Here is a 260,049-nt window from a genome sequence, read left to right on the forward strand (position 1 = left end):
ATTATTAACAGTGAAGAAAACATTAATGGTGGGAATGCAAGTCCAAGGTGCCTCAATTCCATAGAGGCCAAAAGTCATTATTACATCAAAAGGCTCAATAAGCACATTTTCCTATTCAGATGTACTCAGCATCCAATAGGAAAGAACTAAAGTAAATATTTGGTTTCAGGTACAAAAAAGTGCCCGCGTGATGTTTCCTCTCTTCACTTGTCCAATTCTTAGGATTTTACTTCCACGCCTGATCTGAGTACTGGGTAGTAGGGAAAAAAAGAGGCATTCTCTGTACAAGTGAATTTTGGTACAAAGGAGAGAGGAATAGTGGAGAAGGAAAGCCCTTTTCTAACATTAGAAAAATAAAGGGTGAGCAATACAGGTTACAGGGAATCCTTCAGCATCACTGAAAACACTAAGAAGATTGTAGAGATAGCCAGGACAGATCACCTGAAGCACTGGGATATCAGGGTTTGAACTTTAGTAATAAATTAAACATTTCTAACTAAAGTCATCAGCTCACATTAAGACAAAATCTCAGAAGTATACCTTTGGGAAGTCTGTCCTTTTTGTTGCTGTGGTTTTTCACACTTAGTGAAATGGAAAGTTTTGAATTATTACTAAAATAATCCCAAAGGAAAAGGTCCCTTATATGACAATGGCCAAGGAAGAATAACTTCCCTTAAGAGGAAACTTCCTTCCTGAACTCCCAGCTCTGACAGGCAACTTACTGTTGGCCCCTGAGCCTGGCAACAGGTCTGTAAGGACAGAAGAAAAGGTGGAAAACCAATCTGGTTAAAAAAAAAAAAAAAAAAAAAAAAGTTAAATGGCACCAAACTGAAAGAGTTCAAATCAGCTACCACAGGATCCAAATCCTCTTTTTGTAAATGACACACTTCTATTTCCTTACTCCAGGGTTTCTTTCTGCAAATGAAAGAACCATAAGAGGAAAGGACAAGCCCTCTCCTGGCTAGCTACATTTGGCCCTGGGTCACCTCACTATGGGCTATATAGCACTGGGAGGTTAGTCAGACCTACCAGACAACAACATCTTATACCAAGCCTTATCAACTTCCTTGGAAGAACTAGTTTATTTTCATAAAGAAAATAACCAACATAATTCTATTACTTCATTTAAGCATTACCCTAAAGGAAAGGCTCATCAGCCATCAAAAGTATTTGCTCAGTGCAGCAAGCAGCTCAGCCCCTAGTTTTACTCTCACACAATCAGCTTTAATGAATATACCAAATAATCAGACCAGTAAAAAAGACTGGTAGTATAATTAAATAAATAACTTTATTTATGATACTTCAGATTTTATAAATGCCAACCATATAGCAATGAAAGTCCCATAAATTCTAGCTGAGGCACAACCACCAATCAAGGCCCTTTGAAAAATCAAAGATAATAAAGTGTCAGGGGAGAACAGTCTTGTTCTCCCAACAGAGAATTTAGTAAATGAACTTCTCTGATCCTTTAAGATTTACATTGGGAAAACTTAGACTTTCTTTTCAGGGCATCCCCAATCAAGTTATCTGATCAATCAACCCATATTTAGAAAAATAAACCCCATAGTTTAAAAAAATGTATCCAATGGCTTTCATACCCAGAACATAATAAAACTTTGACAACAGAATGAAAAAGCTCTCAGTTTCTGTACCAGATCAGGGGTTAGTATAGCCATCAGCTCTTGTATCAAGTTAACCTGAATGTCATCACCGATGCACTGTGATATCGTTAAGAACTCCATGCTCATATCCTTTTATTCCCTGTGGCACAGTCTGAGGTCAATACTATAAATACCAGAGTCCATTCCAATGGTGAAGAGCAACCTTCTTTCTTGGTGAGGAGTGTAGATGTTGACGTCTTCAAACTATTTGTGGTAGTTCAGGTGACTAAGTTGTAAGTTTACAGAAATGGAGAAATGGTTAAACCTGAAAAGAATTCTGGTGGGTGGTTTAAAATTCTGTTACTGTCCAGGGATGGTAGTAGAAGACAGGTACAGATACAGATAGATTCTGTCACATGCACCTTCAACAGTAAAACCATTCTCTGGATGTTTGGAAAGCTTAACAGATTTGGAATGAGTAGGTTTTCATAAAACACAGACTTCCTGGTACATTAGGCAGTATTTCTTGAATCTTTGCTCATAAATCATGGAGCATTTACAAATGGAATAATCTGGATGGTGACCCCTCAATCAATGTCTTTTTACATGTGGCTTGCTGAACAGATCTCACTGAAAATTGAGCAGTCCCCTCACTCAGGGTTAATCCTGACATGATGAGGAATAGTTGGGGGCGCTGACAGACACTGGCTATTAGTTACTTTTACCATGGTAGAACTGAGATTGCATTTTCTCATAGTAGCAAGTATTAATCCAATGGAAGAAATAAACAAAACATCAAAACAATGACGGACAAAAAAGCCTGTTATTCTCAATGCTTTTCCAGCAATATAGTTAACCCCAGTGTGCATACAATTTAAAAAAAGAGGAAGAAAAAAGCTTTTCTTGCGGTGTTTGTCTTCTGTTTCAGACAACCTCAACTGTGTTGAAGTTGACCTGTTAGCATCTCAAAGAACCTGTGAAAAATGTAATTTTTCTGGAATACCAAAACAGGGGCACAGAGTAGAAATTTATAGCACAGCTTATCAAGAAATGACTTGTGATTTCTCTTCATGACTGTAAAATAAAAGGACAAGAACTATTTTTATTCACAACCCAATCTGGTGGCTGAAAGGAAAACAGTCTTTGGATATAGAGAAACCTGGTTTTCTAGAGTCCAGCTGTAAGATCTGGCTTGTTATCAGCCTTCAACACTATTACTGAAGCATAGAAACTCTGTTTCTGATTGGTTTACTTACCTCCTGGGAAGACAAAAGCAACTGAAAACTTTTTTTTTTTTAAACTAAAAACAGAAGGAAATGTGTGTTAGAAAAGATAGCACAGGAAAACTGTGGCTTCAGCTCAACCTGACCGTATCACAGAGTCCATCACCATCAGTCTTGAATTAATCCTGTTGGTCAGGCTAATCATCAGGACAATCAACTTCTCCTTCCTATTTTTCCTTATTCCGGATCAGGGTGTGAAAGTGGTGGTTGTCAAGAGTCCCTGGAGATGTTCCATCAGTGGAAAGCATACAGCAGCAATAGGATGGTACAGACACCAATAACACCGCCCAGGATGAGGGAGTCTCGCCGTTTCCTAAGATTGATTCGTTGGATCAGGCTGTTCACAGCAGGAAAACGATCTTTGGGAAATCTTTATTAAGGTCATATTTGAAGAAGCCTCTTTAGTGAAAAGTCACAGGGGTCACAAAAATAGAGATCAGTGGAGTCCAGAAACAATAAATAATGCGAAGAAATACAGAGGAAGAAAATTACACTGAGGGAGTCTTTAAAAAAACACATACCCAAACTGGGAACATCCTACTGCTCAAGGTCCCAAACCAACTGAGGAATTACAACCAGGCTTGGGGTCAGGGTGGGAGGTAGTGAGCTTAGGAACAGAGGGACTCTGCAGGGCAGGGAGGTGTAAGTACAGCCAATACCACTGCTAACAACACCCTATTCTGTTCTCTTTTCCTTTCTCTCTCTTTTTCTCTCTCTAAACCCCTTCTCTCAGGAAAGTGAGAAGTTCGGCCAGAAGAGTTCTGAAGTTCTTGATCCTCTCCTCACAGGGTGATAACCCCCTTGGAATCAGGCAATAGGTGGTGGCAACCAACTCTAGGGTCTGAATAAATCAGTCACTGGTGAATTATTTAAATTTTTTAGTTTACTCTGCAGCAGTAGGTAGGATATGGTAGGTAAGGGGGCTACACTGTTCTAGCTGTCCTACTTAGGAAACATAAAAAAAGATAGGAAATTTCCAATTTTAGAGGTTTAAAAAAGCAGTCACAGCTATATTTTACTTAGTATTTCAAAATATCTTCATACTCTTATTTGTATGTTGTAGACCAAAGCACATGCCTGTGCATCCTAACTTGTTTTGCATTTTTTAAAGTTTATTTACTTTGAGAGAGAGCGAGAGAAAGGGGTGGGGGTGGGGGAGAGGCAAAGAGAGAATCTCAAGCAGGCTCTGCACCGGCAGTGTGGAGCCTGACATGCAGCTCGAACTCATGAACCATGAGATCATGACCTGAGCCGAAACCAAGAGTCAGACCGACTGAGCCACCCAGGTGCCACTGTTTTGCATCTCTGACAATATACCTTCGGGTGCCTCCTCTTTGTTAATATAGGTATTTTATCAAAGTCAGGAAAATCACTGACAAAAACCACCTACAATACTAGAGAGCTAGAATAATACCTCCACTCTGTGAATCTTTATTGCATTTTCCTGTAATTAAACCACCCAGCAGGGACTATATTTATTTGTACACTTATATATTCTACATATTATATGATTAGGACCATGTTATCTTCTAATCTTGAATTTCCCTATCCAGAACAGAGCTTTACATATTGTAGGCATTAATGTGTTTTTTGAATTAATGAGAAAAATTTGCAGAAATAATTTTTAAAAATACTGAAGCAGCAGCAGCATGAAATAATAGGCAAAAACTTTTACAAGGTACAAATCTCATATAGAACAAATGCTTAATCTTCTCTTGCTTCGTAAAGAATCAACAATCCCCTTAAAATACTTTTGGCATTAGGGAATTCTGTCTATAATGGGCATATTACCTTTAGAGAAGTCCCCCTCTCTCTCCTTCTATAATAATCTAGTTCAGTCCATGTAATAGTGTAGGCTGACCTTGTCCTCTGCCATCAGGTATATTTACAAACTCGGATTGGCCAGAAAGAATATTCCCTTCTAGTGACTCAAGCTGGGGCAACTACAGTCCTCTTGGGACTTTTATTACAGCTGGTAGAAAAGACCCTCTTTCCATGGGGATTTTTAACTGGCAGAAGGTGATTCTTCTAGCCATCTCTATCACTATGTGGAGAAAACCTCGTTGAGAATGAGGCCAATCACAGGAAAGCAAAGATAAGAGATGGAGTAGGTAGGGGGAAAAGAGAGAGGAAAAGCAGATTCTTGACAATAACATCTGAGCTCCTGAATTGAGCCATGCCTTAGGTTAAATTCTACCCCTGAATTTTAGATAAATATGAACAAATTAATTCCCTCCTTTCCCCCCTTAAGTCAGTCTAAATGAGGTTTCTGTTACTATCTCTCTATGGAGTCTCGACTAACACACGCATTTTGTTTTTGAACACACATTTTTCCAGAATTATTATAATTTGTGGTAATGGCAAGATGATACAATGTATATAACAGTACTCTGTAAACTGTACAGCCCTATGTAAAATATAAACAATTATGGATAAGTTATTTTGCACTTAGGGTGACAAAACAGGAACAAAATTCACAAAAAGTTGGAAAATACAAAATATACTTCAGGATATTCCTTAGGGAAGTACGTATCAAACTAAAAGTGACCTTAAATTATCTAGGACCAGGGTACCTGGGTGGCTCAGTCAGTTCAGTGGCTGACTCTTGGTTTTGGCTCAGGTCATGATCTCACTGTTCATGAATTCGAGCCCTGGGTCAGGCTCTGTGCTGACAGTGTGCAGCCTGTTTGGGATTCTCTCTCTCCCCCCCTCTCTCTGCTCCTTCCCTGTTCATGTTCTTTCTCTCAAAATAAATAAACTTAAAAAAAAATTATCTAGGACCAGAAGGTACTCAACTTTTTAGGCCCTTCCCCTTACTAATTGGGGAAGGAAACTTTTTCTCTAAAAGTCTTGACTTCTCAGAGAGTAAACAAAATGTTTCAGAGTAGCAGGCTTACCAGTTTCCCCACTGGGTTTCATGTTAGTATTAGTAATCCTAATTCAAATCAGGAAACTCAAGAATTAAAAATGTAGAGGTCACAATTAACAAGCAGAGAATCTATTCTAATGTTCAGCTTGTGCATAACGAATCACAATGAAAATACTCTAACAGCAGTTACAACTCATGTATGGCTGTCTCCTTCCTTCTCTTTCTAAGAATCTGACACTGACTTATTCTTCAAACTGGAGAAAGAAGTAATAAAAAAGCATATAATTTATGATGTTGAGGTAAGAATAATATATACTGTGGAGTTTTACTGGGGTGCCTGGGTGGCTCAGTTGGTTGAGCATCCAACTTCGGCTCAGGTCATGATCTCATGGTTCGTGGATTTGAGCCCCGCGTCAGACTCTGTGCTGACAGTTCAGAGCCTGGAGCCTGCTTTAGATTCTATGTCTCCCTCTCTCTCTGCCCCTTCTCTGCTCATGCTCTGTCTCTCTATAATAAAACATTTTTTAAAAACTTAAAAAAAAAAAAAATTTATTTATTTATTTTGGGAGAGAGGGAGGGAGGGAGAGAGAAGCGTGAGTGGGGGAGGGGCAGAGAGCGAGGGAGAGAGAAAATCCCAAGTAGGCTCCATGCTGTCAGTGTGGAGTCCGAACCCGGGCTTGATCTCACAACAGTGACATCATGACTTGAGACGAAATAAATCAAGAGTCAGGTGCTTAACCAACTGAGCAACCCAGGCGCCCCAGGAGTTTTTAAAATGTAAAATAATTTGAAAATTCATATTTATAATTTTCTAAATCTACTAATGTCAGACTTCTGGTGTAGAATCTTTCACAAATAGTACTAAACAGTATCAACTTCTATAGAGTAGGAATGCAAGGCATATTCATATGTAACTATTGATGCTCTCAACCACTACTGATGATGGCAACCTGACCAAAACCAAAACCAAAACCAAAACCAAAAAAGCACACACACAGACCCCCACCCCCACCCCCACCTCAAAAACCTAGAGATTTCAAACTTTCAGAAAGGATACTGGCCAAAGTATTCATTTTGCTCTGAATTGACTTCAACATTCCTCTCTGTGAAGTCATGTTTTCTTTTGTTGCCATAGCAATGCTGAAGGGGGAAAAGAGAAGATAATTACGTCGGTATTTAAGATTATCCTGCGCAGATCCATCATATTCTTAAAAGTGAAGAGAAAACTAAGATGGGCAACATCATCTTGAAAAGCACAGGCAGGAAAAAAAATCATTTCCCAAGTCACCTTCCCACTGTCTTTTCCTGAATGTCCACTCCATCCCTACTGCTATCTTCTGATGTCTTTCTGGACAGTAGGCCATTTCCTGTGATTTTTCCCAAAGTAACAAATGAAATAACAGAGAAATCCCTATTACAAAAGCTTCTTAAAATGGTTTTGAAAGGGGCCAGCTACTAAAAATATCTTTAATCAGGAAAACTGTTGAGAGAGAAGTAGGAAATTATAATCATAAAAAAAGAACCAAAAGTGTTAACACATCACAAAATACCCATATATAACCAGCCCTTAACTTATGAAAAGATTATGTTCCAGAATTCTACTTGAGAACCATCTAGGCAGATTTTAGGAGACACATGCAACATTATGCTGGGTTTCCAAGCCAAGTGACAAAGGTTATGCATTCATTAAATGACTAAAGAGATGGGGGAACGTCCCTTCTCTTACAGACTATACTATAGTCTCTTCCATGTGACTATTCTGATGTCCTGTTTAAAAGAATCTCACTTAATATCTTTTTGCTTTCATGCCAGGATTAACTTCAACAGTCTTATCTCCCTGGGCATTAGAATCCTAGAGCATAGGTCAGTACCCATTTTTATATATAACACACAGGAGAGAGCTATAGATACTGATAACATAAAAAACAATAGGAAACAGAATGTCCTTGAATAATTCTGAAAATATATCAAACGTTGAAAAAAAAAAAAAGCAACAGAGATGAAGAGATTCTGGGAAGATGATGATCAGAGCACAAATTCCTGACCCTATCGTTGGTCCAACTTCCTCCATGGAGGAACACATGAACAAAGGCAGATATGATGAGGAGGGGTCCATCTGAGATCCCTCATTCTTTTGAAATATCCAAGAAAGAAAGCCAGGTAGGCTATACTCTCTCAAGCAAGGGAAAAACCAAGGAATTGATGGCAGGGAAGACGAGATTTTTCTTCAAGCCTGGGGCAAAGCCCTAGGTTTCAATTCACCCTAAGGAACCCAACAATGGAAGATATGGACGTGCGTGTACAGGAGCTACAGTGATGCACTGAACTGTAGCTGGTAAAGGGTGGTACACACAACCACAGAAACCTATGAGCCAGGAGCTGACAGTCCATCAGATGGTGTGATGCCCGGCCCTGAAGAAGAAAAAACTGCTGGGGCACCCACTACCACCTAGTATGCCACTGCTTAGGGGTCTAATAGCCTGACCTATCTGGGAGCTGACTGAACACACTCTTGAACAGCCAAGACCAGGTATCCTATTGGAGGAAAATGCTAGGAGTACTCTAAGCAAATGACATATCAAAACTGAAATTTCAAGATTTGAGAAGGCCAAGAAGAAACAAAAGTGTGTGGGGAGACAGATCAAAGGATATATATTAGAGTGCTGTTTGGAATAGTAAGAGACAAGCAAACAAAAACACCCCCCAATGGAAACAACATTGGAATGGTTTAACAGATTATGATACAACGAAACTATGAAATAATATTTGGTTATTAAAAAGAATAAGTTGGCATTATTTCTATTAAACTGGAGGAATGTTTATGATACACTGAATAATTAACGAAGCCACAGAATGTGTAAAGTATGAATCCTTTTTTATTTTAAGCAATAAAACATCATTGTGTATGTTTGTATGACAATGAGAACGTATTTAGAAAGATACACAACTGTCAGTGAATACAAGTTACTTAGGGGATAGGAATGGAGGGACACTACCAGATGAACTTTTTTTTTACATTTTAGAATGATTTAAATTGCTAAAATAAGAACACTGTACTTTTCTAAACTATACATATCTCACAAAGAAAATTACAGGAATTCCACCTGAGTGATGAAGAAACGTGAATAACATTATCAGCGCCAAATCTACTGTAGTTATTTGCCTCAGTACCGCTAGGAGTTAAGCATGATTTATAAAAGTTTTTCCCAGATCCTAGAAAAGATCAAGATTTAAAGGGATCAGGTATCTCTGAAGGCAAAACTGTGAAATAGGGCTAAAAATGGAAATTTGTGCAAGGAATTGCCAGACCCCTAAATTATCTTCCCTGAACAACACAGTCAGGTGACTGCCCCCAGTTCAGTAGCAGATCTAACCTAGAAAAAGAGACCTTAAAGATCCTGACATTTTGAAGTTCCCCACAAAACAACCAGGTCCCTTTCTGATCATGCATTGTAAGGCCTACTACTTGGCAAGTCCCACCACCCATGTACAGAGAACTAGCTTCCAATTACTGGATTTTCTGGAGCCTCACCCTTAAATATGAACAAAGAATCAAGAATCACTACAAGTTTGAGAAGAGCCTCTAACAGAGATCCAAATAAAAACTATCAAATAGAAAAGTGAGTCTGAGGAAACAGAGGCAATAACAGAAGTTCAAGAAACTCTAAAACTGAATTATATTTAATGTCTTCAGAGGGAGAAAGAAGGTATCACACCCATGAAAGACATAAATGTATGTGTGTGTGTGTATGTGTACGTGTGTGTAAGAGTGTACCCACCATTGAGAAAAGAGCCGGTATAAATTAAAAAAAAAAAGAATGGAAATAAAAGTGTAACAAATCTCAAAAGGACAAACTGAGTAAACCCCTCAGAAAGTAGAAAAAAAGATAAGTGGAAAACGGAGAAAGGGTAAAAAAAGGAACAGAAAGCCCAACATGTTACCTTTTAAAATTAAAACCAAAAAAAAAAAAAAAGAAAAAAGAAAACAAAAACAGTGAAGAAGGAGGTGGGAAAATGAGAGTTTAAGAAAATGTCTCAGAACTGAAGAGGAGTTTCCAGACTGTAGGAACTCATCCAATGGCCAGTACAACGAACTGGAAAAGATGCATGATAAGGTTAAAAAACACCAAAAGCATAGGGAAAAAGGGATAATCCTAAAAGCTTCCAGAGGAAAAAGGCTCATCACATACAAAGGAACAGAAATCTTAACTGGCACTGAACTTAAAAACAATACTGGAAACAATGTCATCAAAAATTTCAAAATTATTCCTAACTTAGCTAAACAATGAATCAAGAATAGATGTGAAAAGTCCAAAAGTTGTACCTCCTGTTCTTTCTCAGGAAACCACTGAAGAACATGGTCCAGCATAATGAGGGAATAAACTAAGAGTTTATGGAAGACACCAAATCCAAGAAATAAGTGATCCAATAAAGGAGGTCACTGAGGTGTCTGGGTGGCTCAGTCTGTTAAGCATCCGACTCTTGATTGTGGCTCAGGTCATGATCTCATGGTTGGTGGGTTTAAGCCGCCAAGTCGGGCTCTGCACTGACAGCGTGGAGCCTGCTTGGGATTCTCTCTCTTTCCCGCTCTCTCTCATAAATAAATAAACATTAAAGAAAAAATGGAGGTCATTTTAAGGTAATGGGGATAGAGCATCCCAGGACCAGTGCAGGATGGCAGGTCTAGAGAACAACCGGTCAAGATTAAAATAGAAGGAAGCAGACAATGTTAACTTTACACGGAATTTTAGATCCAAAGAACGAAAAGAACACAAGAAGAGTCCAAAATAACAACGTCCTTTGCATCATTAGCTTTTTTTTCTAAGTTTATTTATTTGTTTTGAGAGGAAAAGAAAGCACTAGTCAGGGAGGGGCAAAGAGAGGGAGAGAGAGAGAATCCTAAGCAGGTATGTGCTGTCAGTGCAGAGCCCGATGTGGTGCTTGAGCCCATGGACCATGAGATAATGACTTTAGCCCAAGGCAGATGCTTAACTAACTGAGCCATCCATGTGCCCCTGCATCATTAGTTCTTATTCATAATTTTTCCCTTCAGTGTATGTCTATGATAGAATATAAGGTATTTAAAATGAGGCTTTAAAAATTATTTATTTATTTTAATGTTTATTTATTTTGAGAGGGGGAGGGAGGGGCAAAGAGACAGGGGGAGAGAGAATCCCAAGGAGGCTCTGTGCTGTTAGTGTAGAGCTGGATACAGGGCTCAATTTCATGAACCATGAACCTGAGCCAAAATCAAGAGTCAGACACTTAACCAACTGAGCCACCCAGGTGCCCCTGTTTTATTTTTTCTATATTTTGTTTTAGAGAGAGAGAGGGAGAGCATGCATGCCAGCGAGGGAGAGGGGCAGAGGGAGAGAGAAGGAGAATCTTAAGCAGGCTCCACACTCAGCACAGAACCCAGCATGGGGCTTGATCCCATGACCCTGGGATCAGGACCTGAGTCAAAATCAAGGGTCGGATGCTCAACCAACTGAGCCACCCAGGTGCCCCTAAAATGTGATTGTTTTAATATAAATTTATAAAGTACTTTAAAACAGGTATTATGGTCTTATATAAAGTAACACAATTTCATTTAAAGCTAGGCTGAGCATCTGAAAGCAATCTTTGAATCATATATGCCTGTTTTTTTACACTGGGACTATCACTATCTCCCATGCACTCTGACTCAGAAGTAGATAAAGAAGATTAAAAAATAATTTCCACAAAGCACTTTGTATTCCTTGGAGAATGGATATTATCATCATACATTATGTTATTATCTTGGTGAATATGCATGATTGCCAGTACCACACAAAGTATATCTAGACATACTTTCCCATCTCACTGCATCATCTGGAGTCAAGCTGAGTGAAATCTAGACTGCTGTTATTTCAAGGGTCAAATACTCAGAGGCAAAACATAAGCTCCAAATAATATATAATGCTTTTAAAATGATAAATCATTGATGTGCTTACTGGAACTTTCTTACCTGTTGTGTGAACTAAACTCAGACACTTATTTTTTCAACAACAGACAATATCAGTTATACATTTAAAGCTTAAGACTAAGTTAATATTAAAAATATCAGTTCTTTTCAATTAAGTGATGCCAGAGTCTATATTCAGTTGTGTACATATTCTTAAAATCTATTTTTATCTCCAAGAGTAAAAAGTAAATTGTTACATATAGAATATGCAAAAACAATTATCTGACACTTAAATTTTATATTACCTAGAAGTAATCATAACTAGCTTTAGAATCAATAAAATTTTACTTGTGATATCTACCAGATTTTGAAATAAAGGGAAATAGTGAAATAAAAGACTTCATAATTATATTATTTTGCTTTTACCTAGCAAAATAACAGCAGCAGTGATTCAATGGTTCTCAAATGTTCCTATACTAGGAAGTACTCCAAATTTTTTATACTCATATTACCAGCCCTTAAATAGGCCAGCTTTGAATTGAAAAGCTTAATTAAGACAGCCTGGCCCAAAGAAGATCAGGCAGAAAGAGGAGGGGAAAAAAGGAAGAAAAGAGGAAAAGGATTATAGAGAAAGTTTAAGTAAAAAGTCCTTAGCAAATGCTATCTTACTTTATGTGCTGTTGAAAGGGAAGGAGTCACAAGGAAAATATTTCAGTTGACAATTAGGCAATTTTGCAAAACCTTTGCCCAGATGGACAACCCAATGCATGCAATTTAAACAAAATCCCCAGATATGATAACTACACATTATTATAAGAGATTATAATTTATTAAATAATGATAGAAACATTATAATCTACTAAATAAAATAAGAATCCATGAGCCTGTATCAATATAAATGCATACTTAAAATGTGAACAATGAAATATTTAGTGGTAGAGAGGCATCATGTCTGCAATTTATTTTCAGGTAGTTCAAAAAACGAAAAGTGAAAAAGCAAATGTGGCAAACTGTTAACGTGTGGGGAATCCAGGTGAAGCGTATATGGGAATTCTTTGTACTACTGGAATTTTCCTGAAATCTGAAATATCAGAAGGTACTGGGATCATGACCTGAGCCAAAATCAAGGGTCGGATGCTCAACTGACTGAGCCACCCAGGCGTCCCTGACAAAGCTACCACTGACAGATTACCTAGTATCATTCACACATTGTATTAGGCATTTTACTCATTATCTTTCATCTTCACAACAATTTTTTAGGGAGGTATGATCATCAATCCCGGTTTTTGAACACATAAGAAAATGAAGACTCCAAGTAACTTAACCAAGAACAGATATCTACTAAGTAGCACAAACCAAATCACACTCCAAAGCTTGTACACTTTCTAGGTGGGAAATACAGTAGTAGCTTAGATAGAGCTCTGGTCCTAGAATTATAGAGATTCAGGTTTGAGCATTTGAATCCTGAACACAATTTATCAATCATGTCACCACAAGCAAATTACTTACCTTAATTTCTTTTTTGTTTTGGACAGTGTTTATTTCATGGGTCATTAAAGAAATTAAATAAAATAAAGCATGTAAAGCATTTGAGACAATACCAAGGCCTACAGTAAGAGTACATGTTTGTTGTTGTTTCCATGTACTTCATCACACCTTTCCCAAAAAATGCTTTAGACATTGCTGAATTCTAACTGTAGAGATCATATCTAGTTCATTTACTTTTTTACCATCATAAGATAGTATCTAAAAATTCACCAAACCTAGAGAATTAAGTAGTTCAAACCAACATAATTGTCCCTTACCTTAAGCAATAAACTACTTCAGTGTTATTACAGATAATACTAAATATTACTGCAGCACATTTTCCACAGCTGCTGTGACTGAAACCCAATCTACATAAATGGTATATACACAAAATCACATGTCTAAGATGGTTTTCCTTAAAAAAAATAAAAAATAAAAAGACTGAAGTTGAAAGTACTGAGTATGAATTAATCAGAAAAATTAACCTTGGTAAGTCAGCTTAATTCCACTAATTCTTGAAACAAATATTTTGTGCTTCAAATGTCTCTTATAAGTGAAAGACACAGTAAAAATTCATCACAATCTAGTGAAATTCCCATCTCTAAGGATGGTAAGTGAACTTTATCCCTAGTTACAGGGTTAACCTGATCTGTTCACTTATGTTGCAAACAAACAAAAAACAATAGAGTAAAACAAATTTTTTTTCCTACCTTATTGTCTCTTCTATCAGACGATCTGAGCTGCAAATAAAATGGAAATTAAAATTCTGGAATTATTAAAGCACTTTAAAACTTGTACTTAATTTTTCTACATTTTAGAGAATAATTTTTCAGACATTTATACAAACAGAATACCCAGACTTTTGAAAGCATCTGGAGTATATTCTGGTCCCCGAAATAAATTTAATTTATCCACATATATAATTTTCATCTTACTTTTGTTAGCTTAAATCTATTTCTTTCACAGAGAAACTTGATGACTAAAGACAGAACAGGGTTTTTTAAAAAAATGTTTATTTATTTTTGAGAGAGAGAGAGAGAGAGACAGACAGACAGACAGAGTGCAAGCGGGGCAGGGACTGAGAGAGGGAGACAGAGAATCCAAAGCAGGCTTCAGGCTCTGACCTGTCAGCACAGAGCCCAATGAGGGGCTCAAACCCACAAACCGTGAGATCATGACCTGAGCCGAAGTCAGATGCTTAGCCGACTGAACTGCCCAGGCACCTAAGACAGAACAGTTTTAATGACCGCATAAAGACATGAAACTTCTTTAATCTAGATAGCTCAAACTTGTCACCACCATCTATTCAAAACTTAAGAATTACAACCAACTTGTTGAGGCAGGATAAGGAAATATAGTTCTGAGGCCTATAAGAAGTAATTATTTACACCTTAAAGTTCCTTCCATTTTGGGGAAATAGTTTTTTGTTTTGGAAACGAAACCAAATTTCAGCTTACAAAATTTACAATTCAAGAATCTGAATAAAGATACTAAATGCAATGTTTGCCTTTATGCATCAGACCTTGGAAACAAACAACTCTATTTTAGGGAGGAATTTATAGGTATTTAAACTGGTATAAAGGTGCTGCTTTACAGCAGAAAGTGGGAAAACTAACTCCTAAACATCTGCATCTGCGCAGCACATGCAAGGTGCACAGTAGGTTCTCAACTCAATATTTGCATATTTTCTTCCAACTGCTTCTATACAAAAGAATTTCTAAGTTCACTGTATAAAATAACTTGAGGTTTCATAATAGGAAACCTAAGTTACTGCATGAACTAGGTGACAAAGATGAGCTTTAAAAATACCATAAAAGGGGCACCTGGGTGGCTCAGTCAGTTAAGCATCCAACTCTTGGTTTTGGCTCAGGTCATGATCTCACAGTTCGCGAGACTAAGCACTGTGTCGGGCTCTGTGCTCACAATATGGAGCCTGTTTGGTATTCTCTCTCTCTCTTTTTCCCTGTCTCTTCCCTGTTCACACTCTCTCTCTCAAAATAAGTAAATAAACTTTAAAATAATAATAATAATAACAATAATAATAATAAAAGGATCATACATGATGATTAAGTGGGATTTATTCCAGGGATGCAAAGATGGTTCAACATTTACAATCAGTCAATGGACTACACCACCCTAACAAAATGAAGGACGAAAATCACATAATCATCGCAACAGATGCAGAAAAAGCATCTGACAAAAGTCAACATCCATTTATGATAAAAACTCTCAACGAAGCATGTACAGAGGAAATGTACCACAACATAATAAATGTTATGTACATGGCAAGCCCACAACTAGTATAATTTATGATGAAAAGCTAAAAGCTTTTCCTCTAAGATCAGAAACAAGGATGCCGACTCTTGCCACTTTTATTCAATAGTTTTAGAAGTCCTAGCCAGAGCAATTGGGCAAGAAAAAGAAATAAAAGGTATCCAAATTTGAATATTATACATAGAAATATATATATCTATAATTATATCTATATTACATATAGAAAACCCTAAAGACTCCATCAAAAAACTTCAGAATGAATTCAGAAAGCTGCAGAATATAAAACTCATAACTCAAAAATTGGTTGTTTCTATACACTAATAATGAACTATCAGAGAAATTAAGAAAACAATCCCATTTATAACTGCATAAAAAAGAATAAAGTACCTAGGAATATATTTTACCAAGGAGGTGACTTATATATTGAAAATGACAAGACATTAATAAAAAACACTGAAGAAGACACAAATAAATGGAAAGATATTCCATGCTCATGGATTGGAAGAATTAATACTATTACAATATCCATACTGTCCAAAGCAATATGTAGATTCAATGTAATTCCTATCAAAATTCCAGTGGCATTTTTTTTTTTTACAGAAATGAAACAAACAATCCTAAGATGTATAAGGAATCATAAAGGACTCTGAATAACCAAAACAATCTTGAGAAAGAAGAACTAAGTTGGAAGTACCATGCTCCCTGATTCCAAGCTATATTACAAAGCTATAGAAATTAAAATAGTATGGTACTACCATAAAAACAGACATAGATCAATACAAAAGAAAGCCCAGAAATAAACCCATGCATAGATAGTTAATTTATGATAAAGGAGCCAAGAATATACAATAGGGAAAGGGCAGTTTCTTTAATAATATATATATATACACACACACACACACACACACACACTCACAATGGAATACTACTCATCTGTAAAAAAAGAATGAAATCCTGCCATTTGCAACAACACTGATGGAGCTAGACAGAGTATTATGTTGAGTGAAATAAGTCAGTTAGAGAAAGACAAATACCAAATGACTTCACTTATATGTGGAATTTATGAAACAAAGGAGTAAAGGGGAAAAAAAGAGAGAGGCAAACCAAGAAACAGACTCTTAACTATAGAAAACAGACTGATGGTTACCAGAAGAAGATGGGTAGGAGGTCAGGTTAAATAGGCGATGGGGAGCATTGGGTGTTGTATCGAAGTGCTGGATCACTATATTGTAATACTTGAAACTAATATTACACTGTATGTTAACTAACTGGAATTTAAACAAAAACTTTTAAAAATTATTCAAAAATCAATCAATGTAACTCACCATATATGAACAGGCTAAAAAGCATTTGACAAAATATAACACCTATTCATGAGGGAAATTCTCGGAAAAATAAGAATAGAGGGATATTTCCTCAACTTGATAGAGTATCTACAAAAACTTATAGCTAGCATTATACTTAACAGTGAAAGACTGAACATTTCTCCCTAAGACCTGGGACAGGGCAAGGAAGCCCATTCTCACCACTCTTATTCAAAAATAGTGCTGGAAGTTCTAGGCATGCAATAAAGCAAGAAAAGGAAATAAAAGACATACAATTGGAAAGGAAGAAATAAAATTATCTTTATTTGCAGATGACAAGACTGCCTACACAGAAAATCCCAAATAAACTATATAAAAACACCTAGGGGCGTCTGGGTGGCTCAGTCGGTTAAGTGTCCAACTTCGGCTCGTCATGATCTCGCAGTTCACGAGTGCAAGCCTCGCGTTGAGCTCTGTGCTGACAGCTCAGAGCCTGGAGTCTGCTTCGGGTTTTGTGTCTCCCTTTCTCTGCCCCTCTCCCACCCACACTCTCTCTCTCTCTCTCTCTCTCTCTCTCTCTCTCTCTCAAAAATAAACATTAAAAATTTTTTAAATAAAAAAATAAAAACTAGAGTAAGTCAGTTCAGCAAAGTTGCATTACAAACATGCAAAAATCAACTGTATTTCTATGTACTAGGAAAAAACATGTGGACCCCAAACCTAAAAAGACAATGCCATTTATAACTGTTCAAAGAAAAAAAACATAGATGTAAATCTAACAAAACCTGTATAGGACTTGTATAGGACAATTACAAAATGCTGATGAAAGTAATCAAAGAAGATCTAAATAAATGGAGAGACACATCACATTCAGGGATTGGAAGACTCAACAAAGTAAAGATGCCAATTCTCAAACTGATTTACAAATTTAACACAATTCCTAGATATAGGTAAGATCACTGCAAAATATATAAGAAAGCCAAAAGAATTAGAATAACTAAAGCGATTCTGAAAAAAGAATAAATTAAAGTCAGTTTACCCAATTTCAAGACTTATTACCTATCTACAGTAATCAAGACTGGGTGGAAAAAAGACTGTGTTACTGGTCGAGGAACAGACACAGAGATCAGTGGAACAGAAAAGTGCCCAGAAATAGTCCCACACAGATATGTCCAACTGATTGTTTTTTCTCATTTAGATCTCATAAGTAGCACTTGAGGTGGATATCTAAGAGCTGAGTTTTTAAAATACTGAAATGAAATCATGTAACATAAAATTAACCATTATAAAGTGTACAATTTAGTGGCATTTAGTACATTCACACTATTGTGCAAATAACTGACACCACCAAATACAGGTGAGGATACGGAGAAACTAGATCATTCACACATTAGCAGGAATGTAAAATGGTAGCCACTCTAGAAAATAATTTTAAAACTAGTTAAAAAGTAAACACACAGCTACCATACGACCCAGCAATTGCACTCCTGGGCATTTATCCCAGAGGAAAAAAAAATATGTTCACACAAAAACTTGTACGTGAATGTTCACAGAAACTTTTGTGTGTTAACAGCCAAAAGCTGGAAACAACCCAGAAATCTTTCAATGGGTGAATGGTTAAACAAATTGTGGTACATCCATAGTATGGAATACTACTCAGCAATAAAACAAAACAAAACAAAAAACCAAACAAAACAACAACAAAAAAGGTGCTAGTGATACATGCAACAAGCTGCTCGAAACTCCAGAGAATCATCCTGAGTGAAAAAGTCAATCTGGAATGGTTATATACCATATGATTCCAGGTATAAACAACATTCATGAAATGACAAAATTACAGAAATGGAAAACAGATGAGTGGTTGTTGCCAAGGGTTAATGGGGAAGGGAGAGGCAGGAGGGAAATAGCTTTTAAAAGGGAGAATAGGGGGGCACCTGGGAGACTCAGTTGGTTAAACGTCTGACTCTTGATTTTGGTTCAGGTCATGATCTCACAGGTTTGTGAGTTGGAGCCCAGCATCAGGCTCTGTGCTGACAGTGTGAAGCCTGCTTAGGATTCTCTCTCTCTGCCCCTCCCCAGCTCTCTTTCTCTCTCTCTCTCATAAAAAACAAATAAACTTAAAAAAAAATAGTAAAAAAATAAAAGGGCGATGGAGAAACCTGGTGGTGATGGATAAACTCTGACAAGTTTATCACTATCTTGGTTGTGATATATAGTGTTATAATTTTACAAGATGCTACCTCTGGGTGAAATGCACATGAATCTACAATTAACTCAAAATAAAAAGTGAAAAATTTTAAACCTGAAGTGTTAACCAATGTACCAATTCTAAGTTAGATTAAATATAATGGTACATACCTTAAATAGTATACAGTGGTGAAGCAATGTTAAAAAAACAACAACAGAGAAACTACTGTGTGGAAAATACATTTCTAACTAAACTCAACTGAACCTGCCTAGACAGTAATGCAAAAATACAAAGCTAAGCATTTCACACAAATCATGAGAAAATCAGCCAGATATACTTTGTTAGTTATCTGATTTCTACAAGATTTGAAAATACACTAGCATTTCTTTTCTATCTGTTTTCAACCATAGATGTCAGAGCTAAATTTCAGTAAACTAGCTAATAAATTAGTTTAACTATTAGACTTTGGTTGGAAAACAAAGTCATTATGTTTTCTATTCAAAGACAATGTCCTTGCAGAAGTTGAAATGCCCACTAAGGAACAACTTTCTATATCATGACATAGCAAGAAAATTCTTTGATGTTGTTTGTAGCACACAGATATAAGCCTTGGTTTATGTAATAAATATGTTCCTTAAAAGATATCCTTTCTAAAAGTAACATTTTGGCCAACTGAAATCGTATTTTAAATGTAGTAAGGGGGTGCCTGGGTGGCTCAGTCGGTTAAGCGTCCGACTTCGGCTCAGGTCATGATCTCGCAGTTTGTGAGTTCGAGCCCCACGTCGGGCTCTGTGCTGACACCTCAGAGCCTGGAGCCTGCTTCGGATTCTGTGTCTCCCTCTCTCTCTGCCCCTCCCCCACTCACACTCTGTCTCTCTCACACAAATAAATAAACATTAAAAAAAATTAAAAAAAAATAAATGTAGTAAGGCCATTCTACTTACATAAATCAAATTAAAAATCTTACAAGGCAAATACTCATGCCTCCATTCTTTGTTCTTCATATTTTTTTTGTATAAAAATAGATCTTCAATAATAGGTTTTCTTAAACTATTTTCATTGAGATAGGTCATTTTATATTTCTTTTTTTTTTAATTTTTTTTAACGTTTATTTATTTTTGAGACAGAGAGAGACAGAGCATGAACGGGGGAGGGGCAGAGAGAGGGAGACACAGAATCTGAAACAGGCTCCAGGCTCTGAGCGGTCAGCACAGAGCCCAACGCGGGGCTCGAACTCACGGACCGCGAGATCATGACCTGAGCCGAAGTCGGCCACTTAACCGACTGAGACACCCAGGCGTCCCATGCCATTATATATTTCTGAGATTCACAACTTATCTTCATATAATGGTAATTTTACAGCATCATCTGAACTGCAGTCAAATAAAACAGTTTTCCGGCTTTCCCTAAAAAGGAAACCAACCTAATAATAGGTTTTACTTATAAAGAACACCAGAATTATAATCCCAAATATCCTATTCTATGGAGGAAGGAGGTCCTCCCTCCCCATGGTATCCTTCATTTATACAGTGGCACATACAGAGGAAGCCCAGTGATTTTTAAATTTCTTCTCAGACTGCCCAAAGTCTCAAAGTCCTTAATTAGCTAAGCCCTCCACTGACTAAACATCATTCACTAAGAGCATCCTGGATAGTGTGGATACCCATTTAACAACAGAATGGCTCCATAAAGATGGCATAATCTAGTAAAAGTCAAATTTAAAACTGCTTTCCTTTGGGGCATTAACATATACAATCAAGTGGAATTATCCTTCTTAAACAAGCACTTCATAACAGCCCACAGGCATTCATCTGAGTCTGTAATTAAGCAACAAGTTTCTGTTTCTTTCAAGACCAATTTGAACTAGCTGAAAACAATGAGCCAAATTTCATCACTAATTATTGTATGGAGGAATCACTAAAGCCACATTTAAATAATTCTTTTTAAAATAATTCATTTCCTCCAACATACATATTGCAAATGGTACCAATTTCAGGAATGAAAATGGGATTTCAAGCACATTATTTGAAAGCAATTTAAACCAACAAAAATAAGAATGTGGCAAGATCACTCAGATAACACCTAATTAGAACCCTCTTTTATTCTATTAAATAAGTAAACAAGTAAATAAGTAAAATAAGCAAGTACATAATAAATACAATTTTAAAACTGAGCCCTTTATAAACTGCAATCGATGAGGCTGTCACCCACTAATCCTACAATTTACAACAAATACTGTAGTAATGTAGTCTTTCACTTATAGTTAACCAGAGAGGCCCTCAAGATCTGGGTCTTATTTCTGTATAAATATCTCTTAAAACATGTTAAGTGAATATAATGAAGCTACAGTAGGATACAAAAACCTGTTTCAGGGGCGCCTGGGTGGTTCAGTCGGTTAAGCGTCCGACTTCAGCTCAGGTCATGATCTCACAGTTCATGGGTTCGAGTCCCGCGTTGGGCTCTGTGCTGATAGCCCGGAGCCTGGAGCCTGCTTCTGATTCTGTGTCTCCCTCTCCCTCTGCCCCTCCCCCACTTGCAGTCTGCCTTTCTCTCTCTCTCTCTCTCTCTCTCTCTCTCTCTCAAAAATAAGTAAACATTAAAAAAAATTATATTTAAAAAACTGTTTTAGAGCTAACAGATGTTTACTTTACAGATAACATTTGGAAGATACAGAAAAACAAAGATGGAAATAGAAATTATTTGTAATCCCTCTTCCACGAATATTGTGGTTTATTTCTTTCCAATCTGGGTTGACCAAGAATATCTTTACTTGCTTTTGTGTGTGTGTGTGTGTGTGTGTGTGTGTGTGTGGCTTATTTGGCACAGTAATTTTTAAAATATTTACATGAAGTTACCTAAGGACAAAAAGTAAGGCATCTGACAGACTCTGAATTCTAATTTAGGGAGAGAAAAAAGAGAAAAGTAAAAGCTAAATTATTAGCAGTGAGTTCCCGGAAAGTCACTTCTTCCATTTTTTAAAATTAGTAGACTTATTTTTTAGAAGAGTTTTAGTATTCAGTAGAAAGTAGAGTTCCCATATACCCATTTTCCCCCACCTATTATTATTTTTTTTTTAATATATGAAATTTATTGTCAGATTGGTTTCCATACAACACTCAGTGCTCATCCCAAAAGATGCCCTCTTCAATACCCATCACCTACCCGCCCCTCCCTCCCACCCCCCATCAACCCTCAGTTTGTTCTCAGTTTTTAAGAGTCTCTTATGCTTTGGCTCTCTCCCACTCTAACCTTTTTTTTTTTTCTTCCCCTCCCCCATGGGTTCCTGTTAAGTTTCTCAGGATCCACAGAAGAGTGAAAACATGGTATCTGTCTTTCTCTGTATGGCTTATTTCACTTAGCATCACACTCTCCAGTTCCATCCACGTTGCTACAAAGGGCCATATTTCATTCTTTCTCCTTGCTACGTAGTACTCCATTGTGTATATAAACCACAATTTCTTTATCCATTCATCAGTTGATGGACATTTAGGCTCTTTCCACAATTTGGCTATTGTTGAGAGTGCTGCTATAAACATTGGAGTACAAGTGTCTCTATGCATCATCCCCCACCTATTATTAACATCTTTTAGTGTGGTATCTTTATTACAATTGATGAGACAATACTGATAGTTAAATAAAACCCATAGTTTATATTAGGGTTCACTCTTTGTGCTGTATAGTACTACAGGTTTTAACAAATGCATAATGTCATGTATCCATCTTATAGTGTTATGTAGAGCAGTTTCACTGTCCTCCTGTGTGCTCCACCTACTCTATCTTCTCACTCTGAACCCCTGGTAACAGCTGAACTTTCTGCTGTCTACAATTCTCTTTTAATGCTTATTTATTTATTGGGGGGGGGGGGAGGGGAAGAAAAAGAGGGAGAGAGGGAGTATCCCAAAAAAGCTCTGTGCTGTCAGTACAGAGTCCAACACAGGGCTGGATCCCATGAACCATGAAATCATGCATGACCTGAGCCAAAATCAAGAGTTGGATGCTTAACCAACTGAGCCATCCAGGGGCCCCTCTACCATCTACAGTTTTGCTTTTTGTCACATAGTTGGAATTATACAGTGTGTAGCCTTTTCAGACTGGCTTCTTTCGTGCATTTAAGGCTCCTCCATGTCTTCAGGGACTTGCAAGTTTACTTTCTGTATCACTGAATAATATTCCATTGTACAGATATACTACCGTTTATCTGTTCATTTACTGAAGGTCATCTTGGTTGCATCCAAGTTCTGGCAATTATGCATAAAGGTGCTAATAAACATTTGTGTGCAGGTTTTTGTTTGAACATAAGTTTTCAATTCATTTAGGTAAAATACCTAGGAGCATGATTTCTGGATCATATGCTAAGACTATATTTAGTGTTTTAAGGAAGCTGCCAAAGTGGCTATATTGTATTCCCACCAGCAATGAGAGTTCCCTCTGTTCCACATTCTTGCCAACATTTGGTGCTGTCAGTGTTTTGGATTTTAGCCATTTTCATAGGTGTATGGTGGTATCTCGTTGTTGTAATTTGCTGTTCCCTAATGACATCATGTTGAACATTTTTTCATATGCTTATCTGCCATCTGCTTATCTTCTCAGATGAAGTATCTGTTAGATCTTTTGCTTACTTTTTAATTGTTGAGTTTTAAGAGTCCTTTGAATATTTTAGGTAACAGTTGTTCATCAAATATGTGTTGTGCAAATATTTTTTTTTCAGTCTGTGTCTTGTCTTTTCATTTTCTTGACAGTATCTTTGGCAGGGCAAAGCAGAAGTGTTTAATTTCAATGAAATCCATCTTATCAGTTTTTCCTTTCGTAGATGGCATTTTTATTTTTAGTATTATTTTTAATGTTTGTTTTTTTTTTTTTATTTTTGAGAGAGAGCATGCGCACACAGGGGAGGGGCAGAGACAGAGGGTGATAGAATCTGCAGCAGGCTCTTAGCTGACAGCAGAGTCCTATGTGGGGCTCCAACTCACGAATGGTGAGATCATGACCTGAGCCAAAGTTGGCTGTTCAACCAACTGAGCCACCCAGGTGCCCTCATATATGGTGTTTTAGTGTTGCATCTAAAACTCACTGCCAAACCCAATATCATCTAGATTTTTTCTACATTATAAAACTTCTAGAAGTTTTATAGTTCTGTATTTTACGTTTAGGACTATGATCTGTTTTGAATTATTTCTGGGAAAAAGACAGTGTTTATATTCGTGTGTGTGTGTGTGTGTGTGTGTGTGTGTGTGTGTTTGCATGTAGGATATCCAATTGCTCTAGCACGTTTTGTTGAAAAACTCTTTTGTCCACTGAATTATTTTTGTTCCTCTATCAAAAATCAGTTGATTATATTTGTGTGCATCAATTTTTGAACTCTCTATTCTATTCCATTGGTGTATTTATTCTTTCACCAATACCACACTGTCTTGATTACATCCAACATACAATATATATACAACAGAAAATCAAATATAAATGGAGAAGAAGTTTTTGTTTCTTTTTCCCTTCTCAAAGTATTTTAATCAAACATTTTGGTGCAAAAAATACTTTTTTAATGTCAACAAATGTGTTCAACCATAGCAGAAACAGAAAGCTTAAGAAAGAATGTGGGGATGGTAGTTTCCATAGTCTGTTCTTTAGATAAATGGTTTAAGAAGACTGAAAATCCCAAAAAAACTACCCAAATCACAAATCTATGAATTAAAGAAACATTTTCCAAAAAAATAAAAATAAAAATAAAGCATTTCCCAATGTTTCTGAAGCCTCTAAAAAAACCCTCCATTTATCAATATAAGCTAATCTGCTTACATAAGAATGGAACTATACTTTTCATTTTATGTATGTTTCTCTCACATACTTATAACTCAGAAAACAGTTCCATAAATGTAACCACAGAAATTCAATAATACTAGCAATCATGACACTTATGAAACTATACAGAAGAAAATGGCTAGGGGCACCTGGGTGGCTCACTCGATTAAACATTCGACTTCAGCTCAGATCACGATCTCTTGGTTCCTGAGTTAGAGCCCTGCACTGGGCTCTCTGCTGTAAAGCCTGCTTTGGATCCTGTCTCTGCCCTCCCTCTCTCAGCCATCCCTCCACTCCCTCTCTCAAAAATAAAAATAAACATTAAAAAAAAGAAGAAGAAAACAGCTAATTGCTCTCTCTTACACCCCAGGCCCTGGGTTCTAGTCAAGGCTTTAAGCACCTTGGCTCTATGAATTCACTACACGAAGTTGTCATAAGGCTCAAAGGGATAATGTAAATATAAGTATCTTGTAAACTATATAAGCCTATAGATACATGGTTGATACAGATCAAGGCACTTTCATGTCTCATAGTGTCTCTCTTGGCCTGGAATCCCTTTACCTGATTCTCAACATAAATTGCTTATGTTTTAAAGTCCAGCTCAGAAGTCAAATTGTCTGTGAAGCCTTTCCCATTTCATCTATACATCCAGGCAGAACTAATTCTTCTTTATACCATAATATTATGCTTTCACAGGTCTTTTGTTCTTATCAATTCATTCAAGAATATACAAGCATTTAAGATATACCAGACATTGTACTATGCACTGGAGGAAAAATATCTCAAATTTGTAAAGCTTCCAGTTTTTTTCACATATGTCATCTCATTTAATACTTTTAATTTTTTTTTAACGTTTATTTATTTTTGAGACAGAGAGAGACAGAGCATGAACAGGGGAGGGGCAGAGAGAGAGGGAGACACAGAATCCGAAACAGGCTCCAGGCTCTGAGGTGTCAGCACAGAGCCCGACACGGGGCTCGAACTCACAGACTGTGAGATCATGACCTGAGCTGAAGTCGGACGCTTAACCGACTGAGCCACCCAGGCACCCCTCATTTAATACTTTAAAAATGTAACATTTCACAAGATAGCACAATTATGTTTATTATTTCTCCAACCAGAATGAATTCCCAAGGAGTAGAGACTGAGTCTGATTCATCTTTGGTTCCCTAGAGTCTAGTATAGGACCTTGCACACAGGAGACACTCATTAAATGCTTGATAAATGAATAACAGAAACTTGTTAGATTAATAAAGTATCAATCAGTTAACAGTTAAACCATATAAATTCCATGGTGGGGGGGTGAGCAGGCCAAGGATGTGTCACATTATGCAAACATGCATTTGGGGAGAGAAAATTCCTCACTACAGCAGAGCATCTCCAACTCAAATTTTACTGTTTAACAAAGCAATGTACCAACTGAAGATGAATTTTTATTTTTAATATTTATTTTTGTGAGACAGAGAGAGAGCAAGTGAGCATGCACAAGCAGAGGAGGGGCAGAGAGAGGGAGACACAGAACCTGAAGCAGGCTCCAGGCTCTGAGCTGTCAGTAGAGTCTGACACGGGACTCAAACTCACGAACTGTGAGTCTGACCTGAGCCAAAGTCAGATGCTCAACTGACTGAGCCACCCAGGCACCCCTGGATTTGATTTCAATACAGCTCCAAGTAAAGAAAAATGAGTTCTCTATAAAAGCTCCTAACTAGGTCATTTTGCTTTGTAAAATTGTACATTACCACATGAATATAAAAATAAGAAAAGTATTATTCAGGGGTTCTATTAATTTGCTTTGTCACCTATTTCAACATGGCAGACAACTGCACCACCTGAGACAAATGGAGCTTTGGCATGTAATTTAAAAACATCCCACAAATAAAATGATAGATACATAGTGAAATAATCCAATGCTAGCAGTCCTCATACATTAAAAATTCAACTCACTATTATACAAAATACCCCTAATATAGGTAAGGGATATATCTCAAGATCTTTGCATATTCCCATATTTATGGCTACTATTATTCCATAAGCTTCCCATTTTTCTACTTATGAGCACCACTTTTGTAGCATCACTTCACTAGCATTACCTTTATAAAGGCATTTTCTCCTTGGAGTGATGTTTCACAAAGAAACAAAAGTATATGCATGTACATGTATAAATCACTTCATAGTAGTTACCAAGTAAATAACAATAAGCAGAAATATGAACACAGAAGTGAGACTGAAGTGTAAATGTAGGTTATACATACTTGTTAGCCAAGTGACTTCCTCAACACCTGCTCATTAGCTCATAACATTCAAGTTTGTATCTCAACAAAACTATACATCATGAACCTTTAGGTTTCATATATAGTTGAGAAAGCTAATGTCAAATCCTGAATGCCAGGAGTCTATTATACTATCCCATTCACAGATGTTATAATCGGACCATTATTTAATTGGAGTCTTATGCTTTTTATTAAACAATAAATGTACATACGATTACACCAAAAACTTTTGAGATAAAGCCACTCCTTGTGAAGGTCACTAAATTATGGTGATCGTATGTCCCATACTTTTCAAATATGGTCACGGTCCATTAATACAATTAGGATTTAATTTCACAAAGATTATCCTAGCATCACAAGCATTTCAAATTATATTTAAAACCTGAAAACTGTCAGTGCATATAAAAGGTTTTCTCTTTTAGTATTTGCTTTTCTTACTCCTAAAACCCTCATTATGTTCTTTTTTTCTTTTTTCTTTTCATTTGAGAGCGCGTGCAAGTGGAGGAGAGGGGCAGAAGGAGAAAGACAGAGACTCTCAAGCAGGCTCCACGCTCAGCACGGATTGAATACTGTGGGGCTCAATCCCGTGACCCTGGGATCATGACCTGAGCCATAACCAAGGGTCGGATGCTCAAGTGACTGAGCCAGGTGCTTTAACTCTCATTATTTTCTGCTTTGTATAGAAAAGCCTCACAGTTTGCAAAGCCTTTTTACGTGAGTTATCTTAGCAACTCTGTGATACAGATACCATAAGAATCAGTTTAGAAGCAGTGCGATATTGTAGAAGCAACACAATCAGAATACCTGGGTTTGAATCTCAGCTTTTACTACTAGCTGTGGGACCTCAGAGAAATCTGCTGAAAATCATGAAACAAACAAAAAGTGAAACTGTTTTCATTGTTTTTAAAATGCTTATGGAAAATATTTTCATCACCACAACTTTGGATCACCTGAATGACAAGACTGGTGAGTTTAAAAGATTCAAAATATCAATAGTCTAAACATAGGCTAAGAGAGGTCAGCAGAGAAAATTGCTAAAATTGTTAGCAGAGAAATGTAAGCCTCTGAGAATATAATAATTCTTTACTCATTCATGGATATATTTACACCTAAGTATACAAATATGTATGCCATCTCACTAACAATCATGTCAATGGAATGAAAACAAAACAACAAATTCTCAATACTATAACTGATCCTGTTTATTTAAGTGAAACAAGTCCTCTATTTGAAAAGTTATGTGAAACAAATTCTTTAGATTTTTTAAGGTATTTTATAATGCCTTAACTCTTAAGCTATTCTTCCTGAAAATTACATAACATAAAGGGACAGCTACAATCCCATTACAAAAAACTAAAAACCCAAAAAGCAAACAAACAAACAAACAAACAAAAACAGATACAGAGAGACCAGGTCACTTGCTTTTCAGAGAAGTGAAAAGCAACTGATCTTTCAACTCTTAATAGCATTATGCATGCTGGCCCCCTAATACAAGAAAAATAAAATTTTAAAGAAGAAAGTCACAGGGAAAGCAATATGATGTGGGACAAATATGGAAATAGTTTGGGAAATGTGGGTTTAGTATATTATTAAATAGTTATGAAACCCTGGCCTATGTCCTTTCTGAATCTTGTTTCTTATCTGTAAATAAGAGAGATGTTGCCAAAGACTGTTAATATATACCATATAAGAATTTGATTTTTAATAATTCATCACATTAATAATAGCACCTTTAGTTCTCAAAATCAGATTTTATATGTATATGTAGCATCTGGACCAGTATCTTATACACAGTATGTATTCAGTAAATATTTGGGAAGTAAATGAATGAAACACGTTTCCTATATTGGGAAACAGGTGTCCTACATATACATGTATATGAAACCAAAATTAATACCTTCTGTTTACATCCATTTATTTATATAAGAAATAAATATTAAGTGTCTATGATATAACAAACTAGGGGCACAACACTGCCAAGGACTAGACTAACCAAGTCCTTACTCTTATGAAGCTTACATTCAAGGAGAGTCTCATCATCATCATCATCATCATCATCATCATCACCACAATACCAAAAACCAAACAGATCATTACATATTTTCATAAATGCTATGAAAGAAACAACAAAAAAAGTTCTTGGTTCAGTTGGTTAAGTGTCTGACTCTCGATTGTGGCTCAGGTCATGATCTCATGGCTCGTGAGTTCAAGTTCCATGTCAGGCTCTGTGCTGACAGCTTAGAGCCTGGAACCTGCTTCAGATTCTGTGGCTCCCTCTCTCTCTGCCCCTCCTCTGCTCATGCTCTGTTTCTGTCTCTCGCAAAAGTAAATAAACATTAAAAAATATACATAAAATAAATATGGAGAGAGATAGGTCATAAAGGTAAAACTCCTTTAAGGGAAAAAAAGAACTTTAAAATACAAAACTAATTCAGATATTTTTTCAAAAAGGAAAATATAAGAGAGCAATGAAAGAGAACAGATTAAAGGAAGAGAAATTAATCTAAATAGCAAGTAAAGAACTCACAGGAATGCATCTACATGATAGCCCAGGGAAAAACAAATAGCTATAAACTTGACACTAACGCAAAATCAGCATTTTATTCTGACTGATACACTGAAACAGACTCAGATTTCAGAGACAAGTAAGAAATGAAAGCTACCTTATCCACAGGAAGAGAAAATATTATCTTTCATGAGATAAACTGTTACAAGCTAACAACATTTATGTTTAGACAAAAAGTGTTAATGGGAACTGATAAAAATAATTACAAAGTTAGGATTTTTTAAAGTTTGCATTCATTTATAAAAATCTTTCTCAAGGGAAAATACGTATTTTTGAAATAAGCTGCAGAAATTTACATTAACATAAAAATGTTATGAAGAATCAAATAAAAATCTATATATGTTTTTAGCCATAAAAAGTCCAATGCTACTGCACAAAATCAAACTAGTTACCTGAGTTACTGGGTATTAAATGCCTTTATTCATGAAAGATCAACATAAAAATTACCCTACCAGTAAATCTGGCCTATTAATTACAAATGGTACTGATGAACTATATAATCTACAACCACTATAGGTTTCCATAATCACTTAAAATTTTTTTAATGTTTATTTCTGAAAGAGAGAGAGAGAGAGAAAGAGAGAGAAAATATGAGTGGGGGGAGGGGCAGAAAGAGAGGGGGACAGATGATCCCAAGCTGGCTCTGTGCTGATAGCAGCAAGCCCGATGCAGGGCTCAAATCAGGAACTGCGAGATCATGACCTGAGCTGAAGTTGGAAGCTCAACAGACTGAGCCACCCAGATGCCCCTATAATCACTTTTAGGTTAATTTAACTACTACTTCTTTATGCTTCTTTTGCTTGGCCATTTAACTTGTTTTCTCTAATGAAAATGTATTCCTCATATTAAAAAAAAAAAAATCTATTACCTGAAAAATTTTTCCTATCTTGCCATAAATTAAAAAAAAAAAATCAAAATTTCAGTGTTACTGAGCGCACTGGGAAATGTTTACATATATACTACTAATAGCTCTCTAAACCAGAAAACCTTCAGAGGAAAATTTGACAGTAATACGCCAAAAGCTTTACAAATGAATATATTCCAGTTCTAGGAATTTATCATAAGGAAGTAATTATGGATATTTGTAAAGACTTCAATATGTGCAATAATAAAAACTGGAAATAATCCAAAAGGCCAACTTTAAGGAAATGGTTAAATTTTGGTTTATCTGTATTACAAAATATATGCAAAAACAATAAAAAAATGATCAAATAACATGCAAAAAGGCTCATAATATACTGATGAGTAAAAAATGGTTAGAGAATCTGTACTAACGAGTGATTTGAATGGTTTTTTTTGTGTTATTCATAGTTTCTACATCAAGGACTTTATTACAAAGAGCACTTATAGCTTTTGTATGGAAAGCACTTATAGCTTTTGTATGGAAAAAAAGTTCTGAAAAGATCTTGCCAATTGTGACTCAAACCACTTAGCCAATGAAATAGAGAGGGCATTGAAAAAACAGAGTTTTCTGTATTATTTGTACATGTATCATCCATTTTACGTTATTTTATTACCTACCAAATATTCGTAATTTACACACAAAAGATTGATTTTTCCAAAATGTATTTGGAAGCTCTGTGATCCAACATTGAGAGCAATGACTGAGCTCTTGTTTTCAGTCTCAACAACTTCCCTGATTCATCAGAAGCTCATATTCCATTTAATTCATCCTGCCTCAGTTTCTCTCTATATAGAATGAACACACACAAACTTTTTCACAAGAATATTGAAAGGAATATATATATATATAAAGTATAGCATATATAAAACTGAGAAAAATGGAAAACACATTTTGATTTTCAGTCTTCTCATCACTTTTATAACCATAAACAAATTAGTTATGTGCCCCTGAACTGTTGTATTTTTTCTGTAAAATGGACAATACAAAACTCCTGAAAGGCTTTCTTTGATTATTAACACAAATGCAAAACTGCAAATTTTCATATAAAATTTATAATAAACAGTGTGTCTTGAAAGTATGAAACAAAGGATATTAATTTATGTAATTACTCTGGTATACTCTTTAGCAACAAACATATCATTCCTAAAGTAATTCAACTATTGCATTGCTAACTTAAACATCTTTTTGAGACAATACAGAAACATTGATGCAATCTAACCTTTATTTTGTATAAGATACTTAAGTATTAAGTATCTTATCCCTTAAATTTACTCTATAACTAAAGAATATGTTAACATCGCTTTGGATGTAATGCAAAGTTCTTTATTCTGGTGGTTTTTATCAAATACAAAAAGAATAACCAAAGCTACGAGTAACTATAAACTAAACATACTCTAGGAAAGACTGCCCTCTTGTGCCAATCAATAATATTCAACAGACTAAGAAGGAACACTAATAACTATATCCAACACTAGAAGAACTCAGGCTTCTAAAAAGGTCTTGATTTTTCTAAGTTCTGATTTCAACAGCTTATATTTAGTGGTGATCTTCAAAGAAAAATAAATTGAATAGTACATTAAGCTCATATAGACATGACTAGTTTATGATATTCAGCAGCAAATATCAACATAATTTGTAATGTTTAACTACATAGATACTAGCTGCTCAAGTGCTTTGAGGCTGACCTCACAGAGATAAGTAACTTTCTGATCCTTAAGTTCTACAACAAAATACAGAGAAAATATTAAAGAAACCAGTAGCTTGCAGAGAAAAACAGAGATGAAAAAGGGATAGAATATGGTGACTTGCGTTAAAATATATATACAGTTCATTCAAGTTTCTAGGCATTTTCTTCTGAATTCTTAGATAATATGATATTCTCTTTTTGATGGATTTTTAAAGATTTGGTGTATGGCCTATTACTCTTTATTTATTTTTAATTTTTTTTCATGTTTATTTTTGAGACAGACCGAGCGTGAACAGGAGAAGGTCAGAGAGAGAGGGAGACACAGATCTGAAGCAGGCTCCAGGTTCTGATCTGTCAGCACAGAGCCTGATGTGGGGCTCGAACTCATGAACCGAGAGATCATGACCTGAGCCGAAGTCAGACACTTAACCAACTGAGCCAACCAGGCACCCTGGCCTATTAGTCTTTATAAAGCTTCTTGGCATAAATAAGTGGTAACAGACCACTCAAACATAAGTCATTTTTAGCATCATTATTATTACTAATAATGTATAGTACTGTACAAATGTATTAGAGGAATAGACTTGCTAAAGAAAAGAAACATTAAGGTGACAAAAGATGTATTACAAATAACAAGTGACGTAAATGCAGATTTTTGATATTCAATAGCATAATATCTTTCCTAATTATAGCTGAAACAGTTACAATTCCATTTCTACCAAAGAGGGTTGTTAGGAGAATTAAATGAATTAGCACTGATAAAGCGCTTGTTATAAAAAACACTACAAAATGTTTATTATGTCAATAAAAGAATTAGTAAGTATGGGAAACTACATGATATGTATGTGTACAATAATACCTACTTTCGAAGGTGGTCATGTTCTTTCAAAAACAGTTCAGTTCTTCTGTTGTTCACTCCAGACCCACTTTTATATGACCTAGAACAAAATAGAGAAATGGCATTTATGATAAATAGATAAATATTATTGCCTCTTTAATTTAGGGATGTTTATTATTTTCACCAAAATCATCCAACATTCTTTTTTTTTTAACATTTATTTATTTTTGAGAGACAGAGAGAGATAGAGCACAAGCAGGGGAGGAGCAGAGAGAGAGGGAGACACAGAATCTGAAGCAGGTTCCAGGCTCTGAGCTGTCAGCACAGAGCCTGACGCGGGGCTCAAACCCACGGACTGTGAGATCGTGACCTGAGCCAAAGTTGGATGCTCAACCAACTAAGCCACCCAGGCGCTCCAAAATCATCCAACGTTCTTAAACAAAAATCGTATTTTCCTTTGCCTATTATTATTATTGTCTATTATGGTATTTTTATTGTCTCCAAGTGGAAGTAAAAGTTTAAAACTGATCACTGCACAGCACATGGGGTGGGAAGCTACTGCCATGCAATGTTTTCCTTCACAGTGGTACATGCAGTCTATCAACTGGAGCCTATGGAGCTAAAATGCAACTGAAGATCTGCCCATTTTGGCATACTTAAGGATTTCTATCTTGGTCTTAAGTGCATTAAAATTTATAAGAAAATGCTTTTTATCATTACTATCAACACTTTCATGTTTTTGGTCTTTACTCACAATAAAGTATTAAGAACAAAATAAAAAATTCAAGTAACTGCACATATACTGCAGTAAGACAAGAGGGCCATACTGATAAAACTGAACTACTGGCTAAGGGGAAGTGTTAATTTGCAAAGTATAGTGGAAAAGAAAACCTCAGAAAAAGCAGCATGAAATAACCTAGAGCACACTGGAGTTGGAAGACAGATAATTTAGATTTAAATCTATCTCCCATCACTTATTAGCCAGTCAACCTTAGATAAGTCTCTAAATACCTAGTTTTACAAAATGGGACTAATGATTTCTGACTATACCAAAAGAATGAAGTCAAAAAAGCTGTCATATATGGAATAGTGTACAACTACAAAAAACTTTTAAATGTCAGTTATTACTGGGACACCTGGGTGGCTCAGCGGGGTAAGCGTCTGACCCTTGGTTTTGGCTTAGGTCATGATCTCGTGTTTTGTGAGTTTGAGCCCCACATGGGGCTCTGCGTGGACAGTATGAACCCTGCTTGGGATCTCTTTCTCCCTCTCTCTGTGCCCCTCCCCTGTTCGCTCTCTCTTGAAATAAATAAACTAAAAAAATTTTTAAAAATTTAATGTCAGTTATTGCTACTGTATCTCATCTCACTAATCATATTCTGCTTTGTATTATATTAATTTGAGTATGTGTCTTACTCCCTCTAGCTCCTATATTATAAAATCCTAGAGGACTAAGTTGGTCTTTTCATTTCTACCATCTTCTGTGACTTATCTAGTGTCTTACTCATGGCTGGTAATCAGGAAATAGTTTAATGAATGGATGAACACGTTTTTTTTATGATTATCTTTCAGAAAGCAAGTTATTACAGTGGGCTATATTCTAACAATTCCCACCAACTGTGGGGAAACAAAATGCCTAAACATTAAAGGCTGTCCCCTACACCAGGGGGCACTAAAATGCATATGTAAATAGTCTGTACAGATATTAAACAAAAGACTTACATGTTCCTGAGAACTAAAAATATTACGAAATTCCTAACTATGGCAAAAATGTTTAGATTTTTTACTCCCATGTGTCTTACAAAGTACACAAGACTAAGCATTTTAAAAAGGATAAAACAGAGACAAACAATAAAAATTATTTTTCCAAGATAATTCTGGGGGACAGAAACATAACTATTAAAGTTATGTTTAATCCTCAGAGTTCTGAGCAAAAAATTTTGAATCCAGTGAATATGAAATTACTTCTGCTGCTGAACTGTCTTACTGGTGTAGTAAAATAAAGGAGCTCTAGGAAAACATTTTTCAGAATATACATGATACATATCAGTTTATCATATGGTAATGCATATCTTAGACATGTTTATGAAATACAAGGCCACACTTACTTATGAAAAGTGCCATAAATTTCTCACAAGTGAGACAATGATAGGCATCAATAGATAGTCCAAAAGTGGAAAGTCTTCAGTTTTAATTGGATGCCCAATGGATTTACCTTGTCAGAGGCGAAAAATATTTTAAATGTGTATATGAAATGCTAGAATATATTACTGAAGGTGAGGTAAAGGGATGGAAGAACAAATATTTAAAATATGGATTGAGATCAGCATAAAAACATTGGGAGTTCTTAAATAATCTGACATAAGGCTATGAAGTTTGAATAAAACATAGAAAACACAGGGGCGCCTGGGTGGCGCAGTCGGTTAAGCGTCCGACTTCAGCCAGGTCACGATCTCTCAGTCCATGAGTTCGAGCCCCGCGTCAGGCTCTGGGCTGATGGCTCAGAGCCTGGAGCCTGTTTCCGATTCTGTGTCTCCCTCTCTCTCTGCCCCTCCCCCGTTCATGCTCTGTCTCTCTCTGTCCCAAAAATAAATAAACGTTGAAAAAAAAATTAAAACATAGAAAACACAGATATTTCAGATTCTAGAGAAATAAAGGTTACTTTATATATATTATGTAAAATATATATAAAGTTACAGATGTGTCTTTGCGTATGTGTGTATATGTGTGTGCGCACATGCGTGCACACACATAATTGTTAGGGCAAAAGAAAGGGTAGAGAGGTAGGTGGTAATCAGAAAGGGAAACATGGACAGCTTCAGCTATTGGAAATTCTTAAGGTGAGTGTTAAGAGATCAGAGAAAAACTTAGGAAGATATCATCTAAGCTGGACGCCAAATTAAAATAGTAAAGTCAAGATTGGCAGGAGCCAATGATAAAACTAGGGGAAACTAGAGATAAGTCCAGCAAAGTGGATTAGATCCATATTATAGCAGCAGTGTTTAAAGAACAGTGAAATGGGAATTAGAAACCTTGAACTCTAAATCATGGTTCTGCTACTCAGTTTGCTGTTAATCACAGTATGCTCTAAACCTAAATGTGAATAAACATCCTACAGAATAATATAAAAGGTAACTTACTCAATATCCTTTCGTACTGATCCCATGAGATTCTCCCTTTCCCGTATTGCCATGAAGTTTGCTTTGGTTTTATGGAATTCATGTGTATAATCCTGCAATAAATCAACATCCAGTCTCAACACAAGCTAATTATATATTTTCATTTTATTGAGCCCATTATGTATTGTCATTGTATTAAAAATTTCTGTCAAGAAGACTGCTATTTAAGAATCAAATAGTCAGGGCCCCTGGTTGGCTCGGTTGGTTAAACGTCCAACTTTGAATCAGGTCATGATCTCATGGTTCGTGAGTTCGAGCCCCGCATCAGGCTTTCTGCTGTCAGCACAGAGCCCGCTTTGGATCCTCTGTCTCCCTCTCTCTCTCTCTCTCTCTCTCTCTCTCTCAAAAATAAACATTAATAAATAAATAAACCTCTAAAAAAAAAAAAAAGAAAGAATCAGTCAAGAAGTAAAAATAACATTATAATCCTTTTCCTGAAGAGTGACCAACTTCTTTCAAATGAAAACAATTCAATGGTAGGGTAATAGTGGCACTAGATCACTATCCTTCTATCTTTTAGTACCTTATGAGATAGAATTATGAAGAAGAAAATAATTTTAAGACAAAATGATTCCAAATAGCCTAGAATAAAATCTGAGGGACTCTTTAGTGTACACCGAATGGGGCTTATTTTCAAATTTCATCTTTTTGGAACTCCCACAGAAATTTGATTCCTAAACCAGTCAAAGGAAGAACAGAACCAAAAGAATTGTAATGAATAATCTTTAATATTTTCCTTTTTCTTTTTCTACTACCATACTTTTAAGTTATTAAGGAATATTCATTACTTTTTAAAATTCAGAGATGTATATAAAGAAAATGAAAATCATAATCCAATCTCCCAGAAAGCCCCTACTGCCCTTTAAAAACAAAAATATATATGAACATGGGAGAATACTAAAAGAGCACCAAAAGTAACAAAAATAAAAACCATCCTGCTCTACAGCTCATAACTATTATCACTTTCTTGTATTTTCTTTCAGGAACTATGTTTTTGTATATACAAGCTTACCTATTATTTCTTTCACTTATGCTAAAGAAATCATACCACAATTGATTCTTGAACAACACAGATTTGAAATGCAAAGGTCCACTTACGTGTGAATTTTTTATAGTACAGTTCTGTAAATGTATTTTATCATTTTTTAAATAACATTTTCTTTTTTCTAAATTACTTTATTGTAAAAATACAGTGAATAATATGTGTAACATACAACGTATGTGTTAATCAATTGTTTATGTTAGGCTTCAAGTCAATACTAGGCTATTAGTACTTAAATTTTTACGGAGTCAAAAATTATACACAAATTTTTGACTGCACAGGAGTGGAGAGGTGGGGTGTTGGCACCTCTAGTCCCCACACTGTTCAAGGGTCGGCTGTATTCTGCTATATACCTTCTTTTCAGTAGTTCATAAAACATCAAGTAACCTTTCCATATTAACAAATAGAAATCTACATTCTTTTTAATAGGTATATAGAATTCTATCTTATGACTGTCATTTAGTAAATTCCCTACTGGTAAACATTTTAATTGTTTTTTTGCTGGTTTAAAAAATGCTGTTTGAAAAATAAATATTCTTTGATACATATTTTATTGAAATTTCTTTCTCTTTTTTAAGTGTATTTAAAGAATAAATGCCTAACAGAATAACTGAATCAAAGAATCTTACATTTAAATTTTGATAGTGCTAAACTGCCTTCTAGAATGACCACTAATTTATGTTCCCAGCAACAGTGATGGAGACTCATTTTTCTATATTATTGTAATGTGCTACATATGTTTCAATATTTGCTAATCTGACAGGTGAAAAATCATACCTCATATTGATGGGTATATTTTCCTTTCAGCATGTGGTTTAACATCTTTTTTATGGTTTTGGACATTTTCTGTAAACAGCCAGTTAGTATCCTTTGTCCATTTTCCTATTAGGTTATCATTTTTTTTTTTTTTTTAAGTTTACTTATTTAAAGAGCGAGAGAGAGAGAATGAATGAGAATGCATGGGAGGGACAGAGAGAAAATCCCAAGCAGGCTCCACACTAACAGAGAGTTGAACTCACAACTATGAGATCATGACCTGAGCTGCAATCAAGAGTTGGAAGCTTAACTGATTGAGCCACCAGGCGCCCCTAGGTTATCCCTTTATTTCTATTATTTCTCTGTATATTAAGTAAATTAGACATTTGTTATAGTTTCCATTATTAGGTCTTGTTTAGAAAGTTCTTTATTACCCAAAATGTATAATTTTCCATGCTTTACTCTGAACATTTAGAATTTCTTTTTCTACATATAAATCTTTGATCCATTTGGAATTTATTCTGGATGTGAGGACTGAGATAGAAATTCAAGTTTGTTTTCTCCCCCCAAATAATTAGCCAATTATTACAGGTCTATTTATTTTATGATCCCTCTTTTTCCCACTGATTTAAAATACCACCTTTATCAGAAACTAAATTTCCATGTGAACTCTATTCAGTTCCATTGGTATATTTTTTCCTCCAGAATCAAACTATCTTAATTATTCTAGCTTCTTAACAGGTTTTAATATCTGGTAGAACTAGTCATTCTTTACTACTTATCTCCATTTTCACATTTTTTTTTCTTGGTTATACTTGTATCTCTGTGAATCCAAATGAACTTGGGTGTCATTTTGCTAATTAAAAAAAAAAAGAAGAAAAAAAAGAAACAAAAAGCCCCTTTTCATTGGGGAGGCACTCAATTTATAGGCTGATTTAGAGAGAAATATTCTTTCCAAAGGCAAAATAATTTTTTCTCTTATTTAAATTAAATCCTTTTGGGGGGCACCTGGGTGGCTCAGTCGTTTAGGCATCTGACTTCCGCCTTCTGCTCAGGTCATGATCTCACAGCTCATGGGTTTGAGCTGTGCTGACAGCTCAGAGCCTGGAGCCTGCTTCGGATTCTGTGTCTCCCTCTCTCTCTGCCCCTCCCCTGCTCATGCTCTGCCTCTCTCTCTCCCTCAAAAATAAATAAAGATTAAAAAAATTTTTTTAATTAAATTTTTTTTTATGTTCCTCAGTAAAGTTTTATACATGCAAGTCTTAGTCATTCTTATTAAATTTTTACACAAGGATTGTATAGTTTCTTCTATTATATTTTCTAACAGGTTATTGTTTATATGTAGGAAAACTACTTGCTTTGATATGTTAATTTGTAATCCACCATCCTACTTAATTTGTTTCTAATTTTCTCACTGCTACATAATGCAAATTTTGCCTCTTCCTTTCCATTATTTAGATCTTGTTTATTTATATCTCTAATTGTACCACCAAGAACTTCCAAAACAATATTAAACATCTGTGGTGACTGTGGATATCTTTATCTTGCTTTTTTCTTCAAAGGGAATGCTTTCAGTACTTTATCATTAAATGTGATGCTAGCTTTTAATATGGCATGCACATTTTTGCATTAGGTAAATAAAGTGTCCTATTCCTATATTTTAAAATTAGAAAATGTTGCTGAATTTTTTCAACATTAAAAACATTTGCCCTCCTATTTTTACTCTATGTTTTTAACATCTCTGAATGTAAATATTTAAGAATTTATTTCATTTTATTGGTACACTTCTAACATTTTCTCAAACAATATACTAAATATAGTATATTACCTCCCTTCCACATTATCTTCAAGGCCTGATGAAAGTATACTCCAAACCACCATATTAGGGCCTCTGCATGACAGCTGGCTATTTCACTATTATTGCTAGTGAAATTGCAAGGTCTTCCACAATAGAAGTTTATTTACCTAGTGATGAATATTACTCATTTTTACCAGGCAAAAGCAAGAGCTATCATTTTCAGAATTTTATTCTACCAAGGGGAAAAAGGTAAAACAAGACAAATTTCTGCAGCATAATATTTATCATTTCAGAAGATTCTTCCCTTTAATCTCTTAAATACATGTGTATACATTCTATTCAGGGATTTTAAAAAAACCTACTACAATCACTTAAAAATCTCCAGTGCAATATACTACCTGCAATATATCTCTATGTCGCTGTAATGTATGCATCAGTGCTGCATTCAAAGACGGGACACCTGCACTGTTGGTATATTCTGCCATTTTATCATTTACTCCTGTAAGCTAAAAAGAAGAGGAAGGAAGTAAGGAGGGAGAAGAAAACCAATAAAAATATTTTAAAAAGCAATATAAAGAGATACAAGTCAAATATTTGCCTGTATGCGCTTCTGGCTAACAGCAAGCAAATAAAAAACCACCCCCAAACCAAAAACAAAACGACAGGCAAAGATTCAGTATTTCCCCTCAATAATCTATAAAGGCTAAAAATAACACCCAAAAGACTTGAGAATGGCTGTAATGAAAATTCAAGTGTCCTGGGGAGGCACATATCTTGGATGAAAAGGTGATTTCAATAAATATGTCTGCATTAATATAACCGAGTACCATAGCTAACAAGTGACTAACCTAGTAACTAGCAAAACAGTCATTTCGCAGAAAGTACTTACCCTTGCCAAAAGCTGTTCAATCTCAATGGCCATTGTTTCAAACATTCTGTCTTGGCTTGATCCATTTAAAAGGGGTGTTGTGTCAGAGCTAAAGAGAGGAACCAGTAAAGAGAATCCATTACTTAAACCGAATCCTTTAAAACATACTTAAAATAATAAGGTGATTCTTAAAGAGGTCAAGTGGAATCCCAGAGACTTATTTTTTAAGAAGCTACAGTTTTCATAGAAGTTTTCCTATAAAGATCACACATGTCCCAAATATTAAATTCAGTATAAAATATAATTATATATATGATTTTTCTGAGCTTTAATACATCTACTCTTAATAATGTAAAGAAGTTTCAAATGCTTGTTTATAATTTCCCAAATGAAAGTAACTTAAGCTATGGCAGTGCCCACTGAATGCTGAATCTAAAAGAACAAATTATGTGAAACAGAACTGTAGAACTAAGTAGTACCACATATAAAAGGAGGTGTAAGAGGTATTATGGATTATTTTATGGGATCTTTGGGAATAGTTTTTTAAATTTTTACCCCTAAGCAATCATGGCTCCTCAAATTAAGTTCTCTCTTCTTGGCTGGACTCTTACCGAAACGAAATAAAATTAAGATTTACATGATCCGTGGAAAACTAGTTATTAAGTAATCAGTACTGGCTTTAAGTCTAATATAGATAGCCATGTCCAGCAAGGAAGTTTCAGTACCAACACTCAACATTTCTACTTATATTACAAAACTGTTTCAGTTTTCTTTTACAAAAAATGCGAGCTCTTCTAAAATCTGAATAACCAGTCAAAAAAACTAACTTTTTATAAGTGAAACTTATGTTTGACAGATTCAAATTCTAAAACCAGATGTCCAGAAAATTTGTTCTGCCTCTTCAGAAAAACCACTAGCCTTCATCAGATCCGCAAATGGTATGCATTATCCTATGAGCATCTCAAAAGAGATCTCAGTTATACTGAAAACAGATAAGTACTCAGGCAATGACTATGCTCTTTAATCTTACTGAAGACTTTGGCTTGTCCTGTGACAGTGCTTGGGTGTGGTGAATGAAAACAGAGTAAGTCATCAGTTTAACATCAAAAAAGTACCTTAGCTATTTCCCTTTTCTACATATAATTTCACAGCAATAGTAATAAGCAATCAAATAACCAAAAAGTAGCTAATAAAAAGGACTTCTACTTTAAGATGTTTAACTAGGTCCAAATTTTTATTTCTTAAAACATTTCAATTTGTGGGGCACCTGGGTGGCTCAGTCAGTTCAGTGTCTGACTACAGCTCAGGTCATGATCTCGTGGTTCGTGGGTTTGAGCCCTGTATGGGCCTCTGCACTGTCAACAGGGAGCCTGCTTTGGATCCTCTCCCACCCTCCCTCCCTCCCTCCTTTTCTCTCTCTCTCTCTCTCTCTCAAAATAAACTTAAAAAAAATCTCAATTTGCTACTTGCCTTAAAATATATCAAAATATCTAGTTCTTTATTATACGTTAGGGCCAACCCAAAGTTCTGTGGTTATCTCTCAGAATGTGCTCAGGCAAAAATGCTGAGCCTCCTCTACCAGATATATGAAAAAGAACAATGGGTCAATGAAGGTAAGCCTCATGAAGAGGGAAACTGCTTGTCTTATTCACAGATATATGCCAAGCACCTAGAAAAGTGCCTGGCACATGGTAGATAACTCATTAAATACTTGAATGAATGAGAAGACAATCTCTATATTCACCATTCAGTTAAATTTAACTCAGGTTCAGTTAAATTTAATTCATTTTATAGATGTGTGATGATTCATTGACCATAAAGTTCTCAAAATAGAGAAAGTAAAAAAAAAAAAAAAAATTACTCCTAGATGAAGAACTCTGATCATCACTGAGTTTATGCATTATGACATGCTTTCAATCTGGGCAATAATAAAACACTTTAGAATGTATATCGCATCTTGATCCTCCCTGGCCTTACGTTTCTTATTGAAAGGGAGAGTTAGGCTATAAGAACCTACAAAGTCAGTCCCAATTTGGTGTAGAATTTCTGAGGAAATGTTTTCAAGATAGTTTTCCCTTTAAAGGAGTTGTAAAAGTATTAAGTTCATGAAGCACAGAAAATATAGAAAAATCATTATGTAACTGTATCTCTTAACAATTCATAGTTTTAAAACTGTATACTCACTGGCATAGTATATATGGGAGACTTAAATTCAGGAAAAATGCTGTGGTAAAATAAGTTTAAGTTTATTCGTACAAAAGAACATCCCTCGTTTTCTTTACTTGCTAAGTCAAGTCCAAAGCAATGTAATGCAATCAAAGCTATGTGATATACCAACAGCTTACTTTTAGGTCCCAGAATCAATATGTTGGCCCTGCTATCTTTAATTCTTTAATAATGTGCCCTTATTAAAAAGAAGCAATACTTTGGCTGTAGTGTTGAAATGAGTCTTTTGTTGGAATGTGCATAGAAAGGTTTAGGGCATAGGCTCTGAAGATACGAAGATCTGGGCTCAAATCCAGATACTTTTTGTTTTTGTTTTGTTTTGTTTATTTATTTATTTATTGTTTTATTTATTGTTTTGTTTTATTATTAGTAGCTGAGGATAATCCCACCCCACTGCCAATCCTCAGAAAAGTATGGGAAATAAAGAGCGGATAACAACTAACAGCTCTACTACTAGCAATTCCACTGCTAGATATACAGAAACATTTTTAGAGGTAAAGATGTTCTACCAGCCTTCATATAAAGCTCTTAAAACAGTACCTGATACATGATGAACACTGTGTCAGCCCTTAAAATTATTAATTAGCAAAAATTAGAAACAATGTCCATCTACAGATTATAATACACAATTACACTATCACAATATGATACTACATGTAGCAAATAAATATACCACAGTTAAATGCATCCATAGCTTAAACACAGATAATGTTAAAAACACGAGCTGCAAAATAACTAGTAAGATACTATAAATTTTTTAGGAACACAAACATAATGTGTAGATTACAAAGAAGTAGAAAATGGGATGATAACAGGGACTTCAACTGAATTGGTAATGATTATTTCTTCAAGTGGGAAACAGGCACATGAGGATCCATTATTCTTCATACCTTCCTAAGTGTTGTGACTATTTCCTAACAGTTTTTTAAACAAGGGGATGGCCTAAGTGAGCATAAGATTCAAAGATAAAAATACATCTTCCATATGTTCAATACAGTAGTATGCAAGCTTCTCAAAAAAAACCCCAAATTTAAAATAGCTTGGATGATTAATAGTGAAGATACACAATGCATTAGATTCATTCTAAAACACCAGAATAGCAGTATGTATACTTTACATTTGGGTAGTTTCTCAGATCCATTTAGCAATCAGAAGATATAAGAAATACAACGTGGGCAGAGGCGTCTGGGTGGCTCAGTTGGTTAAGCGTCCAACTCTTGATTTTGGCACAGCCGAAACCATGATCTCATGGTTTCATGAGTTCAAGCCCTGCGTCGGGCCCTGTGCTGACCATGCAGAGCCTGCCTGAGATTCTCTCTCACTCCCTGTCTCTCTGCACCTCCCCCACTTGTGCTGTCTCTCTCTCTCAAAATAAATAAGTAAGCTTAAAAAAAAAAGGGGGGGGGGGGACCTGGGTGGCTCAGTTGTTTGAGCATCCAACTTTGGCTCAGGTCATGATCTCACAGCTCCTGAGTTCAAGCCCCGCATCGGGCTCTGTGCTGATAGCCCGGAGCCTGCTTCAGATTCTGTGTCTCCCTCTCTTTCTGCCCCTCCTCTGCTCATGCTCTGTCTCTCTCTCTCAAAAATAAATGAAAGACAGACAGACAGACAACGTGGGAAAATCAACCACATTTCCTTACACTGGCTGAACTAGAAACTTATCTCTGATGCAAACTCATTCTTAAGCCTTAGCATTTTCCTCCTGACATCCTTATGACCTTTACTTAAGGATCCCAAATGAATGCTAGTCTCAAGGATTAAGAATTTTTATAAACCACTAAAATATAAACAATAACAAAAAAATATCAAAAACTCACCAATAGACCAAGTTACAGAATTATATATTTTAGTTTATTTTTTAATGCTTTCAAGAAATTATATGGTTTAAGGCATAAGAGACAGAATCTGGTAGTACCTATACCTGTCGCGTCTTCCATCTCGAGTACTGCTGTGACTGTAACTTGTACATAGTTTACTGAAGGAAACTAGTTTCAGGTCAAGTTCATTTTCCAGCTGTCGAGCCTGTTTCCTGAGATCTTTAACAAAATCATGAAAGCAAATAGTTAAACACAGAGTCCATCAGCAGACATAAAAATCACACAGCTATTCTGAAGAAACAAACTATGAAAATAATCACAAATTGAGGCAGTTTCTCCCATAAAGAATGTTAAAAAAGAAAACCAAAGATTTACCCAGAAAAGCAAATTGTCTCTCATTTAAACTTCAGATGGGTCAAGAAGGGGAGAAACAGGGAGAGGTGAAAAATTTCACCGGTATTCCAAAGACAGCTAGACAACAAATGTTCTAACATCCCTGGATTATTTCTGTAACAATGACTAAAATTTTGTAATTTGGCGGGAAACAGAAGAGAACACAAATCATAAAGAAACCGAGTATGGTTTATGACCAACATTACACTAACTTACCAACTAACTTTATAAAAGAGAAAAACCATCACTGTTTTTGACAGAGATTTTCCTATCTCTTTATATTCCAAAGCTTATGAAATTCTTAGAATGACTTAGTAACTGAGGCTTAATAAAAAATAATCATTAACAAAGGATTAAAAAATGGTCTTTCAATAAGTTTACTGAAAGAAACTTAGAGGGGCTTAAATTAACAACAAACAATATGCCATCAACAAGGTCAAATATAAGTATGACAAAATAAGAGCCTAAGTTTCAAAAGAACAGAAGCAAACAGAAACACTGGTATAGTAGTTTGGCCTAGTGGTTGAGGGAGAGAAGCCACAGTCTGGAAAGCTACTTCTAGATGTGAGTACTCTCATTTATCGTAAAGTGGAGGTCAAAATAAAAGGGCTGAAATGTAGAAAGGAACATCGTAAGGATTCATCTTTCATGAATAAGGAATACAAAATATTATTTCAATATGTTTATCAGCAACCAGAAGTAGGAAGCAGCATAATACAGCCTTAGAATCTTAGCTAAGCCTAATGTTCTGAGATTCTGAGAACTGGCTCTGAGATTCAGTGAAAATCTACTTAACCTATGAACCTCAGCTTTTTGTTTTTTAAACTCCTTACCTTCAGGGTTTTTCTATGCATGAGTAATCATGTGCTTAAAGCACCGGGCACAGAGTAGGTCGTCAATAATAAGCTGCTATAATTATTATAGAATGGAGCTTCAAAAAACTATAGCCTGGGGCGCCTGGGTGGCTCAGTCGGTAAGCGGCTGACTTGGCTCAAGTCATGATCTCGTAGTTCGTGGGTTCGAGCCCCGCGTTGGGCTCTGTGCTAATAGTTCAGAGCCTGGAGCCTGCTTCGGATTCTGTGTCTCCCTCTCTCTCTCTGCCCCTCCCCCACTCATGCTCTGTCTCTCTGTCTCTCAAAAATAAATAAAAATGTTTAAAAAAAACCCCACTATAGCCTAATGACTAGTATTAAAGATAACAATAGCCACTTGTACATAAGTTAAAAATATTTTCTACCTAGTACACACATTTCAAATAGGCATTTCAATACACGTTTTAAACCACGCTTCTCTGTAACTAGTAACTGTCTTCCCTAGTAGAAAACATCAAATGAAAGTATTTTGAAAATATAACAGGCAAGGGGTGCCTGGGTGGCTCAGCTGGTTAAGCCTCTGACTTTAGCTCAGGTCATGATCTTGCGGTTCTTGAGTTCCAGCCCCGCATCAGGCTCTGTGCTGACAGTTGAGAGCCTGGAGCCTGCTTGGGATTCTGTGTCTCCCTCTCCCTCTGCCCCTCCCCTGCTCGTGCTCTGTCTCTCTCTTTCTCTCTAAAACAAATAAACATTAAAAAAATTAAAAAGAAAGAAAAGAAAATATGACAGGCAAGTATGGATGAACTTAGAATTAAGCTCTTAGACCGAGTGGCTGATAGTGACAATATTGTTACTTGTAGTTTCCAAGAGACTTCAGAGGGTAGCAACAGGAAATAGGTTAAAAGAGAAAAAGGATTCAGAGAGTAGTTTCTGTTGTAATAAAGCAGAGGCAACTGAAAGAAAAAGATGAGCCTTCACTCATCCTTGGTTGCCATGGTCCGGGAGTGAGTTTTACATGAGCCCGCTTTATCAGAACATATTTTCAGTAAAGAAAGGTACTTGTCAAGTCTCAAGACGGTTTTTTGGCAGAAATATAGCAAATGCAATCTTTGCAATTCACAGGGGTTCTCTCAACTTTCTCTTTATAACAAACTCATCTCCACAGCAGAGGGTAAAGTTATTTCCTCTGCCTTCAAACGCGACTCGACACCCAATCCTCGAAGTCGCAGCCTGAAGCTGCCAAGGGGACCCAGTAGGAGACACTTCGTTCATACAACTTCCCCCGACGGACCGGACTGACAAGTTCCTTCTTTCCCTTATCCTACTCAATTGTCCAACAGTGACCTCAACTCTTAAAACGCTGACTCTTCCTGCCTCCTGGGCTTGGGATATTCTCGCTCAAAACTCGTCTCCTCTCAGAGTTCGTGCCCCAAGCCCCTTCGCCCAACTTCGCTTAGCCTCTCAACCCAGTTCTCCTCCAGCGGCTCAGGACCCTCTTCTTCTGAATCCGCGCTCAGCTCTCTCCGCCCAGCCCCTGCTCCAGGTCCCGAAGCCTCTCAGGTAACCCCTTGCCCCAGACCGTTCGGTCTCCTCAGCCCCCAGGCCCGGGGCTCCCACTAGACAAGCCTCACCCGTCGGCTCGGCCACTCCGGAGGTCAGGCTCTTTTCTCTGCCACCTCCCAAGACCCGTCCTCACCCAGCCCTTCTGCCTCTCGGCGAGACCCACACAGTAACGCTCGCCCTTACCTTCCCAATAATTGCTGGTTCCTGCAGCCATCTTTGTTATCCAACGTCAGTCGGGATAGGAGAGTAGAGGCGATGCGAATCAGAGAATTAGCTCCACACCTTCTTCCGCCCCGGCGCCAGGGCCGATGGGATACGTGAGCTTCCACAGACACCGCCACCTGGCGGTCAATTATCATTTCACAGCTTTTGAGCAGTGGGACTGAAAACGAGTTTTACTCCCTGACACTACCTGAATGTCTGTCCTGGAGCTCATACCCTCGGGCGGAACACCTAACCTGTATCATCGCCTTGGATTCGGCTTATCCTCTCTCTCAGCAGGGGCCTGCTTGGCTGAGAAGAAAGTCATCATTAGACGTAATTCCCTGTTTTCCTCACCTTTTCTCAATAGGTGTCTTCAGCCAACCTCTTCCCTTCTCAGAGCCAGAGGCTCTTTTCTTCCCAAGGCCAACCCTTCCATCCTCTCTCTGCCTAGTTATTCCACTCTGACATAAGTGCTCTTCTCCACTGGCCGCCTGTTCTCCTGTCTACAGCAGTTCAAGTCCCAGCCTTCTTTCTTTTTCAGCTGCCAAATCTAGAAAGTGTATGCTGCTTTTATGTACCTTATCCTTCACCCTCAACCTGTCAAAATCAGCCTTCCAAAGCCACCCTTTCTAGATACGTAAATTATCACAGTCGACCTGTGTCCACATTTTACCAGTTCTAGTGAAATGTACAAGTTACCTCCAGTAAAGGTGTTTAAATGATACCTGTCTGTTTACCCATTCCCAGTTATGACTGTTTTTAAGACTTCCTCTACATTCATCGAGAACCACACCAGATGTTATCATTTTTGCTTTGACTGTCAAACATAATTTATAGAATACAAAAGGAGAAGGAGAGATGACTGTATTTACACTTATTTTACTCTTTCCATTTTTCTTTCTTCATTCCTGACTTCCAAGTTTCCTTCTTTTATCATTTTTATCATTTCATTTCTGTTTCAAGAATTTCATTTAGTCGTTTTCTTGAGTAAGCGTGCTGTATGTATGTATGTATGTATGTATGTATTTTCTCAAGTTAGTTAACATACAGTGTAATCTTGGCTTCAGGAGTAGATTCCTGTGATTCATCACTTACATACAACACCCAGTGCTCATCCCAACAAGTGCCCTCCTCAATGCCCATCACCCATTTCCCTCCACTCCCACCCCATCAACCCTCAGTTTGTTCTCTGTATTTAAGAGTCTCTTATGGTTTGCCTCCCTCTCTGTTTTTATCTTATTTTTCATTCCCTTCCCCTATGGTCATCTGTTAAGTTTCTCAAATTCCACATATGATTGAAATCATATATCTTTCTCTGACTGACTTATTTTGTTTAGCATAATGCCCTCTAGTTCCATCCACGTTGTTGCAAATGGCAAGATTTCATTCTTTTTCATTGCCGAGTAGTATTCCATTGTGTATATATATACCACATCTTCTTTATCCACTCATCACTTAATAGACATTTAGGCTCTTTCCATAATTTGGCTATTGTTGATAGCACTGCTATAAACATCGGGGTGCCTGTGCCCCTTCTAATCAGCAGTCCTGTATCCTTTGGATAAATTCCTAGTAGTGCAATTGCTGGGTTGTAGGGTAATTCCATTTTTAATTGTTTGAGGAACCTCCACACTGTTTTCCAGAGTGGCAGCATAAGTTTGCATTTCCACCAACAGTGCAGGAGGATTCACCTTTCTCCACATCCTCACCAACATCTGTTGTTTCCTGAGTTGTTCATTTTAGCCACTCTGACTAGTGTGAGGTAGTATCTCAATGTGTTTTTGATTTGCATTTATTTCCCTGATGATGAGTGATGTCGAGCATCTTTTCATGTGTCTGCCATCTGGATGTCCTATTTGAAAAAGTGTCTATTCATGTCTTTTGCCCATTTCTTCATTGGATTATTTGTTTTTCAGGTGTTGAGTTTGGTAAGTTCTTTATAGATTTTGGATTAACCCTTTATCCAATATGTCATTTGCAAATATCTTCTCCCATTCTGTCAGTTGCCTTTTTTTATTAAAAATTTTTTTTATTTATTTTAAAAATAAAATTTATTGTCAAATTGGCTAACATAACAGTGTGTAAAGTGTGTTCTTGGTTTTTGGGGTAGATCCCCATGGTTCATCGCTTATGTGTAACACCCAATGCTCATCCCAACAAGTGCCCTTCTCAATGACCAGCACCCATTTTCCCTCTCCCCCACCTCCTCATCTACCCTCAGTTTGTTCTCTGTATTTAAGAGTCTCTTATGGTTTGCCCTCCTCCCTTTCTGTTTGTAACTATTTTTTCCCTTCCATTCCCCCATGGTCTGCTGTTGAGTTTCTCAAGATCCACATAAAAATATGGAAGCTTCACGAATTTGCGTGTCATCCTTGCACAGGGGCTGTGCTAATCTTCTCTGTATCCTTCCAATTTTAGTATATGTGCTGCCGGAGCAAGCCCTGTCAGTTGCCTTTTAGTTTTGTTGATTGTTTCCTTTGCAGTGCAGAAACTTTTATCTTGATGAGGTCCCAATAGCTCATTTTTGCTTTTATTTCCCTTGCCTTTGGAGACATGTCAAATAAGAAGTTGCTGTGGCTGAGATAAAAGAGGTTGCTGCCTGTTTCTCCTGTAGGATTTTGATGGTTTCCTGTCTCACATTTAGGTCTTTCAGCCATTTTGAATTTATTTTTGTGTATGGTGTAAGAAAGGGGTCCAGTTTCATTCTTCTGCGTGTTGCTGTCTAGTTTTCCCAGCACCATTTGCTAAAGAGACTGTCTTTTTTTCCTGTGGATACTCTTTCCTGCTTTGTCAAAGATTAGTTGGCCATATATTTGTGGGTCCATTTCTGGGTTCTCTATTGTATTCCGTTGGTGTATGGTCTGTTTTTGTGTCAATATCATACTGTCTTGATGATTACGGCTTTGTAAAATGGCATTTAGCCATTTTTTTAAAGAGTGGGTCGGCTGGAGACAAATTCTACTTGTTTTTCTTCATCTGATAACATCTTGATTTCCCCTTCATTCCTGAAAGATATTGTTGCCAGATATAGAAGCTAAGGTTCATAATTTTTTTTTTCTTTGGCACTTGAAAAATGTGCCAATTTCTTCTGGCTTCCACGTTTCTGATGAGAAACTGGCTGTTCTTTGAATGGTTTTTCCACTATCGCTAAGGTGTCTTTTCCCTATCACTGCTTTCAAAATTTTTCTTTTGTTTTCAGAAAGGCAATTACAATGCATCTTAAGGTGGTTTTCTTTGGTTTTATCCTCTTTGGGATTTGCTCAGCTTCTTGAATCCTAGGTTCATGTCAGTTGGCAAAGTTGGGAAATTTTCAGCCATTGTTTCTTCTACTACTTTTTCTTCCCCATACTGTTTCTCCTCTTCCTCTGGGACTCTGATGAGATGAATGCTAGATCTTTTGTTAGTGTCCTACCTATACCTGAGGCTCTACTAATTTCTTTCTGTTTTCTGTTTTTTATATTGGGTAATTTCCATGTTCTGTCTTCAAGTTCACTGACAAGCATATCTTTCCTCTCTTCCCTCCATTCTGATAGCGAGCCCATTCGCTGAATTTTTCATTTCATTTTTTGTATTTTTCAGAACTAAAATTTCCATTTGGTTCCTCATATATTCTATTTCCTTTTTTTCTTAAAAAAAAAACTTTAGAGAGAGAGAGAGAACATGCAAGCTAGGTAGAGGAGCAGAAAGAGAGGGAGAGAGATAGAAGCTTAAGCAGGCTCCACGCTCGGCATGGAGCTTGACGTATGGGTCAATTTCATGACCCTGGGATCATGACCTGGGCTGAAATCAAGAGTCAGATGCTTAACCAACTGAGGCACCTAGACAAACCTTCTATTTCTTTGCTGAGACTCTTTTTATCATTTGTTCTAAGTTTATTTATAATTGCTCATTACAATATTTTTATTATGTCCTTATCAGATAATTCCAACATCTGTGTCATCTTGATATTCGCATGTTGATTATCTTTTTTTTCATTCAAGTTGAAATTCTTTGGGTTCTTGGTATAATTAATGATTTTTAAGTTGTAATCCTTGATATTTTAAGACCCTGAATCTTATTTAAAGCTTCTGTTTAAGCAGAACTCCTCTGACATTGTGCTGGTGGGGGTGGTGGGGAACTGCCTTGTTACTACCAGGTTGAAGTAAAGAAGTTCAGACTCTCCCCTGGCCTCTGTTGATAGCCCAGGTGGTGGGTGGGGGTGCCTTGTTACTCTTCCACAGATGGCCCTCAGTGACACCATGACGGGGGCCTCATTACCACTGTGCTGTGTGGAGGTCCTGGCTCTCCACCTGGGCCTTCTTTGACACTACCCACCCATCCTGGCTTTATTACAGCCAGGTGAGGGTGGAGTCTAGGCTTCCTGCTCAGCCATTGCTGTAAGGGGTAGAGATGGGCCTTGTTTTTTGTTTGTTTGTTTGTTTGTTTTTGGTAGCATTTGCCTGGAGCGGGGCAATTATTGTCTAAAATTATTGCACCTTCGTAGGCTGCCCCTTCCAGTGTCCTTTGGCTACAGATGCATTTTCTTTTGGGGTTTTTCTGTCTGCACCCTTTGGCATCTCTGGATTGCCAGCTTCTCCATTATGGGATATATAATGCAACACCCACTATGGGATATATGGGGCAGAAAGAAAACCCAAGGAATTCACCACATGTTGCTTCTTGGGTACAGAGGTCCCTAACTGGTTTGCCTCTGTCTCTCCACCCTTTCTGTGCTTAGTGGGAGGAATTGAAGAGAAATACATCTACTCCATTTTGTCCAGAATCGAAAAACTTCCATTTAATTTTTAATAGATTTTAATTATTTGCTAAAATTCATCTTTTCTTTCTGCATTTATTCATTGCCATTATTTTTAAGTTTCTGATTGATAAATGAAAATCTGTAACTCCTATGGAACTGTTTCTATTTTTTTCTCTTGATCTTTCATCTTTTGATAGTGTCTTTTTTTTTTTTAATTTTTTTTTCAACGTTTATTTATTTTTGGGACAGAGAGAGACAGAGCATGAACGGGGGAGGGGCAGAGAGAAAGGGAGACACAGAATCGGAAACAGGCTCCAGGCTCTGAGCCATCAGCCCAGAGCCTGATGCGGGGCTCGAACTCACGGACCGGGAGATCGTGACCTGGCTGAAGTCGGACGCTTAACCGACTGCGCCACCCAGGCGCCCCTGATAGTGTCTTTTGACAATAAAAATAACTTTCAATTGGATGCTATATATTCTAAATTAAAATTTGTAGTAATCATTTGAGGCCCCAGATGATATCTTCTTCCAGAGAGTTTACTGCACTTCACACAGGCAGTTCAGGTAGTGGCACACCAGCCTACTCAAGTATGGGCTGGGACTTTTACCAAGTAGGATTCTGGGTTTGTAAAAATTGGTCCGTTTCTAATTTGCCCTTACTTCTAATGTGCCACCCAAGTGTCCTAACTGAAAGCCTGTTGACCAGTGCCCCCTTCCTTGATAAGTGCTGCATTCATATTTTCCCCCGACCCAGTGACACTGGCTACAGCTTCTGTTTGGGTTCTCAGCCTCTTGCCTGCCCTCTCTGCTACTACGTACCTGTAACTCTCAGTTAGTTATGACTCTCAGATTCAGTTATGAATCAACAAATCCCTCAAGGTGAGACTTGACTGTCATGTTCACCTCTAAATTCCCTTTGCTCTAGGATCTTGACCCCATAAGTCCTTGTTACCTTAGTAGTTCTTCACTCTTTCAAACAAGTGTTTTGTTTAAATTTTTTTTTTCAACATTTATTTATTTTTGGGACAGAGAGAGACAGAGCATGAACGGGGGAGGGGCAGAGAGAGAGGGAGACACAGAATCGGAAACAGGCTCCAGGCTCTGAGCCATCAGCCCAGAGCCCGACACGGGGCTCGAACTCACGGACCGCGAGATCGTGACCTGGCTGAAGTCGGACGCTTAACCGACTGCGCCACCCAGGCGCCCCTTGTTTTGTTTTTAAATCCAGATTTTCTAATTGTTCCTGATGGGAAGGTCTTTTTTGTTTCAAGCCAATTCATCTATAGCTGGAAGTAGAACTAAATTATCTTATTATTTCTAATTTACTTGTAGATTATTTTGTATTTTTCACATGCATAATCAAATCTGCGAGTGGTGACAAGTTTGTTTTTTCTTTCTCAATATCCATATCTGTCATTCGTATTTTCATGCTTCATGGCTGAGGTCTCTTCCATCAATCTAGCAAAATCCAGGTACTTTAGATTTTTTTATGGATTTATTTTGGTGATAGGGAGAGGTTGTAAGTTGCAGGACTCTTAAACATCCCTCTTTGCTTCTTTTCTTTCTCATCACTTGTCAAATTTTCCTTCACCAGAAGCTCTGTGTTTCAAAGCTGTCCCTTTAAATCATGCCTACCCCCTTTGAATTGTGCTCACTTTGAAGCCTCTTCTCTATAGTTTATACTCTGATCTACTTGGACATGTTTTTAGACCATTCAGACTGAAGGTGGACTTGGTCTTTCTGGCAGTAGTTTGAGACTAACATTAGGCCCTTCTTTTCTTTCTTGCTGTTCATCTCCATCTGCCTTCTCTCCACAAAGCCTTGCACAGGTGTGGTGTTGGGGCAGGCATATGGAAGTACGTGCCGAGATTTGATGATTTTTCTCATTTTATTTAGGTAGTTTGGCATTTCGAAATATCTCTGACTTCAGGTTGTGCTGAGAGTGTGGCTCTTGTGTAGGTTTCATTTTTCCTTCCTGTTTTTTGCATTACTTTGCAATGAAATATTGGAAGACAGGTAGCTTGGGCTTCACCAATGTCTTCAGCTACCTGGTCGTTCACCTTTATTCTTGAATGACTTGCTCAATATAGAAATCTATGTTGGAGGCTATTTAGTGTTTTACCCAGCACCTTCAAAGTTTAATTTTACTGTACTCTGGTTTCCACTGTTGGGAGTGAGTCTCTTTTAGTCTAACTGCTTATTTTTTGAAGTTAACTTTTCTCTCTGACCACTTCTTCTGTCTTTGGTGCTTAGCGGCTTCATTCAGGTGCCTAGTTGTGGGTGCCTACCTTTTCTTGCTTAGATTGAGTGCCTTAAATCTACAGATGTCATTTATCAATTTTGGAAAATTCTGCATCATTGTACCAAAATAGTTTATGTTCTATTCTTTCTCCCCTTTTCTTCTAGAATGCTGATGATCAAACATGTATTAGTCTTATGTTCAGTCCACACTTTGACCCTGTCTTTCATATTTTCTACCTTTTTGTCTCTGTGGTGCATAAGAGAGTTTCTATGGATCTATTTTCAAGTTCATTGCTTCTCTGTGTCCAATCTGCCATTATAACTGTGCATTTTAACTTCTGTACTTTTACTTCTGGAAGTTTTATTATTTTATAGTTTCCTGTTATAGTCTCAGGCTTATCTTTTATTCTTTGAAAATAGTAAGTATATTTGTTTTACAGTGTTTTCAGATGTCAGCATCTGAAACCAGCATAGAACTTTTTCTGCTTTCTTACTGGAGGTGTCTTATTTCCCTACGTGCTTGGTTATCTTTGCCTGTGTTTGGTCATTGCCCTTGAAAAATCAAGAGGTCTCCTCCAAATCTAGGATGGAAATGCCTTCCTCTAGAGAAGAATTGAGTTTAACTCAGTTACCTAGAGGTAGTACCACATGGCGTGATGCCAGGACCACGCAGGCTGTGCCTGCCTGGCTAGATTCTAGACACCTTATTTGCTGTGATCAGTCCCTTTGTTCCATTCAAGTTCTGCTGAATACAAGACTATATATACAACCCTTCCCCTGTTGCCCTCTGGACATCCACATCTTCCAAGTAAAAACCCAGTAGTCAATTCTACATTATCTTTGCAACTCTTCTGTAAACCTAAAACTATTCTAAAATTATTTTCTAAAAAATCCACGACTTGTCCAATTCACCCATTACCATAATCAGCCCACTCTCCACCTATCCCATTCTCTATCTTTAGGATCAATTATTATGGGCACCTCACATCTTTCAAACTCTTGAAAAAAAAGCCTGTTTGATCTTAAACAACCCTACTGGAATAATACCTAATAGACAATAATAATTATATACATTGGAATAACTTCAAAAACTCAAAAATAGTAGTGGTTCAGATCTAGCAATCTAGATCTTTCCCCATGACCCCTTTGCTTTTGGTCAATCTTGATGACAGTCACAGAATATAATCCATGTTATAACAATTTCTACTTAAGCTGCAATCTCTTTCTACATGTTCCATCTTAAATTTCTCCATTGGCTACTATTTTCCACCTACATTTTGATTGCAACACAACCTTTTCCTATTGCTTCTAACTGAATCCATAAATTGTCTTTGCTGACATGGAGGTAATCATCTCGATATACTCCCACTTCCAGTTACCACACTTTCAATCTTCTCACCCTTCTGTATTCAGTCTTGTCCAGCCTGGCCTCTAAACTTGAACAACTTTCTGCTCCTTGCTTGCCTTGTGTACATTTGTCTATGCAGTTAATAGGGAATAGGATTCCATCTGACTCCAGACAAAGTGCAAAAGAAATAACATGCTTGTTTTTAACATTCTACTGATGAATGTAGGTGGAAACTGTAATATTGAAGTTAAAATTGGGCTTTGTATGCTGATTTCATTGCTTTTAAGTGTGGGTAATAATTAATGATGCATGTATCTGAGGTTTGCAATAAACAGCGTACAATCAGTTGGTGTTCTAGCTGCAAGTGAGAATTAGAGGTGAAGGCCTAACACAATGGCATTTATTCATAACTGAGTGCTCATTTAGCACTGAGCATCATGCTTAATTGCTGAGGACAATTAGCTTCTAGAAACCTGAAAAATGAAACATCACTGATAGATTACCATTTATGGTAGAAACCAAAAGGTTCTTGATCAGTTATGAGAAAACTCCTGACAAAAATTCAGGAAAACATTTCAAACACTGAGGGGAAAAGAACCATTATCACTATTCAGATTTCCTGTAGCAGGTTAAGTAAGGCTCTTTTCACTGAATAGGCATAAATACAATCTAATTTCATTTAAAAACAAATCTGAAGCATTTGGCATAATTTTTAAAACTTTACTGCCATGCTATAGACAATCTATGGAACTACATAATGGAAAATTTCATAGCTCTTTTTTTTTGTTTTGTTTTTTAGTATTCATGTGTAGGGATTTCTTCTAAGTTAAAATGACCACCTGTAAACAGATCTCTGTTCATATATTTGATAAAACACCTTTCTTTCAAAAGATCAGACAAATGAAGAAAAATGATGCTGGTTACCATGGGCATTCAATTCTGAGTTAAATATTACGTCAATACAATCCTATCAGGTGTTACTCCTTAACAGGCAGAGATATTAAGACTTAGAGAATGTGGAGAAACTTGTACAATGCAAGGTCACGTAGGGAGCAAGTGGTAGAGCAAAGAATCAATCACAGATCAGTCCAGCTCCAAAGTCCACGTTCGAATCTCCATGTTATACTTACCCTGCCACAGAGATTTTCTTTTTTAGAGGAACCAATCACTGTGGAAGTAAAGCATATTTTCATTTCTATTTCTCTGGTCTGGACTAGGAGTTCCTTGTCAGTAGAGCCCATATTTTTATACAACTTTGCTTTCCGTATTCCTATTAGACCAGCAGTATCAACAAATCATTGCTAAATTTAAAGGGGACAGTGAATTCATCACCACTGTGCCTAAGGTGGCAGGACACATTATAGAATGTGGCTTATTTGGAAAAAGGATAAAATTTTTAACAAACAAGTTTGAAATGCATACATAAACTTTTCAGTGGCCAGCTTTGTGGTGTTTGTTGTGAAATGATTGGACATACAGCAATCTAGCTGAGCCACAAACAGAAAGGAGAACTGTGGCTATTATAAGATGGGATTATTTCAGAAACAGCTTTCTTTCAAGTCAATTTGTGAAGACAAAAACATTCTACAGGTAACACTCTGTATTCCTAGCCTGGTACTATTTTTTCCCCTTAGCACAGGTAGAAAAACTAAATACATAGCTTTCAAATTGGGACAATAATTTTTTTTGGTCTGTTGCCTTTGAAAAAAGATTATGAGACAAAACACAAAGAAAGACAAACATCATAAAATAACCTTTATACAGGATTAGTAGATCTGTTTACATATAAAAAACAGAAACGACCTCATTACAATTAGATTTCACATAAATTACACAGATTGACTTTTTTAAAACTACTATTCAACTTCATTTAAAGTCCCTTTTAAAAATTTCATTTTGAAGGCACAGTGCATGAGATAAACCAAGACTGAAGCACTTGAGATGAATGAGTGTTGGGCACCTCATATGAATAGCTATAGAATTGTTCTGGAGCCTGGGAATGTCACTCTGGAAAAACAAAGAGGCGAAAAGTTGATTTTTACTCTGAGCATAAAAAAATACCATTATGTCATACCTCCAGAAAATCTGCAGCATGGCCAGCATAGAGTGTAGCTAGTGCACTCATGTTATACCATTTATAAAAGTCATAATCATACATATTTGCATAATTTATATCCAATTGCCTTAAGATGGTAGCCTATTTTCAATTTCATAATATGTTCTGTCTAATCAAAATCAACTAGGACAATATTCTGAAAATCAAATGGAATATTAATTAATCAATGCTAAAAATTAGAGAAATGGGTGTTGAGAGATATTTCTTCATGAACTGTAAATCCAAGTTTAGTTGACATTAATCAAGGGCCCTAACCACCCCCAAAGAATCTGCTTTAGTTAAAACAAATCAGAAACTCAAAGAGCTACCAAAAAGTTTCTAGATAGAAAATCACTGAACATCAACCACGGTCGAATTTTTTGTAGTAACAATAAAGTTGCTATTGTTAAAAACAATTCTATCAGAGAACCATAAGGCAGGGCACCATTACAGCATTCATAGCCAAGAAGCTTTTAATACAGCAGGGACAAAACCTAGCACAAGTGCATTTCTGGCAACAAGACGAGAAAACTATTTACTATTGAGAATAAATGGATATAGGGGAGCAAGTCATGGTTACTGAGTAACCTGGTATTAGCTCAGAAACACAATAAGCTGAGGCATATGACTACCTTTTATTTATTTGTCAACTCATAATTAGTTTTAAGTTCAATATTCATTAATTCAGCAAATGCCGTCCAGGTGAAAGTTACCAAAGATTAACCAATCAATCATACTGGGCCGAATATACATTATGTTTCCTTTCTGGAGGATGACAAAGTCCCAAAGCAAATTCCCTCCAATGAAAATTGCAAGCATTCCTCAACTGGATGGAATCCCAAACACTATGCAAGTGTTCAGTGAAATACAGCAAAACCAAAAGGTCTCTCCTTCTGAAATTAACTTGAGTTCATCTTATGGAACTGCATTAACCGTACATTAACAAGTACATTTACACAGGCAGACACTTTGAACATTACCTACTCAATCACTTTGCCTTTATTAAGGAGCTGGGAGGGAAGAAGGCTTACAAACTGATCACCAGGACAAAAAACATGCCTTGTGAGGAAAGAAAGGCACAACTCAGATTTGGGCAAATTCCTTAATACTGTGATACTTACTTGCCTCCATGACTCCAGGGAAATGGAAAGTCTCTAGGAGAAACACTGAAGAAATGCATTCCCTATCCCCTATGGCTTCAATGCCTTAAGCAGTTAATGTGGTCTAAGACTAGATCCACAAATAAAAAACAAAGCAGGGCTGAGAACACAATCTTAGTAGTCATGATCCTATACATTCATGTTCATAGGTAACACAGGCTGAGAAGGTCTTATTTTCCAGAGCGATGCATTATTTAGAAATTCATTAAAGATTCAAGATTTATAGCAGAATTTGGTTTTACTTTCAGGAAAAATTACTAAAAGAACTATTTGTATGTTCATTTCTAAAAAATTTTTATACATGCTTAAAAGGCATGGACTCCAGCCACTGTGATGTACAGTTAAAGATATGTTTAACTCAAAAGAGAAATGAATTTAAAAGGCACCCTCTACTGAAGACCAATGCTAAAAAAGTAAAGGCTGTCATATCAACTTTGTTTCATTTCCACCTGCAATGTCCCAACCAGGGCCAGCCACTCATAGGCCCTTGTTGGTTTTCTGACTTTGCGCTCTTAAAAGTAAAGCTCAAAAGAGCAATGCCACCACATCATCCCCTTAAAGAAAATGTAAAGTATTATTAGAAGAAGTTAAATCACATATATTTCATGAAGCATTAGCTGTTCTGTGTATGTGATCAGGTGAGAATGGGGTGGCAAGGGCTCAAAATTTAGAGTTGTTAATGATAGGATTAATACCAGAATGGCTTAACCTTGAACCACCCAAATTTATCGAAGATACTAACAAATATCATGACCTCATTATTCCTGCTTAGCCAAATCTCTTTTTATAAAGCCACTTCGGGTGCATTCCTCACAAAACGTGGAATGACCTACATGGGTGGTAAACCACTCCAGAGGAAGGCTTTGGGATGACTGATACATTAATGGATATAGAATACAATTTGAAAAGATGAGAGCAAGTTTTTTGATCCCCTGATTTAGTACAAACTCAGCAGCAAGTTGGCCACTAAAAACATTCAAAGGTATTAAACCATTAGATCATTGGTAAGACTCATACTTAAAAAAAGCATCAATTCCATTGAATAGCATGATATGACAGACACAATAAAATGCAAATCTTTCAGGTCTTTGCAATAACCTGAGTGGCAGTGAAGATGATACTTTCTCACCACAGTGTTATAGCACACGGCAATCCACAGTTTACATTTTCTTTTAATGGAGGGAGCCATATTTAAATGCTTTCAATTGAACTTTTAACAAAATTGGTTGATCAAAAAGAGACTGCCAAATGAAACATTAGGACAAAGAACCCAATCACTTGCAGAGACCTATATGAATAAGACTGGCCAAGCTATTTCAGTAACAGTAGGATATCCGTAGGCTTGAACTGGAGCATGAACTGTAGTTATTTTGTGTTCAAATGTAGGTTAAGGACGTGCAAGTAGGTCTCTTCCACACTTCCAGATATTTTCAGTAGAATTCAGATCTTGTACATTGCCGGGTCATCTGAAAGCCATAAGTGTACAACACAGAAAAAGTTTCAAATTTAGGAAATATTAAAGAATTAGGCATTCCTAGAATAATCTAGTGCTTCACAGATAAAAAGCAGCAGCACCTGTGGGATTTTACCAAGTTAAAAGATATGCCGCACGAGTTTTAGCTTTTGGTAGATCTCCCTCTCAGTTCTATTCAAATGGACATTTAGATCTTTTACAACAAAGTCAACAAGTTCTCCGGTAAAATGGGGGTATTAGAACTTTGCCAAACCTTGTAAGAGAGGTAGTGAAGTCCTGCTTAGAGCACTGCCCACCAGTTCTGATCTAACCTTGGAACAAGTAGAAAGCCAAATGCGGAAGCCCATGTATTCATTTCCTAATGTTATATATTTAAAAATCAATTCAGCCTCCATTAAACCTGAATAATAAGAGAAACTCCAGCTGCTTAATAACTAGAGAAAAGTACTTCTCAGTAGGTTGAGAAACCTTGAGTTTTTAAAGCTTTATGTCAGATTCTGACTGCTGTCCCTGCCTAAATGTTTCTGGATTCTTTTGGCCATTTAAAATAAAAAAGCTAAAGCCACTAGTAAACACCTGATGTGCAAAATATAAGATCCAAGTGGCTTTATGCAGTTATAACGTAAGCTCCAAACAGCTCATCTTAAATTAAAAAGAAAAACAAAGTGGCTGTCCCATCTCTGCTGCATAAATAGAAAGCAGATTTTTTTTTTTTTAAGGTAACAGTACTTAAAGGAGGGGAAGTTCAAAACCGCCAGCCAAATTCACAGAGAATACAAATTTAGCAAGTTAACTTCCCAAAGCTCTTTGAAGAAGCAAGAGAGTCTCTCTTCTGAATGCAGTGTCTCCCAAAAGGAACTGTAATTTTGCTGGGTACTTATGCTGGGAGATGTGCGAGGTCTGTTTCAATGTTTGCTAGAATATAAGGTTTCCTCTTCAGTGTCTGTTTCATCCTGGAACTCGTGGCTTAAGAGGGACTTCTTGGAGCCTGTTGACATCATGCGAATTTCATCTTCATACTCATCGTGATGCTGCCTGAGCCGATGAAAGCCATCCTTATGTCTGTTAGACTTGATTGAGCAGATGCACCAAATAATGCAAGCTGTTAGGATCAACGCTGACATGGTGGCACCTATCAAACAAAATTGCCACTTGAGTGGTGTTCCACTTTAAGGATATGAATAAGCTGCTTACAGTGATGCTTTTCATAATACGCCCTTTACTTCTTTTATTTTTATTTCATGCACTCAAAAACAACCGTTTATTATTACACAGGCAGTACGTGTAGAAAAATACAGATAAACGGGGCACCTGGGTGGCTCAGTCAGTTAAGCGTCCGACTTTGGCTCAGGTCATGATCTCACAGTTTGTGGGTTTGAGCCCTGCATCGGGCTCTGAGCTGTCAGCACAGAGCCTGGAGTCTCCTTTGGATTCTGTGACTCCCTCTCTCTCTCTGCCCCTCCCCCACTCACGCTCTGTCTCTCAAAAAGCAAAAACATTACAAAAATTTTTAAAAAAAGAAAAAAGAGAAAAAATACAGGTAAGTAAAAATACCAAAACCCCAAGCCAAAACTCCACAACACATCTCCATTAACCAGAGATGATTTTTAATAACGCTCATGAATATTTTTCCACAGCTTTCCATGTGCATGTGTGTGTGGGGGTGTGTATGTGTGTGTGTGTGTGTGTGTGTGTGTGTGTGTGTGTGTGTGTATAACCACAATGAAGCCAAACTATTGCTCTACAACTGGCTCTATATCAATCAGTGACTTCTGCTCCTTTCCAACAAATTTTATCTCATCCCAAACCCCCATTTATTTAAAATATTTGTACATAAGTTATCAAAATAAGAGTCTTAGTAACAGAAATAATAACAAAATCATAAAAAAAATTAAGTTCATGACAGTAAATGGGTGGCAAAGCTAGATTTAAACCATTGCTGACTCAGAGCTCCCATGTCCGTCTAACCACTAAGTTATTCACACTTTATCTGGTTCAAGCTAATAACTATTTACTTTAAATATTCCACACTAGTATCTATGATTTGACCATATTTCCAATATACCATTCTCTATTAACTAAGACTCTGTCTGCCACACACCCTGTAATAAAACTTGGTTATTTTGTGTCAAGTCCAAATTGCACTTAGAAATGAGCCAAGGTTCTCTGTATCAAAAGGATACAATACAGAGTATTTATTATTGTACTATACTTTTTTTTTTTTAACTTTTTAACCTTTCAGTAATTCAAGCTATGGCACATATTAATCCTGGAGAAAACAGGATCCATGATGTACTGTATTGTATTTGAGAGAGAGAGTACGAGTTGGGGAGAGGGGCAAAGGGAGAGACGGAGAGAATTTTAAGCAGGCTCCATACTCAGCACAGACCCTGATGCAGGGCTCGATCCCATGACCCCGGGATCATGATCTGAGCTGAAATCAAGTCGGATGCTCAACCAACTGAGCCACTCAGGTGCTCTTCTTCCTTCTATGATCTTGAAAAAATAGAATACAAGTCAAAGTCCAAGGGACTTATGATCTTAATATAAAGCAAATCATTCATTCAGTCAATAACTCTTCATTAAGACCCACTATGTGCCAGCCATGGTTCTAGGTGCAGGAGATGTAGATAAACTCCCTGTTCTCTCTGAGGCTTTTATGTTTTAGTGGGAAAGATCGAATATAGATAAGTAAATGACTAAATATATAATATAATGTCAAATGGTGATAAGTCCTATAATAAAAAAAGTGGGGTAGAGAGAGTGACAGGGGTGCTGTCTTAGCTAGGGTCATCAGGGAAGGTGTCTCTCTGGAGGTGACATTTGCGTATAGACCTGAACACGTGAAAGAGCAAGCCATGAGAACATATGGGAGAACAGTGTTCCAGAAAAATCCAAAAAAATGTTTAGATAAGGAGGTAATAGAAGAAAAGTGATTAGCTTCAGGTGATTGGGAGGCAATCCACTCTCAAGTTGAAATGTCAGAACCGGTTTTAACTTCAACTACTAAAAATTTAAATTTCTTTACCTGATACAGTTACCACAAGCTCCCTTGGCAAACCAAATATCCGGTTATCTGTGTCAAAGACTATTACCACAGAACTAGCTGCATCATGATGCACAAAGACCTAGAGGGATAAAGTGCAAGAATTACAAAAAAAGTTCCCTTAAGGTATACTGTATCCTGGGAATATTCCTAAGGCCTTTATACCAAACCAAGGAGATGAGTCATTGTCATCACAAGTATACAAAATGCTATAAAAATTTCCCTTGTGTTGCCAAAGCCTAGAAAGATAACAAGATATCATAAGCAAGTGTTGGTTATACCTTGTGTTTCTTTATTCCTCACAAGAGTTGCAAAGAAAAATAGAAGTACTATTAAGAATAAGAATTTACATGATACTACTTAGTTTGAGTTTCTCACCTGTGAATGTTGTTGCTGATACCCATCAGCGATGGCGTTGATATTATGGACGCCTGGGGCTAACAGTACATGGAAATAGCCCCCTTCTTTTGTGTGTACCTTTATTCCTTCATTGAGTACAATGACTGCTTTAGAAATTGGTTTTCCAGTCTTATCTTTAACAAAACCATGAACTCCCTTGTGGACCTGAAAAAATATTCAACATATAAATTTGTGTTTCCAGATATTTCCAGAGGCAACAGCCTGAGGCATGATAAAAAACAATAAACAAATGAACAAAGCAACAACAAAAAACCCCCATAAACTTGGCTTGTTGGTCCTTCCCCAACTGCTTCTGACCTCATTTGCTACTCATAAACTGCTTCAGAGCATAAAGATGAAATATGTGAAAAAAGAACTCTGATAACAGTCAAAGCCTAAAGTGTCGGAACACAAATCTTCTGATATCCTGAATGATTTACTTTCCAGCACAGTATACTCGCTCAAAGTAACTAATGCATGAGATTCAAATGAAAAAAATGTGCGACATCACACAGGGTTAAATTATCTAAATTACAGCAGATTCCAGATATGTGAAGTCACGGCACTGACCTAGGTGATATAAATTCAACAAAACTCTTTCCATACATATTTTTAAAATAAATAATAAAATTTTTAGTAAAAAATTAAGAACATGTTTTGATGAAGATTTTCATTGAACATATTCCTGGGAGCTTGCTTCTAGTTAAAAAGGGAAAGGCTCACCTCCACCAACATGCTAAGAAGAGATTTTTTATTTTCTGCCCACAAGGAAGGGAGTTGTGCTGCACTGGGAAAGTAGCAGCAGCTCGTGTACACTGTGATTTCCGGACAGTGGCCATAGGTGACACTATAATCCTGGAATATAAAATTCAAAAACGAATGCAGAAAAATTAACACATAAAAGTAGGAGTGAGGCTTTGTAATGCAACAATGAATAGAAAGAAAACCTGGGTGATGTAAGCAAAGAATCTGTAAAGCATTTTCTAGCAAATAAACTGCTCAGTATTATAATCAGTCACAAACATGGCTGTTGCTAAGAGAGTCCTTGAGACTAGGGACTAGGTCTAATTCACTTTTGTATCTCCAGTGCTTGCCATGGTGCCTGCCAGGTAGAGGAGGTTGACTAGGGTTTGCTGAATACAACCCTATAAATAAGTGCATGCAGACGGCCAGCTTTCCTCTCAACTCTGGAACGTCAGCCGTTCTCCGAGCTCTGGAGGTAGAAGCACAAGCACTCACCCTCTGGTACCTTCCACTGCTGGTGACGGCAGCCACTGTTTACAGAATAGCAATTATCCAGGCACAGCAACTGCTGGTGTGGACAGGTTCCAAACCTAACTTACCACCTTTCCCCCCAAACCTGTTTTTTTTCCTTATTCAGTTAATGGTATGAACTCATGTCCTCACGCAGACATGAAATCTCTTGTCTTTGACTTCGGTTTCTTGCCATCATCCATAATTTGCCAAATCCTGTCAATTCCACCTCTGCAATATCTCTGAGACTTCATCCTGTGGCTCCATTCCCATCGTCACCACCCTAACCCAGACCCTCATTTTTGTTTGTCTAGGAAATTCTACACTAGTCTCCCCACGCCACTCTTTCCTTCCTCCAAACTATCTCAACCCACTACAGAGAGATTAATTGTTCCATAGCACAGTTCCAATCATGTTACTATATACCTGCTCAAAACCTTCAGTGGCTTCCCATTCCTTACTAAAACAAAGTGTTCAAAACCCCAAACTCTCTTTCCATTCTTGTCTTCTGCTGCTCTCTGTTATGGCTCTTGTTCTAACTAAACTAGACTGCTTATTGACCTCTGCCCATATTGCTTCCTCTTTCTAGAATGTTCTGCTGCACCATCTCTGCATCCCAAATGCCATTTTCTCTAAGAGAAGACTACATCTCTGATTAGGTGTAATCTTTTCTGTCTTTAATTTCTTATGGCACATTGAGAGTTGCTCTCTTCTAGATCAAATCAATTAATTATGTAAAATAGTTATTTGTACAATGGGACAGGAAATATATTTCATTTATCACTAGTATAGCAAAGTACCTCATACATAGTAAGTTCTTAGTAAATAAAGGAGGGAAGGCAGGCAGAGATGAGAATGAAGTCAAATTTCTAGTTGTACATATTAATGAAATGATGAGCTAATTACCCATCTAACAACTCCTTACTAATCTGAAGTGGATGGACAACCAATTAAAATGCTATCAAAAAGAAATTAAAGAAGACCTAAGTAAATGGAAAGACATACTGCATTCATGAATAGAAAGTCAATACTATTGAGATGTTAATATAATCCAAAGTGATCTACAGATTCAACACAACCCTTAACAAAATTCCAACAGCATTTTTTGATAAGAAAGAAGGAAAGAAGGAAGGAAGGAAGGAAGGAAGGAAGGAAGGAAGGAAGGAAGGAAAGAAAGAAAGAAAGAAAGGAAAAGCAAAGCCAATCTTCAATTCAATTCAAATGTAATTGCAAGGCACCTTGAATAGCCAAAAACAATCTTGAAAAAGGAAAAAGTTGGAGTACTCACACTTCTTAATTTCAAAACTTACTACAAAGCTACAGCGCTCAAAACAGTGATACTGGGGGAATAGACATAAAGACCAGTGAAACAGAATTCAGAGTCCAGAAATAAACACATACATCTATGGTCAACTGATTTTTGACAAGGGTGCCAAGACCATTCAAAGGGAAAGAACAATCTTCAAAACAAATGGTGCTTGGACAATTAGATTTCCACATGCAAAAAAATGAAGTTGAAATCCTACTTCCTATCACATACAAAAATCAACTTGAGATGTATCAATGACCTGGGGCACCTGGGGGGCTCAGTCGGTTAAGTTGGAGCCTGCTTTGGATTCTGTGTTTCCCTCTCTCTCTGCCCCTCCCCCACTCATGCTCTGTCTCTGTCTCTCAAAGGTAAATAGATGTTAAAAAATTTTAAATAATAAATAAAAACAAAACAAAATAAAATAGGCAATAGAGAAACAGACATTTCTCCAAAGAAGATGTACAAATGGTCAATAAGCACATGAAAAGATGCTCAACATCATTAGTGTTTGAGGAAATGCAAATCAAAACTACAATAAAGTTCCACTTCATACCTGCTAGGATGGCTATAATTAAAAAAAAAAAGAAAAATAATAAGTTTTGACAAGAATGTAGAGAAATTGGAACTCCTATACATTGTTGGTGGGAATGTATCAAATAGTTCAGTGGTCCCTTAAAAAGTTAAACATAGAATTAGAACATGGGTAGCAATTCCACATCTAGATATATACCCCAAAGAATTGAAAATGAGGGCTCAAACTTACAGTTGTATGCTGTACAACTTGTTCATTATTCTATAGCCAAAAGGTAGAAACAACTCAAGTGTTAAGCTGATAAACAAAATGTGGTATATACATACAATAGAACATTATTCAGCCATAAAAAGCAATAGAGGACTGATACAGGCTAAGAAAATGGTTGAACCCTGAAACCATTACGCTAAGTGAAAGAAGACAGGCACAAAGGACAAATATTGTATGATTGCACTTACAAGAAATATCTAGAATAGGCAAAAACATAGAGACAGAAAGTAGAGAGGCTACCAGGAGTTGGGGGGTTACCAGCGGAATCAGGAGTTATTGCTTAGCAGATGCAGAATTTCTTTCTGGGGTGATAAAAAAGCTTTGGAAACAGATGGTTTAGAATGGTGATTAGTTTAATTATATTAAATGTAATTAATGTCACTGAACTGTACAATTAAAAATGATTCAAATGGTGGAAAAAAATGCTGCCAGAGGTTGAGGGCTGTCTTATCAAGAAAGCCATGAAGCAGCTGCCATTCACTTTGCTTATATCAGAAAAGTCACCTATTCTGTCACTCAATGGCCAACAATTATACGCTACTTTCACTGTATTCTATAGAGCATACCTTCATGCTGCCCAGGTGACTGTGCCATTCTGCTCCACGCATTACGCCTCCTGGGATATTCTCATCTACAAAAGCATTGAGAGACAGAGGCTCAACAAGACCTTAAGGTAAGACACCCTCGGTCCCTGAAAGCACCAACAAGAACAAAGGGTATGGAAAATACCTACCTGATTTATTTGGGCAACTGGGCTGACCCATGTGCATGGATGGATGATTATTTGCATAAAGAGATGCCAAATGCTTCAGAGTCTCTTTGTTTTCCACTATAAAAAGAAAAATTCAGAAGTTGGAGAAATCCAAAAAATCTTACTCCAAGTTCAACTTCATGGATATAAAAGTCACCTTTCTCTCCTTCTAGTTAATCTTAAACCCCACTGAAGTGCATTGAGGAATTATTATAATTAACCACATAGTTCTGTTGAGCCCAGGACAATCAGACTAAGAAGATACACATCTTCCTTGTATTAGAAGGTACTAATGGTTAGTTTACACAACAGGACACCACACTAAAATACAAACTTGCTTGGTATGTTTTCTTACATTTAGGGCAATTAAGGCCTAATAACAATATTCCTTATAAGCTGCATTTAAACAACACAAACTACCTCCATATACAATGGCCCCAGAGAGATTCAAGAAGCAATTGTTAAACTCATCTAAATGCAACCAAGTCACGGGGTGCCTGCATGGCTCAGTAGGTTAAGCATCTGACTTCAGCTCAGGTCATGATCTCACGGTTCATAAGTTTGAGCCCCGTGTCAGGTTCTGTGCTGACAGCCCAGAGCCTGCAGCCTGCTTTGGATTCTGTCTCTCTCTGTCTCTCTGCCCCTCCCCCACCCACGCTCTGTCTCTCTCTCAAGAATAAACATTAAAAAAAATTTTTTGTTTTAAATGCAAGCAAGTCAGTCAAGGTTTAAAGCAGGGAAGAGCGATTCTGTATTGCTAATTTTTTTTTTATTAATTTGTCTTATTTTTTATTTTTTTAGATTTACATCCAAATTAGTTAGCATATAGTGCAACAACGATTTCAGGAGTAGATTCCTTAGTGCCCCTTACCCATTTAGGCCATCCCCCCTCCCATACTCCCTCCAGTAACCCTGTTTGTTCTCCACATTTATGAGTCTCTTATGCTTTGTCCCCCTCCCCATTTTTATATTATTTTTGTTTCCCTTCCCTTGTGTTCATCTGTTTTGTCTCTTAAAGTCCTCATATGAGTGAAGTCATAGGATTTTTGTCTTTCTCTGACTAATTTCACTTAGCATAATACCCTCCAGTTCCATCCACATAGTTGCAAATGGTAAGATTTCATTCTTTTTGATTGCTGAGTAATACTCCATTGTGTGTGTGTGTGTGTGTGTGTGTATGTATGTATATATATATATATGTATGTGTATATATGTATATATATATATATATATATATATATATATATATATACCACATCTTCTTTATCCATTCATCCATCGATGGACATTTGGGCTCTTTCCATACTTTGGCTATTGTTGATAGTGCTGCTATAAACATGGGGGTGCACGTGTCCCTTCGAAACAGCACACCTGTATCCCTTGGATAAATGCCTAGTAGTGCAATTGCTGGGTCATAGGGTAGTTCTATTTTTATTTTTTTGAGGAACCTCCATACTGTTTTCCAGAGTGGCTGCACCAGCTTGCATTCCCATGTATTGCTAATATTTGCTTAAACACAGTATGAGTTTCTTGAGGCAGGCATTGTGTTTTATTCACTTTTGTATTCCCAATGTCCATAGACATAATAATTATTCAATAAATGTTTGTGAACTAGATTGAACAAATGTGACAAGATGGCTGCACTGGATAAAGCTGGCCCATCATTAGATCTGACCTCTCTCCTCTAAGTAACTGAGCTGTTGATATAAGCACAATCTTCCCAAGTTGGTTGTTGCTCATGGAGTGTGCTCAAATGCTCAAAATTTTTAAAAAAAATTTAGAAGGAACATTACCTAATTGGAATTTCCTATCTAAGCTTAGAAAATATATACATAAATTGATATTCTACGTACCTGTTTGTACTGGTTTGTCATACGGGTATGTGACCAGCACTGAACCACCATCTAATGCAACAGAAAGACTGAAGTCCTGTTTTTGAATCAAATTTTCAATGATTGCTTTAGTCTCAGGCTGGGAGGCATTATCTAAAAAAAATGCAAAAGTCAAATATGAAGTACCATTTCAAAATTTTAGTATGAATAGCTAAGAAAATATTCTCTAATGAGCACAATCAGAGGCTAACTTTAGAAATCTGTATATAAACACTGTATGACTCAATACTATCTCAATAGTGTGAAAGATATACTCTAGAAGGTAGATTACTTTGAGTTTTATATAATTCAGGATAGTGTATAAAGGTTAATGACGCTAAGCAAGCTTAAGAAAATTCTTACTGGAAACAAAAAGGGATGAACATATCCTCTATTTTTTTTAAGTTTATTTATTTATTTTTGAGAGAGAGAGAGAGAGAGAGAGGTGCAGAGAAAGGGGGGAGAGAGAATTCCAAGCAGGCTTTGCACTATCAGTGTGGAGCCTGACATGGGGCTTGATCTCACAAACTGTGAGATCATGAACTGAGCTGAGATCAAGAACCAACTAAACCACCCAGGTGCCCCGAATGTGTCCTCTTAAAAAAAAATAATATTGAGGGGCTCCTGGGTGGCTCAGTTGGTTAAGCATCTGACTCTTGATCTCGGCTCAGGTCATGATCTCACAGTTCATGAATTCGAGCCCCACATGGGGCTCTGCGCTGATGGTATGGAGCCTACTTGGGATTCTGTCTCTCCTTCTCTCTGTCCTTCACTGATTGTGCTCTCTCTCTCTCTCAAAATAAATAACTTAAACTTAAAAAAAATAATTTTGAGAACATATAACCTATCTTTGAAAGAAAATAAGATTTTCAGAAATCAGGATGTTTTCTGTAGCACTGTTTGCAAGAGCAAAAAATTAGAAAGAAAGCAAATGTCCATTAGTAAGAAAATTATTCATCAAACTAGAGTATTGGCATACAGTAACAGTGTACTAAGATGTCATTAATAAGAATGTTAGAGATCTGTAAGTACTGAAGTGGAAAGATACCAGTGATATACTCAATGAAAAAAGTTGAAGAACATATGTATAGTTATGATTCTGTTTAAGTAAATAAGAAAGAGGCTCCTTTACATCAACATACACATTAATTGTGTGTATGTGTGTACGCACATACATGGGGGGATAGAGAGAGAAAAAATATATATCTGTATGACTAGTAATGGAACCCTTCCAATATTATTGATTGAATTTATAAGAAAACACTTGAATTAATTTGCAAATAATAAAGGAGAAAAATTTGACAAGTTTCTAGTTTGTCATTTATACCTTACATGTACAACCTGGAAGGAAGTTCCCCATTATTCATCTACACAATCTACCAGTTTCCTGGCTAAGAGAAATCAAACTATGTGCAAAGCAGTTTAATGGCTCCCAAATTAGTCTTACTTGTGAAGTCTGTATCCAAGTCTTTGCCATGAGCATTTGTCTGTCCTCTTTTTGAAGTACAGTCTTTCTCTTGTGCCCTCTCTCGCCCATCTGGATTTAGAGATGGGACAATCACAATTCTAGTCCTGTCAACCAGCTAAAAGAGAAACAGAAACCAGTGAAGTTTATTAGCAATATGTGGAATCATAACTTCCCATGCCTCAGAGTCTTTATTGTTTTATTTTATTTTTTATTATTATTATTTTTATTTTAGAGAGAGAATGCAAGCAGGGGAAAGGGGCAGACAGAGAGAGAGGCAGCAGAGAGAGAGAGAGAGAGACAGAAAGGGAGAAAGAGAGAGAGAGAGAGAGAGAGAATGAATCTCAAGCAGGCTCCAGGCTCAGTGCAGAGCCCAACGTGGGGCTCGATCCCAAGACCCTGGGATCATGACTTGAGCTGAAATCAAGAGTCAGATGCTCAACTGACTGAACCACCGAGGTGCCCCAAGTCTTTACTGTTTTACATAGGCTTAAAAGACAGGACTAATATAAATAAAAATAAAATTCTCTCTTGCTTCAAATATATTTAAAAAGAAATGAAAAACTACTGCACAACTATTTCCAGACTTCCTAATGACTTACAAAGGGGTCAGAAACCACTGCCTGCAGGCTAAATCCAGCCCGCTGCTTGCTATTATAAATAAAGTTTTATTGGCACACAGCCATGCCCATTCATATGACTGTTTTTGTGCTGTAATTCAGAGTTGAATAGTTGCAACACAGAACAGCTGTCTCACCAAGCCTGAAATACATACTACATGTCCCTTTATAGAAAATGTTTGCCAAACACTGGCTAAAACCAATAATAATGCTTAAAACTGTATTTTCCAGGTTAAAAACTGGAATGCATATTGTAACAAATATCAGTGTATGTCTGGAAACAATGAGACAGAAGAGTTGAAATCAGCATGACAAAAAAAAAATGAAGTAAAATATTTGCCTTACCCATAATAATTTCTCCTCCAAATGATCCATATGCATCAATACCTACATATGTGGCATGAACTAATTTCTGATATACTTCATCTTATCTTATATATTTCTGATAGTAATTCAGAATAAATAATCCCTGGTTTATTTATTCTGCTAAAACAGTCCAAAGATTGAAAATATTGGAGACCCTAAATTCATTAGTTCTTAACTTTCTCCACTGGGAGAGAGTTTTTTCTAAAGTGTACATGCTTGAGCTTTGCTACAGGTCTTGGGGTATGTGTATATTTTCTTGAACTTGCCAGATAATTCTGGCCCTTAACTCAAAACAAATGGCAATCTAAAGTAACATTACGAGGGGCACCTGGGTGGCTCAGTTGGTTTAGTATCTGACTCTTGATTTCAGATCAGATCATGATCTTGAGGTTCATGAGATCAAGTCCTGCATTGGACTCCGGGTTGGCAGCGTGGAGCCTGCTTGGGATTCCCTCTCCCCCGCCCCCCCCCCCCCGGCCCCTGCTGCTCCCCTGCTGGCATGCTCTCTCTCAAAATAAATTTAAAAAATATTTAAAGTACAATTATTGGGGTGCCTGGGTGGCTCAGTCGGTTAAGCATCATGATCAGGTCATGATCTTGCAGTTCACAAGTCCGAGCCCCACGTGGGGCTCTGTGCTGTTAGCTCAGAACCTGGAGCCTGCTTTGGATTCTGTGTTTCCCTCTCTCTCTGCCCCTTCCCTGCTCACACTCTGTCTGTCTGTCTGTCTGTCTGTCTGTCTCTCTCTCTCAAGAATAAATAAACATTAAAAAAATAATAAAATATGATTACTAGTTCTAGTCTAATTGGGCCAGTGAGGCAAATTCTCACAAACTAGAAGTTTTGAAATTGCTGGTAGGTATTTTACCTAGGTCATACAGTCTCTTATAACCCTAATATCAGTAGGCAGCCATCTGGCCAAACATTGGAATAACCTAAAGAGCTTTTAAAGGAATACTAATATTTTTAGGGATGGGGCCCAGGCACCGGTATTTTTAAAAACTTCCCAGATGTTTCTAATGTGTAGCCAGGCTTGAGAAACACTATCCTAGATACTCTCCCATTTTTTAAGAACAGCAAAACATGTCCTTGGAGTACTCTTTACAACTCACATTAAGAAATCAATACAATTTGCTTTGCTGAAAATGGTAAAATAATTTCTGGTCAAGTCTGATTTAAGTTCATCTCACTTAATCCCGTAGGTACTTTCTGGTCCTAATCATGATCTCAATTCTCCCCAGATTTCTTTTAGGGGAGGCAGTATCATGTAATAAAACAGCACAGACTTGAGAGTGAGACACGCTTGGGTTTAAACCCCAGTGTTACCACATACTAGCTGTGTGACCTCCTGTAAGTTATCAAATATCTCTGCCTCGATTTTCATATCTATACAATGGAGGTAACAAATTGAGAATTAAATTATGATGTATGCAAAGTATTCGGTGTAAGTACCTGACACATAGGGGAGGGGCAGAGAGAGAGAGAGGGAGACACAGAATCCGAAGCAGGCTCCATTTCTCCGAGCTGTCAGCACAGAGCCCAACGTGGGGCTCGAAGTCACGAACCATGAGATCATGACCTGAGCTGAAGTCAGACGCTTAACCGTCTGAGCCACCCAAATGCCCCACCTCATTTTCAATATAGTGTCCCAATTATAAGTCACTAGCAATGGAAGTCCCTCAAGTTAGAACGTACAGAATGGTAAGTAAAGATTGGAAGGGTAATTCGACTAGTAAATAAAGGAGTAAAAGATTGAATGCAAATCTTTAGTATTTTTTTTCTCTATGCCTCTAATTATATACAAAGAAATACAGCAGAAAGACACTGTTAACGGTGAGTATATACAAAGGTGGTCCATTTTCAAAGGGTAAAGTTTATAGTAATGCACTAAAAGTGCCTCTGTGTCAAATTTAACAGGAAATTTGAAAAATTTTTAATGGTGCCTTGATATCAAGGTATGATTGAGTTTTTTCCTTCTGAAGCATGTCAGAACAGGCTATCTCTTACTTGAGTAACAGCTGGGTTCTTTTTGTAGTTTAGGCAGAGAAATTCCGCCAGGGCCAAAAGCAGTTCAGTTCCGACTGGAGCATTTCCATGGATACCAGCAACAAAACGGATCTTTGGTTCTTCGGGTTCAGATATGTTGGGCTTATTGGAGATCTCAAGGGACCAGATGTGACGATATTCGGAACTCTGTCCCAAACTTTCAAAAATCAAAAACATCAAGTCAGCAAGTAATCAAGCATTATGTTAAAGCCAACATACAGATTTTTTAAAAAATATGTTTCAGACATGAACACAAACATGAAAAGCCTTTCAAAAAAGAAAGAATGCATCATTGTGTCAGAAAATCTGAAGAAAATCGCTTTTCCTTGACCGAAGAAAATCAAATACAAGTGAGATATTATCAGATTTAGGGAAGAGTATGGTTTGGTGCAGCATTCCTCCATATTCAGTCATTTTCCTACCATCTTCACAATATTTGCCCTTTCTTCTATAATCTATACTATTTACTTAATGTGTGGCTTTTAAATTAACTCGCTTGAAATTTTAATTGTGGAAAAATTTAAATATACGTAAATGTACAGAACCTTACTTTTTAAATGTAAATTAATTTATACAGATAAGATACTTTATACTTTACTATAAATGCAATACCAGTATCGCAGCAAACATCCTAAAGTGCTCTGCTCTTGCCCACGAGGTCTGAGCTTAAGGCCTGGTTTCTTTTACACAAAGGAAGATTTACAAGAGTTACGTAGAAAAAAAAATTAGCATTAAATTGAGAAGGATTAATAGAATAGAAATTATTGGTTTCCCATGTTTCTAATCAGTGATACTTAGTACCTGTTGGTGGACCACCTAAAACTGTCTTGTGTCCCATCACCGGCAGGTGTTGCATATTTGGGGGAAAATATTTAACTAAAAAGTGCATCTTGATTTGTAAGGTTGAAAAAGCTTAAATAGATGAAGTAATGGATAGCAAAAATAATGTCCAATTTTACCTTTTAAAATAAGAAGGTCTATAAGTTCTATACAGCACTAAGATGGACAATATTAAAACCTGAACTAGACAGAAATATTCAAGAACCAGTTGAGGAAGAGAAGAAAGTGGTATTGCCAAAGTACTGGAAAAAACAAAGTAAAAATACAGAAGGCTAGATAATGTTCACAAGGCATGTAGTAGAGGGCCATCAGCTCAGGGCAACTTGTAGAGTAAAACCCTCAATAAGCAGACAACAGGAATCAACAAATGAAGAAAATAATTTTCAAGTAACTGTAACAATTTTTTTCTCATCTTATTTTTATTCTATTTTCTTTTTTTTCTTTTTTTTTTTTTTTTTTAATTCTCAAGTTAGTTAACATACAGTGTAGTCTTGGCATCTGGAGTAGAACCCAGTGATTCATCTCTTACATATGACACCCAGTGCTCGTCCCGAAAAGTGCCCTCCTTAAGTGACTGTAACAAGATTTAAAGAAGGTTTGTAATGAAACAGTGAAACTGAGGCAGAGAAGCCCCAGAAAATGAAGATAAAGGCTGGTTCAGCATCGGTTTTACTTAAGCCAGTACTGGATATTTTCCCAGGACCCTTGATCACAGATGTCCCTAAGGCTTCAGGGAAAAGCAACTGTGAATAGAGACTAGAGTCCGGGGAATGGCAGCAACCAGGCTTCATTTTCTATTTGAAAAGAAAGAATGATCTCTGACAGGTGAACTCACAGTTCCAAATTTGTCCCTTGCCCCCAGAAAAATAAAACAAACTAAGAAACAGGACGTGAATCTGCAGCTGAGAAAGTGGAAAAAGCGTTTTTAATTCAAAGTTATCACTAGGAAGAGTAATTTTATGTTTTCCAGGAGGCACAGACCATCCATTGCTAATCTAACAAGTAATTCTCCTCCAATGTTCCTCATAAAAGTTTTCAGATTCATTGTTAGAAAGAACTGTTTCAAAAGAAGTAAATCCAATTCTCCCCATATGCAGTTCCAAATAAATTACAAGAACCATTCAACATGGCTTATGTTGAATGTAACTTCTTTAAAAAAAGAAAAGGAAAGAAACAAAGAAAAAGAAAAGAAAAAAGAACGAACGAACGAATGAAAAAAGCAGTAAGAGGGTGACACTTACTTGGTGAGATTTGTGATGTGTGGGTAGTTCATCACAAGTCCTCTCAGAAACTCTGATAAGTCTTTGTACGAGTGGTATCGGTAAAGAGCCAGATTTGAGGAGGACCGTAACATGAGGCTTTCCAAACCATTCTCGGCTGAAAGGTCTTTAATTAAAGTTTCAAACTCTTTAGTGGTTGGATCACTGGCATCATCAGTGTTGGTGCTGTCCCCCTTTCCCTTCTTTGATTCATTGTTTGAATCTGCTGACGATCGAACAAGTGTGAAGTTGACCTGAATAGCACCTTCACTCTTTACAGTCACATTCTTGGTAACTGGATTATACCTGTAATAAAGGGGAGATTAGAGCCATGCTTCCACAGGTGGAGTACCTATGCTTTGCAGAAACAGAAGGCTGCAGAGGGTATGTGAATCCTTGAGATAAACCCTATGAGAGTCAAAGTTTTAACTTTGTGATAATTTATTATTTGTTTTAAACATAAATTAACAAAGAACAGACATGGGTAAACTGTAAAATATGAGTGGGTTTTTAAGATTAAATATATGACCTCAAAAGAAAGTTAGTATTTGCAGTAAATACTCCACGTCTCCTGGAATCTGAGTTCAGTTGTCTGTCATCAGGGTATACGGTTGGAAAAATTTGAGAGGTACTAACTTAGGACATTAACTACCAAACACATCGTTCTTGCCCTATTTTTCAGATATTTTGCTGCTTTCGTTTTTCTAATACTATGACAAAATATAAGAAAAACAGAAAAGACCTCGTTTCTCATTAGTGTGAAGTTCTAATCCATACATTTTATGGACCAATAGATATTTGAAATCTTTTTTAAAAAAGGTAGCAGTAACTAGAAATATTTTCATGTTCTTACCCTTACTTCAATATAATGTTCAAGCTAACTCTTCAGAAATAAGATGACTAGTAAGGGAGGGGAATAATATCCATTTGTAACATCTATACTTGTTAAAACACAAAAAAGAAAACTACAACACGGTAAAAATGATGCATTTTGGATTAAACAGGTGGTTCTGATTCTAAGCTGTTTGTAAAGGGTAGAGAAGATAAAGAAAATTAAGTTTTATCCAAGGAAAAAAGTCCTAAGTTCATTGTCTCTCTTTTTTTTTTAAAGTAAATATGTCTTTGTAGAAGTAAAACCTGTAAAAAAAGATGAAAATGTCCTTTTTTAGAGAATTAGAAATAAGAAAGAAAATTTCACCAAAGCAATACCTCAACATAATAAAGGCCATATATGAAAAACCCACAGCTAACATACTCAATGGTGAAAACCTGAGAACTCTTCCTCTAAGATCAGGAACAAGACAAAGATGTCCACTCTTGCCACTTTTACTTAACAGAATACTGGAAGTCCTAGCCATAGCAACCCCGCCCCCCCCCCCCCAAAAAAAAAGAAAAAAGGAAAGAAGAGAAAAGAAAGAAAAGAAATAAGATGCATCCATATTGGTAAAGAGGTTAAACTGTCACTATTTGCAGGTGACATGATATCATACATAGTAAATCCTGAAGGCTACCCAAAAATCTACTAGTAGTAATCAATGAATTCAGTAAAGTTGCAGGATACAAAGTACCCAGAAAGTTGCAGGATACAAATACTACCCAGTAGCATTTCTACACATTAATAACAAAGTAGCAGAAAGAGAAATTAAGAAAACAATCTATTTACAATTGCATCAAAAAGAATAAAATACCTAGGAATAAAACTAAACAAAGAGGTGAAAACCTGTACTCTGAAAACTATAAAACACTGAAAAAAGATATTGAAGATGACACAAACAAATGTTAAGATATTCCATGTTCATGGATTGGAAGAATTGATATTTTTAAGATGTCCATACTACCTAAAGCAATTACAGATTCAATGCAATCCCTATCAAAATACCAATAGCATTTATTTTTACTTTTTTTATTTTATTTTGAGAGAGAGAGAGAGAGAGAGCATGTGAGCAGGGGAGAGGCAGAGAGACAGGGAGATAGGGAGAGAGAGAGAATCCCAAGCAGCTTCCATACTGTCAATGCAGAGCCCAACATGGTACTTGATCTCACAAACCATTAGATCATGACCTGAACTGAGATCAAGAATTGGATGTTTAGGGGCGCCTGGGTGGCACAGTCAGTTAAGCGTCCGACTTCAGCCAGGTCACGATTTCGCGGTCCGTGAGTTTGAGCCCCGCGTCAGGCTCTGGGCTGATGGCTCAGAGCCTGGAGCCTGTTTCCGATTCTGTGTCTCCCTCTCTCTCTCTGCCCCTCCCCTGTTCATGCTCTGTCTCTCTCTGTCCCAAAAATAAATAAACGTTGAAAAAAAAAATTAAAAAAAAAAAAAAAAGAATGTTTAACCTACTGAGCCATGCAGGTGCCCCCCAACAGCATTTTTCATAAAACTAGAACAAATAATATTAAAATTTGTATGGAAACACAAAAGACCCCAAATAGCCAAAGCAATCTTGAGAAAGAAAAACAAGGCTGGAGGTATCACAATTCCAGATTTCAAGATATACTGCAAAGTTGTAGTAATCAAAACAGCATGGTATTGGCACAAAAATAGACAAATATAGATCACTGGAATAGAATAGAGAGCCCAGAAATAAACCCACACATACATGGTCAATTAATCTATGATAAAAAAAAAAAGGCAAGAATATACAATAGGGATAAGGTAGTCTCTTCAATAAATGGTGCTGGGAAAACTGGACAGCCACATGTAAAAGAATGAAACTGGACCACTTCCTAACACCATACACATAAATAAATTCAAAATGGATTAAAGACCTAAATGTGAGACCTGAAACCATAAAAAATCCTAGAAGAGAACAGAGGTAGGTAGTAATTTTTCTAATCTTGGCCAAAGAAACATTTTTCTAGATATGTCTCCTAAGGCAAGGGAAATAAAAACAAAAATGAACTATTGGGACTACACCAAAATAAAATGTTTTTGCACAGTGAAGGAAATCATCAACAAAACAAAAAGGCAACCTACTGAACAAGAGAAGACATTTGCAAATGATATATTCAGTAAGGGGTTAATATACCAAATATATAAAGAACTTATACAACTCAGCAGCCAAAAAACCCCCAAATAATCCTATTAAAAATTGGGCATAGGACCTGAATAGACATTTTTCCAGAGAAGATATATAAATGGTCAATAGGCACATGAAAAGATGCTCAACATTACTAACCATCAGGGAAATGCAAATCAAAACCACAACAAGATATTACCTTACACCTGTCAGAATGGCTAAAATAAAAAAGATAAGAAATAACAAGTGTTGGTAAGGACGAGGAGAAAAAGAACACTTTTACACTACTGGTGGGAATGTAAACTGGTATAGCCACTGTGGAAAACACTATAGAGGTTTCTCAAAAAATTAAAAATAGAAATACCATATAAGCCAATAATGCCACTATTGACTATTTGCTCAAAGAAAACAAAAACAGTAAATTGAAAAGATACATGCACCCCTATGTTTACCGCAGCATTATTTATAATAGCCAAGAGATGGAAACAACCTAAGTGTCCATCAATAAACCAATGAATAAAGAAGATGTGGTGTATATACACAGTGGAATATAATGTAGCCATTAAAAAAAGATGAGATCGTGCCATTTGCAACAGCATGGATGGACCTAGAGGGTATTATGCTGAGTGAAATCAGTCAGACTGAGAAAGCAAATACTGTCTGATTTCACTCAGATATGGAATCTCATAAAGCAAACTAATAAACAAACAAAAAGCAGAAACAGACACATAAATACAGAGAAAAATCTGATAGTTGTGGGTGGCAGGTAAGCAAAATGGGGGAAGAGGAGTAGGAGTCATGGAATGAATAAGTCATAGAAATAACTTATTTCTATGTTATGGACTTCCAGTTATGGAATGAATAAGTCATAGAAATAAATGGCACAGTACAGGAAATACAGTCAATGGTATTGTAATAGCATTGTATAATGACCAACGGTAACTACACTTACAGTGAGCATAGCATTATGTAAAGACTTGTTGAATCACTGTTGTATACCTGAAACTAATGTAACATTGTGTGTGAACTATACTCAAATTAAAAATACTTTTTTTTAAATAGAAAAAAAAAAGAATGGTTTAAGTGTGGATAGAAAAAGGTGTGAAAGAGCTTTAAAAGGGAACATATGTACAGGTGGCTCACTAGGTTGAGTGTCCGACTCTTGGTTTTGGCTCAGGTGATGATTCCAGGGCTGTGGGATTGAGCTCTGCTTGAGATATTCTCTCCTTCCCTCTGCCCCTCTCCCCTAATCTCTCTCTCTCTCTCTCTCTCAATAAATAAATGAAAATAAAAGGCAACAAATGTAACTTCTAGTCATTGGACATGACTAGAAGTATACAGTAGAGCAGGAGTCCTTTTTTCCCAACTAACAGGTGCTTCCCAGAATTGTTACCAATAGTGAAGGAAATTACTCACATCTAGACAGGGAGCAGTGGACCTGAGAGGAGGAGGATAAAAGAGGCCACTGTCCAAAGTGCATAATTTCACAGATTTCTTAAATGTGATAATTCATGTACTCACTTTATCACTAGAGGAGATTCAAATGGGTAACCAGCTCTAAACTTCCCAGCATGAAACTCAGGGTTGCTTGGCTTCTCTGGGGCTTTCTGGCAATAATCTTCTAGGATACAACCATGTTTGTCTTTCCTTAAGCACTCAATTTCTTTTCTTTTTTTTTATTATATGAAATTTATTGTCAAATTAGTTTCCATACAACACCCAGTGCTCATCCCAAAAGATGCCCTCTTCAATGCCCATCACCTACCCTCCCCTCCCTCCCACCCCCCATCAACCCTCAGTTTGTTCTCAGTTTTTAAGAGTCTCTTAAAGCACTCAATTTCAAAGTATTCATTCACTCACCCTCGAGCAGATGCTGTGATCTTATAAGTTCCTGGAACCAAGAGACGCCAGTAATCTCCAGTTTTGTAAGTAGTCACTGGGTGATTAATTTCAGCAACGCTAATGGTGGCATTTAATATACCCCTGCCGTCCGTGGCATCTAGGACAAATCCTTTGACACCTTGATGAACCTGGATAAAGTACAAGGACACCCATATGTCAATGGTAAAGATCATCATCTAATTATTTTGGGAGCTTACATCCCAAATAACAGATTGGTAATAAAATAAACATGTGGAGCAAAGAGGAATTTAGGAGTTGACAGCAAAGGTAAACACCCATTAAACAAAGTATTTTAGTTGCTGAAAGGTTAATTTTTCATAGGTTATGTTTGTCTTTATCATGAAGAATATAAATAAGACTGTTTAAAGTTTAGCACTTCTAACAATTTCAGTATATAGGGCATTCTACAAGAAAACTGTCCTGGCCTCTTTAAAAGGGAAATGTCATTTTTAAAAAATGGAAGGACTATTATAGATTAAAGTGAATAAAGAGATGTAATAATCAAATGCAATGCATAAACCTTGACTAGATCCTGGTTCTGAAATATAGCTATGAAAAGACATTTTGGGGGAAAAGAAGGAAATCTGAATGTGGGCTAGGTATTAGGTAATATTAGAGAATTACCGTTAATTTTCTTCAGTGAGATAATGGCACTTGAAGAGGTCATATAAAAGAATATCCTTATTCTAAAAGATGCATTCTGAAATATTTAGGGGTGAAATGCCATAATAGCTGCAATTTATATTGAAATAGTTCAGGAATATATGTGTATGTGGATAAGTTTATATAAATAAAACAAATGCAGCAAAATGTTAAAAACTATTAAGTCTAGGTATTTATTAGTAACAACTTTTCTATGTGTTTAAAATTTTTCATAATAAAGTGTTTTAAAAAATTAGTACGCAAACTCATAGCCTTTATGCCAGTCAATGCAGCAAAAAGAATAAAGCAGAAAAGTACTGGCACAAAGTACTAGATTACCCTACTAATTAACTAATATTAGCACATTTCTTACAGTCTTTACCTATTGGTCACCAAGCATATTCAAACAAAAGGAAATTAATCATTTCAACAGTGAACCACTGGCAAAAAGAAAAAGAATAAAAACACTTACCCCCTAGCCCATCTTTCTATCACTTGACAAATGCTTAGGGGTGTATCCAATTTATGTCAGTCTTTTATAAAGACAGAATAAAAAGTCATTATCCATTAAAAGCAAAACATCACTACCCTGTTTAATCATTTTCAACTCTTGCCTGCATGAGCTCTTCAACTCATTTTCATCCATGAATTTTCCAGATAAAAATACTAAAACATGAATAGTCCAAACTGGAATTCAGAAGAGCATATTTGAAAACCACCGTGTGAAAACTGCATGTACACACAATACACACATGTATTTTTGCTCTTGGGAGAAATTTCATACTTCACTCCTTAATAGTTACCTGTTTCATAAACTGGATTAGAGATCTTCGATTCTGTTCCCAAAATTTTGGCAGATCTTTCTCAAATGGGTATTTAACACAACCTAGCTCAATAGTCACTTCAAAGCAATTTGTTTGTAAATAGTTCCAGTCCTGCATACCACCTGGAGGATAAAAAATTAAAATCAGTCACTATGAAGAAGTAGAACTAGATCCCATCCCAAAAGGTAAACAACATTCCTAGTAAAAAGCTAAATCCATCTTTTCTTAGCATTGGTTGAAAAACAATAATATGTTCATTTGAGAGCTCTTTGATGCTTGTAGTACAGGTAAGACACCTGTACCTTCATGTTCAAGAAGAATTCAAGTGTAGGGGCGCCTGGGTGGCTCAGTCGGTTAAGCATCTGACTTCAGCTCAGGTCACGATCTCAGGGGTTGTGAGTTCAAGTGCCACGTGAGGCTCTGTGCTGACAGAGCCTGGAGCATGCTTCAGTTTCTATGTTTCCCTCTTTCTCTGCCCCTTCCCTGCTTGCACTCTGTCTCTCTCTCTCTCAAAAATAAATAAACATTAAAAAAATTAAAAAAAAAAAAAAAGAATTCAAATGTGGCTTACACTCTTCTTATCAGCACATCTAAGGTTTTTTGTCATAGCCAGAGATAAAATATAACACTTTCATGAAGTTTTAGTACACTATCTTTACTCAAAAATTTTTAAAAATGTTTTTATTTTATTTTTGAGGGAGAGAGAGAGACAGAGTGCAAGCAGGGGAGGAGCAGAGAGACAGGGAGACACAGAATTGGAAGCAGGCTCCAGGCTCTGAGCTGTCAGCACAGAGTCCTATGTGGGGCTTGAACCCATGAACTATGAGATCATGACCTGAGCCAAAGTCGGACACTTAACCAACTGAGCCACTCAGGTACCCCAACATGTGTCAAATTTAAAAATAGTTGAAAAGGTTATTTGAATGTTTTAAATTATTTAAACAATATTTTTAAAGGAATGATATTTTCTCAAAATTAAAAAATCAGTAAGAAGTAGCACCATCCAGGGTGACAGAAAATCCAAGTTATATGGCCTTGGTATTAAAGAATGTTTACCTGGGACATTATACCAACTAGCTCCATTTGTTATTCCATGAGGAAAGTATTCATTAGGGTACATATTCTTGCAGGGTCTACCTTGAAACATCTGGGCATTTTCCTGAAAAAAAAAAAATTAAGAATCTTTACTTATACTTGTTTCCATCTACATCAAAAACTACAGGAAGGATAAGGAAAAACAATAAAAGTGGTTACCAATAGGGTGTATGTGGGGGTGGGAATGGGGTAGATGGAAGCATGGGAAGCAGTCAGACTTTTCAATGTATATTTTTCTATGCCATATATAAACAACCCACCTGGATTAAAATACACACACACACACAAATATATATATATATATATATATATATATACACATATAAATACATATATATATACACATATATATACATATATATACATATATATTTGTGTGTGTGTATATGAACAATCCCCCCTTTCATAAACTTAACATACCAATTATAAGCTTATGATCCCATTGCTTTCTTTTTTTAATCCCATTGCTTTTTTCAAAAATGTTTATTTATTTTGAGAGACAGAGAGACAGACAGAGAGAGAGAGAGAGAGAGAGAGAGAGAGAGAGAATCCCAAGCAGACTCCGTGCTGTTAGCACAGATCCCAACATGGGGCTCAATCTCACAAACTGTGAGATCTTGACCTGAGCCGAAATCAAGAGTCAGACACTTACCCAAGTGAGCCACTGAGATGTCCCCCCCACCACTGCTTTCTTATTGAATAAAAGTTATTATTTTAGATTACCTTAATAATTGTGCCATGCTCTTTTGCTTTCTGGTTTTTCCACTAAAGGCTTACATACATCTATGTCTTTATCTCCATTTCCATCAATATTTATCCATTTAACTATAAATTATATAGATATACTACTATATTAATATAACATATATAATATAAAGCTACATAAAAAAACATTTAAAGGATAAATTTAAAACTACAAATAGGATTTTTAATATATTCTTCCTACATCTTAGTGGATCATCTAGTATAAATCTGACTCTAGACAACATAGTTCTAGGAAGTAGCTATTAACATTTTGACTTTATTCTCAGAGTAATAAAGAGCCACTAAAAATCTCTGAAGAAAGGATGATATGTGAAGTATTCATGGCTCTAGGAAATTTATCCTAGTAATAATGTAAAAAATAAACCAAAGCCAGGGAGATCCATCAGAGTACTACTGAAACAATCCAAGTGTGAGATCATGAGCCCCTGGATTTGATTTTACCAGTGCATTTTACCATCTCCTCTAATTCTCGTTACTCTGATAATTGTTTTATTTTATTTTATTTTATTTTATTTTATTTTATTTTTATTTATTTTATTTTTTTTAACGTTTTTATTTATTTTTGGGACAGAGAGAGACAGAGCATGAACGGGGGAGGGTCAGAGAGAGAGGGAGACACAGAATCGGAAGCAGGCTCCAGACTCTGAGCCATCAGCCCAGAGCCCGACGCGGGGCTCGAACTCACAGACCGCGAGATCGTGACCTGAGCGGAGGTCGGACGCTTAACTGACTGAGCCACCCAGGCACCCCTGATAATTGTTTTTAAACCTAAATTAATTTTTTTCAAGCAAACAGTTTGACAAGTTAAAGAAGACTGGGGGTGAGGATCTAACTGTCCAGTCTCAGACCACACAGTCTAAAAGTAATATACCAAGATACTAAATGATGGATAGTCTTTAGGTTTCTCTTCTTCTTGTTGCTTGCCTGTATCTTCTAATCTTTTTACAATAACTTCCATTCTATGAAACAGTTTTTTAAAGAGGCATTTACAGAGTGGTGACAGGTAAAGCAATTGGATGCAATTGCCAAGACAGTAAAACCGCCGAGGACAGAAGATGGAGGGGAAAAAAAAAGGACAAGAGACAATGTCCAGCCAACAAAAGAGAAAAAACAGCTTTCTATTATACAATGGGACAGAGATCAAGGGAAGAAAACAATAGTGTCAGACTTCAGAGGTCAAGAAAGGAAAGAAAGAAAGAAAGAAAGAAAGAAAGAAAGAAAGAACGAACGAACGAACAGATTTCTGGTAAGCCTCGATGGGGCACCTCCAGGTAAAACAATGTAGGCAGAAGACAGATGACAAGAAACTGAGAGGAGAGAACAATAAGGGAGTGGAGATAAGAGACTACTTCCTTTTCTTCTTTTCTTTTGATTTCTCTTGAACTAATTTTAGACTTGCAGAAAAGTTACAAAAATAGTAGAGTTTTATATACCCTTGATCCAGCTTTTCCTAATGTTAGCATCTTGTATACCCATAGTACAGTTACTAAGATAAGGAAATTAACACTGGAATACTACTATTAACAAAAGTAAATTTTTATTAAAAATCAGTTTTTTCCACTAGTGCCTCCTTGAAATTTTCTTGTCACTTGATATCTGTCACACTGTACAACAGAAAGCTCTGTTTCTTTCACTTAATTGAATTCATTGAATTTCATTGTACTTAAAATATAATAAAAGTTATTGTAGAAAGATCAGAAAATTTAGGAGCACAAAAGGAGAAAAATATAAGCCTGGAGATCATCAATCAGTTAATACTTTGGTATATAACTTTTAGACTTTTTTTTGGCTTACATATAAACTGGGATGGTTGGGAATGGATGCCCCATCCCTTAGTCTTAAGGTTCTCAAAATCTGCTTTATTCAAATATAATTCACGTACAACTCACCCACTTAAAGTGTGCAACTCAATGGTTTTTGGTATATTCACTGAATTGTGTGACAATCTCCATGGTAAATTTTAGGACATTTTTATCACCCCAAAGAAATCCATACTCATCAGCACTCCTCATTTTCTTCCAACCTCTTCCCTGCCCCTCCCTGCCTCCCAAGCCCTAGGCAACCACCAATCTATTTTCTGTCTCTATGGATTTGCCTGTTCCAGAAATTTCATATAAATGAATCATACAATATGTAGTCTCTTGTGACTTATTCTTTCACTTAGCATAATGTTTTCAAGAGTCATTCAAGTTGTAATTCATATCAGTACTCAATTCTCTGAGTACTCTTCCACTGCATGAATATACCATATTTTGTTTATCTATTTATCAATTGATGGACATTTGGGTTGTTTCCATTTTTGCCTATTATGGAATGCTGCTACAACATTCATGTATAGTTGACCCTTGAATAACATGAGGGTTAGTGGTGACAATGCCCCCACACAGTCAAAAATCCAGGTATAATTTCTGACTCCCCCAAAACCTAACTAGTAAAAGCCAGAAGTCTTACTGATAACGTAACCAGTGAATTAACATATATTTTATGTTATATGTATTATATACTATATTCTTACAATAAAGTTAGAGAAAATGTTATTAAGAAAATCATAAAGAAGAGAAAATACATTTGCAGTACTGTACTGTATTTACAGAAGAAAGTCCACATACAAGTGGACCCATGCAGTTAAAACCCCTATTGTTCAAGGGTCAACTGTACAAGTTTTTGTGTGGACATATGTTTTCACTTCTCTTGGGCATATACCTAGAAGTGGAACTGTCAGGTCATGTGATAATTCTATATTCAACACTCTTAGGAACTGCAATACTGTATTCTAAAGCAGTTGTGTGCCATTTCACATTTCCACCAGCAATATACAAGGGTTCTAATTTCTCCCCATTTTTACCAATACTTGTTATTTTCCATTTTTTAAATTATAAGCAATCCTAGTGGGTACAAAATAGTATCTTATTGTGGTTTTGATTTGCATTTCCTTGACAGCTAACGATATTGAGTATCTTTTTGTGTGCTTCTTGCTAATTTGTATATCTTCTTTAGAGAAATGTATATTCAAATCCTTTGCCCATTTTTCAATTAAGTTGTCAATCAGTTCAATTAGTTATAAGAGTTCTTCACATGCTAGATATGATTCTTATCAGATACATAATTTTCTCCTATTTTGTTGGTTGTTTTTATAGCTCCTTGATATTCTGTTATGTGTTGAATTCTGGTCCCCTAAAAAAGATATGTTGGAAGTCCTAACCCCAAAGACTTCAGAATGTGACTATATTTGATTACAGAGGTATTCAGGTTAAAATGAGGTAATTAGAATGGGCTCTAATCCAATATGACAGATATCTTTATAAAAAGAGAAAACTTGGACACAGACACAGGGAGAATGCCATGTGAAGACAGAGGAGTGGAGTAATCCGTCTAGAAGCCAACGAATGCCAAAGATTGCAAGCAAAACAACAGAAGATATGAAAAGACAAGGAAGAATTCCCCTACAGGTTTCAGAGACAGCTTGACTTTGCCAACACCTTCATTTTGGACTTCTAGACTCTAGGACTAAAAGACAATAAATATCTGTTGTTTTAGGGCACCCGGTTGGTAGACCTTTGTCACAGCACCCTTAGGAAACTAGTACAGTATTGTAGCAAAAATGTTTTTAACTTTTGATGATATTCAATGTATATATATTTTTGGTTACTTGTGCTTTTGATGTCATATTGAGGAAACCATTGTCTAACCCAATGTCACAAAGATTTATTACTATATTTCTTCCAAAAGTTTTTTTAAAAGTTTTAATTTATTTATCTATCTATCTATCTAGAGAGAGAGAGAATACAAGCAGGGAAGGGGCAGAGAGAGAGAATTCCCAGGAGGCTCTGTGCTGTCAGCACAGAGCCCAATGTGGGCCCAATATCATGAACCATGAGATCATGACCTGAGCCAAAATCAACAGTCAGGTGCTCAAGCTACTGAGCCACCCAAGCACCTTCTGAAAGTTGTTTTTTTTTTTTTTTAAGTTTATTTATTTATTTTGAGAGAAAGTGCGAGCATGAGCAAGGGAGTAGCAAAGAGATGCGAGAGAGAGAATCTCAAGTAGGCTCCATGTCAGCCAGTGTGGAGCCTGATCTGGGGCTCAATCCCATGAACTGTGAGATCGTGACCTGAGCCTAAACCAAGAGTCAGATGCTTAACCGACTGAGCCACTCAGGCACCCCTATTTTTTCTATATCTTTTAGGGTTTTAGCTCCTATATTTAGGAATATAATACATTTTGAGTTAATTTTTGGGTGTGGTGTGAGGAAGGGGCCCAAATTCATGCTTTTGCCTGTTCATATCCAGTTTTCCCATCACTATTTGGTGGAAAGATTATTATTTCTCCATTGAATTGTCTTGGTGCTCTTGTCAAAAAATCCATTGACCATACATGTAAGAGTTTATATGTGGACTCAGTTCTATTTCATTGATTCCTGTGTCCATCCTTATGTCAGTATCTCAGCACTTAATTACTATAGTTTTATAATAAGTTTCAAATTGGGAAGTATGAGGCCTTTAACTCTTGTTATTTTTAATTTAATTTTATTTTTTTAATGTTTTATTTTTTTTATTTTAGAGAGGGGGGGTGGGGCAGAGAGAGAGGGGGACAGAGGACCCAAAGCAGGCTCTGTGCTAATGGCAGAGAGCCTGATGCAGGCTTGAACTCACAAACCGTGAGATCGTGACCTTGAGCCAAAGTCAGATGCTTTGACCAAGAGAGCCACCCAGGTGCCCCTATTTTTCATTTTAGAGATAATTTTGTCTTTTTCTTCAATTTCCTTCCTGAGTTTTATCAACTGTTCTTCATTTGTTCCTATCTTTTTTTTTTTTTCCATTTCTGTTTTCATCTCTTAAATATCTGAGTCTACATGGTTTTTCATATTCTCAATGGGTGTTTGGGTATATTTCATCTGTTTGGAGTGCTGACTTATAGTTTTCTTCTGCTTCTTGATTGTTTTTTGGTCCTAGTAAGGTTTCCTCAGGCAATATGTGTGAAATTTCATTTCCCGATTTTCTGAAATGCTTCTCCATGGATTTTACTTACCTCTTGTTCATTTTTATGATACTGGGCTGTTATACATGATTCTTAGTTAATGGTGCCTTTTTCTGTCAGTCTAACAGTCAAGGCACTTTAGTGTATTTCTGTTTTTTTGTTTATTTGCCTTGATGTAGGATGGAACTGTAGGTCCTTTGATTTTATGGTTCTCTTCTATCTTGGACAACCCTATATTTCCCCTTTTTCCTTCTTTTACTCTTCACATTCCAATGGTCAAAGAGCACTTCTTCATTTCTTTTCACCTTTTTTCTGCTCCAGAAGTTAAGAGTTTGGAAGATTTCCCTTTGAACCTATTCTTTTAAATTGTGCCTGTCCCTTTAAATTGCATCAGACCATGTAAGTTGTATGTTCTTTGAAATCTCTTCCCAATATTCCCATGCTCTCATCTGCCCAGTTACTATTTTATTTAGGTTTCAGATTTCGGGGGTACTTAAAGTTTGGTGGTCATTTCATCACTTTCAGGGTTGCCCTTCACAAGTCCCCCTCTTCTGTCTTCACAGAGTGTCTCAGTCTGCTTTTCCTCATCATGAAGCTATGGCAGGGCACAGGGAGGGTTGGGTGCATGATAGATCATGACACATCACAGCTAAGAGAAAGGAAGCTGTGAGTAAAGACTGAGGATTTTAATTATCACCTTTCCCATTTACAACAGAAAAAACAAAGGCACAATATTCCAGAGGAGGCAGGATGTGGTAGGATCAAGAAATGGAGGAGAATATGGGAAAGACATCAATCGATAATACCTGAGAAGACAGAATCTGAATGAACTCACATCAGATTATTCAGAGTTCTATCTATTTAGTTCAAGGTACAGTGATCTACTGAGAATAAGGGGAGTAAAGCTGGGATTAGGAGGCTCAGGTAGAGGATAAAGGTTGAGAATCGCCAAAGTGTCTAGCCGCAAAACATGAAATACTGTCAAGTAGAACTGAGGGTTCAGCTGAGGCTAGAAAGCATACATATGTATGCAGTGTTGTCAATTTCCATGACTGTGTGACTTTTCTGGGATGTAGAAGAGAGACACTGGCAATTACTGAGGACCGGACATTGGCAAGGCAGGTATGTCAAAGGTATTCCAAAGTGTAAGTGAGGGCATCACTAAAGTGGATGTCCATGGTTTTAGCTGGGTAGAGAGTAAAATCAAAACAATTCAAGGTCAAAGAAAAGAAAAAGAGGCTAAGGAACTAGAAATCACAATAAGGATAAAAAGCAGAACTATAAGTTTGGGCACCAAATGTGCAAAATCTGACCACTTAGATTTTATTTTGCTATTCAGAGGATATCCCACTCTTCTCTTATGCCATGAACATCCCCCTAAAAGTGGTGTGCCCAAACAGAAGACAACTATTCCTTAAAGTGTAATAATAGACATATTCCCCTGTTAGAAACTCTCAACAAGGTCCACTTGTGCAGAATGAAGGTGTGGAAAATGTAAAACAACAGAAAGTTGTGATTAGAGACCATAGAGTTACGGTATTAATATCCTTTACCTATAACCAATGGAGTCACAGACTGAGTCTGTAATAAGACCAAAAATTGAAACTAACAAGTCTAGTTTCCAAGCCCCAACTTTTAACACAGTATCTAAGAACAAGTTTTAAATTAAAATTTCACACAAACACACAAATATGACATTTCTGATTGCAAAAGTAGTGTATGTTCATTACAGAAAGTTTAGAAAATACGGTAATTTCTACCTGCTTTCCCTTTCTACGTTAGTACAGTCTTTTCAATAGCTTAGACTAGTGGTTGGCAGTTTTTTTCTGTAAAGCGCCAGAGAATAAAAATTCTAGGCTTTACAGGCTTGAAAGTGTCTGTTTCAACTACTCAACTCTACCCTCTGCACCTATCGAGATGAATGCTGTGTTTTTATTCTTTAGTCTACTAATATGGTTCATTACACTGACTTATTTTCAAATGCTGAAAGAGGAAGAAGCCACAGACAGTACGTAAAAAACAAAATATGGATGTGGCTGTGTGTCAATAAAATTTTATTTGCAAAACCATTAGTGGACTGGATTTGGCCCTAGAGCTGTAGCTTGTCAACCCCTACCTTAGACACTTTACTAGATTTATAACTTAAGTACTAGTCAAATGAAATAAACTAGCATGCTAATTTATAATTTTTAGTTTATGAGGATTCAGGTACTATGCTAAAAACTGTAGATGAAAAGACATTACTTGAGCTTAAAGGTTAATGGGGAAACACACAGTACATTCACAGTGAGGTGGAAAACAGGAGAAAAAGTGGTAATACTGCCTGAAAGGAATCATGGAAAGACTTAACCGAGGAGAAAGCACTTGACCTGTGTCTTACAGGACTTTAATGCATTTTTTTAACTAAAAAAAATTTATAGCATTTTATGTTTAAATACGACCCTACCTTTGAATAAGAAAGTGCTATTTGTTGAAACACAGCATCATCTGGTGATTTACTGTATGTGGCAAGCCCTTGTTCATCATCATCAAAAGGGTAGTTCACTACCAAAGAACCTGCAAGGGAACAAAGGAAAATGTACTATGATATCTCCTTCAAGATGGATCTTCAACATAAATAAAGTACACTTTCACAATACTGCCAGAGACAGGAAACCAAGACAATTTTCCAAGGCTAATTTCCTCATTAGAAATAAAAAAGCTGCTAATTTCCTCACAGAAAATCAACTGGGTGAGTAAAATACTAAACAGCTATGCATGACACTTAGAATTTACCTAAACTTCTAGGTATAATTTACATGTCAGAGCTGAACCAAAAGTATACAGGGTGAATTTAAACAATTTTACTCTTATAATAATTAGGATCAGAAAAGATGAGCAAAATTTGATACTTTTTCAGTAAAATTCAGACATTTATAATGGCATGGAATTTTAAGATAAGAAATGATCCTTGAGGTCCAATTAATCCATCCTCTTCATTTTGCAGATGTGGAGTCTAAAACAGAGGGGTTAAATGACTTATGTATGGACAGCAGAGCCATCCCTGATCTACACTCAGAAAAAACTGCTAAAAATTTCCCATATGCTCACATTAGGAATTAGTCCATTAGAGTTATAGCATATGATATTTCATGACTTAAGGTAAAGAAAGTGATGCTTTAAGAAAGCAAGCAAGCAAGCAAGCTTTAAAACATATGTAAAGGGTGCCTGGCTGGCTCAGGTGGAAGAGCATGTGACTCTTGATCTCAGGGTCATGAGTTCAAGCCCCACATTGGGTTTAGGGATTACTTAAAAGTAAATAAATAAATAAGTTTTTAAAAAATAGATAAAAAAATAAAACATACATAAAGAATATAAAGTCCCTTCATGCTCCCCATAAAGCATAAACAAGTTAGGGTGCTTCTCAGACGAGAGCCCTGATGGAATCTCTTATTTTCCTATTAGTCACACTGTTTTCCTTTATTCATCTGTCCATTTATCCTTCCTTTACTAAAGCCACTCATCTTTGCCTTTGTTATCACACCACTTCATGGAATGGAAATGAAAGAACATATTCAACTTGAATTCAGATGAAGTAATCCTGTGGTAACAAATACCAGCAAACATTTATATAGAGAAAAAATTATTTAAGAAGCAAGTATGAAGAACTATGCTCACTCTATTCCCCAAAATAGTTCTAACGAGAACAAGTGTACTTCAATACCTCTTCTACAAATTTAATGTACCCCCAAAATTTAATTTCACCCCAGAACTATGACCCATATCTAAAAATTTGAACAGAGAAAAGTCAACATCAACTTCTACTCAATTCTTTCAAATGGCTAATTTTCTAAGGACAGAAAAAAAAGTCATAAAACATCTATTTCTATGAAACAGTCTACTTTTATTTTTTTTTTTTTATTTTTTTTTTTTTCTGAAATTTATTGACAAATTGGTTTCCATACAACACCCAGTGCTCATCCCAAAAGGTGCCCTCCTCAATACCCATCACCCACCCTCTCCTCCCTCCCACCCCCCATCAACCCTCAGTTTGTTCTCAGTTTTTAACAGTCTCTTATGCTTTGGCTCTCTCCCTTTCTAACCTCTTTTTTTTTTTTTTCCTTCCCCTCCCCCATGGGTTCCTGTTAAGTTTCTCAGGATCCACATAAGAGTGAGACCATATGGTATCTGTCTTTCTCTGTATGGTGAAACAGTCTACTTTTAGAAAATAATTAGTATCAACTCAAAAAGCAGGGACAACAACAACAAAAGATAAATTTGTCTTCATCAAAATTAAAAACTTCTGTGTGTCAAATGACATTAAGAAAGTTAAAATACAACGTATATAGAATGGCAGAAAATATTTCCAAATCAGCAATCGGATAAAGAACACTTAGAGCTATATAAAGAACCCTTAGAGCTCAACAAAAAGACAAAAAATAAATAAATAAATTGGCAAAAGACTTGAACAGATATTTCTCCAAAGCAGATATACAAATGGCCAACAAGTACACGAAAAGATGCTTATTATTAGTCATCAGCAAAATGCAAATCAAAACTACAAAATGGGGGTGCCTGGATGGCTCAGTTGGTTAAATGACTGACTCTGGATTTCAGTTTAGGTCATGATTTCAGTTCATGGGATTGAGCCCCACGCTGGGCTCTGTGCTGATAGCAAGGAACCTACCTGCTTGGGATTTTCTCTCTCCCTCTTTCTCTGCCCCTCCCCTGCTTGCACACTCTCTTTCTCTCTCTATCTCTCTCTCCCTCTCTCTCAAAATAAATAAATAAACTTAAAAAATAAAACTACAATGAAAAACCACTTTTTACTCACCAAAATGGCTAGAACATAAAAAAACAGAAAATAACAAGTGTTGATGAGGATGTAGAAAAACTGGAACTCCCGTACATTGCTAGTAATGTAAAATGGTTCGGCTACTGTGGAAAACGGTTTGGCAGTTCCTTAAAAAAGCTAAACATGCAATTATCATATGGTATTTCCATCAAAAAGCTAAACATGGCTAAATGAAATCAGTCAGAGAAAGACAAATACCATATTATTTCACTCATATGTGGAATTGAAGAAACAAAACAAAGAAAAAAAGAGGCAAGTCAAAAAGCAGACACTTAACTACAGAGAACAAACTGATGATTCTTGGGGTGGGAGGGGAGAGGGGATGAAATAGATAAAAGGGATTAAGAGCACACTTATCATGATAAACACTGAGTAATGTATAGAATTGATGAATCACTATATTGTACATCTGAAACTATAATAACACTGCATTTTAGCTACACTGCAATTAAAATTTAAAAGAAAAAGCACCAAATATGGAATTACCCAAATTAATTGAAAACAGGGATTCAGCTATCACATGCCATTGCTCAAAGCAATATTATTCACGATACTGAACAAGTGGAAACAACCCAAATGTCCTTCAATGGAAAAAGGGATAAACAAATTGTAGTATACACATACAATAAAATATTATTTATCCATAAAAGGGGATGAAGTACTAATAAATGTTACAATATTAATGAACTTAAAAACAGTATGCTAAGTGAAAGAAGACAGACACCAAAGATCACATATTGTATGATTCCATTTCTATGAAATATCCAAAATAGGCAAATCCACAGAGACAGAACATAGACTAGTTGTTACCAGGGCTTGAGGGTAGGGGAAAATAGGGAGCAACTCCTTAGTTTCCTTTTGGCAAGATGAAAATGTTTTAGATCTAAAGATGATAGTTGCACAACATTGTGAATGCACTAATGTTACTGAATTGTTCACTTAAAAATTTTTTTACTGTTTATTTTTATTTTTGAAAGAGAGAGAGTGTGTGAGCATGGGATAGGCGGGGGGGGGGGGGGGGGGGGGGGACACAGAATCCGAAGCAGGCTCCAGGCTCCAAGCTGTCAGCATAGAGCCTGACATGGGGCTCGAACTCACAAACTGGAGATCATGACCTGAGCCAAGTTGGATGCTCAACTGACTTAACCACACAGGCGCCCCTGAATTGTTTGCCATAACATGATTAATTTTGTTATGTGAATTTCACCTCAATAAAAAAATAAGTATCAAAATTTACAAAAAGGAATCTTACTTTTCTCTATATTCTCTCAAAATCCTTCTAAATTGTTGACAGCAAAGAAATCCTCTTTGAAATTTCTTTGCTAAGATTTCAAAACCCATTTAAGATTTTATGATGAGTAAACAAAATATGTCATGGACAAAGAGGGGAAGATGTTGGCAGAGTAAGAGACCCTAGGCTTGCCTTGTCCCACAAATACAGCTAGAAGACTATCAAATCATCCTAAACACCCCAGAAATTGATCTGAAGATTGGAAGAACAAATTCCACAACTAAAGGTAGAGAAAAGCCACATCAGAGAAGGCATGAAGTGCAGAGATATGGTTTAGGAGAGAAATGGATCATGTCTACTGTGGTGGGGAGGGAGCCACAGTTTGGAGAAGGGTGAAAGACCAACACACAGGGGATGTACAGGGAAAATGAATCCCCATAGCAATTGGCTTGGAAAGGAAGAAGGCCTGAATTTCATGAGTTCTTGCAAACAGTGGGGTGTAAAGCCTAAAGTTGTAAAGGTCAGCATGTTTGGTTCTGGGAGAACTCAGAGAACACTAGGGTTGTTCTTAGAGAGAAGGCAGGGTAAACAGCCTGTGAACATAGTGTGGAAACAGTGATCTGAAGAGCACCTGGGGCACACAGTAGGGAGGTTATTTGTTCATCTTGGAGTGTGTCCAAGAGAAGCAGCATTCATGTCTCCATGAAGTCTCTCAACTTCTCCAGGAACAAAGAAACTGGCCAGACCCATCTCCCTCCCCTGTCCTTCAGCATAAACACAGAATCATCTTCAGGAACCAGTGCAGCACTAACACATGCTACCTAACTTGCTTACACCAAGCCCCACTCTCTACTCCCTGCCCTCCAACCCCCACCCTTCACCTCCTCTCCTCACCCCACCCCCGTGTTCTAGAAGAACCATCCTTCCCAGTCTTACTTGCTTGAGTCCCAGTATGGTGAGCCCCCACCCCCAGATGACCAGCTCAAGCCCCTGCCCATATGACAGCTCTCAAACCTTGAGTTTTGTGGGGTCTTCGTTCTGGTGGTGGCAGCAACAGGTCTCACTTCACAGGCAAACCAGAGCACACCTAGTTAAAACTCATCACATTCAAGGCAAGTACAAAACACTGGCCACAACTGGCAAGATAGTCTCTGCAGATAACTGGCCTGAAGGATAAAGCAGACAGGAAAAAACAGCAAAGCACACACAGCACACACTGAAGACACTCCTGGAAGTGCCAAGCCCTGCATAACAGGAGATACTACACTACATGGCAGGGCACTACAGGACCTCTTCATGAGGCCATTACCCTCAAGAACAGGAGACGTAGCTAACTTCCCTAACACGGTGAAACGGCACAGAGACTTAGAGAAAATGAGAAGACAGAAATTTGTCCCAAATGAAAGAACAGGACAAGGTTGGCTGAGGAACTAAGTGAAACAGATATAAGTAACATACCTGAGAGAATTGAAAGCAATGATCATAAGGATAGATATGGAATGACATAGAGACAAAGGGCTTAATAAATGAAATGAGAAGCATACTTGATGGAATAAACAGGACAGAAGAAGCATAGGAATGAATTAAGGACTTTGAAGACAGAGTAATGGAAAGTAATCAAGCTGAACAAAAGAGAGAAAAAAGAATTATGCAAAATAAGAATAGACTTAGGGAACTCAGTGACTCCATCAAATGTAATAACATTTGTATTATAGGAGTACCAGAAGAAGAAGAATGAGGAAAGCAGACGGAGAATTTATTTGAAGAAATGATAGCTGAAAACTTCCCTGATCTGGGGAAGGAAACAGATACCCAGATCCAGGAGGCAGAGAACCCCCAACAAAATTAACAAAAGCAGATCCACACCAAGATATATTGCGATTAAAATGGAAAAATACACTGATAAAGAAAAATATTAAAAGCAGCAAGACAAAAGAAGACAGTTGCATACAAAGGAAACCTCATAAGGCTATCAGAAGATTTTGTAGCAGAAACTTCCCAAGCCAGAAACGAATGGCATGATATAGTCAAAGTGCTAAATGGGAAAAACCTGTAGCCAAGAATATTCTATTCAGCAAGGCTATTATTCAGAATAAAAGAAGAGATAGAATTTCTCAGACAAACAAAAATTAAAGGAGCTCATGACCAGTAAAGCAGCCCTACAAAAAACATTAAAGAGGACTCTTTGAGTTAAAAGGAAAGACTAAAAGTGACAGTATAAAGGTAGGAAACATAAAAGCAGTAAAAATGAATATTCCTGTAAAAAATCAGTCAAGGAACTTATAAAATAAAAGGATGTAAAATATGACACTATAAACCTAAAACATAGGGAGGAGAGGAGTAAAGAATGGGTTCAAACTTAAACAACCATCAACTTAATATAGACTGTTATATGTAGAAGATGTTATATACAAACCTAATGATAATCACAAATCAAAAAGCACTAATAAATATGTAAAGAATAAAGAGAAAGAAATCCAAATATATCACTAAAGATATATGGAAACCATGGAAGAGAGAAAGACAAGAAAGGATCAGAGAACATCGTCAGAAACAATCATAAAACAAGTAATAAAATGGCAATAAATACATAGCTATCAATAATTTGAATGTAAATGGACTAAACGGTCCAATCAGAAGACACAGAGTGACAGAATGGATTAAAAACAAGATCCATCTACATGCTGCCTACAAGAGACTCATTTTAGACCTAAAGATAGCTGCAGATTGAAATTGAGGGAATAGAGAAACATCTATCATGTGATGGATGTCAAAGGAAATATGGAGTAGCAATACTTATATCACACAAAATAGACTTTAAAACAAAGACTATAACAAGAGACAAATGATACTATATAATAATAAAGGGGACACTCTAACAAGAATGTATCACAACTGTAAATACTTATGCACCCAACTTGGAAGCACCCAAGTACACAAAAAGGTTAATAACAAACATAAAGGAACTAATCGATAATAATACAATAATAGTAGGGGACTTTAATACCCCACCTACATCAATGGACAGATCATCTAAATAGAAAATCATCAAGGAAACAATGGCTTTGAATAACACACTGGACCAGATGGATTTAAAAGATATATTCATCCTAAAACAGCAGAATACACATTCTTTTCAAGTCCGCATGAACTATTCCCCAGAACAGGTCACATATTAGGCCACAAAATAAGCCTCAACAAATTTTAAAAGATTGAAGTCATACTATGCACCTTTTCTGACCACAGTGTTATGAAACTAGAAGTCAGCTGCAAGAAAAAAATCTAGAAAGACTGCAAATACACGGAGGTTAAATAACACACTACTACATAATGAATGGGTCAACCAAGAGATAAAATAAGAAATTAAAAAGTACATGGAAACAAATTAAAATGAAAACACAACAGTTCAAACCTTCAGGATGCAGCAAAAATGGTTCTAAGAGGGAAGTTTATAGCAAGATATGTAATGGAAAGAAACACGTCCACATGATTGAAGATGTATTTCCCCCCACGCCGATGACAAGATCTTGATACCACATGTTGAAATCTGTAAATTATTTTCACTGGAATGTAACTAGTGTTAAGTTTTCAGATTTAGCCAACATGATATGTGACATATACTGAGAATATTCTTTGAAACTCAAATAAAAAATATTTTCTGTCAAATATGGTATGAAATATATTAAAAATTTATTTGCCAACCAGGCTATAACTTCATAATTCCTATTTGGGTATTTGAGAATTGTTCATGATTACCAACTGTAAAGATATTTTTTCCTATTACTGGGAAGCTTTCAAAGCAGTTTTTGGAGAATTTCAATTTACTTCTTAAATACAAATATCATAACTGTGTACTGTCATTCTAAAATGTCAGGTTAAAAAATAAATAGAATAAAAAATAAAATAAAATGGCAGGTTAATCTATATGCCATCAAATTTCAACTGTAATACTTCATTGGATATTCTAACATATATTGACACTAAATTACTTCCCCATTACCCCTGGTGCTAATACCTTCACTCTTTTTTTTTTTTTTAACAGCTTTATTGAGATGAACAGTTGACCTGTGAACAACAGAGGTTCGAATTACACAAATCCATTTATACGGGGATTTTTATTGATAAATACAGTACAGTACTACAAATGTATTTCTCTTTACTATTTTCCTAATAACATAACATTTTCTTTTCTCAAGCTTACTTTATTGTAAGAATACAGTATATAATACATACAACATACAAAATATGTGTTAACCAACTATTATTGTTATCAGTAAGGTTTCTGGCCAACAGTAGGCTGCTATTTAAGTTTTAGGGGAGTCAAAAGTTAAAACGTGAATTTTCAACTGCACAGGGGGCCTGTTCCCCTCACGTTGTTTGGAGGTCAACTGTGATTCACGTAACATACAATCCATCCACTTAAAGTATATAATTCAATGTTGTTTACTATATTCACAGTGTTATACAACCATCATTACTTTCTAATTACAGATAATTTCATCATGCCAAAAAAACCCCTGTACCCATTAGCAGTCACTCCCATTTCCTCCCACCACTATCCACTATAGCTTGAGGCAACCATTAATCTATGACCTATCTCTATGGATTTACCTGTTCTGAACATTTCATAAAATGTAGTCATATACCATATGGTTTCTAGTGACTGGCTTTTATCACTTAGCATATTTTCAAGGTTCATTTAAGTTATAAAATGCACCAGGACTTCCTTGCTTTTCATGGTCAGATAATATTCAATTGTATGGGTATACTACATTTTACCTATCCAATCATCAGTCCATGGATATCTGAGTTGTTTATACTTTTGGGTTAAAATGAATAATGCTACTATGAATATTCATGTACAAGTTTACATGTAGACATATGTTTTCTGTTCACTTTGGCATTGACACTTTCATTCTTACTTACAAGCCCTAGTTGGACATTGTGATGATTTTTAATCTTGACCTCTCATTCTATTCATCTAATCAATTCTTGCTGAATTATATGAAGGTGTGTAAGCCCAAACACTACATGAGAATACGGCCAATGTGCTGTAGTTAAATACATAGCAAGGAAAAAATAAAAGAATGTCTTATAAACCTACAGAAAAGGGTTTATTAAATTTTAGGGAAAAAAGGACTAAAGATTTCCAATTTGTTAGTGTTTAATTTTTCTGAATCACAAAGAGTATGCTACTAAATTCCCAGTGAGAGAGACAAATATAAAACACATGTGAGGGATAAATACAAAACACTTGAAGAACTAAGCAAGGGCAGGGAGAGAGGCAGGGAAGAGAGGAGGGTGAGAAGGACAAGGGGAGAGAGACGTAGGGAGGAGGGTAGGAGGGAGAAGAAAATAGGGAAGGAGTATGTGGGAGGGGAAGGGAGAAAAGAGCCAGAAAACTAGCTTAAAAAGCAATGAGAAAAGATCTTTATTACTGTCTGCTGCAAAAGCAGTAACAGGATACCAGTTTTGAGACAGCCTAAGACTATAAACAGATAAAATTCCACCAGGATTTTCAAATGCTCTCAACAAGAATTAATTACTGGAATATCAAGTTGCTATTACCTCCATGCAGGTTTGCTGACAGTACAAATGGATAGGACTTCATCCAGCTCATTACAGCAATAGTTTCTGGTTGGGTAGGATCTGTGATCTGAAAGAACTGGTCTGGGAAATTTCGGTTCAGGTCAAAGTTGTTGCTGTTGTTTCTGCCAATTACACTCACGGAATCTCCTGTATGATAAAGTGCTCAAATTTAAGCCATGTTTCACTTACATTTTAATCCAACACATACTACTTCAGCTAATCTTAACTCAAAGGTAAATGTGAACACATCAGGCTTCACTCCGAATAAGCACACTATGATTAAAAGACACATCTTTTTTGTATTGTACATTAATAAGGTGTTATCTCTTCCAGATCTTTTGAACAGAGAAGTAAAACCATTACCTTTTCATTTCTGCCCTCTGTTCATACTTTGAGAGGAAAAAAATCCAACTATATAAATTATATTGTTAGTACTACTCAACTGTCAATAATCCATATACAATGACATGATCACAAAGTTGAGTGGACACGACTGATCAGAAGGAAGTTCTATTTTACTGGTACATAGGTCACTAAAACATTGTAAAGAAACAGACCAAATGGAAGTAAGAAAATTGTGGTATGCTTACACTAACATATCATGAAAAGCTAATCAAGAACATAGTTGGAAGTTTAACCAGATGGAGAAAAAAGGGTTGAACTTAAGTTTATGTCCCTTTAAAAAGGAGTGGAACCCTATTATTATCATTATGATGAGAAAAATCTGAAAGTGAGTGAAAAAAACATACATTATTTTTTAGTAAATAAGAGCCATTACCAAAGTGGAAAACTCCATTAAATATAAACTTGATAGGGGCACCTGGGTGGCTCAGTCGGTTTAGCGTCCAACTTCAGCTCAGGTCATGATCTTGTGGTTCATGAGTTCGAGCCCACATCTGGCTCACCGCTGTCAACTTATCAGCACAGAGCCCACTTAGGATCCTCTGTCCCCCTCTCTCTGCCCCTTCCCTGCTTGCGCTCTCCCAAAAATAAATACATTTTAAATTATATATATTTATACATATTTATGTATATACATATATATATGTATATATATGTATAAACTTGATATCATAATTGTTGACTGAACTAGCCTATCTTTTAAGAATACAAAAGCTGCAACAATTATATATTATAAGAACAAAATAAGAAGAAATTCTTAGGAAACAACCAATTCAAATTCTCTTCTACTCCCAAATGATCATAACATACGATGATCAAAAAGGTCAGCATTAATAGACGCCTCTTCTTTACCTTCCTGGGCCTTTTCATACCCATCAGGATTCATGGATGGCATAAGGTGAATTCGAGTGCTGAGAACTAGATCCGTCACTTCAGGGTCTGTTCCAAAGTTCTTACAAAGGTATTCAATGAGGTTCAACAGCAGTTCTCGTCCAACCACTTCATTTCCATGCATATTTCCAATGTACTTAAACTCCGGTTCACCTGAAAACAAAATGATTACATGGAAAAGTCTTTTTACCTTTTTATTTATCATGGACTCTATTTTTTCCCCAACACATACAAAGACCCTGAACTAAAAGTTTTTTAAAAGATATATTTTGGCAAAAGAAGCAGTTAAAAGTATGTTATAAAGCAGCTTCCTTACTAACATATATGTCTAAGCAGGCTCAAAGCATACACAAACAGACACACACACACACACACACAGACACACACACACCCATATAATATGAAAATAAAAATACTATTAGGAAAAGACATGAATAGACACTTTTCCAAAGAAGACATCCAGATGCCTAACAGACACATGAAAAGATGCTCAACTCATCATCAGGGAAATACAAATCAAAACCACAATGAGATACCACCTCACACCTGTCAGAATGGCTAAAATTAACAATTCAGGCAATAACAGATGTTGGCAAGGATGTGGAGAAAGGGGAACACTTTTGCCCTGCTGGTGGGAATGCAAACTGGTGCAGCCACTCTGGAAAACAGTGTGGAGGTTCCTCAAAAAATTAAAAATACAACTACCATATGACCTAGCAATTGCACTACTTTTATCCAAAAGATACAATTTACACAAAAGATGCACAAATGCTGAATCGAAGGGGCACATACACCCCAATGTTTTTAGCAGTACTATCAACAAGAGCCAAATTATGTAAAGAGCCCAAGTGTCCATTGACTGACAAATGGATAAAGAAGATGTGGCATGTATACACACACACACACACACACACACACACACACACACACACACACTGGAATGTTACTCTGCAATCAAAAAGAATGAAATCTTGCCATTTGTGACAACGTGGATGGAACTGCAGTGTATTATGCTAAGTGAAATAAGCCAGTCAGAGAAAGTTAAATAGTATACGATTTCACTCATACGTGGAAATTAAGAAAGAGAAGAGATGAACATAGGGGAAGGGAAGCAAAAAGAAGATAAAAACAGAGAGGGAGGCAAACCATAAAAGACTCCTAAATACAGAGAACAAACTGAGGGTTGTTGGAGGGGTGTTGGGTAGGGGGATGGGCTAAACGAGTGAGGGCATTACGGAGGGCACTTGTTGGAATAAACATGGGTGTTGTATGTAAGTGATGAATCACTAAATTCTACTCCTGAAACCATTATTACACTATATGTTAACTAACTTGGATTTAAACAAAATTTAAAAAATTTAAAAAGTACTATTAGCAGAAAAAATCTAATCTATACATTTTATTAAATACATGGATTTTCTTCTTTTCTTGCCAAAGATTGGTTACATTTTCTTTATTCCACTTATACACTCTAAAGGTGACATTTCTAGATGAAACATAGAAATATGGTACATAGTTCTGAAAGGCACTACTGAGATTATGTATAAGACCACACAAATTACCTGGTTCATGGACACCTGGGTTATCAGATATCTCCATTACATAAAGTTCTCTTGACTCTACTGATTTTCCCAAAGAATAAAGCCGGGTGATGTTAGGATATTCATTGGCAAACCTTCTCAGGAAGATTTCCATATCAGGGAAATGGTGGTGATGAAAGTCCTTTGGCTGAATTGGCTGGTGTAAGGATTGGGTTCCAGGAAGATTATTAAGCAGAGCAACTGTGCTAGCGGTTACTACCATCTCAGTTGTGTCAGGGATTATTGAAGCCACAGTTGGCCGAAGGGAAAAATTCACCTTTGTGGCTGGTCCTTCTTTCACTATTATGTTATTAATAGTCAGTGGCATATACCTGCAAAAAATGTTTTTTGAAAAAGTGGGTGGCTTGCAGTTAAATTCAAACACACGATGCTTTTACATTATAAAAGCACAATAGCCCTTTCAGACTTTTACACTTAGTGATCAAAATTCGAACAAAATACAGATAAATGGGTAAATTCAAGACTTTTAGGATACGATCTCAGAGAATCCCTGATGACATCTTTAAAGAACTATTTCTCTTACCTTCTTCTCAGTACCACACATTAGAATGCTTACCAAAAATTGCATGCCAAGGAGAAAAGAATATGAAACACAGAGGTCATTCACCCACCGCATCCCATTCCTTGCTGTGCCTTGTCAAACTGACTTTCCAACTACCTTTCTAAATAGGGAAATTCAGAATTAAATGAAAGGTTTTCAGTTAAATCCTTAGCAAGCCAAGCTTGCAGAAAGGTGCTCAGGGGAGGTCAGAAACCACTCATTTCATATATTAGAAAGCAAATGATAAGACAGCTCTTTAAAATGTCTTTTTCAGAGCTCTGAGTTTGTTCTACTCTGTTATTCACTAGCGTTGAGGCAACGTTTTACACAGCTGACCATCTTTTGAATCAACCTTTTAAACTGGTCCTTCCTCACAATTTTACAACCATACTTCATATCCAGTTATACTGTTAGACTATATGACAAAAGCCTCCACAATACTATATTCTCATTATACAAGGAAAAACAAAGGCCAGATAGAGCAAACAACATTTCCTAGACTATATTTCTGTCTTAGCTATAAACAGAGGCTTGATATTTTTAGAGTCTAGTTTAAAATTTTTTCTTAATGTTTTTATTTATTTTTGAGACAGAGCATGAGCAGAGGAGGGGCAGAGAAAGAGGGAGACACAGAATCCGAAGCAGGCTCCAGGCTCTGAGCTGTCAGCACAGAGCCTGACACCGGGCTCGAACTCACGGACTGTGAGATCATGACCTGAGCCGAAGTCAGACGCTTAACCAACTGAGCCACCGAGGCACCCCTAGAGTCTAGTTTAAATTCTTACCCAGTTAAAACTGCTGTAATGTTGTAAGTTCCAGGAACAAGTAATCTGTGGAAATCACCAAATCTGCCTGTTGTGATATTATGATTAATACCAGCCACTGAGATGGTTGCGTTCTCTAAGCCAGATCCCGTTACTGAATCTTTAACAAATCCTTTAACTCCAATGTGGACCTAAAAAAACAAGAATCAAAGTAGACTGCTCAAAGATAATTCAGAAGGCAAGAGAGCATAACCCCTCTGCATTGATGCTTTTTTTAAAGAATTTCTTTTTTTTTAAGTTTATTTATTTTATTTTGAGAGAAAGAGACAGAGAGCGTGCATGAGTGGGGGAGGGGCAAAAAGAGAGAGGGAGAGAGAAAATCCGAAGCAGTCTCTGTGTTGTCAGAACAGAGGCTGATCCCACAAACCATGAGATCATGACCTAAACCAAAACCAAGAGTTGGATGCTTAACTGACTGAGTAACCCAGGTGCCTCTGATGCTAGAATTCCTAAAAAAGTATGTTACTACTATTTCCCTGAAATATTTTTCAATGCCTCCAAGTTAAAATAAAATATAGACAAAAATATTAAATCCTTAAACTTAAGTCATATGTGTCTGACATCTAGACTAGTAATAGACTTTTGAAATTCCCTTTCCTCTAAACCAGACTTCTAATTTTCTCGACAAGCAATAATTTCTCATTAAGTAATAATTGCTGGTATGTCCAATAGTATATTATCCTGCCTGATGTTTAAATTAAACTTGCGTCCATGGTTCATACAGCGGTAAAGCCTCTCTAGCTCATATGATCACATGACATTGTAAGAACCTGACAGTACAAACCTGATTATTTCAGTTTATAAAAGTGTTCTAGGACAATCAGAGAAAGCCCTCTGGAGGACATGAATGGTTAAAGATTGCTACTTAAATGCAACTGAATTTCTCCCTTATATCATCCATTATTTCTGTACCCCACCCTTCCAGTCAGCTACTTTTACCTTTTCAATCAATGTGATCAAAGACTCACGATTGTTCTCCCATTCTTGTCGAAGCTGTGAAGCAGGGGGGTACTTGCAACAAGACAGTTCTAATGTGATCTCAAAACAGTTGGCCCATACATAATTGTAATCTTGCATGCCACCTGTAACATAAAGGAAAAAAAGTAAGTTTACTCTTGGAATTTTACTCTCAGAAAGACCAAAGAAATTAAATCAGTCATCTCTGCATGTATAAATTTTCTTTTCATAAAATTGTTTGAAACTGCAGAAAGCTCTTGGATTATAGAGGAGACTAAGAAGGAAGGATAAAGGAATATACACCAAAAAGGAATATGCATACATAAAGCAAATGTATCTGACTGGTGGGATGAACACTTAGGAAGAGCATAAACACATGGGTTAATAACAATAGCAATAATGCTAACAGCTCTACAATTTGAGTGTTTACCACATGCCAGACCTATTCTATGAGCTCTATGAGTATTAACATTTAATCTTTACAACAAGTGTATGAAGCAGGTGTTACCATCTCACCCATTTTACAAATGTAAGAAGTAGGATACAAAGAGAGAGGTTAAGATTTTTGATAGCATGAGCATGAAAGATACACATGATCTTAAAGTTGTGAAGGATGTTCATGCTAAGCATTAAGTGCCTACTATTCTAACTGTACTCCCTTTTATGAAGAAGGTGGCAAGAGAAAAAAAGAAAGGCCAAATCCAGGGTGGTGCAGTTCCACAAATCGGGGGCGTGAGGGAGAAGACACAACAAACCCTTTCAAAATGTGTTCAGTGGGAGAGGGAAGTAAAAAGGGGAAGAGGCATCCATAGCCAACTACTTTCACCACTTCTACACCCATATAAGCCCACTCACTCATTCCGTAGAAAGCTTATTACCTTATCATTCCTGTCACTCGATTTTTAAAAATAGACTTTATTTTTTAGGGCAGTTTTAGGTTTACAACAAAACTGAGCAGAAGGTACAGAGATCTGCCATATACCTCCTGCCCATTCACAAGAATGGAGTCTCTCCTTATCAACATCTGCACTAGAGTGGTACATTTGTTACAACTGATAAACCTACATTGTTCACACTTCCTTACCACTCAAAGTCCATAAATTACATTAGGGTTCACTCTTGGTATTGTATATTCTAAGGGTTTTGACAGATGTCTAATGACATGTTTCCATCATTCCAGTATCATATAGTGTAGTTTCACTGCCCTAAAAATTCACTGTGCTCCGGGGCACCTGGGTGGCTTAGTCGGTTGAGCGTCTGACTTTGGCTCAGGTCATGATCTCATGGTTCGTGAGTTTGAGCCCCATGTTGGGCTCTGTGCTGACAGCTCAGAGCCTGGAGCCTGCTTCAGATTCTGTGTCTCCCTCTCTCTCTCTGCCCCTTCCTCGCTCATGCTCTGTCTCTCTCTCAAAATAAACAAACATTAAAAAAAAATTCATTGTGCTCCATGTATTTATCCCTTCCTCTTCCTTAACCTCTGGCAACTACTAATGTTTTTACTATTTCTGTATGGTTTTGCCTGTTCCAGAATGTCATATAGTTGGAGTCATATAGTATGTAGCCTTTTCAGATTGGTTCCTTCCATTTAGCAGTAGGTATTTAAGGCCTCTTCATGTCTTTTCATGACTTGATAGTTTTCTTTTTAGTACTGAATAATATGCCATTGTATGAATGTACCACAGTTTATTTTACCCGATCACCTACTGAAGTGTGTGTTGGTCGCTTCCAACTTTTTTGGAAACTTTTTAAATGTTTGTTTATTTTGAGAGAGGGAGATGGAGAGAGAGAGAGAGAGAGAGAAAGTGCAAGTGGAGGAGGGACAGAGAGAGAGAGAAGAAGAGAGAGAATCCCAAGCAGGTTCCATGCCCAGCATAGAGCCTGATGTGGGCTCAACCTCACAACCATGAGATAGTGACCTGAGCCGAAACCAAGAGTTGGATGCTCAACCAACTGAGCCACCCAGCTGCCCCATTGCTTCCAAGTTCTGGCAATTATGACTAAAGCCACTGTAAACATCTGTGTGCAGACTTTTGTGTGGACGTAAGTTTTCAACTCCTTTGGGTAAATACCAAGGAGCATGGTTGCTGGATCATATAGTAAGTATGTTTAGTTTTTCAGAAACAATCACACTGTCTTCTGAAGTGGTTGTACCATTTTGCATCCCCCTACCAACAATGAAAGAGAATTCCTGTTGCTCTACATCTTTGTCAGCATTAGTTGTTGTCAGTGTTCTGGATTTTGGCCATTCTGCTAGGGGCGTAGTGGTAACCTATTGGTTTCATTTGCATTTCCCTGATGACATACAATATGGAGCATCTTTGCATGTTTATTTGCCACCCGTTTAACTTTGTTGTTGAGGTATCTGTTAAGGTCTTTGGCCCATTTTTCAATCAGGTTATTTTCTTATTGTGGAGTTTTAAGATTTCTTCATATATTTTGGGTAACAGTCCTTTACCAGATGTGGTTTCTTTCTGTTTTGGGGCAGAATAATATTCCATTGTATGTGTATACCACATTTTCTGTATCCATTCAACTGTCAGTGGACATTTAGGTTGTCTCTTGGCAACTGTAAACAATGTTGCAGTGAACATGGGTGTGCAATTATCTTTTCAAGATCCTGCTTTCAATTCTTTTGTATATATACTTAGAAGTAGGATTGCTGAATCATATGGTAATTCTATTTCTAACTTTTTGAGGAAGCTCCATACCATTTCCTATAGCAGCTGCACTATTTTTATATTCCAACCATGCATGGTTCCAATTCTCCACATCCTCACCAACATTTGCTATTTTGTCTTTTTTCAATAGTGACCAACCCAAAGAAGTATAAGGTGATAAGTCATTGTGGTTATGATTTGCTTTTCCCTGATGATTAGTGATATTGAGCATCTCTTCATATACTTATTGTATATGTATATTTTCTTTGAAGAAATGTCTACTCAAATGTCTACTCCCCTTTTCACTCAGACTAAAAGCCAAAGTCTTTACAGCAGCCCACGGCCCTACATGATGTCTTCCACCATTTCCCTTCCCCCTTTAACCTCCTTTCATACTCTCTCCATCACTCTGCATCCACCACAATGGCCTCTCTGCTGTTCAGTGGACACACTAGGTACCTCCTGAATTTGGGTCTCTGCTCTAACTCTTCCCTTTGCCTGGTATGTTCTCTCCCAGATAGCTGTGCTTGACTAACGCCCTTACCTCCAGGTCTTTGCTCCAATTTCAACTTGACAGTGAGGCTTGCCCTGACTTCCCCATTTAAAGTTGCTACTTACTTTTTCCCCACTACTATCCCCAAGCCCATCCCACCAATGCTTGCAATTCCCCTCACCCTTTTGTACTTTTTTCTTTTTTTTCTACAGTACTTAACAATTTACCTATTAGGTTTATTATTTACTGCCTATTTCTCCCTGCTAGATTATAAACAACATAAGAGCAGAGATAGCTGCTACATTCACTGATGGACAGTCCAAATACTAGAAGAGTATCTGGCAAACAGTGGTCTTTCAGTAAACATGTGTTGAAGGAATGAAACTAAGTAGCTAATTAAGATTACTGTTTTGAATGTATTAAAATTGAATGCCCATTGAATATCTATGTAGAGATATCCAACAGACTTGTCTTCCTAGAATATATGCAAGTTCATAACCACCACAAGCCCAGTAACTTGGTCTTAACCTTTTTCTTAGAAGGCAACGTATCCATCTTTTGGCTTCTGCTTATTATCCAGCATCTTGGTACTCACTTTGGGTCTGGCATCTATGATTATCTTTGGTTAACTCTCATTTGTATGTACACATGTGGACATACACGTACCATTCACCATACATAATATTTATTAATCTTTACCAATTCTTTTAAAATTTTTTTTTAATGTTCATTTATTTTTGAGAGAGAGGGAGAGAGACAGAACATGAGTGGGGGAGGGGCAGAGTGAGAGAGGGAGACACAGAATTCGAAGCAGGCTCCAGGCTCTGAGCTGTCAACATGGAACCCCATGCAGGGCTCAAACCCACGAACCACGAGATCATGACCTGACCTGAAGTTGGATGCTTAACCGACTGAGCCACCCAGGGGCCCAAATCTTTTCCAATTCTTACTACCATATTGGTCATAGTACAATGGTCATTGTGTGTAAGACATTATACTAAGATTATATGGATTTATAAATAAGAGACATACCTTTTTTTCTTAATGTTTATTATTTATTTTTTTATGATTTTTAATGTTTGTTTTTGAGAGAGAGAGAGAGTATGAGTGGGGGAAGTACAGAGAGAAGGGGGCACAGAGGATCCAAAGCAGGATCTGTGCTGACATCAGCGAGCCCAATTTGGGGCTGGAATTCACAAACCGAACTCATACACCGTGAGATCATGATCCCATGCGAAGTTTGATGCTCAACCAACTAAGCAACCCAGGCATCCTAAGAGACATACCTTCATTCAGAGTTTAAAGTCTTGGTGAGGAAGCAGAACACAGAACACATAAAAATAACAATTTCAGAAGAATGCAAGTACGACTAATACAAGTTTTTTTTTTGCATATGTAAAACTTACTGGCTGTGTTAAATTGCAAACATGGCCAACTCACACTTGAATTATGCCAGAAGGCAGTGAAGTAGACTGCTTACAACACTATAATCACCAGGCTTGAGTTCTGGCATTCTTTTGTCTGTCCCTTAATTGTCTTACTTCAGTAGCAATTTAAGAAATACTAGCTAAGAGCAACAACAAGACCATGTTTACAGTAATATTTTGGAGTATTATCTAATCAGCTTTTTACACTTAACTTTAATAGTACTGTAATTAGCCAGTGCCAATCAATGACACATACAAATATATTCCTGGAGTGGGGGGTGGAGGGTAAGGACAGAAGTCTTTAAGAAATAAGACTTCGGAGCACCTGAGTGGCTCAGTCGTTGAGTGTCCAACATTGGCTCAGGTCATGATCTCATGGCTCATGAGTTTAAGCTCCACATTGGGCTTGCTGCTATCAGCAGAGAGTCAGCTTCACATCCTCTGTCCCCCTCTCTCTCTGCCCCTCCCCTGCTTATGTACATGCGTGAGCTTTCTCTCTCTCTCTAATGTTTAATAAACATTTAAAAAGTTTATTTTTTTATTTTTATTTTTTTTAATTTTTTTAAATGTTTATTTATTTTTTAAAAAGAGACAGAGTGAGAGGCAGAGGGGCAGAGAGAGAAGGAGTCACAGAATCCGAAGCAGGCTCCAGGCTCCAAGCTGTCAGCACAGAGCCCGACGCGGGGCTTGAACTCACAGAGTGTAAGATCATGACCTGAGCTGAAGTCATGATCAACCGACTGAGCCACCCAGGCGCTCCAAAAAAGTTTATTTTTTGAGACAGAGAGAGACAGAGCATGAGCAGGGGAGGGGGAGAGAAAGAGAGGGAGACATAGAATCTGAAGCAGGCTCCAGGCTTTGAGCTGTCAGAACAGAGCCCAATGCAGGGCTTGAACCCACGTACCGTGAGATCATGACCTGAGCTGAAGTTGGATGCTTAACCGACTGAGCCACCCAGGTGCCCCCCAAAATAAAATTTTTTAAAAAGTAAATAAAAATTAAAATAAGACTTCAAGAAAAGAAACTATATCCAGCAGCGTCCAATCCCACAAAGCACACACTATAGCCATTTTTAAAAATCATATAACACTAAAAACAATCCAAAACTAAAGGTCAGATTCACGGAGACAAAATTATTTTTGTAGGTCCCATAGATTTGAGAAAATATTACAGTGAATGTACCTAACTGTAACACATCTTTGTCAAGTTAATGTTAGCTTCACAGCATAGAATCTAGTGGAAACACAAAATATGAATTAAATCTTGGCATACATTCCCCAAATGTTCCTTTGATAAGACACTAACAGAAAGCCATGTAAAATAGTATTGGAAATAAAAGGATGACTATACTACATTTAAAAAATTCAAAAATAAATTCCTTTCCCATATTTTAGCAATAATCAGAAAATATAATGGAAAAAAAAAGATTTCAGCAACAAAACCCATAATACATATAGGATTAAATGTAATTAAATACATAATCAATAAGTTAATGTAAAATTTTACTGAGGGATGTAGATTTCACACTTCTAGATAGGAGGCTTATACAGATATCAATTTCCCTGAAATTAATTTACAAATATTACTCAGAAAAATAGATTCTTATTGGGACTGAACAAAATGATTTAGAATCTGAAAAAATAAATGGATGACAACATCCAAAAACCTTAAAAAATAAGAATGATAATAGGGACTTGTATTGCCACATATTAAGATATCATAAAACTATAGTTACTAAAGCAGTGCATTAAGATCAAAATAAATGGACCAATGGAACAAATTAGAAAGCCCAGTAACAGAAACAAAAGAATTTGCAACGTGATTAAAGACACATTTAAAACCAGTGGGGAATGAATTAGTTGGCAACTGTTACATGAACAACTGATCAACTATGTGACAAAAAATATAGGTGAGTTTAGCTCATATCATACCAAATAAACTCTTAAACTCATATGGAATTTGATGTAAAAGTGAAACCACAGACAAAACTAGAAGTTAACATAAATATTTTTATACTTTCAGGATTAGGAAAGTCTAAGTATGACAGCAAAGTAGTAGGAAAGCATAAAAGGAAAAAAATGATAGATTTAACTAGCTAACAATTGTACAATATTTGTTGATTCAAAAACTACCTTTACAACCTGGAGCCTGTTTCCGATTCTGTGTCTCCCTCTCTCTCTGCCCCTCCCCCGTTCATGCTCTGTCTCTCTCTGTCCCAAAAATAAATAAACGTTGAAAAAAAAAAATTAAAAAAAAAAACTACCTTTACAACCATTTAAAAAAGAAACTAAGAAAAAAAAAATCCATAAAAATAAAGGGAGTATAGAACATTCCTGGGTAACAAATGAATAATTATGTGTATAGAATCTTCAAAATAGGCACAACCTTAACACAGAAATGTCTTTTCCAGGAATTTATTCCAAGATAATTGCTATGGGGAATGAGGACTGTAGTGTTTAAACTGAAGGAGAGGGGCATCCGGGTGGCTCCATCAGTTAAGCATCCAACTCTTGATTTTGGCTCAGGTCACAATCTCACACTTTGCGAGTTCAAGCCCTGTGTTGGGCTCTGTGCTGACAGAGCAGAGCTTGCTTGAGATTCTCTCTCTCCTTCTCTCTCTCTGCCCCTCCCCTGCTTATGCTCTATTTCTCTGTCTCAAAATAAATAAACTGAAAAAAAAATAAAAATAAACAAATTGAAGGAGAATAACACTGGAAACAACGTGAATACTCAAAAGTGGTGGATCAATTCATAAATTATCATATAAAATGGGCTACTATGCTTCTAGTTAAGGTGTGGCAGACACACATTTATGGGAATGATATTTACCATGTAATAACAAAAAAAGGCTATAAAACAGCATATGGAGACAAATCTTTTTGCATGATACTTTAAATTCTACTCTTTGAAACATACAGTTTCTCAGTTCCTCTATACTCAAGTACAAGTTAACTGATTCAAAACAATTTTGACAATCTCTCTAACCAACACGCTCCTTTACAGTTGTTGTTTTTTTTTTTAAGGTTAGGTTTATTGAGGTATGGTTTATATACTGGAAAATTCATCCCTTTTAAGTATACAGTTACATGAATGTGTACATTCATTAAGGATATGAATGTACACATTCATGTAACTGTATACTCCACCACAATTAAGATACAGAACATTTGTATCATCCCAGAAAGTTCCCTTCTCTCAGCACCAATCTAATTTCTTTGCCTATATTTTTGTCTTCTCCAGAATGTCATATAAATGAAATCATATAGTGTAAAGCCTTTTGTATCAGACTTCTTTCACTCAGCACAATGCCTTTGAGAATCATTTATATTGTTGCATATATAAATTCTCCTTTTTATTATACTATGTATTCCACTGCAAGGATGTAGTACAATTTGTTTATCCATTCACATGATGGGTATTTGAGTTGTTTTCAGTTTTTGCTTATTATGAAGAGTTGTGTATAGACCTTACTGTGGGCATATAATTGCATGTTTTTTGGATAAATATCTAGGAGTGGCATCGCTGAGTCATACAGCATATATAAGTTTAACTTTATGAGAAACTATCAAACTGTTTTCCAAAGTGGCTGACCATTTCACATTCCTACCAGCCATGCATGAATGTTCCAGTTGTTCTTCATTCTCACCTAACAAACTGCTCAAGCAACTGGTCAGACTTTTTCGCTTTAAGTATTCTAGTAGGTGTGCTGTGGGATCTCATTGTGGTTTTAATTTGTAATTTCCCTGACAATGAATGATACTGCATATCCTTTCATGTCTTTATTTATCATCTATACTGGGAGACCTTAGAAACTAGGGGCTGTTGGTAGTACTGTATAGAGGAGGGACCTTAAGAAAGGGATCCCATAAAGTTGTCTATGAATCCCTGGGCTCAATCCTGAACAGCACATGAGTGGGCATGCCCCTAAAAAGCATACCAAAGGCACTGAGAACTGAATTACAAAACAGACCACTTCCCTGGTCCCACACTGGTCCATGGGAGGTAAGTACACAGAATAGATCTGAACAGAACCACAAAGGCTTTGAAAATTGACATTCAATCACAGCACACAGGAGGCAAGTCAAAACGTACAACTGAATGCAACTGGGTCACTCACTGCTAAAACAAACAAATCAACATTTTTTAAAATAAAATTTAAACAAGGTTCAGATTTCATAATGTAAGATCCAAAACGTCAAGCCTATACCCCAACATTATTTGACATTCAGAGAACCAGGAAATGCATGGGGGCCTGGGTGGTTCAGTCGGTTAAGCCTCCGACCTTGGCTCAGGTCATGATCTCACAGTTTGTGACTTCAAGCCGGGCATTGGGTTCTGTGCCAACAGCTCAGAGCCTGGAGCCTGCTTCGGATTCTGTGTCTCCCTCTCTCTCTGCCCCTCCCTGTTCACACTCTGTATCTTTCTCTCTCTCTCAAAAATAAATAAGCATTTAAACAAAAGAAAAAAGAAAAAAAGAAACGTTAAAGAAAGTTCTTCAGGCTAATAAGAAATGATACCAGAGAGAAACTTGGGATTTCCAGAATGAAACAACACAAATGGTAAATATCTGGGTAAATAAAATAAACTATTTTTTTCTCTTAAGTTCTTTATGTACAACAGTTGAAAGAAAAAATCATAACATTGTCTGGTGGCGTTTTCAATGTATATACACATAATACATATGACAACTACAATATAAAGTGGGGGAGGGTAAAGATGCGGTGGTAAGATCTATGCATTCCTCCTGAAGTGGCAAAATGCCAATCCTAGGTAGAACTGGAAAAGTTAAGCTGTAAATTGTAATCCTAGAGCAACTACCAAAACAAACAATACAAAGGAGCTATAGTAAAAAAACAAAACAAAAACCACACAATAGATAAAATACTAAACACTCAAAGAATCCCACAGAAGGCAGGAAAGAGGAAGCAGAATTAAAAAATAAAAAAGGGATAAACAGAAAAATAATTTTAAAACTAGGCTTAAATCCAAACATATCAACAATTATGTCCAATGTAAATGGTATAAACACACTAGCTAAAAGGCAAATTGTCAAATGATTAAACAAGAGCCAATTAACATGCTGTCCATAAGAAACTCACTTTAAATATAATGGTATAAGCAAGTTAAAAGTAAAAGAATGGAAAAAGATATACTATGCAAACACAAATCAGATGGGAAAATGGAAGGGCTTTATTAATATCAGATAAAGTAGACTTTAGAACAAGAAAAAGTGCCAGGGATAAAGAGGGATATCACATAATGATAAAAGGGTCACTTGACCAAGACAACATTACAATTCAACTCCATCACCAACAAAATCTAAATGATATTTATAGCATATCCCACCCAACAACAGCAGCATAAACACTCTTTTCAAGTAGAAATGGAACATTCATCAAGACAGACAATATCCTGGGTTGTAAAACAAACTTAACAAATGTAAAAGAACTGAAATCATACCAGGTGTATTCTTTGACATGATGGAATTACATAGAAATCAGTAATAGAAAGCTATATACAGAATATCCTTTTCTTGACGAAATCTTATAAAAGCACATTTTCTTTGAGTCTATAATAAACTATTCTCAGAAAACAACTTATGAGTTGTGATATCTACTGAATCTACCTATTTCTAAACTCATAGGAGCCCTCCAATGTGAATAGTAGCAAAGTAACTTTTACTTGCAAGACAAAAAAAACAGATAAATCTCTCCCATCTTTAGAATATCATAAAGTTTTTATTCACCAATTTCAAAGTTCAGTTTAGAAATTATTTCTTTAAGGGTGACCGACTAAGTGTCCAACTTTGGCTCAGGGCATGATCTCACGGCTAGTGAGTTTCAGCCCCATGTTGGGCTCTGTGCTGACAGCTCAGAACCTGGAACCTGCATCAGATTCTGTCTCTGGCTCTCTCTGCTCCTCCCCCACTTGCGCTCACATTCTCTCTCTCTCTCAAATATAAACATTAAAAAAAAATTTTTTTTTTAAATATCTTTTTTTTTTTTCAACGTTTATTTATTTTTGGGACAGAGAGAGACAGAGCATGAACGGGGGAGGGGCAGAGAGAGAGGGAGACACAGAATCAGAAACAGGCTCCAGGCTCTGAGCCATCAGCCCAGAGCCTGACGCGGGGCTCAAACTCACGGACCGCGAGATCGTGACCTGGCTGAAGTCGGACGCTTAACCGACTGCGCCACCCAGGCGCCCCTAAAAAAATTTTTTTAATCATCAAAAAACTGGAAGCAAATTAAGATATCAACTGAATTATGAATAACTTAAGAATTTTTTTGCAAGATGCCACAAATAAGCATTATTTGTTATCTGTGTTAAACTTAACATTTATTTTTCCAACACTAAATGTCAAAGACTCTATATAATGAGTAATCTTTACTGAGTAGCTGGTTCAGATCCTGTCATCTTGATCTTTTCCTCAACAAAAACCTACCTATACAAAGCTAGAGTTCCCTGTAATAGAGAACAGCCATTCATCTGGAGATAAGCCTGATGTTACTGACAGCTGCAGCTACTTCCAGATTCAGTAATACATGTGCTTTTTTTTTTTTAAGTGGATGTCATGTGGCTCAACATAGACTAAAGGATTAAATATCAGACTTCAGAACAATATCTTTATCCAGTCAAAAAAAATTTTAATTTGGGGAGTAGAACATTCATTATTGGCATGCCTCAAAGCAATAAAGCACCATACTAATAGTATAAAGGATCTGTTATTTGTCCAACTTATTAACAATCATAAATAAGCAAGCCTCTATTATCCATTCGTCTCTCAGGGGGCTATCTAAACCCTTCAAACTTGTTTATTCAAAACAAAATAATTTGGAAAAATCATACAACACTTCACATATTTTTAAAACATTTTTTAAAGTTTAATTTCGAGAGAGAGAGAAAGCGCAAGTGGGGGGAGGGCACAGAGAGGAAACTGTCAGCGCAGAGCCTGATGCAGGGCTTGAACCCATGAACCATGAGATCATGACCTGTGCCAAAGTCAGCTGTTCAACCATTTGAGTCACCCAGGTACCCCACACTTCACATATTTTTAAGTTGATATCTAAAAGTTTTCATCTTGGGGCACACTGGGTGGCTCAGTTGGTTAAGCATCCAACTTCAGTTCAGGTCATGATCTCACAGTTCATGAGTTCCAGCTCTGCATGGGGCTCTGTGCTGACAGCTCAGAGCCTGGAGCCTACTTCGGATTCTGTGTCTCCCTCTCTCTGCCCCTCCTCCACCTCTTAAAATAAACATTAAAAAAAATTTAAAAGAAATAAAAGTTTTCATCGTAAGTTCAAATAGTTGCAAACAATGTAATTTCCTGGATAGCATATATTTTTATATTTTTTAAAGTATTTTTTAATGCTTATTTATTTTTGAGAGAGAAAGAGAGAGAGAGAGAGAGAGAGAGAGAGAGAGAGACAGTATGAGCACAGGAGGGGCAGACAGAGAGGGAGACACAGAATCCAAAGCAGGCTCCAGGCTCTGTGCTGACAGCACAGAGCCCGATGTGGGGCTCAAACTCACAAACTGCGAGATCGTGACCTGAGCTGAAGTCAGATACTTAATCAACTGAGCTACCCAGGTGCCCCTAAATTTTTATATTTTTAAATAAAACTTTTACACTGTATCCAAATAAATAAAAATATAGATTTAATTCCTGGAATCCCTTTTAAAAAATTGTGTGAACATTTCTTTAACATCGGGAATTTTACATCTTCCCTTTTTCTATTTGAGCTTTTATTTCCATTCCACTTCATCCATAGATTATTTGAGCGTGATATACTTGCTTGGTTCAAAGTCTTTCACTGATCATCCTATAACACTTCAGTCTATAAATATGTATGTATGTGTATTAAAATTTTCCTTAACATCTTTTTTAATGTTTATTTATTTTTGAGAGAGAGACAGACAGAGCTTGAGCAGGTTAGGGGCAGAGAGAGAGGAAGACACAAAATCTGAAGCAGGCTCCAGGCTCTGAGCTGTCAGCACAGAGCCCGACATGGGGCTCGAACCCAAGAGACACATAATCATGACCTGAGCCGAAGTTGGATGCTCAACCAACTGAGCCACCCAGGCGCCCCTCCTTAATTTTCAATGACTTAAATGTCCTAAGTATTAATTTTTGTCTTCTAGATTCAATTATTACAATAACTACTGGCATAAAACTCATCAGAAAGGCAAAATTATAAATTTTGATAAACAATAAATGGAACAGGTAATAATTACTAAAAATATCTTTCAAAAAATTTCTTATTAAAAATAAGATTTTTTAATGTTTATTTATTTTTGAGAGAGAGAGAGATAGAGTGTGAGCAGGGGTGGGTCAGAGAGAGAGGGAGACACAGAATCTGAAGCAGGCTCCAGGCTCTGAACTGTCAGCACAGAACTGGATGCAGGGCTCAGACTCACAAACCGTGAGATCACAACTTGAGCAGAAGTCAGACACTTAACCGACTAAGCCACCCAGGTGCCCCTTAAAATATCTTTTAATAAGAAGTTTGGAGTGATGCTTTATGTATGTATGTATGTATGTATGTATGTATGTATGTACATATGTATGTATGTTTATTTTTGAGAGAAAGAGAGAGACAGAGCGTGAGCAGGGGTGGGGGAGAGAGACAGGGAGACACAGAACCCAAAGCAGGCTCCAGACTCCAAGTTGTTAGCACAGAGCCCCACAGGGGCTCAAACCACGAGCAGCATGATCATGACCTGAGCTGAAGTTGGACGCTCAACCGACTGAGCCACCCAGGCATCCCTGGATTGATGCTTTTATAATACCATTAAAGTAATCACCAAAAGTCACTTTTGTTTTGGTGCCCTAGAAGTTTGTAAAACTGAGTCAACATACCGTAGTGTGGGGTGCCTGGGTGGTTCAGTTGGTGGAGTGACAGACTTCGGCTCAGGTCATGATCTCACAGCTAATGAGTTTGATCAAGCCCTGCCTTAGGCTCTGTGCTGACAGCTCAGAGCCTGGAACCTACTTTGGATTCTGTCTCTGTCTCTCTTTGCCCCATCCCAGCTCAGGCACTGTCTCTTTCTCAGGTATAGATGAACATTAAAAAACAAAACAAAACCCAAAACATACCACAGTGTGCTTCACATGGGTAGAAAAGTATGCCTATGTTCAATCAAGAGGGAGAAGAGGATATGTGATTGAACCCCCACAGCAAGCATCTCTTTCAATTTTTCTAGGAAAGAGTAGGTATGGAAGGCCTGGAAAATTTATTTCCTTTAAAGTTATCAAAACAAACAGGTCTCTTCCTTCTCCCCACACATACCTCAGTCTGAAAACCACTGATTTAGATTACTTCCTCTACTCATAAGGAGAAATGGCAAAGAAAGAAAACAGGTATAAAGTTTGCTTTTAAACCTACCTACCCAGGCATCTGGCTGGCTTAGTCAGAAGAGTGTGTACCTCTTGATCTTGGAGTCATGAGTTCAAGACCAGTGTTGGGTACAGAGATTAAATAAAGTTTTGAAAACTTAAAAAAAAAAAAAAAATCCTTACTTACTAATCCAGAGCTTTCTATGCTCAGAAAAAACTGAATGCAATGAACCATAAACCCTATAATGCTCTCATTCCTTTACTTGTATCAAAAAATAAGCCTAAAAGCGTAACCATTAGGAATATGTCCAGTAATACAAATTGTGATCACTACTTATTGTTAACAGGTAGCTAAGTGTTGTGATAGAACGATCAACTCATACCCATTAACCTCCTTCATTTGTCTAACAACAAACTTTCATATGCTTTAAGACACTCAATTCATCTTTACCAAGGAACCAGTCCCTATTACCGTTCTCACTACAGAGAGATCTAGTTCTGTTGGGGGAGGAGAGGTACTTAAAGACATTCAACTCTTCATTCAAAAATGGGACACTCATGAATGACTCACTCTTACGTCATAAGCAGAAAGTCAATAGAAAAAATACAATCAATGCTTTAGTGTTAAGACTTAAACATACCAAGATTTTTTTTTTTTAACTTGCCTCAGTAGGCCAAACTACAAACTATCAAACTGTATCATACAAGAACCCTATAAATCATTCACAGAAAACAACTGCAATGTATTTTTTTATTAGGACGAGCATTTTAGAGTGTAGGAATAGAGATAGGCAATTTCTACTCTATTTTTAAATTTGGAGCTTACTGTTATTTCTTTAATAAAACTACTTCAAAGGATAGTGAGAAGTTCTCACAACTTTGACATCCGTGAATAATTTCTTTATAGATAGTGACTTATGAAGTGATAATCTTGCACTCCCTGAGATATTTTTAAAAGCTAATGAGCACAGGGCTCCTAAAAAATTTTAAGTGGAACATCTGAATCAAATGAGTGGAAAAAACAGAGGTTGCTCTTGAAAACAATTTCCCTCACTTTGACCAAATCTTAACTGAACTTAGTCTTTGTATTCTCAGCAACTTTATCTTATGAAAATCTATTTCCTTCACCACTCCCACTGAATATATATTTGCTAATGATATGGTTCTACAAAGTTAAACTAAATTACACAGTCCTGTGTCTGTTTTCAGTTTTGTTTCAGTTGGTCAACAGGATCTCCCACACAACTTTTGAACTGCATTTTCCTTCTTTCTTTTAAGGTATTTTCCCATCCTCTACCGCCTGATTTAATTAGAAAAAAGAAGAAAAAGCACATCTAATTTCTAAACATCAGACCTGAAGATTTAGGGACCAAATCCTGAAGTAGTGATTAATGTTTGATTCTCAACCTTCACGTAAGTCTATTGCCACATTACAAAATACACAACTGCACAGCTCCTAAAGGTCAGATTTTATATCAGGCTATATTTCAATTTACTAAAGCAAACCCCTGACTCAGGTAGAAGTAAATATTCTGTTTGAGAACAGTTTTACCTTTTTGCTTTCCTTTTAAATCAGGCAGCACTCAGATTAAAAGAGAATGAGAAAAAGAGGAAGAGGTCCAATCAACTCCTTAGTGTACAAGATCAGGTAAGACCAAAAGCACATTTATTAATGCACATTTGACAATCAATAGTATTCTTAAAGCATGAACGATGGACTGAGAATGAATATCTGAACTTCCAGCATTACTTAAAGAAAACATCTCAGTGCAAAACCAGAAGTACATTCACTTTGGAGGTAAAAACAAAAACAAAACAAAACAAGAAAACAAAAACCCACCCATCTGCTCATTTATATATGCATTCTGTTATATATATATATATATATATATATATATATATATATATATTCTAGTTGAATTTCTGGCTCCAGCTCTAAGCAATTAAATTATGCCAGGAAACAATATCAATTCAATTTTCAAAAATCATATATACCACATATGCTTTCAACATCTCAAAGGTCCTAAATCTCTTTATCATCTTGATTTCTCTCCCAAGCTCCAGAGCCTATTTCCCAACTGCCCATTGGGTACTTGTAACATCAAGTACCATCCCCAATCTACACTCCTCTCCCTACCTAGAGAGAACACACACACACACACACACACACACACACACACACACACACTCCACTCCTCCAATTAGTTTTCCCATTTTCATTATCATTCTTATTTTTCCAGGCTCAAAACCTCCAAGTTATATCTTTGAGTCCTTCTTCTGGACACTCTGTTCTACCGTCTAACTGATGGTCAATCCTGTAATTTTTTTTGTAGTTTCTTATATTCATCCTCCCTTTTCACTCCCACAGAATCCCTCTAGCTAGAGCCCTTATCTCCCAGAAAGACCTTGCTCCAAATAACTGTAAAAAACCTCCCTAGTCTCTCTTCCTCTAGCACTCTTTCTGTGCCAATACATTTTGTATAAAGATAACTCCAAATAAATGGTACCACACTGTCCTTATTATCAAATAATTCACACTCTAGCAGAAGACACAAAAACCTATTAACAACATAAATGGATAAACATTATATTGATGGTATTAACAAAAAAAAACCCTGGGAAGGCAAGAGTGATGGTTACTACACTGGAGGTTTCAGGGAACTTTCAGGGGAACTGGAGAAAATCAATCCAGAAAATAGCCAAAAGTTCATATTTTAGGGAAAGGACAAGGAGTACAGGTGTGAAGTAGGAGAGAAGACCAGAAATGTAGGCTTGGGTCAGACTCTGGGATTTGTAGTGTCATAACAATAAGTTTAGACTTGATATTAAAATGTGAAATAAGCAAATGTATAACAACGCTTTAGGTTTTTGTAGGTTTGCTACTTTGCTTGTAATACATAATTTTAAAAACAAAGTAATAGGAGCGCTAATAGAACCAGACACATCTTCCATAAGTGTAACTAGTGGTAAATTACCTATCCTCTACACTTCAGATTAGTAAAGACTCTGCATGAAAATTAGATATGAGGACAGTATTCTGTACACGTTCATTAGGTCAGGTTGATTTATTTATGTTATTTAAATCCACTGTGTCCTTACTGATATTTTTGTCTTTGTGACCCAACAAATACGGAGAGAAACATGTTTAAAATCTACTATATTTACGAATTTGTCTATTCTTAATATCAGATATTGCATTTTTTTCAGTTTTACACTGTCTATTTGATTCTTTTTTTGTTTCAAACAGATTCTGATTTTCTGGTGTCATATGATTAACTCATAATGCCCTGGGTTTTCATTTTTGTTTTGATTTTTGTGTATAGTTGACACAAAATGTTACATTAGTTTCAGGTGTACAACACAGTGATTTGGCAAGTTTATACATTATGCTGTGCTCACCACAAGTGCAGCTACCATCTATCCCGATACATCTCCATTATGACATCATTGACTGTATTCCTTATGCTGTGCATTTTATTCCTATGACTTTTTCATTCTATAACTGGAAGCCTGTATGGCCATTCACTTCACCCACTTTGCTCAAGTCTCACCCTCCTCCCCTCTGATAACCATCAGTTTGTTCTCTGTATTTATAGATTTGATTCAGCTATTTGTTTAGTTATTCGTTCGTTTGTTTAGATTCTACTTATGGTATTTGTCTTTCTCAGTCTGCCTTATTTCCCTGAGCGTAATACCCTCTAGGTCCACCCATGTTGTCTCAAATGGCAGAAATGCATCCTTTTCTAATGGCTGTGTAATATTCCATTGTGTATATACATACACATACATATATGTATACACACACACACACACACACACACACACACACCACATCTTTCTTATCCATTTGTCTATTGATGGACACTTAGGTTGCTTCCATCTCTTGGCTATTGTAAATACCACTGCAATAAACATAGGAATGTGTGTATCTTTCCAAATTAGTGTTTTTATTTTCTTTGGGTAAATACCCAATAATGGAATTATCGGATTATACGGTATTTCTATTTTTAACTTTTTGAAGAACCTCCATACTGTTTTCTACAGTGGCTATACCAATTTACATTCCCACCAACAGTGCACCAGGGTTCCCTTCTCTCCACATTTTTACCATAATGCCCTGTTTAATGACACAGAAAATGCTCTTCAACAATAAGCTTTTCAGTTCATTTTTGGAGCAAATATAACTTTCATGCTGTTCAAAACAATTTGGTAATTGTTTTTCCCATGTTTTTCCCTTTCCACCAGCAATCTACTTCAAGCCAAATATACCTCAATATTTAGAGTACATCAGTGCTGCTCAGTCTGACCTCCCCTTTATGCAAAGAATACTTGTCCACATGATCAAAGATGTTTATACTCACAAAAAAACTGAATTTCTTACGTTATATGCTATCTGGTCACATTTCATAACTCTCTGCCCATAAAAGGAGAAGGGGAAAAAAGTCTGAAATAAAGTATAAAAGGAGAAAGAAAAAAGTTTGATAAATCCACACAACATTTTCTTCTTCCAGAGGAGAAAAAAATTCATAATTACCAGTTTGAAAGGACTCAGTCCCAAGTTAATAGTGGTTCAAAAAAGACGTAAGTATAAAGCCTCTGGCAGCTGGCTTAATTAATCATAGAATGCATAGACTCACATGAACACACGCAGGCCTGACAATATTTCTGACCAATTTCCTATCTCAGCACTCATTCAAATAACACAGAAAACAATCTAAAAGTAAGTCATTTCAGATAAACATGTATGGCTTAGTCCTCACTGGAAATGGCTGACATATAAACAAGACAGGGCAAAATAAAAAGCCTAAATAGTAAGTTACCACATGCAATTTATAAGGTGTTTTGTTCCTACTTAGAATTTGAAAATAAATCAACTTTACCGTAGAGTGACCAAAAACAATGCATTTTTAAACTATAGGCCATGACCCATTTGTGGATTGTGAAATATAGAAGTACGTTCAGATAAGCATTTTTTGTTTAATGAGCTGGTAGAGACTGGAAAACAATAATACCAGAATACGCCACAAAGTTAACTATTGTTTCATGAAATGTTTCAATTTTATACATATATGGAATGTATTTAAATGACTGAAAGGTATTTTATATTGTAGGTCACAATAAAAAAAAAGAAAAAAAAAACAAGTCTGAAAAATACAGATCTCGGATCTACCAGTAAGACAAGCTTATTTTCTCAGAGTGGGAACGAAACTAGGAGGAACAGTTTTATAAATTTTTGTAAGATTATCTCATCTAAAGATCATCTAAGATTTTAAATAACTGTGTACTCATTTTTCAGGTGCTGAGAATTCACTTATTCAAAATGCAAAAAAGGCTTATTTTTTCCCTTCTATAGACCAGGCATAGTTCTATGAGCTAGAAATAGAAAACTGAAAAAATCAAGTCCTGCCCTCATGAAGTTTAAATTCTACCAGAGAGAAGTTAGCCATTGTGCCAGCTGCTAGGCTCAGTGCTTTACATACATTCTCACTTGGGCCTCATCATACTATGAGGTAGATAGTATTTATCCTCATTTTATATATGCGGGAAATGAGGTTTAGAGAAATTACTTAACTTGTCCAAGATCTCTCTTCTTTTCTCTCTCTCTCTCTCTCTCTCTCTCTCTCACACACACACACACACACACACACACACACACACACACTCATATGTGGCTAGTCAATAGTAGAGCTGGAATTCAAACTCAAGGCATCAGGATTCCAAAGCTCTACCCTTAGCCACTATACTACTCTGCCTTCTAGAGTTCTTCTATCAGCAAGAAAATGAAATGTAACAGCATTCTGCCCAAGTAAATTTCTAAAAGCTACATCAAAGGGTGGCTTTTGATCATATAATTTCAATTATAGGTGGTCTGGGGTTACATGCCCTCTTAAAAATTTTATAAGTTGAAAGAAGTCAAGTCTTAGAAGTTGACCTAGAACTACAATTCAGTTTCATCAGTTTGCTTTGGAATAAACATATTAAACCATCAGATGATTTGTATGTCTTCTTAACTGTTTAGAAAGAAAATAAGAATGGTAGACAAAAGGCATACAAATCAGCACACTGTGGTTAAAAAAAAAAAAAAAAAGTAAGCCTGTTCCATGAATAAGTTCAGCTTAGGCTCTCACAATAACAAGGCTTTAGCAGCAGAGCATGACTATTCATTCAGAGGCCTTATTAGGAGAGTCATTCCCTAGAGGGATCCTGCAGGTTTAAGAGACATGTTGAGAGAAGCAAGGCCCACCCCCTTAGTCAGCTAGACCTGCTGAGTCAAGCCCTGCAACCAAGGTGAAGGTGGTGGGGCCAGATGACCCCATACCTCATACTTCTAATACACTGCCTGATCTTGAGAGCAGAAATTGTTTCTGTTTTGCTCCCATCACCTAATACAGTATATGGGATGTGGCAGAGACTCAGTAAATATTTGCTAAAAGAATAAATGATATTGTACAAGTTATTTCCTCTCTGGGGTCTTGATTTCCTATAAAGCAAAAGGATTGGAATAGATCAATATATTCACTTTTAGCCATAAAAGCGTATACCTCCTTGGGCTAGAATTTCTAAACACATCATAAGGCATCGGTAAAATTACTCCAGGACATCCGGGTCTGAATATATGCCTAGTCACAAGGTTTCACAACATCTTACTCACTGCAGTCCTGTGGAAGATAAACAAAATTAATCTGCCCTGTTGAAACTCCCAAAACTGCTCAGTATTACTGGAGTAGGAAGAAAGATATGCTAGTTGTTGTAGAAATAATAGAAAATATGTCTGACCATCCAGCTAGAGAAGGAGGAAAGTTGATATTCATAAAAACAATAATAATGGCAGCAGCAAAGTTTAGCTTCTTCAGATGTTTGAAGAATCAGGAAAATCTCATATCTGGTTTCTCCAAATAATCTTACTTACTGTGAAGGCAGCACCCTTGTTTTTTTAATAGTATAACGCAGATTTACCATCCTCGATCATCAACTAGAAATTATTTTCTAATCATTTATGATTTTCTCCAAAAAAGAAAAGTAAATTATTTTTAGCACATTATTTTAAATGATATCTCAAATTAATGAAGCAACTGGACTACATCTTAATACCCCCAGTTCCTGAACAGGCTTTATTAAATATGTTTGCTGAGGATTGAAATGGGATTAAACATCAAACTATGTCCCTTATCTATAAAAAAATTTAAATGGTTTTCAAATCACCTGTAGTTATTACGGGCAGAAATGGGTTCTAATTATTTTAAACCTCTTTATGGATGTTTGTTACACACAAGAAACATTGGTAGAAACTGTAGGGGAATCAAAACACTCTAGAAAGTATCAAGTCCTCAAACTTAGGACCCAATTTGGGTAAACACTGCTTGACATAAAAAGTCAAAGAACAATACAGAGTTTTAAATAAAGGCACATTAAAAGAAATATCATAAGACACTTTATAATGTGACTAATGGCCAATAAAAAAGTAAGGAAGAGCTAACAAGGCATTTTACCATGTGCAGATTCTAAGAGGAGAAAAAGTTTTTACACATGACATTTCCATGAGTTAACTTCTTCCTTCTGTTTAGTCTTAATTAATCTAAGAGTTTATAAAAACAAAAAAGTTATTATTCAAAGGACACAAAAAGTTTAAAAAGCACAATAGCTGTTCACATAACATTTAAAAAGAAGGTAAACAAGCTTACTTTAACAACTCTTTTAAAAATAATATTCCGGGGCGCCTGGGTGGCACAGTCGGTTAAGCGTCTGACTTCAGCCAGGTCACGATCTCGCGGTCCGTGAGTTCGAGCCCCGCGTCACGCTCTGGGCTGATGGCTCAGAGCCTGGAGCCTGTTTCCGATTCTGTGTCTCCCTCTCTCTCTGCCCCTCCCCCGTTCATGCTCTGTCTCTCTCTGTCCCAAAAATAAGTAAACGTTGAAAAAAAAATTAAAAAAAAAATAAAAATAATATTCCATGGAAAATAAGAACCCTTGTACATTACTGGTGGGAATGTAAAATGGTACAGCCACTGTGGTAAACAATTTGGTGGTTCCTTAAAGCTCAACAGAAAATTACTATATGACCCAACAATTCCATTCTTGAGTACACATCCAAAAGATTTGAAAACAAGGACTTAAACAGATACTTGTACAACAGCATCCACAGCAGCATTATTCACAATAGCTAAAAGGTGAAAACAATCCAGTGTCCATCAATAGATGAATGGAGGGGCACCTGGGTGGCTCAGTTGGTTAGGGGTCCAACTCTTGGTTTTGGCTCAGGTCATGATCTCACTGTTCATGAGATTGAGCCCCACATCAGGCTCCACGCTGACAGCACAAAGTCTGCTTGGGATTCTCTCTTTGCCCCTGCCCTGCTCACGCTCTCTTCCTCTCTCTCAAAATAAACAAATAAACTTCAAAAAATAGATGAATAGATAAATGAAACGGGGTATATACATACAATGGAATATTTCTCCGTCATAAAAAAAGAATGAAGTTTTGATACATGCTACAAAATGGATGAACCTTGAAATCATCATATTAAACAAAATAAGCCAGATGCAGGACAACATTATATGATTCCAGTTATATGAAATATCTAGAATAGGCAAATTCACAGAGATAGGAGATTAGAAGGCAATGGAGAATTATGACTTAATAGTTACCAAGTTTGTTTGGGGTGATGAAAAAGTTTTGTAAGTAGGCAGTGGGGACATGGTTGTGCAACACTGTGAATGTAATTAATGCCACTTAATTCTATACTTAAATATGGTTCAACTAACAAATTTTATGTTATATATATGTGTGTGTTCAACCACAATTAAAAAAACATTCTACGATTGGGGCGCCTAGGTGGCTCAGTCAGTTAGATGTCTGACTTCATCTGAGGTCACGATCTTGTGGTTTGTGACTTTGAGCCCTGCATCAGGCTCTGTGCTGACAGCTCAGAGGCTGGAGCCTGCTTCGGATTCTGTCTCTCTCTCTCTCTCTCTCTCTCAAAAATAAACATTAAAAAAATTTTTTGTAAAAAGTCCACGGTCACCTCACAGATTAAAATATAAAAGGAAAATGTGCCCTTATCTAAAAATGGAGAGAACTGGTAGTCATTCCCTTAACTAAGATGTCCACCATGGCCACATGGCACACACACACTTTATGTGCATCCTGATGTGATGTGATCTATATAATAGTCTTGCTGGAAAATTTGACCAGATCTACAATATGGGATGTTCTATAGTACAAGAACCTGAAAAGCCTGAACTCTTCAAAGGATTCACCATCATTACGAAAAGAGAGTATTGATATAACAGTTCTAAATTGGGGAAACTATAAAAACACAAGAGCCAAATGCAATGCTTGAACCTTGACTGGATCTGATCTGATCTGGAAGCAAAGGAGCTATATAGGATATGTGGGGAATAATAAAGGAAATTTGACTTATGGACAGAATATAGGATGGTAGTACTGAATTACTGTCTTTAAAAAAAAAAGTTGTTAATGTTTATTTTTGAGAGAGTATGAGTGGGGGAAGGGCAAAGAGCGAGAGAAACAGAATCTGACGCAGGCTCCAGGCTCTGAGTTGTCAGCACAGAGCCTGATGTGGGGCTCAAACCCACAAACCATGAGATCATGACCTGAGCCAAAGTCGGACACTCAACCAACTGAGCTACCAAGGTGCCCCCTGAATTACTATTGATCTCTCAGTTACAGTAATGATAATATGGTTGTACACAATACTGTTTCTGTGCTTGGAAAATACATGCTGAGGTACTTACAGGTGAAGTATTAAGGAATCTGCCACCTATTTTTGGATGGTTTGACAAAAGAGAATGTGTGGGAGGAAAGGACGGGAGAGGTGGAGCATTTAGGGTAAGATAACAGATGGGGAATTTAAATGAAGGATATACAGGCTTTCACTGCAGTGTTTCAATGTTACTGGGGATTAAAAATTTCAAAATAGAAAAAGGAGATTTTTAAAAATTAGAATTCTTCAAGTTTTCCTCTTTTCCACTCAGAGTATACATAAGAAAGCTAAATGAGGGGTACCTGGCTGGCTCAGTTGGTACAGCATGCCACTCTTGGTCTCAAGGGGTCATGAGTTCAAGCCCCATGTTGGGCGTAGAGCTTACTTAATTTAAAAACAAAAGAAAAGAAAGAGGAAGGAAGAAAGCTAAATGAACAACGGGGAAAAGATAGCAAATTCAGGCCTTTCCATACCTTCCACGTCATACCAGTGTGCGCCGTTTGTGATCCCATCTTTGAAAGTTTCATCTTCATCTCCTGGACAATGAGGTGCACCAGTTTTCATTATGGGATGGTTTGATGCGTAGGCTTTTGCCAAGTATTTAAAGACTTCATCATCTGAGGTTTTGCTATAGATTCCAGTGGCCTTATGTTCTGGAGAATCATCAAAAGGATAGCTTGCTACCACAGAGCCACCATGCAGATTTCCAGAAAGCACAAACCTTTGAAAACAACCAAATCATGTATCACCAAAAAAAAAAAAAAAAAAGGCACAGAAAATTCCATGTATTTAAAAATTCTACATCTTTCATAAATGAACTCAGGTATCTCTCTTAGAGACCCAGAAGACAACTCTTATCAGCTATTACAAGCAGAACAACCAAAAAAGAAAATGAAAGAAAGCATCATCAATTTAACAAATTTCAGTCCAATGGTTTTTGTAATTCAACTTAACCTCAATCAACTTTAAACAATTTTCCCACCATTAAAAAATTAGCTGAATCACAGTATAAATTAACGTTTCAGAAGACATCTTATTCAGGGAATTCAAATTTGGCGTTAGGTTGAACAATATGAACTTCCAAGTATTCAGTCACTTTTTGAGCTACAAAAGTGGCAATTTCATGTAGTTCAACCTAAGACTTGTATTTTGTAACATGTTAACATTGTAGAAAATATGGCTTGTATAAATAAATACTTGTTGAATACATGAGTTATGTTAGTAACTTTCATGATTTTTTATATTTACTATCCAAAAATGTTTCAGGTAGGAAGTCTAATTTAAAACAGGATGTGTTTTGCCTCACTCCAGTTTCACAATATACTGAATACTAAATTCACATTTTCAAAAGAGAAGCCACAGTTGAGAAGACTGGGGGTGGGGAGAACCTGATACAGTGAGCTGCTTTCAGAGAAAAACAATATAGCACATAAAAGATTAGTCCTCCATTGCGTCACCATAGAAGCAGCTCTAAGCCCAATGTTTCTGATTGGCCCACTAAAAAATAAACTGACATGCAGACAGGGCTGCTCCCATAAAAGAAACATTTTTTTTTTAATGTTTCTACTTCTAAGCGAACCAATTTATAATTTGGTGAAATTTATAGATACTGAAATACTGAAGAACTCCTTTTATGGTGAAAGCTAGAGGCAAAAACATGCTCAAGTCCTATTTATACATCTGTCTCTCATGTAACAGTTTAAACTATTACTGTGAGTACAGATTAAACACTCTCCTCTTGGCCCTCTAAACTGGATTTTCTTGCTTCTGCCTTTTTGTGGCTGAAATGAACTGACCTACAGAAGTTCTATATATAACATTTCATTGCTTCAAAGAAAATCAGATCTATCATATGTCTAATTTGAAAGGCTATTTTAAGTATCATCAATACCATCCCAGAGAATATCAAAAAGTGAAAATTACTGGTAACACAGAATCTGGTCATCAGAAGACAGAACTTAGCCAATGAAAACAGTGATTAAATACTAGAATAGACTATGAAAAGAGACTAGTTAAAAACTAATATAATTATTATTAGCAACCTTCCAGACACCAGAGGATGCCATTTGGAGTAGCAGCAATAGCACAAGCTCTGAAGCCAGGCAAATATGGGGGAGAACATTCAGTCTCCCAGACTAGTCACTAACCAGCAACAAAATATGATCAGAAGTTACTGCCTCTAAACTCATTGAACCCCAGTTTCTCTCTCATCTGTAAAATGGGGATTAATGCTACCTGCTTCCCAGGATTGTTCTAAGAATTAACACACATACAACACCTTCCAGCACAACAGCTTTATATCCTCTGCTCAACAAATGTTCATTCCTTTGGAGCTATCTAACATCCTAGTGACTAGGGAATCACTGCCTTCAGGCTTTCATTTTATTCCCCACTACCAATGCTAGCCCTTGGGTGACAGAATGATACAGAAACAAAACCTAAGTATATATTCTAACATTCTAATTCCATTCTACCCATCTGGCACCCACTGCTAAGGTATTATCAATTTCCTTTCTGATACGTATGCCTTAAATAATTTAAGTGCTTTTCTCTCCCCCCCCCCCCTCTGATTTTGGGAGAGTTACAAGAAGCCTAGCCTAGTTCAGGCAATCCATTCAGCAACAAATTTTAAGTGTCAACTATGTGCCAAACGTTCTAGGCCCTAGGGAATACATCAGTGAACAAACATAAAAATGCCCCTCATGGCATTCGTATTCTAGTAAAATAAAATGGATAACTGCATATTCGAAATAAGTGAAGCATGTTGTTTTAATTGTATATTTTTCAATTAAAACTTTAAAGTCCAAGATTCTTGGGGCACCTGGGTGGTTCAGTCAGTTGTGTGTCCAACTTTGGCTCAGGTCATGATCTCACAGTTTGTGAGTTCAAGCCCTGCATCGGGCTCTGTGCTGACAGCTCAGAGCCTGAAGCCTGCTTTAGATTCTGTGTCTCCCTCTCTCTCTGTCCCTCCCCTGCTTGTGCTCTGACTCTCTCTCTCTCTCTCTCTCTCTCAAAAATAAATACACATTAAAAAAAATTTAAAGTCCAAGATTCTCTATTAAATGCAGTTTTCACTGTTTGGCATTTTTTTGCAATGCTTTTCAGAAATATTAAAATGGCCTAACCACGGGGCACCTGGGTGGCTCAGTCGGTTAAGCGGCCGACTTTGGCTCAGGTCATGATCTCATGGTCCGTGAGTTCGAGCCCCGCGTTGGACTCTGTGCTGACAGCTCAGAGCCTGGAGCCTGTTTCAGATTCTGTGTCTCCCTCTCTCTCTGACCCTCCCCCGTTCATGCTCTGTCTCTCTCTGTCTCAAAAATAAATAAACGTTAAAAAAAAAAAAAGGCCTAACCAAATACTTGTAGAACAAAATATTTGCAATCTACTTGAGCGATAAAATTCACTTATTAGATCTTCCTTATTTTACTTACGTAGTCTTAAAAGTATGAATGCTACTCTTATAAGGATTTCAAGACAAAGTGATACCTATTACAGTAGCTAGAAATTTACCGCTTTTAGTCTTTATCAAACCAACTTTGCATGTCATTCCAATTTATTTGAAAGGTATTTTATGGCTCCATTCAAATCATTTCTTTTAAGTGTTTTTCATACTTGACTTTACTATCATATATTATTTCTTGCATAAGATTTAAAGTAGCTGCTAAATATAAATATTATAAACAAGAATCTATAGATATTTAAAAGTTAATCTCCAAGTTAACTCTGTTATGCTTTCCGGATAACCCTATAACTTTTAAAAATTAAGAGGACTTGAGTCTGATAAACTAAATTCTCAAGATTCAGGAAACTGTACATATAATACAAGCTCCTCAAAAGTAAATTGTACCCACCCCCAGCAATAAGATAATGCTTTTCACAAACATACCAAATAATCATTTATATGCTAATCTTCTATATAAGTCTAAGCAGGTATATTTAATTAAAGAAGCCTAGTGTGCTTTCAAAAATGGGGGTGAAGAAAACTATAAAATCTTTATTTTAATAATGGGGTTAAAACCTTGTATATTTTCCTAAGTATATGTGTCAATTACCAATAATACAAAAATACCTATTGGATGAAGTATAAAGTGAAACAAAGAAAATTCGCTTTCTTAAGCAGACGGAAATAAGTGTTAAATTCTTACATATCCAAAATAGCAACAAAAATCTATTTCTAATATAGCTAGGTGAGTAGCATATCAAGAAGTTACTCGGGGCGCCTGTGTGGCTCAGTCGGGTGAGCATCTGACTCTTGATTTCAGCTCAGGTCATGATCGCACAGTTCCTGGGATGGAGCCCTGCATCAGGCTCTGCTCTGTGCTGACAGCACAGAACCAGCTTGGGATTCTCTTTCCCTTTCTCTCTGCCCCTCCCCCGTGCTAGCTCGCTCGCTCTCTCTCTCTCTCTCTCTCTCTCTCTCTCTCTCAAAATAAATAAACTTTAAAAAAATTACTCAAATGATTTCAGAAAATACACTGAAAAAGGTAATTTTCCCATACAGACTAATGTGTTCAGTTCTTAATTTTCCAATTCATAAAGCTAACTCTAAGCATCATCTCAAATTGTGTGTGTGCTTGTGTTTTTCATTTTATTCACATATCTGTGTCCTTTATTATTAATTTATCATTAAAGAGTATGCATTTTGAGTTGATATTTGAAAGCTGAAGATGGATGGATGTACTTTTCATGTACACCCTATGTAGGTAGTCACCTACTTTCCCTTCTGATGAGAGTTATGTGTTTGAAACCTGGTTGGGTATGATCAGGATAGTCCATAGCCACAGAACAAAATGACTTTCTGCATAATACCAACAAACACAGATGAACTCAAAATCGTCACAAGCTCCAATCATTGAACTAACCAGCCCAAACCACAACTTATAATTGTTAAATACTGTAATATGAAAAAGTTAACCAGGGAGCAAATTTCTGGCTCCACATTTTAAAGTTTAAAGCTTTTGGTATAGCCTCAAGGTGACTTGCACCAAGGCAAAGCTCATTTTCATTTCTGGTCACCCACCGCAGAACTAACACTGAAGAGAAAAATCTCATCATGGAATTCATATCATATCTGCAAGGGTCATGACGGGGCGTTTTCATTTAAGCAATGCAAACAACGCATTTGATATATCATCTCAGAAAAGCCTCAGCCACCCCTGCTTCTGACAACAAGATATATATATTAAAGTCATGTTTCTTAGGTAAATGTTCAGAGATCATGACATGGTTATCTTTAAAAGAAAAAAAAAAAATCTTCCCAGAATATGTGTGAAGTTAAATATCTACAAGGGAGCTCAAAAGGAGGAGTAAAGTCAAAGGTGGAAGATAAAAAAAAAAAAAGTAGGATTGTCATAATGCCTATGAATTTTCTAGGTCTGCTATACGTACTGAAATCTTATAGAAGCGAGGATTCCCACAGAGAAACTTCTCTGTTCATTATTACCTTTATTGTATCTGTCACTTAGAAATCTTCAAATCAAGACGGCAAGTAACTGTTTATTCACAAGCCTTATGAAAGACACAAAAATGGGGATATGCTGGCAAAGCTGATGCTTGAAAAGGGAAGAAGTACATGCTCACTCCAGACATTATTCCATCTGGAGTAAGTTCTCTCTCCTTTTATTCCTCCCCTCCTCCTTTTTGCTGAAAATCCTACTCATCTCTCAAGACGCAGTTCAAGTTCTACCTCTTCCACAGAGGATCCTTATTATTGCAGCCCACACACATTTCGCCAGTAGGAACCCTGTAAAGTTTAACTGGGTATATAAACACACCTCATACGTATTTATAATATTCTCTTGTTACACACTATTTTCTTGAGGTCTTCATGCTTTTAATTTTTTACATCCCACATAGTGCTTAATAACACTTATGGTATGTATTAAATGTGACAATTAGCCATTCAGCTCTGGCCCACTAATAGTGTGCGAAGGGCATCAGAAACCTTCCAGAGAGTCTAAAATGAAGCAGCTCACAGATGAAGATACCAGCTCTGTGCAAATTCTCCAGCCATAGCCATATGCTCCCTAGCTGAGTCAGAGGTAAAGACTGGAAGAGGACCAGTTTCTGTCAAATAACCAAGAAGACCCAGGGAGTGTCATTTATCATTATTGGGCTACAGTCTCCCTCTATAGCTGTTAAAAGCACTGACAAAGAGTCAAAGAATCTAAGTCCCAGCTACACTTCCCACCATAGAAATTACTTAACCAATCTGACCCTCAATTTCCTCTATATGCAAAACAGGGATTTTAATGATGTCTATTGCATGAGGTTGTGGCCAACATAAAGTGAGATCATGCAGCCCAGGGAAAGAGCTTACTTAGCAGGGTGCCCACAGCAGTAACAGCAATAGCGACAGCTTATCTATAAAATGAGTGAGCTGACCTAAGTTATCCTTAAGTTCTCTTCTATTGCTCATATTCTATGGTCTTGTGATAACACGGACCAGAATGTCAGAAAGGAGTCTCTCTTCCAGCCAAAGAGCTCTCTGCGTTGAACAAATGACAGCCTCTAGACAGCGCTTCTTGGACTATTAGCAGGATAAGAGGCTAAGCGGCCTGGGCCCTGTCCAGGTTACGGCGTGTCGCTCTCCACCTTCACTATCCCGGTCCCTTAGGCCTGCAAGCACTGTTTGAGTGTCTACTGAGTGCCCGCCCCAGCCCCTGCCCGTGGAGGCCCACGTGGATGGGGGTGGGAGGAGAAGGTTCACGACACTCACTTGTTCCTGCGGATCCAGTCCATGAGGGCGCGCACCTCTGGCACTTCATCCAGGGCAGGGGGCTCGCCGGTGCTGAACTGGTCGGGAAAGCTGCGGTTGAGGTCACGACCGCGACTGTTGTCGCGACCGCTGGCCCCGGGAGGGCCACTGTCGCTGAGGCCGCAGTCGCCCTCGTGGGCGCGCTCAAAGCCGTCGGGGTTGAGGCTGGGCAGCACGTACACGTCGGTGGTGTTGAGCAGGCGGACGATGCGCGGGTCTCCGCGGCGGTAGCCAGCCGCCAGCTCGCGGGCTAGGTAGATCAGCACCTGGCGCGACACGGTCTCGTCGCCGTGCATATTGCCCACCAGCTTCACCTGCGGCCGGCCCGGCAAGAGCGGCCCCGCCGCGTCGGGCCCCGCTTCGCCGTCAGGAGGCGGCGGCCCCAGGCCGGCGGTGAGGCGCAGCACCCACAGAGGCCGGCCCTCCACCGAGCTGCCGATGCTGAAGAGGCGCGCCAGGCCCGGGGGCCCCGCGGCCGCCGCCTCCCTCAGCGCCGAGCCCAGCTCCTCTTCGTGGTAGTAGCGGTCGAACTGGCCCTCGTCCGCCTCGGCGCCCGCGCTGGTCGTCGTTGTCGTCGCCTCCGCCTTCTTGATGTGCGCTGCCCGGGCCGGGTTCCGCAGCAGCAGCAGCAGGAGCAGGCACAGCAGAAGCGGGAGGCGCCCCGGCCGCCAGGGCGGCCGCGCGTCCCAGCCGCTCGCCATCTTCCAGCAGCGCCGCTAACCCCGGCTCCGCTCCCGCAGCTCCGGGCTCCTGGAGGCGGGGGCCCGCCGGATCCCCTCCGCGCCTAGCAACCCCCTCCCGCCCTCCGGCCGCAGCCAATCGTGGACGGGCCTTCTGTGGCGTCACGCAGCGGGCGGGGTTTTCCTTAAAGCCCCAGATCCCCCCTCTGGGCGTGCCTTCCTCCCGTCCCGGACGAGTTTGGTCGCTCTCTTCCTTCACTAAGATTCCTCTCGCTCGCTTTCCCTCCTCCGCGTTTCCTCTTCTGCGTTTACTCCGCTTTTCCTCTATTCGTCCGATCTCTCCTTTATGGCTTACCCCTTAAATTCTCACCCGCTTTTCTCTGAGTACTCTTATTAGTTCCTTTCCCATCTTTGTTGCAGCTATCTCCCGCTGCGCTTTAACGCTTAGAACCGAGAATCGAAAGAATCAAAAGGTTCCAAAGAATCAAAGGACTCAAAAAAAAAAAAAAAAAAATCAAAAGGTTCCAAAGAATCAACCTTGTAAGAGCCGAAGGACGCCTTAGCTCTTTCCACCCTGCACGCTTTCCACCGGAGCCGCCCTGCCTTGGCTTGAGCCCGGTGCCCTGTAAGCTGTTGAAGACAGTGGGACACTTGAAGCTCACCTCACAAAGCAGTCCGTTCCAGTTTTTAGTTTCTGTGTTGACAGGAGGTGTCTCCTTTATGTTTAACGGAAATCTGCTAGGTAGTAGGCTCTCTTTGTGTTAATGTGTAATAATGTATAATGTATATTTTGTCTTTTGGTGTCACTCCAGGCTATTTCGCTGCCACTAATTCTTGTGTGTGCTGGTCTCAGCCTTCTGTAGGGAGATTTCATTTCATAGTTCACTTTCTCACCTCTCACACTTATTCCTGAACAAGTTATTTGTTTAACCGTGGCCTTAGAATGACATTTTCAAAGCAGCAGGTATGACATTTCTGGAAATGCTTGGTGAGTATAATTCCTGAACTCCTTAAGGTTTTGTCAAAGCTGGCAAATAATACGGTTTTTATCGTTTAGAGAAAGGGCCTTTTAAACTGGTCTTTAAAATAAGCTTCAGGGGCGCCTGGGTGGCTCAGTCGGTTGAGCGTCCGACTTCAGCTCAGGTCACTATCTCACGGTTGGTGAGTTCGAGCCCCGCGTTGGGCTCTGGGCTGATGGCTCAGAGCCTGGAGCCTGCTCCTGATTCTGTGTCTCCCTCTCTCTCTGCCCCTCCCCCATTCATGCTGTCTCTCTCTGTCTCAAAAATAAATAAACATTAAAAAAAATTTTTTTTTAAATAAGCTTCAGTCACTTTAGCTTGAAGAAACATAAAACCTCACAATTCTTTCATCAAGTGTGAAATTCTACTCATCTTACAACATAATTGCAATAAGTGTTGTATTTCCTTCTTTCAGAGCCAGGCATTTCAAGGCCCTTTCTTGAACTATGATTGAACACTAATATGACTAGTGAAGAATTAATTCATTCCTTTGTCAAATATTTATTGAGTAACTACTGTATGACAGAGCTAGGTGCTGGTAAGATAGAGATCGGATACAGTTGGTGATAGTGCTACAATAGAGATATTCAGGTGAGGGAAATCTCATTCAACCTGAGGAGGAGAAGAGAAGCTGGAAAGGAGAGGAGGAATTCTGGACAGCAGGAGGAGCAAGCCCAGAAAGCTGCAAGGCTTGAGAGCAAATACTGCATGTTCTGAGGACTGCATGCAGATCAAGATTACTGATCTGAAGGCACTCACAGGTGTGGAGGTGACCTGACAGGATGCAGGCCAGAGAAGCAGGACCAGAACCCGAATTGCCTCACAAGCTAGGCTCTGGGGAGCTTTTAATCCAAAAGACCATGGTGAGCCACTGATGGATTTTAAACTAGATGGATTTTAATTTGGAAAAATCGCCTTCACAGTAACACAGAGAATGGAGTGGGAGGCCTAAGACTCTGAGACCGAGAAACCTGTAAGAAAGATATAATCCAAGAAGACGTGATGAAGCTCTTAACCTTTCAAGGGCAGTGCCAGTGGAGGTGGAGAGAAGGAAATGGATTTGAAAGACCTTCAGGAGAGAAAGTATACAGGATCTGGGGACAGAGAGAGAGGATTGTAGGCTGACTCCAAGTTACAGCCTAAGCAACCTGGCAGGTGTTCGCCGAGATACAGGACAGGAGAAAGTGCAGGCTTAGCTGAAGATGATGAGTTTAGCATAGTCGCTGTGACCGGTCCTGTGAATGCCTCTTTCTCCTCCACGCCCCATTTGGTTTAGTCCACATCATGCACAGCAGCTGCGACTCATCAGGAACATAAGCCCCAACTCTGTACAAAGACCACTTCCCCCTGGGGAGTGCTTAATCATTACACTATGCACTTTTACAATAATCCAAATCAAAGAAGCCCCAGGGGACATGTTAACCTCTAATCAAATATTTCCTTTTCTACTATTTTCACTCTCCTTTGAAACCTCTTCCTGCCACCTCACTCTGGTAGCCTCACCCAATGTGGCAGACTTGAAATGTAAATAAACAAGCCTGAGTGCAAGACAATGTGATGTAACTTGAGTCAGCGCCCTTCCAGGAATCCCCAGGCCTCTTTCAGGTCTGGAGCCTCTATTCTAATCAGGTACCCTATGCCAGAAGTTAGAAGTGAAACTCAAAGCTCCTAACCCTGGTCACTGCTCACTGGAGAGGAAACCTCCAGCTAGATACCTCCAGCTGTCCCAGAGAAGTCTTGAACCTTGTGACAGGTGTCCCTTTCCTCCTCCCCGACAAGGAGAGTCTTGGCCTCACAAATGAGGAAACTGAGGAAAAGCTTGAAGGTGAAAAGGCTTCCTGTTCACAGAAGCAGAGCAGTAATGACCTGGATTTTTAAAAACAAGGCGGAGCTATTGGATAGCCTTGTTGACTTTGGTAACTACTTTCTTGAAAAGACTTAAAAGTAACTGAAGCACAGCATAGACCATGAATTTGTAAATGTCACATTATTTGGCACAGACATCCATATACACACAAATTCAGCTTGATAAATATTTATGGAACACCCATTCTAGTGAAAGGTCTGCTTTGCTGGGTGCAGGAGGACTGGAAGCTGAATAAGAGATTCTCCTCCCCCTGGAGGTAAGAGTCTAGTGAGGGAGATAGAGCATAGCCAGGACAGGATATGTCCACAGGGCCAGAGCTAAAGGCACTGTGCTTAGCCCTTTTCATTTGTTGACACATTTAATCCTCACAGCCATCCTGAGGTGGGTACTATCATCATTCCCATTTCAAAGATAAAAAGACTGAGGCACAAGGTCTTACAGCTGGCAAGCCACAGATCCAGGACTCAAACCCAGGGAGTCTGGCCTCAGAGTCTCTCTGTTTAATCTCTATAATAAAACTGTTTTTATGTAGTGAACTAAAAATACAAAACAAAACAAAACAAACAAACAAAAAAAACCCCTGCTATTGGAACACAGGAAAAGACAACTAATTGTGATGAATCATAGAAATTTTCACCGATACCATCAGATCATGAGCTTTGGCATCAGAACCAAGTTCAAATCCTAAGTCAACCATTTTCTAGCTGTTTTAACTTAGGGAAATTTATTTCATTTTTCTAATAATTAAATGAGATAATGCATGTATAATATTTATGTCATATTTGCATATTACAAGCTTTCAGAAATCATTGTTTTTTTTAATTTTTTTTAATAATAATAAGAATTCTCAAATAGGAAAAAAAAGTGGAGAAAAGGTCACTCCAGGCACAATGACCAGCAAGGGTAGAGGGATAGAGGCAGGTGGTGAATGGTGGGAGGAGGACTACAATGACAACAATTTCACAGGCTAGTGAGAGTGACCAGGTAGATGGCCTTGCTATTATCTAAGACAAGAAAGGCAGAAGAAAATCTCCTTGAGATGAGGACTAAATTGGATTGTCCATTGTTTAGCAATGCACAGGTTCCTCGTGATGTTTATAAGAGCAGTCATGGCGCAATGGTTCAGGGAAAACCAGAATGGAGTGACATCAAGAAAGACTAGAAGATGATGAGGTAGAGCTGGTGAAATAATTCTTTTGAGGAGTCCTGTTATAAAAGAAAGTAGAAAATTGGGACTAAGCTGGAAGGGGGCACAAGGCCAACAGAATTTTTTGGGTTTGGGTTTGTTTTTTTGTTTTTAAGATGGGAGAAATCATAGTTTGTTTGTGTACTGATGGGAATGATCTCGTAAAGAGGGAAGATTTGATGATGCGTTAGAGAAGGTGGAGAATTGCTGGAGCCATGGGATCTAATCCACCAGTGGAAGGGCTGGCCTTAAGTAGGAGCACAGACACTTCATCCATAGACACGAATGGAAAGGCAGAATATATGGGCATAGGTACAATTAAGTGGGTAGGCGAGGTGTTGGGAGCTGGTGGATGTTCTCTGATTGCTTCTATTTTCTAATGAAATGGGAAATAAGACCATTAGCCAAGAGTAAGGATGTTATAGTAGGTGTCAGAAGTTTGAGAAAAGAGAGAAAGGTATGAAATAATCCTCTCAAAGAGTGGGAGAGAGAAATGGAGAGTAGTAATAGTTTTCGGTCATTGACACTTAATAGGAACTGGCTGTTTTTAAACACATCCTTTAGACCTGAAAGCTAATGGGACATGGAACAGAAGGGTTTGTTTGTTTGTTTGGTTGGTTGTTTGGTTGGTTGGTTGATTGGTTTTTTGATAAGGAGATTGTCTGGGAGCCTGAAAGGTATAATTAGAGTCCAAAGAATTGAGTTCTGAAAAGCCAGATTGAGGGGATGTGAGATTCCTGAGAAGATAAACAGAGATGAGGGCAAGACTGGATCACAGTTAAATTCTCCATTTCATTTGAATTTTGCTCCATGCCCAGGTCCCCCTAGTGTTAACTCACCCAAACAAGTGACCACTTGCTCTTCATCATCTCTGCAAAAGAAAGTCAAATCCAAGAAACTTGCAGTCCAAGAACCACTAGTAAGAGATCAAGTCATCTCATTCTGACCAAAAGCAACCATCTGAAAGCAAATTGGGGATTTGAAAGATATCACGTCAATCACAGTTTGCATAATAATACCTCTTTACATGTGATTTCTCACGTACATATGTTATCTTGCTCACAACTCTGAGGGGTACCAAGGTTGCCTACAAAGATTCTAGCTTTAAGCTGTCACTAACCAGCTCAGACAAGTCACACAGCTAGACACAGGGCAGAGGTGGGAACTCCAGCCCTACCTGCAGAATCTTTCCAGAGCTCCTGCCGCCACACCCCGGGACTCACTGCACTTAACTCACTCTGAGCTATATGTGTGTGCTGTGTGTACACCTAACTTATAATGAGAAATATTGAAAGAAATAAGCAACCAAGCCTAAAACAGAAGTAGAAATGTACGTTGGTGAAAACTCTTTAAAGAATGTGGAAATAATCTTAAGGTGTTAGTGATCAATAACAAAGAAAGGAATGCTTTATTCAGGTGACCAGACACGTGGTTAGTGCCTATGGGAGAAGAAACTGAAGAATTAACTGAGGCCCACGGAGACACATTCATTTAAAGAAGAATTAGAGGGGCGCCTGGGTGGCTCAGTCGGTTAAGTGGCCGACTTTGGCTCAGGTCATGATCTCGCGGTCCGTGAGTTCGAGCCCCGCGTCAGGCTCTGTGCTGACAGCTCAGAGCCTGGAGCCTGTTTCGGATTCTGTGTCTCCCTCTCTCTGACCCTCCCCCATTCATGCTCTGTCTCTCTCTGTCTCAAAAATAAATAAACGTTAAAAAAAATTAAAAGAAAAAATAAACATTTAAAAAAATAATAAAGAAGAATTAGAGAAACCGACAAAAAGTTGTCTATAGGTGACAGGGATGATAAAGACATGAAGCAATATCCAATTAGAATTTTCACAAATTTGCTGACATGTTCTAAGTAGCAAAATACAAGAATGGCTTAATTTCTGAAGAGCAATTTTTAAAAATGGAATGAAGTCTCAAGGTGGGTGAATCAAAGGAATTTTCAAGAGATTTGACCACATCAGTTCTTGCAGGTGCTGTTGGTTCCCTGCCCAGATTCTCTGTACCAAGCCAGCATACCCCTTCCCTAGCTGCTGTTACACCTGCACCCTTTTCTGGAAGATTTCCCTTAGCTGACAGGAGATGCTTTGCCCAGAAATCCCTGCCAAGTTACACACACTGTCTGTATGCACGCCTCCTCCTTGCTCTGCTCTCCCACTAGACTCGTCCTACTGTTTCACAGATGCAGGGTGCCTTGTCTCTGGATGGGAGAAACTTTGGAGCAATTTATGCTCCAGAGCTCTCTGTGGAATCAGGCTGAGGTAAGAGTTCTTTCATCTCTACTTAGCTTCTTCCCCATCATGCTTCCTTTAATCCCTTGTAGGTTTCTCCTGAGGGCACTTCCTCAATAAATCGTTCATCCAAGAACCCCTGTCTCAGACTGCACTTCTAGAAAACCTGCCTTAAGCCAGCCGGATCGGATGTAACTCCACAGTATGTCTCTCTATGGATTAGATAGAACACATTTTGCTTTATGTTTTTGTTGTTGTTTGCTGTTTGTTTTTGTTTTCATAAAGTTTGCTGTTGCTTCCTTGGGGTCTGTATCTTTCCAGACCAAAGAGAAATGAAAGATGTTTATTGAAATCTCTTCTAAAATTTGCCCTTGGTTAGGTAAGCCTCTTCTTAAAATTTTAGTTAGGCCTGTTTCTAGGGCAGAGATAAGCTGTTGTCTAATCACGAGGCTATGACAGTGATTTTGATCTGTATTGCCAAAAAATTCACTATCAGCCAGCACCAAATGGACAGCAGTTCTAGTCTCATGAGGCAGAGAGGGAGGGAAGCAAGTATCAAACACTTTCAGTTATACATATCAGAAAACCTGACTCATTCTAACTTGAATAATAAATGGAATTTATTGGCTCGGATAACTGAGAAGTCCAAAGGAGAAGTTTGGAGTCAGTCATTGCTTTTTACCCTGTGACTAAACAGTCGCCACGCACCTGCCTTCTACAGTGTTCACTTTATTCTAAGTTTGACTCCACTTGTGGTCCCAAGAGAGCTCCCTGAAGCTCCCCAAACCACACTCTTTCTCATTTATACTCAGCAAGAAACAGAAGATGCCCTTGTCCTATTAATATTGCTGAGTTTCACTTAGATTGGCTCAGCTTAGGTCACATGCCTACCCATGAACCAATCACTACAGGGAAGATGGCGTATAATGATTGGCTTAGTTTAGGATATGAACGCCAGGGATGGAATCTGATCCCCAAGAATTGCATGGATCTTCACCGGGAAATCAGGGCCTATGGCAAAAGGTAAGTGGAGAATGGGAGCTGGGAAGACAACCAATCTATACCCACCTGCTTCACCAGACTAGCAGCAGAATATTTTATTCACTCTACATTTATGACATGTATCTGTGTGCCCTGTTCTGGCACGAGGGGTGGGGTGGGGGGCCATGTTACTGTGCATGAGAGGAAAGGAAGAAGGAAGAGAAAGTGCTGCAATGAAGTGAAATAAGCAACATGGTGAAATAAGTAAGAAATAGGTGAATAAGTAACTATGTATGCACACGGTGATGATAACTAATACCTACCTGGGCCTTAGAGCTTCCAGTATGCTTATCATAGTTTGTTTGCTAATCCTCACAATTTGAAGAGGGACATTTGTCCTTATTTCTGGCTGCCCTGTATCTGAGCCTCCTCCCTGATTTTAGGGAATCCTCCACCTTATGAGTCTTAGTGGGAGGCAGGACCTTCTCTCACTACACAGGGTGAAAATGCCAGGATGTGGGCACACACCCTAGGTTTGGCCAAGCAGGTGAACCCATGAGCAGCTTTGAATTGTGACACAAGGAGGCGGAGACTATGGGAAACTCATTTTGGTTGTACTGGAGCAAGGGTGCCAGCAACCTGTAGTTTCCATGCAACAGAGCAAACAGGTCCCCCTCCCCACCCCACCCCACCCCCACTGCTGAGCGCCACTCTGGGCACCAGCAGTAGTGGCCACGGTGACGGTGGCATGTGGTGATGGTAGCAGCAATTCCCTAAATTTGACTGTTTGCTTTGGGGTATTGTTCCCTGCTGGGTATAATCTCTGGTTTTCCAACCCTCCTAGCAATTCCGTGGACCAACCAATATCCTTTAAAATTCACCTTCAACCAGAATTAGTTTTGTGGCTGCAGCTTATTGAAATACAACCTTTTGGGGTCAGGTGTTTTTTTTTTTTTAATCAAAAAAAATTTTTTTAATGCTTATTTATTTTTGAGAGCGACAGAGACAGAATGCGAGTGGGTTAGGGGCAGAGACAGAGGGAGACACAGAATCCGAAGCAGGCTCCAGGCTCTGAGCTGTCAGCACAGAGCCCGATGCGGGGCTTGAACTCACAAACTGTGAGATCATGCCCTGGACTGAAGTCGGACGCTCAACTACTGAGCCACCCAGGCACCCCTGGGGTCAGTTTTATCATCCTCATTTTTCAGGTGAGAATATACAGGCTCTGAAAAAGTAAGTAGCCAGTGCTGAGGATCACACTATCTTCCAGCTAGTTTTTTCAGTACATGCCTCATTCATAGGTAATGGAGAAACTGGGAAAGGCCCCTTCAGTTCCCAAACAGTCCTACCCTCTCCCCGTATGTCTAGGGCCTAAAATGTACCATTAGAGATGGGTTCCTCGAAATCTGAAAGGCTTTCACAGGCATGCATGGCAGGGATCTTGTGATCTTAGCTGAGACCAGGGATGGGGCAGGAAAGGTGGGGATTCTTACCTTAGAGAGGATTGTCTAACAGCTGCTTGAGAGTGGGGCCCATGAGAATGGGATATGGGTGGGTGGCACAGGAGAAGGAGAGAAATACTAAAAGAAGAATAAGGTTGCCATGTGACTGGAGCCAAAAACAGACTTTGTCCCCACATTTCTTTATATATATATATATATATATATATATATATATATTTCTGAGAGAGAGAGAGAGAGAGTCACAGAGGGAGTGACAGAGGATCCAAACTCTGTGCTGACAGCAAGAGCCCCATGTGGAGCTTGATCTCACAAACCATAGATCATGACCTGAGCCAAAGTTCGACGCTTAACTGACTGAGCCACCCAGGCGTCCCTGCCCCTGCATTTCTATGGAGGATCTTTGGCTTGTCTGCTTAGTCTGCCTGGGTAAAGCCTGGAGATGTCTTGGGGCGCCTTGGTGGCTCAGTCAGTTAAGTGTCCAACTTCGGCTCAGGTCATGATCTCACAGTCTGTGAGTTCAAGCCCTGTGTCGGGCTCTGTGCTGACAGCTCAGAGCCTGGAGCCTGCTTTGGATTCTGTCTGTCTCTCTCTCTGCCCCTCTCCCGTTCGTGCTCTGTCTCTCTCTGTCTCAAAAATAAATAAACATTAAAAAAAAAAAAAAAAAAAGAGTGGCGATGTCAGCAGAGGAAGCCCCAGGAAAGACAGGATTATTTGATACTGATGGCTCTCAACCCTGGACACCTTTTAAAATCACCCAGGAAGGGGAGCCTGGGCGGCTCAGTGGGTTGAGCGTCTGACTTCAGCTCAGGTCATGATCTCACAGCTCGTGAGTTGGAGCCCTGCGTCAGGCTCTGTGCTAACAGCTCAGAGCCTGGAGCCTGCTTTGGAGTCTGTGTCTCCCTCTCTCTCTGCCCTTTTCCCGCTCATGCTCTGTCTCTCTCCCTGTCAAAAATAAACATTTAAAAAAAAAGAAATCTTTTAAAATACTACCACCCTGCATCCCCTGAGAGGGGGGAGGGTAATAAAGGGTGGGTATGAGGGTGGAGGAGTCTCAGAGAGAAAAGGGCTCTTTTGGATTGGAGGAAGCTCTTAAGAAGTGAGACTTTTAGGGGCAACTGGGTGGTGCAGTTGGTTAAGCATCTGACTCTTGATCTTGGCTCAGGTCATGATCTCATGGTTCATCTCATGTGCTGACATCATGGAGCCTCCTTGAGATTCTCTCTCTTCCTCTCTCTCTGCCCCACTCACATGCTCATGGGTGCACATGCTCTGTCTCTCTCTCTCTCAAAATAAATAAATTAACTTAAAAAAATGAAGAAGTGAGACTTGAAGAGAGAGAATGTGCTCTATAATAGTAAGGTAAGTTAACCATACCTTACTTTTCAAGGCTTTTATGGGAGTTGGATTTGGATTTCTTTTGGATGTGATTCTGTGCTGAGACAGGGCTAAATACAGCCTAGTTTTACTTGGGTTATACCCTATACCTATTTTACAAGTTTGCCCAAGGCTGGCCCTTGATTCTAGCCACAAATTCAAATGGGACCAAGTGCTCTCTTGCCCAGATGTGGTAAGGTATGCCTGAATCCAAAGATACCCTCCAAAAAAAGAGCAAGTAACTGAGACTGTGCACTCTTGCATAAAGCCTCAGAGCACAACTCACACCCCCTTACCAGAAAAGTATTCAGTTACCAGGGATGCTCTGGCAGCCAGCAACTTCAGCCTCTAATTTTGATGAAAATACTTGCCGAGACTGAATTGGCACAAACAACGTGCATTCACACCCAGCCAGCTGGACTCCATCTCAAGAGTACACGATAAAGCTCCAGAAGGTGAAGAGATTGATGCTATTTATGGAACAATCTGCAGTCATCTTTCTGTTATAGGTCTGGGTGGAAATGGTGCAAGAGAATATACCAGCTATAAGAAGAAAGCAGCTACTGAAATGGTGCAAGCCCACCCAGGAGCCAAAGCTCCCAGGAGACCCTGAGCGCCAAGGACACAGAACAAGGCAGTGGGTTTGCAAAAGGACCCTTGTGAGAAGCAATTGCTAGCTCATATGCTCACTAGAGAAAGGAAACACTTTTTGCAACACCCAAAGAAAGGAAAGAATAGACAATTAAGCCAGATAAAATAGGGTGAACCGATGCAATCAAAGATACGACGGAATGAGTGGAAATTATAGCAAATCTCTAGGGGCACCAGAGCAGATGTTCCCACCAGGTTCTTGAATGCTGCTTCCCAGCACCGCCCCACTCCTCACTCTAATCTTTGTCTCCTTCCCAGCACTTTATTCTGTTCTGCAGACATTCCATCCATTTGTTAGTTCATCCAACAGACCTTGACTAAACACGGTCTCCATGCCAGACCTAGTACAAGGCTCTGGACACAAAGAAGTGAAGAAAACACAGTTAAGATCAGATTAAGAAGACCCTCGGGCCTTAAACACTGAAGAGATTATGGTGTCCCCTCCCTGAAAGAAAATTCAAAAAAAATTTTTTTTTCAAAATGCCACAAACCTTACATATGTGCTAAAATTAAAATAGCTTCTTTCTAGATTCGAGGATTACAAAATTCTGGTTCCATTAAAGGTGAACATTTCTCTTGCTTCCACTTTGGTGTTCTTGCTTTGCTGGTGTCTTAAGGGGTGGCCCAGTTATGGATATCTTCCCTGCCCTTCAAAAGCCCCTGGGAGGATGACCCTTGCTTTTCCGGCTACCATGACTGCTCTTCTCTTTCCCAATTTCTGGTAGTCATCATGGTTGTTAATGAGTGAAAGGAAGAAGGGGTGGCAGCAAGGGAAGAACTAGCATTCTGGAAAAAGGACCAGCCTGCTTGCTGACAAAATCACACAAAAAACATTGGTCTCTTGTATGAAGGCACTGAAAGAGCTTTTGGTAGTTGTGCTTCAAGGTGTGGAGAAGGTTTGGAGCACACTAAGTATAGTTTCCATCTTAGAGTGAACTAAGTCATGTTGTACTTTTACCACTAGCTAGAAATACAGAAATTGGGGGGTTATATGACCCCAGGCACAAAGATATGGCTTCAACAAATGTGCCTTCTTTACCATAGCCTTGAGCACTAGAATTATGGTCACTTCTCGAAGCTGAACTCAGGTACCAGTGGAGCCCAGAGACTAAAGCTTGGGGATAATGTTAAACCAGGCAGAACTTGGTGGATAGCAGGTCCAGAGAAAAGCAGTATAGGAATGGGTCAAGGCCATTAAAAAAAATAAAGGCAAGATGAAGTAGCCAAAGGAGAATATAGGAAGAGGGACTATGAACATGCTAGCAAGGGAGGGTAGGCTGTTAGGAGGCCTGGATGGGATTTTGGCTACTTGGCCCAACAGAATGTTGTTTAAGTGGAACCCCCACCTCCCAGTTTTTAAGTTAGCCTGGGAGATCATACAGGAACGTGCCATGTATGCTTAGATAAACTCATAGCTGAGAAATGTACAAGTTAAGTGAGATTAGAAATGTCTGGGCTATATCTCTGATTTGTGGTTGTCAGTGAAGTGAAGAACAAGGACTCTAAAAGACTTCTGGATATCATGAGAATACAAACATTCTTAAAAATCAAGATGAATATACAGACGTGTATTGTTTTACCTGCCTCAAAGAGTATTCTACTTCTTTGGAAACTGCCCCTTCCCTATTCCAGACATAGTTATGGTGGGGTAGTCCAATCATAGTTTCCCCATTCTCCTGCTACAAGGCTGGCACACAACCCAGGTCAGTCTCCACCATAAATATGGTGATTGGTTCAGGGACAGTGTGTACTCCAAGCTAGAATAATCAGGGTTTTTTTTTTTTTTTAATGTTTACTTTTGAGAGACAGAAAGACAGAGCATGAGCAAGGGAGGGGCAGAGAGAGAGAGGGAGTCACAGAATCTGAAGCAGGCTCCAGGCTCTGAGCTGTCAGCATCGAGCCTGATGCGGGGCTTGAACTCATGAACTGTGAGATGATGAGCCAAAGTCCGATGCTTAACCAACTGAGCCACCCAGGCACCCCAGGAGGGATCTTTTTGAAATGAAGAAATGTAAGAAGGGCATAGCCTCAGGATAAAAAACAGTTATTTCCCCAAAATGACATTTGGATATGTTCTGCCACATTATTCTTACTCTTTTTATTTCATTGCTGATTAATTTTTTAAAAATCTTCCCAGATCAGCACCGATTTGGGGACCAGAGTTTGGAACTAGTAGATACTACAAAGTAGGAATTGATGGCACCACCAGTGATAGAAATCCTGAGCTCACCAAACCATTATTCTCATCCAATATGACATTTCTAGTGTCCTGAGAGAATGCTTTCTTTCATATGGAAGAATCTTTTTTTTAATGTTTGAGTTTATTTTTGAGAGCACGCAGGCAGGGGAGGGGCAGAGAGAGAGGGACAGAGAATCTGCTGTGCTGACAGCAGCGAGCCTGATATGGGGCTTCAGATCATGACCTGAGCCAAAGTCTGGACGCTCAACTGACTGAGCTACCCAGGTGCCCCTCACATGGAAGAATTTAATTAAAAAATGGCCCAGAGACAGCTACTGAAAGACTGAGACCAGAGAGGCCTCTTCACGAGAGGATGACAGTGAAGGCTGGGCAAACAGTATTTTCCTAACCCTGATACCATTAGATAGCACATTCGTGGTTCTCCTGCACCTATGCTCTAATTTGCGTGCTTTTAATGGGTCACCTGCTTAGCCAGCAAAAGCTTCTGCAGCTGCGGCTTCCCAGAAGCCAGGAAGTGAAGCAACCCAAAGTTGACGTAGCCAGAGAGGCTGAGTCTGCGTTGGTGGTGGCAAGGTGAGAAGAAAATATAGCAAGTGTGAAACCACAAGGAAATTCATAGTTGGTTCCAAGGTTCAGCCTTTGCAGCGGAGTCCCAGAAAATCCTAAGAGCCTGAACGCTAAGCTTCATGCACCTGCCTAGGAAAGAGGTGAATGGACATGGCAAAGTGAGGTGGTCCAGGAATTCTCAATGTCTGCAGTCTACCCCCTTCATATTTTATTAAATTAGCATAATTAATGACATTCATGCTGATTTAATAAAATAGCATTACAAAATTCCTTAATGGTATAGCCAAAAGTATTTACATATTAAAAAAGACACAGTTGAAAGGAATCTGTGTCATGTGATTAATATGATACTCCCAGCATTTGTATACATATATATCAAATAAGACTTTATTTTTTAATGTTGACTTATTTATTTTGAGAGTGAAAGTGGGGGAAGGGCAGAGAGAGAGGAAGAGAGAGAGAATCCCAAGTAGGCTCTGCACTGACAGTGCAGAGCCCAACACGGGGCTCTAATTCAGAAACCATGAGATCATGACCTGAGCCGAAGCTGGACGCTTAACCAACTGAGCCGTCTAGGCACCTCTCAAATAAATAAGACTTAAAATATATTTTCTATGTTTTTTTCCTTCTAGGTAAGTAGCTTGCAGCAGAAAAAGGTCTATGCTAAAACACATATAGAAAAATAGTCACATGGGGCTCCTGGGTAGTTCAGTCAGTTAAGAATCTGACTCTTGATCTAAGTTCAGGTCTTGATCTCAGGGTCATGAAATAAATCCCAGTGTTGGGCTTCACGCTGGGCATGAAGCCTACTTTAAAAAAAAATCACTTGGGGCGCCTGGGTGGCCTAGTCGGTTAAGCCTCTGACTTCGACTCAGGTCATGATCTTGTGGTTCACAAGTTTGAGCCCCATGTCAGGGTCTGTATTGACAGCTCAGAGCCCGTAGCCTGCTTCAGATTCTGTGTCTCTTCCTCTCTCTGCCCCTCTCCTACTCACGCTCTCTTTCTCTCTCAAAAATAAATGAACATTAAAAAGAAAGCTTTTTTTAAAATCACGTACTGTCAGAAGAATCACAAATAAGGACTCATTTTTATGCACTCCATTGGGGATTCCCTCTCACCATGCTCAAGCTCTCATACTCTATGCCAGTCTCTGCTCCTATGGAGAAGCCCTCCTCATCCTACTTGGGCTCTGACACCCTCATCAGATCACCTCCATGCGTGGACATCTTCCCCATCTGGCTCAGACTCTGACACCCTACCCTCAGCCACCACCACCACCACACCACATGGACACCCTTCTCACCCTGCATAGGCTCCAACTCCTTGAACTCAAGCAGCCCTCCAACTCCAGTACCCTGCACAGATTCTGAAACCCACTCTGTGTGGGCCTGCTCCCCTGCATGGATGCCCTCCTTGCTCCACTCAGGCTCTGACACCCTGTGACGGGATACACCACCACATGGATGTCCTCCTCACTTTCCATGCCAGCTCTTCTTTGTTCAAACATGAAGGACCTATTTTGTAATTATCTGTATTGTTTTGCTTTATTTATAGATTTACATAGATTTGACTTCATGATTAGTTCTGTATAATATTTTCCCCATTCCCTAGTTTTTTATTCTGAAATGTCTTAATTGGCTGGATTTCATCGTCAGGTAGCTTTTTCAAAAAGTGGTCTCAAAAGAAGTTTGAGTGGGAGAGAGCCAAAGCATAAGAGACTCTTAAACACTGAGAACAAACAGGGTTGATGGGGGGTGGGAAGGAGGGGAGGGTAGGTGATGGGCATTGAAGAGGGCATCTTTTGGGATGAGCACTGGGTGTTGTATGGAAACCAATTTGACAATAAATTTCACATATTAAAAAAAAAAACCCAAAAAACAAAAAAAACAAAAAGTGGTCCCATATGCTGTAACTTCGTTGAGCTTAAGCACATGTGAGACTATTTGTGGATTGCCTTCATACACAGGTAGAAATTTGGCTGGGTATAAAATTCTTGGGTCACACTCATTTTTTTTTAAAACTCTGTAAACATTGCTCTATCATTTTCTGACATGGATCATTACTATAAATGAGTTTGAATCCAGCTTTAGCTCTTCCTATTACAATTGACTTGTGTTTTTTGCCTAGATATGTGTAGGGTTATTCACTTGTTTATCAAGTTTAGTCATTTCATGTGACTATCATGTTTTTATGCCTCTGGCATTAATTTTTCTTACAACACAATGTATAATTTAAATTTGTAGATTCTGTTCTTCATTTCAGGAAATTATTTCTCTCTTTGAATATTTTTTATTCTGCATTTGCTCAGCTCTATACTTCAGGTACACCAAGTATATATGTATATGGTAGACTTCTGTTGTCTTTTTTCAATGTGTATCATTTCTATGACTGCAAAATTCTATATAGACATAAAATGTCTTAGTTTGAGCTGTTGTAGCAAAAATACAACATAGTCTGGGTGGCTTACAAACAGTTCTGAAGCTAGGAAGTCCAAGATCAAGGTGCCAGTAGATTCAGTGCTTGGTGAAAGTCCACTTCCTGGTTCATAGATGGCTGTCTTCTCACTGTGTCCTCACATGACAGAAGGGGCAAGAGAACTCTGTAGGGTTTCTTTTATAAAGACACTAATCCCATTCATGAGGGCTCCATCCTCATGACCTTATTACCTTCCAAAGGACCCACCTCCTAATGCTATCACCTTGGAGGTTAGGATTTCAACATACGAATTTTGGGGAGACACAGACATCCAGTTTATAACATAAGCATAATTATTATTATAGGTATGATTCAAGTATGGGAATGTTAATGTTATTTTTCAGTTCAGGTCTTAGATACTAAAAACTTTGTGGATAGTCTTTAGTGTGTGTGTATGTGCTTGTGTGCATGCATGGGAATGTGAGTACATTGTTTTCATATGAAACATTAAAAAGAACCAAATGTGTGCTACATGGCTGCTACTGTTTATAGTAATATTGAAGGGGAGAAAACAACACTTATTTGGGGACAGATATAACACAGGTCCAAGTTTTATAAGTATGTGAATGTGTAGTCTCTGATATAGTAGGCTGAGGTAAAAGATATCACAGCAGCTAATTTGTTTTCCAAGAACTACAGAGACCAGACAATAATTAGAACCAATTTTTATTTAATGTTTAAATGATGCTTAACAATTGTACAAGGCAAGGACATAAGTACTTTATGCAGTTTATTTGATTTTCATTTGCACAGTAACTATGTAAAATTATTATTATTAAGCCATCATTTAATAATGGGGGGACTATCTTAGAAGGGTTAAGTAAGTCTTCAGAGTTGCCTTACTAGTAAGTGGTAGAGTGGGTTTGGAAGCTGAGTTTCCCAGAGCGGTGTCTCCACATTAATCTGGATTCCGGATTCACTCCCTTTCTGCTACCGTAGAAAGTCCTGAAGGAGGAAGAGAGATGCATGTGCCTCTAAAGGGTACTCATATTTTAAGAAGTCAAATCTGTTGGTTCCCATGAATACATATTATCTTTACAGAAATATGTTGGAACTGTAAAACATATGGACTGGAAAGACATTTTTAGTTGCTGTCACCCACTCACTTTTTTTCAACTGCTCCTTTGATCCTCTCTCTTAAGGTCCCAAAAGGCACTCAAGTTCAACATGTTTAAAATTAAATTCATTGTTTTATGCTCCAATAACTTTTTCTTCCTCAGTTCAATCATTGACACCTTCCTCTCTTTGCTTTCTACATGCCATCAGTCACCAAAGCTTATTGCTCTGTCTTCTCATCACTTCATTTTCTTGAATCTGTCCCTTTCCATTCAAAATGTCACCACTCTTTTTCAACCTTTTTTATTACTGCTGACGTGGAATGTTGCACACCAGAGGTGACTGACAGGTCTCCTGGCCTACCATCTTTTTGCCTCTCTCTTCCTTTATCTCTTACGTAGGTTCAGACTTCTCTTTCTAAGCAGTGGTTTTCAAATTCTTTTGAAAGCACACTCTCCCAATAAAAATGCTTGAGCATGAATTTCCAGTATATTTCTTTATTTCTAAGCAATGTATACATGTGACTAAACATATATGAACACTGTAAAATGGGCATAAGAATATAAATTAAAGGGGCGCTTAGGTGGCTCAGTCAGTTAAGTGTTCGACTTGATCTCAGCTCAGGTCATGATCTCATGGATCGAGCCCCAAGTCTGCATCCCAAGTCTATATTGTCAGTGCAGAGCCTGCCTGGGATTCTCTCTCCCTCTCTCTCTGCCCCTCCCCACCAACTCGTACACACACACACACACTCTCTCTCTCTCTATCTCTCTCTCAAAATAAATAAGCTTAAACAAAAAGAATGTAAATTAAAAGGGAATAGAGAGGAAATGAATATTTTTACCTAAATTTGTATTTGATTTTTCAGAGTTCAAAAACATTTTTGTTCTCTATACACCTGAATAAATTTCACTGTTTTTTAAAACTTTATTTATTTATTTTTGAGAGAGAGTGCAGGAGGGGCAGAGAGAGAGAGAATCCCAAGCAGGCTCCACACTGTCAGTATAGAGCCTAATGTGGGGCTCAAACTCACAAACAGTGAGACCATGACCTGAGCCGAAACCAAGAGTCAGATGATTAACCGACTGAGCCACCCAGGTGCCCCAGATTTCACTGTTTTTGTTTTAATGTTGGTTTAATAATTTGTGACTCAGAGATTCACAAATATATTTCTAAGTTCAGTTTATTTTGGAAATAAGTTTTATTAATTGTCATAGCTGAAAATGATACAAAGTAATATAGTATTAAAATGCACTAAAACTACATTACTAAAACCTAATATTCATTTCCATCCACCAATTATGTGAAGTTTTATTGAAATTCAGCCAATACATTTACTGATGTCAAAGAGTTATTCTTGCAAGCCAATTCAAAGGTATTGTAAACCTATGTCTGGAATATTAATAGATTCGAGGGCTGTGTTTCCAATTTTTTTTAAGCATGAAGATACAAATGTTACTTAGGTAATGTTACAGCTTTGTCAATTTCAGGAATAAAATAACAACAGATTTCCAAGCATCCATTTTCAAAATGGTCTCAGTAAAAAGAGTTTCTTTGCAAAAGCATTTATTTTCACCTTCACTATTAAACACCTTTTTTTAAAAGATACTATTTAAATGTATTTATAATTTTAATATCTACTGTGTAGCACAGTATTGAAGGTCACTTGGCATAAGAGAAAAGGTCAGAAATTTTGGAATCCTAGTCTTTTTGTAAGAGAGAAAAATGTGTAATTCATCTCTAAGTTGGCAATCCTTTTAAGGTCTCTACTCCCAAAATGACCTATGAACCTGTCTGATACAATTGATTTTTATGGTCTCTCCCTATTTCATTACACAATATTATAAAGATTCTACTACTTAGGGCCACAGTATGTAGAGCATGCGACTCTTGATCTCAGAGTCATGAGTTTGAGCCCTGCCTTGGGCATAGAACTTACTAAAAACAAAAACAAATAAACAAAAATCAAACAAAACAAAACAACCCCCACACACACAAGATTCTACTACTTAAAAGTCTTGGGGGTGTTTGGGTTTTGTTTTTATAAAAATGGCCCTAACAATGATACCCTACAGCACACAAATTCGTCTCAGGAGACTTCACTTAAACCATTTAAGACACTTAACTCACATACAGACAAGTGTGCCTGCCACTATCAATCCACATATTAGATATCAGAAAGGTTTCATTTTTTTAAAGAAATATAAATAGAAGTTATATATTTTTTTCTGTACTCCAGGGCATCCCCAGGGATGAGCACACATACCCCCCTCTGATCCTTCACTTTCCTGCCAAGAAACCAACATCACCAACTCACTGTTTGTCCTGAGCCAGTTTTTCTGCTGGGCACAGTCTGACTTCAGCATCTTAGTTACCAGGTACAATTTTCCTGCCTTGTGTCCTCATTCCTTCGTGCTTAGGTTTGAGTCCCAGACTTAAAAAATGTAATAAAATAAAATAAAAGCAAGTGCTACAGAGTTTATTCCTGGCCTAGTGTTGTTCTGATAAACATCACAACTCTATGAAATAACATTACTATCCCTGTTTTACAGAATATGAAACTTAGGGATTACATAACTTCTCCAGAGTTAATACTTACCTAGTGATGGAGGTGAGTGGGTTTGAGTCTAGGCAGTTGAACTCCAGAGGCTCTGCATATAACACCTGATTCTTCTGCCCTCTTTCGTGCCATGGCCATGTGCCATGTGCCATGGCTAACTGTGGAAGGGGCAGAGAGACATTTCTAAGCCAGACAGCTTTCAACCCATAGCATGGCCAAGACTAGAAGTCCAATACCAAATTCAATAGGAGGCCATGCTGCTTCTGAGTAGATCAGATACTCTAGTTCAACAACATTGGCCCTGGCTGGGAGCTGAAATACAAAAGACTAGGAGCCAGAGATGGTTCAAAAGCTAGAGTGAAAAACAGGGACTGTTGCTGACTCCAAGGAAAAGAGCCTGGTAGCCAAGAAATGGACTGACACAGGAATATGAACAATAGCAACCAGTTATTAAGACACTGTCTTAACCACTTTATGTTCCTTGTCCATCTAACTCCCACGATGACCCTGTAAAAGAGATACTATTATGCCTTCATTTCCTAGACAAAGAAAATGAGACTGAAAAAACTCAAGTAATTTTCCTAAGCTGCATAACTAAATTAAGTGGCTCAGCCAGGATTTAAACCTGGCTATGTCTGAATTATATATGCCAAAAGAGTGACTTATTGTGGAGGAGTTCGCCACCACCAGCCTCTCCATAATCTCCATTATATGCCCAAAGCCACCCCAAGTAAATATACATCTAAGGAAAACCAATTGTTAATGGTGTAAATGCAGTTTCAACACAAGACCTCCTTCCAACCAGATTGCTGCACCTTGAACTTCCCCAGTCTTATTCCAAAGGTGAGCTGTGAACAGGGGAGCTCTATACCCACTCACCACTGGGAAACGTCTACAGGTAAGAGAGACAAGGGGAGAAGTGAACTTGTACCCTCCTTGCTCCAACTTTGGATTGAGAGCAAGTGACACAAAGAATCGGGAACTGGTTGTGGTGCCTGGTGCCTGACAGTAGTGGTGGCAGAAACATCCATTTGCAGGGGCTACACTTTTAGCCGTGGGGCAATGTCCAGGGCCTCTGGGGAACATTGTCCAATCTCTGTCATTCGATGGCTCAGCAGTCATAGTCATAATATCTTCCTGGACTGATTTATGGTAATATTTAGGCTGTGATTCTGGTTACTGCTGGGACACCCCTTGTTTTGACTATTTTCAGAGCCTACTTCTCCATCATTCCCAGCAATATCGCCTTAGTAAATTTTCTTTTGTGCTTAATCACTTACAGTTAATTTCTGTTGCTTGCAACCAAGAACACTGACTGAACAATGATTAAATTTGCATTTTCATTGCCACTATCACATTGCACCTTATTTCCAAAAGTTTTAAAAAAAGAACTGGTGGCTCAAAAGTAGTTCATTAAAATATTAATACAGTCCACACGTAATGGTAAAAGACTGAAAACTTTCCTTAAAAACAGGAATAAGCCAAGGATGTCTGCTTTTACTACTTCTGTTCAACATTGTACAGATGTTCCATTTGGGACAATCAGACAGGAAAAAATAAATGAAAGGCATTCAGATAGGAAAGGAAAAAGTAAAACTGTATTTTCAGGTGATGGAATCTGATCTTATATACAGAAAATCCCAAGGACTCCACTAATAACTATTAGGACTAATAAACAAGTTCAGCAAGGTTGGAGGACACATGATCAGCATGCAGAAATCACCTGTCTTTTGGCACCCCTGGATGGCTCAGTCCATTAAGTGTCCAACTCTTGATTCCAGCTCAGGTCATGATCCCTGGGTTGAACATAGAGCCTACTCAAGATTCTCTCTCTCCCCCTCTGCCCATCTCTCCTGCCTGCGTGCACACTCAAATAAAATAAAAAACAATCAACTGTATTTCTATAAAGTAGCAATGAACAATCTGAAAGTGAAATTAGGAAAACAACTCCATTTACAATGGCATCAAAAAAATTAAAACTCTTAGGAATCAATTTAACAAAGAAGTGTAAGTCTTGTACTCCAAAAACTACATGACATCTTTGAAAGAAATGAAAGAATATCTAAAAAACTGGAAAGACATCCCATGCTCATGAGTTAAAATTGTTAAGATGACAATACTCCAAATTGCTACACAGATTCAGTGAAATTCCTATCAAAATACCAGTGTTCTCTCCTGCAGAAATCGATAAGTTGATCTTAATGTTTCATGGAAATTCAAGGGACTTGGAATAGCCAAAAAAATAATCTTGAAAAAGAAGAACAAAGTTGGAGGACTCATACTTCCTAATTTCAAAACCTAGTAAAAAGCTATCATCATCAAAACAGTGTGGTAATTGCATAAGAATGGACATATATAAATCAATGGAATGGAATTGAATGGCCAGAAATAAATCTTCCCAGTTTTGGTCAGTTGGTTTCTGGCAAGGGTGCCAATACCATTCGGGGAAGAAAAAATAGTTTTTTCAACAAATGCTGCCCACACAACAAGATGTCCATATACAAATGAATGAATTTAAATTCCTATCTCACACTGTATGTAAAAAATTAACTCAAAATGGATCATAAACCTAAATATAGGAGCTAAAACTGTAAAATTCTTAGAAGAAAACATAGCAGTACATCTTTGTAATTTTGGATTGGGCAATGTTGTCTTACACATGACACCAGAAGCTTATACTTGACATGACAGAGAAAAAAGTAGGTAAATTACACTTCTTCAAAATTAAAACTTTTGGGGGGGCCTAGCAGCCTCAGTTGTTGGAGCATGTGACTCTTGATCTCTTAAGTTCGAGCCCTACATTGGGTGTAGAGATTACTTAAAAATAAAATCTTTTTAAAAAAATTTAAAACTTTTGTGCTTCAAAGGACACTACCAGGGAAATAGAAGGACAGCCCACAGAATGGGAGAAACTATGTGCAAATCATGTATCTGATAAAGAATTTGTATTTAGAACATATAAAGAATCTTAGAACTCAACAATAAAAAGAAAAACAACTCAGTTGAAAATGGGCAAGATTTAAGCAGATGTTTTTCCAAAGACAATGTACCAAAAGCACATGAAAAGATGTCCAACATTGTTCAGTAGGGAAATGCAAATAAAGACCACGATGAGATTGCTAAAGGGAATGGAGTTTCTTTTGAGGATGATGAAAGTGTTCTAAAACTGATTGGGTGATGTTTGCACAACTGTGAATGTATCAAAATCACTTTATTGTAAACTTTTTAAAATAGATTTGATTTTGGGGGCACCTGGATGGCTCAGTCAGGTAAGCATCCAACTCTTGATTTCAGCTCAAGTCATGATCTCACGGTTCATGAGGTCCAGTCCCGTATCAGGCTCTGTGCTGACAGTGCAGAGCCTGCTTGGGATTCTCTCTCTCCCTCTCTCTCTGCCCCACCCTCTGCCTCTCTCTCTCTCTCAAAATAAATAAACATTAAAAAAATAATAAATGGGTGAATTGTATGGAGGTAGATTATATCTCAATAAAGCTGTTAACCAAATATCCACAATGAGATGCCACTTTACGCCCACTAGAATGGCTAAAATAGAAATGACAGACAATAACAAATGATGATGAATACACAGAAAAGTTACCATCCTTGTACATTGCTGATCGTAAAATGGCACAGCGACTTTAGAAGCTTCTCAGAATGTTAAACATAAAATTACTATAAGACCCAGCAATTTGTCTCATAGGTATATACCGAAGAGAAATAAAAACACATGTCCACACAAAAACTTTTACATGAATGTCCATAGCAGTATTATTTGTGATAGCTAAAAAAAGTGGAAACAATCTAATTGTCCACAAACTGATGAAGGGATAAGCAAAATGTGTCATATCCATATAATGGAATCATATTTGGCCATAGAAGGGGATGGGGAGAAATGATACATGTTACAGCATGGATGCATCTTGAAAACATCATGCCAAGTGAAAGAAGTCACACAAAAGACCACATATTGTGTGATTATGTTTATTGCAAATGTCCAGAATAAGCAAATCCATAGAGACAGAAAGTAGATCAATGGTTTTCAGGGGCTGGAGGGAAAGGGGAAATAGGGAGTGATTAATAATGGGTAGAGGGTTTCCTTTTGGGGTGACAAAAATGTCCTAAAATTTGATAATAGTGATGGTCGCACAACTCCATGAATATTCTGAAAACCACTGAGTTACACACTTTCAAAGGGCAAATTTTATGTGAATTATATCTTAACCTATTATTAAAGTTTGGTTTTTTTAATTGTTTTTTTTTTATTTTTTTTAATGTTTATTCATTTTTGAAGGAGAGAGAGACAGAGTGTGAATGGGGGAGGGGCAGAGAGAGAGGGAGACACAGAACCCGAAGCAGGCTCCAGGCTCTGAGCTGTCAGCACAGAGCCCGACACGGGGCGCGAACCCACAAACCATGAGATCACGACCTGAGCCAAAGTCGGACGCTTAACCACTGAGCCACCCAGGCGCCCCTGTTATTAAAGGTTTTTAAAAAATCACAAATATAATGTGACTACCACAAGTAAAAATAGCATTATAAATAGTGAACAGGACTCTAGTGAAAATATAAAGTATGATTCTGTATGTTATAGGATAAACACCTGAAAATGTGATTATTTTGCACAAGTGGGCAAAAAATTAGCAGCCAAATTCTAAGAGGGATAGTGAGTACCTGAAAATTGGATGTTACTGGGCTAGCAATTTATTCATCTCTATTCCTCAATGTATTATTATGAACTTGTTCATATATAAGCATAAAGCCACCCGTGACTTTTTACTGGCTTTTTTGAACAAAACATGGTGACCCCTCAGTAAAGAAATAATATTTTTTCTAGAATAAGAGCAAAATAATGCTTTCCAAATTGATGAATTTTGTTTCTAAAGGCAGACAGAAAATATCATAGCTATAGCAACATGATTGAAATCTACATTTCTGCAGCAAAACAAGGCTATAAATCATTCTATTGCCAAAAAGGTATAAATCCAATTACGGAGCTAATGACACATTTTATGCTTGAGGAGAAAGCAAACAGAAGTCCTTTATCTAGTGATGCTCTAGGCCGTTGCAAAAATTCAACAGCGTACAATGTAAAAGGGCAATTACTATTATGTGTGCATCCTGGAAGATACTTCCCTAGACATAGGAAGGAAATAGCTGATGTTCTATGTACAAAACAGCCTTTGGCATACATGTGCTACATATAGTAATGGGAAGATGCTCCATGACACTTTATTCTATTCATCACTGCAGATTCATGCTGTGGGAGAAGAGAGTTTTCATCTGTAATAATTATTACATGAGAAAATACATGTTGGGGTCAGTACTGATGGAAACCTGGCCATATGCTTAGCAAAGAAGAGTGTTATTCTAGGAATAAAAGGTTGCACCTGAATGCCAATCCACGCACTGCTTCACTCACAGAGAACAAAGCAAACAACAGATGCCCGACCTTGAATCAGGGACGAAAGAAGGAGAGGAGATTGCAAATATGCAATACAACCAATGAGGAAATGTCTTTTCAGCATGTTTGAGAAGGAACAAGATTCTGCTTTTCTAAGTGGAGGCATGTCATCTGTTGAGGAAAGGCGTTCCCACACATTTTTTTAAGATAAAGAAAGTGATTTATAGTATTTCTTTGTGACACTCATCCTGCCTGTAGAGATACTTCTCTAATGTCAGCTCTGTGTTCACATTCTTGCATGGCCTGAACTTGGCCCTTCAAGACTGATATAGCAACAAGTTTTAAAAGTTGAGCATGGGATTAAACTAGCAGAATTTCTTAAGACAGAATTTCTTAAGAAGATGTAAACAACCTGGGGGCGCCTGGGTGGCGCAGTCGGTTAAGCGTCTGACTTCAGCCAGGTCACGATCTCGCGGTCCGTGAGTTCGAGCCCCGCGTTGGGCTCTGGGCTGATGGCTCGGAGCCTGGAGCCTGCTTCGGATTCTGTGTCTCCCTCTCTCTCTGCCCCTCCCCCGTTCATGCTCTGTCTCTCTCTCTCCCAAAAATAAATAAAAAAAAAAAACCAAAACGTTGGAAAAAAATTAAAAAAAAAAAAAAAGATGTAAACAACCTATATTGGTTATTTATTGCTGTGTAGAAAATCAACCCAAGACTTAGCAGTTGATAGCAATAAACATTTATGATCTCACAGTTTCTGTGGGGCAAGAATCTGGGAGCAGCTTAGCTGGATAACTCTGGTTCAGGATTCTTCACAAAATTGTGGTCAAGCTATTGGTGGGGGCTGCAGTCATCTCAAGGCTTGACTGGAGAAGGATCCATTTCCAAGTTCACTCAGGTGGCTGTTGGCAGACCTCCATCATCTCTGGCTGTTGGCTGGAGACAGCAGTTCATTGCCATATGGGTCTCCCCATGGCAGCTGGATTTCCTGAGTAAGTGGGCAAGATGGCAAAAGAGGGAGAGCAAGACAGAAGCCACTGTCTTTCTGTAACCTAATCTCAGCAGTGACATCCTATAGCTTTTGAATATTCTATTTGTTGGAAATGAGGCAGTGAGTCCTGCCCACACGCAAGGAGAAGTGATTACACACAGGTATGGATACCAAGAGGGAGGGATCATTGAGGCCTTCTCTAAGACTTCCTGTCACACTATCCATATGCTTCTATATGTGCGACTTTACCTGGACCAACAGTGCCCCATGATTCACAAGGTTTTGGTCAGTGAAGCTCTCTACTCCTCCATCTGTCATGGCCTGAATTCTCAGTGCTCTGTGATCCAGAGGCATACCTTGACCAACCATGTTAGTCACTGAAGGTAGATGCAAGGTCCAATGCCCTTGGGTACACATCAATTATAGAGCTGGTGGGTTTCTCGCTGCCTCCTTCATTGGCATGGCTATTTGGTAGAACAGGTCTAAGTCTATTCTTCTTTGCCATGGCAGGGACAAAGGTTATCTTTAGATAGTAGGCCCTCTTAGCCAGGATACATTGAGAAACTAATTATCCCTATCTTTCAAATGGAGTCGGTCTGACCTGACCTGAGAGGTCAGTGGGTTTGACCTGAGAGGATGCTCTATCTTTATGGCTTGGAAGTTGGCTCTCAAATAAGAGTGGCCTGAATTGAGGCAATGAGTCTCTTATTGATCTGCTTCATCAGGGAGTAGAGACAGCTGGTTGTCCTTCAATTTCCATTTTCCTTGGACTTAGTAATAAAATCCCTGATTATTACCTGGGCACATGGCTGCCTGGAATAAAAACAAAAAGGATCAGTCTTCTTGCAGTTAGATGCAGTCTTCATGCATAACCATGTTCTGGCCAATGAGATATAAGCAGTAGTTGGTATGAGCAATATGAGCAGTTTCTAGGAAACAGACTTATAAGAAAGTAGTATGCCCTGCTTTGCCCTTCTTCCTTTGTGTTGGCCATAGTAGGGATACGATGACTGGAAGTCTAGCAGCCATGTTGAGATAACCTTGGGAACCGTAACCATGCAGGATAAAGCAATATGCAAGAAGGACACTATGGCATATCTTACCAATCCTGAGATGACTATCTCTGGACTTCTTAAATATGAGAGAGAAATAGATTTGCATATTTAAGTTATTTCCAGATTTTTCTGTTACTTCTAACTGATTCTAATCCTAACTAATGATGTGGCTTTATTCAAGAACAGACAATCTTGCCATGACCTTAGCTCCCCCACTATTTCCTACAATATTCTTCTAGTAGGCAGGCATTGTCTCTAAATATAAGGCAAAGAATTAAGGCAAACCTTGTTAGGTTTCCACTGGCAATTCTGCAATCTGCAGAAAGCTGGATGCTCCTGCTGAACTGTAGGGATGGGGCTAGGTCAGGTCAGGGGCTAGTCCTTGGGGTTCTCGTTAGATAGAAGGACCAACAGGTGCCTGTGGGGCTCCAAACTGAGCCCTCCTGCCATCTGTCCTGGGTGTTGCCTAAGTCCAAAGGCCTGACAGGTTCAAGATGTGTAGGTCAAGTCCTTGTCTAACTGAGATATGCAGAGCCAGCAAGTACCTTTAAGAATAAGGAGTGGGAGTTGCCAGGGATGAGGAAGCACAGATAAAAGACAAGTGAAGCTGTCTTCTGGAAGACGGTGGGGACTGGACAAAAACAAAAAGCCCGTATCAAGCACCAACGTGGACAGTGTTTGTGTTGTGTATGCAATGCCAGCCAGAGGGCCTTGGGAAACAAAGGCCATGTCTGTTTTCCTTTCATGGCCTTTGCTCCACGGTGTCAATTACTTTCTCTAATGAAACCCACGCCAGGCTTATGCCAGGGCTATGCTCAGCTCCCACTCTCCTTTTTACTGCATGCCAAGGAAATAACTTGGCTCTAAGCATACCTAGGAGGCATTTCTGAGGTATTTTGTGCTGATAGAGAACCCAGAGTACCTACCGGTTTCTTCTTTTTTTTTTTATGTTTTTATTTATTTTTGAGAGAAAGAGAGAGACAGAGCACAAGCGGGGGAGGGGCAGAGAGAGAGGGAGACACAGAAACCAAAGCAGGCTCCAGGCTCTGAGCTGTCAGCCAGAGCTGGATGCAGGGCTCAAACCCAAGAACCGTGAGATCATGACTTGAGCTGAAGTCAGACATTTAACCGACTGAGCCACCCAGCCGCCCCTACCTACCAGTTTCTTAAGCCCATAGCACTCCTAATGTAGAATGCAAGTCCTGCCTTGTAGAGAGGGCAGGAAATCACCTTAGGCATTAGGAGAATTTCAGTAATTATAACCTGCTATCAGAATTCTGGACTGTGCACATTTTTTAATGCTTCTGCACTACACTTAACTTTAGTTTGATAAACTCACTCCAATATCTTGAGACTGTTCTCTGTTGGTATATGCTGGCCCAAGAATGCCTCTAGTTCAAAATCCATTACCCAGTGCCTACTATTTTTAAATATAGTTCCCAAAATTAGGCAGAGGGACACTCCCTGACCCAGAAGTGGTCTGTGTGAGAGCCTTAGTGGAAACGGTATGGATTCTCAAGTCAGGCAGACCTGCAGTGAAACCGAGACTCTCACAATGGAGTTCAAAGATATTATCTGTAGTTGTGGAACGAGAAATAAAGGAGTATGTGCATTACTTAAGAGTTACAGGGGCGCCTGGGTGGCGCAGTCGGTTGAGCGTCCGACTTCAGCCAGGTCACGATCTCGCGGTCCGTGAGTTCGAGCCCCACGTCGGGCTCTGGGCTGATGGCTCGGAGCCTGGAGCCTGTTTCCGATTCTGTGTCTGCCTCTCTCTCTGCCCCTCCCCCGTTCATGCTCTGTCTCTCTCTGTCCCAAAAATAAATAAACGTTGAAAAAAAAATTAAAAAAAAAAAAGAGTTACAAAGGTGGCCAGCTGAGGAACTAAAAATATCAATAAAGCCTTAATGGGAAGCAGTTGGGGAGGTGAAAGGGAAATGTTAGTACACTAGATCCTTATCTTACATAGCAGAAAGCCAACTGATAAATCAAGAAATGGTGGTATTTTTTTTCAACAAATATTTACACTGTGCTAAGGCAATGAGGATACAGACATAAAACAAACTAAACAAAGTCACTACACTCATTATTCTACTAATAAGCCTGTTGGGTGCCTACCAGAAGAAATAGTAAAAGTCTAAAAAGAGTTGCCTTGGGGGCAGGTGGAGGGGGTGGGTGGAGAGAAATAGGACAAGGGGTTGTTTTTCCTGCAAGCTCTGTTATACTATGCATATATTAAATCTGTTAAGTTACCAACAAATATTCTATTACCTATTAGCTACACATCCTTGAAAGGATTGCTTAAATTCCCTGGGCCTCCATTCTTTTGTATGGAAATTAGGGATAATAATGGCTTCCTCCAACTGTTTGTTACAGGAGTATCTGCATAAAGTAGGCATGAAAATGTCAGTCCCCTCCCCATGTCTCCCATGTAATATTTTGCAGCTCCAGACTTTCAGGCTGAGAAGTGACATATGTTCCTGGGTCTGGCCTGAGCAAGCCACATGACTTTTCTCTGACTGATTATGTTCATCTGACACAAAGATGCTCATCTAAAATTTCTTCAAGTGCTGGAGGAACAGGATGCACACTGGTGAAAACCATGCGTCTGGAAAAAACACTGGCCAAATATTAACACAATTTCCATTTGGACAATATTGTGCAATATTGGACAATATTGTTGATATGGTCTTTACTGCTCACTTATGGGCAGTTAAAGTAATTTGCTGTCCTGTTTTAGTGCCTCAGAATCTCTCACAATTGGCTACTTAGTCCCTGAGGTGCTGAAGATCTCATGATGTAAGAGACAGAACAATTGTGAATTCAAGAGAGAGAGAGACAGAGAGAGAGAGAGAGAGAGAGAGAGAGAGAGGGAGGGAGGGAGGGAGAGATATCACTGCCTAGGGTCAAGATTCAATTAGTAGAAAAACACTGAAAAATATCATGACAGAGCAAGGAGTATTGTGGACATCCAAACAGGTTATGAATGAGAAAGTGGATAAATGTGATCCTTTGTGTGTTTACCCATACACAGATACACAGGGGGGCATGCTTGCAGTTTCTGTGATTTGTCAGTGTGGTGTGTTGTGGGGGGTGGTTGCAGGGAGGGGAGGCTTTAGGGGTGAAGCACAGGCAGTGATGTGCTGGTAAAGGTCTAAGAGTCAGTCCTGACAGTTGCCAATTTCAATGGTGTAAATACTCCCAATGTGGCTGATTTCACACTACTAACTTGCAGTAACTGAATGCAGAATTGAAAGAAATGTGCAGAATCAGCTCTTGCAGCCAGTACCAGTCAATTCCAACACACTGCTGGCTACAGGTTTCCAGCACTATTCTCTTTCAAAACAGAAAAAAATTCCCAGCTCCTTACACTCATTTGCTTCTAAAGTTGTGGATATGGATTTAGTTTTTATTCCAGAATCCATCTATACCTCCCAAACAGCACTGTTCGTTCAACCCTGATTGATTATTCACTCTTTTGTAAAGTTCATGGCTCATCACAGTTCATAGGAATTCTGGGACTGGAGTATTCCACACCCACCCCCCCCCACCCCCCCCCACACACACCCAACTAAATCTACACAATGGTTGGCAAGACCATTTGTTTATTCAGAAAGCAGCCAACAGGATGCTACAGGCCGGTCAGTGAACCACCCTGCCTTTCAAGATTTGGCAAACTCCTGCTGGCCAAGGAAAGCTCCAAGCAGGCAAGAGGGAGCTCCCTCACTTCTTGTGCCCCCACCATTACAGCTCTTTGGAAATTAAGTGCTTGCCTGGTTGTTTGGCACATGTATGACTCTCTTCCTCATCCCACAGGAAACTCTCCCTCATTAGTCTTCAGGGCAGTTTCCCTTTGAAACTCCCCCCACTCCTTTCCTCTCTGAAATCCTGTATCCTGGAGCCAGAGGAGCTATGTCTAGGCCTGACATTTATATACTTGGGGTGGGGGGAGGCTTCTTTAAAGAAAAGAATACACCATTATAAATATAAAGCTACTAGGGTCAGGGCCTTTAGAATGGGTCTGGGCCAATGAGGGTCTCCAGAGAAAGCTTCATTAGCTTCCAGTAGATATGCCTCTGTAGCCAGACTATGCTCCAAAGAAAACTGGATGTTTGCCTGGTGATGGGGAGTGGTGGAATGTCCTGTGTTTTTTTCCTTTTAGAGGAGGAGGAAGCCCCAAATGTTGTTCTGCTTCAAAACTCTGCCTTCGAGCCTGATACTGGAAGACATTATCCAACTTCTGAGGAAGCCATTTTATTCTGTATCACTCCTACTGTATCACATGGCTACTCCCCCAGCGCTTGGCACAGAATACAACAGAATGCCTGTAACAGGCAGAGACCTTCCCCATTGGTCCAAGGATGTATCTTCTCTAATCCCTTAGCTGGCTAACTTCAGAATCACTGCAGATGAGAAGGGACCTCTAGTGGTCAGTCTCAAAGGTCACATCATCACAACCTTCTCCCTAGTCTCTCAAAGGTGTTCTGGTCTGTCAACTCTGGGTTGTCCATCCCAAGAGGTAGGAGAAGGAAAATACAGAATAGGTCAGAGGAATTTTTGGGTTTTGATATAGGTAGGTTATGGAGGGTAGGATGACCTCTGCTAAATGGCGTGTAGAGGATGTGGTAGATGTGTTTTTATATGCTTGCTGACAAAATCTACCCAGCTCCTAGTGAGACGGGGCCCAGCATCATGCCAGGGAGTGAAGGGTTATAGGGAAGCAGAAATGTGGCTTCAACCCAAAGTAATAGATGTTCTTCATTTTGAAGGCAGAGCATAATATTGTGAAAGAGTGGGTTTTAATCCCTTTTTTAAATCATGACTTCTTTGGGGTGCCTTGGAGCCTCAGTTGGTTAAGCCTCCAGCTCTTGGTTTCGGCTCAGGGCATGATCTCATGATCTCATGATCTCATGAGTTCGAGCCCTGCATTGGGCTCTGTGCTAATGGCATGGAGCCTGCTTGAGACTTCTCCTTCTCTCTCTGTCCCTCCCTGGTTTGCCCCCCCCCCTCAAAAAATAAATAAGCAAAAATAATAAAATCATGACTCCTTTGGGAAGCTAATTAAAAATTAGAAGCCATCTCCTCAGAAAAATAACGATGCACACATCCACACACCCATTTTTGCCTGAAATTCAGAAATTTCACTGATACTCTAAGGCACATCCACAGTGGTTCCAGAAGCCAAGTTAAACTCTGAAATAAGGCATTTGGATAAGAATGCATTGTGGAAGCCAGGAATCTTGAATGGACTCTAACCCCTTCACTTTGGACAAGTCCCTTGACCTCTCTGAACTTCATTTCCTCATCTATTAGAAAAAGGAAGGGTATGGGGCACCTGGGTGCCTGAGTCAGTTGATCATCTGACTTCAGCTCAGGTCATGATCTTGTGGCTCGTGAGTTTGAGCCCCAAGTCGGGCTCTGTGCTGACAGTTCAGAGCCTGGAGACTGCTTCAGCTTCTGTGCTTTCCTCTCTCCCTGCCCCTCCCCCGCTTGTGTTCTGTCTCTCTCTCTCTTTCAAAAATAAATAAACATTAAGAAAATTTTTTAAAAGGAAGGGTAGACAAATGTAGGATTTCCAGATAAAAGACAGAATACTTGGTTAAATCTGAATTTCAAATAAACACAGATTTTTTTTTAAAAGTACAACTATATCCCAAATATTGACTTTGTCCTGAATGAACAGATAGCGGTTGCACAGGACATACTTATACTAAGAAGTATTCATTGTTTACCTGGAATTCAAATTTCACGGGGTGTCCTGTATTTTTATTTGCTAAACTGGGCAAGCCTAGACAGGTGGCCTGTTGGGTCTTGATTTAAGGCCTAAAATTTTTGGTGATGAAGGAATCCTAATGGAGATTGGGAAGTTGGAGTATCATTAATCACTGTTTAAGCTAGAAATGCTGAAGTCCTGTGGCTGAGTTTAAGCAGCTTATTTTTAAAGTTTTTTTTTTGTTTTGTTTTTTTGTTTTTGTTTGTTCATTTAGTAATCTCTTCACCCAATGTGGGGCTTGAACTCACAACCCTGAGATCAAGAGTCACATGTTCTTCTGACTGAGCCAGCCAGGCCCCCTGAGTTAAAGCAGTTTAGTGGACACTATTGGATTCTGGATGGAATAGTCACCACGCTGGCTCCCTGAATTGCTCAAAGAACACTCTATTGTTGCTTAGCTGTGACAGCCAGATTTCTAGCTTTTCTGTCACTTTAAAACCCTCAGTAAATTCCCAGTGACCCAGCTAGATGATCTGTCTGGCCTGCAACCCTCCAGCCATTTGCTGAGCTGCTGCCTCTGTCCCATAAAGCTTGGGGACAGCGGCTGTGAAGACTGTGGCTTAAAGACCTTTGGGAATGGCACTGGTTAAAGTGGCTTAGAAACTGTGCCCCTCAGACTCCTCCCACATTCTGGTTGCTTGTTTCCCTCTCCTGTTGTTCATTCCCATACAACAAGAGGTACTCTGAGTTCTGTGCACCTGCAGAGTCAGTCTCCCTCCAGCCCTCCCCAACTCCCTCCTTTCCTTCTTCCCTTCCCTCCTGTTAATGTTTCTTGAGTACCTGCCATGCAGTAGGGTCTGTGCTGGGCCCCTCCCCCTTGGCTGAAGCTCTTCCACAGCCATCACTCTCATCGACACTTGGTCCGTAGTCTGTGGTTCTCAAAATGAGAATCCTGAACATGGTGTTGGTCACCTGGGAGGCTGTTAAAGATGACAGTCCTGAGTCTCATCAGAACTGCTGAAGGAGGGGCGCCTGAGTGGCTCAGTCAGTTAAACAGCTGACTCTTGGTTTCGGCTCAGGTCATGATCTCACCTGTTTGGTGAGTTCGAGACTCCCCCACTTGCCTGCTGTTCCCCTGCCCCCCCCCCCCCAGTGCTGACTGTGGAGCCTGCTTGGAATTTTCTGTCTCCCTCTCTCTCTGCCCCTCCCCCCTCTCACTGTCTCTGTATCTCTCAAAATAAATAAACTTAAAAAAAAAAAAAAAGAACTGCTGAAGGAAAGGTGCCTGGAGACTGTTTCTTAGAAATGCTGTTTCTTAGGCTCACCTAAATCAGAAGGCTGTGTGGGGCACCTGGGTGGCTCAGTCACTTAAGCCTCCAACTTTGACTGAGGCCCCATGATTTCATGGTTCTTGGGTTCAAGCCCCGTGTCTGGGCTGACGTCTTAGAGCCCAGAGTCTGCTTTGGATTTTCTCTCTCTTTCTCTCTCTCTCTCTGCCCCTCCCCCATTTGTGCAGTCTCTCTCTCTCTCTCTCTCTCTCTCAAAAATAAATAAATAAACATTAAAAAAAAAAGGCTGTGGCTGCTAGATCTTGGACCCCCTTTTCTGTCCAGAAGTGCAGAGGCCTAATGTGGAGCCAATTGGTTTCTACTCCCAGGAATTTCCAGATGCGAGGCTGCCTCTCTCCTCTCCCTCTGGGCCTGAGCTACTTATAGAAGATGTGAAGTACTAGACTCTGTTAATACTGCAACCAGCCAAACTACTTAGGCTTAATGGTTAACTACTAGGCTTAATTATTTATGGCAAAAATAGTTTCCCCATTCTGTCAGTTTTAGGAAAGAGGACTGTTCCAGGAATGACGGTGGACAAATCTTGTCACTTCTTTGACTCTCCAGCAGGGGCACCACGATATCATTTTTAAAATCTGAAACCCCGCCCCAGCACTGAGTGCACTCTACCTGGCTCCTAACCATCATTAACTTTCCCTTCTAGAAGATAAGACCTTTCAAGTTGAGGAACTTTGTTTTGCTCATCTTTGTATCTCTCAGGGTATCCACTTAATGTAGTGAAATTCAGGGACCACCATTTATCTTGTAGACATCACAGTTTTCCACAGATGGCAGTTGAGTGACTTGAGAAGCCAAGTCTTTTATTTATTCATGATAAAGACACCATATTGGCTTGGATGGCACTGGCACTTCCAATGTTTAGAATACTCAGTACATGGAGGATACTCAATAAATAACTGCTAAATACTTTCCCCCAACATGAACATGTCAAATATACAGAAAAAATGAAACTGGGTATCTATTTAACCCTATATAGATTCTAGAATCAGCACGTGTGAATTTTTGCTATACTTACTGTGTGTGTGTGTGTGTATGTGTGTGTGTGTGTGTGTGTGTTTGCTGAATCATTTGAAATTTAATTGCAATCATCGCGACACTTAACCCATAAATATTTCAGCAGGTATCTCCTAAGAATTAGGACATTCTCCTAAACAACTGCAATTCTACTATTACTCCTAAGAATAATTAACCATTACTTCCTAATATCATTTAATATCCAACTGTAGAAGGTGGTGTCGGTGCCCCGCCCACATCCCCTTGGTCTGCTTGCAAACAGTTCCCATATAGCAAAAAGGTGACTTCCTGAGTGTCTCTCCCTGAACATTCATGGCTAGACCAAAAGAGTGCACTCTACCCTCATAGGATGGGCTGGAGATGCTGGGGAGTCAATACCCCAAGAGTATTCCTTAACCAATGATGGAGAGAAGTTAGTGGATAAATACCCAAGCTTCCTTCCCCTCATGAGTCGATTCTGAGGTATGTTCCCCAGAGCTTGTCAAAGGGTCCACAGTGACAGTGTCCATAGTTATAACCTATCCATTAACACATACCCTTTCTTAGTTGTCCTTCCTTCCCTGTCTCACTTCCTTACTGTGCTCCTTGAGATCACCTTTAAATAAACTACTTGCAGCCAAAGCTTTTGTCTTAGAGTCTGCTCTGGAGGGACCCAGAACCAAGACATCAATTCATTGCTAAATTCACTTACAAATGATGATAGTAAAACACACTCTTCTTGGATCCACCAAGAAGCAAACTCAAAACTTCTTTAGATGGCGCTTGCAACTCAGCAACAGAAACTGCTCTTAGTTATGATTCTTACTGGAACAATGGTATATACGAAGGCTGTGTTTATTTATTATGCCCTGTCCAGCCTGTATTAATAACAACAACAACAATAATAATAATAATAGCTACTGTAAATTAGCAGCTTACTGTGCGGCTGCTTCACATACTTTATTTCACCTAATCCTCACAGTGCCTTTGTAGGGAGGGTACTATTACTGTTTCTGTTGTATTGACAAAGAACTTGAGGCTCATAGAAGCTACACAGCTTTTTTGAAGTCACTAGTAAGAAGCAGATCTCTTCTGGTATGCTTACCCATTGTGTTAAAATGTGCAGATAACCATAAATATTCTTTATCCTATTCTTGCATAAATGGGAACAATAGTAGTACCCAGATAACACTGTACAACACAGTGTAATAACACCACAAACATACATTTTTTTAACCAACCAAAAAAAATGTTATCTTCAATTGCTAATTCTTTAAAGTATAATGCAAAGATTCCCCAGTCATGTGAAAGTCTCAAAGGGATAAAACTTCTCCCAGTTGTGCTTGGCTTAGTACATCTTATGCACTGGGCTGGGGTTACCAGCATTGCTTAAGTTGTGGAATCTTCCAATATTTTGGCTGCCATGTTCGAGTTAGATAACTTTGGTAATTTGACAGCCTGAGAGTAGTAATGGGGCAAGTTTGAGAAGAGGGTTGGTTTTCACAGCAGCCAGAATATTAGAAGATTCCACAACTTAAATAATGCTGGAAAAATATCACTTCCCACTGATAACCCAAGCCTGGTGCATTATCTAACTTGAACATGGAAATGTTTGGTGAAATGTGCTACAAATTTTTGCACAAGGTCAGGTTTTCTTGGAATAATTACATCACTGTTAGTAATATCTGGCCCCACCTAGTTATTTAGAGACACATGAAAACTTAGGTCTGAAGAAGATGTCTTTCCCAGTAAGTGTCTTCTCTAAGAATCCATAAAAAGAAAGAGACTTTGAACCCAATTTATTTTGTGTACTTGACCCTACTGTCATAAAGTGTTCAAATTCAAGTATTATAAAGATGGTAACAGGGAAAGGATTCAGGGTTCCCAGATGAAGAAACAAGTGGCCAACGAAGTCACCTTTTCAGAGCTTAGCAGGTAAGTGGTAAAACTTTGTCTTCTATATAGAGAGTCGTAAAAATTAAAAACAAGTCAAGTAAGGGAAATTCATTTTGAAAAGATGCTGTCTAATGTGGTAGAAGGGAAGGGGTGACATCCATCCTCCTCTTTAATTAATAGGGTAGGGTATGGTCTGCTACGAAGCTCACACTCAGCACTTATTAGGCACCTACAGTGGACAGTGCTTGAGAAAACTCTATTAATGACCAGATTCTGAAATCATCACTATTACGGTGGTAGGATAGAAATCTTTTTTTTGGCATAGTTTTAAAATTACGGAAGAATCAATGTTAGTACTAATTGCATCTTATTGAAATATTGATTCAGGCTTGCCAGCCAGAAAGGGTGAGTCTGGTGGGAATGAAGCTTACTCTTGTCAGGACAGGCCTGGGGTGGGGAGAAGCAAAGCCCATCCACACAGTCGTAGGAATGTTACAGCTCTTGAAGGTTAATACTTGTAATACAGGGATGAAACTCCAAGTTACTGAGGTCTATGGAACGGCCAGGGCTCAGAAGGAGCAGCTTCTTAAAGGAGGAGAATATCAGTCTAGGCAGTACAGTGATTAAGAGTCTGGCCCTGGGAGTCCTGGGTTCGAATCCTGGCCCTGACATTTACTGTCTTTGGGATCTTGGGCAAATGATATAATCTCTCTAAACCTTTAGAAATGACGTCAAGAGGGTTGTTAGGGACTTCACTGAGATTGGAATAATGTATGTGAAGTGTTTAGTACAGTGCCTGTTGCATAGAAAGCATTCAGTATGTGTTTCTACCATATTCATAGTGGTACCCTTGAAAGGAAGTAATTAAATGTATATTTTTCCTAGATGAAGTAGAGAATATCTAGGGAGATGGATGGCAGCAGCAAAAGCATAGAAGGAAAAAAGAAGGACTTTGTTATCTTTTATTCTTAGTCTATCCTGGGTTGAAGAGAATAGGTATTCTGAGGGAGAGTATGGGGGAGGGGTGGAAGGAAGCAAAGAGATTAACATGGTTTAAGACTAGAGACTAAGGGCGCCTGGGTGGTGGCCCAGTTGGTTGAGCGTCCAGCTCTTGATTTCCGCTCAGGTCATGATCTCATGGTTCGTGACTTTGAGCCCTGAGTCGTTGGGTTCTGCATGTGCAGAGCCTGCTTGGGATTGTCTCTCTTCCTCTCTCACTGCCCCTCCCCACTCACTCACCCTGGCTCTCTCAAAATAAATAAATAAACAAAAAAAGTAGGGGGGCGCCTGGGTGGCTCAGTCGGTTAAGCGTCTGACTCTTGATTTCAGCTCAGGTCATGATCTCACGGCTCCTGAGATGGAGACCCACGTCAGGCGATTTTTTACTGACAGCAAAGAGTCTGCCTGGGATTCTCTCTCACTTCTCTCTCTGCCCCTCTGCCTCCCCAAATAAATTAAACTTAAAAAAAAAAAAAGAAAAAGGACTAGAGTCTATGCTGCAATTGAGTCTTCTCTAAGGCATTAACTTTTTGAGTCTATGGGATTTGGAACAATCTCAACAACTCTCTTTAGCAGAAAGCAACTTTTGCAAAAATGACCCAAGACAGGCTTTCAAGATCAGAATTACTACAGTTCAGTAGAGACTGTCTGTGAATGAAGGGAGTTTCTTTCTCTTTCTGTTAAAATGACATTCTATCAATTTCTCCAGGGAGGACTGTTTCTACCTTCCCCGGGGCTGACCTATAGCTGCCCTATATCTTAAAGCCTATTTCCTTGTGGTTTTCTTTTTCTTGCCTTAAAAAAATATCCTGAATACTAAAAGTACTTTGGACTCAGTAATCAGAACAAGATTGTTTAATTAAAAACTAGAAATAGTACTGTTACAGCTGGGATGACTCATCTGGGATTTTATTTTAAATGCATAATAGGCAAGAGGACGTTTCATAAACTCAGCATAGACCAAAGTACAGAACCAACTACTCCCTTTTTCCCCCCAGCAGACCAGACGTAAATTTGTTAAAGATGGCCTGGAAGATCAGTTGCCTAATGAGAATGTGCAGATTTCTTCTCTTAGTGATTTTGTTTCTGCCCTGTGAGGTGACAAGTAAGTTCATATTCTTTTGGTCTCTTTTTAAATAAAGAAAAATTTCAGATTAAAAAATTATCAGTGGGCATTGGGAAAATCCAAAATCCAAATCACCAAATACACAGTTGATATGGCTCAGAGTACAGGAGTCAGACAACATGACATAACAGTCAATGGAAAAATATTTTTATGGTTCTGGTAATTATGAGACAGAGTAAATGTTCTATTCTCTCCAGAGCCACAGCCAGAATTTTCCTACATTTTAATGCATTCCATTACTAATCACATCCCAAACAGGCTATGCTATTTATTTGAACATACCACTTACAGGAAAATCCTTCCTGAACTTGTTCTCTACCCTAGTCTGGAAGTGGATCTCACCGAACCCTTCGCACCCCACCCCCCACCCCACGCACATCCGTTTTAAAAGTAATACATATTGGGGCACCTGGATGCCCCAATCAGGCATCGGTTGAGCATCTGACTTCAGCTCAGGTCATGACCTCACAGTTTGTGAGTTCAAGCCCTGCATTGGACTCTGGGCTGACAGCTCAGAGCCTGGAGCCTGGAGCCTGCGTCAGATTCTTGGTCTTCCTCTCTCTCTGCCCCTCCCCCGCTAGCACTCTCTCTTAAAAATAAATAAACATTAAAAAAATTTTTTTAAGTAATACCTAGTCAGTAAAAAAAAAATTCAGGAAATATATGAAAGAATAAAGAAAACTAAAAGTCCCCCAAATCCCATCATCCAGAGATGCACTCAACAATATTTTGGTATATATTCCTCTAGATTTTTAAAAAATCCTAGGCTGCAAAGTCACATTATTTTCATCAGTAGTTTATGCATTCTAAAGGAAAAGTTCATGTGTTTACAGACTATATTAACAAATGTTATGTAGGGGGCAAGTCTGTGACAGCTAAAGTCATTCTTAGTTTTTGTTAACTTGCTTCTGAACTAGGAAAGTAAAAATTGAAATTCAGGTATGTTACAGTGAATGCATTTCTGAAAATCAGAGATTAAAAACAACTGTTATATATCCTGATCATCCACTCTATAACCTGTCTACCCTACAAACCAGTTGTTTAACCAACAATTATTTTACCACACTGCCAAAACAATATTAAAACATCAGAAATGCAAGACCCATTTTTCCACAATCCCATCAACAGATCAGAAATCTTTCCAAATCAACTTTTGCCCATATTCAATTGCATATTCAATTTTTATGTATTTATAGGAATTATTACAGATGTAACTTACATTCTGCCTATTCACCTAGAGTTGTGTCTTATGTATTTTTCAATTTTGTTTTCATTTGTCCTTTCCCACTCCCACCCCCTTGTTTTGCTACTTCCCACCCCTTGAATTAAACAATTTAAGTCTGGAAAGCATTTCTCTACTTTTATTAATTCTATTCAGTATACACAGGGAGATTTTTCCCCCAAATTTTCCTCATAAATGTGTGTGTGTATGTGTGTGTAAATGAGGGTAATTCTGTACATACACTTTTCTAACCCAGTAGTTCTCAAACTTCACTGTACATTAGAATTGTCTGAAGGTTTTTTACAAACGCAATGCCCAGACTGCACTCATATCAATTAACCAGAATGTCTGGGTGAGGAAGCCAAGCATCAATATGTTTTTAAAGATCCCTAGGTGATTCTGATGTGCAGCAAGATTTTGTAACCATCATTTTAACATTTTCCTTTTTTTAGTTAATAATACATTATTTTTATCTTTATTAATCTTTTCCCTTTTAAATCATATAGATCAATATGACTATTTTTAATTATTGCAGAGTATTTCATTGTACTGATGTAACATGATTTATTTAACCAATCCCCTATTTCTGCTATTTAGAATGTTCAGTCTATGTTAAAAGTTTCTTCCTGCCTTTTCAGGTTCTGTCTTAACTGTGAATGATAAAACTGAGAACTATATTCTGGACACTTGGCTTGGCTCCCAAGAATCTCTGAAATGTGCTGTTAAAAACCACACCAGGGAGGAAGAACTACTCTGGTACCGAGGAGAGGGGACAGTGGATTTGAAATCTGGAAACAAAATCAACTCCAGTTCTGTCTGTGTCTCTTCCATCAGTGAAAATGACCACGGAATCACCTTTACTTGCAAGCTACGGAGGGATCAGTCGGTGTCCATCTCGGTGGTGCTGAATGTCTTTTGTGAGTGAGGGGGAAGAAATTGCAAGTCAATCTGTGTTGTCTGCACTATATTAAGTGGTACTTGAAATCTGGGTCTAGAGAGTTACATGCGTTTTAACATTTGCTTGGTATTGCCAAATTGCCCAATTTATGCTCCCACAACAGTGCAGGTGGGGGCCTACTCCCCCACACCCTTGTGAGCATCGAGTATCCTCAACTCAAAGAACTTGCCAGCCTGGTTTGAAATTTTATTTTCACTTTCTAAATTACAAATAAGGGTGTCCACCTTTTTATAAATGTGTTGGCTGTTCATGTTTCTTTTCTGTGAAATGCCTGTTCATGTTCTTTACCCATTCTTCTATTGGGTTAGTTGTCTTTTTAAAATTGGTTTGGATAAGGGCTATATATTAAGGAAATTAACCTTTTGTCATTTGAGATTATTGTATTTCTTGTATTTATTTTTGATCTTCTTATAGTTCTTTTTTTGGCCATATTGAAATTTTAAATGTTTATGTATTTAAAACCCCTGATCTTTTCCTTTGTGGTTTCTAGCTTTGTGTCCTACTTAGACATTCATTGGGAATCTTTTTTTTTTAACTTTATTTATTTATTTTTACCTTGGGGGGGGGCATAGGAAGAGAGTGAAAGAGAATCTTTAAAAAATTTTTTTTAGTTTTTTAACATGTATTTATTTTTGAGAGACAGAGCATGAGCTGGGGAGGGGCAGAGAGAGAAAGAGTGAGAGAGAGAGAGAGAGAGAGAGAGAGAGAATCTGAAGCAGGCTCGCTCCAGGCTCTGAGCTGTTAGCACCGAGCCCAACACGGGGCTCGAACCCACAAACTGTGAGATCATGATCTTAGCTGAAGTCGGCCATTTAACTGACTGAGCCACCCAGGCACCCCTAAGTTTTTTTTTTAATAAAAACTTATTAAAAGTTTTTATTAAAAATACTTTATTTACTTTGAGAGAGAGAGAGAGAGAGAGAGAGAGCACAAGTGGGGGAGGGGCAGAGAGAGAGAGAGGGAGACACAGAATTCAAAGCAGTTTCCAGGCTCTGAGCTGTCAGCACAGAGTCCGACATGGGGCTCAGACCCATGAACTGTGAGATCATGACCTGAACTGAAGTTGGACGCTCAACCGATTGAGCCACCCAGGTGCCCCCAGTGAGAGAGAATCTTAAGATCCATGCTCAGCATAGGGCCTCACGTGGGGCTCAGTCCCATGACCCTGGGATCATGACCCAAGCTGAAATCAGGAGTCAGACACTTAACTGACTGAGCCACCCAGGCACCCTGGGAATCTCTTAACATCACCTTAACACCCAAAATGAGGAGACTCTTTGATGGTTGGATTCAGGTATTGGTAACCCATTGGTAGAACTACGTGGGGGCAAGGGAGCCCTACAAGTAATTCCATATAGGTGATCACATAGGTGTTTTGGGTGGAAAGTGGTGCTATGTGAGGGAGGTATGGATAATACAGAGAGGGGTGATGTAGGATAAGGTGACGATGTGGTATGATTTGGTGGAAGAAGTAGCTCTGGACTCAGAACCTATAATAAAGTCAAAGGCATTTGACTCCATGAGCTCAGCAAACTTTTCTGTGAAAAATGGATGTCACTGCTCTTGAAATAAAAAGGTGGAAGAAAGGCTGAAGAATCCAACTCTGGAAAATACTGGCATCTTACAGTTTGGGTTTCCAGAGTGAAACATTTGCATATTCCTGGGCAAAGGAGCTTTTTTTTTTTTTTTCCTATGAATCAGTAAAATGTGGTTTTTAGCAAGCTACCTCTTGGCTACTTTGATAGTACTCAAGGCTATCAGGGGATCTTGGAAGTCTTATAATCCTTATAAAATTATAGATGAGGAAACGGAGGCCCAGACTGAGGGCCCAAATTATCACAGCTGGAGCTGAGAACAGAACACCATTCCCTAGGCTCCTCAGTGCCCTTCCATTGTCTTCCTAAGGGAGACATGGCAGATAGCGTGCGGTGGCTTAAAGAAAAGATTTTCAGTTTTCCAACCTGAATGCATGTTTCAGACCATCTTTACAACAACCTCCTAAATGTGGCTGTTGCTAAGCACATATAAAAAAGCCAACTGGTCAGTGATTCGTAATGACAACAATTGGCACAAACTCATAATCAATAAATCAAAATGAGCTCATAAAAGTGATAAGAATATAATGTACAATTCTGGGGAAGTATTATTATTGTTATAAATAGCAGATTGAGAACTACATGAAAGCTTGATAATACACAATTTGGGGGAGGGTGTGCAGAAACAAGTTTTTCTCACAGAACCTGACCCTTCTTTCACAGTTGCTGCTGAAAGTATAAATTCAGACCACCTCTTGTACAATTTTTATCAAAATTTAAAGGGTGCCTACCCTGTGATCCGGTGTTTCTCCTTCTAGATGGTATAAGTTTGGAGAAACGCGTGCAAAATGTACTTAAAGAAACATATACAGGGGCGCCTGGGTGGCGCAGTCGGTTAAGCGTCCGACTTCAGCCAGGTCACGATCTCGCGGCCCGTGAGTTCGAGCCCCGCGTCAGGCTCGGGGCTGATGGCTCAGAGCCTGGAGCCTGTTTCCGATTCTGTGTCTCCCTCTCTCTCTGCCCCTCCCCTGTTCATGCTCTGTCTGTCTCTGTCCCAAAAATAAATAAATGTTTAAAAAAAAAAAAAGAAACATATACAAAGATATTTATTAAAGCATTAACATTTTAAAAATGAAAATAATGCCCACCAATCAAAATGATTCAAGAGTCTTATATTGTAGCACTCTAAAAGCAATGAGCTAGATCTCTGTGGTTCAAAGTGGATATATCTCAAAAACATGCAAGCTTTTGAGAGAGTAAAGTCTTTATATAAGCTTCCTAAAAACAATACAGTGTATTTCCTATTGATAAATTATATGTATAAAAAACTTTGTTCAGGGCCCCCGGGTGGCTCAGTCCACTGAACATTGGACCCTTGATTTGTGCTCAGGTCATGACCTTGTGGTTTGTGGATGCAAGCCGTTCGTCGGGCCCTGCACTGACAGTGCAGAGCCTGCCTGGGATTCTCTGCCTCCCTCTCTCTCTGCCCTCCCCCTGCTAATGCTCGCTCGCTTGCTCTCTCTCTCTCTCTCTCTCAAAAATAAATAAACATTTCTTAAAAACCTGTTTTTTCAAAAAAGATCTGCAAGGATTTATGTCAAACTCATAGCAGTGGGTATCTTTGGGGAGGAAGCAAACAATATGGAATCAAGGAGGACCTTAACTTTACCTGAAATGTACTATTTTTACAAAAGGAATACTCACATATAGCTGATAAGATTTAAAATTGACCTTCAATGGTTAAATCAAACGGAACAACTAATAGGACATGTCCATAGGTCCTTTGGTATATTTGATAATTACATTCTCTATTGTAGCAGCTTCCAACATATCCGAATACCATATAACATCCTTGTTGGATACGGATACAGAATTCAAGCTCATTCCAAAGAGCAGCAAAATGTCATTCTTCTGAAAGAGTTATTAATAGCACAGCCTACTCAGGGTCTAATTATTCAGTGTGCAGATTACACAAGCTCTTTCTTTCCTCCTTCCCTGACTCTAACTCCTTCCTACTGCCCGCTTTTCAAGCACTTCATTATTCTTCTACACCTTAACCAGAAAATGCAAGGGGCATGGAGAAGAGAAAGAGTCAGCTCAGCCTTTTCTCCCCTTTGGTGGGTGTTGGAAAGCCCTGGTTGGAAAGCCCTGGTGCAGGTGAGGGTTGGAATTATTTGGTGAAGATAAATGTGTTCAAGTATCTATGTCTCTAGGACTGCCATTATCATGGAGGGAGTACGGACTGGCTCACCCAGAGGGACGAGAGGGACCCAGAATGTCACATTCACCTTCCATAGATGTCAGAAGTTGCCACAATCGGAGCACCTTCTGGGAGGGGGACATTATTTCTAGAGAATCATTGAGGAAATGTAAATATGCATTGGGAAATGTGGCCAGGGCAAATGCGGTTAGATAAAATGCAAAAATTGAGGATGTGAGGAGACCTCAAAACCACCGTGGCAGCCGCGGCTTCCGCCGCTGCCGCCACCACCATAAAAATAGTAACTAGCATTGTGGTAAATTCTTTACAGGTGTTATCTCATTTCATCTGTACAGTACCTTGTGAGATAGGTATTGTCCCACTTTTTAGATGAAGAAAGTGAGCAGTTGCTTAGCAATTCAGTAACTTTCTCAAGGTCACAGAAAGTGGTGTAAGATGGAATTAGGGACAAGTGCAATCCCTGCTTTCTTTATATTATACTGTTTTCTCCAACATATTAGTACAGATTGGTTTCAGAGAGCAAAGACTCAAGGCTTATCCTCTTAGGTAGTGCTATAAATGGTCTACTTGGTACAGATTCATCATCATATACATTTGTTTCATGGTTTATCTTCTCTACCACATGGAAGTTCTATAATGTTTGGAACTGGATGTATGTTATTTACCATTGTATCCCTGGTTCCTAGTCCAGCGCTTGGCGTAAAGTAGGTACTTGATAAATTTTTGTCCAATGAATGAATGACTGCGTGAGACAGACTGAAGGAAGATCTTGAACACTGTCGGTAAACTACTGCTTATCCACTAATTAAGCCTAAATGCTTGAGTCTTGTAGTTCCTCCTCTTCTGAGTGGAGACGACTTGCAAACCGTTGAGGAAGGCAGTGATGTGAAGTTGGTTTGTAATGTGAAATCCAACCCCCAGGCTCGAATGATGTGGTACAAAAACAGTAACATCCTGAATTTAGAGCAAAATCACCAAGTCCAACAGACAAGTGAGTCTCTTCAACTGTCAATCACCAAAGTCAAGAAATCTGACAATGGAACCTATAGCTGCATTGCAAATTCACCTCTGCAAATGGAGACCAAGGACTTTCACCTCATTGTCAAAGGTAACTCTCTTTTTAAGTAATATCCAGCACAGTGCAAAAGTCAGAATAGGTTCTCACTAAACATTTTGTGTGGCAACAAATGATGATGCTGATTATGGTTAATAGCCAATGATTTTCTTTGGAGAATCACCCCTATCCAAGAAATTTCCACTAAGAATTCTAATTCATGGGGCACCTGGGTGATTCAGTTGGTTAAGCATCCACCTTCAGCTCAGGTCATGATCTCATGGTTCATGAGTTTGAGCCCCACATCAGGCACTGCACTGACCTGATCATGAAAAGCCTGCTTGGGATTTTCTCTCTCTTCCTCTCTCTGTGCCCCTCCCCCACTTGCACACTCTGTCTCTCAAAATGAATAAATAAACCTAAAAAAAAAAAAGAATTCTAATTCTTCCATTTAGGGGATCATGCCCATTCCATATGAAACACCGCTTTTTGAGCAAAGGTCCTTTCTAGAACCAAGTGGTAGCAGATAATTCTGGTTGGCTTTTAGGGAGGAGTACTTCTGTAAATTCTCCTGGGCCACTAGGTTTGTAGGAACTGGACTTTTGAGTTTACAGCCTAATGATAAACAGAAAGAGAAGTCAGAAACACATAAAGAAGGGAAGACAGATAAGAAAACGAATCTCTGAAATCACTCCTGACTTGGGGTGCCTGGGTGGTCCAGTTGGTTAAGCATCCGACTTTGGCTCAGGTCGTGATCTCACAGCTTGTGACTTCAAGCCCTGTGTCGGGCTTTGTGCTGACAGTTCAGAGCCTGGAGCCTGCTTCGAATTCTGTGTCTCCCTTTCTCTCTCTGCTCCTTCCCTATTCATGCTCTGTCTCTCTCTCTCTCTCCGTCTCTCTCTCTCAAGAATAAACATTTAAAACATTTTAATAAAAAAATTAAAAAAGTAATACAATCACTCTTGACCCTGAAATTGTAATCTATAGGCTAATCAGTAGTGAGGGAGGGGGAAGATGGTGGAAAAATGTCTTTCTCTTGGGCTTCATGCTTCATCCACCCAGACTTTTCACCTCTTCAATAACAGAGAACAAATGAAATTTCAAATGTTCTTCCCTCCTCATATTTCTCATTCATACAAAAAGAGAAAGGGGACCTGAGCAGAGAAAGCAAGGAAGACAGTAGAAAGAAATGAGGTCAGAGAGCAAATGGAATATAGAACGGTGTTCCCACATTTCCACTTACCACTGGCAATTGTGGCAAAATTTGACCTTGAGGTGAGCTTCACAAAAAGAAACTTTCAAGAACGCAGCTGTGATGCCTGAGTAGGAATAGCCATGTTGATACCAGGGTAAAGAAAGCTGCAGTCTTAGCACAGCAGAAAAGACCTGTAGAGGATGTTGGGTCTTGGGGACTTCTTTAGACAATGCCCCAGCCGGGGGAAAAAGCAGCATGGTGTGAGACAGAATTGGCAACAATCAAGCCTGTCAATCATTCTTTGCTGCTGTTCACTGAATAAAAGTTCAAAGATAACTTCCTTTTTGATACAGATCCTGAAAGTTTGGTTAAAATATTTAAGTTTTCTTAGATAACATCTCTTTTAATTTGAAACAAACATTTAGTAAGACCCTTACGTGTTAATTTTGCAGGGTGCCTCGGTGGCTCAGTCAGTTAAGAGTCTGACTTGATTTCAGCTCAGGTCATGATCTCACGTCGGGCTCTGCGCTGGGCACGGAGCTTGCTTAGGATTCTTTCTCCTTCTACTTCTGCCCCTCCCCCACTCATGAGCGCTCTCTCTCTCTCTCTCTCTCTCTCTCTCTCTCTCTCGCATGCTGTCAGAAAAAATGTTAATTTTGATTGCTGAATATATAGGCAAAAACATACCAAAAAAATCTTTAAGTTTGTTTTCATGTTAAAACTGCAATTATAAAGCTGAGAGGCATACCCGATTATGTCATCTGCAGACTTGGGCAAGCTAAGTTAATTTTCCAGTTAGAAAGCCTTAGTTTGGGGACATTTATGAACTCCCTTCTTACTCTAATTGGATAATGTTGATCAGTTGAAATAAAATTTTATTTTTCTGAAAAACAAACAAACAATACCAAAAAAAGCCCAAAAAACAAAAAAGAGAAAGGCAAGATACCTGGTGTAGCAGATGCAGAAAATGCTCACACATTTTCTGGTCTGAGGCCAGTACGCCAAGAACAGCCAAACAAGCTGAGGCTCCTATTTCTTGTTAGAACATTATTCACTCTGCCGTTTGCTTCCCTGTGCCCACTCATTGCCTTTCTTGCTAGTTCCTAGGAAGCCAACTGAATCCCTGCCAGAAGGGTTGGATGGACGATGTGACCAGAGGGCTTATTTCCTGCCCCTCAGGGGGGTCTGGGACACCAACAGAGAGGCTGGTGGGGAGAAAGAGGTGCTGCCAGTTGAATGCCCATTACCGTGATTACTGGCATGCTCAGTAATTTGTCCTGCAGGGCAGTGAGAGTACCCCCAGGGTCTGTCCGCTTTAAAAAACCAAACCCACAAATAACCCAAGTACTCATGGGGTAGTAGCATTGGAAGAGGCAGCTTACTGAAGCTTGTGGCTATTCACCTCCCTGCAAAAGCTCAGTAGGTGGGGCCCCCAGCCATGCCATTCTAACTGGGTGTAAAAAGCTACCCGCAGAGATCAGGGAATTATATCATCCCTCTTGGTTAAGAAGGAATCTTAAGTGCTCTGCGAGATAAAAAAAACATACAACTTGTGTGGCAAGCAGGATGTCAGCTTGACAAATTGGCTTTCAGGTGGGCAGGATCCTGTTTTGGATGGAACCCTTCCAAGCCAACTTGTTTTTCTTATTTCTTCCTGCTCTATTATTTCCCAGGCTGTCAGCTGCTTTCACAGCAATAAGTGCTCTGCTGCCTGTGCTCAGGCTGAATGTGTTTGCCACGAGCCTCTCCTGGCTTCAGGACTCCGTAGGGTAGTTTCTAAATGGGGCCATGCAAAACTAGAAGTGTAATTACAGATCTTGAGCACGAGAGTTTACCCTGTGTGTTGGGATTTTCTTGCATAATAAATATGGAGGGGGAAAAATTACCAAATCTGGTTACAAATAAGAGAATAAAACAGGGGGCGCCTGGGAGGCTCAGTCGGTTGGGCAATCGACTTTGGCTCAGGTCGTGATCTCACAGCTCCATGAGTTCGAGCCCTGCATCGGGCTCTGTGCTAAGCTGTCAGCACAGAGCCTGGAGCCTGCTTTGGATTCTGTGTCTCCTCTCTCTCTGTCCCTCCCCTGCTCGCACACTGTCTCTCTCGAAAATAAACATTACAAAATTAAAAAAGAGAGAGAGAGAGAGAGTAAAACAGGACAACAGGAGAGATGCAGTTATACTGACCAAAGTCACTTTCATTAGAAACTTGAAATCCAAAGGGAGCCTTAGTGGATCAGGCAGTTTCTATCAGCTTGTTTAAGGAGTGAAAGCTGTCATGTGGGGCTTCATTTAATTCAGCTTGGTAAAAATATCCAGATCTTTGACCAAATTCTGATTTCTTTTCCTAATTGTCCCTCCTTTGCCTCCCCTTCATTTTGACATCTTTCCTTGGCACTGAAAGTAGAAAGGGCCCCTGCTAAGGTTAAGGCTCTTCGGTGTCCCCCAGGGCTGGCTCTCACAGGGCCGGTGCTTATAAGAAGGCCCACGGAGCAGAATTTCTCCAGAATATTGGTACAGCTCACACTCTCATGAGAAAAATTTTTAGTAACAGCTAAAAGAGAGCCAGAGTAAAGGATGCTTAATCTACTTACTCCCCCAAATTACCCTGCACAGTAACTAGACATACAGGAAAGAAGAAAACAAGTAAAAGGTAAGTGGTTTAAGTGTGTCATACATTTACGGAGGGATAAATGCTATTTTATAATCTTGAGGGAAATAGGGCTTGGGCTTTGAAATGAGATTTATCTAAAGTCTTCTCTTCCCCTCCTTTCCACCTTTTGCCCCTCATATACTATTTCACGACCCTATGTCCTTTATAACACTGATCGCAGTCTGTGGTTTTTGTTTGTTTAATGTCTGTCTTCACAACTAGAATGTGAGCCCCATGAGGCCTTCCATGTCTGACCTATTTTTTGCAGGGCTGAGCACCATACCTACCTCACAGTAGTCATTTAGTAAAAACTTTTTGACCACACTCAATCTACAAACTCAAGGGCACAATAAATAGCACACTTATTTCCTATAAGTTCCTAAAATATTATCTTAGCAAAGATTGGAGCCCCGCTCCCTGCCCCTGGTCCCGGGGTGGCATCAGAATCCAGGGGCTTGGGTGAGGTCATTTAAACATCTTTGTTGATCTTACTTTTAAAAGTTGCAGGGGCGCCTGGGTGGCTCAGTCGGTTAAGTGGCCGACCTCGGCTCAGGTCCTGATCTCGTGGTCTGTGAGTTCAAGCCCCGCGTCGGGCTCTGTGCTGACAGCTCAGAGCCTGGAGCCTGTTTCAGATTCTGTGTCTCCCTCTCTCTGACCCTCCCCTGTTCATGCTCTGTCTCTCTCTGTCTCAAAAATAAATAAACGTTAAAAAAAAAAATTTTTTTTTAAAAGTTTCATCCCATGTCATATCAAACTTATTAAAATGAATCACACAGAGTATACTTTTTTGCTGTAAAAATTTTGAAAGGATGTTTGTAACTTGCATACATTTTGAGTTTTATTATATATAAGTTATTAATGTGGTTCTTAAGGTTTAAATTTGGCTGTTGGGTTACAGTTGACATAAAGCTACGTTTTATAGATATTTTAAACATTTATTAATTTTGACCAATCTGCCACTTTATTTTCATATTTTGGAACCAATATGTATTTTCTAGGTCTCAAATATTTTCATAGGCTTTTGGGAAGCTTGCAAGTGCAGGCACTGTGCCTGCAGTGCCTGATGAACAAAATAGCTCTGAGTTTACCTGGTATTCAGAAAACGATGGGCTGGGTTTTCATTTCCAGGCTGTTATGATTGCTGCTGATCTCTTTCTAACCCAGGTTAGAAGTACACTCTCTGGGACCCCTGGGTGGCTCAGTCAGTTGAGCGACCGACTCTTGATTTCCATTCAGTCACGGGATCGAGCCCCACATCAGGTTCTGTGTGACAGCACAGAGCCTGCTTGGGATTCTTTCTCTCTTTCTGTCTCTCTCTCTGCCCCTTCCCCACTCACAGCCCCCCACCCTTTCAAAATAAATAAATAAACATTAAAGAAAAAAAAAAAGAAGTAGACTCTCTGTTCTTCCACGTCGTTTAGAAAGGTATGAAAATCTTTGCCAAGGTTAGGAAGGCTGGTGCTCAGAGTCCCATTTCCCTAGGGGCACCGTGCAGTCACCTTATATAATGTCCTCTCCCTGCTTAAGGCACTATCACAGTACAGCTACAAGGGTCCCCACCTCTCCTGGGGCCCACAGGCCTCTCTCCCCTTAGTCCAGCAGGCTCCTCAACTTTTCTTGCTCTTAAAGCCTTCCTCCCTCCTTTTCTCAGAGATCCCTCCCAGTATCTTTTGGGCTTTCAAAGGGCAGGAAAAACCATTGATTTCAGCCTATTTCTACCTTCTGAGTGGAAAAATTTTGGATGAAGAAAGCACAAAATGGTCTGATTACCCGTTTGGGGGGAGTGATTCATATTATAATAAATTATCCTTTCACAAAGGGATGGATTCAAAACCCATCTCTGCTAATTACTAGCTCTGTGACTCTGGACAAGAGGTTCCTCACCTGCAAAATGAGGTTACTAACACCTACCTTTCTGGGTTGTTTGGAGGATGATACATGTTGAGTGCAAGGCGCCATGGCTGGGACTTAGTAGAAGCATATAAATGAGAAACATATAGCGGTGCCTGGGTGGCTCAGTCGGTTAAGCATCCGAATTTGGCTCAGGTCACAATCTCATGGTTCATGAGTTGGAGCCCCACATCGGGCTCTGTGCTGACAGCTCACAGCCAGGGGCCTGCTTCGGATTCTCTGTCTCCCTCTCTGTCTCTCAAAAAATAAATAAATTTTTTAAAAAAAATTTTAAAAAAGCATATAAATGTTAGTTCTTATCTCCTGTGTTTGCATTTCCAACAGATAAAGGTGTGGCTATACCCATAGAACCCATTATTGCTGCATGTGTTGTGGTCTTTCTGACATTGTGCTTTGGACTCATCGCTAGAAGAAAAAGTATAATGAAGGTATTGAAGTATTCTAAGATATTTAGGTAAAAAATCATCTAAATACAGGCAGACAACTGGCTATATAAGTGACTCTAGAATTGGGAGCCATACTTGGACAATATGGTCTCTCTAAAGACCTAAAGTGGAAGTTGCTCAAAGGCATAAAAATTGTATGTATGTTATAAGGATGGCTTTAAGAAAAGAGTGGAAGTGCATATGGACAAAACCTGAATGAAAATAGCTGTGGTGTTAGGAGTAGGGGATTTGGGGCTGATTTTTTCTTCCTTTTAAATTTCCCTTTATTGTTGCTATGGTACCTCTGGTACAATAAATAAATATACAGGGAAACATCTGCTGTGGATTCAGAGACCTGCATGAAAAAGGTGGCACTTTTTGCTCACCTCCTGAGCACAGCCACAAGGGCAGCTGCAGCAGCGGGGTTGGGACTGGAGGCTGGGGCTGGGGGGGGGGGGGGGGCGACTGGAGTCTGAATTGTTGAATGGTGAATCTTCTTGGTTAGCTTGATGCAGAGTATGTGTGTGTATTGGTGAATGCCTTGCATTTGGCTCCACCAGTTAATTCAATGCCAAAGGGAGGCAAAAGTGGCAGAGAGCCTCGAAGGAAAAGCCAGTGTGGTCTAGGCTCAGTTAATTACACAGCACTATCTCTTTGAAATATATGGTAACTGCGTGTAATTCAGGGCAACAATGTCTGTCAAGAAGAAATTCACTCAACCCCCAGTTCTAATCCAAAGCAAATTTTTCCTATAAAAGGAAAGAAGGAAGGAAGGAAGGAAGGAAGGAAGGAAGGAAGGAAGAAAGAGAGAATCAACTACCTAAGAATCCTGGAAGCATTCTGATTCAAGGATTATATCTCTGTAGGTTCAATACAGAAATGATTAACATGGCCAAAACACAAGATCTGGACTAGTGCAGCGGTGTCTGTATTTCCAGGCATCTCTGTATTGATGCGTATTTTTCTAGGTAGGAGATTAACAGACATTTGGGTTTCCTATCCCCTGAACCACCTTGATGCATTCAAAATGTTTATCTGCCTTAGAAAAGCATGCAAACTCATTGCCCTTGTGTTTGCTTTTAGCTCTGCATAAAGGATGAAGATCCTCAAAGAGAAACAGCTTTGTAAGTACTCTGGGCTGGGGCCAATGATTTCCCATAAGCAGATGGGTAACAGTGGTGTGCAACATAAAGACCATCCTAGGCAAACTCCTCCTGAGATGGGAGGTGCTGGAAGGTGAAGAGAAGAAGGTTCTGACAAGAATGGAGGGTGGAGGAGAATCTGCCTCCACTTCACAGGAAGACAGGCAAGGCTAGGTTGGAAGGTTTTCTAGAACAGGAGAGTACCATTGGTCTTAAGCCTGCTCTCCATTTAGGAAGTTTTGGGCTAATGCTTAAGCCGCACCTTCATTGTACTGCCACGTGATGTAAATGACTGAGAGGGCCTATCCTGGGGGAAGCCATGCTACATTCTCCCTCACAACAAGGTCAGAAGCCATAGTCCTCATTCTAAATAATGCCTAGTCTGTCAGCTCCAGCATTGGAGAAGTAAGCAGTGGGTTAAAAGAACAAAGGCATTCCTTCCAAGGGCATGACTCTTGTTTTGAATTTTTTTCATATTGCTATGATCATTGTTATAATTGATTTCTTGGTTCATTTCAGATGAGAAAGCTGAGACGCCATCTAACACAGCAAGAGTTTTGCATCAGGACTTCCTTGATTTATGTAGTCCCATCTGTATTTATTGCTATTATTAAATTCACTCCTGTCAAATTGTCAGAGGTTATGAAGAAGTGTTTCATTAAGCACTGAACAGTAGTTGTTATGACTAACTTGATATACTTGCAGAACATTTTTATGAAGAACGCTATTAAGAATGAAAAGTAAGATTCTGTTAAGGCTTCTTCTTGAAAGGTATGTTAATTGAGATTTGTTCCAGAGAGATTGGTAAACATTTAGCATATATTTTCTAGGTAGGAGATTAATGGACATTTGGGTCTCACAAATAAGGTGCAAAACCAAAATCAAAAGGAGAGCTGAATATAGAGTGATCGATATTTTAAGTTCGCCAAGAAAGCACATAAATAATATCAATTATCTACTTTAGCTGCTGTTTCATAAAAGAAACGTTTTAGGACTCAAAAAAGGAAGGATGCAATCTCAGAATATAAGGCACTCCTTTAAATGGAATAAATTTAGCGTTATGAAAAAGTCAGCATATGTCCTTATTTTTCTCAGTTCATCGTGGTTTGGTGACACAGTTGCAGACCTGGTGAGCTTTACATGGTGACGGAGACAAAACCTGCAGGGCGCGGGGGCTAGCCAGCGGTCTGTTCACAAGCAGCCTCTGCCCTTGTGGAGCAGTTACTTGCCTAGATCCAGGGACATTAATTATGAATCAGCCTGTACTCCTTCTCATACACCTGTTTTTTTTTTTTTTTAATTTTTTTTTTCAACGTTTATTCACTTTTGGGACAGAGAGAGACAGAGCATGAACGGGGGAGGGGCAGAGAGAGAGGGAGACACAGAATCGGAAACAGGCTCCAGGCTCCGAGCCATCAGCCCAGAGCCCGACGCGGGGCTCGAACTCACGGACCGCGAGATCGTGACCTGGCTGAAGTCGGACGCTTAACCGACTGCGCCACCCAGGCGCCCCCATACACCTGTTTTAAACTGCAGCTCTTCTAATTTGTCTTCGACTTTGCCCATTTCCATTCTTTCTTCATTCTTTTCCCTTAAGAGTCTCTGGTTCACTTTCCCACACAGGTGGGATGTGTTAGGGAGAGAGACCATCCTGGCCAGAACCACCTTTTTTTTTTTTTAAGTTTATTTATTTGTTTTGAGAGAGAGTGTGTGCATGCAGGAAGAGGAGAGGCAGAGAGAGAAGAGAGAGAGAATCCCCAACAGGCTCTGCACTGTCAGCTCTGCACTGTCAGCACGGACCCAATGGGGGGCTCAAACCCACAAACCACAAGATCATGACCTAAGCCGAAATCAAGAGTCAGATGCACAATGAGCGGAGTCATCCGGGCACCCCCAGAACCGACTTTGATGTCCCTGCTGTGCTCACCCTCTCATTTAGAAAAAAAAACAATTTTTTTTTCTAATATGGCAGTGGCTAAATGTGCCACAGCAAGAGACAGAGAGATCTGCTATCGGACAGGTGGTTAAAAGCTGGTGGTTAAAAGCTTCTTATTGACATGGAAGCAAAGAGAAGAAATGGACGGAATGTATGAAATCTCAATTGTCTTGTTCAGAAGACAGACCCCCTCTCCCCCCAATCCTCCTGTTAGGCTTCTCTCTGCTTCCTTGGAAAACTTCTGCATGGAATGGAGAGAGAGACTGTTAAAGACTATGATTTACAGATTTCTCTGTCTTGTTGGAGGCCTCAGCAGGCTTTTGTGGGATTTCAAATTATGTTCCTCATTCAGGATTTCTCAAAGTAGAATTTGGAAGCCCTGCTAAAAATGGCATAAGAACAAAGTAGGAGGAGTGTGAAAATCCAAAAGTTTAGACAATTAAGGAGAAGCCTGGAGACCAAATGGAAAAAACAGATCTCAGGCAATGGTGGGTTGGGATAGTTTAAAGTGGAAGAGGAAACAGGAAAAACTTACTGGACTCTATCTCACTGGACTTCGGATACAAGAGACCTGAATTGCCGTCTTGACTGTTTTACTTTGGGCATAGTCCTTTTCTCTCTCTTGGGCTTTTGGAAAATTAGAAGAAGGATTGGGATTTATTTTCATGTTAAATTTCATGTTAATTCATGTGATTCTAGAAAGATTCCCAAATAGTTTAGTTAAATGCTGGAAGAAGTTGGCAAGAAAAGCTGAAAATGTAATACCTTTGCCCTACCTGGTAAAAGTATGAATCAGCTTTGTTGTAGGACATATAGCAATTCTTGAGTATTACAAGTCATCAGTAGAGAATTTCGTCACCCTTATAAACTACAGTGACCTTGTACATTAGCATAGGTGAGGAACATTAACTAGTTTTAACAGAACGTAGCAATATTATAAATGGTCACTGCATTTCATTTTGCCTTGCAGTTTTGAAAAAAAAAAAACAGAGTCTTTACTAAAAACTGTGTCTATTATTTATTTATTTATTTTGAGAGAGAGACAGAGTGCGAGCAGAGTAGGGGCAGAGAGAAAGAATCCCAAGCAGGCTCCGTGCTAACAGCACAGAGCCCAATGCGGGGGCTTAGTCTCACAGACCGAGAGATCATGACCTGAGCTGAAATCCAGAGTCGGATGCTTCACCAACTGAGACACTGAGGGTGCCCCCCAAAACTGTGTCTATTATTTAAAATTAGAAGTTCAGCCTAGGGCACCTAGATGGCTCAGTCAGTGAAGAGTCCCACTTTGGTTTAGGTCATGATCTTGTGGTTCATGAGTTCAAGCTCCACATTGGGCTCTGTGCTGATAGCTCAGAGCCTGGAGCCTGCTTTGGATTCTGTGTCTCCCTCTGTCTGCCCACCCCCTCTCTGCACCCCCCTCCCCCCTCCCCCGCTCATGCTCTGTCTCTCTGTCTCAAAAAATGAATAAACATTAAAAAAATTTTTTTAAATAAGTTCAGCCTAGAACCTGACTTAGAAGGACATGAAATTCCAGAACTTAAAAGAAGCCCCCAAAGCCTTTCCCTAAATGTGTTCTATATCTACTATGAAATACTTGAAATGCCAACATTCATTATTAGTCTGTTTTTGACACTTTGGACTACAAATACCAGTGGAGAAGTGACAGACAAAGCTACCAATAGGGACACCTTTCATGATTATCATTTCTCTCCTTCTTGGGCCCCATTTTTTGAAAAAACTGGTCTAACAAGCAGCTTGTATTTATTAAATAATAGCAATCTGCTTGCCCAATTTTTAAAACATCAGTGGTATCTACTCACCGTCTGAACATCTTTTATGACAATACAATTACCCAGTTGATGTAATTTCATTTCAAAGCAAAGAAATCTGGTACTTTATTTAACCTGGGCAATCTCTCATGGGTTAACAATATAATCACTGCCATTAGGTTTTTGAGTCATTGAAAATAGTTTACAAACTCCTTTGCTCACCAACTTTACCCCTGTTATCGCTATGATCACCACCTTCTTGAACCTACTGGCCAGGAGTCATAAACTCAAATTCTGACCGGGTCAAGCAGATCTGTTTTACAGGACAGATCCGTAAAACAATAGGGATGGTGGAAACTGTGGCAAACGGAGAGCACATCTTTGTCTGAACAAGGGCTAATAGCTACCATTTGGGATAGATCTTCTGATTCTTTGAGAGAAGTCAGAATTCTGAATTTGTATGTATAATTCTTCTAATTAAAAAAAAAAGGTGGTTGTTTTTTTTTTTAATCCTGGATGTCTAGGAGTAGAAGAATCCTCTCACCCCAATATATGCTAATCTCTGTTAGTTGAGTTACAAACCAGTGTTGCCTTGGGCTTTCATTGTCCTGTGGAGATTTTTGTGAAACAGCTCTTATAATTTTCACAGCTATCCTTTTCTCCTCCAAAGCTCAGGCACGATCATTAAGAACTAAGTCAGAGGACAGTTACTGATACCATACTGAGGACTTTACCTACATTATTCGATTCTGTAAAAAAAAACCTTTAGGAAGTACTCATGGCTGTTCCAACTTTGATGATGAGGACACCTGGGCTCAGAATGCTTAACTGACTTATAGAGAGTGACTAAGCTACAATTCATATTGGACTGATCCAAAGCCTGGGGCCTGGAATGGGGGAGAGGATATCACAGAAGGAGCAAAGGTTGAATAATAAAGACAAAGTTCACATCCAATCCTACTCCTAGTGACCTATATACAGATCATGTATTTTAGTCAGTAAAGGGAATTTAAAACCATCTTGGTTGGCGAGTATTTTGCAGATGTTACAACACTCCTTGAGATAATTTGAGATGTCCTACAGTGTTGTAGTGTTGGAGCTGAGAACTGCTGCCCTAAATATTTGCTTGTCCTTCTGATGATGATAATCACCAAGTATTACTCTTTGCCAAAGGGTTTGCCTAGATAATTTCTTATCATCGCAACAACCCTAAAAGGTAGGTGTTGGAATCCTCATTTTACAGATGAGGAAATTGAGGATCAGAGAAACAAAATAACTTGCTCAGACTTGCACAATTAGCATGGGGTGGAGCTGGGATTCAAACCCAGGGCACATGGACCTCACAGTTCATGCTCCTTCTCTACACTGCACTGTCCTGGGGTGAGGGACCAGGGATAAAGGTACTGGAATATGATTGAGAGCATCTTACTGACTGGGAGCTTGGGAGTTGTGGCATAGATCTGTCATTAACTGAATATCCTCATGCACGTCACACTTCCCTGACCCCTCTGCCATTAGCTAGTCCATGAGACTAGTCGTAGTCAAAGCACTGTGGATAGAATTAACCGTGTCACTTCTGGGAAAAGCAAAACAGAATGGGCCCATGTTCTTTAGGTTCTTGGTTCCCCTGACATGGCAACTGTGGAGACACAGTAGAGCATCTGTCAGCCTGGGATTCTGAGTCACTATGTGGACCAGAGCTATCTACTCACATATAAGTGAGAAATAGACCCTTGTGTCAAACCACTAGATTTTAGGATGAATTTGCTACTGCGGCATAACTTAGCTTATCCTAATTGTATTTCATTACAGTAAGAAATCAGGAGAACATTTAATCTACTTTAATGAAATGATGCTTAATTTCAGGCATAAATTCATAATAATCCCCAACCCCTCCCACCAGGGACCCTGAGTCATTTAAAATGCTGAAAAACCTGCAATAAAATCCCATTTTCCCCAGTGAATTAATTCTCATCTATTGAGAACACATCTTTAAGGAAATAGGGCAGCAGTAGAGCAAGCCAGGAAAAAACTAACCTGTCTCATTAAAAAACCCAGGGACACCTGGGTGGCTCAGTTGGTTAAGCTTCCAACTCTTGATTTTGGCTCAGGTTGTGATTTCGTGGTTTGTGAGATGGGGCTCTGTGCTGGGCATAGAGCCCGCTTAAGATTCTTTCTCTCCCTCTTCCTCTGCCCCTCCCCTGCTCACGCACACACTCTCTTTCAAAAACATTAAAATGAAAAAAATTCAAAATCCAAATAACATTTAATCTCATGCCAGCAACTATAGAAAACAAAACTTTTACATGAATAACAAATTGTTTAACATGCAGGACTTTTCTCAAGAGTCTATTTCTGCAACACCAAGGTTATCATTTACCAAACAACTTCAAACATGGGTAGTTTTCACTTACAGAATACTGGAAAACGTGGAAGACATCAGTGTGCATTCCCAAAAACCTGAATTCTCAGAGAATTGTGTACATAGTAAGGGAAAATTGGAGATCTGGAATCCCTGCCAACAGATTCCTACAGTAAAGCTTTGCTGTGGTAGCACACGAAATATGTCTTTATTTCTTCAGACACTCTTGACAGCAATAATAATAGCTTTGGCTTTCTTTTAGATTATGGGTATTAACAACATTCTCTTACACTTTCAAGCTACCTTATAGTTTACGAAACATTTTTACGTGTATCTTCTTTGATCCTCACAGACACAGCCACTCTTTGACATAGGTAGTGCTGTCTCTCTTTATGATTTGCAACTGGAGAGACTAAAGTTCAGGGGGTTTAAGTGATCTGTCCAAGGTCACATAGCTAGTAAGAGGAGTCATCCGTCCCATGACCCTGCCTATGGGCTCTACGTAAGTGCTACAATTGCTTTCAGTTTTACATAAGACACTTTTGCCTTATACGTGATCACTGTATGCCAAGAAGGGAGACAGAAGATGAGAAATTACACTAACACACGCAATTAATAGACACTGTCAAAACTGAGTTCTCTGAGTAACCTAAAGTGACATCACATAACAACAGTTACACTCCTACACTTAGTGTGCTCCGTCCTAATCACTTTATATTATAACTCACTTAATCCTCCTAACATTCACACAACAAGTTTTTATCATACCCATTTTATAGGAGAGGAAACAGGCACAGAGACGTTAAGTCATGTGTGTCCTTGGTCATGCAGCTTTTATTAGTGGCTGAACCAGAGTTAGACCCAGGCAGTATGGTTGCTGAGTTTTAAACCACTAGGAAAAATTACCTTTACATTAAGAACTGACTTATACAGTACTCTCTATATGGCAGGAACAAACACATATAGACTGATTTAATCCCTATGAGTGACACATTTAACATTTGAATTCAAGCAGAAAGTGGATGCAGAGAGACAGGGAGGGAGGGGAGAATGGGTAAAAAAGGGGCTGGGGTGAGGAAGGAGAGACAGGTAGCTTCTGAGAAGCCTGCTTTTCAACTCAGAGAACACGTGCCCTGATGTGAGCATCAGATGAGGAGGAGAATCAGCTCTCCTAGCCAGTTCTAGTTCCCTCATAGTTCTGAAAGTGTGAGCATCTCATGTGCTGAGGATGAGTCTAGTGATGATGTGCATTTTTCTTATAACATGGCCCCTAAATGCAGGCCAACTACTCAATTTGATTCTCCACCTAAGAAACAGCAATCTCTTCCCATACTGGAATGAAAACCTGTTCTGCTGTGCACAAGAAGAGGAGCTGTTTGGGTCTCTGAAGTGACACTTTCTCAAGAGATTTCCAAGGATATTGATTATAACCAATTTTTGCCCGACTTCGGAACTGAATCCTTGAGTAAGCCACAACCCACTTGGTATCAGTGAACCTGATTGGTGCTAAAGGGAGTGATTGCATTCCTGTAGTGTGTAACGCAACTTTGCTGTGTATATTCAACATTGCTCACAGAAAAGTTTTAGTTACCAGATGTACATGAAGCTACCAGATGTATGAACAGTTGCTTCGAAAAACAGGCCTCCCTTCTTGGCTCGGCCACTATTGAGCTGCTCAGCTCAAGGATGTCCCATAATCTTCCAGAGATTCCAAATTGAGGTTCTAGACCAAAAGATAATCTCTAAGATCCTGTGAGTCCTCAGACTAAATGATTGACATTAAAAAAAATATTGATGATAATGAAGTACCTCTTAGAAGCCCTCACTACTTCTTTGTATGGCATTTTGCAAATTGTATGCTTCTTTTGCAACAGATTCTTAGCCTAAAACAGGTCATTTTTCACTCCTGCTGTCATGTCATTTGTAGGCTTTATAGGCAGTTCAAGGACATAATTTAAAACATTCCACCAAAGAGGATATAAACTTTGCTGCTGCTAAAGAATCACAGCCTTGAATTCCTGTATTTTATAGTTATGGTACTCATAAAAGTGTTTAATAACAAACTTGGCTCACTTGGAAATCACCAGTCTAAAGGACTTTGCCCCAATTTGAGATGTGGATCATATTTAAGAAAATATTTAATGATTTATTAACAAGTTCATATTTCTGCTAAAGATTTCTGTACACTCTCTTTTGATCACTCTAAATGCAGGCATAATGTGCTTTATGATTCCATAACACTATTAATCATCTAACTAAGGCTTCTGTCATTGATCCTTTTTTGTCTTGTTTGGTCTTCATGATTTTTTTTTAGTGTTTATTTGCTTATTTTTGAGAGACAGAGAGAGAGAGAGCGCACAAGCATGGGAGGGGCAGACACACACACACACACACACACACACACACACACACACACACACACAGAATCCGAAGCAGGCTCTAGGCTCTGAGTTATAAGTGCAGAGCTCTATGCAGGGCCTGAACCCACGACCCATGAGATCATGACCTGAGCCGAAATAGGACGCTCAACCTACAGAGCCACCCAGGTGCCCTGGTCTTCGTGATTTTCTACCTGTATCAGACAAATTAAAATGGGCCAGTGTGAAAACATAACAGCTGCATATGTAAGCACCCAAGACAAACTTCCTGATTTTATCCCATTTGTCAAAGCCTAGAATAAAAGAACCCATAAACCTAAACCACCCACAAATGGAATATTCACAATGGTTGCCATGTTGCAAATTGAAAAATGACATATAACGTATCTAACGGCAATTTATAAATCTGTAGGCTTATTGTTTAGGCTGACATGTCTAAAGTACTTGAGTTTCAAAATGCTTTCACTTACATTCTATCTTTTGTGCTTATACTCTTCGTCCCTGGAATCAAACTACCTGGGTGTATATCCTAACTCTACTCTTTTACTAGCTGAGTGAGGATATGCACGTGACCTAACCTCTCAGCTCATTTAATCCTTATCATGACCCTGTGTTAGGAAGTAGCTTCTATTACTATCCCCATTTAATAAATGAGGGGATGCAGGAACAAAGACTTGTACATGGCTTGGCGGGGGGCAGGGGGGTCTGGGTGGCTCTGTGGGTTGAGCGTCTGACTCTTGATTTCGGTTCATGAATTGAGTCCTGTATCAGACTCCCTGCTGTCAGAGCAGAGCCTACTTGAGATCTGTCCCCCATCTCTCTCTGCCCCTCCCTGACTCATGCTCTCTGAAAGAAATAAACACTAAAAAAATAAGGACTTGTACATGATAAGACCTGTAGCACAGCAAGCACTCACTAAATTTTAGTTATTACAGCTGGTACCCTACTTTTTGGAGGAGGAGGCTGACACTTAGTTTAAATGATTGCAGGGGCCCGTGGATGGCTGAGTCGGTTGAGAATCTGACTTTGGCTCCGGTCAGGATCTCACAGTTCTTGAGTTCAAGCCCTGCGCTGACAGCTCAGAGCCTGGAGCCTGCTTCAGATTCTGTGTCTCCCTCTCTCTCCCTGTCCCTCCCCCACTCTCTCTCTCTCTGTCTCTCAAAACAAAAATGAATAAACGTTAAAAAAAAATGAAAAGATTGTTTATGCCTATAAATAGTCTAGTTGGGACCAGATTTAATGGACTTCAAACCTTACCCTCTTAACTCCATGCTGCCTTTCTTATTTAACATAAAAAATTGGGATTTCTATTTCACGGCTTTTAAGAAAATACATTCATATATATATATATATATATATATATATATATATCCTAAAAAGAAAGACCAATGTTTTCATCTACTTTCAGGGTACGATGTATGTTGTCTTTTTTTAGTTTTCCATTTGTCCTGTGAATGTGTTCAGTTTTACTTTTATCCGACAAATTATTTTTCTTGGAATAAGCAAGAAAGAAAATTAAATGAAAGAAAAATAAGATGAGATGTAAAATGAAAGCCTAACGAGAAAATAGTAGAAAGGATACAAATTGGAGAAGGTGCTTTGGAGTCACCAACTCCTATGTATTAAACTTTATTTGTGACATGTTTATGCTTTTCATTTGATGCCTTTTATGCATCTCAAGAAACCTCTTTTTTAAAAAAGGCCAAAAATGTCATAATTAATACACTTCAATATTTGCTTTAGATAGTGATGAATGCAATTCACAAACAAAAGAATTACAGAAAGCTCTGGTTTTGTTCATTGCAGGTTAAGGAAAACTGGTCTAACAGCATTCCTAAAAGGAAACCAGGATCTATGGTCTCCAGTGGTATCTAGTTATTATGTTCTCCCAGGTCCAATTTCTTCTTTCTCATCTCTATTATTTTCTCTTTGGTTTGCTTATTTTTTTCTTTTGTCCTCATTTCAACCCTTATGTAATTCCACAAAATTTAGGTTTTGGTGATCTTAAGTGATCCGTTTATGAAACTGATCAATGTAAAGAGAAGCATTTTCAGAGTAGCCCTATCAGGGCCTCCCTGGGGCTAGATTATCTCAGCGCCTTATTTTGTTGTTCATAGGGATCTTCATTTCTCCCTGGCAAAGGGAAAGGAAAATGGAGGCAGTTTTCCTGCATTTCCAGAATAAGGCCTCAACTCCTTGGTGCACACAGTTGGCCCTCCATGCTTGACTCCTGCCTTCTCAGTTCTAGCTATGCTCAGTGTCTTCAGTTCCCAAAGAGCAACTTGTTGCTTTAAGATCTTTGTACAGGCCATTACTTGCAACCGGAATGCCTTTCCTCAGTCATCACTTAAGGAACCCCTAATTGTCCCAAACTCAGATGATCTGTCATCTCTTCCAAGAAGTTTTCCCTAAAGCTCCCAGTCTGACTTAGATATTCCTCTTCCATGCTCTACATTACATGGCACAAACCTCTACCAGAGCATAATGGTAGACGATCAGGATTAGGGTTAGGGTGATTTGCCTCTAAAATATTTCCCATACATATCCATTTCTTTTCTTATCAGTGCTGCCTTCTGGATCCAGGTCACCATTCACCTTTTGCCTGAGCAAATTCTTGTCTCCTAACAGGTCTCCTGCTTATGTTCATGTCTCTCTTCAGTCCATAATTTACACTACAGCCAGAATAATCTTTTTAAGAAGAAATATTTCATATATACAAAAATACACAAAATTAGGTATAACCATAAAGTGAACCACCAGTTTAAAAAATAAAACACTGCCCATACCTTTGAAGTTGACTGTGTCTCTTTCCCAAAGGTAAACACCATCCTGAATGTGTTTAATTTTCCTTTTTTTTTTTTTTTAAGATTTTATTTTAAGTAATCTCTACATCCAATGTGGGGCTTCAACTCACAACCCTGAGATCAAGAGTCACATGCTCTACCGACTGAGCCAGCCAGGCACCCATTCCCTTGTTTTTTTGTTTTTGTTTTTGTTTTTTAATTCTTGGAGCATCTGGCTGGCTCAGTCAGCAGAGCTTATAACTTTTGATCTCGGGGTAGTGAGTGCAAGCCCCACAGTGGGCATGGAGCCTCCCTTAAAAAAGGGTGGGGGGGCACCTGGTGGCTTAGTCAGAAGAGCATGTCACTCTTAGTCTTGGGATCTTGAGAGTTCAAGCCTCATGTTGGCTCTAGAGATTACGTAAATAAATTTTTTAAAAAATTTCTTTTACCATGTAGGCATCTCTAAACAATACATTATTCAAATTTGCTTGTTTTTGAAATTTTAGAAAATAGTTGAATGCCATTTGCTTTGCAACTTGCTTTTTGCATTCAACATTATGTTTCTGAAATTCATCCATGTTGATTTTCACTTCTGTGTAATATTCCATTGTATGACTATGTCAGAATTCATTTAAATTCTTGTTGATTCACTATTGGAATTCTTCCAGGTGCTATGCAATCACAAAAAATGCTCAGATAAACAGTTTTGACTATGACTTCCAGTGCACGTATGCAAGAATTTCTCCAGGGCAGGGCTGGCTGTCCAATACTACTTACCATGATGATGAAAATGTTCTATATCTATGCTACCCAATCTGGTTGCATGTGTAGCTACTGAGCACTTGGAATGTGACTACTACAATTGAGAAAGTGGATTTTTAATTTTTTTATTTTAATTAATTTAAAATTAAATAGCCACAAATGGCTAGTGGCTACCATACTGAACAGAGTAGCTTTAGAATATATACCCAAAGGCGCACCTGGGTGGTTCAGTCAGTTAAGCGTCTAACTTCGGCTCAGGTCATGATCTCTCAGCTTGTGGGTTCGAGCCCCGCATCAGGCTCTGTGCTGACAGCTCGGAGCCTGGAGCCTGCTTCGGCTTCTGTGTCTCCCTCTCTCTCTCTGCTCCTCCCCCGCTCACACTCTGTTTCTCTCTCTCTCTCTCAAAAAATAAATAAACATTTAAAAAAATTGGAATATACACCCAAGAATAAAGTTGCTGGACTATAGGGGCACCTGGGTGGCTCGGTTGGTTGAATGTCCTATTCTTAATGTACACTCAGGTCATGATCTTGCCCCATGTTGGACTCTGGACTGACAGCTCGGACCCTGCTTGGGATTCTCTCTCACCCTTTTTCTCTGACCCACCCCCAACTTGTGCTCTCTCTCCTTCTCAAAAAAACAAAAAAAAGAATAATAATAACCATTAAAAAACAGTCACTGGGTTACAGGGTATGTGGGACTTCAATTTTACAAATATTAACAAATGTTTTCCAAAGTGGCAATATTAATTTATACTTCTACAAGCAGTATTTAAAGAATTATCAACAGTACTTTTTAATGTCTGCCTTTAAAATTTTTACCTGTCTGGGGCGCATGGGTGGCTTAGTCGGTTGAGCGTCTGACTCCGGCTCAGGTCATGATCTCCCTCCTGTTCTTGGCTTTGAGCCCTGCGTCAGGCTCTGTGCTGACAGCTCGGAGCCTGGAGCCTGCTTCGGATTCTGTGTCTCCCTCTCTCTCTCTGCCCCTCTCACTCATGTTCTGTCTCTCAAAAATAAGTAAATATTAAAAAAAAATTTTTAAGTAAAATTTTTACCTGTGTAGATATTAAATGGCATCTTATCACAATTTTCTTTTGCATTTCCATCATGACTGTTTGCTAGTCATGCTTCTTTTTTTGTGAAGTGCCTGGTGAAATGCCACTATCCTTTGTAAAAAGCCTGTTTTGTACTGAGTTGTTTGTCTTTTTACTATTTATGTTTAGGAATTCTTTGTATATATTTAATTTTATTATTTTTTATTTTTTAAAGATTTTTTTTTTAAGTAATCTCTATGCTCAGCTTGGGACTTACAACCTTGAGATCAAGAGGCACATGACCCACTGACTGAGCCAACCATGTGCCCTTCTTTGTATATACACATATATTTTTTGTTTTGTTTGTTTTGTTTATTTATTTTGAGAGAGAGAGAGAGAGAGAGAGCGAGCATCAGCAGGGGATGTGGGGCTCAATCCCATGAACCGTGAAATCATGACCTGAGCTGAAATCAAGAGTTGGATGCTTAACCAACTGAGCCATCCAGGCGCCCCTGTGTATATTTTTAATACTATTTTTCCTAATAAAATATGTTACAAATATCTTCAGTGTATCCTTAACATAAACCAGGGGGCGCCTGGGTGGCTCAGTCGGTTCAGCAACCGACTTCGGCTCAGGTCACGATCTCACAGTTGGTGAGTTTGAGCCCCCTCATCCATCTCTGCGTTGACAGCTCAAAACCTGGAGCCTGCTTCAGATTCTGTGTCTCTCTCTCTCTCTCTCTCTCTCTCTCTCTCTCTCTGTGTCCCTCCCCCACTTTTGCTCAGTCTCTCTCTCTCTCTCTCTCTCAAAAACAAACATTTAAAAAAAACCACAGGGGCCCCTGGGTGGCTCAGTCAGTTGAACGTCTGACTTCGGCTCAGGTCATGATCTCACAGTTTGTGAGTTCGAGCCCCGCATCTGGCTCTGTGCTGACGGCTTGGAACCTGGAGCCTGCTTCGGATTCTGTGTCTCCCTCTCTCTCTGCTCCTCCCCCGCTCGTGCTCTGTCTCTGTCTCAAAAATAAATAAAGATAAAAAAAAACACATCAACAAGAACATGTCCCCTCACTCCTTTCCATCACACTTAGAATAAAATCTAAACATCTTACTATGATGTAGTGAACATTGTGTTTGATGCCCAACAGCCATCCCACCCATCCTGCACTCAGGAGAAGCAATGATGTTTGGGGAATTAACTATTGCATGAGGATAGGCCTGACTGATATAGGGGTAATCCCATTCCCCTAGCCAATGACTGTTTTGGGAACAGACATGTGACCTCATTGTGGACAATACAATTCAGGATGAAATCTGCTAGAAGCTTCTGGTGGTCTTAACTCTTAGAAGGAAGTGAATGAAGTTCCTAGAAGGAAGTGAAAAAAAGCCAGATTTTTTTTCCCCCCACTAGACTTGAAGAAGGAACACAAGGGGAACAAGCCCAAGAATGGTAGTAACACTGTGGATGGCAGATCCTGGTGCCGGAAAGAAGCTGGGTTCTTCATGACCTTGCTGGCCACTGCTTGTTTCCCTCCCAAGGCCCTTGCCCTTGCTTTCCCCTTTTCTTGCTATTTTTCCCCAGAGATCCTCCCATGGCCAGATCTTTACTGCCATTCAGTATTAGTCACTTCCTCGGAGGGGCTTTTTATGCTACTACCATCTCTGACCAGTCACTATCAAGTCATGCTGTCTTATTTTCTTGATATCACTGTTGGAATCATCTGCATTTGTTTATTCTGTCTCGCCCACTAGAATGCAAGCACCAGGAGGGCAGGAACTTTGTCTGTCTGGCTTTCCTGTGTATTTCTGTATCTAATACAGTGCCTGACACGTAATTTTTTGTTTTGTTTTGTTTTGTTTTTTGTTTCTTACGTTTATTTATTTTGAGAGAGAGAGACAGAGAATGCACAAGCAGGAGAGGGGCAGAGAGAGGGAGACAGAAAGAGAGCCAGAGAGAGAGAGAGAATCCCAAGCAAGCTCTACATGCTGTCAATTAGGGGCTCAATCTCAGGATCACGAGATCATGACCTGAGTGGAAATCAAGAGTTGGACGCTTAACTGACTGAGCCACCCAGGTGCCCCACCTGACACATAGTATGTACTCAATGCATATTTTTTGCATTAATCAAAAAATAATGATTACTTTCATTTTTTATTTTCTCTACTAGATTGAAGCTCCTTGAGGTCAGGGACCAAGGTCTTGTCCATTTTTGTATTTCAAGTGCCTGGTACGGTTGCTGACAAACAGCAGATGTTCAACAAGCCATTTACTAAAAGAAAGAAAAAAGGAAAGGAAGAAAGGGAGGGGGAAATGAAATATTTGGGAGAAATAAAACACTAACCTATTGCCTTTATGGGCAATATCACTTGAAGATGATTTTCTCTCCTTACCACCAATGGGGGAATTTTGTGGATATAGTAATATCCCCATGAATAAAAGACACATGATCTTCCAAATGCTTCACAATATGAATATAAAGTCTTTTAAACCTTATTTCTTACCACCTATATATCTTCTCCCCCCACCCCCATAGTTTAGTCTTGCCACACCAAATTCCAGTGCAGCTGAATTTTAGAGAAGGGATACGTGCCTGAAAACTTTACACAAAATTTAAAACATCTATAATTCAAGACTATTTAGCAAGACTATTTAGTGATAAATGTAAATTTATTGAAGGGAAGATACTATTTTACTAGCTAAAATGGCTCCGCCATGTGGCAATAGCATAAGTAGTTTCTGATTCACTGAGTCACCACCAGCTTTGAAAATATGCCATTTCTGACAAATGTTAAACATGTGAAGGCTTCACATTGCTTCAAATTTTGTGCGTACACTAAGGTGTTATTAATAGTTTATAATGGTGCCTGGGTGGCTCAGCAAGTTAAGCATATGACTTCAGCTCAGGTCATGATCTTACGGTTCATGACTTCAAGTCCCACATCAGGAGAGCTTATGCTCCGCATTGGGTGAGCATGAGCCCTGCTTCAGGTGAGCTCAAGCCCCCTTTGGTGAGCCCTGCTTCTTTCTCTCTCTCCCTCCTCTCCCCACCCTCGCTCACTCGTGACCTCTCTCACTCTCTCTCTCTCAAAAAAAAAAAAGGTTTATAATTGGGGTGCCTGGGAGGCTCAGTTGGTTAAGTGCCCAACTCTTGATTTCAGCTCAGGTCACGATCTCATGGTTCATGAGTTCAAGCTCTACATGGGGCTCTGCACTGACACTGGGGAGCCTGCTTGGAATTTTCTCTCTTTCTCTCTCTCTCTGCCCCTCCCCACCTGTTCTTTATCTCCCTTTCTCAAAATAAATAAAATAAACTTTAAAAAATAGTTTATGATGAACTACTTCAAATTTGTATAATTAAAATACTCGTAAAACTTGTCCAGACTTTCTTACTTTTCCTGAATCACACTCAAGCTCATTTGTGCCTCTTTGCCTTTGCATATGCTGGTTCCTCTACCTGTATATTCTGTGAATTGCTAGCACCCAGAACAGTGAGTGAGTTGCAGAAATGTCATATCCAGAAGTAGGAATAATATTGCTGATATATCGATGTCATTCTAGAACATTGGACAATGTTTCAAAAAAAAAAAAAGACATGATTTACAATTGATGTCAAATATGTCAAATCCTTAAAATCTGAATCTGAAGGAGGGGTAACAGGGTTGGATTAAGCCTACATGGGGTTTAGGAATAGTAGGGAAGATAGAAGTCCTGAAGTTGCCAGTTACCTGTACTCAGATGGGTTCATCTGGAGGAAAAGTGTAGTGAAGGGATATGGGCTTCTTTGGGCCCCCAAAAGTCCCAAGATCCAGTATCTGATCTTATCCAAAGCCTTATCCAAGTCAGCTCCTGCAGACTTTGCACATCTCAGGGAGGAAGGAATTTGGAGGTTATGGGTAGGGATGAATATAGGAGAGAAGTAGTCTTCCCAAACTCCACCTAGGCCACCCGAAATCAGGGGATGAAAAACTCAAATATAAATAAATGTAATAAATGGAAATGAGTGAAACAAGAAAGCTCAATATAAAGAAAATTATATGGGGGATGCCTGGGTGGCTCAGTCAGTTGAGTGTCCAACTTCGGCTTGGGTCATGATCTCACAGTCCATGAGTTTGAGCCCCGCATCGGGCTCTGTGCTGACAGCTCAGGGCCTGGAGCCTGCTTCAGATTCTGTGTCTCCCTCTCTCTCTGCCCCTCCCCTGCTCATGCTCTGTCTCTCTGTCTCAAAAATAAATTTAAAAATATATATATAAAAAAAGAAAATTATGTGGGCCCCCTTAACTTGTTTTTTGTTTTTTTCACTTTTGATGGAGAAATGACTATTGTGGGGGAAAAGAATTTTTTGGAAACAATATTTTCAAGAGAAGCCAGTAACCCAGATTTGTATACAAAGTGTCCCAATCCTAAATATTGGCTCAACAATTTTAAAACACCATGTAGGCCAAACGATACATCTAGGAGCTGAATTTGGCCCAGCAGGACACCAATATGTGACGTCTGAAGTTTACTGTCAGGTGTAATGAAATACCAGGAGGCTTTCTCCTTTTTTCTTAAATTTTTTAAATGTTTATTTAATTTTGAGAGAGAGAGAGAGAGACACTGAGCAGGACTGGGGAAGGGGCAGAGAGAGATGGAGACACAGAATCTGAAGCAGGCTCCAGGCTCTGAACTGCCAGCACAGAGCCCAATGTGGGACTCGAACTCACGAACTGCGAGATCATGACCTGAGCTGAAGTTGGCTGCCCAACCAACTGAGCCACCCAGGCACTCCAATACCAGGAGGCTTTCTGACCAAAGCAAACCTCAGTGTTAAGGCAACATTTATATGCAAAATATTTGTGTCAGATAATAATCCAGACTTCCATCCAACATAAAAACCTGGTCTTTTCCGCCAAAGTAGAAGCAGGTAACCGACACTTGTCAAAGACTGGTGGACAGTGCAGAAGGGGAACCAGGATGCAGAATTTGCTCAGAGACTTGTCCTGTTGGCTTTAACTGGGTACAGCCCATGGAAGCAACAGGCAGTAGGCACACCTGCAACAGCAGGTGATGCCACTTCACAGGGTTTATAAAGATTTCCTTTTCTAATATTGTGGACTTCATACTGGAATTGTTTCTAGTTGCTTCATTCCATGAGGTGTCACTGGGCCCAACAACATCTCTTCTGGATGGAGCTAGAGGGGTAGATCCTAAGAATTGTATTTTGGGGGACATGTATGTCTTCCTGGCTAGGTCATTTGGGGTGAGCCCACTGGGAAGCCAGTTTTCTTCCACACCTCTTGTCTGTGCTCATATGGGGGCTGACTGTATGGGTGTGAGTTGCTGGGTGGAAAGCTGGCACTTAAGGGTGTCACCCTGACAATGTGGGCAGAGTAGGAGACCTGGCAAAGTGATGATAGGAATCTCTGAGCATGGGGTGGGGAAATGTAATTATTGGTATGAAAAGGGTGGCAGTAGCTGTAAAACTGGTCCCCTCCACCTACCCTGTTGATTCCATCACTCCTCTTTTTCTAGGCTCTCATCTTAGCAACTATACCCTTCTGGCATCTGGTTCCTGCCTTTCATCCTCCTGGTAGACATAAGTTTTCCTTTCCTCCCGAAGGAGCTTCCCTAACATTTCTTCCCTCTCAACTTACTGGAACGTGGCTTCTGCCTGCTGCACCCTTCCACTAAGCTGCCCTCTCTAAGGCTGCCCCTGATCCAATTGCCAAACTCTTCTGTAGCTTTCAGTCCTTTCACCGTCTTCTCCTTGCCTTCCTGGGATTCCAAGACATAACACTCCAAGTCTCTTACCTCTCTGTCTGCTCTTTTCTGTCCTTTCCTGCTGGCTCCCCGGTCTTCAATCATTCCTGAAATGTTGCTGTTACTGGAGTTAATGGCACTTCCATATGGCTTCCTTGTAATGACCTGTAAAAGATGCAGCATGCTCTGATTGAAGACAGCCACGGGCCAGAGCGCGTGGCTTGGCAAGCAGAGCTTGGAAAACACCCTATAAAACCGCATGCTGCCACCCAGGGTACTATCCTCAGTCCTCATCCCTTTTTTGCTTTACTCTCTTTTCCTCTGCAACCTGTTGACTTTCATGGTTCCGAGACTTGCATGTCTTACTTAATCTCTAGACATCCTTTCATCTGCTTCCTGTATTTCTCTTCTTGGGGGTCCTGTGGGTGCCCCAAACTTGCCAAGGCCCAAACTGAATTCATTACCTGCTTAATTGCATACTCCCAAATACCTATTTTTCTGTACTCCCTCTCTTGGTTAATGACACCACAATCCAGTTTCTCGCTCAGCTGAATACTTCCAGATTATGTGTCTCTTCCCTTTCCTCAATTTAAGGATCGTTTTCTACAAACACTACTGGAACAGTCTTCTAACTATTTTCTCTATCTCCAGAATCTCTCCCCTCTAAGTCGCCCTCCTCAGTGCCGTTGGGTTTCTTTCTTTACACAGAATTGAGCACATCGTTCCTTTGTTTAAAAATCAATTTTGGCATCTAATTACTCATAGGTTAAACTACAGATGCTGGGGCATGGCATATAAACCCTTCATATCCTGACCAAAGCTACCTTTCCAGTTCTATACCTCGCCCCTGATCTCAAACCCTTCCTTGCTCTTAACCACATCAGACTCTGATGCAGTTTCTTCAACATGATTTTGCTGTGTGCCTTAATGCTCTGTGCCTTTGCTGCTGCCTTGCATGCCCTTCCTCTTTTTTGCCTTATAAAATCCCATCCATTCTAAGATTATGCTCACCTGTCACCTCTTTTTTCAGGAGCTTCTGGCCCTAATTAACAGCTCTCTCATCACTGTTTCTGCAGTACTATTGGTATGCTACTATCGATTGTCTAAAAGTTATTTTGCATCTTCCCCACTACACTGTGAGTTTCTTAAGGGGAAGTTGAAGCTTTATTGGTCTCCATATCATCAGCAGCTTGCTTCGTGCCTGGTACCTTGTAGATAATGAATAAAATTTTGAGTTGAATTGCGAAAGATGCTTGGGCATCATTTTGTGAAAGTACTTCTTTCAGCATAATTTCCACCTGTTCCCTTTCTTCAGCCATCAGAAGAATCTCAAAACAGGATAGTCCATGGGCCCTTTTGGAGATAGTTAATATCATATCCCCAAAATGTTAGCTAGGTCTCCGTAGGGACATAAGAGATTGTGCTTTCTCAAATGACTAGTATCTGAGTGTGGATTTTTCCAGATAATAGAATTCTGTAGAACCAGTGATGATTTTCAATATAGCTCCTAGAGTCCAGGTTCCACAATAGACTCTCAGTGTTCTGAGTAGTAGAGTCGGGATTTTCAGCGATAAGGCAGATATATTTGCATTTGCTTTATCATCTGTGGGTCGCATCCCAGTGAGTTTAGATTTCATAGCGCGAAAAACAATATTAAAGGGAATCACAATCTCAAAACCATGGAAAATCGCTGAGTTATCTTGAAAGCCTGCAGAGAGGAGGGGGGCAGCTCATTTGCAGTTTTGTAGAGGGCCTGGCAAAACAGTGTTGGTGCATAAGACTGACCTCTGTCATCCCCCTTAGTTAAGCCCACAGTACATGCTGGGCTAAGCAGGAAACACTCACTGACTCCATGAAGCCCAGAATGGATAGTTTTCTTTGAACGAGCAGATGTCTTATTTGTAGAACCGTGATAGTAGCTTCTGAGTGGGTGGGAAAGAGCGTGGTTCCAAATTCCCCTCAAATACAAGAACTTGGTCCTGACTAGAATCCAAGCAACAAGTTGCCATCGAAAACGCAGTGAATGGTCAGCTAAGGATGCCTCCGGGTAGAGCCTTTGGGAACATTTTGTGTGTGTGTCTGCACGAGCCCACCCACCCTAAGCCCTGGGCTTAATGATGCGGGCCCCTCAGCTCCGCCTTACTGCCTCGAGCGCCCTTTAGGCTTCCGGGAAGGCTTAATGGGTCCATTCCCCAAGGCCAGAGTATTCGGGCTCCGGATCCAACACGGAACGGCTGGGGCGCCCCGAGGGCTAGGAAGCGCTAGCCAGACGCGCTAGGGCGCGGGCGCCGCGTGGGCCGACCCCGGGCCACGCGGAGGTGGGGCGGGGGCGCGAGCGGGATGGAGCTCGTCGGGAGCCCGCCTGGTCGTCCCTCCCCCGGGCGGGGCCTGCCCAGACGGCGCTGACTCAGCAACGCGAGGGGGAGTTTTGTCCCTCCGCGGACCCCGTTTCTCTGGGCTTCAGCCCTCCTCCGCCACCGGGCCGGTTCCCTCTTTCTGGCGTTCGGTGTGTGAGTGGCGGGTCCGGCAGCTGAGGCAGCGAGCCACAGTGTAACCCCGGCGTTCCCCTGAGAACCCCAAAACTACCGTTCCCCAGCCGGGCGGTGTGGCCACCATGAACAACGCGGGTGAGGCGCCGCTCTTTCCCGCCGAGGCCCTGCCGGGGTCCTCTCGGGGGGGGGCTCAGCTGGGCCCCAGAGGCCCGGCGGCGGAGAGAACCGGGCCTGGGACCGGGGGCGATGGCGGGAATGGAGCGTTCTAGGCGGGCTGGAGCGGCCTTGGAGGGAGACAGCACTTGGAGGAGGTCGCCGGTAAGGGGCCTCTCCGCCGCAAGGGTCACCTCCGGCTGGTCTTCCGAAGTTAGAGCCAAGCTGTGGGAGCTCCGGATCAGCCCTCTTGAGCCCCCTTTTGATACTATCAATACCATTTGGTCTTCCAACAGGACTGAATTCGGAGAAGGTAGCTGCTCTGATTCAGAAACTGAACTCCGACCCTCAGTTCGTACTTGCCCAGAATGTTGGGACCACCCACGACCTGCTGGACATCTGCCTGAAGAGGGCCACGGTACAGGGTGCTCAGCATGTGTTCCAGCACGCTGTGACTCAGGAAGGCAAGCCAGTCACCAACCAAAAGAGCTCAGGTGAGGTCTCAAAACTCCTTGCACACTTTACTTAACCTTCCTGACAGTGCCCCATTTTGAGGTCTTAAGAATGGTACTGAGTAGAAGAAGTTTGCATTGAAAGAACTTGTAAATTTCCAGGGAACAGGCACAGGGAAAGGCAGGTCCAAGAACATTACCTTGTGACTTACTTTGGTCCTCTGTGGCTTGATGGTGTACTTGGCGTTGAGCATTAAAGTGACAAGTCATGTGTTTGAATGTAATTCACTGTATTCTGTCCTGAAGTTATGTGATTGTGGCCCAGTGTCTTGGAGATACATGTTTTTAGTACGAAACAGACCATGCAAAAATGTTCATGCTCTAGAAAACTCTCCAAAATGTTCTTGCCCTGAAGGCCATATACAAATATATGGAGTGGAAAAGACACACGTAATTGTATCAAAATATCATCAAGTGTTTAAATAGGCCAAAAGTTACAGTTTGAGCAAATGTGCTAATGGGCTCAATTTCCACCAATAGACCAGTTTGTAATACAGAAAAATACTCAGTTCTCCTGCCTTACTGGTCAAGAGCTCTTGTTTTGCTGTCTAGCATGATTGTTTGAAAAGCAGCAATGTGAAAGATTGGTTAACCAGGAATCTAAATAAGGAGGACATTCTTATGGCAGAACTGTACTAAAAGGACTTTTAAAAGTCTATCCATTTAAAAACTAGTCCCAGTCGGGCGTCTGGGGCTCAGTGAGTTAAGCGTCTTACTTCGGCTCAGGTCATGATCTCCCGGTTCACAAGTTTGAGCCCCGTGTCAGACTGTGCTGATAGCTCAGAGCCTGGAGCCTGCTTTGGATTCTGTGTCTCCCTCTCTCTCTGCCCCCTTGCACTCTGTCTCCCTCTCTCTCAAAAATAAACAAATATTTAAAAAATAAATAAAAAATAAAAACTACTTCCAGTGTATTTTGACAGAAAGCAGATCAGTGCTTGGTGAGAGCCAGTTAGAACTCAAAGTGTATGTTTAACATGGATATATTTTCTTGTATGGAAATCATAACTCCGTGATTTTTAGATGTTAAGGCCATGACCTTGCCATAATTAATGTTTTGCTATAGTAAGAAGTGCTTGGGATGCAAGTGATCCAGTTAGTAATGTCACAGTGGTCCTACACAGTTTAGATTGCAGTGACCTCTTAGAGAAAAGCCTGGAAATGTGCCTCTGGAATAGATCAAGTCATATATTTTATAGTATCACTTTTATTTACAAGAGCTACAAATAGCATATGAGCTATGTAGTTTTCACAGTAACAGTACATACAGGTTTTTTTTTTTTTTTTTTACTGGGAAATAATACAGTATATCTGAGAGGGGTGGCATACAGACCCAAGGTAAAAATGAGCTAAGTAATTAGTGGTTTTTGAAAAATACTATAGTTGCTTATTTTTTTTCTTTTTTCAAAAAAATGTTTATTAGCGAGAGCATGAGTGAGCAGGGGAGGGACAGAGAGAGAATCCCAGGCAGGCTCTGTGCTGTCAGCACAAACTCAGACTCAGGGCTCAATCTCACAAACTGTGAGATCATGACCTGAGCTAAAATCAAGAGTCAGACGTCCAACCAACTGAGCCACCCAGGTGCCCCTAGAGTCATTTATTTTTAATTGTTTTTTCTTGTTACAAAATTATTGTTCTTCGATGTAGAATATTTGCAAAATACCAACAGGTACATATTTTTAAAGTCAGGTCTTTATTCTGTGTGTGTGTATATGTGTGTGTGTATGAGTGTGTGTGTGTGTTTAATATAGGTGGATACTTTACATATTGTTAGGTAACCTATCTACCTTTTTCATTTACCAATATAGCGGGAACACGCATTTATAGCAGTAAAAAGATTACGCCCAGGAGTGCCTGGGTGGTTCAGTCAGTTAACCGTCCATCTCTTTTTTTTTCTTTAATTTTTTTTAATGTTTATTTATTTATGAGAGAGAGAGAAAATGAGTGAGTGGGGGGGGGGGGGCAGAGAGCGAGAAAGACAATCTGAATCTGAAGCAGGTTCCAGCCTCTGAGCTGTCAGCGCAAAGCCCAATGTGGGGCTTGAACTCATTAACCGTGAGATCATGACCTAAACTGAAGTCAGATGCTTAACTGAGCCACCCAGGCACTGCGAGTATCCGTCCAACTCTTGATTTCAGCTCAGGTCATGATGCCAGGGTTGTGGGATTGAGCCCTGCATCTGGCTCCACCCTGCGTATGGAGCCTTCTTAACATTCTGTCTCTCTCCCTCTGCCCCCTCCCCCTCTCACTTGTGTGCACTCGCTCGCAAGCTCTCTCTCTCTCTCTTAAAAAAAAAAAAAAAAAGTTATGCCAAATAAAGGTCAGGGGTTTTTCCCCCTGAATTTTCCTTTAGTAAAGAGAGTTACCTTATATTTGAGGCCTTACAGAGATCCTCATAATGAACACTTGTGGTTAATTTATTTTGAAGTAAAATACAATTTGGTAAGCACTTAACTCTGAAATGGCCTCAATCTGTGTTAGTTTGGGATGCGTGTAGAGATCATTTGATTGAATCAGTTTTTTAAAAATGCGAAAAATTTGAACATAATATATTCCTAGGATGTGACCTCACATGGAAATGTTGGATATCATTGTAAATAGACCTTTTAAAGATCACTTAAATCATTAAGGAAATGGTGACATTGTAAAGTTTGTGATTATCTACTTACTGAACAAATGAGAAATGTGATTGTATAATTGATGCTGGCATACGGTTTTCAGGGATAGCATGAAGGATAGATTTAAAACATTGCTGTGACTCAAACATACTAGATGGAAGAAAGATGAAGTGTTCCATTGAAAGAGTACATCTAATGATGGCAAAAGCACTGATACCAAAATGCAAGTGAAGATATGAATCAGTGTGAAAATGACATATGTGAAAGTGGAAGAAACAATGTTTCTACGTCAATTTATTAAATATCTGTATATATTTAAATTACTAAATTAAATATTATAGGTGGACAGTTACTATTTCGTCTATATTTTTCAGTGTCTGTATGATCCAGTTAGCCAAACAACTTTTTCTTTTTTTCCTGAAGATTTTAAGTAATCTCTATACCCGACGTGGGGCTTAAACTCACAACTCTGAGATCAAGAGTTGCACGCTCTACCAACTGAGCCAGTCAGGTGTCCCAACAACCTTTTTTTAATTTGGGAGAATGGGGATTGACTTATGTTAGGGTCACCTTATATTGAAGCATACACTATGTGTTCCAGATTAAAGGGTAGGGACTTTTTGCGGCACCCAGGTGGCTCAGTTGGTTGAGCATCTGACTTCGGCCCAGGTCATGATCTCATGGTTCGTGGGTTTGAGCTCCACACTGACAACGTGTATCCTGGTAGAGCCTGCTTTGGATTCTCTGTCTCATTCTCTCTCTGCCCCCTGGTCACTCGTGTCCACGCACACGCCCTCTCTCGCACTTGCTCTCTCTTTCTCTCTCACAAAAATAAATAAAACATTAAAAAAAGGTAGGGACTTTTTAAAATTTTTGCCATATATTGCCAATTTGCTTTCAGATATTTTGTACCTGTTTGGGTCTATATCCAGAGTGTACAATAATGCTGTTTCCCAAATCCTTCTCAATATTGGGCATTAGTAATTAAAAAATAACGTATCCCAACTTAACAGGTATCTTATGATAAACTTCAAAAAATGTTTCTTTGCCATTTATATCTTTTTCGGCCATTAAGTTATCTATCCATGATCTCTGCTCACATCTCTCTAGCAGTATTTTCTTTTTCTAATGTGATTTTCTTAGGCGATTTGTATTGGGTTCTTTAAATGATATGTAAAGAGTTTTTTTCATATGTTAAGGACTTTAAGCCTTTGCGTATATATTTCAAATACTAATTCCGACCTTTCTTGTGTTTTTTTTTTTAAGTTTATTTATTTAAGTAAACTCTACACCCAATTGGGGTTTGAACTCACAACCCTAAGATCAAGAGTCACATACTCTTCCAACCGAGCCAGCCAGGCGCCCCTTGTTTTAATCTTTCTGTTCTTTCTGATTTAGTTTTAAATTGTCGAAGATCTTGTCATGCATTCAGTTTTAGGAAACAGGGATAGAACAATGTAATCTATGTGAACACTCATTCTAATTTCTTGGTTTGCTTTCTTGTTACAGGGCGATGCTGGATCTTTTCTTGTCTGAATGTTATGAGACTTCCATTCATGAAAAAATTAAATATTGAAGAATTTGAGTTTAGTCAATCTTATCTCTTTTTCTGGGACAAGGTATGGGATTCATCTTGCAAGGCTTTTTTTTTTCAGTATCAGCGTTGGTAGGGACTATCTCTTCATTTCTTGCTTTTCCAGTTATAGTCTGCCTTCCATTATAGATGGGACACCATTTATTCTGATTTCCAAAGTATCAAAGGTTGACTCTCTTCAAACACAGAACTGCTTTTGGTTGGTAGGTGGCTACTCTTTGCAATGAAATAATAAGTCTACTGACTCACCCTGATGCTTCCTTGTTTCTTTCTTAGCTTATTTAAAATTTTGTTTTTAATAATTTCCCCTTTGAGCATCTTTATTTAGATTCTTTGGTCTTTCTACGGCCTAATTTCCCATCCAGGTAATACTTGTTAGAAAAACAGTAAATAAAAATTTCATTTCATTTTTTAATTTTTAAAGTGTATGTTATATAAGCATCCATTAGATGTTTATTGATTAAGACTTTGTTTCAGATTTTATATCTAAATAGAATAGTGCATTATTTTGGATAAACTATTGAACGTATCTACAGAAATATATGAAGAAACTTTAAATATGAAGCCAGATACTGATACTTAATTACCAACTTTAGTTTAAAAATACCTATTATGGTGTTAGGTCCAAAAATCCTGTTGTGTTGATAATGTCAATAAAAGTATTAGCTCTCTTTTCCTTTAATTTTATTAACTTCTTTTACTCCAGGTTGAACGTTGTTATTTCTTCTTAAATGCTTTTGTGGACACAGCCCAGAAAAAAGAGCCCGAGGATGGTAGGCTGGTGCAGTATTTGCTTATGAATCCCGCAAATGATGGTGGACAGTGGGATATGCTTGTCAATATTGTTGGTAAGAGCATTTCTCTAATGGAACTGAAAGTCCGTATGATCAAGCAAGGCTCTGTAGTTGGGCGTGGGCCATTTCTTTGGTGGTTATGTACAGAGTAGAATTAGTCTCCCAGAAGGGTATACAGTTAGCTTAAGAACCTTTATCTTACACTCTCACCTATTAAGTACTTTTCTTAAATGAGAGGTAAGGAGGTAGGTACTGTGAAGAGCTGGTTGGAGATGGAATGGTTGTATTAAGTAGAACTGACTTTCTATGAAAAAGTTTATCTCTTGTCCATTGATGTGATCATAAAACTTTGAAACTGCAACTGTTTGAAAGTATTCTCGTTCGGGGCGCCTGGGTGGCTCAGTCGGTTAAGCGTCCGAATTCAGCTCAGGTCATGATCTCACGGTCCGTGAGTTCGAGCCCCGCGTCGGGCTCTGTGCTGACCGCTCGGAGCCTGGAGCCTGTTTCGGATTCTGTGTTTCCCTCTCTCTCTGACCCTCCCCCATTCATGCTCTGTCTCTCTCTGTCTCAAAAATAAATAAACGTTAAAAAAAAAAATTTAGAAAGTATTCTCGTTCAAAAAGTTGTCTTTTGGGAAAACCTCATCATGCTGAGTGTTTTACAAAGTATAGGTAAAAAGAACAGAATTCAGTCTCAGATATATGGATAAATATGCAGAATTAATGTCCTGTTTATTAATATGAAGTATAAAATTAAGTTTTCTGATTTAGAATGGCAAAATATGGCCTATTCTTTAAAGCAGTGGTTATTTTTGCCAAGGTTTCTAATGCTGGAGTATGCTTTTACCTTACTGAACACCAAAATTTGTTTTCTTTTAGAAAAATATGGTGTTGTCCCTAAGAAGTGCTTCCCTGAATCTTATACAACAGAGGCAACCAGGAGGATGAATGACATTCTGAATCACAAGGTGCAACATATGGAGCAGGGTGGGATTGAATTTAGTGCACATACCTTAAAGCTCTTAACTAATTTTCCAGGGCGATTCCTGGGCATTTCAGTGTACACAGTTTGTGTACAAAGAGCTATTCTGTGTCTGTTAAAGGCAACGTAGCTACATGTTAACTTAAAAATAATTGAGTTTAGAATGTTTTGTTTTATTTATTTTTTTCTTTTTAAAAACCTTCTACTTTTATTTCCATTGATTTAAATATTTTCTCATGGGTACTGAGGAAAGAAAATCCATGCTTAATATGGGCTGTAAGTCCACTGGGTTCTATTGGAGGTGGGCTGGGACAAAAAAGTATTTGTGAGACTTTTCTTAAAGAGTATGTGGAGTTCTGAGGCATCCCCAAACCACATCAGTGTATTTACTCACTAAAGATTTTATGTAGTCATTGAACTGCTTTATTGCATGAGTTATCTTAATGAATCATTTTCTTCTCTACATAACCCATTTTCCCAAGGTGGGTTTTATATATATACATATATACCTACACATACATATACGTTTGACTAAACTCACAACCCTGAGATCAAGAGTCGCATGCTCTGCTGACCAAGCCACCGAGGCGCCCCTCCCCCACCCAAGGATGGTTATAAATCTTACAGGGATGCTACTCTACCAGACATCATTTTTTGACAACTGGGAGTCACAAGAATCTGTTCTCTTGATCTACGAGGCCGAAATTGGATTTGTCACCCCTGGGAGAAAGATGACGTTTTAAAATATAGATGTCTTTCCCCAATATTAGAAGTAGGTTATTTTCCACCCAGGAAACTGAGGATTCTTATCCACAGGCTAAAAGATCCTTAATAGTATATCATTGAATTTCATTTTGGGGGAGAGCAAGATCCTCTTTAGCACTGATTAGGTTTAAGACTCACCTCTATCTTAGGTACTTTCAAAATTGAAAACAACAAAAATGAAAACTATCGGGTGGTTGGCATAGCCATTGTTATAATAGTTTGGCAGAGAAAGAGAAGTGAATAATCTGTAAAATTCTAAATAAAAATCTAATGAAGTGACTGAGTAGCATAATCATCTTAAGTCTCCTGCGTTTCCTAAGGGTGATAGGTGCTATGGAATCAGATGTGTTCCTCATCCAGGCACATACTGTCACAGAGGGTACCATCAGTTGCATAGCAGGAACGGTTGCATCTAGAATTCTTTGGGAATAATCAATGTTTTTTTACCCTTTAGGGATATAGTGTTTTTGGCTATGTCTTTTAAGTGGACCGGTTGGGGAAAAATATATGTGTTTATGAACTTTGCTCTGGGACTTGGCCTATTTACGCTTTAAAAGAACTAGCAGTGATCTGCTAGGCTCATTCACAGTTGAAGTTGGGTAACGATTTGGAGTACTGAATAAGTTTCTGTCATAGATGAGAGAATTCTGTATACGACTACGGAATCTGGTACACAGTGGAGCAACCAAAGGAGAAATCTCAGCCACGCAGGATGTCATGATGGAGGAGGTAAAAACAATTATTTGGATTTTTTGTACCGTTTTAAAGAGCTCTCAGAATATTTCCATCTGTTAAACTGATGAGGAAGCATAACCGTTGCAGTAAATGTAGAATTGAATAGAAAATTGCTTATTTTACGGCTGAAAAAACTGAGGTGTAAACTTTGCATTTTAATATGAGACTTGCACTTATATCTTCTAATTTTCAATTTAATATTCTTTATAATTCTTTTACTCATTTCATAAGGCACTAGGGATACAAAAATAGAGAAGACATAGTCTGTACAAAAAGCTCAATCTGTTAGAAAAAGAAACACATGAATAGTTGTGGTAAATCTTATGCTAGAGGTGTGTAAAAAAGGATTTGGTGGTCCTAAATGAGGGAGTGACTAATTCAGTGAGCAGAAGGTTTCATGGGGAAAATACTTGAACCAGCTCTTGAAAGAGCTGTAGGAATTTACTGGATGGATAATTGGGAAGACCATTCCAGACAAAGAGAATTGCATGTACGGTGGCATGAACAGAAGTAGAATCTTCAAAGAGTAGCATAGCTGAAACATAACCTTTTGTGAGTGTGATTGGTAGTAAATTAAGCTAGAAAGGCAGAGCTATGAGGGATCTTAGGTAGATGCCAGGCTTTTGGCTTTACTTTGTAAGAGTAAAGATGGGAAACTCTTGATGCTTATATCAGTTAAAATAATGTATGTGTAAACGTTTTAGTAAACTTAAAAAGCATGAAATGAATATTAGGTGGTAATACTGTCAAGAGAGTTAATCTTTACTACTTAATGTTAATCTTTAATTACATAATGCAGCTGAATATGTGTAAAAGTATGAATTACTTTGAGAAAAGAACAAACATTACTAGGAATCACTCAACTAATAGTCTCTTCAAAACTTTATGTAGAATTAAAATGGCCTTATTTTTCACTGCCATGGATAAAACTAATACTTGTGGTTTTTTTGAATTTTATTTATTTGTTTGTTTGTTTATTTTTTAATTTTATGTTAGTGAGAGCACGAGCTGGGGAGAAGGGCAGAGGGAGAGAGAGACATTCCCAAGCAGTCTCCACACTCGATGTGGAGCCTGACAGGGGGGCTCCATCCCACAACCCTGGGATCGCAACCCAAGCCAAAATCAAGACATTCAACTGACATAGCCACCCAGGCACCCCTCCTTTGAATTTTAGAGAGGCGGAAAAGTATAGTTGAGAGTATGGTCTCTGGAGTCAGATTGTCTGAGTTCTAATCTTTTCATTATTTAACAGATGTGTGACCTGGAACAGGTTCCTTTAGCTCTCAAATCTGTTCAGGTGTAAAATATCTAACCCAATGCTTAACACAGTAACCTGTCTTAGGTTCAGTTTGGGATTCAAAATGTATTCCTCATTGGATTTTTGTGGGGATCAAATAAGGAATTAAATACAAGAATGCAAGGTATAGTGCCTGGCACACAGCAGTTGTCCAGTAAGTGTTAGTTCTCTTCCCTTCCAGCTTAGAATGATCTCTCTTGTTGAGGCCATATTTCCTGCATAATTTGCTTTCCATTTATGATTATAGTAAAATGGTGGGTAATAGTAAGAATGAAAATTCTGTAAATAGTTATGGAAAAGAGCCCAGATAATATTTCTTATAGATCATAAGCAACCTATCGGCTTTTGTTGTTTGTATTAATGATCTTCTAAATAATGTATCTAAGATTCATGTCATGACCCTGAGATTGGCTGATAAGAATTAGGGCAGATATATTTCACATATCTTTCTTTCCCTGCTCCTACCTCAGAAAATGAGTAAAATACCACCTTACTGAGTCCTGAGTGTGGATGTTTTATAAGATTATTTACCTCATGATTCTACGTAAACTGTTGACTACAGAATTCTCTGTAGTAGGTCTTTAGATTTTTACAATCCCCCAACCCCCTTTTTATTGATCCTGACTCTTTGGTAATGAAGAGTCTAGCTATGATTTTAAAACCACAAATTAGTACCTATGATTTGCCTAGCCTTGTAGACACATCAAAATAATGACTTAATCAACAACCATGAAGCTCAGATAGCTTTGAATGAAATGTTTTTATGCTAAATGCATTATTTAGAGAAGTGCAGGTTGCTTGTTGTGATGACAGACAAGGCAGACCCATTTTGGAAACGTAGTCACCTTCATTGCAATGTTTTCTTGGTGTGTCTACTCATTCTTTTAGCCTCCAGATATCCTAAGGATTATTAACGTACTCTTCACCAAAATTCTGTTTAAAATAAAACATAAAACAAAGACTAGAAACAGTATTTATCAATGCCATGAAAAGAGACAGGAAGCCATTATGATTCACCTAAGAAATTCTATAGCAGTGGCTCTCAGCTCTTAAAAACAATATAGGTTGGGGTGCCTGGGTGGCTAAGTTGTTTGAGCGTCCGACTTCGGCTCAGGTCTTGATCTCACGGTCTGTGAGTTCGAGCCCCGCGTCGGGCTCTGTGCTGACAGCTCGGAGCCTGGAGCCTGCTTCGGATTCTGTGTTTCCCTCTCTCTCTCTCTCTCTCTCTCTGCCCCTCCCACACTCATGCTCTGTCTCTCTCTGTCTCAGAAATAAATAAACATTAAAAAAAATTTTTTTTTGAAGAAAAAAATAGAATATAGGCCTGGGCTTGCTCCAGATGTGCAAGAGATCAGTTTCCCTGAGACTGGAGCCTAATTATCTACATTTTTATTTTTTTATTTTAAAGACTACTTTGAATAAAAACGTTTTTTATTAGTCTTTTACTATTTTATTATTATTTTGAGAGAGAGAGTGTTAGTGGAGGAGAGGGAAGAGAGAGAGGTGGGGGTAGAGAGAATCTTAAGCAGGCTCCATGTTCAGTGTGGAGCCCAACATGGGGCTCTATCCCACGACCCTGGGATCATGACCTGAGCCAAAATCAGGAGTCAGAATTTCAACTCACAGAGCTACCCAGGTGCCCCAAAAAGTATTTTTTTAAACCAGAAATATAAAAAGGTGTACAGTGTAAAGTCTTCTTCCCATTCTGTTCTCTGTCCTTTTAGTTCCCACACACCTCCCAACCAGTTTTATTAGTTTCTGTTATTATATTAGCTGTCAGTTATCCTTCCTGACTGAGATCTTTTTTTCTTTTTTACAATCCAATCTGAATTTATATTATTTTCCTCCTCCTTGTAGAGATGTTAGTATATTACTCATATTGTTCTACACAGTTGTTTGTTTTTTTTTAAGAATACGTCTTGGTAATCTTTCTATATTGATACATAAAGAGTTTCTGCATTTTAAAAAGTATTTGCATAGAATTCTATTGAATAGATGTACCATAATTAATTTATTTGGTCCTTAGTAACGGACGCTCTGATTTTTCAAGCTTCTATTAAAAATACAGTAAATGATCTTGTGCTTACATAATTTTGCATATATGCATGTATACTTGTAGATTATATTTCTAGAAGTAGAATTTTTTTGTTTTGTTTTTAAAGTTTATTTATCTGAGAAAGAAAGAGAAAGAGAGCAAGCACAGGAGAGGCAGAGAGAGAGAATCCCAAGCAGGCTCCGCACTTCAATGGAGCCCGATGTGGGGCTTGAACCCATGAACTGAGATCCATGACCTGAGCCGAAGTCAGATGCTTAACAAACTGAGTCACCCAGGTGCCCCTAGAATTTTTTTAAAGATAACTTTACACCCAATGTGTGCTTGAACTCATGACCCTGAGATCAAGAGTTGTATGCTCTACCAACTGAGCCAGCCAGGTGCCCCAAGAATAATTTTTGAGTCAGAAAAAATACACATTTGTTTGTAATTTGAATATGCCAAATTATCCTCTTTGGGATTATACCAGTTTATACTCTCATCAGCAATATCTGATAGAACTTATTTCCCTTTAGTTAGATCAAGGCAATATATCTATCAATTGAATACTTACCACTCTGATAGGTAAATAGTCGATAGGTAAACAATCTGATAGGTAAAAGGAGTTTTAATTTATATTTATCTCATTGTAGTTTTAATTTATATTTTCTTACTCTGAATGGAGCTAAGCATCATTTCTGTGAACTGTCAATTCATATCTTTAACTTGTTTTCTTCTCTGTCTTTTGTCAATTTCTAGATACTCCTTACATGTTATAGAAATTAGCCCTTTTTGATATGAATTGTAATTTTTTTCCTAGTTGTTTATGTATGATATGCTTTTTTGTTAAGAATTTTTTACTTGTATATAATCAAACTTGAAAGCTTTTACGTTTTTAATTAGAAAGGCTTTTCTTGGGGTGCCTGGGTGGCTCAGTCGGTTAAGCGTCCAATTTCAGCTCAGGTCATGATCTCATGATTCACAGGTTTGGGCTCCTTGTCAGGCTCTGTGCTGACATCTCAGAGCCTGGAACCTGCTTCATGGATTCTGTCTCCCTCTCTCTCTGCCCCTCCCCTGCTTGTACTCTGTCTCCCTTTCTCTCAAAAATAAATAAAACATTTAAAAAAAAGGCTTTTCTCACTCTAATTATAAAAGAATTCTTCCATTTTTCTTCTAATATTTATGGGGTTTTGATTTTTGTATTTGAATCTCTAATCCATTTAGAACTTATCCTGGTGTGGGGTATGAGGTATGGATCTAACTTTTTTCCCCACGTTTTTCCTGAAAATACCCCTTAATTTGAGATGCTTTATCGTTCTAAAGCCTCTGGACTTTAAGTTCTGTTCTGTTAGTCTTTATTCATTTGCTAATAACTCTGTGTTTTAGTTACTGAGGCTTCTTAATGGTGTTGTAATATTTGCGAAGCTAGTTCCATCTCATTCTTATTGTTCTCTGGCTAATTTTGATTTGGCATCTAATTAAGGTATCTGTACTTTAAATTTTTTTTTTAATGTTTATTTTTGACAAAGAGAGAGAGCATGAGCTGGGGGAGGGGCATAGAGAGAGGGAGAGACCGAATCGGAAGCAGGCTCCAGGCTCTGAGCTGTCAGCACAGAGCCTGATGTGGGGCTGGAACTCACAGACTGTGAGACCATGACCTGAGCTGAAGTCAGACACTCAACTAACTGAGCCACCCAGGCGCCCCTAGGCATCTGTACTTTTAAAAGCTTCTGGTTAAGATCCACTGCTGCAAAGAAATAACATTTTCTAGTATGGCCTTCTCTTCTGGGTTCTGGAAGAGAAAAGGGAATTCTTTTGATGGCCTTAGAGGACATCTCTGACACTGAATAAGGGACTAACCTCACATTAGTTCTTAAAGGTTCTTAAAGGAAACAGATAATGTTCACATACTATGTGTCCCTTTTTACTAAATAGACATAATCAGGAAAACCAGTAAGTACTTAAACCAAAGACTCTGGGGCACCTGGGTGGCTCAGTCAGTTAAGCGTCCAACTTGGGCTCAGGTCATGATCTTACAGTTTGTGAGTTCAAGCCCCATGTCAGGATCTGCACTGACAGCATCATGCCTACTTTGGATTCTGTCTCCCTCTGTCTCTGCCCCTTCTCTGCTCACAGTCTCTCTCCCTCTCTCTCTCAAAAATAAATAAACATTAAAAAAAATAAAAATAAAGACTCTCTTTAATAGTTAAAATTCTCAAGTAATATTAACTAAATATGTAAACTCAGGCAGTCTCTTTTAAGTATTCTGAGCTGAAAGTCAGTTGACTATATTTCTTTAGAGGTGATAATTTCACATCTCCAAACAATATAAAATCCTTAGTTAAAATGGAGATTAACTGTGTATCATGTTTGCTTACAACCCTAAATACATTTTTACAACCTTATCTATCATGAAAATCAAATATAATGACTTATTCCTTAGCTTTGTGAACTGTCATCATTTAAATATCTTTATTGGATCTCAAGTCACATTTCTCTTTTTAGCCCAATGAGGATCAGAATTATTTTGAAAATAAACCTACATTTCTTCTATCTTAGTTAGTGGATATCATAAAAAGAAGACAAAAGCCCGGGAACATGCTTTCTTCTTTTTAAAGTAGATCAAAAACTTTTAGTCCTCCTCTTCACTTGAAAGAATGTTCGAAATTGCTTGCTGAGTCAGACTTTGATCCATCTGGTTCAAGGTTCTATTTTTCTTTCTTTCCTTCCTTCTTTCTTTCTTTCTTTCTTTCTTTCTTTCTTTCTTTCTTTTTAATTAATTAATTAATTTAGAGAGAGACGAAGGCAGCATGAATGGGAGAGGGGCAGAGAGAGAGAGACAGGGAGAATCCCAAGCAGGCTCCACACTCTCAGCACAGAGCCTGACATGGGTCTCATACTCAGGGAACCATGAGATCATGATGTGAGCTGAAACCAAGAGTCGGATGCTTAACCACCTGAGCCACCCAGACGCCCCAAGGTTCTCTTTCTGATAGTAGCACCCAGGAGGCATATTGTGTGAAGCATTCTGGAGCTACACAGCATTCAGTCAAATACTTCTCAGTGCCTGGTATGTGGAAGGAGTTACAGATAATACATGTTAAGTGGCTTACGTTTAGTAGGGGAATAAAATAAATTACAAAGCAAAGCAAACTAAATGTCTTAAGAGGTATGCAAACATATCTAACTCCAAAGATAGAATTGCTGTGTCTTATTTGGGAGATCAAGAAAGGTTTCCTGGAGAAAGTTGCATTTGAGATGTGGTTTGAATGAAGTGAGTTTGGAGTGAAAAGCATTCTAGACATGCTCAAGGCAGATTTGTTGGGTGATGAGTGGGGTAGTACCTAGAGTCTTAGGGAGGAGCTAGAATGGTATGTCTCAAAAACTAGTCTGAAGTCTATCTGCGTTAGAAGCATCAGCAGCTTGGGGGCCTCTGGGTGACTCGGTTGAGCTTCTGACCCTTGATTTCAGCTCATGGTTTGTGATGTCCAGCCTCCTGTTGGGCTCCCCACTGACAACACGGAGCCTGCTTCGGATTCTCTCCCTTTCTCTCTGCCTCTCCCCTGCTTGTGTGTGTGCATACACTCACTCTCAAATATAAATAAATAAACTTTCAATGTATAAAATTTTTTTTAAAAAAGACAAAGACTCATCAAAAGCTTGTCAAAAAATACAAATTTCTGGGTCCCACTGCAAATATACTGAATCTGAATCTCTAGGGCTGGCCCCTATAATCTGCATTAAATTAATGATATGAGGTATATTGAAGTTTGAAGCTAGAATAAGTGGAAAGTTAGAATTAGACCTAACATTGTAAGAATTTTGAATATTAGGATGAGAGTTCATTTTAATTTAGCAGGAAATGAGAAGTTAGGAAGATTTTTGAGATGTAATTAAAATACAGCTGCACTTTAGGAGATTAATTTAGTTAGGTGAAGCTGGAGGGAGGAGAGTTAGGAAGATCAATTATGAAGCTGTAGCAGTTCAGGGTGTAGTAACTTGGTCTGAACAAGAATAGTGACAATAGAAATGGAAAAGGGGAGAAATTGAGAGAGATCTTAGAGGAAAAATCTGTATGACTTGGCAGCTTATCTGCCAACTATCCATTGTAAAAATTATGTTAAGGAAATGAATAAAGATAAGAAGCAGAATCAGGTCTATAAATACAGACAACAAACTGATGATTGCCAGAGGGAGGGGGTTGGTGGGACAGGCAAATTGGGTGAAGGGGAGTGGGAGATACAGGCGTCCAGTTATGGCATGTATAAGTCATGGGAATAAAAAGTACAGTTAGGGAGTGTAGTCAGTGATACTGTAATAGCGTTGTGTGGTGACAGAGGGTAGCTACACTTGCAGTGAGCATAGCATAACATACAGAGGTATTGGATCACTGTGTTGTACACATGAAACTAATGTAACATTGTGTTATGGTTACAATTATATTCAAATAAAAATTTTTAAAAAATGATAAGATTAGGGACGCCTGGGTGGCTCAGTTGGTTAAGCATCTGACTTTGGCTCAGGTCATGACCTTGCGGGTCATGAGTTCCAGCCCCGCATCAGGCTCTGTGCTGACAACTCCAAGCCTGGACCCTACTTCACATTCTGTCTCCGTCTCTCTTTGCCCCTCCCCTGCTTGCACTCTGTCTCTGTCTCTCAGGAATAAATAAACATTTAAAAAAATAATAAAAATAAAAAAGTAACAAGGTTTTAAGCCTGGTAGCTGGGCGAATGCTGCTGTGGTTCATATAAGTCAGAGAAATTATTTTCAGAGACCACTGTGAGGAGGAGAAACGTTGGCTTTAAAGTGCCTAGTCTCAAGGCACTGTCCAGTTGGAAATGAACGGTTTCAAGCACATGGGAGCAATTCTGGAACTCAAGAAGAAGAATAATCTAGAAAAGTGATAGTGATGATAGTACAAATGGCTGAAGCCTTAGGATGATTGAAATCCTTGAAGGAGAATAGAAGGTGTGAGCGCGCTACAAAGACACGCACAAGTTGTGTCTACAATATCAAGCTTTATTCAATCATAAATCAACGTTAAAATAACTGTAAAGCAGGTTCAGGATTCCAAATTCAGTGACATTTCTCCGCACGTTTAACTTGGCTTCATACGTGACACAGAAAACAAAGCAGAATACAAAGTCATACATTAAACAAGATACAACAAGGTAAGAAGTTAACAAATGCAAAGCCAGTCCTTGGGCGCATAGTTGAGATGAAGTTCTGAGCATGTGCTGCTTGTTATGTTCAAGCAGTGGAGAATCTGTTATGTTCAGAGATCAGTCAGGCAGAGCCTTCAGTGGCACTGCCTTTTTGATGTGGTGAGATGTGAAAAGGTCAGCATCTGGAGGGTCTGACAGTTTGCTGCAAAAATCTTCCTTTTTAGAGTTTAATCAGCCGTGGGCCTTTGCAGGCTTCCTCTGATTCTGCTGCCTATCAGTTCTGGGTGTCATCAGAAACCAGTGCTGGTTTTGGCAATATCTGGTCTTAGCTGCAACCCCCTTGACTTCTTATGACACTGCTTGACATAAGTCCCTGCTTGACATGAGTGACTCAATCTAGCTATCTACATGGGGATAGAATAGATCTGAATAGAGAATTCTGGAAGATACCTATTTCTATAAAAGTGAATGCCAGAACTATGTTGTGATGTAGGCACCAATCATCAGGTCAGATGTTGTAGACAGGTCAGAGAATATGAGGACTGAGAAAAGGCTGCTGATTTCCTGAATGGGTGTATAGAATAGTGTTAGTAGAAAGGAGGAGGGAAGGAGCTAGATGGAGAGGAGTCAAACCATGGCAAGAAAAGGAAGGTAGTTTCAAGAGGCTTGGCAATGAAGAGAAGGAGAAAAATTGATACTCATTAATTCCACAAGTATTTATGGAGTACCTACAAATATTAAGCATTTCTAGGCACTAGGAGTACAGTGATGACCAAGACAGATAGGGTCCCTGCTCTCATGGACTTTACATACTAGTGGAGGAAGACAGACAATACACAAATAAATGAACAAGAAACTATCTAATGTGATATGTACTTGGAAGAACATATAATATGGTGATTAATGAGGTGGTCAGGGAAAGCCTTCCTGAGGTCAAATTTGAGCTGAGCCAGGAGTAACAGGAAGACCAACCATGCAGAGTAGTGGACACAGAGCATACCAGGCAGAGAAGACAGTACGTGCAAAAGCCCTAAGATGGGAGAAAGCTTGGTACTTTTGAGGAACAAAGGAAAGCAATGCGGCTTGAGCTGAGCAAAGGTGGGAATGGTTGTGGAATGGGTCTTGTAGAGATAAATTGAGAACTGGCTTATATATGGCCATGGTGGTAATTTTGCATTTTATTGTGAGGTAACATTTCAATTAAAAAAAAAAATCCCTCTGTTGGAGCGCCTGGGTGACTCAGTCGCTTGAGCGTCCGACTTCGGCTCAGGTCATGATCTCACAGCTCATGAGTTCGAGCCCTGAGTCGGGCTCTGTGCTGACAGCTTGGAGGCTGGAGCCTGCTTCAGATTCTGTGTCTCCCTCTCTCTCTGCCCCTCCCCTGCTCATGCCCTGTCTCTCACTGTCTCAAAAATAAATAAACATTCAAAAAAGAATAAAAAAAAAAAAATCCTTCCGAGTGCTTTGAGAATGGATTGTAAAACCATTAGGAGGCTATTGTGGTCATGTAAATGAGAGGTTATAGTGATTTGGACCAGGTCGGTGACACTGAAGCTGAAGAGAAATAAATACATTTTGGAATACATTTCAGAAGTGAAGCTGTCAGGACTTGCTCATGTGGAGGACAATGAAAAAGGAAGAATCAGGTGATGTCACGGTACCTTGAAGCAGAGGGCTTGCAGATTTAAGCAACCGTCTTTTGGCAGTTAGGGCAGTGTGAGGGAACCAGCATGTCAAAAAGGATAGCAAATGCAAATGAGAAAAATAATAAATAATAATTGAATAAGGGTTTGAAGGAGGGAAAGAATAAATGTGCTTTCAAACTTTAATGTACTTATGAATCCACTGGAGATCTTATTAAAATGCAGATTGATTCAGGTCTGGATGCAGCTGGAGAGTCTGCATTTCTAACTCTTTGATTCAAACACTGCTCTAGAAGTAACCTCAAAATCATCATTTGACTATTAGTTATCAGCTCTCTGTATGAGCTCATTTCCTTTAACATCACAGAAAAGGCACATACCTTTTAAGGGTACTTTTTTTTTTTTTTAATGTTTATTATTTTTGAGAGAGACTGACAGAGAGCAAGCATGGGGAGGGGTAGAGAGCGAGAGGGAGACACAAAATCTGAACCAGGCTCCAGGCTCTGAGCTGTCAGCACAGAGCCCGACTTGGGGCTCAAACTCACGAACTGTGAGATCATGACCTGAACCGAAGTTAGACGCTTAACCAACTGAGCCACCCAGGCGCCCCTCAGGGTACTTTTTAATGTCTTTCTCTGCCTGAAAACATATTCAGTGCCTCCAGAAAGTATCTCCTCTGTCTGCTCTTGCAGGCACAGGTGAGTGTTTTTGATTTTCTTTTTAACAGATTGTTGCCCTTCTTTCATTCCCCACTAGAAAGCAGTAGAGAGCTGTCTTCTTGGCATTATCAGCAGTCCCCAAGGCCCTGCTCCTTCCCTCTTATAAATAGCTTATTTACCCTCCACACTGAACTTTCTTCAAAGTTCAGCTATTTTCGGTGACCCCTTTTGTGTCCTTGTGGCCATTCTATTCTGTGATCAATAGGTCATTTTACCTTTGAGCCTAATTCCTCAATCAGTAAGTTGGAGTAGATCATCTCTTAAGGGCACTGTAGCTTTGCATTTTTTATAGCAGTAAGCAACTAATATTTCTATAGTTCATTAAACTTTATTGTCCACTCTCCCAGCAACCCAGTGTTGTAAAAACAAATGAAGATTCTGTCACCTCTATAGTGGTTCTAGACACCAAAATCTTTTAGCTTTACCAGTTTTCTCCATTTAGTGTAGTTAGGTTGATATCTTTGAACTACCTTCCATTCTAACCCTTTGAATTACCATGGTTTCCTCCATCCTGTGTCTGCCTGTAGCCGGCTTTAAACTCTTGCCCTGGTAAGTGTTCATGGCTGATTGTCAACTATTACATCCTCCCTTCCTCCTCTCACTTGATGTCTGTCTCCCATTGAGCCACGGCTATGGGAATTGATTTAGTCCCACATCATTTGTCTTTAAAGTGAGATCCACACATTCCCTGTTCCATGTTGCATGCCTCATGCTTTCTTTGTCCTTTTTTCTTTTTTCCATTCCCTTTATTGGTTTTATCATTCGCCATGTAGACTTCAGCAGATCATTGAAAATGAACAGATCTCTCTGGAGAAATTTTTCTAGAGACCCATTATAATGGATCTTTTTTTAATAAAATTAGACTTAAGAGGCAAAACCCTTTATAATTTACATTCTTCCTACTTGTAGACAATATAATAAGAAACATAGGCAATAGTACAAAATGGATATAAACTGGAAATAGGACATGGGCCATTCTGACACCAGTCGAAGCTTTTCTGATGGATTATAGGTTGGTACACATATCCGCATTTTGAGGTTAGTTTAAATTTTTTTTTATGTTTATTTCTGAGACAGAGACAGAGTATGAGTGGGGGAGGGGCAGAGAGAGAGGGAGACACAGAATCTGAAGCAGGCTCCAGGCTCTGAGCTGTCAGCACAGAGCCCGACGCGGGGCTCGAACTCACAGACCGTGAGATCATGACCTGAGCCGAAGTTGGTCGCTCAACCGACTGAGCCACCCAGGCACCCCTTGAGGTTAGTTTAAACTCCCTGTTTATTTATTTATTGGCCTCTGTGCCCACTGTGGGGCTTGAACTCGCGAGATCAAGTGTTGCATGCTCTGCTGACTGAGCCAGCCAGGCACTCCATAAACTCCCAATAATTTTAATTAGCCAAGGATATAAAATCATAGAAGCCAGCTGGCCACAAGAGGCAGGTATAGATGCAGCATGTCTCAGCATGGCTTCCCTTTGCTCCCCAAAGTATGCAAGGGAAGGATCTCGGTGAATCCTTCACTAAGATAAATTTTTGGCATACCGTTGCCCTCTTATATTTCGCTCATGTCACAATTTTAAGACAACATTCTCTGGTGATCTCTATTTAAGGAATAATTACAAACATTGGATTCCTCTGGGGTTTGTTGTTGTTTAGTTTTTAAACTATATTCAGAGTCAGCAGGGTCACCTTATTATTAGTTTGGGAAGTTAGAGAAAAAGCACTTCCAGTTCCCATGTGTCATTGAGACCCATATTTCTCTGCCTTCAGTATTTTAGTGTTTTAGAGAGCCCATATTCCCTGAATCCACTCCCTTGGCTCTCTAACACCTTTTTATCGGGTTGGTTCTTATACTAAGTTTAGTCTAAAATCACATTTACAAATTATTTATTCAGTAGGTATTTCTTTAACACATATCCCTGGTACTATCTAGGCATTGGGATGTAGCAGTGAACAACACAGACAGGAATCCTTGCCTTCATATAGTTTACTTTCTTTTTAAAAAATTTTTTTTTCATGTTTATTTATTCTTGAGAGAGAGACAGAATGTGAGCGGGGGAGAGGCAGAGAGACAGAGAGGGAGACACAGAATCTGAAGCAGGCTCTAGGCTCCAAGCTGTCAGCACAGAGCTCGAAATGGGGCTAGAACTCCCGAATCGCGAGATCGTGACCTGAGCCGAAGTCGGACGCTCAAGCGACTGAGCCTCCCAGGCGCCCCTAGTTTACTTTCTAATAGAGATGAATAAAATATATAAAAAGTATAATATGTTAGAAGGTTAGTGCTATGGAGGAAAATAAAGGAAAGATAGCAAGTGCTGGGATGGGGAGTGGATAATTTCAATTGAAGTCACAAATATATTTTCCTAAATGGATAATTACGGTTTTTCATATGTACTTATAATCTGAGGTATGTGGTTATAGTCTTACTTTATTCAATTGTGTATAATGACTTGTATTCGATGACTAGTATTTTTCTTTTGTCCTGAATGCCAAGTGCGTCTTGTGAGAAGCAGGTGACATTCCCAGGTTGACCACCAGAGAGCAGACTTGGCTATCTAAAGCTCTCTGTCAGTCGTACCTTTGAGAACAGGGAATGTTATTTCAGAACAGCAGAGCCTCTTATCAAGAAGATACAGTGTCAGAGACTCTGGAGATTATACTTTGGAAATATTTTTTTTAAGTTAGAACTTGTGTAACTATGGTTAGTTTGCTTGGAGCCAACTATTCTTTCCAAAGTATTACAGACTGACTTGGAAGTGTTACAAACTGGCTTGGATAATTTATAATCACGGTAAACAAATAATATAAAACAAAGCAACATGTCTCAAATTGTAAGAGAGTAGATAAACTATAATATGTTTACACAGTGGACTACTATACAGCAATAAAGAACAAATTAGTATACCCACAGCACAGCCAGTGAATCTCACAGGCATTATGTCAACAAAAGAATCAGACACAAAAGAAAATATGCTGTATGATTCCATTTATATGAAGTTAAAGAACAGGCAAAATTAATCAATGGTTATATAAGTCAAAATGGTACTTAACGTGGGGGAGGTGTGGGTTATTGATTGCCAAGGGACCGGGGAACTTCTGGAGCCCCGAAAATGTTCTGTATATTGATATAAATGGTAGTTACATTGGTATGTGTGTATGTAAAAAGTTGAATAGAGCTGTATATTTCAGATTAGTGTACTTTATATACTTACTGAATATATGTTATGTCTCAGTAACAAAAGTGAGAATAGTAAATAAGGTCATGGAATTTAGATTTGTTGTGGGAGGTAATAGGGAAGCATTATGAAATCTTCAACAGGGAAATGACTTGAAGAAACTAATGTTTCTAAAATTACTCATCCTCTAATGATGTGGAGAATAGAACAGTGTTCAGATCAGCTATTATATCTAGATCAGACATAGTGCTACATGCTATGCTGTAGGAGAGACCAAATATCCATGACCTGGTCCTTATCCTTAAGAAGTTTATGGTCTTTTGAGGAGACAAATTATATGAAACCGAGAAAGTTACAGTGTTAAATGCTTGATTCGTGGTGGTATGGAAACAGCACTGAAATCAGATCTGAATGCAAATCCTAATTCTGCCATTTATTAGTTTTCTGTTAGTTTTCCCTTGAAGTTTTCCCTTATTAGTTTTCCCTTGAGTATTGGTTTCTCTATTTGTAAAATGGAAATAACATACTACTTTTGTTTAGAAGATTTAGAGATGTGGTATTCAAAGACTATAGTACAGCATGACATTCAGTAAATGTTCCCTTTTCTTAAACCCTGTACCCATAGAGCTTTTTAAAAAAAAAAAACAACAACGTATGACCTTAGTTCAGACCATGGTTCTGGCATTTATTGGCTATGTGACCTTAAGTAGATCTTAATTTCTTCGAGTCTCAATCTCTTGGGGGAAAAAAAAGAGAGAGTGGAAATTATACCTTGAGAGAGTGTTATGAGAATTAACAAAGCCTAGCAGATACCTAGTATCTAGCATAAAATAGGCACATTCAATAAATATTCATTTCTCTGGAATGTAATGGAGTATACAAACGTGTAGTACAAATAATGCAGATAATAACTGATGAAATTGGATCAGGGTGGTAACTGTGGGGTAGAGATTATGTTATATTTTTCAAAAGATATAGCAAATTTGATAGAGCAGACCTTATACAAGATATTTCTTTATGCTTCTATTTTTGTCTTTTTATAAGATGAAAATAATGCAAAATATATCCTTGGATTATAATGATAACTTGAAAGGTGTGACATCATTAGAAAATATGTTAGGGTCTCATGACCCCAAAAATGGTACCTTCCACTAGAAGTTATTTTTGTTCTAATAATACTTTTAATAGGCATTATCATCCAAGCTCCAACTGAAAAGTTAATGCCTTTTCTGTTAGTGGAGATCCCTGTCATAATCAATGGAAAACCTAGATGCCTAAAGGGAAGGAAATCCATTTATAAAATACATCATTATTTGTCACTTAAAATATAGTCACCAGAGTAGCAACCCAGATCTTATTGGGTATCAGTGGTGAGCGGTTTCTTGGCTAAAGAAGTATAATTTGCAGGGAAAATCCTAAGCACTAACTATTAACATTTCAGAATTGTATTGTTCAGAGTGTTTATGAACTCACAAGTTGAATGATCTCAAGTCCTAGACATCAGCCTTCAAATTTTTGGAAGTACTAGATTTCCTGTGAAACTTCTGGCTTGAATAAGCTGCTGATTTCTTGTGTTTCCCAAGCTTGAAGAAAATGACGAGGTAACACTTTTCCCTAGCCATTGCTCATTTGTCCTCCTTTCTTCCAGATATTCCGAGTGGTGTGCATTTGTTTGGGTAATCCACCAGAGACATTTACCTGGGAGTATCGAGACAAAGATAAAAATTATCAGAAGATTGGCCCCATAACACCGTTGGAGTTTTACAGGGAACATGTCAAGCCACTCTTCAATATGGAAAATAAGGTTGGAGACAGGCACTGGCAGCCACTGGCTGTTTACTTTCAGATACCTGTTGACTACAGGGAAGGGCATAAGATTCTTGGGTTAACATGCGATCATCAAACAAGACACTAAACACACTTTTTTCCCCCTTCCTCTGACATATTTTATGTACTTAATTATGAAGTTGATCATCTCAGGATCTGTCACCTTTCCTCAGTGCTCCTCTTCAGAGACTTTTCTAACTTTAGGCCAGCAGTCAGTTTAACTCGCACATGCTTCCATGATTTGGGCCCAGAATCAATCTCAAGTGCAAGACCATAAAAGGAGATTAGGTGTTTCTCACTGTGGGTTCAGAGCACCTCTGTACCGTGGGCTCATTAGGAACCCTCTTGTGGAAGGAAGCACTGTCCTCTCCTAGTTTCTTCTGCTCTCTTCATGTCTTCTCCACCAATTTAGCAAGATGACCAGAGCCTCTTACTTTGTTGGTATCTTGAGCCTCTTATAAGCAAATGACATTATCAGTGGAATCCCAGCTTGGTTGCTGTATTGCCAGGAGTTGAGCTTGTCTTGTAACTTGAGAGCAAGGATCTTATAGAGATGTCATCTCTATCTTGCCTTGATACTCCGTGCATACAGTTCTTCAGAATTAGTTTTGGGGCAATTCTTGCCAGTAGGAAAAACAAGTAGATGTAGCTCCCAAAGGGTGTCCCCAACTGGGTTCTGCAAGAATCTCTCTCACATGACTCACTTTTTGTTTCTTTGTTATTTAACACAAGGTATTTGTAATGTTTTTTTCTTGTAGGCAGAGGTGATGAGTTTGATGCCCACATATGAACTTAGAGGAGAGGTGTGTGTGTCTTGTTTCACATTCCTGGTTTTATGTTCTAATCAATGTGGTATTGATCTCAATAGATATGTTTAGTGAATGACCCTCGGCCCCAGCACAAGTACAACAGAGTTTACACAGTGGACTACTTAAGCAATATGGTTGGCGGGAGAAAAACTCTATATAACAACCAGCCCATTGACTTCTTGAAGAAGATGGTTGCAGCCTCCATCAAAGATGGAGAGGTTGGTGTTGTTTCTGTGTCTTCCACATTGGGGTTAAAACCTCCGCTTGTTTGGTGTATTAGGAAAATAGGATTTATGTTGACTTTCTTTTTTTCCTCTTTCTCCATTTCTAGGCTGTGTGGTTCGGCTGCGATGTTGGAAAACACTTCAGTGGCAAGCTGGGCCTCAGTGATATGAATGTGTGAGTACAAGAAATTTAAAATAAAAAATCCTTTGTGGGTTGTTGCTATTGGAGTGTACTCTTGGTATGAAATGACTCAGCTGAGGTTCACCCAAAGATTAAGGGTCAAGGGTGGTCTCTCTCTTTGCATCTTGTAGAGTTTGAGGACTCATAGCAGAACCTCCACGTACATACATGCTCTAACCTGGGAAGTCAAGATCATACTTCATACTAAGTTGAAATTGCTGCATGTTCCTGAAAAGCCATCCTATATGAGAAAAGCATTTTTAAAAATAGTTGCTCTGTAAGTCTGCTCAGTGCATTTAAGATGTAATGAAAGGTTTTTTAGATTTCTTACTCGCTATTTCATCCTTAACTACTTCTCTTTGATGCCTTATGTATTTTGTCTTTATGACAACTAGGACTAATTTCCATGTATGCTTTAAAGCATTTTCCTGGTTGTTTATGACAGTGAAGATTCATTTGCTAACTAAATCATACAAAATGCCTTGACTATTATAAAATACACCCCTTTATGCTTTCTTATTGTTATTTCTAAGAAGTTGAGAAATTAGCTGACAGTTAACAACAGAGGAAAGAAATCTGCTAAAAGAGAGAATTCATGTTTTTTTTTTTTAACTTTGACAATATTCTTCAATATTTTTGACATCGTTTATTTAAATTTCACCATCAACAGTGATATAAATGAATTCAGAAACTGAATGAATTCAGCTCAGAAGAGATCTTTTTTATTTTTTTAAGTTACTTCAAAAGTTTGTTTTTTTGTTTCTTCTTGGTGGGGAGGGGCTCCTGGGTGGCTCAGTCGGTTGAGCATCTGACTTATGCTCAGGTTCATGATCTCCTGGTTTGTGGGTTTGAGCCCCGCATCTGACTCTCTGCTGTCAGCGCTGAGCCCACTTTGGATCCTCTGACTCCCTCTCTCCCTGCCCCTCCCCTGCTCGCACTCTCTCAAAAATAAACAAACACTTTAAAAAAAAAGGCTTTTTTACAGTTTTTCTTGCCAAAATGACCATTACAAACTCATCTTGTCAGCTTTTTGATATGGGGATGTTTATATCAACATATTGAAGTAATATGTTTAATTACTTCATATTTTAATATATATTGAAGTAATATGTTTAATTACTTCATATTTTTCTCAGCACTCTTGTGACACTTAGAGAATGGAATCCCATCGAGAGACTAAATTCTGCATGTGTATTCTCTGAAATGCTACAGCCCATATTTATTTGGAACTGTTGAGCCCCTTCAGTTTCTTCTATATTCCTTTAAATCCCGAAGCCGGTTTTCCCCCTTGATTGTACTGTCTTTATTCTGTACTACCATTCTTTTTACAGCTATGATCATGAGTTAGTGTTTGGTGTCTCCTTGAAGAACATGAATAAAGCTGAGAGGTTGACTTTTGGTGAGTCACTTATGACCCACGCCATGACCTTCACTGCTGTCTCAGAGAAGGTATGACCCTCAGCATGCCTACTGCAGTGTTTGCACAGATGGACCTACATTCTCCTGTAGACTGTTACCCAAGAGAGCTTCATTCATGTGATTTCTGTTAAAAGTTAACTTCCAAGTAAAACATTGTACTCGCGTCACTTGGGGTTTGGCTGCCTGCTCAGAGGTAATAAAAATAGGAACTTTCCATGAGGAGCAGAATTTGGGTCAAAGAGGGTAGGGAAGGAACAGCTTTTTTGTGACTTTGGAAGTTCTTGGTGTGAAGAGAAATCAGCAAGAGAACCTGGGGGAGAAGATAACTTCTATTTATAAGGAATTAACTTATAAATAAAATAACTTCTATTTATAAGGAATTAAATTATGTTCATATCTTGATGACTTATGTTTTTAGACTTACCTTCTTTTCATTTGTCATTCAGATTCTTCACTAAAATTTCAGGAACAGTAATTTGAGGATTTTGTGCCCATTACTGGATTTATGCACAGCTATTCAGGAAAATGTAAATATAAAGTATTTAGAATTTCCTATGAAATACTGTGAAAAGTAGTGTCACTATTTCTAGGACACAGTGTTGGAAACAGTAACTGAAATTTTATCTTTCACGAATAAGCTCACCCATTTCTAGGCTGTAAAGTGTATATTTTACCCCTGTGCTAGTGATCAAAGGAAAAAAAGGCTTCAAACTACTTTAATTCTTTACCATCATAGCAGAAATGTTCTTTTTGTAGCCAAATCACTGGAAAGTCACAGAATAACTACCTTGACATTAGAAGCAAAACATTAGAAGGAACTTTTCATAAAATACTATAAAAAATAGGATGAAATACAAAATTAAATAAAATACTAAAATACTTAGAATAAAACATTGAGTTCATATTTGTATGTTTGGACTGCTATATTGTAAAATTTAGTGGATTTATAACTAAAGGTGGATTTAGTGAAGCTCCTTAAATTAAATTTTTAAATTTTTTAGAGGATTATTAAAGGACAAAAATAAATGAAAAAGCCTGTAATTTCCAGGAGAGGTTCAGCTTTTTATCATTTTCCATCTGTGTGATATTCCTGTTTTTCAGAACTAAGAATCATACATACTTACTCAGAAATAAAAATCCTACATACTATGTCATTTTCTGTGGCACTTCCATTCTTTGATTGGTATGGTTTATTAAGATGTCATTTTTTCCTCAGGGAAATGGAGCCACTTTATGTGCTAATAGTATAAAGCAGAATTTATATTATAATAACTGGAATTTTATATTGCGATTTCTCTCTTCCCTCCAATTTGGGGTTTGACTGCCAAAACTAGTTTGCACTGCATTTGAACGGTTATACAAAAGTAAGCGCTAGTAGCTACACTCTGGGATATTCTTTCTTGTTGCTGATTTCTTGGAATCCCTATGAAGGAGGTCCAGGTATTATTCTATATTTGTAGATGACATAGAGAACAGCTGTATGTAGGCCATGCAGGAATTCATTGGCAGAGGAAAGGAGAGGAAACATTTGCAGACTCATTGTAATAAATGACCCTAGGTAATACAGATTCTAACAGATCTAATACAGATATTTAAAAGGAAAATAAATATATTCTACAGTGAGGGGGGTAGAAAACCAGAACACACATCCAATAGGCGAGCCCCAGAGTGTAGAGTTTACTTATGTGGTTTTGAAGGTACCTAGGGCTGCGATGCAGGGGTAGTACAGATAAGGGTGTTTGAAACTTGTTGATTTGATTTTTGGCTATTTCTGAGACTGAAAATTACTGAGATCTAAGAAAACTGCCAAGAGTAGAGTCAAATCCCATGTAGCTGAGACTCATGCAGTTATATGCAAGTGGGAGTTGACAGATGAAATCATTAGGAGATAATGCAGTAGCCAACTCTTCTTCTCATGCTACAAAGATTTAAGTTGTTTTGACATCAGCAAATGCCCTGGGTAAACATAAAAGAATAAAGTCTTTTCCCAAATGGAGCCTTCCTCTTATCCCTTTCTGTGTCACTATAGTAAAGGTTATAAATGAAGGTTATCATGATAAGTGACATTGTTCCTTTAAGAAGATTATAATTGAGTTTATTTTATTAATGAAGATGGAGGGAGAACGGTAGAACCATCTGGATTTTGTTTTATGAAAATAGTCCTTTTGCTTTGCCATTCAATCTGTATTGTATTAAATTCAATACTTGTGTAACTGAATCAATAAAAGTGCACATTTGGAGAGTATCATTACTTGGTTCCCCTAAGGAGAAAATTAGGCTGTATGATGAAAATGTATTTGTTTTCTTTTTAAAACTCTGACTAGGTCTTAGAATCATTTCTGTAATCAATATAGTGGGAAGCCATTACAAAGAATGCTAATTGATTAAAAGCAAGGGTCCCCGTCTTCAGATGGTATTCACCACTTTTAGTAATTTAATATTTTGTATTTTCAGCCAAGGAGCATTTTATTATGCTTATTTTTAATATAGACTACAGTGTAATGGAGAAAATAGTATTTATTAGATTTATTGCATTTTTACCTCAAGAGTTAAACCCCATTTCTATTAGAGTATCCCTTTAGTTATAGTAGAGAATATTTGGCCCTGGTCATGTAGATCATGGCTGTATAGAGAAGGCTGTTTCTTCTAAGTGGCTGAAGAAGAGCTAAAATTATGTGACACCTCAGCAGGAGGGATCTAGTTTCAGACCATACACTGTTATCCACTTTTTTGCAGGATGATCAGGATGGTACATTTGTGAAATGGAGAGTGGAGAATTCATGGGGTGAAGATCATGGCCACAAAGGTGAGCTTAATCTGATAATACTAACTCGGGGTTGACTGGAGTCAGTGCTACTCTGCCTCCTAACACATATGAGTAAAAAGCTGCACTAGTGTGGAGTATTTTTCAGTAATTAGTCTATTAGCTAGATTATTCTATGGAAAATCTAAGGATCTGGTGTGCCCCCACGATCCCTGTGACCAGCATGGTGTGCCAGAACCCGCAGTTTATCTCTGACACCAATATGTGCTATCATTCATTCTAAACCATGCTGACCCTTCTAGATCTTGTACCAGAATCACTTGACCAATGACCAAATGCTATTTGGTGTATTTTCACCTACTGCGCTCTCTAGAAAGTTAAAGCCTTCTGAGTGGGAGAATAGGATTGGCAAGAAACTTTAGGCATTTATTGGAGAGTCCTTAGAAGTCCAAAGAGCAGAGGAGCGCTCTGGTTACTGTTTAGAACTGCTCTATTATGACAAATCAAAACCCAGGCAGAAGTCATAAGGACATTATAGTAATTAGGCTAAAAGCTAACAGGTAATAGGTAATATGAGTTGGAGAAAAATAAATAGATATATAAGCAATGTGAAGAAAATAAAAATTTCTAATAGTGATATCAGCCAGAGATTACCATTGACTAACAGTTTAGGGTATATCTTTGCAAATTTTTGAGACCATATATTTCAAGACAGTTTTTCATAGTAGATCAAAGCCTTCTAAGGTGTTTTTATGCTTTAATTTTTTGGGTTTCAAACCCAAAGTGGCAACCACCATAGAGTATTGTACGTGTGTGCTGGTGGCATTTTGTAGCCACTCTTTCCCACAGCCCGTATTCTTTTAAAAAAAAAAAATTTTTTTTTTAACGTTTATTTATTTGTGAGACAGAGAGAGACAGAGCATGAACAGGGGAGGGGCAGAGAGAGAGGGAGACACAGAATCAGAAGCAGGCTCCAGGCTCTGAGCCATCAGCCCAGAGCCCGACGCGGGGCTCGAACTCACGGACCGTGAGATCGTGACTTGGGCTGAAGTCGGACGTCTAACCGACTGAGCCACCCAGGCGCCCCCCCCCCCCCCCCCCCCCCGCCCCAGCCCATATTCTTAACATTAGTCAGTGGATTCTGGTTAGGAAAAACGCCATAACCACAGCTTACTAGACCAGTTAGGAGACTGAGAAGTAGGTAAGAAATCCAGTAGATACCCAAACACTTAGAATCAAACTTCAGCATACATCCCACCAATCAGGAATCAGCTGGAAACATCCTTATTGAAAAAGAAAATAGAGATCTCAGCAGCTCTTTGCCTGTTGCCTCCCTGTATGTTTAGATAGTGATTTCCCAGCTATGTTTTTCAGAGCCGTAGGATTTCCAAGGGTAAAAGATGGAGAAGAAAGGGTGTGGAGGTTTGGAAGTGAGCAGATGGGGCGTCAGTCATTTATATTTGCAAACTACTGTCTTAGAAGAGTCTGTTAACCTGAGTTTTAAACTTGAGTGTGCTGTGATTCAGCAGCATGGGCCCATACATGAGAGCCAAAACCTGGAAGCCATTTAATTTGTCATTCCAAGTCTTTTCATCTCCCCGTGATAGGATCATTGGTAGATTTTGACTAACCATCCCCAGGATCTGCTGTGAAACTCAGCAGCTCGGTGTTTATATGTAAACAAATACCAGGGCTGTTAGTGCAGTTCATCATCAGATAGTTGCATATCTCCCTGCTGTTATTCTGTGATTGTGGGCACGTATTAATTAAATTAACTGGTGTGAATTAAAGTATATTTCAATGTTTATTTTTGAGAGAGAGAGAGAGCATGCACATTACAGGAGGGGCAGAGAGAGAGGGAGACAGAATCCCAAGTAGTCTCCATACCATCAGCATCAGCGCAGAGCCCAATGCGGAGCTCAAACCCATGAACCGCAAGATCATGACCTGAGCTGAAATCAAAAATTAGACGCTTAACCGACTGAGCCACCTGGGTATCCCCCCCAAGTGCAGCATATTTTAAAATTGGTGATTCCTTATATGATGAATTTTGTTTTAAGACAAATACACATAGGGATCAGGTGGAGAGGAGTAGAAACCTTAACAAACCTAGCAGAAAGTAACGGACACTCATAATTCAGTTACATCTGCAAATTGGTAGTAGTTAAGAAATGGATGCAGAGGAATAGCTTGTCTTAATTTGGAAGGATTTGATATTTGTAACATTTTACAACATAAGATAATGCTTCAGATGGACCTCTGTAGCTTCTGTTTCATTTTTGGTCTAATTTGGTCCCTTGTAATTGGGCTTGTGTCCATAATGGTTAGTGTCTAGGAAGTGGACTAAAGTTATGGTTTGTTTAAATGAGCCTGGACCTGTTGGCTTGCTTCTGTGATGTTTTTCCATCTGTCACAGTCACTCAATTTATAGATAGTAGTGTTTTTTGTTGGTCTCAGCCTGTCCATAGCCGGTGTCGTGGCTTGACCGCCCTTGTGGTTTTTACTATGATTACAGGATACCCTTAAGTGGTAACCATCAGGAAACTTTGAAAAAGTAAAAGTTTATTGCTTACAGAACCTGGAAATTACACAGCTCACGTGGGGCCAGACATTGAGGTCACAGGTAGACAGAGAGCATGCACATACCTGAGGTTCTGCTTTAAATAGAATTGAGAATGCGAAACTAGGGTTTTGCAGGCTCACTGTTGATTGGTGAATTTAAAACATAAGAGCAGGAACTTAAAGCGTGGGAAGAGAAGAAGCAAGTGGCCTAAATGGTCAGTTACTGAAATCAACTAGGATTTCTAAAACAAAGGAGCCTCAGTTGGGGGAGGTGGCCTGGCTCTTTCTCTAGTCATGTGGCTGACAATGTGTTTATTTGAGATAAACATCTTGGCAGTGAATGCCATTGCAATCAAAGCCTAAGTCAGGCACTTGCATTACAAAACAACAACAACAACAACAACAACAAACCTCTCAGGGTTTACACTACGTGGTAGTATCCATTTAAGAGAGAATAAACACATAAAGTCAGACAAGTGCTCTTTTTGTGTAGTGTGAGTTATTGCCTTTATTACTTTGGAGTTAATTACTCTTAAAGAGGATTCTGGGCCACTATTATTTTTTTCCCATTCAACTATACCTCTTTACTTAATAAAAGTTTTATTTTTGCTAATTTATTCCATTATGTTGAGAGAACTGAGGTCTTGATCCTTGTGATCTGCCTGTAATCCTTGGTGAAATCTTCAGCTGTCTAGTTAAGATTAAACTAACTTTTTTGTTGTTGTTCTTGAATAACTAAAATGCCTGAGATTATGCAGAGCAAAGCATTTCAGTGGAGAACTAAAAGCTAAGAAATTGAGGAGTGGGGAATAAGGAATAGTTCATTCAAAGCCAAAATAAATAAATTATTTTCATGTGTTTCTTAGTGATGTTCTTTTTTACTTAACAGGAAGGAAGGAAAGAAAACATAAATCTAACTTCATTAGCATACTTGGCCTGACCTTAGGAGAGTGTGTGTAGTATGTTGTTATGCTGGCAATATGTGTTTACCCCAGTGAGGCCCTCCTGTCTGGCATCCTGGTGGGCATTGGCTGGCATGTGTGAAGCAGAAGCTCTGTTTGTGCTCCCTCTGGAGACATGACAGCCTTAAACAGCAATGCTGGGATTTTGTTTCTGTAGATAACATTGTTAACAGTTTGTTACTATTCTCTTTGGGATTTCTGCCTGTTAAGATTGATGGTTTCTGAAAAAGTAGTGTTGATAATACAAGCCAGATGTAAACAGAGCAGAGATACTTAGGCATGCTGCCCTTGCCCTCTCCTTAGTCCTGGCTTTGGTCTTCCCCATCGGTCCTGTTTCCCCAAGTGAACAAAAGTACTTTCTGACCACAAGAGATATAAAAAGAGAAATTCATTCTTGTCTTACTGGGCCCATTGGGTTACTTCATGTTGGTGACTTCCAGTATTCTTAGTCAGCTGGACTGAAAATTGGATGCATATCTAACATGTTGTATTACCAACAAGGCTTTCTTTTTGCACCTGCTTCTTAAAATACTTAGCTGTGTGATTTGTACGTTTATGGATCGTATCAGAAAAGGGGGGGGCTTGCCTAGCTGGCTCAGTCGGTAGAGCGTGTGACTCTTGATCTTAAGGTTGTGAGTTCAAGCCCCACGTTGAGTGTAGCGTTTACTTAAAAAAATTAAAATCTTAAAAAAAAAAAAGAAATGAATTTCACAACTGGATAAGGGAACAGACCTTGGGACTTGTTACATTGCCTACCATTTGGAGAAGTTGGTAGACTTATTAGAGTAAAATGGTTTGTAAAGTATTTAAGAATTTAAAATAGAGGAAATAACCTTTGGTGTTTCTCTTAGTCAGAAAATCACTTGAAAAGAGGACACTCTTCAAGCCAAAATAACCTGCAGGTCATCTAGATAATAAGTGATAGAACCAGAATTATACCCAGAAAGTCTGACACTAGAGCCAGTTTTCTTAACCACTGAACTCTACTTCCTCTCAGTTTCTCTGTTCTTGTAGCTTCTATTCCACTCATGGAATAACAGAACAACAGAACAATTCATGATCTTTGGTGATCGGAAACTAGTGGTTGAGGGAACATATAAAACTATAAAGGACTGGAGACATCGTGTAAATGGCTGATGTCGGGAAACTGGGCTCCTAGAGCACCATTTATGGCTGGGAATGTGAATAATAAGGGAACGGGGTGGGGTATCTTGTGAAGTTTTATGTTCAAATTTAGCACGTTGTGAGTTGAGCAAGTAAAAAACTATGTAAATATCCCAAATTTCCCAGAATTATTTTGTCCATGCTGCTTTATAATGTGTGTGTTTGTTTTTCTTATTTTTTTATCATGGATAATTTTAAGCACATATAAAGTAAACAGAATAGTACTAAGGAACTTCCACGTGCCCATCACCCAGCTTCAATAATTATTGGCATTCTGTCATGCATATAACAAGGTGTTTCTGATCATCAATAAATTGAATTCTTGGATGTTCCTCCTAATGAACCAGTCTTATTATGGAACTTTACTTCTCCAGTGCGTTCACTTAGTCATGAGATGGTATTCTAGTTTTAAAATCTGATACAGCAGAGCTCTGAACATGGAGTTGTCATAACATAGTTCTTATTTAGTTTTTCAGTATACTAAATAACACAGTCTTTAAGTGAGGGTAGGGAGAATATTATTTTCATCCTGCAGTGGTCACTGAAAGAAAATATTTCTTTTAAAAATTTTGTCTCGGGCGCCTGGGTGGCTCAGTCGGTTAAGTGTCTGACTTTGGCTCAGGTCATAATCTCAGTTTGTGGGTTTGAGCCCCTCATTGGGCTCTGTGTTGACAGCTCGGAGCCTGGAGCCTGCTTTGGATTCTGGTTCTCCCCCTCTCTCTGCCCCTCCCATGCTCATGCTCTGTCTCTCTCTGTCTCTCAATAATAAATAAACGTTAAAAAAATTTTTTTTTTTAATTTTGTCTCTCCTAGTTTTCATTTTGAACCAAGATTAGTTTTTCATTTTTCAAATTCCTGTTGTGCCTTTCAGATACATGAACATTTGAATTTGTTTTTAACCTATATTCTTCATCTTTTCTTACAAGTAGCCTCTCTGTTCCTGATTTCATTTTAATGGAATTTTCAGACTTTCTCCTAAAAGAGAGTCTCTTGGTGATTTCAATTAAAGAGACTTCGGCATATTAGAGATTACTCTAGAAAGAAATTTATGTGGTTGATTCAGATTATATCTGGACTTCTCCTACTTCCGGAAAACCAGCCTCACCAGCCAAACTATCCCATATGATTTTGGAGACAGTATGTCCAAAGCTAGGCAAAAAAAAGTCCTCATATCCTTCATCTAATATCATATTGTGGAACCAGGAGAGACAGTGACTACTTTCTTGATTGTAGATCCTGGAAAGTAATTTAAGTCCTTACGGTTTCACATTCTTCTATCAGTAACACGTAATTTCTGTTTCCTTATGATGTCCTACAGTTTGTATATACCCATCAAATGAAATAATGTATGAAAGCGTTTTTCAAACTGTATGCTATTACATAACTCTGAAGAGTTTAATGGGTATTCTGTATTTCTGTCAGAGGTACTCTGTATATATAGCTCATAGCATCTTGCTTCATAAGAATTCAAAATTTGCTGATGCGTTTGTATTTATTTTTCCTCCTGGTATCAAGGTAGAGTAACTCAGGATAGGAGTATGGGTGATTATGCCCATGTTTTATGTGAAAAAACTGAAACTTGTTGAGAGGTTTTGATTTACTTGGATTGCACTGTGTCAGAGGTAGAATTCGGACTCAGATTTCTTAGTTTGACAGAGGCAGCTTCCCTAAAAATGTTTATTACCTATAAAAGGTAACCTGTTATTTGCAGACCTATTTGAAATTCAGTTTTGTATTTCTGGCACAAGTAATGTAAATTATAGATAATATTGAGCTGAATATACTGAAATGAGAAAATTATATGAGCTAAAAACAGAAGCTTCTGACTTTCTGGAAGGGGGCAAGATACAAATTTGTTATTGTACTGCAGGGTTTTCATGTCTCTTCTAGCTTGGGAAAAGTGCTGCTGTTACCAAGTATCAGAGTTCTTTCAAAGGGACTTCTCATCCTCTATCTTTATTAACCAAAGAGGCTGCATGACTTGGGCTAAAAAATAGTACATGTGAGTGAGTGAAACAAAGGAAGCTTGTGATCTCGGATCGACCGCTGCTTCCTTATCAAAGTGTATGACTAAGAAGGGCTACCGTTTGTGAGAGGGGACAAACTATGGGACAGTGGCTCCTCTTGACCTGTAACCAGGCGTAAGTTTCAGGGACAAATATCCTCATATTCATCATAGAGTTTTGTGCCATGTGTTTACTTTCTACTGTTTTCACCTGATCGTCTCCAAGGTGTATTTGCATTAGTTTCAGAAGGATAAAGGTGAAGCACAGAACCCAGAGCCAGACTGCCCAGGTCCTGGCAGTCCCACCTATTGGCAGTATAACCTTGGTCATGGTATTTATCCTACCTAAGCCTTATGCTTCTCATCTATAAAGTAGGGATAATAACCATACCTACCTTGGGTTGTCGCGACAACTGTACCAGGCATATAAGAAGTGTTCGGAATATTAGCTGTCATTGTGACTGTCACTAGTATTACCTATGGACAAATGAAGGCAGAACAAGAAGAAGGCCCCTTAAACTTTCTCTTCTAGAGGAGAGCTGTTTAACCTGCCCTCACTTCCAGTTTCAGACCTCTTAAGAGCTCAGGACTGTAGTGCAACCATCGTGCTACATCACCAGTTTACCGGATGAGTAACTCATCTTGTGGGCTTAGTTTCGTGAGAGAAAGCAGTGGAGGTGAATAAACCTAGTGCTGTGGAAAAACCATTAGCAGGAGCATCACCTCACATTTATTGATGGGGTGCAGGGAACCGTGCGCAGACCACGGTGGAGTGAATGTCTGGCCCACCAAGGAATTTATACTTCTTCATCAGGGATGTAGGAAGGGGATTTGAAGAGGGCCATGATGTGACAGAAGCGGCACTCATGGTGTGCTCCTCAGACTGTAAGATATAGGATAAGTAGACCCAGAAAAGGAAAAGGAGATGATTTCTCCAAGAGGGGCAGATGACGGAGAAATGGGAACTGGGGAGGGCCCCCACAAAGGGGAAACAGGAGGAAGACACTGAAGCTGAGGTGGGTGAGGGGTTAGCAAGGAGTCAAGGGACTAGATGGCATCCGGGAGAACGTGGTGGTAAATCGTGCTGCGGCAGAGCAGTCAGAAGATGCGTCCAGGGAAAAGGCGTTTAGGCAGGTTTTGGAAACTGTACGAGGGATGGGGATGCTGTTCTGCCACATCAGCAGGACTAATCCCTTCAAATGCTAGGTGCAGTGAGAGGGCAGGAGGATTGAAGCTGGGACGATTGAGGTTGTAAATCTTGCCGCACATGTAGTTTTTAATTATAGGGATGAAGTGCAGCATACTATAGGGGTAAACTGTAAGGTAGCTGGTGAGTGACTGAACTGTGAAGGCTCCTTAGTGAGTCTTCAAGGGTGAGTGGAGTCTGAAGAAAGGTGTTAGGGTTGCGACTTTTTTGGGAAAGGAAGTGGGAGGCCAGCCAGAGAAAGGGTAGCTGAGGAGGGGTCTTGGCATGTGGAGCGTGCTTCAGCACATCTGAGGAATGAGGCCAAGAAATAGTGTGAGCTTTCGAGATTGAAAAGCAAGCTTTGCCTGAAACAGGAGTCATGATAGTTTTGGGGTCAGAGAGAAGTCATTGAGTTTCAGTGAGAAAATAGACCCTTGGATGACACGTAAATCTGTACTTGCCTCTCCTGTCCATCGTTCAAGATCTGGCAGAATTGTGTGTGCTCTCAGGCTCGCCTGGGTCGTGCTCACGGGTCCAGGAAAAGGAGAAATCAGACTGGTTGGTACGTTGCCATTTCTCCTCAGCCCTGAGGTAGACAGGCTTCTTCTGGACTCCTTAGCAGAGGACACTTCTTCAGTAGCCTGTGCTTCTGCTATAACTAAATTTGGTTGTGATTTGATGGTTTAAAGAAACACAACCCACAAGCCAAAACAGCCGTCTTTCCCTACCATATTTTTCACTCTGTAAGTTCTCTAGCTTTTGTTTCTGGAAAGGGGAAAAAAAAAAAAGTCACAGGTAATACCAAGCTATAAGAGTATCCTTTCTCTTATCAGTGAAAGGTTCAGGAAATTGAATAGCCAAACTCACCGTATAGCCAAACTTTTGTGTTAACTCTGCAGGGAAAAGAAGCCTCTTCTCATATTAGTGTCCAGTGTTTGTCTCGTAAATGGCACTTGCGGTTCCCTTTCTTTCTTTCTATCTCTTTTGTGTTTGAAACATCCACCCCAACCTGTTCTCTGTCTTCTCAGTGCATGCCCTTGGAACACATGGCATCTCTGAGTTAAAGATACAAAATACCTTATAAGCAAACCTCACAAAAACTGGGCACATGACTGCTGATGTGGAATGTGTGAGCAGGTGAAGTTCAGTTGCCTGAACTAGATTACGTGCTGTTATTTATTGCCTAAGCCATAACTACCTAGCCTCTGAGCACTCTCTAGAAGGAAGCTGAACCTCATGGAAAAGACTCTGAATTTGAAGATGGAGGTTTGAATGCGGGCTTTACTTACTGGCTACACGACTTTAGAAAATTCATACCAACCCTTCCTGCCTTGTAGCATTGTTGTAGGATTACAATCAAAACAAGGGCAGTGGATGTGAAACTGCATTGTGAAGTGAAGCTTCCTACAGATTTATGCATATGCCTTTGTTTCGTTTTGCTTTTGAAAGTGTAATTCTTTTGACAAATGATAAAATCACATTGTTCCAAAATCAAATTGCCAGAAAGCATATAAAGAGAAGGCTTTTTTTCCATTTCTGTCCCTCTCCACTCCCTTCCCCTTCCCTTCTTTCAGGTTACCATTTCTGTTAGTTTCGTTGTATGTTTGCAGTGTGGTTTAGTGCAGCAGAGGTAACACGCCGTATTACCCTGCTCTGCCTCTTGCTCTCACTCCTCTAAACAGCATGTCTTGGAGGCATTTCCTATCAGTATGTTTCCATATCGAGACAGCTTCATTATTTTCCATTGTCTGAATGTACCATAGTTTATTCAATCAGTTCCCTTACTAATGGAACTTGGGGTGCTTCCAGTTTTTTTGCTATTACAAACAGTATTGCAGTGAGTTAGTATATGCACAATGCTTAGAGCAGTGCTTGGCATATAGTAAGTGCTAAAAAAGTATTAGTTATTGTGCATAAATACATACTATGTTCATGCAAGTATTGTGTGTCTGTGGGATAAAGTCCCAGAAATGGCATTAGTGAAGGCGGTGAATGCATTTGAAATTTGTCTAGATATTGCCAAATTCCATTTCAAGGGATTGTGTCATTTTGCACATTTGCAACACACTCAATAGAAATGTAAGGTATTACAACGGCTTTATACAGTGGGTACCCAACAAAAGTGGCTGACAGATTATCACCATTTAATTATCTCTTGAAATTGTATGTGTTCCTAATTGGAGATTAGACTGTGCCAAGGCCTTAGTGAGTGGTGGGTTTTCATTTAGACTATGCTTATCATGTTTTCTTACCATTCATCGTTCTTTTTTTCTCTTATTTTTTATTATAATAGTAGAAAAATGTTTATTAAGCATAGTACCAAAGTTAGAAATCATAAAGGAAAAGATTAATAAATTTGATTTCATGAAAATAAAAAGTTTTAGTTGACTAGAAAGCATCCTAGACTAAATTAGAGTGAAAATTATATGATAGGAAAAAATGTATGCCACCATTATAATATATAAATATATAGTGTGTTATTACTGATCACTACGAAAAAGGCAAACACACCAGGTGAAATAGGCAGAGGTGCCAGACAGGCACTTTACAAAAGAAAACTGTAAATAGCAAGCAAACACAAATAAGAAAATTAAATAATTAAGGATGTGTACAAAGATTTAGTTGCAAAAATATTTATAGCAATGTTGTTTCTAAGCATGAAAACACAATCCAGACTTCAACAGTAGGGGATTGATCATAATTGGTTTACTCCTACAAATTCAGCACTTAAAAATTATGGTGTAGATAGGTGTATTTTTTTTTAATCAATATGGAAAGAGATGCATTGGAAAACAGCTTGTGTGGTACTTTGTAATAAAAGAGTGTGTATGATGTCTCATTTTATTAAATGTATAGAGTCTACCCGCAGTAACTATCAAAGGCTGTATGTAAAATGTGGACAGGGTTTATCCCAAGGTGGTGGGATTGTAGGCTGTTTTTAAATTTATTCTCTTCTTCTCCTCATCCACCTCTTCCTCTTCCTCCTTGTGTTGTTCCTTCTCCTCCCATGCTTCCAAAGTCTGTTCTAATATGCGTTAATTATTTGGGTAATCTTTAGTATTTGAAGTCAAAAACCAATATAAGAATTCAGAAATTTTGATAGGAAAATCACCTACCCTGTTGTATAAAATTATCATTTTGTTATTTTTTGTAAGTTTTTTTCACCTGTGTATCTGGATTTGTAACATGGTTGTAATTAGATAGGGTATATCATTTTTAATATACTTTACTTTTATCACTTAAATATTTCCCATGTTGCTACATAGCCTTTGCAACTTCATTTTAAATGACTGGCTATGTTCCATGAAGCTGTTTCTCACTATTTATTAGGAAGTTGGAAATAGAACAATGCCAGTGAGGTTTTGCTTTCCTTTCTCGGAGGCTTTCTTCAACCTTGCATTATCACCATCAGGTGAAAGATTGGCAGTGATTTAATGAGGCCTTGACAGTCCAACCTCCTTAGGTCCATGCTGCCAGACACACCCATCAGAGCAGAACAGAAACTTGATTTTGTCACATTCTTTTCAAAAATAGCCCTAAAAAACCCACCCCATGTTAGTCACAAATCATTTGTTAGTGAGGTGAAGTACCTCGTAGACCAAAGACAGCTCAAGATAGAAAATTGACCTAATCATGAATGATGGTGTATTTATCCCCTTAATCAAGTCTGAGAGGTTAAATGTTAGATTTCTGGTAGAATTTCAGAAAACTGTTTTCTCAGGTAAAGATCTTCTTTCCCTTAAACTAACCTATTCACACCTCTTCTGTTTCTGAGTGAATCTGGCCTAATCCGTCTAGAGCTGTATCAACAGACACCGTTTTTCTCTTTACAGACCAACACTACCCTTTTTCTTAACAAATACAGAAACATTGCCAGTTTTTTTGAGGGACCAACTTATTTTATTTCTTTCTCACTGCATATAAACAACCACTTTAAAGTTTAAGCAAAATTTAATTTCACCTTCGTTCCTAAAGCTGACTTTATCTATTTACCTGTTTCCCAAAATATAACCTTGGGATCCTTGTTGCAGATTTTTCTGTTCCGTTTTCCCTGGGGAACGCCTGTTCTAGTTGCCGAAGTGCTTAAGGGCTAGAAGCTGCAACTTTGTTCAAGTCAAAATGGCCACTTTAAACCTGCCTGAATGGGTACTTTGCTGCTTCCTTACACAGCACTCACTTGGGTTTCAGACATACTGATCCTAATCTCAAACTCCCAAGACACACGGTATACAACAGTTAGAGCAGCCCCAAGTTCATTATCTACTCAGGGTGCAATTACTTGGAGGCCACCTAGACTGTGAGGTTTTTGTAGGCCCCCAGAGAATTCATATCCTGAAGAGAGAGACTAATCAGGCAGGTCCTAAAAGGGTGGATTGCAATTGATAGGAGTTTTAATTTGTGAGGACTTAATCTGATCTGCTTTTGGAACAAGATAGTGTAGATGTACTTATTGTCCATTTTCTCTGTGCATTCTTTGAAGACTCATTTGATTGTGTGATGATAGTATTGTCATAAGGACACAGAACTTTATTACATGAATCTGCCCCTGTCCTTCACCTGCCTCACTGTCCAGAGCTATGCTAGGGATTGATTTAGCCTGCATTATGTGGGGGCGGGAGGATGACTGATGTCTCAAATGGTGTGGTATGCAGTAGTCTGGTCTCCATGCCCACTGAAAACTCCTTTTGGGGAGGGCAGATAATGAATTTCTCAGGAAGCAGTTACTTAGTATGCAGCAAGTACTGGCCCTTCAGCTGACCAAGTTGAGAGTTGATGTCAGTTGATAGAACTATCTATCCGTTGATAGAACTTACTGGCAGTGGTGCAGGTGACAGTAAGGGCCACGTCCTTGACTGGCTGACGCAAGCAAAGCAGGGCCTTTGGAGAATATAATTAAGACAGAAACCAGAAACAGCACAGGCTACAGCGTTTGTCTGTGTTCCCCTCTCCTGTCTCCCCTGCCGAGAAGAAGAGAGCCGGATCAGGAGGCTTGCATCCACGGACAAAGATGTGTTCCCTCACATGACTTGGAAGGAGCCCTTGGGCACTTCTCTGGGGTGTTTTCTTATGAGAACAGATACCCTGTGCCACATCAGAGCGAGCTGTCTTTGGCTTCTGTCAGAGGTGAAGAGGAGAATTGGGCATAGGGTGACCTCACCAAGATAGTTGTGGTTTTATGTCAGATAATGTCCTCTGTTGCACCATTTAGCTTACCTTCATGTTGCATTTTAGTTACTTAAATCAGTCTGGCATTTAGAGCAGCAGTTGTCAAAGGTGTCAACCTCCCTTTGAGGGAGGTTGCAGGGTCTTCCCTTCTCCAGCAGCCTATCTGTATAAGGCCAGATTTTACTTCCTCTACTTCAGCCAGAACAACAGATTGCAGACAGAAGCAGATACAAGAATTCGTCTGTCTTCCATGAAGCCAGACATTAAATTGTAAAACAAAACCACTTTTCTAACTGAAGTTTAGTTTGTTTTGGAGAACATAATTATTTTTTCCTAAAAATATGTTATTTACATTCATGTTTTTTGATTCTTATGAATTAGTATTTTTAACTTAAGGTTTTAATTTCAAATACGGTAGGCATCAGTAGGTATTACCCACATAAACAACTTTTCACGGTCCTCAGTAATTTTAAGAGAATACATACAGTTTGTGTCCAGGGCTGAGAAGTTTGATAACTGCCACACCAGAGGACCGCCTTGAGAGAAATACCTGCATCTGCTTTACTTCTCTTGGTTCTTTGTAGTGAGAAGGGATATAGCATATAGCTTTGCACAAACACTTTGAGAGAAAAATGGCTCAAGTGTCTGGTATAGAACAGGTGCCGTGGGAAGATGGGCGATGGTGACGATAGTGATGATGACGAAGATGATCGCTAGTCCCTGTGAGTCCTTGCATGGGAGGAGCAGGACCCCTGTGTATATTCACAGTTCTGTGCTCTCTGCTCTCTCCTTGGCCGATTCTTGTTTCAAATACACACACTGTAGTCTCTCGCTTTAATTTTGCTCTTTATATTATCAGTGACTCAAGTGAAGCAGTTTTCCTGCTGTTTAAGTGTGTTGGAATACGTTCCTGAAGGGGAATTTGTTTCATTCTAGTGGAGCCCAAGATATGGGTTAATCTTCCCAATGGGAAAGGGCAGATTTCTAAGATGGCTGGATAGCTGATGACGCCATGTTTTCTCTCAGCTGAGCTCCCCGCCTGGGTGCCGGTACAGCTGTGCCGGTCTCTAGTCTGCCCACTGGAGGTCCAGAAACGCTTGGGCCTTCCTGAGGAAGAGAGGTCAGGATGCTGTCTCAGTCTTCCAGTTCTACCTGATCTCACATCAGATTTCCCACGAGGCCAGCAAAGACTGTTATCATTTGACCTATACAGTATCATCTGCTAAAGGGGGCTCCTGGGAATGACGACATGGCCCCCTCGGGTCTCCTCTCAGCTCTCCAGCTTAGCTAGTTGTAGGAATTTACAGTAGCGAGAAAGGTAGGAGAACAGCCAGTGATGGTGAGAAGGTAGGTAAGAATGGACCCTGTGTGCTTGCCCTTCTGACCCTAGATGGAGATTAATCCCCGTGGTGTGGCTGTATGAACAAGAAGCGTTTCCACCTATCTTTCAGGGTCATGCTCTCTTTAGCCCTGACGGCCTGGGCAATGGAACAGCATGGGATCTGGTAACAGTCTTAGGTTTAAGGCCCAGGTCTGAACCTCACCTGTGTGACTGGGACATGTCACTTAGTTACTCTGAGCCCCAGTTTTCTAACTGATAAAACTATAGCCTTGCCTGGCTTGTCTGCTTCACAGAATAGTTAATAAGACTTAGATTAAGTGAGGTTATAGATGAGAAAGCTGAAAAACATGTGCAAATACTAGTTTTGTAGCAAACTTCTTTATAGTGCCTGTGGGGTTTCTGCTCTTTTCCCCTTGGCCTCTGGATTCATGAGGCTTTTGTTCTTTTCTCCAGGTTACCTGTGCATGACAGATGAATGGTTCTCTGAATATGTCTACGAAGTGGTTGTGGACAGGAAGCATGTCCCTGAAGAGGTGCTAGCTGTGTTAGAGCAGGAACCCATTGTCCTGCCAGCGTGGGACCCCATGGGGGCTTTGGCCAAGTGATGCTGCCTGCAGCTCTTTCCTCCTCCCATGGGACCTGAAGTGACTACAAAGGACAGACCCAGGGACTGAAGCCAAAGTTACACGGGTTCCCACAGGACACAGTCAGATACTTGGATTGCTCTTCCAGGAACCTCTTGGAGAAGTGTGCTTTATGATGAAACAAAATATTCTTAAAGGGAAAGATCAGGTCACACTATGTACTCTCTTCATCTCCAACAGCTCAGGATCTCTTAGCATTTTAATCAGATGTAATTGTGTGTCTTAAGTCTGTCAAAGAGGTTTGGTTTAGTGTCTGTTTTAATAAGACAGGAGAGGATGAGCAATTGTAGAATATGGAGAGAAAATGGACCTGATGCTCCGTGTTTCTAGAGTAGAGTTGGGGGAGGGTTGTCCTAAGATTTGAGCTTTCAAACTGCATGCTGCCTGACAGTATCACTGTCCCTCCTAGATGGCAGTCACTGAATTCAGGTTTTTTCAAGGTAATTTTATATGCCTCTAATAGCCCAGGAATGGGAGGTTGATCAGATCTGACATGATTCCTTCCTGTTGTTTGGAACTTTTGGGGGGGGGGGGGGGCACAGCTCTACTCAAGTCAGGGTTAAGTAGAGGCTTAGAGAAAAAGAGGAGTGTGAAAACAGCCAAAACCATATCATGATCTGAATTCTAATCATCAAGGGGAGCTTGGCCAAATGGCTTACCTTCTGCCTCTGGAATTGGGAGTTGGGTGGGCAGGAAAAAGTGATACCATTCTTTCTGACAACTAGATGGTGCTGAGAAGCTTTTGAATAAAACACTTTGCTAAATGAGAGTAAGTGGCTTATTTGATCTAAGAGTTTCTTTAGCAACAAAGGAAAGCAGCCAGGTGACCCATGTTCTTCAAAATAGAAAACAGCAAGATAGTTCAGGGCTTCCCTGCTTCAGCTTCTGTATGGAATAGATGATCCTTCCCAGTCTACACTGATCCTCACTGGCTTCTGCTAGGTCCAGCCTCGGAATTGGCTGAAGACTATGTATTTCACTGAGACTGGACATCCCTTTCACTGAAAGCAAAAAGTGTAGCATCGTAATCAACATTTCCATCAGTGCCTGAGCCCCCTGCCTTTCTGACTTTCTAAGAATCTTCTCGGTCCTAGCAGGAGATATTGTCTGTCACAGTACTTTCCAAGATAACATTAGATAAAGGCTCAAGTTTGAATCAAAGTGTTTATAATATTCTAGTATTCTTGTTCCAAGCAAGATAAATAAATCCATTTCTAGACACATCATGGCAAAACCCTAGAACAGATCTTAAAAGCATCCAGGAACACTGATTACCTCCCTCCAAAGAAAAGACAATTAGATTGACAACTAACTTCTCATCAGCAACTATATAAGCAAGAAGAAAGAGAAATATTTCTTCAAGGTGCTATGAGAAGTTAACTGTGAGCCTAGAATTCTATACTCCATGAAACGGTCTTCCAAAGATGAAATAAAATACATTTTCAGTCAAAAACTTGCCCAAGGAGAAGGAAAGTGTTCCAGTATGAAAGATCTGAAATATGATAAATATGTGCATCATCTAAACAAAAAGTACGTGTAGGTAAGTCTAATAGGGTTCAGAGAAAGACAAAACCAAAATACATGAAAGCAGATAATTGTAATTAGGGAGGTGATTGGACTAAACATATTCTTTATATCATTCAGGTAGAAAATAAGTATATTGATTAACTTTAGACTTTGATATGTTAATAACCTATCCTAGATTTCTAGATTTGTATATCTATTTTTAGTTATATAAAACGTAGAAAAATATCTGTATCTAGATGTATAAAATGTTTATCTAAATTTATATATCTTTTTAATGTTTATATTTATTTTTGAGACAGACAAAGCATGAGCTGGGGAGGGGCAGAGAGAGAGGGAGACACAGAATCCGAAGCAGGCTCCAGGCTCCGAGCTGTCAGCATAGAGCCTGACGCGGGGCTCGAACTCCTCAACCACAAGATCATGACCAGAGCCAAAGTCGGACGCTTAACCGACTGAGCCACCCAGGTGCCCCTCTAAATTTATATATCTTATATACCTATTTAATATATCTATATTTCTACATTACTACTAAAAAATAAGCAGGATATAGTTTCTAAGCAAGAATATAATCAATCCATAAAGAGACAACATGGTGAGAGAAAAAAAATGCAGGACAAAGAAAGTGTCCAAAATAAGATAGAGATAAATCTAAATGTGTCAATAATTATATATAAATGTGTTAAATGTCCCAGAAAAAAGACACTGTCAAACTGGAGTTTTAAAAAAAATAATTCAGCCAAAGGTGATTATAAGAGACATCAGCAACCCTGGGATATAAGAAAGGATAGGAAAGATATATCAGGCAGATACTAACCAGAATAAATTTGGTGTGGCTATACTAATAATTACCAAATTAGGGCTACTCTGAGTAACCAGACTGATTCCAGAGTATATTATTCACAGCCTCCCTGGAGTTGTACAACACGATGGCCCTGGAAGTAGGCTTTAAAACAAAAAGCATTACTAGAGATAGAGTCACTACATAATTATATGTTTACTTGATTCTCTGGAAAAATACGAAGATTCTAAATTATAAATTAGTATGTACCTAATAACATAACCTCAAAAAATATAAAGCAAAAACATACCTATATGGAAAAATAAGCCAGTATTATAATGGAAGATTTTAATTGTTGATAGGTCAGGTAACCAAAAACTCAAGTGAAAGGTTTAAGCATTTAGTAAGGTTGGTGTAATGGACATCTATTTAGAACACTGCATCGAATAACTGTCCATTCTTTTTGAGCACACATGGAACTTTTTCAAAAATTAACTATACGCTGGGAAGTAGAGTCAACCTCACCAAATTTCCAAGCAGTTAAGTTAGAAACTAAAGAGATAACTAGAAGATTCCTATATGTTTAGAAATTAGCTCCTAGGTCCAAGAAGAAATCATAAAGGAAATTTAACCTAAACAGTGATAAATACTGCATATC

At 38.8% G+C, this 260,049-nt stretch overlaps 4 protein-coding genes and 1 non-coding gene across 11 annotated transcripts; 2 read left to right on the forward strand and 3 right to left on the reverse strand.

Moving 5' to 3' along the window:
- Positions 1–1,269: 1,269 nt before the first annotated feature.
- Positions 1,270–47,776, reverse strand: GOSR1 (golgi SNAP receptor complex member 1). Of its 4 annotated transcripts, none has more exons than XM_047833050.1 (9): positions 47,668–47,776; positions 44,821–44,935; positions 40,695–40,782; positions 40,204–40,311; positions 36,171–36,262; positions 33,056–33,130; positions 13,914–13,943; positions 6,811–6,893; positions 1,270–3,243 (listed from the first exon to the last, which is right to left on the reverse strand). In XM_047833050.1, the coding sequence occupies exons 1-9, from the start codon at positions 47,696–47,698 to the stop codon at positions 3,119–3,121; spliced, it is 747 nt and encodes a 248-aa protein (XP_047689006.1). In that variant the 5' UTR covers positions 47,699–47,776; the 3' UTR covers positions 1,270–3,118. The 4 variants fall into 4 exon arrangements, with proteins under 4 accessions (XP_047689006.1, XP_047689005.1, XP_047689008.1 ...); XM_047833049.1 differs by having other exon boundaries at positions 44,815–44,935; XM_047833052.1 differs by lacking the exon at positions 6,811–6,893 and having other exon boundaries at positions 3,193–3,283; positions 44,815–44,935.
- A 2,247-nt stretch (positions 47,777–50,023) lies between these two features.
- On the reverse strand, positions 50,024–50,130 carry LOC125152292 (U6 spliceosomal RNA). Its single transcript, XR_007147141.1, has one exon. It is a non-coding gene; the product is annotated as a U6 spliceosomal RNA (small nuclear RNA).
- A 7,627-nt stretch (positions 50,131–57,757) lies between these two features.
- CPD (carboxypeptidase D) lies at positions 57,758–138,021 on the reverse strand. 4 transcript variants are annotated; one of them, XR_007146836.1, is made up of 22 exons: positions 137,219–138,021; positions 130,974–131,221; positions 106,846–106,988; positions 105,868–106,037; positions 104,503–104,852; positions 102,902–103,093; positions 101,627–101,794; positions 92,440–92,549; positions 84,212–84,314; positions 83,135–83,277; positions 81,648–81,817; positions 76,753–77,076; positions 74,633–74,828; positions 71,624–71,759; positions 70,159–70,290; positions 68,288–68,383; positions 68,121–68,185; positions 64,913–65,044; positions 64,169–64,354; positions 63,773–63,872; positions 59,232–61,876; positions 57,758–58,022 (listed from the first exon to the last, which is right to left on the reverse strand). XR_007146836.1 is itself a non-coding variant. In XM_047832640.1 (22 exons), the coding sequence occupies exons 1-22, from the start codon at positions 137,956–137,958 to the stop codon at positions 61,650–61,652; spliced, it is 4,011 nt and encodes a 1,336-aa protein (XP_047688596.1). In that variant the 5' UTR covers positions 137,959–138,021; the 3' UTR covers positions 57,758–61,649. The 4 variants fall into 4 exon arrangements, 3 of the variants coding, with proteins under 3 accessions (XP_047688596.1, XP_047688595.1, XP_047688594.1); XM_047832640.1 differs by having other exon boundaries at positions 57,758–61,876; positions 137,219–137,633; positions 137,754–138,021; XM_047832639.1 differs by having other exon boundaries at positions 57,758–61,876; positions 137,219–137,636; positions 137,754–138,021.
- A 19,296-nt stretch (positions 138,022–157,317) lies between these two features.
- Positions 157,318–192,024, forward strand: TMIGD1 (transmembrane and immunoglobulin domain containing 1). The gene is made up of 7 exons (XM_047833555.1): positions 157,318–157,388; positions 176,960–177,066; positions 178,948–179,226; positions 183,856–184,131; positions 190,158–190,261; positions 191,342–191,382; positions 191,920–192,024. The coding sequence occupies exons 2-7, from the start codon at positions 176,985–176,987 to the stop codon at positions 191,921–191,923; spliced, it is 786 nt and encodes a 261-aa protein (XP_047689511.1). The 5' UTR covers positions 157,318–157,388; positions 176,960–176,984; the 3' UTR covers positions 191,924–192,024.
- Positions 192,025–212,568: 20,544 nt separating this feature from the next.
- On the forward strand, positions 212,569–257,853 carry BLMH (bleomycin hydrolase). Its single transcript, XM_047831968.1, has 12 exons — positions 212,569–212,787; positions 213,102–213,299; positions 217,442–217,551; positions 218,233–218,374; positions 219,199–219,287; positions 220,703–220,795; positions 236,480–236,635; positions 237,527–237,685; positions 237,799–237,866; positions 239,204–239,321; positions 242,028–242,097; positions 256,896–257,853. The coding sequence occupies exons 1-12, from the start codon at positions 212,775–212,777 to the stop codon at positions 257,045–257,047; spliced, it is 1,368 nt and encodes a 455-aa protein (XP_047687924.1). The 5' UTR covers positions 212,569–212,774; the 3' UTR covers positions 257,048–257,853.
- Positions 257,854–260,049: the final 2,196 nt, after the last annotated feature.

This window comes from Prionailurus viverrinus, chromosome E1, assembly GCF_022837055.1.
Source record: "Prionailurus viverrinus isolate Anna chromosome E1, UM_Priviv_1.0, whole genome shotgun sequence".
NCBI classification, from domain to species: Eukaryota; Metazoa; Chordata; class Mammalia; order Carnivora; family Felidae; genus Prionailurus; species Prionailurus viverrinus.

What these genes read in the sequence shown, in the direction of transcription:
- GOSR1 (XM_047833049.1), bottom strand. Translation starts at nt 47,698, where the DNA reads ATGGCTGCAGGAACCAGCAATTATTGGGAAG. An exon ending in GGAAGACGCGACAGGTATAG is followed by an intron (nt 40,783 to 44,814) that starts GTACTACCAGAT and finishes TCCTCTCTTTAG; the next exon opens with CTCTGACACAACACCCCTTT. An exon ending in CAAAATGAATACTTTGGCCA is followed by an intron (nt 3,244 to 6,810) that starts GTATCCTTTCTG and finishes GATTTCCCAAAG; the next exon opens with ATCGTTTTCCTGCTGTGAAC.
- BLMH (XM_047831968.1), top strand. An exon ending in ATGACATTCTGAATCACAAG is followed by an intron (nt 219,288 to 220,702) that starts GTGCAACATATG and finishes TTTCTGTCATAG; the next exon opens with ATGAGAGAATTCTGTATACG. An exon ending in GGCCTCAGTGATATGAATGT is followed by an intron (nt 237,867 to 239,203) that starts GTGAGTACAAGA and finishes TTCTTTTTACAG; the next exon opens with CTATGATCATGAGTTAGTGT.
- CPD (XM_047832638.1), bottom strand. Translation starts at nt 137,958, where the DNA reads ATGGCGAGCGGCTGGGACGCGCGGCCGCCCTGGCGGCCGGGGCGCCTC. An exon ending in TGATCACATTGATTGAAAAG is followed by an intron (nt 106,038 to 106,845) that starts GTAAAAGTAGCT and finishes TTGTTTTTTTAG; the next exon opens with GTCCACATTGGAGTTAAAGG. An exon ending in TAGCACTTTCTTATTCAAAG is followed by an intron (nt 84,315 to 92,439) that starts GTAGGGTCGTAT and finishes TTTTTTTTTCAG; the next exon opens with GAAAATGCCCAGATGTTTCA.
- TMIGD1 (XM_047833555.1), top strand. Translation starts at nt 176,985, where the DNA reads ATGGCCTGGAAGATCAGTTGCCTAATGAGAATGTGCAGATTTCTTCTC. An exon ending in TCTGCCCTGTGAGGTGACAA is followed by an intron (nt 177,067 to 178,947) that starts GTAAGTTCATAT and finishes CTGCCTTTTCAG; the next exon opens with GTTCTGTCTTAACTGTGAAT. An exon ending in CTTTCACCTCATTGTCAAAG is followed by an intron (nt 184,132 to 190,157) that starts GTAACTCTCTTT and finishes CATTTCCAACAG; the next exon opens with ATAAAGGTGTGGCTATACCC.